This window comes from Cyanistes caeruleus, chromosome 12 (genome assembly GCF_971803275.1).
Source record: "Cyanistes caeruleus chromosome 12, bCyaCae1.hap1.1, whole genome shotgun sequence".
NCBI classification, from domain to species: Eukaryota; Metazoa; Chordata; class Aves; order Passeriformes; family Paridae; genus Cyanistes; species Cyanistes caeruleus.
In genome coordinates this window covers 4,112,559-4,364,425 of record NC_141712.1, presented here as the reverse complement: position 1 = coordinate 4,364,425, position 251,867 = coordinate 4,112,559, and the positions used below count along the sequence as shown (strand labels likewise).

Genomic DNA, 251,867 nt, shown 5'->3' with positions numbered 1-251,867 from the left:
GTGTCTGGATCTCCTGGACTCCAGCCTTGTTCTGAACAGGCAGAGACCATTGGTACCCTGGAAAGAGTCAGGTGTCCAATTGAATTAATTATCAGATCTGCTTTTAGCATAAACCCTGGTTTGAAGGATAATAGTTGGAGTCTAAATTAGAAGACCTGATGCTGAATATCTTTTTGTATGGGAGGCTGGTCTCACAGATGATATAAACTCTGCTGCAAAGCTCTTTGAAGTCATGAGTTTTCTGTTGATGTCAAGAATCTTTGGTCCAAGCCTTTAGAGTCAAGCACACTTGCAGTCATTTGTGTAAAGACACAATAAATCTGTGTTAATGGGCAAGTACAAGAACAGATTGTGTGATGACTGTGTGGTTTTTCTATTAATACATTCTCCCATGACTTTACATGTTGTTTCATTAATCTAAATCTTCCTTAACACCACTTCTAATCTAGTCAGCAAGAGCTGCAATAATGTCTAAGCACAGAGAAAAAGCAGTCAAGTATTTGGTTGTTTTATTAAATGCCTATTGCAGTCGTTGATCATGAAGGTATCTTCATTAAAACCAGTCCTAATTCAAATGAATATTCTGTGGAAATATTATGAAAGCTCTGATTAATCTAGCAATGGCATGTTTGTTTAATCAAGGTATTACAGAAATACTTTTACAAAGCCTGATAAATTACACTGAAATCCAAGGTGGTAGCAGCAATAAATGATAGCTACCCAAATATTCAAGTCCTTTTGTAAGAGATGTGTATACAGAAAATAAGTAGAGTTTTTTCCTTTTTAAAGCCACTAAAACTGTTATTTAATGCAAATGAATTATACAACATTCTCAAATGTGAAACTAAATTATTTTATGAATAAACATTTTTAATCATGAGAAAAAAAACTGTCTAGACTAAAATTCATTGTGATGAATATTGTGATGATACAGAGAACAGAAGTGATGACTCTTGCTATAAATCCTCACTAAATATGCACAGAATTAGTTCCTGTTATATGTGTGAATGCCTTTGAAGAAATGCTGAAATTCAAAGTTTCAGTGTCATGTGTGCCAAAGCAGGGATTTTTTTTTCAGTTTTTTTAAAATGCAGACTTGCACTGGAACGTTGATTCATTATGTGAAACGTTCAGGGTTTCAGATACAAATTCTCTGCTTTCCTTGCAGCCTGGACAATGCAGCTGTGAGGTCATTATTGGTCTTGCCCTGCTGTTTCTAATGACCCTGAGCTGTTGCACTTCTGCAAAACAACTGAAGTAGATAGTACAAGCAGAGACTTGTCAGAAGAGTAAAGGAAAATAATTTTGTTAAGTAGCTCAGGGTTCTGTAAATCACACAACTTGGCCAGGCTGCCTTTGTAGCAAGAGGTGAATATTCCTGTTTTTATCCACCAAGATCCTTCCTGTTCTTGCATTGCTGCTGCAGAGAGCCCAGAGGAGGCTCCAGGATGAGCAGAGGATGGAGCAGCTCTGCTGGCAGGAAAGGCTGCCACAGCTGGGGTTGTTCAGCCTGGAAAAGAAAAGCTTTGGGGTGAGTTTGGTTTCCTCTCAGCAGTACTTGATAAATGATTTTCTTGTCTTTATCTTGACCCACAAGTTTTCCCACTCTAATTCTTCCTATTTTCTCCCTCATCACACTGTGGGGGTGGAGGACAGTGAGTAAGCTGCTAAAATACATCAAGTTCCCTCTTTATTCCTTATTTTCTGGTACTAAACCTTTCTTTGCCTTTTTACTATTTTAACGCATTTATAAATTGAATTTAAATATATTATTCTGGTAGAAAATTTGAAAATTAATGGGAAAGGTGTTTATTTTGTTGTCAAAATCTTCCTTGTGCAGAGGGGAAATTGAGACTCCTCTTATTTGTGAGTTTGTCAACCTGGTGAGAAGGACACAGGAACTTCTCACTGCCATAAAGGCATAAAGAGTGGAACTCTACTTTTATTCTCAGAGGTTAATTCAATCTGTGCTACAATTCTATAGAAAAGGAAGAATTGTTATTCTCCTCCAGCCCAGAGGAGCCTCCAGCCTGTTTCAGGTCTGCAGGCAGTACTGCTATGTAAAATTGCTCCATAAGAGGTAGAACAAATCAGTGCAGCAGGAAGAGGCTAAAGCAACTGAAATTCCAGTTATTTTCTTTCCTTACAGTTTATCCTCTGATGATGGCAATTGTGAACATTGCAGGAATGTGTAAATACCTGTCAGGGGTAGGAAGGAAGATGGAGCCAGAGGAGGCCATCTCAGCAATCTGAAATGCAGGAAATTCCATTTAAACATAAGAAAAAACCTTTTCACTGTGAGGACAGCCAAACCTGGAACAGGTTGTGCAAAGGGGATTTGGGTTCTGCATCCTTGGAGATACCAAAAACCTGACTTGAAGGCATCTGTGAGCAGCCTGCTCTGTCTGACCCTGGGCTGGGCTGGAAAGAGGATCAGGAAATCTCCAGAGGTCCCTCCCAGCCTTAGCCAGGCTGTGATCCTGTGGTGACCCCTCCAACAGGTGAATAGCAGCACAGAAATAAAACAAATAAAAATACTGCCTGCAATTAACACAGGGCAGTGTCACTAATGTCCATAAAAAGCCATCTGAAACTGCCTGAAATGATGGCTTGTGAAAATAAATTGCACTCCAATCATCCAGCTGTGGACAATTTCAGTAAAAACATTGCTGAGCTGATGTGTGGATTGATGGTGTTTCCACTGGCCATGGTTTGCAAACCTCCTATTATTTTCTCAACAGAGGCTGCATAGTGTTTCATCTTTAGAAAAGCTATTGCAAAGATTTATGGAAGCATAATATGAAAATAAGACTAATGGATTACCTGGAAAGGGCATTAATGCTCCTGTTACAGCATAAATCAGAGGTCAAATGGTCATTCACCTTAGCTCAGGCTCCCTCGAGCCCTCATGCAACTTCTGTTTTCAGAAATGAGCCAAAGTACAAATTCCCATGGCCTGAGCATGAGAATATTATCAAAAATAACACCCTACAGAAAGGCTGAACAGAGGAAGGCAAATATACTGAAAAAATATCTCATGTCTTCCCGTGGGTTTGATCATCTGGAGGTAAATGCTTTTCTTGTACACAACAGGGTTTTGTCAAAAATACTTTTTGTTGTGAGGCAGTGGAGCAGCAAGAGTTTGTATCAAACAGCTACTAAGAATGCTCTGCATTCCTGGGAAGAAAATAAAATAGCTGATAGGAGTATCAGGGTAGTAAAAATGGAATTAAGCACTCCAAATCCCAGTTAGGTGAATCACAAGAAATTCCTGAAGCAGACTTTATTCCAGGTCTGCTATACAATAAACTGTTGTAATTGTGCTGGTCTTGTGCTTTGTAGAATGAATTAAAACATTTTGAGAATTTATTTTCCTGAGATTAAAAACTGCCTCCAGTTTGGTTTTTTTTTTGTTTTGACAATTTTGAGGGATTTTGCTTTGTGAATGCACCAAGGGAAGACTGGTTCCAGCATTACAGAAATCCAGCCACCTCTAAGGTGAAATGCAGCCATTAGAACAGTGATTAACAAATCCACAAAGTGATTGTTGATAGGGATTTTAAGAGTACCATTAAAAAGCTGTAGGTGTGAAATGTTGGTTACCTCAACTGCAGCCAGAGCCAAGCAACCACAGAAAGCAGGAAACCCACTGAGCAGGCTTCTGTTTTCAGATTTCCTGTGAGAAAAATGCCTTTATAAAGAACCTTTGAGACATCCAGGGGGAGAAGAGGCAGAGTAACCTCACCTCTGTGTGGTGTAATTTTACCTGTGTACCAGGGTCACTACCTTTCCATGAAATTTGTACTTTAAATGCCTGCAGAGAGCACTCCTCCCACCTCCAGGTCAGGAATTCCCTCTCCTGACAACAGCTTGACAAGCAACTCTTGATGGGCTTTTTACTTCAACTCAGCTATTTGCTTTGTGGAGAATAAGTAGCTCAGTGAATAAATATCAGCTGCTTCTAGTCCTGGAAATTTCCTTGGAGATCTTGTCCTAATGCTTTAGGTGCTTCGAAGTCATTTGTTTGTTAGATATAAAGACCCCACACACACATCCAAGGTTGTCATAACTTCAGGAGTTCTTTTTCTAATAACAGGATCAGTACTTGGCCAAACTGAACCTTGTTTATTATTCTTTTGACTGTCACATATACATTTCCAAATGCTCTTGCCATTTCTGCAGCTGTGGGTTATCCAAAAGGTCCTTTTTTAAACAGACTTGAAAAGATTTAAAATGTAAGTCTGCAAACTGACTATGGGATTCATACAAGTTGGCATGGATCTTTAATTTTACACATTGAAAGTTTTAATTCTACATTTTTCAAGTGTTATTTTAAATTTGACCCAAAATTAAAATAATCTCCCGTCAGAAAAAGATAAATTCCTTCATCTTGCACAATAAAATCACACATTGGGCTGAAAGGGACCTTAAAAATCATCCCATTTCACCCCCTGCCATGGGCAGGGACATTTTCCACTAGATCAGGTTGCTCCAAGCCCCATCCAACCTGGCCTTGCAATAAATTGATAAAGCTTACACAGAAAACATTAGAACCTCTGTGGAGAAAAAAACTTTTCAAATATTGATTGGACACCAGCCTCAACAAGGAAATAAATTCTTTCTGTATCCAGCTCTCAACACATTTCTCCATCTCTTCAAAGGCACAGGAAATAGAAAGTGTTTTCTACTAACAAGACCTTAAATGAGGAAAATTCTTGGTATTTTGGAGCTTAAGGAAGGAACCAGAAATGCCACTCAAAGGAGTGAAAAACGTGAAGGAATGAAGCTTTGTGTTCTGTCTAGACCAGGTTTTGATAATAGTCATTATCAGGTGATCTTCAAATGGTGCTAAGCATCCTCAGCAGCATGCCTTGACCTCAGGGAACATTTCCCTTTAACTCCAAGGGCTGATACATGCACCTTCCACTGGCTGCATCACACAGAATTTGGCATGTTTTTAAAAAACCTCCTATAATGCTGTACAGTGACCCTGAGAGGTGAGAGATTTCCTGAAGAACTTGCTTGTGTTAGGACACATCAACACTCACTATGATTTATGCTGATATCCACATCTAGATTCTGAGGGATTTCATTGCACAGATTTCCAAGCAGAAGAAACATGCACATTAATAAAAATCCATAATTGGTGTGTGTTTTCAAACCTGGAGACTTATAACTATATGTGGGCAGAACAATGTGTTAAAAGGAAAACTTCTTTCTGTGGGAAGTGTTCTCATGTCTGTGCAAGGTTTTTGTGGGTGAAAAGGGTGTTCAGAGCCCAAAACACAATGTGCAGCTCTTGTTTGGAGAGGTTAAATACGTCCTGTAATATGTTTTACTTTGAGTTTTTCATGGCCTTGTAGCAACACATCTTTCATATGGATGTAGGTGGGGATGGGATGGGATGGGATGGGATGGCATGGCATGGCATGGCATGGCATGGCATGGCATGGCATGGCATGGCATGGCATAGAATACCACAGCATAGCATAGCATAGCATAGCATAGCATAGCATAGCATAGCATAGCATAGCATAGCATAGCATAGAATAGAATAGAATAGAATAGAATAGAATAGAATAGAATAGAATAGAATAGAATAGAATAGAATAGAATAGAATAGAATAGAATAGAATAATTTAGGCTGGAAGGGACCTTAAAGCTCATCCCATTCCACCCCAGCCATGGCAGGGCCAGCTCCCAGTGTCCCAGGTGCTCCCAGCCCCAATGTCCAAGCTGGCCTTGGGCACTGCCAGGGATCCAGGGGCAGCCCCAGCTGCTCTGGGCACCCTGTGCCAGGGCCTGCCCACACTGCCAGGGAACAATTCCTTCCTCATCTCTAATCTAAACCTGCTCTCTTCCAGTTTGAAGGCATTCCCCCTTTTCCTGGCACTTCAAGCCCTTGGAAATAAATTTGCCAAATTCCTGTTCTTTGAATTACAATTCTTTGAATTGTAACTAAAACCAGCAGAGCAAAAAAAAAAAATAAAGAGTTATCAAGATGTTCTTGCTAATATTAAAGTGAGAAGTACAAACCTGATGCTTTTCTTATTAAAATTCTTAGATGTAACCATTTACATAGCTCAGTGTTCTTCCATGATGTGCAGGTAAAAAAATTTCAGATGTATTAAATTTTATATTGTTTTGATTTGGCTATTGTACTGATATTTCTAGGAAGATTATTATTATTATAATAATAATATTTTCATTCTGGGAATATCCCTTAGTGATGAATCCTATGCCATTTAAATAATCATGAGTCTTTTGAGAAAATAATTAGAATATAATGATTTCTACAGAGATCCATTTAAATTTTGATCAGAGGTTATCGGGGTCAAACATGATGAATTGCCTATCAGCATTTTCCTGATATCACCAATCTGTAGGGATTTCTTGCCCCACTTTCCTTTTCTCTTTATTTTTTTAAAACATTTTCATTTAAGATTGGGAAATTTTCTGAAGAACTGCTTTTTCTTGTCAAACTTTGACTGATGCATGAGGGTTGTTTCTTTTTCTTTTTAGAAAAGTATTCTATTTTCACCTGAATATTGACAAGGCTTTTACCAGTGGCTTTAGAAGCATCCAATTTTTATTGCCAGTGATATTTTTTTCCTTGCTTAAATATTTACCTTTCTGAAATTCAGGCACCAGTGAAATTTCTACAAGTGAAACAATTAATCTTTCCTTTGGTCAACAAATGCATAAGAGACACTCCAGGAAGTGTGACTTCAATGCATAACGTTGATCTTGTATTCATTTCCATCCTCAGATATTTCCATCCATGTGAATCTGATTTAAGGCTTTCCTTCCCACAGAGTCAGGAGAACTCAAGGCCATATGTTTAAAGCTAAGCAGTCTGTTATTTGCTCCTCAATGAAGGACAAATGTGCATATTTAACTGTTTTCAGATGTTAATTTTTTCCTGCCCTATTTTTAGGGAAAGCAGATACATCACAAGCTTTCTTCTGTTTGCTAAAGGCAGAGCAAAATTTTAACACAAGGATCATTTTTCATAACTATGAAGGTCAAGGTACTCTGAGAAATTTCTTTTCTCATTATGAAGCCAGTCAGAGCTGGAAAACTTTTTGTCCAAGTTGTCTATCACAGAATCTGAGTAAAGTTGGAAAAGCCCCCCAAGGCCACAGAGTCCCAGCTGTGCCTGCTCCATGTCCCAGTTAGCAGCATAGTTTGGGTAGAAAATGAGTGTAGGACCTATCAGAATCATGTTTCTTGTGCCAGTGGTCTATGATGATATACCAAAATACTTATAATGTGCTAATAACACTCAATTTGTGTCAAATATGCTGCTTTGGTTCACTTCAATAGATAAATTTTTTCCATATTCATTTCTTTTTGGACTTGAAAAGTTTCACAAGAGCAACAACCAAGCAAGAATATCAAGTGAATTCTTGGTTTTTAAAGGAAATCCCAACCAACACCTGCCTTGTGAAGAGATGATGTGTGTAAATAAACGTGAACACAGGAACCAGGTGTTTAAAAGTTCATATTTGCTGAGTTAAGAAAAGAAAAAAAGATGGGTTTCCCAAAAGGGAAAATAATAGCATTTTCATACCATATTAGTGGGAAATTTTCAGTTATCTTAATGGAAAAAAATGCCAGAAGGGGTTGCAATCTTTGAAGCCCCTTCCACCCCAAACCATTCTGTGATTCCATGAAATATCTTGGTTTGGTTCTGGACATCAAAATTATTTCTGCCCTTTGGCTACACACAAGTGTGAATTATCTGAATTATTCATATTTTGTGTCCATGGATTCATTAAAGCAGCTTCTCACATTCAGACTGTTCAGATGTATATTTTATAGTTTAGCAGACCTCTCTTGCCTGAAATTACCTTTTCAAGTTTATCATATGCTTACCCTAATGACTCTGCCTTGTTCATGTGAATTTCTGTGTGGCTCAATTTCTCTTGGCATGCAATCTGTATTCTTGAAGAGACAGAAAATTCTCTTTCCCTCCATAGTTTGCTGCTGTTATTCTATTAGAGTCATGTTAAAGCCAATTGTTTTTAACAGTTTTTATTTGCCAGCCTTCACTTTTCATGTTGTACTGTTCTTTGCTTAGTTGTAGAGCTCTTTTGTAACTCTTTGTAACTCTTTTGTGAATTTTAATTTATTGATTTCATAAATGTGCTTATACAACAATTTTTAATTGCTTTCAATCTTCCTTCTGAAAAGCTGAATAGATTGAACTCTTTCAATCTTTCACTACAAGGATTTTTCTGCAATGCTTATATAATTTGTCTCTCTCTGAGCCTGCTCTACTTTCTAAGCAGGATTTTAAACATGTGAACACCCAATCCACAAGAAAAATTCCTTGGCAGAGGAGTAAAAATATTTGTTTCCTTTAGGTTTGAACCGTGAATTTCTCAATCAGTGTGACATTAACATGAAGACCAGGCAAGTCTGTCTTTCCCAGGGGCTCTCTTTCTGTTTGTATGTCTTATATTTCCTGCCCATGGAAGCTCAGCTCTATTAAAATCTTCGTATGAATTGGGTTGTTTTGTCAGATGTCAGGATTAACCTCTAAAAAATACTTTTTACAGATTTAAAATAGTTGTTTACCACTTTTTGTGTACCTACTGATTCTGCCAGTGGTGGCTTAGATGTTTCCAGGTGGAAGTAATTAGAATAAAGTCATAAAAAAATAAAGCCAACCCACCTCTTCACTTCTCTTAGCACAGAGGTTGGAGAACATAATGCCTGCACAAACATAAGGCATTAGGGAATCTTTTTGGAAGAAACTTGATTCCTCTTTCTTCTAGATCTGGGGCCTGAAAAACCTGGTAAAAAGTCTAGTCAGGGCTTACCTTCTCAGGCAGGTTCTCAAAACCCAGCAGGAAACAGGAAGAAGAAGTAATCTGATTTCAAGATCTGCCAAACACAGGTAGAGAATTTCATCCCCAGCTGCTGCTTTTGGTGCTACCAAACCAGCATTTCCTCATAAGCCCAGCTTTCTCAAGACATCTCATCAATCTCTCCAAGTGAAATACACATCTGGATTTCCCATTGTACTCTGCTCTGTAATGCTGCATTTTTCTCCTACAGAAAAAACTTCTATGCACAATCTCTTAATTTTGCCTTGGGCAATTCATTCTCTGATATGCAAATATTGTAAATAATGCAGAACTTGGGACTTGTGGATTGTGTGAGTTGGTTTTTTTCCTTGATTCATTCAAAGATAACAGCAGCTTTTGTTTTGAAAACCCTTTGCTGAATAAACCTCTGTGGGACAATCCTGTCCCTGGGGTACAATATTTCCAGGTGAGTTATGCATCAAGAAGTGCAACAAGTGCTGAAATCTGAGAGAATCTGTGTCCCTAAATAGACAGTTATTGATCTGCTGGCAGCTCAACCCTATGGAAAAACTTCTCATGCTCTGCTGGCCAGGTAAGGGTTTTGGGGACACACAAAGGTGAAACAGCAAGGCTGCCAGCACTGTAGGGAGAGCCCTTTGTGGCTACAGGAGAAAAGAAAAAAATAGCTTCACAGTTAATGAACTTTTTGGTGAAAGGGAAATGGGAAATTTCAGAAATGGGAATAGCTTCTGATTCTCTATGCAGTGAATTAAAATAATATGCTGTATTTAGGAGGAGACGACAAGGTTAGTCAAGTGAGTACACAGTGCTGTCGCTCTGTTTTGCCTGCACATAAATTTTTAAATGTGATTTAAGAACTTAAAATAAATCTCACTAAGCTGTGAACCCATGTTCTGAGTTTCCCCAGGTCATTCTGACCAGTGCTCCATCAGAACTTTTTCCAGACCACAGGAGGACATCCACTGCAGGGCCAGAGAGCAAGGAACACATAAACCTGATTATTCACTTTATCTAAGTAGGAAAATGAGATACAAATTTAATCTTTCGTATTGTGACACATCCTTATTGGAAGATTGAACAAAACCAATCCAAATCAACCTCAGTATTTAATTTTTCTTCTGCCTGCCTATTTAAGTATTGCTTGTAGCCAATTAGTTGTGGCTACCTTCACTGTGCTGTTCTAGAAATATCATGTTCTCCTTGCCCACATGAAAATGTTCTTTACCACTGCTTCATTTAACAGGGTCAGGTTAAAATCCTGTGACATTCAAATCCTGGCTTTGATCTAACTATAAATGAGAAACACACTGCTGATGTGGTTTGATTATTTATCCCCAGCTGCTGGAGTCAGCTGAGGTTGTTACCAAGGTGGGTTACAGGTTATGACACGCAGTATGAATAATCTAAAGTAGAATCCAAGAAATGTCATTTGCTGTTCCATACCCTTTCAGCAGGAATTTTAACCTTGCAATCATCCTCCAATGACACAGTCTCATTAATAAGTTAATTTCTTTATTCAATTTCTTTATTTCAATTTCCTTAGCATAAAAATATATGGTAAGCCCTAAACCAAGCCCTAATGAAACAGTTATATACAAATTGGGTCATATACTCAAATTGTATTAAAGTCTACATACACTGTTCCTTTAGAACTGAAAGAACTGTTACCTAAATAACATTTCATTTTTTGAAGTAAATGATAATTAGAAGATTAACTGGACTGATTCATTGATGAAAAGAAAATTAATATGAAGCCAAGGTTCCCTTTGAGATGAATAATTAGAATTGACAACTGTGATTTTTTTTTTTACCAGCATAAGTTACATTTTTTGGATGAGGCTGAAATTGCTTATAGCAGGTGGTTATGAAACAGTTGGCACTTTGTATAGCCTTGCTATGCATGAGCTCTATTCCTTGGAGTTTGTCCAGGAACAAGGTACCAGCAAAGTAACTTGTCTCTAATTCCCATATTCTATCACATAAAATACTGAAGTGTAGTAGGGCTGCACAGACAGCTTCTAAATGTAGTGTTGGCTACACAAGGAGCGGGTACAGAGCTCTCAGAAGCTTGAAGCTAGAAGGATTTCAGGATATTCCTCTCTTCAGGACCAGTGGAGCTTTACTGCCAACACAAAAAGCTGATGGTCCTTCTCCAAGATCCTTTTAAGCACATAATGAGATCCATGAGAACTGGGACAGACCACAAAGGTCTGGGACAGCCTCAGTGCAGAGGAGCAGGGGTTGGATGTGTCACAGAGCCCCCAACACACACACCTAGAGAGCCCTTCCTACACCTCCTGCAGCTGTGCATGGAATTCAGTACACAGAACTTCCAAGGCTTTACCACTTTCATGGGTCACCAAAATCTTCACTGTCACAGAATCCCAGGATCACTGGGGTTGGAAAAGCCCCCAAAGGCCACGAAGTCCCAGCTGTGCCCAATGCCCACCTTGTCCCCAGCCCAGAGTTCTGAGTGCCACCTCCAGCCCTTCCTGGGACACCTCCAGGGATGGGCACTGCAAAGCTCCCTGGGCAGCCCCTGCCAAGGCCTGAGCGCCCATTTGGTGTTCTCTACAAAAAGGAAGTTTTTGTATTAAAGACATCCTGTGCTCCTGTTATCACTTGTCCTATTCCTGTGCTTGGAAAATTTCCTTCCCATGGGTTGATAGAATCAATGATCTTGAAGATCTCTTCCAACCTAGAGATTCTGTGATTCAATAGTCCCAAATTAAAAGAAAAAGTCTAAGCTTTCTTTCTTCTTCCATCCCCCTTTTAATTCTCATCTTCTAAATTATGCTCTTTATTTTCCTCTCCATCACACACAACTGTTTCTTAGTGCTCTCATTCATTTCTGTTCCCCAACTATTAATCAGCAAGAGGTAGAAACAAACAAATGGAGCTGTATCTGTTTGGAACTGTGTAGCTCCATGTTTTCACAGCATTCCTGGTAATTTATTTTCTGTGAGACCATTGCCCATTTGTCAAATTCAGCTGAACTGCTGGACAGCCAAATAGATGCTGCAATTACACAGAAAACAGAATGGTTTCTGTCCAAAGAAGTCCTGGTGACTGAGTAGCAAATTGTTTTGACTTTTTGTTCTCCTCCCCCTTTCACTATAAAATCATGAAAACAGGAAAGTGTAAATGCTTTGACAGACTTCAAGAACACCACTTTACCCAAATCCTTTCTATTTTAATTATTTTTTTTATCTAATAATAGAGAGATTAATGAGTAATATCAATGAATTAGTCTAAATATTGGCAGCTTTAATGCACTGTTGCACACACTTGCAGTCGAACCATGATCCAGTCAGGTCCTTAGGTTGAAGCTAAACTTTAGCCCTTGTCCAACATGGGAAGAGGAAGAGTAATTCCCAGGAAGAAATTTTTATTTCCAAACAAAAAATTCAATATTTGATGAGCTTTCTGACAAAGATTAAGTGTATTTTTAATACAATGCTAATGATCATAGATGAGCAGGGCCATAATATATCAAAATGTAGCAGAATGGAAATCCTGCAGGTTGGTATAATGAGAACTATTATTGTCACTTAGAAGATTGAACTGTTTCATTTAAGCACTTCTGAATGCCAAAATGCTGAAAGTAAAATATCAGGAGTTGTTAAGTGTAACGATTTTTAAATCAGGATCATTAAACAGAAGGATTACTGCAGGAGCTGGTGATGGAAGCCGTGGCAATAATGCATCCATTTAGCAGGCATTCAAGTTGGAGCAAAGAACATGAGTGTTAACAGTTCATGATTTAGAAAATTTTACTGCAGTCTTGAGCATTTTCCAGTGTTTTTGTGTATGATTCAAGCAGTCTTTATTGGTAATGTGTGCTTAATATACCATGATGGGGTGGGAACTACTGTGCAGAGGGCAGGAAATTATTTATTCTCACAGGTCCAACTTTCTACTGCACTGAAATAAAATTAAATTAAATTAAAAAAAAAAATACAAACACATGCCCAAAGCCTCTGTTGTTGTATTGCTCTGACTTTTTCATAAGTTTAAGGAGCTGTCAAAACAAGACACTACAAAAAGTTCAGAATTTTGTGGCCATTTGGCCCCGTTTTGCTGAGCTTTGTATCTACTTTCCAAGACTTGATGTGTTAGACTAATGGCTACAGAATTGCTTTTCTAATCAAAGGAAAGCTCCATTTCTTGATAAAGAACTTCTGGTTTTGGGTGTCTTGCTTTCTATACAGCTCCATGCCACAGATCATGTAATTCCAAATCACTCCATGGCAGGAAATTATTAAAAGGAAGATGCAGCCTGCATTATCAGGGACATAAAAGGCTGGGTTTAAAAGGATTAATTCTAGAAGCCTCTTGAGGCTTTGTTTGGCTTCCTTAAAAAATAATTTCTCCATCCCTGCTCCTGTCCCTTTCCTCTGCCTCTCTTATTTTATTTTATTTTTAATTTTTTTTGAGAAAATACAGGAAATAGTCTAATGTACAGTGGAAGCATTACACTGTATTCAGGACATTAATGCCTCCTTTTGTAGAAGGGCTTGGGATGTTTGAAATAGCCATGAAAGTGTAGTAGAAGCATTCTGTGTGTTGGAAGCTTCCCTAGAGGAAACAAGATGTGATCTTAAAAGTCAAAAATCTGACAGTGACTCAGTAACATCTCTAACCACTTATCAGGAAAGCCAAAAAAATAAAAATATAAAGGAGGAAAGGAGTTGGAATGAGTTGTTTGGGAAATAGGAGAAATATTCTCAGGAGACTTTACAATGTGTCTAAATAAGAATCATTTTTAGTGTGCTATAAAAGCATCCAGGAGTTCCAGGACTCTGTTGCCATAAGCCAAGAACAAAATGCTGACCCCAGAAAGAATTCACATGGGAACCAGGAACACTTTCTTTCAGAAAAACAAGGGAACCACTCCAGCTTGCTGCTGGCACCACTAAAACTTATGCAAAGGAAAATTTCCCATTAAACAGTAGATTTCAAGCAATCTACTCACTCTGTGCCCAGCACAGATGTGAGCCTTGCAAGGGTGAAGAAGGGATGGCTGGAGGTAAAAACTACTCTGCTGCCTTTCATGGTTTTTTACATATTGACTCTTATATTTGGAATAATTATCCCTAACATATGTAAATCAAATGTTGTTAATGTACATAGACTCCACAAGCAAACAAATCCATTTTCAAGTGAAGTTTATACTTGCCTTCTTCTTATTCCAATTGAGAACATTTATAGAGTTTAGAGCATATCAAGTCTGGAGAGTGAAGTACAGGCACAGTCTGTACCACAGAGTGTCTTTTTTGTCATTAAAAGAATGAAGCCTTGTCAGTGCCATTTATGACTTTATTTAAGAATGTACAGCTGGTGCTTTTGAGGAGAATATGTAAATGATGGATTCTTTATAGGTTCAGTATTAAGTAAATACAGGCTGCTCCAGCGTCATCCTATTTGATGCTGCTGAAAGGAACTAATCAAATAGTCTATAAATATCTGCAGTGTCCTTTTCCCTCAGAGGAGCAAGTTACTTTCTGTGAAATTAATTTCCATATTGTGTGTGCTAAACAGAGTAAGTGACAGCTCTCAATTCAAACACGTTGTGTCATTACCTAGCAAACAAGTTTTGCATCGTTATAATTTAACATGGGCATCAAATTATGAATAGAGAGGTCAGTAGCCTGATAAACCACTTCTGGATCATGACAATGAAGTGTTCTGCTTCTTACCCTAAGGATGGAGGGAGGTGGAAAGCTGAAAAGTAGCCAGTCTGATCATTGTGTTCATTCCTGTAAGAATCTCAATCTTTTTCTTTTGTATTATGTTATTCCTGGAATATCTACAGGCACAATCCAATTTCTACTGTGCCTTAAAATACAACCAGCTGCCTTCAGTTCAATAGGCAAAAGAGAAACTTCCTTTATGGTTTAGTCTCCTGTGGCTGTGTTTGTTAGTGAATACTGGATCTGATGTTGCTCATGATGGGGGAAAAAGGGGTCCATTTTCAGCTACTGTGCTTTCTCTCCTGGATTCCTGCAGCTTTCAATTTGGTTTGATGTCTGAAAGAAAGGCATGTGACTATTTTAAGGCTTTCTTGACTGAGCAAGGAACAACTCTGGATAGTTTTTCTCCTGCCCTGCCCTGTTGGAGGATGGAATCTTTGCACAAAGTCGACTGAATGCCGACTATTGGGACATCAGGGATGGAGCCTCCAGCCTGAGAGCTGCACTCACCAAAGGCATGGAAAACACATCCTTGCACTGCTTTCCAGATCTGGAAACTCCCTCTGGGTTTCCAGCAGCCATTGGATTATTTTATGCTGGACTATGGACATAAAGCTGCAAATTCATTCCTTTCACACTTGGGTTGCCAGCAGCATTATTTTACTTTCCAGTCCCAAGTTGAACCAATTTGATCTGATGGCAAAATATAATTTATTCCCATATTGTCCATGTTGTAAGTGTTTGGATGGATGACTCATTTTAAAAATCTGAAGAGAGAGTTCATTCTGTCCTAACTGAAACCTACTGATTTTACAAACTGTCTTTTGCACCTTTATTCCTTATAAGAATATATCCCATTGTAAAACAAAACCTTATAAATTATAAATAATCAGAAAGATTAGACCTCAGGAATTAAAAGTTGACAACCAATCTATGGATAAAATTTATATATAAAATATAAAATACTTTATATCTCTGTGCAGCATTTTATTGTTTATATTTTTGACAAGTAACGTGGCCTTTCCAATTTCACTAAATTCACATCCTACCTTTGAAAGACACTTTATTGTCATCCAGGTGTAGGTTATGTGCCAGCTCAACTAAAACACAGTTGTAGTTTAATTCTAGCAGTGATGAATTGCTTGAGTGACTTCATGCAAACAGGGAAATAGAAATTAAATTCATCACGCTAGGAAAACCATTCTGCCTCATGTAAATTAGTAGCTTTACTGCTGAAATCAATTTGTTTTGGTAAATTATGCAAAAATTCTCAAAGGACTTAGGTAGTTGATTTATTATACTTTTACTGTTTCATAATATTAGAAAATGAAATTTATTCACACAATATTAGATGGCATAAGCTGAGAGCTTTAGTGACAATTTCTGTTTATTACAATTAATCTACATTGTCTGTGGTGACACAATTCCCACAATGTGTAGGACATAATCTTTATGACAGATGCTTTTTATTAAACTGTACAGAAGTGTTCTTTGTTTGAATAGAACAGAACAATTATTTCTCTATTGCAAGGCCTTTCAGTTGTTCTAACAATCTCTAATGAAATTCAGGGTTTATATGAAAACTGTATTCTGAATTCCTGAAATGTCAGAACTTCAAAATGCCCTCAGAAAATAAACAGCTGCTCAGATCTTTTAAGCAATGTAAGTGGTAGCTATTTAAAATACTTAAGATGTCTTGTTCAGGGTTCTAAAACTCAGTTTAGTTCATTCATGCAAAGAGTCCTGCAGCTGAAATCATTGGTGTTCCTGTTAAATGCACGTGGCTATCACTTGCTAGGATCTAAATCCCTAAACAAATGCAAAAATAGTGTGCTATAGATACTGGGGGTGAGGAGACAGGGAGTGGAAAATAGGATTCAATCAAGTAATTAATGTCTGGACAATAAATCATACAGCCAGAGAAATACATTAAAGATAATAAATATGCAGTTATATTTTTTACATCTTAATTACAGAATGCTGGGCTGGACAATATAATGTACCTATGTTTGCACAAGCATTTTTCTGTTGTTCTCCCTGGGCATTAACCAGCTGTAGTAAATCCAGAAGGTTTGTCCTCTGTGAGGGGCCTCTGCCCATTTTTCTGCACAAGTTTTATTGGACAATGGGGCCCCAGGCAGGAAAAATATCACCCCTAAGGGAGGGAAACAAAGAGCACAGAGCTCAGCTTAACCAAAGTGCAATTAAATATATATATAACAAAAAAAGTCAAGAAGTTACTTGCTGTATTTCGAGATCTTTCGCAAAGAGAGATCCCAGAATCCCAGAATGGTTTGGTTGGAATGGATCTTAAAACTCACCCAGTGCCACCCCAGCCATGGCAGGGACAGCTCCCACTGCCCCAGGCTGCTCCATGCCTCAGGGCCCAACCTGGCCTTGGACACTGCCAGGGATGAATCTTTGTTCCTTTCTCCTATTTAACCATAATCCAAGTAAACTGTAACAACTTTTTGCAGAGGGAAGTGCAAAACAACTTTCAAAGTGTCTACCACTGCTCCCTTTAATAATTTCTTTTCAGAAGATAATTTTTGATATAAATAAAATGCATCATGCAAAATATTGTGAACTTGAACGTTCATGTCAGTTTTAAGCACCAGACAGCTTGCCTGTGTTACCTCAGAAGCCTGTAAATATCTTTATGTGCAGAATACCAAATTAATATTTTTAGACAAGATTTAAATATTTGTTTCAACCCATGGTATCAGTTTAGGAAAAAAAGTCTTCTCTCCCAGAACTGTTTTACATTCACTAACTTGTGTCTAGGTGTGTTGCACTGAGTCAGGGAGAGGCAGCAGCAGGTCTGAAGGGCAAGTGAAGTTTTGAACATTTATTAAAATGTCAGTGGACTGGCAAGGCCTCAAGGGAGATGTTATATGGTGCCATGTGACAAAATGTGGTGACCCTGGAGATGGACACGTGAATTAACCACTGAAGCTGGCAGGTTCCAGTGTGGTTCACACTTGTATTCCTAAACCTTGAGCTCCAGGATCTTCATTTTTCAAGCTTAGAACTCTCAGTGTCCACCTTCATATCTGTTGTTCCTCTCCAGGGGCCTCTCCACCAGGAATCTTTCAAATCCATGGGTGCAAGGTATAAAACGAGACTGGGACAGAGGTACAGAGTATTCTAAGCAACATGGACCTTTACATAACCATTATTATAGAAGTGATGCTGTCAGGTACCACATGGGTTTGCCCCTCTTTCCAAGTGCAGAAGAACTTTTGGGAGGCTCCTTCCACTTAGCAAACTTCTGAGGACTTTAATTCTGACAGCAGTGTTGAGGTGCTCCACAATTTAAAAGGATTTTCTCTCAGCCCTCCTCTCCCTGAATAGTGCTCTGCAAGCTCACAGAGATTTTGTAAATAGGCACTGACTAATCACGTATTCACAGGGGGAAATTCAGAAATTACTGTGTAGGGAAAAACATGGAAAAAACTACTTTTTTAATTTACTTTTAATGACAGAATCTTTTCCTTTAATCAGAAAATGGCTGACAAAATATATAGTATGATGCCTGAAAAGGGGTTGTCTTTTCTATTTTATGTCTTTTCTATTTTATGTCTTTTCTATTTTATGTCTTTTCTATTTTATGTCTTTTCTATTTTATGTCTTTTCTATTTTATGCCTTGTCCTCATGTCTTTTCTACTTTACTCCTTGCTTTTTATCTAAAGTCAAATATCTTGTCTTTTGAATCTTATTATTGGCATACTTCTGCCCAAGTCATGGCTTAAACATTTATAAAATGTGCTCTATTTTAATATCCCCTTTCATTTTTGTACCAATGGGGTCTACCTTGACAAAGCACATGTCCTTCTATGATTCACAATTCTGCTGTGATGCAAAACTCCCAGGTTTTGTGTTGGTTTGGCACAGCCTGGTTTGTGGGGCCACAGGGGTAGCTTGTGTGAGAAGCTGCCGGAAGCTTCCGCCACGTCTGACAGAGCTGATGGCTCTGAGGATGGACACGCTGATGGCCCAGTTAGAGAGGCTGGTAAAGCCTCTGTGATGACACATTTCAGAAGAAAATCAAAACAACGTGTGTGCAGTTCTTTTCCGCCGCTGCCTTCCAGCGTGCCCCGTGCCAATGTGCCACGGCTGCCGCCATCCCGGCGCGGCCTGCACGAGCCGTGCCTGTGTGGCCACCCTCGGCCAGCCACACTGCAGGGCAGCAGTGGCAGCTTCCCCTTCCCGGCACACTGCAAGGAAAAGAGGCATTCAATAATTCCAGCTTCTCCTTCCCAGCACACTGCAAGGACAAGAGGCATTCAATAATTCCAACGCCTCCATGACCACTGCTGCTCGTGCAATGGTGGCAGGGCCGCCCGGCCTGCAGCAGAAGCATGATGTGGAAGCATGATTCCCCTGTGTGGAACCTAAGTGAGATCAACTTCTAAGTGCTGCCAGATCCTGCAAGAGTCTTTAAATTAGTGGGATTTGTTGGCAATGGCACCCACGAGCAGCAGTTTCTCTTCTGATCAGGAGAGGAGGGAGTGAGGGCGCGTGAGGGAAAACAACATGGCAGCACCAAGGCCGGTGGGAAGGAGAGGGCAGGAGGTGCTCCAAGATTCCTCTGCGAACCCTGGGGAGGCCCATGGTGAAACAAACCCTTAGAATGCATGAAATCCATAGGGGATTTCACAGGGATCCACTCACAGCCCGTGGAAAAACATAACAAAGTGGCCAAGATTGGACTCATCATCACCAGGCATTTGGGCTTCCGGGTTGGAAACAACTTGCCCAGCAGTTGGAATAAGGTAGGCAAGGAGACTTGGAGGCTGCCTGTAGCTAGAAAAGACTTTCTAAAGATATTAAAATGTAACTGTGATATTTCCATTGCAGTTCTTGTCCCAGCAGGGGGGTGAAAAGCTCTGCTCTGAAGCCTGTTTTGCCATTAGTTAAACTCTTCTATTTAGTTCTAGACTTGGGGTAAATCTGAAAGCAAAGCCTTTGATACTTTAGGCACACAAATCTTTTTAAACTTGCGAATTCCATCATTATGTCAATATTCCTTTACCTTTGGAACTCCTGTTTTTGGGGAGAGTTCTCACATATAAAATTGAGAACAAAAATAACAAGTCCACAATATTGCTGGAAAGCTTTTTTATGTGTAATATAGCTCCTCTGATTGAGCACCAGGATCTCTGAGTTTTGCACAATCTGTCATACATTCATATTTAAAACTTTTATCTTCAAGGCTTTGTGACTTTGAATATCTCGTGATTCACATAAGCCTTGTGCTTTAAACAATAGCTCATTCTTCTTCAGCACAATGCAATCCTCTAACAAAAAGGGAACTATACAAAGGTAATTAAAACCACTTTTATGGCACAGCTGATAATTTTTAAAGTTCAGTTCACATTGTTCAATATACCACTGTTCAATAGCTGACTTGAACAAAGTAACTCACAATTCATGGAGAAAAGTTTAATTTTCTTTAATGGGTTAATTGACATTAATAAATTCAATTATTTTGACATAAAGAACTTTGTAACTTTCAGGTACTGGATTACCATGGCAATGTGGAATATCAGGAAACATTCCTCACCAAAGCAAGAGATACCAAATAAGCAGCATCATGCTGCAGGTCATCCACAAGATGGCAATAGCAGAATGAGTTCCTGAAAGCTCAGGCCTTTAAGAAACCATGCTTTTTGCATCTGATGCTTCTTTGGAAATTGAATTTGGATAAAAGCAAAGCTGGGACAGAAGTTGGTTGCTTTGCCATCCTCTTGTTCACAGAAATATAATAGGATTATAAAATATAAAGCATAAATTTGCATTCAAACCTTTCTGACCTTGTTTAAAACATTTAATTTTTCCAGCTGGTCATTGATACAGTAGAATTTCTGTTACACGAAATGCTGTGAATAACATTTCTTTCCCTCTGTCCAAGTTCTATAAATCCATGAAAGGTCCAAGCTGAAATATTTTGAACATTCATATTTCTCACAGGTGTGTATGAATGTTTGCATGAAGTTAAGCACTTGAATAAAACTCCTAACATTCAGTGATGCCAGTACGGCAAACTGATGGCAAATAAGTGTTTCTTCAAAGAATTTGGACTATATCTTTAATACCTCTCTGATCTAGTGCTGCAAATAATGCCCAGCACCAGTGTTCTGACACCCTTGTATGGGATCAGTCCTTGGATGTTTAGGATTTTGGAGGAGGGGATGCCATTTCTTTTGAGATGGACTTCTAGTTCCTCTCTTTGGCAAAGAAAACAAGTTTGGATCCACACATTAGTGAATTCACTTTGTGAATTTAAAGGCTTTTGCCAACAGGCAGCTTTCTGGTTAGAGCTGTGGAGCTGTCAGTGGGAAAGCAGACACCAAGCTCCTGAGCTTTGTACATTCAGTGTGTGAGCAGTCCCTGGTGCTGTTCCATTTGGATCCTGAGTGTGAGACTGCAAGCTCAGGATGGCAGCTGGAGCTGAGAAGGAAAGTGCCCATAGCAGGGTGAGTGCTGGGGGTTTCATGGGTTAAAATTGCAGGCAGCAAGAGCTTTCTCAGCTGGCACTTTTTGTCAGCTCTGTTTTCGCCAGATGTTTTCAGGCTTGTTTTCAGGACTCTGCCAGAGTGAAAAGCTTTGTTAGAGGAAAGGAGCTCGTGGTGCCCTTTGAGTGTGGTGCAATGACGAGTATGCACTTGGAAGGGGAAGGTCAGAGAAATCTTTCTGCGCCGTAGATGTGAGATGCAGGCACTTTTCCAGCCTCACTGTGCGCTCGGGGTGCGTTTCTCTCTTTTGAGGGTCGGCAGCGCTCTCGTGTGGTTGCTGTGATGAGCACTGGCAGTGCCCAGGGAAGAGCCGAGCGCTTTTCTGGCCCGGCCCCGCTGGAGCGGCCGCAGTGACGGGAGAGCTCCGGGGGGACCCTGGGTCCGGGACACAAATCACCCTGCACCTAGCGGGGAGGGAAGGCCATTCGGCTCATTGTTGGCTGTGCGGTCTATAGGCTGCAAAACAAAAGTGAATTCTAGCCCAGCCTTTTTCTCCTAGACTTCTTCTGCGGGATCAGCTGCTGGATATTCTTAGTTCTGTTATTAAACTCTGTGAGACTGAAAGTGCACAAGGGTCCAGAGCGCAGAGCAGATCTGTGTGTGCTGCACTTTATGAGGTGCAAAGGGAAAGTGAAGGCTAGCACTTACTTTTTGTTCTAGAACCTTTGGGCTGGGAGCAATTGCTGGACATAGAATTTGAAGCTTGGCAAGAATGCAATAATGTGATGATACAGGCAGCAGATGGTGAAGTGCATCACGCCACGGGATGTGTTACTTTACATGTAACATGTATGCGAGTTAAACGTGGAGAGTTTGCTGAGCAGGAGCCTTTTTTGACCAATGTTTATATTTGGTACAGTTAGTTTAGGTTAAGGAGCTCAACCTGATTTAAGGGAAGTGATAGTACATCATGTGAAAGAAGCTCATAGCCCCGGTTTGCATGGTGGTGTTGATGGCCTTTGAAGGGAATGTCAAACCCAGCAGAGGTTTACTCCTCTTTTGTTTCCAGATTAAGATTACGGATCTGGGCTCAGTGAGAGAGCAAAAATGTAAAGGTATATGCAGCTGAAATAAAAAAAAACGTAACACCAACATGTGCTGTACAGCCTAAAGCTGCACAGGAGAAGTGATGTCCAGCACTGCCTTTTTTTTTCTCAGGACCATTTTTTAAGGCAGCAGACCCTGAATGTCTCTCTGTGAGACTGAAGCTATAGGATGCAATATGCAGCTTCAAAGACTGATGTTTTGAGAGCTAATATTTGGTCTAAGAATTGTAGATAGGGCTAGTCTGGCATCAACATGATTTCTGTCCTTTCTGTGATGCTGTAAGAGCTGTGTTGTTCTTTCCATAGAGTCATCAGCAGCATCACTGTTGCTGCTAAGTTTTGCCATCTTCATAACTGAATTTTGAGAATTTTGTATGGAAAATCACACTATGAAAAGCCAGCGTCCATGAAGTAGACAGAGGAGTCCTCCAATTTCATTTGAATAAAGGGAGAGAGTCCATTGGGGCACAGCCCATGGGGTTTTCTCTCTCGGGGTTTCAAAGGATGCAGCCTCCTTTTATCCCAAACTCCCGGCCACTCGTTGCCCTCTTCCTTCCCCCACTGGCTGAGGCACTGGGGAGGAACAGCCTTCCCAAACCACCTACCCCATATCCCTGGCTGAAGCTGTCATTGTCCCCCAAAGTTCAGAAACTCAGGCTTGTGCAGACCCTTGCCTGTTTCAGGAGTCAAACTGTGTGTACAGGTTACAGGTACAGACAGGTAGCTGTTTGTTACAGGTTCTGTAAGAAACCTGTGCCTTGAAGGTGGCAGAGACATTAACACCCATTTCAAAGACATTAACACCCATAATTTCACCCATGGAATTGTTTGGAAAGACAGTAAAACACATCTTCGCTAAAAATTTTAATTCAGAAAACAAGACACCATAACTTATTAACAAACAATGAAGCCAGCTTTGCTGGACACTGTAATCTGGCTTAGAAATCTTTTATTATATATATTTAATGCTTTGAAGTACTAAAGTGTTGCAAAACTAATACACCAGTACGAACATAACAATTTAGCAAGTATATATATGTGCCAAACTAAATTGAATGTACTTCAACCAGTACAGCACTTAAAAACAACCTGGTAGATATAAAATACTTCATTCAGTAATTTCCTCTTCTGGAACAACTTCCAAAAGCATCTGGAGGTGCATAGTGATGGGCTCTGAGGAAAAGATTTATTGTTAGAGGCTTTATAAGAGAACAATATTTCAATTCAAACTACTTTTCTAAGTGAGAAAACTATCCTCCGTAGTTGTTTTTTAAATCTGTATTCCTATTTCAAAATGAAAAATAAACAGCATGGAGATCCAAACTACAGCATTTCACATTTCCAAACTTACATTATTACATTATAATTAATTGTCCTGGGGACGAGACAGATTATGTATTTTTTGAATGTCTGTAGAACTATTAATGCTATTATATTCATCTAATTCCAATTAGCCTCTTAGAAATATCTGTGTATCCTGTTTTACCTGAGATAATATCAGAGTTTCTCTAGGGACTCAGCAATCAGTTCATAAATGGTCATGGGTTCTTGCAGCTTTTGCTGTACTCAGCCCTGGGATTATTTTTTTATCTTAATGCTGTTAACATTTTCTTTAGTAGGGATAGCAAAATTAATAATCATAGCTAAAAGCCCAGTATTTGGTGGCGTAAGAACTTATGTCTGCTAATTTTTAGCTAATCACTAAAGCAATGCTCTGAAATGCAGAAAACTGAAAAACTAACTTTATCAATCAATTAATTCTGTTTGTTTGTGCTACTACAGTGATGTGCTGTTTTCTGTGAATTAAGTTTAATTTTTCCTCAAGTCAGACATTGCTTCTTTTCAACAGGAAGGAGTAAAATAGTCTTCAGTAAATCCCATTACATGCTTGGGAAATTGCTTCCCTCCACATCCTGCCCACATGCCTTAGAAGGGATTGATTGACCAGGGAGTGAGCTTTATTATACTAATTAATCTCAAGTTTAGCAAATGTTCTGTTGAGTTTGGAGCTGGCTATCTGAAGCATACTTACCTGATATTTTTTGTGCCCAGCTGAATTTAAAATGAACAAAAAGTGCATAAAATATAAGTCCACTGAGTATAAATAAAGTACAGTACAAATAGGCCAGCTCAGGTGCACTGATGATTGGTGCCAATACCAGTACAACTGAGACCCCTGTCACTATGACAGGAATGATGATGGGTACCTGCAAGAGACAGAGAATAAAATCACTTCTTCATTCTTTAGCTGTTCTTAGAGAAGCTGCCTGTATGAAAGAATATTTTAATTGCATTATGCATTTTTTTACTTTAAAATTTTCTGGAATCGGATGGGGCAATTGAAGGAGTAGCAGAAATATGGTCAAGGAAAACTCTTCTGCCAAATTATTCACTAAGATATCTTAGTGAATATTTCAAATTGCAGTGTACAAGATTGCATTTTAATAAATGTGGGAACTGATTTACATGCAATGACCTGGGGTCTTATTTTGGATATTCCTTCAGTGGTAGTCTGCTGACTGCAATTACCCATCTCTGAAAATTTGGGTGTGCAAACAAAAATCAACATTCTGCAATCTTTTCCCAGTCTTTATGAACTTAGTCCTAGAGCAGATCTGCTATTAAATGGCTGGAGTAATAAATGTAATAAAAAAGTAATAAAAAATGGCAGGTAAGGGGAGTAAAAAACAAGGATACTGCCCAAGGGTGCTGTTTAAATATCCAGATACTTTGTGTGAATTCATGCTATAGAATCTATGGAATGGAGGAAAAACCATAAAGAACTTACCCTGATAGGTCTCTTGAGTTCCTTCCTTGTAAACCTCATAACAATTAGTGCAAGTACAGTTAAACCATAAAATATCCAGACTGCAAAACTAAAGTAATTTATGAGTGAATCAATGTCACCAGGAATAATATAAATAATAGTAATGGCCCCCTAAAAATGAAAACAAAAATGAGTGTAGTCTATCATAGAAGAAGGCTGAATTTTACTTTTGTTTCAATACAGCTGCATGTGTAGGGTTCCAGAGTATGAACTGTGAATGCTTTTCCTTAAACATTTGGGTGTAAGTGTATTGCAGCACCTTTAAAGATTGTGACTGCATCCTGCCAACATGTGGTCATTTCTGTGTGCAATCTTAATTCCATTTTAAGTCAAAATGCTTATAATTTTTATGCATTAATCTGTTTTATTGTTGACTGAATATCTTGAAGATACAAAATATATTTTTTAGGTTTTTAATGTTACTGGGATTGAAAGGAATGAGGAGGAGGTGTCTTTACAAGCAATGGGTCTGATAAGGCCAGACACAGAGAGGTGAAAGAAGCAATGGGGGGAGCCATAAATTCCATAGGAATTCCATTAATTGACACAGACTCTCAATCACTCAAGACAGTGCTACATCTCTGGATTTTGAGACAAAGAACAGAAGCACAAGAAAATAGAAAAAAGTGGGGAGGCATGCTTTAGAAAGGAGGTCTGAATTTAGGAGATGTGGGAAGGCTGTACCTCTCGACTACCTCAGCATGGGGAAAGAGAGAGGGAAATGCAGTCAGGAAATTAACATAAAAAGGAGGCTGTGTCCTCTAATCATTTGAGAGACCCCAGAGGAAATGTCCATAACCTCTCCCTTTATTCAAATAAAGTTACAGGACTCCTCTGTCTCCTTCTTGCACATAAACCTCTAGTGTTTGTGGATTAATCTTCCTGGTAGGATTGAATATATCTTGTTTTGCCTTGAAGATAAATTGGTAAAATAAAAATAACAAGATGTTCTAGATTTGTTCTTAAATGTATTTATTAACTGAAATCTTTTTAGTGAGGAAATGGAGGAAATATTCCTACATGGAGGAAACAGGGTAGTGATAGCTTGCTTGCAAGCATTCTGTGAAAGGATTCCCTAATACAAACCACTCATTTAAATTTTTGTTTCCATGCCATTGATTCTTAACTATTTTGATTTTTAAAATCCAGTTCTGGAATGAATGTGTTCAAATTAGAGAAGTTGGGGGGGTTTATGTAGTCTTTTTTCCAAAATGTATTTAGCAATTTTCTTGTCTAGATAAAGATATGTGTCAAAACTACTTGTAAGAAGCTGTGAAAATATGTATTACTGGAGAATTTTTGGTGATAATTTTTCTTAGCATATATACTTACATAAAATATGATAGCAGGTGCTGGTGTTAAACGCTTAACACTAATGTAAGATAGTACCTTTAGCATGTGCCCTTCACGACCTGCAACATAAACAAGTCTGACAAAAAAAAAACAAGGCAATGTAGTTAGTGTGGCACCTGGACTTTAAATGGTGACTGAAAATAGATACACAACTAATTTCATCAGTATTTTCTTTGATATGCATTGGGATTTAAAGAGTATTGTAGCCATTTAAAAACAGGGAAATTAAATAACCAGTATTAAAGCATGAGCCAAAACAAATTCTGAGCCAGTATTAAAATAGTACACTTGAAACTCATTTCAGAATCATTATTTTGCACATCTAATTGAAAATTATTTTTGGAAATGTTACCTACTTTTACCTTTTACACTTTAAATTAAATTCAAATTCAATTTTAATTAAATATTTCCTTTTTCATGTGTTTCATAGCAAAAAGCTGTATTGACAACCTTTTGTCAAAAAACGGTCTTTACAGCCACACTGTATTCAGATGCTTTTGAAATTTTAAAAGATTTTAAATAGTAAAGGGAAGCACTGAACAATTGATAGAAAGGAATAGCTTTTCAGTTACCTTTGCTGGTGTAGTCATGTTTTTACTGTAACTTTTAACTGTTTAATTCTCAGCTTTAAAACTGATGAGAGATGAAAAAAAACTCTTGTGCTATAGTGGTATGCCTTCATTGAATTAAGAAGAGACCGTGCTTTCTAATTTTTTCAAACCTGAACAGCCACTGTTTGTTTCTGAAAATCAAACAATATAGCTAGATTTACAGGCAATTTTAAATTACATTTTGTATAAAGTGGATCAGAAGAACGTGTATAAATTTTTCCATCCTTCAAAACCTTCCATTTGAAGATATTTAGAATGGGGACTTACCTGCCTGCAGTAAAACAGGTGCCATTGGCAGATCCGAGTGTCGAAAATACCACAAAGAGAGGAACTACCCAAGTGGCTGGATAAAGTACTCTATTTCCAAATGTCTGGGATATGGGATTAAAATTAATCATTTTTGTCATTTTAACTACCATTTAGTATATTCAATAATGTTAGAGCCTATTTGTTGGTAAATGGCTATCTGAGCTATGTTACCAACAAAACCATGTTGCATATATTGTGTAGCTTTTAAAGAATGCTTTGCCAAATAAAAACCTGGATTAATTCATTGACTACTATAAAATGGAGTATTATTGTCATGAAGTTGATGCAACATCTGTAGGAAACATTGGAAGACAGATGTAAAAACTACACAGAAATTAACTTCTTTAAAGACACCTGTTTTGGGATGTGTCTGCAAAGACAGAAGAAAGGAGGATGGCATTGCTGCAGAGCATTGTCTATACAAGCTGTTTTCAGCCTCTCTAGAAGGTGAAACATTAGTAGTGACAGTGTAAGTCCAGGACAAACTCCCTCTGGTCTTTCACTACATTTGAGTGTTCACCTGTGGCATGGTATGTTAGTTGTTGCTGTAAATCTCATGTACATTGACCAACAACACATTTGAATTTAAATGTTTTTGACAGGTAGGTTTAGGTTTTTAGTTGGTATTTTTTTTTTTCCAGTAAGTGAAGCATAAAGAGCTTTGGTTTACACAAGTCTGACATCAGTGATGTTTCTCTGTCCAGAAGTAGGACACTCAAAGGGCACTTACAGCTGCATAGACCTCTCTGCACAGTGCACTCCTTTTGTTGTGCTGCCTCTGCTTAGTGCCAGTTCTGAGATTTTGTTAATTTAGTCTGATCCATTCAGTGCTAGTTGATGTGTGTTATTCAGATTGTAAGTTTAAGGGTGTGTTGAAGAGGACTAGCTCTTATACAAGATTTAACTTCATAAATTCTTTGCTGTACCTTCTGGTGCAGCCAAGCTGCTAAAATGCACAGATCTAAATTTGAAAAGCTTCTATTTAAAAAAAATAAATTTAAGCATTTCAACATTACTGTACTTCTTCACTGTGCTAGACAATATATTTAAATGCTTGTCACATACTGTTTGTTTTCCCCAAAAACTAGCATTAGGAAAATTGCTGCAGGACTTCAACAGTTGTTTCAGAGACACAGAAAATTTACTGAGTGAAACTGAAGGGGCAGATGTATTTTTTTATGGTTTCAGAAACTTACAGAATTTCTAATTTTACCTGTAAGAGTATGTCTTACAAAAATGTAAAAATCATATCTTTCAAATTTGTTAAGGAAAAAAGCCCAAATAGAGTAGGGTGGAAGTGAATGATGGACTACTTGCTGTTATCTCCATAACAACAAACTTTGATCTACTGTCATTGGCATATGCTTCTTTCTCAGAAATACTGGAAACACTGAAAATGGCAAAGCAACTGTTAGATGTTATTTCTCTTTCCATCTTTTTGATGCCTGTGATAAGCAGTCACCCTCTGACCTGCAATGTTTACAAAACATTTGCTGAAGACGGCATTACTTTTGCTTCCTTCTTTTATTCCCATTTGGATACGATAGAACTACTCTTTAAATCAGCCATTACTGAAACTTTAGATTAAGAAATGATATTAGATAATGGGGGAAAAGGTGGCAGTAACAGCTTAGACTAAAATTAATTTTATCTTATGAAAAACTAATGGAACTTAAGGACTTACATGACTTCAATGCACACAGCCTTCTTCAGATGTTCTATTACAAAATTAAGTAGCTTACCACAGCAACTGCCTGGGACTGCAGGAGTTCTGTTGAAGTCATTACGGTGAAATAGGAAATGTTTATCAGAACGTAACAAACCGTAACCAAGGGGATTCCAATAATTATAGACAGTGGTAGATTTCTAAAGAATGGAAAAGTAAGACCCCATAAGCATTGCTGTATCATTGGTGCAGTTCTTGTAGTAAACTGTGGATTCTCAGTTTTCCTGATATGCTCTTTAGGTGTATTTACTTTGTTTTTATTATTGTAGAGCTATGGAAATCAGGATTATAAAAAAGGAAAAATACAAATTAGGAAAAGGTATAAAGCCTGTAATACAGGCTAATTAATTTTGTCTTACTGCTCAAAGCTTGAATAATAGAATATTAGTGCTTTTAAAAAACAAACCAAAATATATGCTTGTTTATAGAAAAATATATAGTGTTTGATTTGTTGCCAATAAAAACATTGCTTTCATATGTAGTTTTACCTGTATGGATTTTTAAGTTCTTCTGTGATGTAATTGAGTTGATTCCTGGAAGGAAAAACATTCACAGAGTATTTTAGCAGTCAGGTGTCTAAATATAACTATTCTATGAGGCAAGATGTTATTTCTTGTGTTATTGTTTTTAATCTTTGAAGTTTAAAAAAAGAAAAAAAAAATGTAAAATCAATTTACGGTGGGAAAACTGCAGGACAAAACCTATGTGAGCTTCTTATCCAAAAGTCAGCCTCTTGATTCACCATCTTTTTCTGCATTATCTCTAGTATCTCTGAGACTCTAAATCTTGGATAAAATATCCCAGAATAACCAAACAAAAATTTGGCAGGCATCTTAGATTTACAAAATCACCTTTCAACTTCAACTTTCAACTTCAAGCTTTGCAGTATCTGAGTCTTTTCAAATAAAAGCAGAAGTGTGCTGAGGGCAAAAAGTAAAGCAAGTCTGCTGGTGTTTCACAGTGGTTCTGTAAGTTATACTGAGCCTAGAAAACAGGCATGAAAACCTTTTTAAGGATTATACCTCTCTGAATTATCATTTCTAAATACTCAGTTTTGCTAGAGCATGTAGACCAATTGAAACAAGGTTTTTATATCCATCCACTCTGAAAATCTGAAGAGTTATTATTTACAGTTCAAAGGCAAATTTTCAAATGTTAGTGCCTGGTGGTTGTATGCACAAATAATTATTTAGGGATCAGCTTCTTTGCCCTCTTAAAAAGTCCGTATGTTATGAATGCCTGAATTAGCAGACTTACATGTCCGAGTTGAGAGACGCAGACTTGGAAACAGAACCCAAAAACATAAACTATCTAAAATAAATTCCATTTCAAAAGCTTTTAAATGGGAATTGTTATGTGGTAGATCAAGGTTATACACTTATTTCTTTCCAAAGAACAGACCTGGATGCAGACTTTTGCAGTTTGTACATTTAAGAATAACAATGGATTTGTGCCAACAGAATGTTCTGCCAATTGACATTCCCCAAGAACAAATCTGCAAGCTGAACCTTATAATTTCTGACACAATGTTCCTTTTTATGTTCTTCTCCACTAATCAAACACCACTACATATTTCACAAGAAATAGAATTTGATAGGGTAACCTGCAGGGAAAGCTATTTTGTCTAACACAGTGGAATTAAACTGTATTATATTTTCTTCATTACTACAATATCTAAGCACCTTCAGCTGCAAAGCAGCATTAGTAGTCCTTTTGAGATCTAATATATTTTCTTTCCCTAATCAACAGCTAATAAGACAATAATAATTAATAAGATAATAATTTTCTTTCCCTAATAAACAACTAAAAGAAGGTGGAGTTCTGGGGGGTTTTTAACCAAATTAGGGTTCTTTTTCCAGAATTCATCAAGACATTCTAATAACAAGTCTGTTGTTAACTTCTTCAGAGAGTTCTACAGGCAGAGAGTAAACCAGTTAAAGGCTGTTAAACTGTAACTGTTAGGACTAATAAAGATTCCTTACCATCCATCATATGCCCAGAGTCCATTATAAAATGCCAAACTGATAGAGCTAGCAGAAATTTTACTGTCCTTGAAAGAATCTTTGAAGTTTTCAGTTTTTCCTGCAAATAAAAGATTACTGATCAGTACTGAAATTAATTCTTGCAATCCTCACCAGATGAAAAGAACATTCCAATATATGTCTCATGTTTTGAAACATTTCGTTTATAAAATTAATTAACACCCTCTGTATTAATTGATCTGTAGTGTTGCATTTTCCACCCATCCCCCTTCCCCCAAAAAATACCCTTGTTTCTAAGAGATGCAGAACTAAAACCCTGAATGAAGAGATTCAGGACTGTGTCTCTTTACTGTGTCACTTCTGTCACTGGGGAATTTTTTAATGATCATAGCAAAAGCTAAAATAATTTTTTCAAATAACATAAATTTTATTACCTTGTGCAAGGAGAACAATTCCACTTACAATAATGATTGTAACAATGATCATTTTAGCAGCTGTGAGAAAATTCTGGAGGTAACTTCCCAGCTTCACACTCAATGAATTCACAATTGTTATTACCACTAAAAGAAACCAAATTACAAATTTTTGCACTGTTTGTCAGAATTTAAAGTTGCCCCTCCCCTTATTTACTGTACTGCTTTTCCATCACACTTTTTTGTCTATGTTATATACAGTTTTTACTTTCTGTAAACTTTGGATTACTTGCTTACTGTTACTTTGCATAACTTTTAAAACAGTGAGGAAAAACAGATTTATGAATTAGATTTTAATAGTACCTTTAATAAAAATATTTGGAAGTTGCATAGCATTCTGATAAATAAAGAAATAGTGTTTCCACACTTATTTTTTCTTCCTTTTCTGCTAGAGATAAGCATTAATTAGAGATAAGCTGTATCTGTCTTAATGAAGGATAAAAAAACACTTGGACTAGGGAAAAAACATTTTAAAACCTGTCCTTTTTATGTTGTTTAATTAATTGTTGTGGGAAGGACTCACTGGACTGTGTCTTAAAGATTTCTGGTGTCTTTGTGAAGATGAACCTAAGGAAGTTTCAGGGAACTGAAGTGCTCTTATTGATGGGGCCAGACACAAGTCACTGTGCAGCTTTGGATCTGCTCTGCCTTAAAAAGTGTGACTCTTACCAATAGCAGCTGCTGCAAGACATTTGATGACGACTTGGGGCGGATCACAACCTGGATAAAAAGGAGCTGATGCATATTCAGCAAAGCTGAGACTGATGATTGCAAATGAACTGGGTTTTGTAACCAGGAGACTCGTCCAAGAAAACAAAAATGCTGGAATTGGGCCAAATGCCTCCATAAGGTAAGGATATTCTCCCCCAGACTTTGTGATCATTGTACCAAGCTCAGCAAAACAAAGTGCACCTGAATAACAGGAAAAGCAGGTTTAGTTCATGCATTTTTGAACTGGGACTGCTTGAACAGATGATCGCTTTTTAATAGGTAGGAAAGTTAATGAAATTGATCTATACAGTGCATCATTACTCTCTTCATGTTTCTGTATATTTTACTGTATACACAAAATAAAATTTTAATTACATGTGAGAAATTTAAAAAAAATCCTGAAATTATTCAGATGCAGCCTAAAACTTACTATCATTGTTTAAGACTTCACCAAAACCAGTACAAACAAACATTTGGATTTCATTCAATTTCTGTTTAAGAAATAAACACTACAAGAAGCTTTTAAGTGAGAACTGCACTGGCTGACATGTTTAGAAACTTGAAAAAAACAGCTTTCTGCAAAATTTTGAAATAAAATGTCTAAGCTCCACATAAAAGTACAGTGATACCTCCTGTTTTATTGCTGTATGTGGCATCTTGAGTTAAGGTTTTTCTTGTATGCTGCCCCTCTTGATACAATGCTCAAAAATTTCTTTGTTTTACTTAGTGAAATATTTTGAGGTGTTTAGTGCTAAATTTTCAGATAATAAAATTAGAATTACAGGAGTAGAAAGCTAGCAGAAGTACCTAGCTCACTATCAGTAAATTTCATATATTGCCAATATTTAAGTAGAAGAGTATTCACTTTATTACAGTCAGTGGATGAAGCAGGAAAAACTAAAACTTTCAAGAAAAATTGAGTGTGATTTACAATTTTAAAACTTAATTTGTCTTCTATAAACACCCTATTTTAAAATTATGGTTGAGTACTGCTATGCATATATAGAGAAGGATTTAGTTGATTTTGGTCTAGGTGTTATTAGCTAATTTGTGAAATGAGAGTAGTATGCAGAAACAGCAGACATATTTAAGGCAAAGATTCAGATTCTTTGTTGAGTCCTTTACCTAATGTTGCCAGAACTCCACAGGCTGCCCAGATGGTTAAACAAGGACCCACAGCTTCAACATTGGCAAGCACTGACTTTGGAGAAACGAAGATACCAGAGCCAATAATTGTACCAACAATCATACAGATTCCACTAATGAGGCCCACCTTGAAATAAAATGAGATTTTTTTTTTAAGCAATTTCTAGTAATTCACCAATTACTTCTCAACATCATGGAACTACAGGAATTGTCATTACTGACTTATTTTTACTGGCTTTCAATATACAAGTTCTATAAAGAAATATATTAAACAATTTTGTGAAGTTTCACTCTTCCTTCTAAGATTTGTATGTACCCTGTGGTGTACTCCTGCTGTTTTCAAAAGTACATCTATTTGTGTTTTGCCTGCCTATTTCCTTTAAATTATAATAAAATATAATAATGTTTTATTTATATTTATATTATAATATATTTATTTATATATAATATTTTATTATAAAATTATAATAAAATATTAAACGGTGTTTTGGATTATGTGAGTCTCAAATATAACCTTGAATGGGTGAACTTGCCCTTCCTTCTCTGATTAAGCAATGACATCCTTTTACAAGGACTTGATGAATTCTGAATTTTCTAAGATTCAGAAGTTGTCTTTCATGGATGGAGTCTGGGTCTATTTGTGGTTTTTTTGTTAAGCAGCTGTTTTCCTTTCCTTGCTTTAAATATTTGCACCTAGGAATTGTGTTGATACCACTAGGTGGTGACAAGATCGTGTTCTCCTAAATCTGTAGTGACCTACAATATTAGATGAAACCACTGAAATTGAGGCATGTATTACTAAAACAAGTGGCATGGGCTACTTAATATTTTCTGATAGCTATGGCTACTCTAATAACATCAGTATTTTTCCAGTCTTGGCACCAAACTAAAACCAGATAATCTTTTTCCAGGCTACTTAAAATAATTTTAGGAAAAATGCCACCCCCTCCTGAGAAGCAGTGACACAACTGTTTTCTAAAGCATTTGTAATTTTTTGGAGGAGACAGATTTTCACTTGTCTTTAATTACCAGTGCCTATTCTCTGGCTAGAAACACTAACAAACTTTCAGAAACAATGAGCAGGACAAGCCACACTACAACTTCTGAAAAGTACATGTGGGAAAAAAAAAGTTTATGAAACGACTCAGTTGATCAACTTAGAATAAATCTTTGAATTATTTTAATATTTGATAACTTCAATGACATATTCTTGGGGGTTTAGTCTGTTTATATCAGAGCTATTTAACTTTAGTAATTAGCAATTTCTGTACATATGCTAATATATCAACAACATTGTTGAGCTATTAGCATGTTTTCGCTAAATTGGGATACAGTAGTTGTTTTTGTATGCTGATGCACACGCACAAATATCCCCTTCTGCCTCCCTCTGCCAACCCCTCACACAAGGACCAAAGGGGGAAAAGAAAAAGGTTTGCCTGCTTTTGTAGGTTCATCGTTTGGGGTACATGGCTCTGAATGGATTGTCCATCCTCTCCTCCTTTGTGCTCTCCTTTTCTTTTCTTCAAGCTTTCCTTGCCCATTTTTTTTCCTTGTTGAAATTTCTAAGGAAATAAAAGCAAAATCTTACTCTAGCATATTAATGTCGCTTGGCTTTTGCTGATATATGTGGATACAGAGTAGTATAGGTAAATATTACCAGAAAACAAACACATGCACGCACTCACTCAGAGGCAAAACACTTCCATCAATCTACCTACTCAGAGAGAAAATGAAGAGGAGATTTTATGTCTACTTCACCTCATCCGTCTGATTTGCAGTGGATTTTCCTTATACCCACCCTGCAGGTGAATGTCCGTGTCTCCTGTCACAGATTACATTCAGTTTCGAGGATGTCCTTACTGGAACAACCAAGCTTTCATAGCCAGTCCTCCCTTGGAATTCCTTGGAAGATTTTATCTTCCTCCCAAAAGCTAGTCTGTTTTCTTCTTATCTAGGAGACCTTCTTTCCATTCTTCAATAAATTAGACCTTGCTTCAGTTCCTCGGAGATGGAAGCATCTGCTAAACAGAGTTTGGGCTGCTATAATTATCTATTTAGCAGCTCTTTGCCTCAGAAAGAGTCGCCAATCTTCTCTGTGTTGATTCAAGGTGAATGTCTTCCACTCAGTGTTTAGTCTTTTTTAGAACTGGAATGTAAAGAGTTTGTTTTCAAATTTAAATTCAGACTTACGATTTTATGAGGTTTTTTTCTGTGGGAATTTTGCTTGTTTTCCCTAGTACTGGTCTAGAAATTCAGAAATTCAATCTGAGACAGTGAAGGAAATTGATCGGATTAGGTCCTGAGACTCTAAAGTAGATTCAGTCAAAAATCTCTTCTCTCCTAAAACTCTACAGCTGTAATTACTTATATTTGAATGCTGAAGATCCTTATGCTTTTATACAGCTGGTAACTCTGGAAAGCACAATATTTAGGCAACATAAGTTGGGGGTTTTTAGTAAATTAGGGAAAAACTGGCTACAAAAATTTCAGCTTTTTAAACTGACAGAACACCTATCTCAGTATTGTTGGTCTTTAGAAACATTTAGTCTATAAAGACATCAAGTTTATCTTTTGAATTAAAGATTGGTTTAAAGACTCATAATGAATCCAACTTTTAAGATTAAACATTTGATAGAAACATATGAACATATGTAAACTGCACACATGTAGAATGCAGGGCTTGAGTGACTGAACTTCATAGCTTTGTGCCCAATGTCTCTCTTTTAAAGTCATGTATTTAGACTGCTTCAATCATTACCTTTAGCAATTCTGGCTTTCACTTACCTTATTTATTTATATTTGTTTGGTGTTAATTTGGTCCAGGAATCCTTGTCAAGTGTATTTCTCCTCTTAGATTCCCCAGCCAGTTATAAGCAAGGCATGTTCATGTCTGAAACCAGAACATGCAGAAGGGGCAACAGCTTAAGTACAGAGGTTATAAAAGGTAATTATTAAACCCATTCTCTGCCAAGAAGTTTTGAGTTAGGAACCACAGGTAAACTGATAGTCAAATTAGTTTATCTTTAAAAACAAGAAAACCCATCTTTGTTCCATTTGTGAGAATGTTTGTCCAGTGCCTAAGTAGTGCATTACATAGTGAGAGTGAACCATAATTTGGAGATCCTATTTTTATGATCTTTATAGCAAGCAGTTGCTAATTTCACAATGCTTTGGAAAGATAACCTTGAAAAAATTGTCATATTATGTGTACATTAAAACCATGTGTCCAGATGTTATTTGAATCCTATCAAAAGTAGTCGATGTTTTTATCTTGAGAAGGTAGAGAAGCATGAGCAAAAATATTTCCTTTGTTTTTCATTAACCTGAGGCAGCTGAGTGGGCAGCTTGTGTTCCCTTTGCTTGCAGTTACAAATATTTTCCATTTTTGTAAATATTGCTTTAGTGGAAAATGCTATTCTCTGTTTCTGTGCAGCTGCATATCCAGGAAAAAAAGTATTATTATCCTGAATTCTGTAATAAGGTAACTGCCTTCTTTTGAGCTAGTCATCCCTAAAACACTTGCCAAAAGACTCTTAATCATGTTAATTACTTAATTGTTTTCAGCAATGCAGTTGTACAGCTCCTTTGCTGTATGACATTCAAATCAGCAAGTCCTGACCAAACCCCTCTAAATGCAGCTGAGTTTTTCAATAAATATCTACTGTTATAAGCTAAAAGATGTTCAGGTACTGATTCCTGATGTTAATTTTTAACATTTGTTGCCTTGTTGAGATAATGGCTCATAAGCAGGCAGTGCAGGGCTGGAAATAAGTCCAAACTGTTGTGCCTGAGTATCAACAAAACTGTCCTAAGCACGATCTGACAATTGTTTTCCTCACTTTTTTAAAAAAAAACTTTTTAAGCATGCAGGATTGATCAACAGGAATTCCCTCTGCAATGATGATGTAAATCTGTGACTAAAAATGGACTCTTAAGAACATGTGAAACACTTATGTTATAAATTTAAAGGCAATTTCGGGTTATATAAAAGAGAAAATTTATTATCAAACAATAATAAATTCGAACAAAGAGAAAAAACCACAATAAAATAAGCAGCGCAGCGCTGGGTGGACAGGGTCTATACGCAAGGTATAGATGCTCCCAAATCCACGCCTGAGAGTCCTTTGGCCTGGGTTTTTATAGGAAGTTTGTGTCCCGAGGCCAAATTCCAAGCAGGCACCCTTTGCTAAGAGGTTCTTGATTGTTCGAAGAATAGATTTCCTGGCACTGGAGAATAGAGTCAATAGACGTTGGGCAGAGGCTCCTCATATGTAAAGAGGTCCAGGATGTCTTTTTGATATCATTTTGGTCCGGGCCATTAGGGTGGAGTGGTGGCACCCATCCTGGAGCCGATGGCTATCTCGGCTGGCTCCTCTTCCTTTGTCTAGTTTCTCCATTTCTCCAGCACAGGTGGGCAGGGCGGAGATGCTCGGGCTCGGCGATATCTCGTCCGGGCCCGTTCTTTTGTTCGTTTGATGGCCCGTGTCCTGCCCATTCTTTCGGGGCTGATGTGCCTGCTTGCGATTGTTATCTGGGTGCTTGGCTGCAATCTGTTGCTTTGGAAGAGAAATCCTGCCTCGACTTGGAGGAGGATTTCTCATTCCATATTTTCATCATTTACAATCACATATACTTTATTTAAACCTTTTCTTTCGAATTTTTATTCATCCAATTCTTTATTACAGTCCCCCACCTAATAATTTGACTACATTAAAAATTCGTATTATTTTATTCAATCTTACAGAGGGATGAGTGTGAGATTAACCACATTCACTTTTCTCTCAGTCTGATATTTTGCTTTTAGGATTTAACTCGTCTTCATCTCTGGAGAAACAGAATACTTGGTCAAATTGTAAACATACCCGGTTAACTTCACTTTTTAACAACTCTAAAATTATTGGTTCATTATTGAAGGAAGCTTTTGTTTCATGTTTTAAATTTCTATCTTCTTAATACATTTTTCCACTTATAGTACACGTTTTCAAGTTCGCTTTATTGTAACATAGGATTGATTTTGTAATATGCTACAAAGGTGGATTGTCTTTTTCTTCTGATCTAGATGGTTTTATTACATTGACTATAAATTGAAATCGGAGGAATCCCTCCCACTTCTCTCTTGTACCTGAAGTGGGTAGTTTTGATCTTTTGTCTTTCAGGAGTTTGAAACTGCCCGTCTTTAAAACTTGCCTCTGAGCGGTAACATCAGACCTCCCCCTTTAATTTACAGATCTTATACTGAGTGCCGTTGGAAAAACACATCCCCTTTTGCAGTTCTGGAGGACAGTCAATCTTTCGTCCGGTTTCTGTGGCAGTCTGACACTGCTCACACTTCTCTAGGGGACTCTCCCCTGGAGGTACCTCGGGACTCATTCCCTCGGCCAAGCACACAGCTAGGTTCAGGACTATCAGGATTCCCCACCATTGAATCCCTCTGCCTTGCCCTTCGCCCGTATAGGAACATACGGCGGGGATTGTCATCTTCTCGGCAGCAGGGACTGTCTTCAGGGGCCCTGGTAGTCCTTAAGGCGTGCCTTTTTTTTTTTTTTTTTTTTGAAAGTAGCTCACCGAGACGATTTAGTTGGGTCTGTCCTACACAGTACTTTAAACTTTAATTGTTTTTCGGCCCTCGATTTCTAAAGCCTTGGCTTTGGAATCTAACTGGCCTCTTAACCCCTTTTGGAACAATAGGAACCACTCAGGAGAGTTTAGTTCCAAGGACCCCGCCCGGGTGGCAAGTGTTAAGAAACGGCTAGTCTCCTCCTGTTCTTTCTCTAGACACTTTGTGCACAATCCTTTAGGTTTGTACCCTCTTAAACAGTGGGCTACCCAAATCTGTTTACAATAAGCACACTCGAAGTGGATAAATGGAAAACAATTACAATCAGGATTAATACAACTTATCTGGTCGTCACTTGTCATTTGTGATGACGCCGGCGTTTGATTTTCAGCTCTCTCGGAGGTGTGGTGACTTTCCTCTCGGAGGAGTTGTAATCCATTACTTTTTTCACTCGAGGTGAGTGTGTCCAGCTCTTTTCTGCAGTCCGGACAGCTGTGTCTGTGGTCAGGAGGACGAGAAACGGTTCTTCCCAGTGAGGGTTGAGGGGGAGCTCTTTCTAAGCTTTGATCAGGATTTTATCCCCAGGCTGCATTTGGTGTATGGCAAATCCCAGTGTTGTGCTTTGGGGAATCAGTCCTCTTTTCTGCAGATTGGTTAACAAAGCCGCTCGTTTTGCCTTTTTGTCTGCCAGGTTGTTACCTCGGGTGTGGAACTGCCATCCTGTTTGGTGTCTTTTTACATGGACAACTGATATTTCTTTTGGTTCTCTGACAGCCTGTAGAATTTGTCGAATGATTTCCCTATGGATTAACTCTTTTCTTTTCGTATTTATCAGACTTCTTTTTCTCAAATTTTCTTAAAAGTATGTACTACTTTAAAAGCATACCGCGAATTTGTATAGATGATCCCCCTCTTTCTTTTCAACCCCTGGAGGGCTCTCAGGAGAGCATAAAGCTCGCAAGCTTGTGCAGACCAGCTTGCTTTCAGGGGGCCTGATTTCACAATGCTTCCTGATATGCCATTCACTATAGCATATCCTGACTTTCTTTTTCTCTCAACAACTTTTGAGGATCTATCTATAAACTACTTTTCTCTTCTTTCTAACTCTTGATTTTCTAAATCTGGTCTAACTTTAGTTTGCAATTCCACAGTTCCAATGCAATTGTGTAATAGTTTCTCTGTTGGTTCTCCAAACAGGAACTGCGCAGGATTCTGCACAGTAGTGGTTCTTAATTCTAAACCAGGCGAGCTGATTAAGATGGCTTTATATTTCAGAAGCCTCAAATCAGTCAACCACTTTTCCGCTTTTTGTTGTAAGATATTTCTTACATCATGTAGACTATCAAGGGAGCTCCGAAAGTTACCCTTTTTTTTTTTTTTTTTTTTTTTTTTTTTTTTTCTTTTTCTTACTAATAAATCCACTGTCACAATTGCTTGCAAACAAGTAGGCCAACCCTAACTAACCGGGTCTAAAAATTTTGAGAGAAACCTTATGGGCTTCTTTTTTCTGCCCACTCTTGGGTCAGAACTCTTTGTGCTGCTTGTCTATTCACATCTACGAATAATTGAAATTCTTATTGGTATCCGGTAAAGTTAGTACGGGGGCAGTTATGAGTGCATCCTTTTAATTTCTGAAAATTAAATTCATTTTGCTCAGTCTATTTCAACTTATCAGTGTTTAACCTTTCATACAGAAATTTTACTTTTTCACTAAATCCTTCAATTCATTGTTTGCAATATCCCAGGAGCCCCAAAAATTGTCTTATCTGTCTTTTTTGTTTTTGGGGCAGGGAGTGCAAGAATCCCTGCTACTCTCTCAGGGTCTAATTTCTTTTTCCCTTGAGATATCCAATGACCAAGGTATTTTACTTCGGGCTCTGTGAATTGCAATTTGGATTTAGATACTTTTAACCCCTTCTGTCTCAAGAAATTCAGTAAAGAAATCGTGCTTTTCTTCACCTTTTCTTCCGTCGTTCCGGCAATTAACAAGTCATCTACATATTGTAACAATTTTGTCCCCTCCTCTGGAATGAATTGGGTGAGTAGTTGTTCCAGAGCCTGTCCGAACAGATTTGGGGATTCTACAAACCCCTGTGGGAGGACCGTCCACCTCAGCTGTTGCTTTCGGTTTGTGTCCGGGTCCTCCCACTGAAAGGCGAAGAAATTTCTACTCTTTTCATCTACAGGGCAAGTTCAAAAGCATCTTTTAAATCGATTACACTATACCATATATCTTTAGGTGAGAGCCTGTTCAGTAAAGTGTAAGGACTGGCCACCACTAGGAATCTGGTTCGGGTTCTAACATTTACAGCTCTGAGGTCCTGAACCAATCATAAACTGCTATCTGTTTTTCTTACAGCCAGGATGGGGGTGTTATGCTGAGACATACAGGGTTTCAGGGTACCCCTTTAAGGAGGTCGTCAATTACTTGTTTTAATCCCCTTCTCCCTCCCATCGGGATGGGATATTGTTTGATCCTTATAGGGTCTTCAGGGTCCTCGTTTTCTATTTTAATAGGCTTGATATCTAATTTCCCTATTTCTCCTTTTGAGTGCCACACTCTAGGGTTAATTTCTTCTTCGTCTTTGGGAGTCAGTTTGAATATTTTTACTACTAATTCAGAGTTTTTAACAACGATATTAATTCTTAATGCAACAATCATGTCTCTTCTTAATAAATTATAATCTGCTTTTTCTACAAGCAATAAATTTCTTAAACAAATTTTATTTTCCGATTCTATTCTTACATCTCTATTACAGATACTTTGAAAGGATCCCCCTTGATTCTAATTACAAAAACTTTTTCCTTGCTTGTCACACACTCCTCTGGCAATTTCTGCAGAGTACCTCTCTCTGTTCCAGTGTCCACTAAAAAGCTTACTTCTTGCCATTGGGGACTCACTTTTAATTTTATCAAGGGCTCCTTGGATGTTCTTGTCCCCAAATTAAAGAGCCTCTGACAGCCCTAATCTTCTTGAAAAATCTTTTCATTTTTTTTTTTTTTTTTTTTTTTTTTTCTTTGCCTGCAATCCTGCTGAATGTGTCTTACTTTCTTACAGTAGTAACATTCGGGGAGCTCTCTCCGTGGGGTAGGGGCTGCCTTGTGAGTGCTTTTCTGTTTTCTAGGTAGTGTTTTAAACTTACCTTGTGTTTGTTCTTGCTTTTGGACTTCTTTGACCGCAGCTACCAAAACCTTAGCTTACAATCTCTGTTTTTCATCCTCCCTTCTCATATATACTTCTTGAGCTTCCCTCAGAAGCTCTTGGAGGCTTTTATCTTGTTACCTGTCAATATTTTCTAATTTCCTCTTAATGTCTTCTCAGGATTTGGCAACAAATTGTGTTTTTAGTAAGACCTCCCCCACGGGAGAGTTCGGGTCAGTTCCAGAGTAGATCTGAAAACTTCGCCGTAACCTCTCTACTCATTCCGTGGGCGATTTCTCCCTCCCTTGGCATTCCCCGAACACTTTACTAATGTTTTGACCTCGGGGAACTGCCTCTCTTATTCCCTGAACAATCATGTTTCTTAAATCCACCATGCTCTGCCTGCCCTCCTCCCTGGGCATTCCAGCTCGGGCTCACGCTAGGCCATTTCTGGTCCTGGTGTCCCCTGTGGACTGCGTCGGTCCCAGTCTCTGATACCGGCTTGTTTAATCATTTCTCTTTCCTCTTGATTAAACAGGCGATCTCAGGATGGCTATAAGATCATCGTATGTGTAAATACTACTTCTTAAAAAGTTATCCAGCTTTTCAGCCACACCAAAGGATCGTTTAACAATCGCCCCATCTCCTTTTTAAAGGCTCGCACATCCCCGGGGTTAAGGGGAACATTCACAAATCCAATCACTCTCGGGGCTGTCGGTACTTCCCTGAGAGGGAACAACCGGTGCTCATTCTCACTATTCTCTCCCCCCTCCTTGCCCATCATTTTTGCTTTCAAACGAGTTCTACTTGCAGGAGGGGAACTGAGGTTTGTGGGGGTTTTCCCTTTTGTTGATTGTGGGAACTCCCCTGCCACCCGGTTACCGGTAGGGACCCCTTCAGTTAAGTGTGAGGGTCCCGGCTGTGGCGGCCGGACCGGCAAGGACGGATAGAGCTGTCCCCAGCCTTGTGCCGGAGAAACCTCTGAAGAGACTCCTGTGGTTACGGTGTTTGCAGGCGGGGAAAGGGGAAGGGCTGCCGGCATCGCTGCCAGCACCGAGTCTCCCGCTTGAGACACATGCATCTCAGTGGGTTGGTCTCGGGGGCCCGAAGGTGCTGAAGGCACCACTTGATCTGGGGACGACGGCCCAGCCAGTCCATGGTACGGGGGAGGTAAGTGGTCAAGGGGTTCCCAAGATTCAGTTTTTGACTCACGTTTTTCTTTTTGTTTCATTGGGAACAGCTCTACTCTGGCGTTTAACCAGAGCTTAGCATATTCCCTCTCCTCGGGGTCCGAGGGGTCCTTGTTCTCCACATAGGAGAACAACTTATTACAGGTCTATTTTTTCAGATGTGCCTAACACTGGCTAAGTAAGGTGACTTCTCAACTCCTGTCTTCCCCAAACTTCTATACAATAATGTATTAATTTTTCTTTCGATTTCCCTTTCCTCAGGGGACAATCTTCCCAGTGTTTTAACATTTACTTCAAGGGACTTTCCAGCGGGATGTCTGGTGATCTCTCCTCCGGATTGGAGGGATTTTTCCCTGTGCTCTTCCTTTGTAGCTTACTTTTTCTCTGCTCTATACTTTGCAAATATACTCGTTACACGTCCACCTTTCAAATGTGCCCACCACAGGCTAAGTGAGGTGGTTTCTCAGTTCTTGCCCTCCCCAGACCTCGGCACAATACCAGATCATTTTTGCCTTAGATTTCTTTTTTTTCTCTCAGGGCAATTTTCCCAATATTTTAACATCCATCCCAAGGGACTTTCCGGTGGGATGTCTAGTGATCCCTTCTCTCTCTCAGAGGGACCCTTTTCATTACCCTTTTTCTGCATCTTACTTTTTCTTTGTCTCATATTGAAAAATATCTTACCTTTCTTGCGTTGTGTTCGTTCCGCCTTTACCAGATGAATCAAAGTCTTTGCTAATACTCACCTCGCAGTTAGCTGTACTGGAGTCTCTTGTATTCAGCACTTCGATTCTCTCTTGGACCTTTGCCTAGGCCCATTGACTGAAAGGGTTTACTAATTCCCGAGCTCGACAGGACGTCCTCTTCCCCTTTCAGCCTCCTGTGATCGGTCCCCCAGGACCTCCTTCGTCCCAGGTTTTTACAATCGTGTAAAGAGAGACCTTTCTCACACAGAATCGCTTCCTTCTCGGCCGGCCAATTCCCTCGCGGGAGGATGGAACCGCGACCTTGAAGTCCGCACTCGCTTCGTGATCAGATCACGTCTCACACAATCGCCCAATCACCAGCTCAACCTCACAATACTTACAGCTATTTTCCTGCGAGGGTGTCTTCGTGCACAGATGACTTTTTACGAGCTACCAAGCCGTGGCTTTCTCGAAGGCTCCTTGCCTTCCCGAGCTCTCTGGATCCTTTCTCCCTTTTTATTGTGGTTTTTCCTTAGCCTAAATTTGGTTCGGATATAGGAATGTGCTGCGGAGGTTCTCGGCTCACCAGGCCGCTAAAATCAGCGGGGGTACCCGTCCTGGGTAGCGAGATTCTCCTGCAATTTCTCCTATCCGAGTCACGGCACCAATCTGTTATAAATTTAAAGGCAATTTCGGGTTATATAAAAGAGAAAATTTATTATCAAACAATAATAAATTCGAACAAAGAGAAAAAACCACAATAAAATAAGCAGCGCAGCGCTGGGTGGACAGGGTCTATACGCAAGGTATAGATGCTCCCAAATCCACGCCTGAGAGTCCTTTGGCCTGGGTTTTTATAGGAAGTTTGTGTCCCGAGGCCAAATTCCAAGCAGGCACCCTTTGCTAAGAGGTTCTTGATTGTTCGAAGAATAGATTTCCTGGCACTGGAGAATAGAGTCAATAGACGTTGGGCAGAGGCTCCTCATATGTAAAGAGGTCCAGGATGTCTTTTTGATATCATTTTGGTCCGGGCCATTAGGGTGGAGTGGTGGCACCCATCCTGGAGCCGATGGCTATCTCGGCTGGCTCCTCTTCCTTTGTCTAGTTTCTCCATTTCTCCAGCACAGGTGGGCAGGGCGGAGATGCTCGGGCTCGGCGATATCTCGTCCGGGCCCGTTCTTTTGTTCGTTTGATGGCCCGTGTCCTGCCCATTCTTTCGGGGCTGATGTGCCTGCTTGCGATTGTTATCTGGGTGCTTGGCTGCAATCTGTTGCTTTGGAAGAGAAATCCTGCCTCGACTTGGAGGAGGATTTCTCATTCCATATTTTCATCATTTACAATCACATATACTTTATTTAAACCTTTTCTTTCGAATTTTTATTCATCCAATTCTTTATTACACTTAGTTTATATTTGCCATGCTTTCTGATGTTTGAGCCAGACTGTGCTAGCAATGTTTTTCTCCAAGACTGAGGCTGCAAAGTAATAGCGGTACAGAAAACAAAATCAAAACTGTACATTTTTAGTCACTGGCTTTTTTCCTCTCTTTGTTTTTCTTGTTTAATTCTCACAGACATAGGTTTAAGATACAAGAGAAGCTCTTCCATCTTAAACAACGTCTTATTGAAAAATTACCACAGTAAGTATGGCCAGACAAAAGTTGCTGGGGTGTTTTTTGCCTACAGATCAAGAGAATAAAACATGTTAAAATTACAGCATTGCTACAACCACATGAAAAGGCAGGTATGAACAATTTATTGCTTTTTCTGCAAGTTTTACAAGGACTTTTAAAATATTATTCATGGTTATTTTGATGTATGACTAAATTAACCTATGTTTTCGTATCCTTCAATTTCACATGCCTCATTTGGGATCAGATATTATGCAATGTACTTCTGTGTTCCTTATTCTGATAATTTTGAAATGAAGTGTTATAATCTTATCATACCTGTGTTGTTGCTGAAATGCCACAGACACTATATCAAGCTGTGAAAAGAAAAAAGGAATGGGGGAAAGAGAGGGGGTGTCATATTATGGGGCTAACTTTGTGCCTTGAAATGAAGCAGGCACATCTTTCACATCATCTCTACCCTGGAACTTAGAGACCAAAAAAAAACATGTAATTTTCATGAAAAGATAATGGGGTCTGTAATCCTTAATGATCTGTTAAGTAAAGTTTTGCTGAGGAATTTTTCTCAGATTTAGTGCAGGTAATCTTTGATTTTTTTTTTTTTTTTTTTTTTTTTTTAGATGTGTCAGTTGTCTTTTCTTTCTCCTTCAGGTCTGTACCCCATTTTGTTTCTTCAGATCACATAACAGCAACATTGAAAATAGGTTGTTTGAGTTTTTGCCTAAGCAGCTTTTTTTCTTTAGTCAACCTGGAATGTCTGTCTGGAGAGTTCCCACCTGTCAATAGGTGTCTTAAGTCTCTGCAGCGATTTGACCTTAACTAGTCTGTTTCTTCATAAAAATAGAAAAGTATCTTCTTTTATTGTCTGGTTTTGTTTTAAGGGTTGCTCTTCTTGGGATGCTGTAAACCTATTAAAATATTTTTAATTTTACCAGCAATCCTTCTTTTCCTCAGCCACTGAAGGAAAAAATAAACACTGATTTCAAGGATTCTAGTATTATTTTCTCCATAGACAAGAGAAATTACATTTCACAGCTGTGGGAAAAGAATTCTTCCCTCTGGAATAGGTACACAGATGAAGGCATGAATGAGTTAAAATTCCAAAAGACTACAGAGACAAACACTTTGAGGGCTGGTCCTATTTAAACACTGTCTTTGAACCTTTTCAAATGCTATTTACCAATTAAATCGTAAAAAGTAATTTTCAACTTTAATTCAGGAAATAGCAAGTGCACAGTATAAAAATACACTTTTTATTATCATTATGAATAATAAAGGTTAATGTTTGTTAGGGTTGGTATTTATTGCTTTCGGTAATGTATGTTCTGCTTTGACCAATACTAAAGCAAATGATAAGGATCATCCCCACGGTGCAGCTTTTAATTGTAGCTTAGCATTATCTCAGAGTGGATACTTTCCATGCTAACCTTCCTGCTTGCAGGTTATTTAATTTTATTGAGGACCAGTGTGTTTCCTTGCATTTGATCTTCTTTGAATCTGACCATTAATAGATGTGTTCTAAGATTTGATCTCAGTACTGTCATCCTTTAAATATTTCTTTTTTTCCTAAGTAATTGCAGGTATGCTGCAAGTGGAATATAAGAAATGGTATGTTTTAATAGCTGTGGTGATGCTGGTTTGCAAGGTCTTTGCATCTTGTGGAAGTCAGCAGGAAATATCAGGTGACTGTAATTTGTAATAGAACTACTTAATAGACTATAGCTCTTCCCAGAATACATGGGGTTTAAATACCTGTATTTTTTCCCTACTTATTTCTTGATTACAGTGTAATTGGCTTTTTTTCTGACAAATAAAGCTTTTGAAAAGTTATTCAGGTCTTCTAAAGGTTTTGTACTAGACCTGCCTGAATACTGTGGAGTCTTTAGTCCAACAAGAGATTTCTTTTGGTATCATGTATTTTTTAAGCAGAGCTGTTCAGAGACTTGTTCAACTCATAAATGCTGGGTATGTCATTCTATCCAAAAGGTCACCAGAAAATCAAGAAGTCTCTTCCTAAGGCTGTTCTAAAGGAATTTTGATGGCCTCTGTAGAAAATTAGCTTTAATATATCACACCAGTTTTTATTTCAAAGATTGCAACATTTTTAACAGTGCTGCAAAGTCTGATCAGAATCAATTATTTTTCTGATAAACAACCAACTCCTAGTGTTTTTCTCTTTTAAAAACAAAGCCTGACTTTGACCTCCTTTTTGAGTCCAAAACTCAGGCTGCATTCCACTGGCCTTCCACCAAGGAGGGGTTACCAGTTAACATTACTTTTGAAAGATATATCTGTCTTGTGCCCACCTGTAGCTGAGGAAGCACTGAAAATTGAACCAGTCCACTGAGGTTATGATGTTCTGTGCTACTTTTGTAGCCTCATTTTCATTTTATATTTACCAAAACCAAACATTTCAGGTATAAAAAAATTCTAATAGCAAAAATATATATTTCTATATTTCATATCTGAACATGTGCTTTTATAGATATGTTGAAATAAGTTTAGTACAGAAGAAAATAGTTCAGGACTAAAAAAATCTGGATAGCTCACTCCCTGAGAAACCACCTTTTTAAACATAAAGAAGCCTTCAAAGTGCATCTGCTTTTCTAGATTCAAGCTGATTGACACCATGGAGTTTTTACCATACTTATTTACACTACATTTGCAGAGAAGGATCAGTGCTTAGAACTCTCCTAAACAGAAGAGCCATGCCTGCCCAAGGAAGGATTGGTACTCCCAAGGGAAAAAATTCTTGGAACTCCTGATGCAATGTGCCAGGATAGTGGCATGATTTTTTTATGGTGAAAAAGTCTTGGGAGGTCCTAAGGTCTTCTGAGCTGGTGAAAGGCAATCTCCTGGCCTGAAAAACAGCATCTTTCTGGCTTGAAAATAGAGGTAGCTGGGTTTGAATGACTTAATGGTCAGGAGCAATGTTCTAGAAACTGTGAAAAAAGATAAGGTGAGTATTCATCAATGCTCTGTCAGTTCACATAGCATTGGTACCTACTGACCTTAATGTGACTGCTGAGGGTCAGACTCTCCTTGCTATTTACACAATCAAAACAGAGTACAAAATGCTCTGTTCTACGATGGAGTAGAAACAATGCTCCTATTTTAGCTGTAGTTGGCAAATGCGTTGGAACTACTGATATTTACTCCTCTCAGGAGAATTAATCCACAAGCACCAGAGGCTGATGTCCAAAAAGGAGACAGAGGACTCCTGTAACTTTATTCGAATAAAGGGAGAGGCCACGGGGCATTTCCTCTGTGGTCTCTCAGACTTTAGGAGGAAGCAGCCTCCTTTTTATCCCAGTTTCCCAGCCACATTTACCTTTCCCCATTGCCTGAGGTACCTGGGAGGTACAGACTTCCCAAACACCTGAGACTCCCTTCTAATGTATATCCCCCACCTTTTGTCTTTTCCAGGTGTCACTCAGTGGAATTCCTTATGGAATTTATGGTTCTTCCCATTGCTTCTTTCATCTCTCAGTATCCAATTTATCAGCAGACCTACAGTTTGTTTGTAAAGACAAATCTCTCATTCCATTTATCAATCACTGGAATCCTTCCCATTGTTTCTTTTATCTCTCAGTATCTAGCTCTATTTACCAGCAGATCCACAGTGTGTTTGTAAAGACAAGTCCCTCATTCCTTTCACTCTGAATTCTCCTGTGGTTTTGATTTTGAAAAGGTGACAGCAATGTTTGCTTTTTGAATATATAAACACATTATTTATTCCAAATAATGGCAAAATTATGTTCAGTTATTATGAATGGAATATGCTCTGTAAATTCATCAATGAAACTTGAATGTGCCCACAGTTCCACAAATGCTGGATTGTTTTCTCCCTTTCTTGGTAGGAATGGAAGAATGTTTTAATGTTATCTTGTGAAAGGAAGCTGAAACTACCTCATGGTTTCAATTTATGGACTGGAAGATGTGGAAGATACTGTAACAGGAAGGCACATGCAATAGAAGAGTAAGGATGTTCTGTCAGCTGTGGTCAAGGGAAAATAGCAATTTGCTGTTGTCAGGTGGGTAACAGAAAAAGGATAAATTGGAATGGCTAGAGTTAATGTACTAGAATAAAACAGTCAAATAATTTATTTGGTGTTGTATTATCTAAATCTAGCATAGTATCTATGAAACAAGGCAAATCTATGATTTTAAAATTCTCATAATTTACACACCTTTAATGAAACATCAACTGGCAGTAGTAGCCCAGTAAATCCTCCTATGAAGGCATTTTTCAGTCATGCTGGATTTTCTGTAGTGTGCTGAAAACTACATCAAGCACAGGAAATAAATGAGAACAAGTGTGCCACCTTCATGAGACACAATAGTTAGAATCACAAAAAAATCTTTTGTGTCTCTTCAGTTATTGTGTATAGAAGACATTCTGAAAGCATTGAATTCAGGCTTGTGAACAGTCAAACAGGCTTCCAGTATGTGTTCTGCTATGTGTGAAGTGATTTCTATGCAAATCATGCCAGCTGGAGAGAAGACACCAGACCTTTGTTTGGCTGATTACTACAGGAGGTACAAGCTCTAAAGGTTTGCAATATCCTTGTAATGTCCACAGAACACACTGGAGTTTAGGTAATAAGTTCTTCATGAACGTGCGTGACAGAAGCTCTGCAGCCTCTGCCAGTCTCAGCATTTTGAGTTTCTTAGGGCGGTTGTACAGGTCAGATTGTGCTTTTGATGTTATTTTCTTCCGCGCACCTGATCTCATTACTTAGCGTGGTTCAAAGGTTACTAAAAGTAATTTATTTCCATTCTTGATGTTAACAGAAAAATGAAGAATGATTACAAGTTTGTTGGATTTTTTTTTCTTCCTTACTTTCCCCACATACTCTGGGTTTGTTTTTTCCATTGAATTTTTCTCCCATCTTTTACCTGGAAGCAGGACACTACGTGAGGAGGGCGTTGTCTCAGAGACAAACGGGGCACTTAGGAAACAAAATTCGCAGCTGAGACAGTCCTGCCTTGGGGGCGGATTGCGGCTGATGCCGAGAGACAGACGGAGAAGGGGCTGCCCTGAAGGTGTTTGCGGGCTCGGGGGATAAGGAGGCGCTCGGAGGCCAGGCCGGCCCGTGTGGCTCCCGGGGCCCTGTGAGGGTGGGGCGGCTCCCGGGCAGGGCCTCAGCGGCCCCTCGGCACGGCCCGGGCTCCGGACACAGAGCGAGCGATGAACAGCAGGCAGCTACCGGGAGGTGATGTCTTTAACACTCACTGGCACTGAGCAGCCCCAAAAGGTGATTTAACAGATCCCAAGGAAAGCTGGAAAGCCTCATCCCCTGCTCCTCCTCTAACAAACTGTGTAATCATCAATAAACCCCCCCAAACATGCTGCTGGAACTGCGACACCGGGTAGGACGAGGAAACCATAAACCACACAATCCTTGAACAGGCTCCAGTACCTTTGTAAACTTCCTATAAATCATTATCACCAAGCCCAGCGCAATAGCTATTCTAATCTGTGCTGCTCTACTGTAAAAGCTACGTGTTAGGGACAATACCAGAGCTATCTCCGGAAAAGAAGATAAACCTAGGGACCAGAAACATTTTAAAACCTCAAAAAAGCCTAAGGACCAGAACCACATGAAGGCCTCCACCCAGAGAGACATTATGAAGTCAAGCAACGTGGCTACTGACTGCTTTATCCCAATACAAAGTACGACCAAAATACAATCCGAACAGGTTTTCCTGCACTGCAAGTCTGCTTAATTTGTTGTTGTTTCTGGAGCACTTGGGAGAGCCCCGTAGCAAGGTGCGGGGTGTCCCCGCAGGCAGGGCAGCAATGAGCGCCGCAGAGGCGGCCGAGCTGCGCCACAGCGCCCCCTGGCGGCTCGGAGGAACCGGGGCCAGCGGCGCCCCTGCCGGCCGCGCCCGGAACTGCGCCCGGGGAAAGCGCTGCGGGAGCGGGGACATTCATCGGTCTCTGCTTCTGTCCTTGTGGTTTGTTTTTCTTGTCGTTTATGAATGTATATATGTATTCATAAAGAATTGTTATTCTTTTTCCCGTATCTTTGCCTGAAACCTGTATTTTCCAAGTTATAATGATTTGGAGAGAAGAGGGTCATATTCCCCATTCCAGGAAAGTTCCTGCCTTCTTTGGCAGAGACCTGTCTTTTAGAGCAAGACACAATAGTTTGAAATCTATAACTTTGTGTTTCCAAGGTTCCCTCCAAAGATGACACTAGTAAATGCTATCAGATTATTAGCTTGCTTATCCTTTAGCAGTACACCAATTTTGTATGTAGTAGCAAGGAGTGGAGTTTGGAGTTTTTGTTAGTAATGGTTTTACACAATCAAAAACTCTAGTTAGTACGAACATGTGTAACCAAGTAGAAGCCTCCAAAAAGGATGTATCTGTACAGACCCATGCCCTTGCAGTGTTTGCATTTATCAGTGGCTCCAGGGGTCATTGCAGAAGAAGCCTGCCTGCTGTGTGAACAGGTGAATGACCTCCTTTCGCTGGTGGTTGAGTTTAGGGAGGAAGTTGAAAGACTAAGGAGTCTCAGGGAAAGTGAAAGGGAAATAGATTGGTGGAGTTCTGCCCTTCCATCCTTGAGGGAGGCCCCCCAGGAGTCAGAGGAGTCCCATGCCTCTCGATGTCAGGCAGTAGGAGGACACCTGGTCAGTGAAGGGGAGTGGAAGTGGGTTTCTGCTCAGGAAGGTAATAATAAAAATTCCTCCTGACCCACATCACCTACCCAGGTGCCACTTCAGAATAGGTATGAGACCCTGGATCTAGAGAGTCAGGTAGACAATTTAGAAGAAAATTATCTGTTCATAATTGGGCCTCCTAATTATGCTTCATCCGTAGGATGACCTCTGACATTAAAAAGAAAAGAAGTATAGTCGTAGTGGGTGATTCCCTTCTGAGGGGAGCAGAGTGCCCCATGTGTCGAGCAGACCCACCCCACAGAGAGGTCTGCTGCCTCCCTGGGGCCTGGGTATGGGATATCACTGAGAGACTTGCTGGGCTGATTCAGCTCTCTGATTATTACCCACTGCTGATACTCCAGGCTGGCAGAGATGAGATTGAAAAGAGGAGTGTCAGGGCAGTTAAAAGGGACTTTAGGGCACTGGGTCAAGTGGTTGATAGGGCAGGAGCACAGGTAGACTTTTCCTCAGTCCCTTTGGTGGCAGAAAAAAAGTGAAAGGAATAGGGGAGCCCACATTATCAACAAGTGGCTCAAGGGTTGGTGTCATTGTCAGAATTTTGGGTTCTTTGACCATGGCCATTTTATGGCACCTGGCCTGCTGGAACTGGAAGGGCTGCATCTCTCTATTAAGGGCAGAAGGATTTTAGCTCATGAGCTGGCAGAACTCATTGAGAGGGCTTAAACTAGTTTTGAAGGGAGAAGGGGATGCAGCTGGGCTGTCTGGAAGCAGGCCCAAGGGTGGAAAGCTTGAATTAGAGGTGAAATCAGTAGCCCAGCTGAGGTGCACACAGCATGGGTAACAAACAAGAAGAGCTGGAGGCTGTGGTGCCGCAGCAAAGCCATGATGTAGTCACCAAACGTGGGGGGATGACTCAGATAGCTGAGTGCTGCACTGGGTGGCTACAAGCTCTTCAGAAGAGACAGGAAAGGGAGAAGAAAGGAGTGGCACTTTATATAAGTGAGGCTTTTGATGCCATGGGTATTGAAACTAATGACAATGAAGTTGAATGCCTATGGGTAAGAATTAAGGGGAAGCCCCACAAGGCTGACATCCTACTGGGAGTCTGTTACCATCCACCCAACCAGGAAAAAGAGGTGGACAACTTTTTCTACAAGCATCTGGAGAATGTTACAGGATCACCAGCCCTTGTTCTTGTGACTTCAACCTACCAGAAATCTGCTGGTAACTTAATAAAGCAGGAAAGAGGCAGTCCAGGAAGTTTTTAGAGTGTGTGGAGGACAACTTTTTGTCACAGCTGGTGGGTGAGCCCAGCAGGGGGGGGACTATGTTCGACCTGTTGTTTGCAAACAGAGATGAGCTGCTGGGAGATGTGGTGGTTGGAGGCCACTTGGGGCACAGTGATCATGGAATTATAGAATTGTCAGTATTTGGTGAAATCAGGAGGAACATCAATAAGACTTCTACACTGGACTTCCAGAGGGCAGAATTTGGCCTATTTAGGAGACTTATTCAAAGAGTTCCTTGGGAAGTAGCCCTTAAAAACAAAGGAGTCCAGGAAAGATGGGCATGCTTCAAAACAGAGATCTTGAGGGCACAGGAACAGACTGGCCCTGTGTGCTGAAAGATGAGCTCACAATGCCAGCCTGGATGGGCAACAAGGTTTTGAAGGAACTTCAAAGGATAATAAAAAATGTTTTTACAAATATATTGTAAATATAATGGTAAGAGGAAGGGTAAGACCAACCTTTGCTTCTTATTGGATGAGGAACTTAGTAACTGCAGATGCGGAGAAGGTGAAAGTGCTTAACACTTTCTTTGCCTCAGTCTTCAGTGGAAAGTGGCTTGTCCTCAGGACAGCTGTCCTCCTGGGTTGATGGTGTCAGGGAGCAGAATGGTCCCCCTGTTGTCCAGGAGGAGGCAGTCAGAGAACTGCTGAGCCACTTGGATGTTCATAAATCTATGGGACAGATGGGATCCAGCCAGGGTGATGAGGGAGCTGGCAGGTGAGCTTGCAAATCTCCATCATTTACCAACAGTCCTGGCTGACTGCTGAGGTTCCAGATGACTGGAAACTGGCCAATGTGACACCCATTCTCAAAAAGGGTGGGAAGGAGGATCATGGTGATTATAGGCCAGTCAGCCTGACCTCAGTACCTGGTAAGATAATGGAGCAGTTTATACTGAGTGTCATCACTTACAGGATGGCCAGGGTATCATACCCAGCCTGCATGGGTTTAGGAGTGGCAGGTCGTGTTTGACCAGCCTGATCTCCTTTTATGACCAGGTGACTCACCAGTGGATGCGGGAAAGGCTGTGGGTGTTGTGTACCTGCACTTCAGCAAGGCCTTTGACACTGTGGATCCCCAGGGGCTGTGGGTGGATCTCTGCATCCCCATGGATCCCCAGGGGCTGTGGGTGGATCTCTGCATCCCCATGGATCCCCAGGGGCTGTGGGTGGATCTCTGCATTCCCATGGATCCCCAGGGGCTGTGGGTGGATCTCTTCATCCCCATGGATCCCCAGGGCCTGCAGGGGCACAGCTGCCTCACCATGGGTCACCACAGGCTGCAGAAGAATCTTGGTTCCAGTGCCTGGAGCACTCCTGCCCCTCCTTCTGCACTGACCTTGGTGTCTGCAGAGCTGTTCCTCTCACATGTTCTCACCTTGCTCTTCTCTGGCTGGAGTTCAAGCTATGCCCCCACTTTGTTTTGATTTTCTTCTTAAATATGTTTTCAGAGAGGCGTTACCATCATCTCTGACTGGCCCAGCCTTGGCCAGAGGCATGTCCATCCTCAGAGCCATCAGGGACTGGCTCTGCTGGGCACGGTGGAAGCTCCCAGCAGCTTCTCACAGCAGCCTCTTCTGTGGCCCCCCTGCTACCAAAAACCAGGCTGTGCAAAACCAACCAGTGTAATACTTGTAAGTACAAGTGTGATACTGTCTTCTCACAAATCCTTGGTGGCTCTACCAAGAACTGCTGATCACTCTAGAGTTTCACACTATGATGAAATGCATATTTGTCTTCAGACCTGTCTGCCTGATACCCCTTTATTTAAGCTATTTTATTTAAGTTATGATAACGTAAATGAGTTTCAGAAATACTATTCCTTGTGACATTTGGTAATCACCTAATGCTGTTAAACTCTCCTTAACTGCACCTCCTAGAATTATCCTGTTTTTTGTGTTCTGAAGCTGAAAAGATTCAACTGCCAAAACATGCAAAATGTCTCTAACTGGATTGGTTTCTAGTGGCTTTTCTTTCTCTTTCAGTGCTAAAAGGTTATTTTCTTTTTATTTTTAACTATTTCTTAAGTGCAGAAGTGATGGAGATACATCATTTAAGTTCTTCCTTCTAGCTAGCTTTTGAGATACTGGATTTTGATTTGATTAGGCAGTGGTATTGCCTGCTAGGCAATTTAGCTCTTAAAATTATCAACTCTGTTAGTAATTGTAGCAGGACATTTCTGTTGTTTTGTTTTGGTTTTTTTCCTTTATGTTTAAATGTTGGATGTTTTAATGAAAAACATATTTTATTTTTTTCAAAAGAATGTTTATATGTGTAATGCTAGTATTTAATGTTTTTTCTAGTCATAAAATCAATGGTCAGCAATCAGCATTATATTGTGTGCTTTCTGTACATAGAAATATACTAAAACCAAGTGGTTTAATGCAAGATGAAACACATACAAAGCATAAGATTTATATTTCATCTGAAAGAGTTTTACAGGAAAACCAATTCTTTCAGCTGTAATAAAAGAGAGAATCAGCTTCTTTCCTGTCAGAAGGAACTGGAGAGAAGCACCTGTCTAATCATCAATTCTATTTGTACAACACTTGGCACACTTGCAAATGTGTTTACTTTTGCTGATCTGAAAAAATTCCAGTATTTTACTGTCCAAGTATGTCAAATGGGTTCATATATATTTAAAATACACTCATACGTATTTAATCTATATCAGGATTTTTGTTATGCCAAAAAAGTTCCTGAGCCACAAAAGAACTTTTTCATCCTTGGGACATAACTTTTTCTCATTTTTCTTCCTGTGGAAACTGAGTATGGAGAATCATCCAGGGATTTGATTAAATGTTAGTTCATTTAAAGTTTAACATCATCAACAGGCAAATGGCAAAGCAAGAGTAGCATTTTGGAACAAATCCTTAGGAGTGTCACTGTCAAGGTGCTGCCCTTTGAACCACGTATTAAAACCTACTCTAAAACCAGAGCCATGAAAATGGGCAGCAGGTGTGGCAAAAGTACAGTTCTAAGACATTCCCAGGTCACTTCAGTGGAGGAACAGTTAAGCCAGTATTTAGAGTTCTGAAAATCTTGCTTCTGTTTCTAAGGAATTACCAATACAAAAGCTTATTTTTACAAACTCTTAAAACATACTCAAAAGGGCAATTAAAACCAGATGAGGATAATATTCTAAATATTAAATCAGTTCTGAGATTGTATTTGCATTTTCAGAGATGCTTATATTAAAAAATAGGACATGAAAGGCTTCATTTTCCAAACCTGCCTTTAAAAATGTGGAAAGCTCTGGGTAAAGCCATGCTCGATGCTCTGCCAGAGTCTGCACAGCTGCAGATCTGAGTTTGTGTGGAAATGAGAGGAGTGTGTGTGCCTAACTTACCTGAAGGGATATTTCAGACCTGACATTTCAAATTAGGTTTTTTTTCAAATTCAAGGAAGACATGGGACAGGACTGGTTTAGAGATAGACCATCCCCATGACCATTTCACATATTAATGAAGTTATTTAAGGCTCTGCTTAAAAATAGTGTCTGGTTGTTATGTTGAGGCATGGAGTCCTAAAATAATCAAGTTGAAAAAGCCAGGAGAATGAAAGGATTCAAAGGTGTAGCTCTTGTTAAGTCTCTGGGCAGAGACCAAAAGATAGTGTGCTGTTAAGAGAGTAGTTCTGTTAATCAGTGTCATAAAGACTCTTATTAGCTGAAGTTGTATCTTGATGTACTGGTAAGATTGTTGAGGTTCATTCCTATTAAAGGGAAGTAATTCAAGTACATCCTAAAATCTCACTTGCTCAGCTACTTTGGTGGTTTCCTATAATCAGGGTAATACCTGAGTGCACTGAGATTCTGCCAGTGCGTAGTCTGTAGATCTTTTAACTTTGCACTGTACTGCAGAACGTGGCTTTGAAAGCTGCACCTTTTTGCACCTGTCCCTGAACATCATGCTGTGACTGGAAGTGCTGTCCCCACCCTCTCCTGAATAAAGCCATTCTGTTGGCCTTACCCTGAAGGAAAATGCTGCAGGAACTTTTCTGGACACAAACATTATGTATTTCTTTTGATATTTTAATTTGGTTTTCTGCTCTTTTTGTTAACTTTGATCAAAGCAAATGAAATTCTTCATTACTTCTAATACTACAAAACTATGATAATTACATGTTTTTTGTATTGTTACAGTTTCCTGGTACCATTTACATTTTGTTATGAAAACGAAACAAAACCAAAAAGCTGATCCAGCAAGTTATATGTAAATTCAAAATAAAACCACATCATGGTAATACATACCAGTATAACATTAATGTGCAATATTGTGAAAAATGAACAAATCTGAAAGCTAAGACAAATACATGTCAATAATCTAAAGGCATACACAATGAGCACTGCTTCAGAGAATATTTTGGGTGGCTTTCGAAGCCTCTGAATCTGAAGCAAGATGAACAAAACAGGAGAGCTGCATCCTGTGCTGGCAGCTCACACCCTTGGCAAACCCATGGCAGGAGCTTCCCAACACCTCCAGGGATGCTGATAATCTACACAGTGGACAGTTGTGCACTCAGGCACCAGCTGTTGTCATGAGGATGTTTCAGTCTTGTCTGCTCCACAGTCAAATTCTTACCTGTCCTTGAGATGACAAGATTATTGGCACACGATCTAGTATAAGCACAGCCTTCCATCTTAGGAAGTCAAGATGCTTCCTCATGAGATAAAGTGCAAGCCACGCTTTTTTTTTCAGCTTGGATCATGCTTCATCTGGTGTTTTAGGGGAAAATTTACTGAAACTTGTCCTTTTAGTTTTAGCAAGCACTGTCTTGCTGTTCACTTGTTTCAGGTGTCTGCCTGTGCTGAACACCAAGCTTACCAGCTGCTTATCCTGTTAATTGTTACTTGTCTACATGTTAAAGTTGTATCACATTTTGTCTTAAGAAGGAACAGCCTTTTCTTCGAACAGCAATGTAATATTTTAGGCTAGGTTTACACTATTCACAGTACAAGCAGAGAATATACTGTTGTAATTTTGATGACCTTAAAAATACAGTTATATTGAAGACAGTAAACATTCCATTACACCTTGTGTTGCTGAAAAAGTCAAATTCAGGCACCAAGTTCTCTTTCTTGGATGAGGTGCAGATCACTGGCATTCTTGCTGAATTTCATTTTTAGTAGGTGATGAAGTTTTCACATCACAATAGCTAAAATCATAAACTAGGTCCTTCTGAGAGTGTGGTTCATGAACTGTGACAGCACTCCACATGTTGTTCTTCCTCAGGGATTTATGTAAGAGTTCTCTCATTCTCCTGTTTTCTTTGGCTGTGGATTCCCACATGATTTCAAGTTCCCCTTCTGTTTTCCTAGGAAAAAAATGAAGAGATATCCTAACTTTAACAATGTTCCAGCAGTACAGAATTATAGTAATGTGGATAAGCAAATTAGAAACAGCCTGTATTTAGGTGCTTGAAATTATCTGATTGAAATTCATTCCTATTTTGCTTTTAAAAAGCTCATTACATGTAATGCTGAATAGGATATGACCAGAAAATTACCCATGTAGAACCAGCCATTACTGGACCCATGTAACAAGCTGGATTAGTCTGCACACAGAGCATGTGAGCCCCAAACATTGTGATTGCCACCCTGTGCTCACTCGGCTCCCTGGTGACCACAGCTCTGCTCCCTGCAGAGCCCAAAGGCTCTGAGCAGTGTCAGTGCTCAGCTGATGCAGCTTTGAGAGCCAAACAAAAATGGTAAAAACTGAGGAGGCAGACGAAGCCCAAGAGCTTGGGTTTCCTCTGACTCCTAGTGTATGTCAAAATACAAAATAATAAGGAAATTAAGGTCAATTGATGTGGAAATCATAGCTGTTGCATGGAAAATGAGCACACAGTGCCCCTTGAGGGCACTGCATGAAACACTGAACAGAACTAGCCTTCTACACAAACTGTCCCCAATACCAGGCTCTAAAAATGAGAAACAAATCAATGCAGAACATAAATGAGATTAAATTCCACAGTCTACACCAGAAAATATAGAATCAGTACATCTTACAGAATCCTTTGTGGTTGAGAACACTGAGAATGAAGTGATGAGAAGTGGCCCAGACATAGTACCAGCCCAATTTGTGTTTCACCTTATGACTGGATATATAAATAGAAGATTAAAAAAACCCTTACAGAGAAGGGCTTAAGATTATTCCTGTACATACTGCTTGGAATGAACTCTTTCTGAACATCAGTAACCATTGAGAATGGAATCAAAGCAAAAGGTGGCAGTGAAAGCAGTACAGTTGGCTAATAGTTCGAGGCTGCCCAAGAACATGAGCAGCCACAGTTAAATGAGCTGGACCTTTCCAATTCTGCCAAGTCACTAAAAAGCCATTAAGTAGCAATCTCTCATTTTTGAAACACCAAAACTGTAGATTTGTTCTCATTTCTACTTGAGATGATCTAAGATTGTCTAATACTACCAGTGCTCAGAATATGCTTCAAAATGTTTTACACAATGGCATTTACCATTATCCTCAGCCTACATTTGGGGGAGATGTGAGACATACACATCTCATGGCTGAACTTCCCCAACTGGCAGTCCTCAGTTTCACTCACTGGTTGACATCTGTATTGTGATGTTGGAACATTTTCAGCACCTTGTTTTTAAGAGAACTTGTATATCTTGATAGGTACACACCCTGGTTCTCTGTTGTCCCTTGTGTCCAATACAAGTCTTCAAGCACTGTGCACAGCACTCTTATGTTTGACAATTAATACTGGAAAGCTTAATCTGGTTTATCATTATTGCAGTACAGATCATTACCCAGGGTTTATTTCATCTGCTAATTTCTGAAATCAAGACTTCTCTGGCTTTTTTAGGTCATTTCGCTGTTAATGCTTGCATGAGTCTGAGGCATAGAATACTTGAAGTACAACTATGAAACTAAAGATCAGCAAGTTCTAAATTATAGTTTAATGCTGTCAGTATGCCTGACAAATAGGATTGCCATTTTCAGTCCATATGTTCAGTTTAAAGGCAACTACATTGATTTTAGAAAAAAAAAATAGTTCAGAGAGGTTAGTTTAAAAGTGTATTCATGGTTAGAACTACTTCAGCAGCAAGAAAATAGATGCCTTTAGAAGTTTATCTCAACTCTTCTTGGAGGAGTGATTTTTAAGCAGAGCTGAGATGCAGAGAGTGCTATCTGACTTGGCTTTGCAATGAGCAGTCAGAGAACACTGCTGTCAGGAAAGGGCAGTGCAGCTGTCCCTGCTGCACACACAGCACGCTGTGTAAGGCTTTGCAGTGTGCCACAAGGCACTGCTTCATAGTCCAGCTGTTTTCCAGGTGAGCATCTGAAGAAGAGGTAACATCCCAAGTGTAGCTACACATGGGGATGTTGTTTGAAAATTCTGACCTGATTGAAATTTAAAAATGCATTCAGCAGAATGGGTTGGGAAGAGGGTGTCTTCTTGCTAATCACAACCTCCCTCTATAATTTGAATTACAGAGCAGCTTGGCTACTGCAGCTGCTGATGCTCTGTACATTTTTCCCAACACCAAAATTTCCTTGCCTGTACAGCTGGTTTGCCTCTTAAAACACAAGTCTTTGCTATTTGGTATTTAAAACTAGATACATGCTCAGTTTAGATACATATGCTGTTTCCAGATATCTTTAGACAAAAGGCATTAAATGAATTTCTTATTAATGTAGGCTATTATTAATACCTAGCCAAAACGTAAGATTTTATAACTTGTTGAGAGTTAGCAAAATGCCAGTGCCCCACTAATGTTTGAAGATGAAAAAATTACTAGAAGTAGGTTCTGAAAGCAGATTCTTCTTTAAAAAAGACAGTTTTCTGCCCTCATTGAACTAAATTCATTCAGCCATAATCTCAGAATCTTATTTGGGCTGGCTCAAGAATTCATTTTCATCTATCCTGTAGCAGTTTATTTAAATATTCCTTATCACAAAGATCAACAGTTTTTATTATGGTTATAATTTCGTATGTCACCTCAGGTAAGACAGCTCCTCCCCCTTGCCTATGCACAATTGCAAAGCTTTTCAAGCTTTGAGCTTGAAGCTTTTCAAGCTCTTCCAAGGACAGTTTAATGCACTTTCAGACTTACATTCTGCATCCAAAGCACAGCAGCTGTAACTACCTTGAGGTTCTGTTTCTCTGCAGAAGTCTTGCGAAATAAACTCTGACCTAGAAAACTCATAAAGGTAAGTGTCCTGTCAAATAAGACTGGAAACATTTATGAACCTGTTTACTCTAGGATCACATAATGAACTTTGTTTATATCTCAAATCTCTGATTTAAGGAAATGTATGTGATAGTGGTATCTCTCAAGATTACCCAGTGACTAATAATGTCATTATCAGCTACCTGAAGAACGAAGTGTTATAATACAAAGGCTGTAATTAATGGGAAGGCTCTACAGAGCAGCTTCCAGGAAGGGAAATCTGTGTATGTTTAAAAGCTTCAAAAGCTTTTACTTATCCAAGTACAACTGTATTTATATCTGTTTCTTTTTTGAAAACCAAGTAGAAAAATTCTCATCCCTTGGATGCAATGGGTAAGTAGTGGAACTCCTGATTTTTGTTGTGAAGTGAAAGAATGCAGGAGAGGAGGAAATTTCAAGGGCAAGTCCTCTCTGCTACTTTTGATGAAAGCCCATGCTAGTTTGGATGTAGACTTGTTATAACCAGAATGAGAGAAAAGCACATGAATCCATCTCTTTGTCACATGCATTACTTTGAGCATGCTGAGACTGCAGCAACTCTGCCTGGGGGCACGCTGGCTGTGCAGTGTGCTGTGACCTGCCACCACTCCGGATAACGCTTATCTCTGCAGGGTCTCATGGAAAGAACTGTGCCCTTTCCACATCTGAAGTGGGATTTTGCTTTGCTTTACAAGAAAACTTAACAGCAACACTAGGTACAGTATGCTTTTATGATAAAGAATTTCATGGTGGTAGTTAAGTCACACTTTCCCTGACTTCCTAACTCATTATTAAACTAAATGCAAGAGCAAAAGAAATAATATGAAACAGATTTCTGTCTTCACCTGCTTACAGTGATTCATCATACCTTCAGCTAGATTTTAAAGTGTCTTTTCTGCTTAAAATGTGGCATGCTACTCTGATTTTCATTATTTAACAGTGAAATTAGAGAAAAAATTAGAAATTAGAGAATAAATATTTATTGTATGCACTTATCTTAATGTCTGTGTAGACATTTTGTACAGAAACATCAGCTGGAGAGTATTCTGGACTAAAATCTACTCTGTAAACACAGCTAGTCACAATAAATCTAAATGTCTGGTACTCTTCTAACACTAGCAACTTTGGTTGCCAAGCTACAGATGAGGAGCAACATCTGAACTACAAATAATTTTCCATTCCTTACTCCTGTGATGATGTGAAGGGAGAGAGAAAATAATAAGCCTTGTAAAATTAGAAATACTCAAAGCTGACCAAAACACATGTTTTATTTCTGGCTGATAGGCATAATAGAGTAGATACATATTTGCATTACCTTGAGAAACTACATTATATTGCAGTACTTGATAAGAATAATGGAATATGAAGTAACTTGGTCATATGAACAGTATCAGCCATGGTGTTAGTTGGTTTTATTGATTTTGTTTGATAAGCATAAAAATTTATTATTTCTTATATAGGTGTAGAATTCAGCTGACTTCTCAGTAACATTTATTTTAATCTACATTTTTTAATACAGTAATCAAAGGAAAATAGTGAATCATGAGGATAATCAAAATACTACTTCGAAGATGACCGTAAAAATTCTTCTTTACTTTTAGAGTTGTGCTCATTATATTATATTCTAATAATCACTATTAAGACTTAAGTACCACCAGAAAAAAGCAGTCACTTGTTATACTGTTCAATAATGTTGGAAACTACAGAAATTAAAGACATCTTGATGGGGTTCATCTTGGGCTTGTTTCCATAAACCACTTTTCTTCATCATACAGTTAAATGGACTACAGTGTGTAATTTCAGGTTCAGATCTTGTTTCTTAAAAGGTAGCTGCAAGTATTAATTGTGAGTGTATTTACTGAAGAAAAAAATTAATTTAGACTGAAAAGTTAAAAGTGATTTAGTATACTTTATGGAAAGTATAATTGATTATTTTACACATCTGTGTTACATCATCGAATTTTCCTGCTTTGGGGCTAGAAAGGTAAATTTTGAATGATCCATATTAATGCTGTTCTCTACAGTAAAAAATTGTAACATGAACCCAGAGATATGGAAGTCATTTAATTAGTTAAAAATTCTAAATAACTATTTCCAGAGAAATGTGTATCAGTTCAATCTGGTTTTTAATGCAAATTTCAGAGATTAATGGAATGTTCATTGTACAACTCTGCTACTTACACCTGTTTAATTGCACTGTATAAAGTAACTGAGAGGGAGTGTGCTGATATAAAGTAGATGATACCAAGCCCTGTTTTTCTATTGTCTGTTAAAATCTATTTAAATCTATTATTTCACAATGGCAGTGATGACTTGAGAAATGAGTGCTTGTTACTTCTTTTCTGTTGTAAACAGTTTTTCTTTTATGCTGATAATGTGAACATGCTATGAAGCTTTCCACTATCAGAGGGAAAAAATACCTTCAAAGGACTCTATACATAAAGGATATCTCAACACTTCAGTCATAATCTTCTATAAATCTGTTAATTTTCCTCTCTTTATTTTGCACATAGCCAATCTAAGTCACTTACTAATAGATCAGTAAGACAGATTTGAAAGCAAACAGGTCTTTGGTGTACTCATTTGATTCCCTTCCTGCTGAAAACTGTTGAGGGGTGTGAATGGGTAAGCGTTCAACCTTTAGCAGAAGGTGCTATTAAGATAAATCAAATTATTAATTCATTATAAATTAAATTATTAAGATAAATATATATTGATTTATAGAATCCTTTCAAATTCTCAAAGATTTGCTCAGATTGATATCCTTCTCAGATTGATATCCTTCTTAACAAGTCTTAAGAACAGCAGTAGCCATATAGAATAAATTCCTCCTTCCAAAGATGTTTCCAGGAGCTGGGAATCACGAGCAGGGTTTCAGCATTTTCAGCACAGCTAAAATGAGCGAGAAAAGCGACTCAGAACATACCACAGGAGACTCTGCTGGAAAGTGAGTGCTGGTGGCTTGCTGTAGGTGCTTTCCCTTGTCCCTTTACCTGTAGGTCCTAGTTGGATTGCTCCTGCCTGTGCCCCACTCACCTGTTTTGTTCCAGTACTTCATTGAGGGTTTCTTGTTTATCTTGCAGCAGACGCTGCAGGTGCTTTCTTTCTTGCTCATACTGAGCAGTTTTCCTTTCAAATTCTTTCTCCTGCTCAGTCATCTTGAGACTGATATCTCCAAGCTTCCCAGCTGCTTTCTTTTTATATACCTATAAGGGTTAAAATGAATAGAAGTGGGATTATAGGAGAAAGAAGTCATTACCAACAAAAGAAACTATTACAGATACTGATTTTCAGTTGAATCTTTACATCAATGCTGCCTTGCTCAATTATGTCAGGTAGGTTGCATTAAGGGATATTTTTAACCTATTTGATAATTTGGAGGTATTACACATCATTTTGTTCTGCATATAAACCTAGTGTGTATAATAAATACCATACTGTATGTTTGTTTTATTGAACACAATTACTAGTAAAAAAAAGTTTGTTTTCCAATATACAAAGCTACACTTTACAGCACATGTTGCTTACCAGCTGCTGAACAGTCATACTTATCAGTACATACCATGAAAAAGTGTTTCTGTTTTGTTAGTTGTTTAATCTTAATACAAGAAGAAGAAAATAATAGCTTTGCTTGCTGCTTCATGTAACAGTCCTCTTGTTCAGTGAAGCACACATGATTTTTTGATTGTGGCTATAATTACTAAATGGTAACTAATGACTGATCTCATCTCAAAAGTAAGAAATGATTTTGTACAAAGTAACTTTGCTTTTTGAAATAACATCCCCATTAAATTGCATAAGCAAACGAGGAACTGAAAACCGGTTTGTGTATTGTTACACATTTCTAGATGCTGCTGCTCTTGACAATACCAAAATCCAATATTAAATTGTTTTCTACTGATTACAAATAGAATGCTAAAACTGTTATATTCTCTGCCTACTGTGATGTTTCCTACAGGCTACAGAACAGAGTTTTGGGCTGAAAACACCTTTAATAAAACTGTCAACTAATTTAATGAAGCTTTGAAAATACTGCTATTTATGTCTTGCTAATATCAAGTTTTAACTCAAGTGCTAATCACTAAGGTTTTATCTTCATCTGAATCAGGAGAGAAAGATTTGAGTTTGCCTTTTGGAGGAATTTTTAAAAAGGCATTTTTATATGTGCTGTATATAAGGCTGTATAATCCTTTCCACAGTTTCCTTTTCAGCTCTTGCAAAATGTATCATTGTAAAGTTTAATTTTCTAGAGGTAATAGGATAATAACAGATAATATTTACCAAGAATATTAGAAATTCACTATTTAAGGCTGACTTACATAGGGTTTTTATCCTAACTTTTCCCTGACTATTCTAATAGAATAAGAAGCCTGCAAGTTAACCAGTAACATCAACCAACTTTTTAGATTCCCAGAAAAGTCTTCAAAATGATTAGAGTAATGTTACAGAAGGCTAAAAGTAAACAAGTTCCTTGTGAACAGAAGGTTACTCAGAGCCAGCTTAGAGGAAATGCAGAGTATAGAGAAACAGCTGAACCTTCCCCTCTGTCAGTAAAAGCTCCAGCACGTGTCAGGTCCAGCCCGGGTGTGGGACCTGAAATGCCCTCTGTAGGTTAGATGCCTGTAATCATTTCAAACAAGAGAAAACTTCCTCTCTCAGTTTTATCATGGAGAAGGCTGGTGAATTGTAGTGTTGGTGAAACCCTGCTTCCCATCATGTGGTCACTGACCATCCAGCTACAGGCTGGTCTGTGTTTTAAGCTGAGGTTTGTGTTTTCAGCTGCACTCTGCCTGAGATGCTTCAGGCCTCTGGCTCCTCCATACCCCACAGCTGCCTCTGTTGGCTCTGCACTCCAGCTCTACCTTTGCCAACTGAACCTGAGTCCCATGTGCAGAACGGTTGCAAAATCAGAGGACACAAGTGCACCTTTTTTGCCATATGATTATAGTCTGAAACCAGGTATGAGTTCTGATCTTGCCTCTATGGATGGATTATAATTAAGTCTGTGTAAAATGCAGCCTGGGGAGGCTGGGATGGTTCTGGGCACACTGACACATGCAGCTGCTGGCACTTACAGATCTTTCACAGCAGGCTGCTACCTTTGAATTGTTCAAGATAACCTATCAATGCTCTCTGAAGTGAAGCAAGTAGCAAACAGACTGGTGTAGATGATAGATTTCAGGAAGATGATGTTAACATATAGCTGTAAGTCATAATATTTTCCTCTAGAGCTGGATAGGGTATGCCCAAGGCCATGGCATCCCACGCACACAGTAAGCAGGATAAGGAATGATCATGGATGCAGGTGCTGGTACTGAAGAGGACTGAAGAGGACTGGAGAGGCCAACTGATGAACAGTTTTTAAGTAACCTTTAATATTTTTCATTATTCAGTCTGCCTGAAAAAAGTATCTGGCATAAGTACATAAAAGTAGAAATGAACTTAAAAATGTTTTCAGAACTCAAATGCCAAAGTAAGTTTTGCTTCCTTAACAAAGTTCCTGCACAAAAATGATTTATTTTATATTCAACTTATTTGATACTGCTCTATTACTCTCTAAATTTCATGTGGCTATACTGGTAATCTACAAAATGTTTTGCACAGTGAATGAATTTATAAAGTTTGTTTACAGTAATTGCCAAATCCCAAACTAAAAATGGGTATTTATAAAAACAATCACTTTTAATTTGCTATATTACTTTAGCATAAACAGTTGAAGATATGTCATAAAGTAATGTATACAATTATGGACATAGTTTGGGGTTTTATTTTAGCAATAACCTGTTGTTTAGCTTTAAAGATTTTTGTCTTAATTCATAGATCTACCAAATCTTAATTTAAGATTTCTCAAAGAAAAACAAAAACCATAGAATTTTCTTAATTTACTTTCTCCAAAAGAGTTAATTAAAAGGGAGAACTATGTATGAGAAGACCAGATCCACTTTTATGAGTGGATCTTTTATGGCTTTTTTATAATTTCCATTAAGGGTGGGTAAAGATTTATTTGGTTTTGCACTTAAAATTCACTGCATGTATATATTCTTAATTTTATGACAACCTCTTCTCTATCCCTCACAGTAATCACAGATCTATTAGATTGCAGAAGATTCACATTTAACCAGAATACAAGCCACTGTCTTAGTAGGGGAGCTAGACATGAATGATGGTGAAAAAAGCTGAAAATATTTTATGACTGTGTAAGTATAATTAGGTAAATCTTTTACAGTAGTGTTTTGTGCATTCAGGTATTTTATGAAGGGTTCCTTACAAATTCAAGCTATTTTTCAGCTTACTGCTCTCTCTTTACACTTACAATTTCATTTCTTTTCTTTGTTGCTAATTTCTATGTCAATCCTTACAACGAAAGTGCAGAAGGAGATGGTCTCCATTAATAGATTTGTGCACATTTGTGTCATTTGATGCAGAAATAGCAGTGGCAAAGTATAATATGGAAACTTTCTGCTTAAGGATAGACTGAACAAACTTGACTTAATATAAACCAGCTTTTGAATGTACTATTATACATCACTTTCTAGATATAGAAACCAATATACCAGGTATCTATCTCCTTTCTTTTTTTTTAAGATTACAGTAAAAACAATCATGGTAGCACCAGATGCTGAAACATAAATGTTTCAAACTTATTCCATTGTCGTATTGCAATTACATAATGTGCTTTTTATTTGTTTAGAGAGTTGTAAAGATAACTTATAATGTATTCTCTAACTAGGCTGGATATTTGAATATTCTGAGTTTCTCAGCCTGTAGTCACAAGAAAGAAACTTGATGGCAACTGTACACTTGAGATAATGCTTTTCACTCTTCCAGATCTAATTGTAATGGAATTCAAGCTGAAGGAGTGGTACAACCTCAAAAAAGTAGAGGACAGAATACTTGGGTTACAATATAGAGCAAAAAAATTAAATACAAATAATCTTTAAATAGTATTACAATTAGTCATAATTCTCCAGGTAATGCTGTAAATGTGATGATCACTGCAGATATGCAATGCACAAATACAACGGAAGAAGACACTAGTGAGAATTATGATGATCTATTCTGTTTTTTCAAAACTTTTGAAGATAATCCATACATAAGTCTTTCATAAAAGCACTGACACAGATTAACTACTCTTCTCATTAAAAACATTTCACGATGGATATTCAGCTTAGAAACACTGCTTACCTTAACTTTTTCTTCCAATCTTCCTAAGCGTAGGCTGCCTTCTATAATTTTCTTGAGAACACCATGATTCTCATTTTCCAAACATCTGGCCTGGAACCATGCAGTATACAAAGCTACATGTGACATTCTGTTTGTCAGGGCAGACAAAATGCATACACTGAGGGAGACACAGCAATTCCATTTTAAACTCCCAACAGTCTGAAGAACCAACATGGACAAAGAGTCCTGGAAATTATTCTCGTAATGGCTCATTAATAATTTGTCAACTGACAGTTCAACTGTGAATACTGTGAAGCAGTATAATTCTGAAATGAAACATACTGTAAACCCAACCAATTCTGTGGCTTTTTCTACACACGTATGTATATGTAGGGATCCCATTTTTATGCATGAGATTCATCCTTTGGGTCACATTTAGCAATGTGCTCTCAAACAAGCCCTTGAAATTAGTAGGGGTTCAGGCAGGGATATTAATATGGTATACTTAATATTTAGAAGTAGATATCCCAGAGATTAAGATCTAAGAATCAGTTCCCCCAGTTTCTAGGAGACATTTACTGTGCCCAGTTTCACAGTCCTGAAGTCCAGTGTGTAGTGGACAAGAGTTGTGTCACCATAGTTCTTCTTCTAGAATTAGTAATTAACTGCTCTGTCTTTTTATCCACTGCTGATGACAACCTATGTCTACTACCCAAACAACAAGTAAAAGAAGCTTTATTTTAACAAAGTTTTGTGAAATTATTTCATATTCAATTTGAAGACAAGAGTATGAATAGGAAAAATCACAATTGTGCCCAGTATCTTGTAAAAGAAACAAAATGAGCTTACAAAAAGCCCAGAAACCTCCAAGTCAGGAACTTGCACTAAACAGAAGGTGTTCCAAAACTCTCAATCAGCCTGTCAAAATGACTGCTAACCAGTAAGAGCAATAAAATGCATATGCATCCACAGCAGAAGGTCCATACAGATCACTTCAAGGATAACTATCCACCCTTAGACTCAAAACCAAATATTAAAATTTTATGATTGTGTGCTATTTTTAAATACAGGTAGCTCAACATCAACTTCTAAAACTAGGTTAAAAAAATCTTTTGCACTTTATATGTGCTACTGCAGACCCTAATGCTCGTATGAATTAAGGTTTAATTATATTACCTCCAGAAATAAGAGTAGTTGCTTTTAATTACTCCTCTAGGAAAAAATATTTCACTGCTCCTATCCTATTTGCTAAAGTACACTTAAATAGAGCTAAATCCTCAACTGGAATTGCAGCTTTATTCTTTGATAATTCAGATTAATAGTAACGAGCCAGTAGTATGATAACTGTGTGAAATATCAATTAAGTCATATTAATTATTTAAAGGTAATTACCAAAAATACAAGATGATCACGTTCCTTAGCTATCTTCTCCACCAGCCCAATGAGGTTTGTTAGATAGTGATGGGCTGTGACTTCTTTTTCCATTGCTTCCTCCAGCTGTACTTGCAGAAGACCTATTTTCTTCTTTAATCGTCTATAAAAGAAGGAGGAAAATCTTTGGATTGGGAATTAGTAATGGCCGTAAAGAACTTGTATCACATGTGCAAATCAACATATTCAAGTCTCAAACAATCATACATGCTGTTAAAAATGCACTGGCTCAGAATATTTGCAATGCAAAATATCATGTTCCATTTTTGGGGGGCTGTTTTTTCATTACAATATGTTATCTGAATAACAACAGTAACAATGATTCAAAAGAACAGTTTGTGCAATGGCTACAGGCTTGTATTTCTTAAGATATGGAACAATAATATTGTCTTTTAAAACTATTGTGAACTCATCTCTAAGCAGCCTGGTGCATGAGAAGATCTGCAAACAGAATAACTCTTACTGTTATCTAACTGCAAATAGTGTATTGTCTACTCATCTTACTGTCAGATGAGTACACCTGATGATTCATTGCTATAGCCAGCTACTAAATTAAAGATATATTCCTAACTTGCACATAGACACAGAAAAGTGAGCATACAAATGTCAGCAAAACCTGGTTGACAATCAGGCCTCGAGAAATGACAAAGATATGTTTAGGAAATGTTTTTTTTGCAGTAGGTAGAAAATACACATTATGCGAAGTCAGATAATATTTTTACAGATATTTCTGTTGTTTTTAGAAATAGAAGTATTTCTGTACAAGAAAATGATAATGTGATAATACCTGTTTGTCTTTTCAGTTACTTGCATCTCAGTTTCCAGGATCTTCTTGTCAGCCATTAAGTTATTTTTCTCTAAGAGCAATTTCTTGTTTTCAGTTTGCAGTGATGCTATCTTTCCCTTTGCAGCTTCCACCTCACAGTGCTTTTTCTCCTGCTCCTGTTGTAAAGAGCTGCAAAAACCAACAGTGTAGAACAGCTATCATGTATAGATCAGCATCACTAAAATGGTAAGTTACAGGAAGCTACCCATGTTGAAGTTATGAAATAAGATGCAGAGAGTGCTCAGTGTTCACTAGTGACATCAGAGAGGTATTACAATCTCAAATCAAAATCATGACTAAATTATTCAAGTAATTCCTTCTGACTGCACTTTATTTCAATTATAATACTATGCAGTACAGATGTAATCCCTTAGTGCTTCTATTTTTCAAAGAAATTACTTTCAATGCCAAAATGTCTGAGGGCTTCTCAGGATGGCACTGTACTATGAAACAGGAACCTGCACTATCCAAAGGGTTGAAAGCATAGGAATTTATGGAATATCTTCACAGAAACATTACTCTGCAGATTATGCTGCACAGCAGCACTTTTGAGTTGTGCTGTTTCATGCAACCTTCATGTTGTAACAACTGAAGAAACTCAGAACTTCTAGTTCAGAAATTCAGGATTCTTTAGACATGTTCCAAAGAATGAGAATGTTTTATATACAGTATTGATAGAACTAAGTAGATTTGACAAAGATGGTATTTTTAATGCCTCCTCTTCTGCTATTTAAAATAGTATAATTAGCAGTAGGTACCTTCATGGTAAAAACACTTCTACCAATGTTTCTAGAACTGAGATTTCCTTTTGTAATTTTAAAGATATCTAAAAGCTAATACAGTATTTTTTAAATACTTCTTTCCCTTTCTTTGCTGTGCTTTGGTAGTTACCTTCCTGGATTACCAGTGGCCTCCTACCTACAGAATGCCACGTGCTCTGGTCATGTGCATTTGCACCAAGATTTCTCTGTGCACCATATGTAAGCTCATACCTTTTTAAATCATTCACCAAAGCCAAGTGCTCCTCTGCTGTTATTCTGCTATCCAATTTGGCTTTCAGCTCTTCACATGTAGAACACAAAGCTTTTAGCTGCTTCTGGTACTCGGTTATTTCTTCCTCTTGACTCTGTTTCTTATCTTCTAAGACTACTATTTGTTTGGTCAACTTTGAAACTTTTGGAAGGAGGGAAAAAAAAGTCAACTGTGTACAGCAGAACTAATTCAACCACTAGTGAAACTTCAACAAAATCATGAATACCTTAATTCCTAGTTGTTTACAACATTATGTAACAGAGGAATTGTCAGTTTATGTTTTAACAGTTTGGACTTGATTTTTTGCTGTCTCAAGCAACTTGTTTTGGAAAAGTGCAGAAACTTCAAGAGTACTTCTTTTCAGGGCTGTAAGCTCATTGGAATGTCATTTTACTCTGAAAAATTGTGGTTCAGTTTAAAATGCTCTTCAACTATGCAAGTGACTGTATTGCTGTTTAACAGTTCTCACTTTTTCAGAAGTAAATCAAAATGGAGTATTTTTTTAGTGTCAATAGGTGATAATGACATTTCTTTTCAGTATCAGTTGACATCCAGAGCTTGATCTCCTATTAACATGACCTACATTCAAGGACACTTTTTTAGGCATATTATGAAATTGCAAAAAACCCCCCAGTCAAGCAAAACCACGGTTCTGCCAAGCTTGCCAAAACAAAAGCTGACAACAGAAAACAAACAAAAAACCCTACAAAAATTGAAGCCTGTAGTACCATCTTTAGTGTAGTTCAGATGACTAGCAACTCAAGCACTTTTACCTTCTTGAACATGCTGTCTGTGACTATCTTTTGCTTTAGCTTGTTGAATTTTGAGTTGCTCCATCAACAATCCATTCTCTTCCAAGACCAGCTTGGCCTGAGTTTGCAGCAACTCCCTGCAGTGATAAATGGTTTGTAAATAAAATATAACTCAAATATTATGTCCAAAGAATAAACACAGCTGATTTTCAACAGTGTAAACTTACAAAATCATACTTGAATCTCCTTAAAGAAACAGATTAAAAATCCTTATTGAAAGCAGTATCAGGACCTGAGGTAACCAAATCTAGACAGACACTAACACCCATATTTCTGCCTCATTGAAAGTAGGCCTGTGCCACTGGGTGAATCTGCAGAAAGACTTAAGATTATGATGCATGCTGTCTCTTCCAAAGTCCTCCTCATGTAGACACTGTGTCATCTGAGCCTCTGCATGCAACTACTACCTGTGTCATGGGTGCAGGAAAAATTTTACTCATAGGGGATGCTGTTCCAAAACCTGTCACACTGGTTAGGAATTATCTTCCATTTTCCACTTTCAGTTTGTTTATGGTGAATGAATACCCAGCTGTTGTTCAACACTATCTTGAGTACCATAAACACAGCATAAGAATTTCTTGTGTGTGCCATGTCTCCTGTTCCTGCTGCACATACAGAGAGCAACACTGTCCTTTTCCAGCCTCTGTTCTGTGAGAAAGGCCAATCTGCCTAAGCTCCAAATAAATGAGGCTCTCCATTTCCTTGGCTACACCACAAACCTTTTCAGCTTTGGTTCTCTGTACCTGAATATACTCTACAGGGATTGCCATCCAAGGAAAACCCCCCAGCCGAGAGACTGCACTCAGCTGCACCCTTCTTCCTCCTCCTCCTCCTCCCAGCCACAATTTTTGTCTCCCAAGTACCATCATTCCCATCTCTGAGGCCACAAAGAGGAGAAAATTCCATAAGAGATAAAAAAGAAAAAAACTAGGAAAAATCCTAACCTCCAACAACTACTTAACTTCATTTAGTTTACATTGTTTCACTTCTCAAGAACATCAAATTCTTCTAATGTCACATTTTAATGCTATTTCTTATTAGTGGGAAACTGATGTCATTGGCATACTGTAAAAGTATGTGAACTGCAGTATCTAGGACAGAATTACATGGGCTTCCAGTGCAAAACTCCACATTCATATTTCATCTTTACTCCAAAATTATTCCAGGCATTGCAGATCAGCATTCTTTCAACATGATAATCACAACACCATTAATTCTTCAGAAAAACAATGTTTGAGAACAAAAAGAAATTTCTTTAAGATCTGGAATTTTAAAAGTTTGCATGAAATAAAAATTATTTTTTTAACTTTTAAATTAATTTCTAGTAATATAACTTGCCACTCTGTAGGAGTAGTGAAGTTATTTAATTGCTCATGCAGATCTGCATTCTCCTTCACCAACTCTTCAACTCGTGCTTTAAAATTCTTCATATCCTCCTGGAAGTCAAAGGATTCCATATAAAATTCTTTATAATTGTTTTGCTTTAATTTTTACATCAAGAAAAATTTTTATAAGTACACATGCTTAGGTGCCTTCTAGTTCTTGTAACAGAGTATTTTCTCACTATTCATCTATAATTCAGGTGTGCATATTTGATTTCTGAATTGTTTCATTAATCTAGTAATATTTTATTAAAAACAATACTGATATTAAAGCACATTTTTGCAAGTTGTAGACCCTTATTAAGTTTAAAAAGCTGAACTCAGGAAATTACTGGATGATACTATCCATTTTCAGTAGAAGTGACATGGATTTGAATATGGTAAGACAACACAGTGAATTTACAGTAATATAAAACCCCTTGCTGTTTTCTGCTTATTTTATGGCTTAATTTTTTGATGGAAATACATTTATTTTTAAAACCTAGTAAAGTTGTACTCAGAAGCAAATAGCTATTTTTCAAAGATTCAGTGACAAAAAATACTTCTAAAAAGCAAAAAGAGTACCCATCTTTTGGAAGTATTCTTCTACCACAAAACCCACAAGCAGCTGCAAGAAGAGCTATACAGAGCACTTAGTTCCCATTATGAGTGACAGTCACAAATTCTTTCTACCACTCACTAGTTTCTGGTTTGCTCTATTTTCAGAGCACATCTTACATATCTCAGTGTAGTGCATGCTCCTAAATGTGAACAGGCTGACAAAAACAAGCAAGCCAAGTAGGATAAGGCAGCACAATAACTATGCATGGAAAAGTAGAACAAAGTCACTTTCAATTTTAGGCAGACAACAGCACTGGTAAATCCCTTTAAAAAATTCAGTAATCTATTTCTGCTTTAGTGTGTATTTTTTCTAAATGGCAACTTGCCTCATGTTCAAGAATAAAAGCTTCCTTTTCTCTTATTCTATCTTCATATGCCAACAGAAGAGGTGACAAATACTTTGTATCCAACTTAGAAGAAAATTAAAAAATAAACACATGTAAATTAATTACAAGACATAATTCCATCTGTATATTTTACTTTGGCTACAGATTATTCATTTCAAAAGCTGTTAAAGGGGTTTCATATATGACTTGTAAACTAAAGTGCAGAACTTAAACAAGCATGCAGACCACCATATGCAGAACAATGCTGCAGAAACATTTCATAGTGCTGTGTTAGGAGCAAGCTTTGGAAAGGAAAAGACTGCATGCTTTACTTGCATCTTTCTTCTAAAAAGCAGCTTTAACTTATCACTATATGTAACACAGCAGAATATGGATGCAAATGAACACCAAACAAGATTCAAACATATAGTGAATGCTACTGCAAAAAAAATTATTCCAGATTCATAAACAAGTGGGAAAGGAATTTTTACACTCTCAAATCTGCATCTTTAAAGACTAAATATATATGTATGTGATTATTGTCTCTTTTGGCTAAAAAGCCAGAGCAGGAGCTGTCCCCATTCTGTACGGTTCTCAGTAAGAGTGAGGAAGGAAAATGTAAGATCTGATTAGTATTCCACACATAAATTGTTTTACATGTTACAAATGCATTCTCTTTCACAGACTATTTGCCTTCCCCTTGTCAGAAATTCATAGATCCATGGATCCATGACCATTCATACAATCAGAAATATCCTGTTTTCTTTCAGTACAATCCTAAAAAGAGTAACAGCAAAAGATTAACAATTAAGGTTAACAATTAAGCAGTAGACCTTGAAAGCAAACTATATGCTAGACAAATCTAAAGTGAAGATGGCATTTATGATTCTCAGCATAACAATACTTTTCAATAGTTCAAAGTTGGTGACTGTGTGCAGTTTGTAGCTTACTGCTACTTCCAGCTCAACTGGAACTGCACACATTCGTGACAAAGTTCTGCCATAAATATTTTTCTGCAACAAAAGAAATGTTTATAATATTCTGTTAGTATTTGATAGTTCAGCAGAGTAATATCTGAATACTTTTGATTGCAGTAAAGAAATTCTACTGCTTTACTTAGAGAGGAATGTACAGTTCAGTGAAAATATTATCTGACTTACCAGCCATGGTGGTTGTGGTCCTTTCATGGGCAAGCTTTTCAGCTTTAGATTCTAGAGCAGATATTTTAAAAGATACTGACATTACTTCTTGCTTTTTGAAGCACCAGCAATTTTCCACTATAGTCACAATTATCACCCCAAACAAGTTTATGCTTTTATTACTTGTATATGTACTTGTATACTTGCATATGTAACACATACCAAATAAAAGAGAAAGCTCAGTATCTTAGTGACACAATATGATACTGACTTCTTAATATTAGACTTAATGATAAATGATTATTTTGAATTATTTTAAATTTCAGAAAAAGTCTGTGCAATCTGCAGATTTTATGGCAAATCTGGAGAAAACAGTTATAAAAATTCAAAGATTAAATAACAGACAATGGGACATTTCAGTAGAAACTGCCTTGATAACCAAGATTCTCACCTCTTCTTGGGACAATGACCTGAATTTAGTTTGATAGCGACTTAATTCTACATTTAAACGATGGACCATAGCTCTCAAAGCATCATTTTCATCTACCAGTTCCTGTGCTTGTTGTCTGAGAGTAAGTAATTCTGTTGCCTCCCCTATTAAAACAAATATCCAACAAGAAAGTTCCATTAAAATTCAAGAAATGTTCACAACAATTTGTTAATTATAATGAAAAAAATAAATTAGCTAGAATAATAACCAATAACTTATCTCAAAATACTGTTATGGAAAAATCTCATGAAAAAGCAAAAGGTCTATTATATTTCAAACACTAAGTAAATTTTTTTTTTTCTTATCATGTACTTATTCCTTGACAAAACTTCTACAAATGTAGAATATTCTGTTTGGAAACTACTTCTGCTTGCATACTTGCCTAAATCAATGACTTGAAACCTACTGCTAGACGAAAAGGTTGTCGGAAACCAGAAAAATCTAAACAAGATAACTACAGAATAGCTTATATGTTTCTCCCACCTTCTCTATGTGAGTTCTCTGCAGCTTCTTTAAGTCTTCTGTTTTCTTTTTCTAGTTGTTTCAGCTTTAATTGCTGTTCTTCTATGTGCTGTTTTGTTCCCTCAAATTGCTGGACCATAGCTTGGTATGCCTTGTTCAGAGACCAGTTTTCTTGTTTTAGTTCTCTGAACTTTTCTTTGCTTATATTTTCCCATACTTGCCTTGCCCGAGCAGACACATCTATAATGCCACAGAACAAAGTATTTATTTACATGGTATCCAGACTGGGATAGAAGTTTCAGCAAATGACAATCTTTTTTTTCTAATATTAACATTATATATGAGTCATACTTTAAAATATCTAAATCAGCTCATGGCTCCCAAAAGATAAGACCAGAAAGAACAAAAAAAGTGGATTTGGAAAGAGAGCTGTGGAGTGGCTGTAAGTTCCCATCTTTTCTCTCAGACATTAGAAACTTCCTTCTTTTAATGGAAAAGGCAGTGTGAGCAGATCTCTCTCCCAAACATCAGTGACTGGAGAGGTAAAAGTAAATGCCCACTGCAATTAGGAAAGTGCTTGTGCCCTGCATGGACTAGTCAGTATTTTTGATCCCTACAAATTTTAATCACCCATGCAATGAAAGATTTACATTCCTTCCCACTGAATAGCTTCAGTGTTACTGAATAGAAGTTACTGAACAATTCTTACAAAAGTAACCTTTCAGATTGTCTGCTAAACTGTGGATATATTGTTGCACCAATAATAATGTATCTCACTCCAGGTTTTCCTTTCCATCTGTAATGAGTAAATAGCTGAAATGAAGGCAGAGATTTTAACCTTACCAGGACAATCTAATAGCACACAGACATTGATAAAACTCAGCAGTTCCTCAGAATAGGATATATATGAAACCCAATACAGAGCTATCTCCTGTACTGATGATGTGTAACAACTTCATGCATTTAGTAATATCTCAGGCAATTGTGTCCACTGTTAAATTCCTGTGAAAAGGCATAAGACACTTGGACATACACAAAACCCCATAAACTCATAATAGGCACATATCCTGTCATGAGACACACAGAGCTCAGTACTGTGCCTGAGGTGTCAGGTGGATCCAGAAACACACAAATAAGCTGATGGCAGACCATGTATCTCATGACTCTGTGTTTACCATTTCAGTAGCAATAGGATACTTAATAATGGTGACATCTTCTAGTGTACATTGAACTTAATGTATTGGAGAGGTCCAATGTGACTAATTTCATTACATCATTTCACAATGTTTCATTTACTTTAGACCTCAAAAATCACTCACAGTGGAAAATAAAACCAAGTCTAAACCACCTAACCTAAAAAGCCTGAAACTACTGTTTTTATACACATCACAGAGCACTTTCTCATCTCCTGCACAGGAAAAATACTTTCACACATGCAAATTAGGCTTAGAGAATATAGGCAGGAAAATGTGTTTTCATATACATATGCATATTAATAAAAGGAAAATGTGTAGCAAAGTCATAGAATAATCCAAAGTACCTGGGGATGGTGGAGGTTTGTCATGTATCAGATTTTCAGCTATTAATTTTTCTTCCTAGCAGAGAAATAAAAAATGAAACAATTTGCTTTAACAGCATCACTGCTGGAGAACTTAAGAAATAAAACTTTTGAAGGAGTTTCTTTCATATCAACAAAATTGAAGGCTGGATTCGCTGGTGATAATATACAACTTATCATCTACTCATCTAGACATCATTTTGTCAATTATCACTGCCATCAGTCACTTGTGAGCACCTGAAACTCACTATTATCTTTAGTAGTCAGAAATGTTCTCAAAACTGTTCTTTTTACAGCTGACATGAAAGTTACATAAACACGAAGCTCCTTGAAGGAAACAGGAAGAGTATTCCTCTCACTTGTTAGTTTGTATAGAGTGAGACTTTAGACAAGTCAATTATGTCAGTCTCTAACTGGGTATCAGCAAATCAATTAAAATGGAAAATGTTTTTCAAAGTCAAAGAACTTTGTTCTTGTTTTGCTGGAAAAAAAACAAAGTATTTGTACATTTTCAGAAGGTTCTTTCACCAGGAAGAATTACAGTGTCCTTTGTGCTAATGTGTTTACTTAAGGTGAAGGTGATATAGAGACTTTCTCCAGGTTTATATGAAACAGCAGTGAAATTTTGTAAGGATACACTGTAATGTAATTTAACACATTGATGATACTGAGTGACACCAATGACTAAATGAGATAAAACTCATGAACAATTTCAAAGAAAAAGATATATGGTTAAGAACTTGTAGAAAAAAGTTATGATAATAATGGAAGAACTGACCATTTTCATAAACAATCTTCTAGCAAAGAACTAGCAATCTAGCAAGTTGATCTAAAAAACTAAATTTTTGGTTATTTTTTTTCAAGCTTATGAAAGCAGTCAGATCAGCTCAAATAGAAAACTATAGAAAAATGGAGTAAAGTCGGGCTCAGAATTTGAAAATTAACAGTATGAGCTCTCTCTAATTCTCAGTTTCTTTCTTTCACAAGGGATAACAGACAACATACTATAAAAAAAACAAAAACAAAAACCCAACAACTTTTGTATGGCCCATTTATCTATATAGTTACATTTTTCCTATAGGAATGATTAGCCATTCTTGTATTCCAAAAGAGAAAGATTCCACAGTGGCAAAATGTGTTTTCTTTTAAGTGACTGCAAACTTATCAGCTTTTTATGACACCCTATTTTCCAAAATGTATCATAAATCAACCTTTATGTAAATCTTACCTTTAAATTCAAGCCCAGATTTTGGTCTTCTGTTAAAGAAAAACAGATCTTTCAGTCAATTAGAACAAAAATTATTTTAAGTCCATAAACTATAAGGGTTCCTAAGGATATCTGTGCACACATATTATACATGCAAATAATGTATGAAAGTCCTTCCCAAACCACTAATCTAATTAGATTAGATCATTAATTTGCCACTAACTCTTTCATGGTGTGTCAGGACACTGATGTGAGACCTCACTTTACCTCACACTGGATAGTGTGCTGCATCTCTGAGCCAAACAAGTGTAATTCTGACAGCTTTCAAAACCTGCAGCACTTATATGTACAAGAGGGATTAGAAACAGTATGCATGCATATATATATATATACATATATATATTTATATATATATATATATCTTCTATATTTTTTTCACTTTAATGCCTTTGCTTCCCAAATAGTTTTATCACAACAACCATTTTTTATTAATATTGCTCTCTATAAAACTTTTCAAATTACTCCACTGATATAAAACTGAAAAAATGCTGGGACTTGACATGAATAAGATTTAGGAAGACACAATTTTTCCAAAATTGACTCGTTTTTGCTTCCTCTTTCCTACCCTCTAGCTACAAAGTGCTACAGAAAAACCTTACAGAATAAGGGCCTTAAAGGCTTCTGTTCACTTCTGTTCATTCCTGTCACTTCTTCTCACCAGAAAGCATTCTACAAAATCTTCAGCTAATGGGATAGCAAAAAACAAGTTCTATGACTGTACTTTACAAGACAAGAGTTCACAAAACCTTCCTCCCCACTCCCTCATTTTACAGTGGCTGACAGTTTGTTCCACAGTGAATACAGACCAATCTTTCCTCTTTATGCAGGTTTTTAACTTTCTGCAACTATTAGAAATTGTGAAGTATTTAGTAGCATTTCTTTAAGTTTCCTTTTAAAAAAGGAATATTACAATATAGCATTACATTTATTTTATTTAAAAAAAAATAAAATGGTGTTGAAAGGCATGGCATTTTGACTTAAATAAGTTTACTTACCTTCTATTTGCACACTTGACTTATCCACCACCACCTGACACTCAGTTTCATGGGAAGAAACCTCTTTCTCGTCAGCATTAGGAACAGGAGATGGTGGAAACTCTTCCTATGTAAAAATAAGACAAACCTCTCTAAATCATGGGATCACTGTTAAAATTGCCCATGTACTTTGATATCTGTATGACACAGTGTATTAACATCCCAGCCACGTTCAGAATTGTTCACTCACATTTTAAGATAATAAATGATAAGATTTGCTTCTTCTCTTGTTGTTGTTTTCTTAGGGTTTTTTTTTTTTTGTGTTGTTGTTAAGGGCCCCATGTAAATAAAATATTAGCCTTACAATGATCAACAGGAGGTTAGCAAGTATGAAATGTTTAGTTCACAGGGCAAGTATTCTCTGTCACCTTATTTGGTTACAAGAGTCCATGAAATTATTCTCTATTTGCTTGTTTGCTGTGGTGTACATAATCATGAGCATCAATCATTTATCTACTATATCACAGCTGTGAGGGATTCATGAACAATTTCTAACATTATCCTTGCTGGTTTTCCCATTGATCACACACCAGTGTCATATTCTACTCATTCTCTTTTTTTGTTTTTTCCTTCCTGTTTCTTCCTCTTACCTGCTACTGTCTCTTCACTTTGGGTGTTTTTTGGATTCTTTCACATTTTGAGATTTGTAACATATATTCTAAGACTGATGGCTCTACTCTACTAGTGGTAGATTTTTTTGAAAAGGCATTTTTAAAGAGATCTTTCATTGCCTTTTTCCTACTCAGGTACTTCTTCCTGCTTGTTAAACTTTTGTGTCGTTTTTCATTTAACTTTAAATGTGCCTTAGGAATATTAACTTCATTGCTAATTGAGACAATTTAAAATCATAGCATAGAAAAATTCCCTGGTCTTCAATAAAAGGTTAATTTATTTTGTTTGATTCTGAATCTCCCCATTTCTATATAGGTCTGTGCTCATTAGCACAATAACAAACCATTAATTAAGCTTTCACCATTTATCAGTAAAATTACTAGTGCTTCTAACAAACCATCTACTGTGTAAGTACTGTTCTCAATATAAATTACTGGACATTTCACAAGACTAAATGATACATAATAATTATACACAATACCAGTGTGCTCCTAATAACCAGAGAGAAAGACTCTGTGACAATCAACAAACCTACCTTACTCATGTAAGAGTAAACGAATCACAAAAACTAGTATGTGAAATAAATATTGAATACATATCTGAAGAGTCAGAAGGGAATACAAAGCATTTGAAATATTAACATGCATTAATATATTAAAACATGGTAAAGGAACTAATGCATTTAAAAATCTTACCTGCTTACTTTTGCAGGGAACAGCATAAATAGCATTGGTGCTAAAGCTTCCTTCCCTTTTCTCACTACTCTGACAGCTGGACTCTGACTCTTTATCAGCACCTGAAAGATCTGTGTCCATGTCCTCATCTCCACCATAATTGCCTGATATTTCCAGGGACTGCAGAGGAGATCTGTCACAACCATCAAGTTCCCAGTTAGATCTGCAAAAAGCAATTTAATGTCTGTTTCAGTGCTGCTGAAAAAAAACCCCCAACACTAGTAAAGTAGAACCATCAGTCTTACAATATAGACAAGTCCAAAGAGACAGACAGACATCTAAGCTTAGCTGTAAACAAGCAATGTAGTTGTCTCACTTTCGAGACAAATTTCAGGAGCAAAAATGCTCTGGAATGAGCATTTCCCTCAAAGAGAAAGACAAACAGACACCAAGGGGTGTCTGCCAATGAGAGAAACAGACACCAAGGGGTGAAAGTGAAAAACCCCTCTTTATTAACGAAAAATATAAAGATGCCCGCAAGACAAAGAAACGGAAAAAAACACGTGAACAAATGCTAAATATTGAAATGGTGGAACCTTCGCCGCCCAAGACACGCAGCAGCAGGCCTCCCGTGGGCGGCGGCTGTCGGCTGGGCGCGGCTGCGGCGGGCAGCGGCCCCGCGGGGCTGTGACTCCCGTGCGGCTGCAGGGGGCGCTGCCGCCCCGGCCTGCCCGCCGCCCTCAGGCGGACACGGCGGCCGCGGCCCGGGAAACGGATGGAGAAGGCGCTTTCTCCTTCCCAAACTCACGGGCAGCCAGTGCCGGTGCCCCTCTGAAGGGAGCTGTAGCAGGAAACCTCCGAAGCAGCAAATCGGAACGGCTCCAGCGGGGCAGCAAGCAAGAGGCAGCAGAAGCTGTGCAGCTGAACTTTTTGCCTCCTGAAAGCGAGGGGCAAAGCAGCTCCAGTGCAGCAAACAGCGGCGGAGCAGCAGCGGGGCGCTGCGGCGGAGGCTGGGCAGCAGCAGCCCGGCCCCCAGGCAGAGACAGAGGCTCCCCGGGCTCTCCCAGCGGCGCTCGCTGGTCCGCGGGCCCGCGGCTGGGACAGCGCCCGGCGGCAAGCGGGGCTTCCCCGGGCCGGCCGGCCACCACCGGCCCCGGGCTGCCCGACAGAGCAGCAGCCAAAGAAGCCAAGCCGGCAAGCTCAGTCACAGTGCCAAAGCAAGAAAAAACAAACAAAAAAGAAGCAGGCAAAGCCCTCAGAAACAGCAGGATCCCTGGTCAGAGATCCCGGCTGCGTGTGTCCGGTGGAACAGCCCACACCCAAAGGGAAGGGCTGCCTCTCGCCCCAAACTCGCTCCGCAAACCCCGCCTCGGTTCCCGTTCACTGCCACAGTCCCGGACAGCCTGCGACAGCCTGTCCACAGCCAGGGAGCATGGGGCGGGGACAGCAGCCACCCTGGGCACTGCTAAGCAAAGCAGACCAAAAACCCCACAAATGGTATGGGATAATAAACCATCTCCAAGACATAGTCTATGTGTATACTCTAAAACAATTAACGCTACCTTTTCCTCATTACCTTAAAATGACAGATTAGAGATAGAAGGTTCCTAATTTTACCAAAAAGACAGTTTGAAATAATAATTTTAGCACAAAGTAAATATCTTACATGTAATTCAGTTTCTCAGCTCATCACATTCTGTAAAATTGATCATCATTTGACAGAAGTAGTATATGATTTTACTTAGGACTGTTGTACAATCCAAATCTGCCTCTCTTAAGATGGTATGTGAAATGGAAGAAATGGAATAATGATTGTTAGATACTTCAGCCTGAATTTATGATGTGCTAAGAAAAATTAAGTAACTGTAAACAGCAGGAGTTTGCTGTCACTGTTTGAGAGATTCCATTTCTAATTTAAGATATCAAACCAGAAAGTATACACTACCCTATTCTGAGCTCTGTGACTGTTGCATACGGTTCAAAACATTCTTGTTCCAAGTAGGTGGCATCACTTTCAGAAAGCGATCGCTGCTGAGGCTGAGGAATAGCAACAGTGCGCCCTGTTAGTGTTGTTGTAAGGATCGCTGCTGCTAGAGCAGACCTGGAAGAAAACAGAATAAACCAATAAAGCAATACTGATGCTTTCTCTGTGCTCCACATTTTGTATCTTTTCCTTTGCAAAATGTCTTCGCTATTTAATCAAAGCAAAATGGTCACAGTTAATAAGCATAAATACCACTGAATGCTATGGGACTGGTTATAAACTATTACCTCCCAAAGTAAAGCACAAAATGGGAGAAGATATTGTAATGCAGCTATCCAAGAGTAAGGTACAGTATCTATTGGTTTTCCCAAATCACATGCATGAAAGTCATGGAATATACTGAGTTACTTCCCCAAAATTCACATCAATAATTCACAGTATTTAGCATTCACTTTAGCCACAATACTACCTAGTGTTGTGTTGAAGAGGTCTTCCATGTCCTGCTACCTTGTCTCCATTATTCCCTACTCTAAACCTTTTCTGATGACTCTGAAGTTGTTAATAAAGGTTGGCACACTGCAAACCAGGACAAGCAAACAAAAGCACCCACTTGTGTGATGCTGTGGAGTACAGAGAAGGGTATGATGAAAAGGAAAAGTAACTAGTGACTAAGATTAAAGCAGTGAAATGCTGAGAACTTGAGGCCAAAAAGGAAGAAGAAATTAACTAGAATTAAGCAGGAATGTTACAGACACTAGAAAGACCATGGCAAACAACCATAATTTAACTAAACACAGAGAAAACATAGAATAAAATCTGTAAGAAACCACAACCTAAAAGAAAAATAATTTATATTTTCCCAATCCAGCGTGGTTTTATTACATGACAGTTTTTAAAGTTCCTGGAAGCAAGGTTTAATTTATGTTTTTCTAATGAGCTAGTATTTTCTGACTCACATTACTAGTGCTGCACTCCTACAGTCTGCTGTAGCAGCCAAATTAAAAATTATGCTAACTTTAAATAGCTCATTTGTCTTTAATTGACTCAGGTAAGTCACATGTTCATAACAGTTACTGTCCTGAATATTTACCAAGCTTAGGGGTGGGGAAAAAAGTTCAGAGTGGGAAACTACCCCCCTTAAAAATTTAAGTTTTTAAGTATTTTATGAAAACTTGTGTAAGTATTGTAATGACATGCAATTCTTCTAATCAGGCTTTTCTAGTATGCTACAATACTCGACAAAACAACAAAAAAATTTAGAAAAAATATTTAAAAAAAAATAATCAAAACATACCTTGGCCTTTCTGGAGAAGGGTTTGGACTACGAGGGGGAGGGGTGCGGGGAACTGCAGGTTTAGGAGCTATGGTAGCAGCAGGGACCAGGCCATGAGCTATATGTTTCTAAATGATTTAAAATAAAATTAGTTGACAATGACTTTAAGGATCACAATGAAAAAAAACACAGAACTGAATGTGCACAAAACTCACAATGCAAAATAATACAAAAAGGAAGAACAATTACATGCAATTAATGTAAACAGAAGACTTGAAATGGCATTTCAGTTCCCTTAAAGTCAGAACACCATGTAAAGCTGGCAAGTTCATTTAACATTTATGAACAGCTGCTCTTGAATGTTAGAAATGTAATTTACACAAGACCCATGAATGTGTTTTCTATCCACTATATCACAATTTGCAAAACCAGAATTTTAACTTATTCATCTATTTCCTATATATATATACAAGAAAAACTGGACTAGAAAATAACTTTTTTCAAAATATCTGAATGCTGCTTCAGACTAACAATATTAGTTCCTTTCTTCTAGAGTTTGTCAATCCTCAGGTCATAGCCATATGAGATGGAAAAAAAACCACCTACCACTAAGTCTTGCAGCCAAAGGTTCAACCTTAATTAAAAACACCTCAAAAACTCATACATTTTTTCATCAGCAAGCACAGAAATTCTTTTTTTTAATGGTATAACATTAAATACCAGCTCATAAAAAATGGGACCAGAGTTCCTACAAAAGCACTGTGAAGGAAACCATATAATGGTGGAGGTTGGAAGGGAGCTCTGGAGATTGTCTAGTTCAAGTTCCTGCTCAAAGCTGGATCAATCACAGGAGGATTGCTTGGTGTCCTGTCCACTCATGTCTCATGTACCTCCCACCTGGTCCAGTGCTGAACCACCTCACAGTATTTTATTATTATGTTTAAGTTGAATTGCCTGTGTTTGAGTTGGTGCTCATCACTTCTTGTTCTCTCTCCAGACATCAGAAAATACTATGCCATAATAAAGTCCATCACCTTTGGTAGATGTTACTTTTTTATGCAGTGAAACAGACTAAGGTCCTGCTATTTCTGCTACAGAGCTTTTTTCCCCCAATTATTATTTAATTCACTTCTCCAACAGGAGAACAAAGATGCTAACTGGGAAATATTTCTGGTTTTACACAAAGGCACATCGAATAATTGAATGATGCATTAAAAGACTGTCTTTTTACTCAGTCTTGCAAATGAACTGCTCCCTAATTCTGCATGTCTGTCTGGCATGACGATTTCGTTTACTACAGGCTGTTGACTGTAGATACGACTACGACTGACCCTACTGTGACTACCAGCTGAAGAAAAAGTCATTCCACGGTAAAAGTATAACACAAGATCAATATTTTCACTCTAGTAATAAAAAAAAATTCAGTTCGTTCAAGTACGTTGGAAAAGAACACCCGCACAACTGCTGACAACCCTACAGCCTTTGGCTGCTCTGAGCCTTGCCCAGAACTTTTATCAGTTCTCTTCGGGGCACCGAGCGGGTGCTCCGGGCACGGCCGCAGGGCCAGGCCCGGCCAGCGCTGCCCCAGGGCGGCCGCGGGACTGCCCCCGCCCCGCCCGAGCCCGGCGCCTCTCAAGAAGCCGGGCAAGCCCGGGACTGAGCGAAAGGAACGCACCAGCCCCCGGACACCATTTCGTCTTTGCTTGGGCTTCATTTTTCTCCCCGATTTTCACTTCGAAGTTCTCAGGGACCTCCGGCATAAGCCGCAGGGCGCGGCCGCCTGTCCCAGAAACTACCCCTCGTCCCACTCGTGCAGAGAACCCGGCTGTCCTGCTGTCCCCCCTCACGGTAACGAAGCCCCGCGCTAGGCGGAGCGATACTCACGAAGGGGCCCCTCCGGCCTCTCCTGAAGAGGAACGCCATCAGGACGGGACCGCTCCAGCCGCCGCCTGACGGCCGCCTCGCCGCGTCGGACGCTTCCCCTCGCGACCCGCCTGGCAGCAAGGCCGCGGCGGATTGGCTGAGGGCTCGCCCTGCTCCAATCAGCACGCGCCTTACTCAGCCCCTCTCGGCCGTAGCAACCTGCCCGGGAACTTCCCGCTGCTCACCCGCCCGCTGCTCCCGCTCCGGACCCGCTGCCCGCTCCGGCTCCGGGAACCTCCCGCTCCCACTCCGGGAACCTCCCGCTCCGGGAACCTCCCGCTCCGGGAACCTCCCGCTCCGGGCCCGCTGCCTGCCCCCGCTCCGGGAACCTCCCGCTCCCGCTCCGGGAACCTCCCGCTCCGGGAACCTCCCGCTCCGGGCCCGCTGCCCGCTCCGGCTCCGGGAACCTCCCGCTTCGGGCCCGCTGCCTGCTCCCGCTCCGGGAACCTCCCGCTCCGGGCCCGCTGCCCGCTCCGGCTCCGGGAACCTCCCGCTTCGGGCCCGCTGCCTGCTCCCGCTCCAGGAACCTCCCGCTCCGGGAACCTCCCGCTCCGGGCCCGCTGCCCGCCCGGCCCGCTCCTGCCGCGGGCGGCTCCTCAGGCCGGGCTCCCGCCCCTGCGGCCTGTCCCCGCTCCTCGGGCTGCGGCTCCGCTCCGTTTCGGTGAGCGCTGGAAGCGCTGCGGCTTGTCCTTAGACCTGCCTTGGCCTCCAAGGCTGCCCATTCCCCGTAAAGTCAGAATACCGCATAAAGCTGGCAAACCTGAAGATAATCTCTCCTTTTAATAATTGGCCTGGAGACTTCCACCAGCTGAGGGATGGAGGCTTTGCAATTCAGGAAGATTTTCTTCCAGCAAGGGTGGATGAAGGTATGGAAAAGGCATTGTGGGTTTTTCACCGTCTGTGTGTTTTGATTCAGGAGTTTTTCAGATTAAGTAGTACAGCTGAAAGTGGAATTTGCAAGCCAATGCAACAGCCTGTATTAAAGTGAACAGAGTTGCTGGCCTATTTTGATATATATATATACCTTAACTGTAAGGAAGCTTGAGGAAGGAGATAGTGTTTCTTCCAGAATATTGCATCCTAAGTTCATGATTAATATGTGTAAGTTTGGAACAGGTTTGTAAAATGTGTTGCTGTATTTCCACATTCCTTTTTAAGGTGTAGCTGCTACCGAAGGCGGATTTTAAAGGAGGTCTGATGACAACAAAAGCAAACTCTCCTGTGACAGCAGGATCTATAGTTGTCCCTTACGGGCATGTGATTGGAAATGAGAAGTGGAGAGGGTCAGAGATAGCCCAAAAGCTACAAGGTAAGCACAAACAAATTGGAAGAGGAAAAGCAAGTCAGGATAAACACTCCCCTCTATTGCCCAGTAACAAGAATGGCTGGACTATGCTTTACTCTGTGCCTGACTGGTCCCATATTTGTGGTACATATTTGTGTGGACTGTGTTAGCAGGCTGAAAGATCCTGTTTGTTTGTCATGTACCTGTGTGATCAGCTCAGCTTTCACACTAGCAGAGCACTGTAGGGAAGCAGCAGAATCTGCTGTTATGGGGCTGTCAGATGCATCTCCACTGAACTCCCTTGAATTTACTTGTGTACTCTGCTACTGTCTTGCTGGCACAACAAACTAAATTATGATGATCCCTCCAGAAAAGCATGTGTTATTTTTGTTCAAGTCCAGAGTTTACTGAGCAGCTCTAGTACTTTTAAATCTGTAGATTGGAACTGCTATTAATTTGCATTACTAAAGACATCACACAGTAAGTCTGGATTGCTTGTAATACATTTACTTAAAGGAGAAAAAAGGCTTTTTATAATGTTCATTATGAAGTCACTAGAATTACTGACACTTTAGGAAGGCTGTGCTGTGAAGTAATTGTTAGTATATTTTTAACTAGTGTATTTTTTCTTCTAACAATCTCACCCTTAAGGGAAAGTTAGACTCATCTTTGAAGATGGCTTGGGACTGGTGGACTTTCATCTTTCGAACAGGACTTGCATTTTACTTATTTCTGAAGCAGATTTGGTTGCAGGGGATGAATTCAAACGAAGATTGGTTAAGTTTAGAAATGTAAGTGCTATTTAAAGAGAAAATTGTTCAGTTGACATTTGTTCAATGGTTCTGAAAACATTCTTCTTGTGGTTGTTGTTTTGTTTTTTTTTTTTAATTCCACTGGAGCTGACCTTTTGGGACAATTTTCACCTGAAAACAGAAAAATTCTGCAGCTGTGTGATAATGATAATGCTGTATTAAACTTCAGTCCTATTGCTGCAACTTGCATTCTTCCTCTGATTTGCTATTTTTTTTATGCTTGAAAGAATTTCTCTCTGTTACACTGCATTAACTTGTCATTAACAAGGTTTTTTTTCTAATATCTTTTTCCTTTCAATACAGACCAGCAGTCTTAGGGGAATTGTAATTGTAGAGAAAACCCAAATCAGTGATCAGTACTACCTAGGAGTACAAAAACTTGTTGTACTCGAGCTTGGAATGGTGTTGCTTCCTGTGGCAAATCAAGGAGAAGCTTCTCAGCTAATTATTCAACTAGTAAGTTTCTGTGTTATATTAAAATATGGGATGTACAGGAAAGCTGATAGATCTCCTCAGTGGTCATTTCAGAGAGAATATATAGGATCTTAAAGGGACACAATATAATTTGAATGTAAGGAATAAATCTTCTGCAATAGTGATACAGTAGTATAGTTCAGTGGAAAGAAGGCTCACTTGGGAACAAAGAAAAAAGGCTGAAGAATATCATCCTGGATTTTTAAAATGTAATCTTGTACTGAGGTACCACTGGGTAGCAGTAGGCAAATGTCACTGTCAAAATCAACTTTAAATTTTGCTTTCTCTGAGGCTAGGTAACTGTTTTTAAATTGTTTCTTTTTACCCTTTCTCTGACTGTATCAAAAAGGTGACAAAAATAATCGTTTTCATCTGGTTTTGCTATTAAAATTGTTGGTTTCCTAGTAAGATTTTGTCCAACTTCATCCAATAAGCAGAGAGCTTGTTTTGAAAACTTTCTAGTGCTGGAAGTGTTTGGAGTGGGAGGGTTTGAAAGGCTGGCAGCAGCGCAGGCTGTGCTGACGGTTCCCTTTGGCTGCAGGTGCGGGAGCAGAGCCGGGATCGCACCAACCCCTTCCTCGGCAAGCAGCGCACCCAGCTGGCAGAAGCCGCAGTGCTGCAGGCGGCGCAGCACATTCCCGGCGTCGGGAAAACCAAAGCTCTGCTTTTACTGCAGCGCTTCGGAAGCATCCATCGGCTTTGTAACGCGACCCTCAATGAGCTGGAGCAAGTAGTTGGACACACAGTAGCACAACAAATTTATACTTTTTTACACTCCTGACACGCACGTGCGGTGGTATTTTGCAAAACAGAAATTTGGGGGTTTTTTTCTTCTGAATTATACATTTTGGTTTTAATAACCCCATATTATGTTAATTTCTGTAATCATGGCTAGCAGCAACTGGACTCTGATGCTTCTTTTTTACATCTGCTCTGTTCATATAGATCAAGCTGTGCAGATTGCCTTGGAAAGAAGTCTGTAAAGGATTTTGCATCCTTTTGTTCCTATCTGGAACAAAAAAAACCAAGAAAGCTGTCTTTTTCAGCATCTGTGTTAAAAAATGGAAGAGTAATATGCTCACTCACTTTGGTCTTCCAGAAAAACACACCATGGGAATACATGCATAGTAACTGGAAATATGTTACATGTTTATTAGAAGGTAGCTTATATTGCTTTATAGTAACATCTTTGATTTATAACTTTTTGAAGTTCCTTTGGAAAGTCCTACTGGAACCCAGATTTGACTTTACACTAACTTCTGTCTCTGGTCATCCCTCTAGTTCACAGGGTGTTAACAAATTCATTCCCATGGGTCTGATATCCAAAATATTCATGTTGTCCTTTTGAATATAGGTTGGCATCCTAATAATAAATTGCAAAATATTTTGACATATTAATTATAAATTTTAATATGTTAATTATACTATCAATTTTACTATAATACACATTAAAAAGAAAATATGGGAACTTTTGAACAAAATTCATAATTCATACAACTCTTCCAGTATTAATATTTTGAAAATTTATTTGTAAAGAGGATTGGTTTTTCTGACATCTTGCATTTTAAGTTATATTCTTATCCTGTTTTCTAAGGGTAAAATTGCCTTTTTCCTTGAGGAGGTGTGTAAAAGCATCTTTCATACCACTTGGGAGTTCACAGCAGGAAGGCAGTTGAGTAGGACTTTCCACTCCCTTTTGTGGGAGCCTTGGCACCTCTGAAAGGCATCTCTTACACTGGTTAGCATGGACAGCAGGTGGACCTGTTCTTTATATTGATTCTGTACGTGGGATGAAAATTTGTCTGTAACTTAAGACATAATTATTTAATTTAGTGATTAATAAACATCAGAATTGGCAAAAGTACAGAAAAAGATACTCTTTTTTTTTACTTCTTTATACATGAGTTTGCTCAGATTTTATTCCCTCTTAAGGTTTTTTCACTTTGCTGTGATGACTGGATTTCACATCTAAAGGCATGTGGTTATTATGTTGCAAGACAATCACCTTTCCCCTATGACAGAGGGCCATCTGCTCAGTGCATTAAATAGAGAATTAATAAAGAACATTAATGGTGTTACAGGCTGAACTCCTGATTTATTGCTAACCTTTCCTTTTTGGGCTTTGCAGCATCCTTATACATCCTTGTTTCTACAATTCCTGTGGTCTGAGCAAGAACGTAAGGCCCACACTCATTTCACTGCAAGTTAAGTTAGCTGTTGGCTACCACTCAGTGTAGAATGAGGCTTTAGCTAGCAGACAGAAAACCAGGAGTCTTTGTATGGCACCTGAGAGGTCCAAATTTTTACTTGAATTGAGGGGTGTGTTTTAAATTTAAAAAGCCAAGCTTTGCTAAAGGACAAGTGAGTGTAGTGATAGGAAGACAGTTATTCAGGAGCTAAGAGGGAAAGTATTTCCAGGGAGACTATCATAGTGCTTTAAGAGAAATGAAAAGCTGCAAGAGTGATTGGTGTGACTTCACTGAAGGTTTTGTTCCTTGGATAGCAATTCCAGCACCCAGGTGAAGTAAAACTCATCTGTATGGAATACTGTATGGCAGGGGTGTGCTTGTGTGTGTCAAAGAAGCACTATGAGCAATAAACATAAAGGACAGGCAAGTCACAAGTAACTTAAAACTCATTTTTTTATGTAACCTTTAAAAGGAAACTAGAGATATGTTTACGCTCTTTGTAAGGAAGTTGGTTTTAAACTCTTAGCTGATATTGTACAGGAACTTTCCTTAAAAGTTTCTTAGATCTCTGTAAGCAACATTAGAGAAACACACAAGAGATATGGCAACAGTAAACAGCAAAAGCCTGTAAATTATGCTTTATCAACCAGGCTGCAGCAGAATCAAAAAGCTACGACTCGATGGCAGCATCTGATTTTTATTCTTAAATAAGGGTCATCAAGATATTTACACCTACTACACAGGAAGTTAAAAATACATGACAACTTTAAAGTTTACAAGATGCAGATTTTCATGTAAATTTTAATTATCTATCTACTCTGTAGATGGCAATATTAACTAACACTACAGTGTTAGCAGTTTTCAATTAATTTCAGGAAACAGAAGAATCTCAAAGAAACTCTCACCAGTTATTTTTTGTCCCTCTCCTTACTACAGTTATAGCTTGCTCATGAATTTTTCCAAGGGCAGGATTTCTTTTTTTGCTTGATGTAATAGTAAATAAATCCTCTGCCACTTAGCACAAGGCTCTTCTTTTTTCATATTTTAAAGCATCACTGCAATTTATGTGCCCTTGAATCAATATATTATAATATATCCATTCTGAGATTTGTTTCACAGCTATCCATTTTATCAAGACTAGTGAGATACAAGTCTTAAGGTAAGTAGGTTAAATAACATTTGGAATAAAGCCTCTTTTTAACAATTGAATCAGCAGGCATTTAAAATGTTACCTAAATCAGTAAAAGAACAGAGTAAAAGCCTTTTGGAGTTCAAAAGACCTTTTAAATTTTAAGCCTTCTAACTCTCCTCCAGAATTAAATGACCTATTCAGTTGGCTGCACCTAGTACTCTGAGGAAGCATCTCTGCATAAAAACACAACTCTATGACACCACCCCTTGTTTGGCACAAGAATAGTTTCTCTGAATATTATTCTCTGACCTGTGTTTTGTAAAGATAATTCTTTAAAGTGGTGTTAAGTGATTTATTATTGACTCTAACCTTTAAGAGCAAAATCATTCTTTCATGTGTCCCCTATTATTTTGCATTCAGCATCAAGTTTGTAATAAATAACTCCCATCCAGCATAGTTATGACTATTTTTATGAAAAATCAGTCATAACTGTATTTTGAAACTCCAACGGAGTCCAGTCCTCACGTAAGCAATTCTATAATCTACATCTTGTTATTGCATACCTCCCAAACCACTTCATTCTAACCTTTAAATACTTAAGTTTTACAGTTTGTGCCAGGTTCTGACCATAAGTGGCTCAATGCACAGCAAACAGTGTTTGTCTGAGTTTATACATACACATATGAAGATAAAATTGATCAATATTTTTATCTACATTTTAAACAAAAGTCAAATTAACAGATACTTCTGAAAGATTCAGTACAATGAACTTTCTGTATTCAAAAGTGTGAAGGGAGAAAGCTTCTTCTTAGTCTGAGAACTTCCAGCCACAGCTGAAGGAAGGCAGAGTGTACTTGCAGCTTTCTGTCTGTTTTTAGTTCCCCAGCTTAGAAAAGGGAGTTTTAGTGGGGATTTCTTGTTCTGATCAATTTTATCCTCGTCCATGGCTAAACAGATTAAGGAGTATGTCTTCTGCATTCCCATAGAGTAAGTTGCACTCTTGCTATGCTGTAGGAAAAAGAGAAGCATTGTAAGAATCAGTCATCCAAAATGGGTCAAAATTTTGACAATAACAAAAGGTTACTGTGCAAATAGTTTTCCAGAGCAGACTGCAGCAAGCTTTCTGTGCTAATGACATTACTAACTGAGCACAACACCCTTCTGAGTGCTGTGATCCTGCTATTTTGCACATACTCAAGGATATACTCTGCAAAGCATAAAGGAATTTGGGAATCTTTTCTTGGGTTTTTCTTGGGATTTACTGCCTTCTAGCACAACTATTTAATGTACACACTAACCTCCCTACAAAGCTCAAGGATGTAGTTCTTGCACAGATGTGGAGTCCTTCTGCTGGTTTTGGACAGGTTTTATCTCCATCACAACTCTAAGAGCTCTAGTGTGACATTCTCATGGGATACCTGAAAGGCACAGCCTTCCCTGTCTTCTCTTAGCTTTGCCCTGAAGCAATCTGATTATATTCTAGCCTTTTCTTTCCACTTGCAACTTCGAATGGCAGATGTGTAATTCCTTATTTTCAATATGGAAAACCAATTTTAACAAAACAAGAAAACCTAACAGCAGCAGGGGAACCTTAATAGCTTTTCAGGAAACACTACTTGAGTGTCTAAGCTTGCCAGGGAATGTTAAAAGCATGAAGCAGTGGATTTAGCTAAACTACAGGATCTTTCACACTAATAACTAGTAAGTTATTTAGAGCTTAGTATTTTTTAATCTTGTGATGACTTTCCCTTAGTCTAAAGATTCTATAGTATCTTAGTAACTGACTAGACAGTTAAAAAGTTCACCAAAATAAAAAAGAATACATACAATAATCCATGATCTAATACAAAACATTACAGATCATTTAGAATAACATAGAAAATAAACATAGGGTGTTGGATGTTCTATTTAATTCCATTATAGTTTCATTGTGGTTTTTCCAGTGCTGAACAGGGCAATGCCTTCATCCTCTGGGACAAATTAGGGGAAATAAACTAGGTCTTGAAATTTTTCATGCAATTAATCTAAGTAGCTCCACTACAAAAAATCCCACCACCCAACCATTCCTATGCAGACAGACTGCTTTAGCTCGCTAGGTCACAATGGTTTAAACAGATGGTTTAAAACTGAACACACATCTGAAAACTTTATATATTCACAGGTTGACTGGGATATCTGACTACATGAAAGTAAACATCAGGGACTGAAGGCAGGAAAGTGAAAAAACTGTAGCATATCAAATCTGCAAAACATACTTGTCTCATTACATACCAAAGATGCTGCTGTATCCTGGCAGCTGATAACCTCAAGCTCTATGGGTTGCTTTCCCACACTTCTCAATTTTTCCAGCACCTCATTTACACCAAGCCACTTGCAATCCATGCCACCAACAGAAACAATGTAGTCACCTTCTTTTAGGCCTGCTGACTGTCAAAAAATTTGGCACAGGTTATTACCTGGAGTTATAAAGACATGTAAAATGTTTTTGTCATCATACAGTATCTGCCCCAAAGGCATTTCACTCTCAAAGCCATTCTCTAGCCACACCTGTGCAACTTTCTCAAGTACACAAATGATCTCTTGAGTTACCATTGATGTGATTCTGCTATACTCAAATGTTGGCTGGTTTTGTGTTCCTTTCACTTTTCTCCTTAAGTAAATGAACCCTGGGTTTTGCTATGCTATTGTCACTCATAAGACATTTTCTGCAGTGTTTCATTCTTTTTCTTCATTATTTCTATTTGTATTTCTGTGGTTACTTCTGCCTTTTCTATAAGTAAACTGCTTGTAACTGCATGTTGCTTTATCCCTTTGGATTCTCCCTGAAAGAACAACATTATAAGCAAATAAAACAGTCTTGCCCCTCTTTCCTTAGGCAGACACTACACCTTGCATTCCCTTCCTGATCCTTATTCTTGTTGCTACTTCTTAAAGCATTTATCCCTTCTAACTTCCTGAATAAGACAGGAAGTAACATTTGCTTTTATTATTTGTGACTTGTTAACTATTAAGAATGAACAGAGAAAGAAATCAACTCTAGTTTCATGTGATCTTGGGGATACGGGCACTTTAACAATCTGCAGCACATAAATGAAAACCACTTAAAATGCATTCAGATTATATGAATTGACTATACTAATGTACAGAACTCAATAAATACTCCATGCAAGATTATGAACAAACTAAAGGTAAATTTTAATGCTAAAGTCTGCAGAGAAATTGTTAATATCACACCAATATACTTACTGCTGCAGAACAAACTGGATCAAGACAATAAACCTGCACTGGTGAGCCTCCTTTTAGACTGAATCCAAGCTCTCCTGCTTCATGGTGAAGGCGAATGGTACGTGGAGCTGTCCATCTCTGCTTGGCTGAGAACACTGTCAGCGGGCCCTGGAGGTAACACAACAGCAAGCACCTTGGGGTTTATTGTCACTCGTAAGCAAGCATTTCTGGTCTTGTAAGTTACAATGCTTTAAGCTCATCTATTGTAGATTTTACTCAGGTTAACTTCCAGCTAATTCCCTGGAAATGCAAAGTCCCATTTCTTGACTGTTCAGTTGATACTTCAAACAGAGTGGGATAAAGGCAACGACCAAGTTGTTCCAGGATCTCTGTTCAGCTGTGCAGAACCTTCTGGCTGCATAGGCTGTAAGGTCCTATATTACTGTGTTTCAGAGGAGATAAACCAATTCACTGCAAATTCTTATCCTAACCATAACTCCCAGTTCCTTTTGCTCACTAACACATACAGAGCCACCTGAAAGACTGGCTGTGTCACACACAAGTCACATCTTCTGTATGCCTGGCTCCACCTACCAGCTATTTCTCCCCCTCTTTAAGTTATGTGCAATTATCTGTTGAGACTTCATGGGACTTGTATGAAGGTTTTCAAGACTGAATATTGTGCAAGCCATATAGAAATGGCAATTTTATTCTTTGCTTCTCTCAAGTTGATTTATACCTCTAAAGCAAGGGAGTGATTTTTCCAATAGCTTCTGAAAAGAACTCAATTACTGCAGGATCATTTATTCAGGCTAAAATACTTGTGTCCTTTCCCTCATGTTAGAGTGAATTTATAGTTGCTATCAAAATGGCAGAGGTTGGTCAGCATTGTTACATACCAGCTTGTGAAAGAAGTCTTTAACTTTCACCTTGGAAAACTGAGGTGCAATTGTTTCTATTTTATGTTCTGTTTTAGCTAAAATAAAAAGAAAACAAAATTAACTTTAAGTATTAGTTAAAAGACATAAAAAAATATTTTTCTTGCATTCCAAGCTAGATAGGAATTTGTTCTAAATTCTTACTGGGCTGAGGAAAAATGGATTTTTGTGGAAGTTTGTTAGATATCAGAACTTCCTTAAAAGTATCTTCAGAGCTCACAAGGAAAACTTAAAAAAAAAAAATCATCTAAAAAAAGTTATGCTACTCCCATCTTTAATTTCTTTTTCTTTGAGAAGTTTTTAAAATCAGCACTCATAGCTTCCTACTGCATCCAAAGAGGAAAATGTTGTATGAGCTGGACTAAGGTGAAAAAAAAAAAAAAATAGCAGTCAAATTGAGTTAACAACCCAGCCTAGTAAAAGAGTTGGGCTCAAGAAATGGTTACTCTGGTTTTCCCCCATATAACTTTAACTTTTCAAGTTCCCCCATTTTTTTTAGCTCATGAGATAGTCACCAAAAAAAGTTGGATTCTAACCATTGTTACCTACCCTAAAAAACAGCGTTGCTAGAGATAGAAATACTGTAAATCAGTTCTAACAAAATATATTGATCAAAATACATTGATCTGTGATTGAGAAAACTTGTAAGGAATCTGAACTCTACAATTATTTATGTTCTGTATGGAAGCATATTATACATGTATTCATATATAGAAATTGAAGGCCCATCCCATGGAAGATATCCTTTATTTCTGGCTGTGTACACTTACGGAGTATATCTGGAGCCTGAATTAGACTTAGAAAGTCATCTTCTGTCTCCTGCTGAGCATATTTGAGAAGTGAACGCTTATGTGCAGCTGTCAGAACCTCCTGAAGAACCTCAATGTTCCGAAGCTTTTTGCACAGCCCACAGACTCTCAGAGCTTCTTCGTGGTAAACAATGGCTTTGCGTAAATGGGCTTTCCCTGAAAACATTAAAAACCACTGCTTGTCATCCACAGACAATAAACGCAAGGTCATTTTCAAATTGTAGCTAGTAGCTGTGTGAAACTAGCAGTTACCTAATTGTTTTCTCTGAACTTTGTCCTTTAAAACAGCAAGAACCATCAGCCCTTCAGGCACGTAGTCATAGAGCTGGGACAAGGCTTTCTCCTGCTGATCTTCGTCATCACCAGCCTGCACTGGAACAATGGATAAAAAAAATAAACCATACACATCTCTTGGTCCCCTGCTCCTTTAGGTGTATCGTTGTGCAGTTATTACTACATTCTCTCCCAATAAATACTTATCTTTTACTGTGTATTTATATAAATATTTATATAACATGTATGTTTATATAAGATATAAATTTATATCTATATATATTTATAAACATGTATATAAATAAATTTCAAGTTTTTGGTTTTATCATCTACAATATGCAAGTAATACATGCCAAAACATATTGATAAAATCTGAACGATTTAGAGGCATATAATGGATTTATAACTTTATAGTTTACTGAATTTTCACATTTTTCTCAAGAGACAAAGGGAGTATGGCCTCATATCTGAGTGGGGAAAATTACCATAATTTAACATATATTGAAGCATCAAATTTCTTGGCTCCAAGGCTTATTCACAGATCAAATTATAACTGCTGGTGTGTTCATTATTTTTATTTATACAGACATATCAAGAAGTATGATTCTTACATTCGTGGTCGCACAGAATGGTGGCAATGAAGTAATGAGCCAGAGCTTTGTAATGGTCTGACTTTATTTGTGCCAGCTTAGACCAGGAATAGGGAATATTCTCTTTCACTGGTTCCTGATTCATTGCAGTGTTAACCAGCGTGTAAACCTCTCCCACCTAAAATAAAGCAAATAATTGGAGCATGAGAATTTAATATGAGGTATTAGGAACTCAAGTAAGGGATATCATATTCAGGCTTAAGATAATTTCATGTATAATCACATCAAATGAAGGGAAAATATGGTTAGGATGGGTTGGAATTAAGTTTGGAAAAAAATTTGAAATGTCTTCTCTGATTTTTTTCCCTCAGAAGAAAGGTAAATCAATTTTGTACAAGAACAGAAGGGCTAAGTCAGTCAATCTATATGGCTTCATAGTTAACTAAAACCACCATATAATAAACAGGACTTAATTTACAAATATATCTCATTAATTCAGTTGAAAAAAAGAGTGAAGTATATTCAAACAGTAGGTTTGGGCTACATGTGGAAACTGTGGAGTCATACACAGCCTTAAGTTTGTGTGGTCTAGTTAAAACTGGGATATTATCTTTTATATAGAGGAAATAAAATCGTTTTTCAAGCAGTGAATGCTGTATTAATGGATCAAACTACTCCAACTGACAGAATAAAAAGATCTTTCCCCTGCAGCTGATCTATAGATACATCATGGTGGCTTCACAGGGCTGGTATGAAAGGCTTTGCCTCTTTTTCTAGTATGGAACCACTTATGTATCTGCTACTCTGAAATGACTGAGAAGGCACAAGAATACCTTCATGGCATACTTATTTTTTGGTACATACCTCAATCAAGTATTAACACTACCTTCTGGGCCAATTCTCTGGGAAGTCCCAAGACAGCTCTGCAGGAACCAATTTGACTGTTTTTGTCCAGGATCTTCCCTCACTTACAATTTAGCTATTATTTTGGATTAAGCTTTTTAAGTTTGCATACCCTTCAGCAGCTGGGAAGCAAGAGAGATTGTGTCCAATACTTAACAGGGAATCACACAAACAACCCCTGGACTTTTATATGTAGTTCTGTGGATGAAATCTATACTTTTTGAAAGACCTACACAAATAGCTTGTAAGAAACCTTCAGCAAATTCACTGCCTATTGATGTTAATCTCCATGAGTTATGAATGAAATTCACATTGTAACAACTCTAAAATAATATTTAAACTTCATCTCTTCATATTTTAATCTTCTGAAAGGTTGTGCCTTTCACTGTAGTTCGTGAGCTGCACCATACTATTTTTGGTTTCCAGTAATGGTTGTTAACATTTAAACTTAATAAATCCAGTTACTAAAAGCTGTACTAAAAGCACTGTAAACAGTTTTATTTTAATGACTAGATTTAAAGTTCCATATTTTACCTTGGCAACTTCCTGTGTCATTTTTACTAGTGTGAAAAACTCATTGCGTATTCCGGAAAGACCAATCTGCTCAAAAACACACTCTCGAGCTTGTGCAAGCATCATTTTTACTAGTACATTCAGCATAGCTGGGCTCATATCATAACTTGGTGTGTGAGTAAAGGTCTCCTTTAAGTAGCTTAGAACTCCTGCAATTACAAAATGGTTTTGTCAGCATTACAAAGATAAACAAGTGAACTTAATTCTAGTATGTACCATAATAATTAGGATTTAAAGGATATTTTCTACTATTGCACTACAACAATCTGAAGGAATTCTTGGTGCATAAGAAGTTAGACTGACCTACAGGTTTTGCTTTGCATTGCCATCAACCATCCCAAAGCACAGCTGATAAAATCACACTTCAGAGGAGCAACAGAAACTGCAAGTTTTGAGGGCATTGCCTTCAGATTTGCTTGTAAAAGTTCTTGTGATTGACCATAAGACTGGGCTGAACTGAATGTGATTTGTATGTGGGAGTGGCAGGCTGTGGCTTACACATGGGACAGAAAAGAGAAAAATCTGCACAGCTGTAAGGACATGACAGTAGTAGAACCTCTGGATAGAAGGAAAAGACACAAACATATAAACTTGATTAAATATTCATCTTCAGAGGCTGCTAAGTGCATTGTGTGTCCCAATGAAATCTCCATTCCATGCCCGTAAACAAGAATTTTTATTTATACATATATAAATATATTTAACAGGGTAAAAATAAAGATTCTTCTCTAGACATTTGGTTCTACCAAAATATTAGTAATTTCTATCATAGATCAAATTTAGAACAAACACTAATTGTAGTGCAATACTAAGGAACAGTTTCATGGATGGAAGCTTCAGCAGGCATGTCATCCGACTGGTTTAGTGAGTTCACCTGGCTTGCTAATGCTGACAGTCCTGCAGAAGTGTAAGTCAGACCTCTGCCTGCTAAGTACTCCAGCTTCTGTGATCTTATTCTTGCCACTACACTCAGTTCTGGCCATGTTGTGCAGTATTTTCCTACTATATGGTGTCTGTGATTTTTGATTTTCCATGTTACACTTGTAGCTGAATTTTTAATATGCCATTAATCAAATTTGAAACGTGGTTATTCCTAGCTTTTTGCACTAAAAAAATTAATCCCAAATTTACCAGACATATCCCAAGTACTGATAGAGTGCTCTACTGAAAGGAACTAAAAGTACAGGAGGAAAAAAAAATGGGTTTTTTTGTTCTCAACATATTTCTGCTTATGTTGAGGATAAATTCTGTGCAACATCTTCAATTCAGCACTGGGAAACAGTTAATACAGACTGTATCAGGCCTGTGCCAACATAATCAAGTGTTACAGCACCATGCACAGGTACAATAGAATGCCTCCTGAGCATGTTGCTTTGGGGCCCTGCAAAGGTAACTGTGGTAGCAAATAACACCTTTCCAGTTTTGCATTAATTCTGTTCTGCAAACATGTTGAAGTGAAAAGCAGTGATTTTTTTTTTATTATTTGCAAAATGGAAGGAGCAGCAGTTAAATGGAAGAATTTCCCAACTATTGAAATTTCTTTAAGATGTTTGAAAATAAATTTTTTATTTTAAATAAGCATGAAGAAATACTACACATTTTTTTGATAGCTGTGTTTTCAAAGGAGGGGATTTATGAAAATTCAACTCTGTGCTCCACAGCTTTTAGCTGATAAAGCTACCCATGCAGTGCAAACTAATTGTCACAGATGTTAGTGCAGAAATAAATCTTACAGTACATTTTAATTACAAAGGACATGTCTTTAGATATTATGTGTAGCACAGATGATACTTACAAAACAAATTAGAAAATCTATTAAAAAGCCCCCAATGAAAACAAAAGATTTTATAACACGTTAGTTCAAGAGATAGTATTTCCTTTATTACAATTTCTATTTCTCCTTGCTTGGGAAAGAGATTGATTATTTTGAACCTGTTTGCCTTTTGGAATGTATGGAAAACAGGTAGTCAACTTCCAGTGAATTGAAACTTTCACCAGAGGAAAAAGCAAGATTAATTTTTAAGACTCATATGGAAAACTAGGCTTACAGGGTTTTTATCAAACCTGTCAATTGGCTGCTGTACAGATTTGACACCAATGTGCTATCCCTGAGGTAAAAGCAGTTATGGCAGTGAAACAAGGAATGAAGCAGTTAATGTTAGTGCTATAACTGTGACCTTTGAACTGCAGCTCAGTAATCATTAACCACAGTATTCACTATCTTATCTGCATGTTCAGACAGCAGTTCCAGGTTTTGAATTAAAGCTTCACCTCAGCTCTTCACTAGGCCTCTTGAATGTCCCTATTCCTCATTTTTTGTGTCATCAGGCCAGTAGGAAATGCAGAAATCTGTACAACATCAGAATGAGATTGGGGACATTTATGTGAAGAGCTTTCCAGTATTTTAAGATGTGTACCTGCAGCTTTCTGAAAAGCATCAACAGCATTTTCAAGTCCAGCCTGGGTCTGACGATTGCATCTTGTTCCAATCTGTGTGTAGAGAGCTCCAATGTTGAATAAAACACTAGCTTTTTCAAGCAACAGATTTTGCTGACACACTGGGACACCAGTGAAGGAATCATACCTTGGGAAACAAACATTAGAAGTGTTAAGATTAGCAGAGTCCATTAAAAAAAAAAAGTACTTTCATTGTTTTTCTGAATGAGTAGTGGAATTCTTAACTGTTCTGCTACAGTGAAAATGAAGGTGAACAGAAACACCATTATGTTCCACAAGGACAATCCACATAATTAAAGCAAGCCAGGGAACAGCTTAATTAGAGACAGTTTTCAGCAGGTTTTACAACTCAGAAGTGCTCATAAAACATCAGAGGTGAAGAGCACACTGGGGAAGTATCCATATGTGCTGCTATGTTCTCTTAGATGTTGCCAAAGGTCTACCACCAGCATGGTCAGATCCTCTACTGCTCCTGTTTAAAGTTTCTATTTGTAGTTCTGACTAGAAATTTACCAGTTCCTCTTGGCTACATGGTAGTTATCTTTTTTCATCATAAAAATTTTGAATTCAGAGTCAAATTTTGCTCACAGATGTAGTAAATACTCCCTTACAAAAAGTTAAGTCGCTCCTTTCTCTCTTCTGGCCTAAGTGGCCTTAACAAATTGAAGGAGGGGAATTAAGGTCTGAGCCCATTGCTTGTCCTCATTTTGTACACCTAGGTTCAGAATTTGGAAACATCTGTAGCTGTCCAAAATGAAGATTGTTTTCTCTCTTTCTGCCTTGTGCTAACCTGTAGTCCAAATCATAATCTAGCCAATGGTTTCACACTAAACATGTAAAGGGTGGATTGTATTTGGGTTTCCTCTTAACTAAAAAAAAAATAAAAACATAATAAAAAAAAATTGTCAACACACACTGCAGGGATTCAAGAGAAGGCACACACTGACATACTTCAGATTAAAAAACAGTTCATGATTAACCAATGTTCTGGGGAGAAAAAAAAAAAAAGTACCAAAGAGAAACATGAACTACACACTTACCATGTAAATAAAACTCCAATGTGCCTGGTGGGTGGGAAAAATCTGTTTTCTACATAACCAAGTTGCAGGAAATAGCTTATCAACATCTCAATGCCAGCTTCATCTCGGCTAGGAGTGCGGCAGGCCTTAAATACAACAGATTAAAATGAAGTGTGTTCTGTTGAGTTACAGGATGAATACTGAAACCCCAAAGATAAAGCTCTGCTTCCTTTGGACTTCTGCATATCATAGAAATGTGTGGAATCTGAGAACAGTAAGCTTAAAGACATATGGAGTCATGCCAAAAGTTTTTCAGCTGCACACAAGCAGCACATAACCCTTAAAAAAGCAAACAGAATCTGTTTGGCAAGTCTCAAAGTTTATTAAATAAAAGATTGTAGGTATTTTATGAAAGCTACAGAGAAGGCTTATGTTTTTAGCATAGTGCAGGAAACAAACAATAGTTAGAAATATCCACCATTCTACTACAAAATTTTACCAGGTTAATCCACTTCAACACTCTTCCTGCTAAATTTAAAATACTTAAAATAAAAAAAGAAAATATGAATTAAAAAATAATAGACAAGTCTTGGATTAATGAAATTTACAAAGTTACACCAATAGCTCAATAATTTTGTGTAACTTCATCTGTTTCTTCGCTTTTTCTTTACTCAGATTGTAAAGCTCTTGGACAATGGAGATTCATGCACCATGTCTCAGAAATGAAATGAATAAGAATACAGTAAGCTCTAAGTAAAAAATGTCATATTTACATTCCATACTTGAACTTACTTGTCTCAGATCCATGAGATCTGCTATTTCATCTTCATATTCTGAACTGTCTTGACTGTAATGTTCCAGAATAAAGTCCTAAAAAAGGTAAAAAAATGGAATATCTAAAACTACCCTATTTTTTCTGCAGTTACAAACAGCATGAAATTGATTCAGTTGTAATCTGAACAGTGTCTACTCCCTTTTAGTCAATAGTACAGTAACATATAGCAATGAGACTACAATAAGACAGTAGAATTATGATTTAATATCTTAGACAAATTTCACTGTGATGTAAAGGAACCAAGCATCTGCTACATTGGCTCCAATTGATTTTAAAACAATAACACTTCGTGGTTTTGAAAGGGACAAAGGAACCCTGTTATCTAAAATGACAAGGGGATCAAGTGACCATAAAAACAGAAAGAGACTGCCAACTTCTTGTGAGCTATACTAGGGCAATTCCACTTAAAATAACAAAGTTGCAATGACATGAAGTGGTACCACAATCTGACCATGGAATTTAACCCACAGAAGTAAAAACAGAGACAAATGCTACAGTGATACAAGATGATTTACCCTGAGATGAAGATTTATATTGCACAACACACAGAAGTTCAGAAAATACAGAAGATGGCTCAAGCAGCCAGCAAAGTATATTAGTCAACAAACAAGCAGTGTTAATGCTGCAACACTGCTTCCCTACTGAGAAATCTTGGTTAGTGTAAGTTGGTGTAGCACTACATTATGCTGAGTATAACCCTCATTAATACCTCCTTTCACCCTTACATCAGTGATCAATACTCTTATTAGAAGTAATTTTTATTCTTTGGTTTAACTCTAGTCTTCAAAGAGGAATTTCTTATAACATTTTTGGACTTCTTGTCCTAATTAGGTAGGAGCAATGACCCAAATAATTGGTAGTTAATTTTTAACATGTCATGATCTTGATTTTAGGGCAAAACAAAAATTAATTTGTACCTAAATTACTTCTGTTTCCTTAAACAAATCTGAAATGGAAGTTACTTCTTTTAACTATTCATTCTGAAACGTGTATGTAAAATTTACCTTGAGGGGGAGTGTAAAGTCTACATCTTTGGTTTCCTTTAGGCCAAGAGGTACCAAGGGAATACTGAAAGTCTCTCTATGGAAAAAAAAAAGCAAAATGATTCAGATTTTTTTTCTGCTTCTGTTATAGTGACTTTTGTGTTATTTGATGACAGAAGTTCATACACTGATGGGGTAAAGAGAAAAGTATACAGTTCCTTCCTGCACAAGAAAATCTGCCTAATGGCCCATACTTCTCAAGAAGAGAGTGAAGAAAGCTACTTGCCTGCATGTTTTTTTCTTTCATTTAAGCCTATTTTTCCTTCAGGCAAAGAAAAGGAGACTCTCAAAGGCTGCCTTACTGCAGTTTAGCTCCACAGGTGCTAGGAGATCTGCCACAGGTAAGAGCCATGATAAGTATCAGTAGTTATAATCAGTATTTTACATGCTACCAATGGTTTGGTGTGGAGTAGCTATGTCTGTATCACAAGAGAAGCAGGGCCAAAGTATATCAGCTTTCACAGTGAAAGGTCCAGGAGCAGGAGGTCCAAGAACTACTTAGTTTCCAGACAATGCTAGGTGTTAACCTCTAGACAAGTCAGCCTCTAGAATAACAAAGAGCAATAAGGATGAGAACTGACTTAAAAAAAATATCAGAATTGCTTCCAGATACATAGTTTGTTGTGTAGATTTAACAGATCAATATCAAGCAATTATAAAGTTCATCTAATATTTCCATTTTTCCTGAAGACAACTTTTTGACTGTCTAATCATTGTTTAGAGCATTCCATTACCAGCTACAAAATCCCACATTCATTTATGGTCTTGTCAGCAAAACCAGCTTTCTTACAGGTGAAAATTCCATCTTGAGAGGGTGGCAGGAGGAAGGCAACTTCCTCAGCAGAGGAAGAGTCCTTCATGATCCAGGAAGTGGCTCTGCTATCTTCTAAAGAACTTCCAGGATCCAGAACCAAAACACCATTTCAAGTGGTGCAAATGATCTGATTTCTGATAAGCCTTTTAGAAGAAACCTCAACACTTTTACTACAGATTGTATCAAGACTTTTTCCCCAAAAAGAAGCGACATACATGGAAAAGAAATCCTAACTTACTGATTTAATCCATTCTAGTACCATCCACAGTCCCTGTAGACGTCAGCATTGGTCATTCAAAGGAAATTACTTAATTTTTTTTTGCCACAGATAAGGTGCCACACCCATGGAGCCAACATCATGAGAGTATTGAAAGTTAGGGAGGTGATCCTGGATTTCCAGAACTGACTAAAAATAACTAAAAATAGCATCACAGTTCTCCATCCAGCTGAGATGTGTGCAAGTTCCAGGAGGGCCAACCCTTCAGATTGTTTTAACACAATACAGGCTAATACAGTAAACCATGGGTGTGACCTTATGGTGACAACTGTATGCACAATAGTCAAAGAATAACTATTAATAGCTATTGCTGTTAAAGGCTGGAGAGCAGTTACAGGGAAATTAATTATTTTAACTGCTGAAACATAAAAAGCATTTAGGGCTTAGAATGAAAAACATAAGAAAGGCAAAACACCATTCAAAATAGATTGGAAAAGCAGGATCAGGAGAGAATAACAAGCATACTGCTGTCCAGCCTCAAGGCTTCTGTCTGTCCATCCAGTCTGACCTACTGGCCATCCTTCAGTGAGAATGCAAATATATTTAATATTCTTTAGCTAGAACAAGAATTGGTACTTGTGGAGCCCTGCTCTCGTTTCCACAACCGTAACTGCTCTCTGTGCCCACATGCATCTATGAAGAACAGTAAAATCTTGAAAAAGAAACTCAAATCTTAAAAAAAGACCAACCAAAAAGCCCCAAAATATTTTTGCATCGAAGATCTGTCAAAGTTTGCCATGGGAGTGGAGGGTAAGAAGTTTAGCACAAGTTGCTGTTTGAGAAAACCACAACACAGATATTCTGCGTCAAGTCAGCATTCAGTTGGAAGTTACCTCTGGAAATGGGCTTCATCCTTTTACATTAAGAATTCCTTGTAACCCAACTGGAAGTTTAACACCTAACTGAGAACAGTGCTAAGAGGGACCCAAAATTGTACCCCCATCACATGAAGCATTTCAATTTGTACCTTGAGCTGCTGCTAATCAAATTATAAATATTTAGTTTCAGGAGCAACAAGACATATAACTTGTCTTGATACAGAAATAATTTCAGTATGCAGGAAATGAATACTTAATTTTGAAGTTTTATCTTTAAGGAATCCATTGCAATTTAAAAATTAATGTGCACTTCAAAGCAGAGAAAAATATCTTGCAAAAAATCCAACTTCATCTACTAAAAATTCCTCTGCTTTAGCCAAAGAATTTGTGTTTTTTTGTGTCACTGAAGGGCACACATTCAAGATTACCTAGTCTGCTCCAAACATCAAACCAGCATTGTGTTTCTGCTCTCCAGCTAAAGAGGGGACTGTTGCATGCACCACATTTGAGAAGATATTACTGTATGGCTAAGTTTATTCACTCCAGAGTGCACTGAGCCCATCAGCCACCCCAGTACTGGAAACTGTGGCAAGTGCCAGCTGTTTGCAGCATAGCCCCAAGAGCTTTCAATTCTCACAATACTCTTCAAAGGAACTTCATATCCAAGGATTAGTGGCATTTCCCAAGAGAAGGACAAATATGCAGGCTAACCCTTAGTCAACAAATCTGCCATCAAGTATGTTCCCCTCCTATCAAACTCTCTCTGTTCTTTCACATGATTAGTGTCCAACATTCACACTCACCTAGAAACAATTTTGTTTTCAAGGGTAAACAGAAGATCTGTTAATAATTGAATAACAGCTTTATACTTACTCTGCATTTTGATAAACTTCTACTGAGATATTAAGTCCTTCCAATTCTTCCTTTAAGATCTGCAGGTCTGAGTTTACGAAACTCAGTTCCAGTAGTACCTGCTCTCGTACTTTGTTGTTGGTGGTTGCTCTGCAGAGACATAACAATTTTTTATTGCTGAGGAAAAGGTTTTCTCCAAGCTTGGTTGACCCCCTTCAACCTTCAATGCAAGCATTCTTAGCATTTTTAAGATTTCTTTTTATCTCCTCAAGAGATGATACAAGACCTCATGTTCAGAATTTATTAGGTTTTTCTGTCAAGAGAGTGCCTGGGATAGTTTCCTGATAACAGCATGCAGCCACAGAAGATTTCCTATGTGCACTATTTTCTGTGTATGGCTAAGGGTCAAGCTTACTTTCAAATGCATTAATCAACAAAATTAAAGCATCTTAAACAGAATAACTGTCCTATTTTCAGATTATGTGATTTTTTTTTTTCCAATCAAAGAAGATAGGTGCATGGAGGTAGGAGGAGTCAGGAGACATTCTTCAACAACAGAGACTTCCCCACCTGATAAATTGAATAAAGATCTCTTGAGACTTCTGATCTTGAGGATAAAAGAAAATTCTCCCAAAAGTTATTACAGAAAGAAGTAACTTTCTACCAGATCTTTTAAATATATGACAGTTTTCTCTACAATTTGATTTTGTTGGATGTAAATACAATTTTGTCTGCTTGTTTCCTTTGCCATTTATGTATTTAAATGGCAACACTTTGAACTACAAGCACAATGGATGTTAGTATTTAACACCCCCTGAGCATTTCTGTGTGATTACTTATTTGTGTATTTATATCACAATATATATAACACAATATTTATATCACAAATTTCTAACCTGCTTCTCCATACTGACAATTTTATTAGAATATTACACTTTTCAAGATACTTAAATCATCTGTATCCATAAATCCACAGGTATGAGTTTAAGATAAAAGGTATCCATGCTTAAGATATTAGTCTGAATCTTAAGACAAGAACAAACTTAAATTTGCAGCATTTTACATTTACCTTTATTTTAAGTCAAAATTCACCTTCATAAATATTTATGAACAACCATCTCATAAATCTAGGCTCCACTTGGAGCAGTTCTCCAGTTTTATGGAGCACCTTGATGAACTAATTATTCCAAGACTAAAATTCTGAGTTTTTCATATTATAATTGAGTTATCCCTGACTTTTCTAAGCTGTACTTTATTGAATACCTTGGATTGTTTAACTTAAGCAATGTTAACATCTGTTGTCTTCATAATCCAAACTGGATACAAAGAAATGGTGGGGTGGATCTTCCTTGATAAAGGCAGCACCAAGCAGATAAATGGGCAAATTTTGATGCTACAAGAACTTTAATTATGATATATTAAGGCTCCATGTTTGGTCTAGCTTACCATCCTCCACAGGAGGGATTCTACCTGAAACCCCAAAGTTCCATCCAGATTGACTTCTCCATTTGCTCTATTGCTATTAACACTCATGTCACTTTAATTTGATTAGTATTTCATGTTTTTTACACTGTAGACATCCCTTTTATTAACAACCAGTGGGGGTAATGTGTTATTGTCAAGACTCACATAACTCTACATGGAATTTAACTCAACTTCCAGAGCAAAAGACAATAAAAAGCAGAGGGAGACTTTTAGAAATTCTAAGAACAAAAATCTTTGTACTATATGGATCATGTGTTTCAAGCCTAGTGCTTACTTTCAGCCAAAAATAAAGAAACCTGCATTTCCAGTTTTTTTCTCAAATCCTACTCCAGGAAGCTTCTTGTGGACAGCAATTGTTTTTTTTTTCTTTTAGAGCTTGATGAAATTCAAATAGAATCTGCAAACACAAAGCTTGTTTACATTTTTCTTTAGGAGGCTGCAGATAAAACCAGTCATGTGAACTGTCTAGTGGTCAGGTTACTTTTAAAATTGCTTCTTTCAAAGAACTAGTAAGTTTTAGTACTTCAACAGGTGCAAATTCATTTTAGAGTTCTAAAATCTTAAAAACAAGTCTGTTCCTCTATTCTTAAATAGATTTAGTTCACTAAATCCTATACACTCACTATATATCCCACTCCTATAAATAGCAACTTCAGTATTTCAGCAGTTAATACTGGCATCAGAAACAGAACTTTAGGATATCTGGGTTAAACATTACCAGTTTTCACATTAGATCTTACTCTTTCTTTAGCCCTTCCAAAACACCCCTGAATCAACAAGCAGAAACATTAACTGAATGAAGCATTCTGTTTCAAAAGAAGGTTTAATAATTTTGCTAACCATACAAAAAGTAGTAAAATTGTCATCTCACTCCTTAAGTCAATTACAGAAAAATAAAACAAACTTAAGTCAGTCACAGAGGCTAAAATTACCTAAGTTTTCAACTTGTCACATCTTTTGCAAGACTGGAGATAAAAGCAAGTAACAGACAATAGGCAACCTAATGATTAATGACAAGTTTAAGAAAATTTAATTTATCCAAGCATTTTCACTTCTTTAAGTAAATTTACTAGGTTTAGTTTTTGAAGACCCATTGTTGCTCCAGTTGCAGAGAAACTGACACTACAGAAAACTACTGCAGATGAGAATTGGGATAATTTTCAGTTCTTCTGTGTAAGATTGGAAATCTACAGGCTGTTTGCCAAACAGTTAATCACAGGATGTAACAGCCTTAAGACAGGGTCAACATAAGGCTAATTCCTGTGGGAACAGCCACATAGGAAAACATACCCTAAAAAAAAATGTAATAGATGAGGTTATCTCAAACTGTAGGAGAATTTGGTGGCAACTGGTGGTAACCCAGCTCAAATTACATGTTTGCTACCCTGCTACTCCTATCTCATTGCTACATGGAGTACAGAAGGCAGTGGATGGTCCTTTCTACTGTGCAGCACAGAAATAAAGGATCTTGGAAAAAGCCAGCAGCACAGTGCCAATACCTTTATTTGATTTGAGGAATAAAAAGGACTCATTTCAATATTCAGCAAGGTTCACTTGCCATTATCATTGGCAATAAAGCTGAAAAAAGAGATCAACCTAAGAAAGTCTAAGATTCAGCTCATTTACTACAACATAGCAGTACTGAAAGTGCACTTGACAGCAAATAATGACTGTAGATCTACAGCTTGAAAAAAATTCAGAGAGCTTCACAAATCATTCTACAGTAAGAGATGGAGCATGTTTGGGGAAAAAAAAAAAAAAAGAGAAAATACAATAGCTAAGAGACTTCTACAAAATTAAAAGAAAATTAAACAGCTGCTGCTTGGGCAAGAAAACTAAGTAAGCATGACACATACCTTAAAAGATTTTCAGCACCAGCTCTCATTCTCACTGCTCTTAAGATCTGTTGGTTTAGAACAGCTCTTTGATTTTGCAGTTTGCTTCGTCCAGTCTCAGCAAGAGGATTACATCCCTAGAATTAAGAAAACAAGTTTTTTGTTGCTGTTGGAAGAAACTTAAGAGTGACTAACATTGAATTTAAATGAACTTTAATAGCATAGGTTCTGTATGAATACAAATTAGCTACCTTGATATCAATGACAGTAGTTCTTGTCTTAAACTTGATTGTTAAAACCAAAAGAGACCATGACCACAGTACATTTTAACATCAAAATCCAGAGAAAATACTTGTTTAAATCTTAGGTACACATGTGAATCAGTCTCTCCTAAAAATATTTTCAAGATATTTTGCAAATGCAACCAAATTTGACAGAATGTTAGTAAGTTTCTGGGATTTTATGAAAACAGTATCTGTCAAGACAGCAACTCCCATCAAAGCTTCTGCTTAACCCTTGCAAAATATCAGAGCTCCATACTGGGATATATGCAGCCTTGAAATACAGCTCTGTCCAAAACACAGTGTGGTGCTCAAAATTTGGGGCTCAAAATCCTGTTCCCAGTTTTAGGATCTCTGATCTTTCCTTCCGGTGGCTCAGACCTTCAGTACAATTCCTACCCCTCCTTCCTTAGGCTCCTGTCTTCACATCTCAAATTTACCAAACTAGAGCTTAACAGGGTAAAATAATTATTATACCTTCAGACTCTTATCAAATTAAGCTCTTAAAAAGTAAAGTGTGAAATTCGGAATTCACAAGAATGCATGCCTTACACAAGTACAAGACTCAAACTGCTGAAACCTGTGTTTGAGCAGGACTGAGCCATTGTATTCTGACCACTGATAAGCTAAAACTGCTACAGATGAATAGAACTGCATGTTTGTCTTTTTTTGTTGTTTAAGGGAAACCCAATGTTAACACCTTTTTAAAATAAGTTAGAAATCTCTCTTCCACAATTTATTCTTTGCCCCTGCCACCCCTTTTTTAAAAAGCACAAATGCCTTTGAATCTCAACACTCAGTCCACCAGCACATCCTTGCTGGTTAACCATTAGCCTTAACTAATAATTCCAAAGCCTATAAAATCACTGTTTTAAGGCTTACCCTTAAATGAAGAATGTCCTTTTTAGTGGCCTCACTGGGTATCATTACAAAGCTTATCAGAGTCCTACTGTATTGTCCACTACACAAGAGGGATGTTCAGACCTCTCTAAATCTTCTTTCAAATACTCCAGCCACTAAATTATGCAGTGTTTTGGACCTCTCCCTCTTAGTTTTGACTAGAAAAAAATTGATTTTGTTATAAGAGCATTTAAAAGTCTCTATTAACAAGCTGTAATTATGAATGGTCAAGCCATGACATACCAGCAAAACAGAAGTATTTAAACAGAACATGAAATTCTGATGATGTATTTGCAGTTCAGTTCCTGTTAGTGTTGTCAAGTGAAAGCAAATTGACTTGACAACAAATGAGCTGATCAAACTCTAGCTCAACTGAGAAGGCACACAGCCCAATAATGTTAATTTTACATATCTAGTTTGAAGAGTTTGTAATAAATAGGTAAAATGACAAGAAGCTTGTGCAAACATCTTGAGAAGCACCATTTGCCAGGTAACTTCACACCACACTGAATTACTGCATTGAAACACCACTCACAGCACCAGCCCACAGCTCTCTTCATTGACAAAGCTCTCACAGCGAGCTTGGCACCTCGCGTTGATCTGGTACCACCCAGATTTGTAGCAGTGGGGAGGGGGTAGCTTCTGTGAGAAGTTGCTGGAAGCTTCCACCACATCTGACAGAGCCAATCTTTGCTGGCTCCGAGGATGGACACGCTGCTGGCCCAGTCAGAGATGCTGGTAACGTCTCTGTGATGACACATTTGAGAAGAAAACCAAATGGCGCACACGCGGTTTTTTCCAGGGATGGCGAGGTGCCACGGCGAGCTGTGCCAGCCTGGCTGCCCCTGGCCAGCCCTGCCACGGGCAGAAGGGCAGGGCTGGCTTTTCCTTCCCGGTGCCCCACTTGAGGAGAGGTGTTAAATAATTCCAGCACTGCTGCGGCCGCCACTGCCCGAGCAGCGCTGGCAGGGCCGCGTGGCCTGCTGCGGAAACATGGCGAGCAATCGTCTGATGCCAAACCTTGATTAAATCAACCTTTTAGCACTTTGGGATCCTGCAAGAGTCTTTGAATTAGTGGGACTTGTTGGCAATGGCACCCACGAGCAGCAGTTTCTCTTCTAGTCAGAGGAGAGGAGGGAGTGAGGGAAAACAACATGGCAACACCAAGGCCGGTGGGAAGGAGAGGGCAGGAGATGCTCCAAGATTCCTCTGCGAGCCTTGGGGAGGCCCAAGGTGAAACAAACCCTCAGAATGCATTAAATCCATAGGGGATGCAGGGAATCCACTCACAGCCCATGGGAAAAGTGCTCACAGAGGAGTGGGTGGATGCCAGAGAGAGCTGGGATGCAGTGGGAGACCCGAATAGAGAGAGAGGGCCCTTGATTCCAAACTGGAGCAGCCTCTCCTCAGAGAGCAGCACCCTGTGGATGATGACCCATGTCACAGCAGTTTTGGGATGACTGTCTGGCCATGGGAGGGACCCCACAGCACAGCAGAGCAAAAACTCCTCTCCCTGAGCAAACAGAAGATCTCAAGTGATGAACTGACCAAAACCCCCAGACCCTATCTCCCTGCGCTGGCAGTGAAAAGGAGGGAGGGGCTGCAGGTGAAAAAGGTGTTTTAAAGGCCTATTTTATTTCTCATTATCCTCCTCTGACTTTGACAATAATAAATTTACTTTATACCTTTAAATTTGAACCTGTTTTGCCCTTGGAATGTTTTCTCCCAATCCTCATCTCAACTCACTAGCCCTTCATTAATTTTTTTTTTTCCCTCTTCTCTGCCTAGCTGAGAACAAGAGAGCAAATGACTTCTGTGGGCATTTGGCCAGAGTCAAACCACAACACACACAGAGGATGAACTTTTTACTGGAGGGAATACACACAGGCAGCAAACTCATTCATTCATCTCTGAATAAAAGTAGTCCTTTAACTACCAAATACTTAATGCTCCTTTACACACAATTATCCACAAAGACATAAGCAAGACATGCTTTAGTGTCCAATGTGGTCTTGTAGCCACAATTTGCTTTCTTAGTCTGGTTCTTTTTCTGGGATGCAGCTGTTCTTCCCCACTTTGCTTTTCCTTCATTGTGTGTTGTATAGTCTTTTCTATCACTGCTATTCAAAGTCTTATCACCTTCCATTCTACCCATGCCATTTTTCATTTGAACCTCACCCATTATTTCCTCTTGCATTCATTTTGAGTATTTATTTCTCATCTCAGACCTGTTATCTCTATGCACAGGTATTTCCTTCCAACTTCTTTCTTGACCAATCAGTTCAAGCATTCTTCCTAAATTCAACCCTAAATGTATCCTTGCCTTGCCCTTCATTTTTTTCTATAAAGCTGCAGCTTCCTCTTAGAACTCCCTGGCCCTTTCTGTGTGCCAAACATGTTTGATGACATCATTCAAATACTTCTTTACAGCTTCACTTCTGAGAAATTCCTCAGGAAGATCAACAGCCTGATTCCCAAGCCCATGAAGCTCATAGAAGTGATCTCTTCATTTTAATGAACTTTTGATCAAGCTCCCACTGAACGAGTACAAAACTGCAGTGATCTGAAACTCTCTGCAAAGAGAAAAAGCGTAAGAGGTGTTTCCCTGCATTTCAGGTCCCCAGGCACTATTCTCTGTAGGAAGGAAAACCAGCCCTGGGCCCAAAGAAGGGCAAGGCACTGACAGACCAAGGTATCTGTTTAACCTCCAGTGTGCCTGCAAGTGTGACAATTTTGGTAAGAGGCTTCTTATGGATAGAGGAGTCTATTTTCAGGATACCCTCACCTGTTGCAAGCATATGGCTCCCATTAACTTCAAAAAGCCTGTAAGGAATTAATATTTTACTTTTTGGAAAATGCTGCTTTTTACATGTCCTGTACAGAGGGGTGAGGACACTCAGCTAATTTGTATTCATTTGCAGGCTTAAACTCTTTATTGTAATCAAGCTGGCGTAAAACCAATGGGTAGAAGTCTGTGTAGAGGATAGTAAAAATAACCAGTATCTGAAATAAACCCTCAAGAAAGACTGGGAAAGATACCCCTTGCATAAAGCACAAATTCTGTGTACTTAAAAGTTATATAGCAAACAGGCCCAAGTAAGTGCTTAGTTTTGTCTTCCTCCATGTAGAAGATCCCTTTCCCAATCAGCATTTCTACATGTTTCATGCCAGAAGTCCAGTCATGATGAACACAAAAATCATGACTGTTTGCCAAACAGTGAGTAATGGCAGTAAGTATTCAAAATTAACATAAATATGATTTACAGAGTAGTGGTTTGAGCTTTTAAGATGAGCCACACTGTCTGAAGGTGACACAGAGTTGAAACTGGGTGTGCCTCCGTACTTAAAGGAAAACAGTCCTTTCCAGCCAGTGCAGCCTGTGCTGCCTGTCAAGCCCAACAGTGTACACAAATGGCCATATCCTCCAGCTATTTAAACATGTATGTTTAAATAAGAAGTATGCATGGAACTTCTTTGGTTCTAATGGCAATCATAGCAAGCAGTGTATTCACACCAGTATTTCTAGAACCGATCCCAAGTCCTGCTAAATTGTCATTTCCTTACCTTCTTGCAGTACTATAATGCATGTTTCTTTCTGCATGTTAGCACTAGCTATGTTTTGAAAATTTAGCTATATACTGCAGATCTTTCAGAAGCACAAGTTTTATCTGAGTGTGTTGTTGTTTTTTCTTTTAATAAAGAGGTGGGGATGGTCTGGTCTTACAGAGCCTGATCTACTTGTACCATGAATGAAGTATTTTATAGTTCTAAGTGCCTGGCACAAATATTAATATAAAGTTAAAGAACTAATTATTGTATTAGACTCCAAATATGTATTTCCTCCTTGAACTCCATCTTGTCACAGCACTCACTAAGCAAAATTAACATTCATGTTTAATCAGAGGCATCTGTCTCTTGACTAACCACGTTTCAGATGATTCTTAGTTTCACATGAAGGCCTACTTTCTGTTTCAGGTTTTATGAATTTGTATATAATAAGTGGATTTTGGATGACAAGGGTCATGAGTCATTGCTATGTTGTTTCTGTCCTGCCAGACAAGTGGAAAGAGAACAAATAGCCAAATAAATATTCCTGTGTCAATGCTAATGTTGATGGTTGCCTGGCTACTAATGACTTAAAAAGAACCCCGTAGCTAAACCCTAGTGGAAGGACAGGTGTGGCAGGTTGGTAAACTGATACATTAACAACAGGTGGGGGGAAGCCCTGCAGAAAAAAGCCTAAAAAGAGGGGAAGTTCACAGAGTTAATTAGGCAAGTGCTGATTCATTAGCTAGTTACCATACCTATCATCATCTGCAGTCTGGTGCTTTACTTATGGATTGCTTCTGCTTTTAGCCTTCTTCCCTGACACAGGGGACTAATATACAGTCATTCATTCTGAATCAGTTTGGTCTGTATGATAAGTATCTAGCTTCACAGTAGGGAAAAAAATTCTGCATCTTTGTTCAACTGATCAGAATCTAAAGATTTCTTAAGCTAGCTGTCCTACTGCTCTGCCTCTCTGTAGCACAGTGGACTGCTATCCAGAACAACCAAATTGAAGCCAGGATGCTTCATGATGAGCCAGCCAATACCCAGAGAGCTGCAGAAATGCTGACCTTGGAAAATTAACTTGTTTTTTCTTACCATTTATTGCAACTTTCTGACTGGTGAGAGAACTTTAAAAAGTTATGGCCAGTGTAACATGTTACAAAGCAGTTAGCCAAGGTGGAAAAAATAGAGCAGAAAGAACCTGCTAGGTATCTCTTCCTTGTTACGCTCCTACACACCAAAAAAACCCAAACAACAAAACCAAAAAACATCCCCAAACAAACGAAAAACAAGGCAGGCATAACCCTACTAATAGTTCATCACACAAGCACTGGATCCCATGACTGGATGAGTACTATATTATTGATATATTGATATCCTGAGTTCTGTATGTTGATGTGTCTCAGGGATATTTACTTTGCAAAAGCTTACTGGTTAAGTGGGGTGGTGTGCTGTTAAAAAAATGAAAAAAAAAAAAAAAGGGGAGATCAGCTTGAAAAAGAAAGCTGTTTCTCTCAGAAGAATTCAAAGGTAACTAAAAAAGCCCAGGAAGACATTTGAGATGCCAAGCAAGCCAAAGAACCATGGCAGGTGTAAAAAATAACCATGGTTGGGAGAAGCATTTCATGTAAGCAAAGCAGCCCATGACAACAGACCTGCTTTAATTATTGTTGGTCTGTTGAAAAATACTTCCTGTCTAAATGCTTTGCTCTACTTTTAAAACAAATTGTTCTTTGCTCTTATCATTAGTTTTGTCATTATTTTCACAGAGAAGCAAGACTGGAGGCAGAATCTGGATGGATGTGTGGGATATGCGTTGTTGATTCACAGATTGCTGTCAGCAACAGTGAAAGAATGTGAAACTCCATAAAGAATAGGTCAAGATATGAGGCCCATGGTCCAAGAGCACTCACACCATCTAGGAGAACAGGTACAGTGTGCCCTGGCAATGTACACTGAACTAAGCCAAGATAAACAGAACAGTAGCAGAACCAGTTCCTGATATATTATCTTCCCAGAAATTACAGTCAGAAGCTCCATCCTCTGTTTGATGGAAAGTAAGGTGCTTCTTTCATTTTGTCATACCCTCTTCAGGACACCAGCAAGGATATTGTTTGTTGTTGTCTGTTTTGCTTTTAAAAGTAATATTTTTCTCACAAGTTTGGTTGCAGCTTATCAAACAGCTAAACAGGGTTGTTTTGGAGGCGTGATATAGGAGGAAATGAATAGGAGCAACAGTGATACAGTTATACATACCCTGTGTGGCTGCACAGGTAATTTCCTTAAAATTAGATTATTAAAAAAGAAAAATCACCAACAAAAGACACACCAGCATTGAGCCAGATCAAAGCATCTTACAGGTTTAAGGAAAAGTTTAATTTTGCATATATAAATGACATGTCTTTGCCATGGGTGAAAAGGAGATAATGGGAAAATGGTCAGGAAAAGGGGGAAAGGTCCAACTGGAGCAGCTCTGACATCACTGGAAGGGAATGGGAAGGGTAAACCTGAGAAAGGGTGCAAGTGGACTTTAGTTGCTGGCACCCATCACATCTCAGACTCACATGGCAGTCACTTTTTAGTGTGACGACAGAAGTCAAAGCAGGAAACACGACTGTGCATGTTTCCCCATTCATAGACAGCCAGTCATAGTTTTACAGGTCCCCCTCCCTACATTAAAAAAAAAAGGCACCAACCAAAAATTAAGTTGTTTTACATACTGCATCCTGGGGATACTGAGGGCTGCTTTCTGGTATGCTGTATTTTAAACTTCAAAAAGCATAATACACAAAAGAGCTAGAGAGACTTAAAACACATTTCCCATAGTAATTCATTCATCAAAAGAAATTATCAAGAGTCTAAAACAATTGGATACTTTATGAATTGCCCAATTTTTCTCAATTATAAAATTTCATTGTGCACAATATTCTTAGAAAGTATGGGAGTCAACCTCACTGTAAGTAGTGCTTGGAAGCCATGTCTGAGCAGGACTGATGCAAAGCAAGTGTTTTCACCTTCCTACACAGCTTACAGAATAAAAAAACACTCAATTAAGTACCTTTTGACCTAAAAACACAAGGACTATCCTTGGAAATTCATGTGATTCTACACCAACAAAAGTGGTAACCCCTCAAATCTTATCAGGAAAACAAATAGCGTGATTTAGAAAGGAAGGAGAAAACAATAGCATGGTAACTCAAGAGGGGAAGGGTGGAAGACCCGTGGACACCCATCAAAAGCTCTGTCACTAATTTCAGTCACATGAAATCACCAAGTACACCATTCACAGGACATGTAGATACCCCATTTTAAGTATCTCCTTGGGTTCACAGCTTGTACATGTAAAAGATTCCAGGAGTGGGATTGTTTTGGTGCATTTTTTTTTGGTGTTTTGTTTTTCCTCCCCCTTCACTTAGAGCTTCTAAATCGGAATTAAAGCTCTGGCTTCTGGAACCATTCAACAAACACATACCATACATAAGGTATACTGTTTTCCTGCTTACTTTTAGGGACCAAAGGCTTTGATCATCTAGCCTAATCTGAAGTTTGTAACTTTACTAAAGACACTTATGAGCTGGCTGAATCTTTCCAGAATCTGAGGGAACAGAGGGAAGAATGTTTCACTGCAGCATGCGGTTCACACAGATTTTATCAGATTCCCACTTCTTCATTACTTATGTCTTAAAGCAGTAAGAAATACAAAAGATGCTCATGATTAGGTATTAAATTGATCTTACAGTATTTTCATATGAGAAAAACTTCATTCCTGTCCAATAGGCTTTACACTGATCTAATACTATTATAGTGACCTTAACTGTAACATACAACAAGTTAATTTAAAATAAACTCAGTTGTTTAGCAAGTCTGAGTGTAGAAGATCTACTATTCTTATGACCTGAGGTGCAACTTGGCTACTAAACTTCAGTTAACCCTTATCAGTAAAAGCAAATATGTGGAAGAGTTGATTTATTTAGCTTAAGTTCATGAAAAGTCAACTTTTTTACCAACATGCCTGAAGGCAGCCTATGAGCTTCCTACAGCATAGAAAACATACCTATGAAAACTAAGTAATTACAACTTGGCCACATGGTATGATTGAGAAAGACTGCTAAGGACTGCTGAAAGTCCTACTAAAGACTACTGAGAAAAAAAGTAATTTACTCACCAGATATTACAGTAGGATTACTCAAGTAAGGAAGCCAGACAAGATTTGGTCCAAGCTTGTTTCAGTCTGTCTAGCTATTTACAAGGTGGCAGTGATTCCCTGCAGCATGGCTGGCACAGGTAAAGCTTGGCTCTTTTCAGCTAGAAACAGTTCCTCTGCTAAAGGGCAATGTTATTGTTTAAGCTCCTGCAGGCTTGAGAATTTGATACTGTGGCAAAAAAATCAATCAGCCTGCAAAGAGGGCAACAAAGCAAAGCGTTTGTGCCTCCCCACCGCGTAATCCAGGTGGCTGCTAAGTGCGTAATGGGGCTATTTTTGCGCAAAGGGAAGCAGCAACAACCTGATGTACTCAGGTTTTTTTATTCCCCCCAGACTAGACACGGTCTTGGATCCGGAATCTACACCAAAACCCCCGTGTACCTACACCCCGACCAGAAACCTCCGGAGGGAAGTTACAGGTGCTGAAAAGTGAAAAACAGCAAGGGGAGGCCGAGTCCAAGCTCTCTGAAAACGGCATTTACTGCCCTTTACCTGCAGCGAAGTTCACAGGACGCCACAGGGCTGCATTACAGGCAATACTTAACTCTAATTACTGTTGTGCAGAAAGAACTCAGGTGCAAGTTATGGCATTAGCCGCCCAGTCAGTCTGAAAAGTAATTAGGGCAGATGTTCATTAGGAACTTCCTAACGAATCTGTTAACTTCGTTACCTTCCTCTAATAAACTTTCTTACAGGTATAAGGCAGTTCACTAGAGAGCGTGAGAGGAGAGGCGCGAGGAGCAAACGGGGAAGGGAGCAGGGGGGAAAAATTAAATAAATACAGTAAAAAAGAAGGTCGACAAGTGCAATTTGACTCATTTTGGGGAGCTAGGAGGGCTCCTGTCCGTCAGGGTGACGCTCAGCTCAGAAGCAGGAGAGGGCCGCCAGGGTCCCCGCGCAGCGCTCCGCCGGCTCAGGTCCCTGCAGCCGCGCTCGGGCCGGCCGAGCTCCCCAGCTCGCCTCGTTATCCTGCCTCCTTATCCCGCCTCCTTATCCCGCCTCCTTAGCTCGCCTCCGTACCCCACCGCCCCCCAAGGCTGCTCCCCACCCCCGTGGGCTGCCTCAGGACGGAGCCCACGACGCTCCGCCGGGAGAAAGCAGACAGCGAACGACAGAGAGGGGACCCCCAGCCCTGAGCCGCCCTCGGGAGGCGCCGTCCCGGGCACGCAGCCCCCTGGGCTGGCCACCAAGCCCCCCACCTTCCGAAAGTAGCCGTCCCCCGCCGGTTCCGCCGCCTGGCAGCCGCGGGGCAGCAGGGTGTCTGTCATCCTCGGGCGGGCCGGCCAGCCGTCCTTCCACCGCGGCTACGAGAGGAGCTCTTCCCCGTGAAACCACGACCCTGCGGAAATGCCACCGCTGCCCCACGGCACCGCCCGGCCCCACCTCCGCTGCTGGCGGGGAGGAGCTGCCCCGCCCCACGGCGCCGCTCCTCCGCCGCCCAGTGGTCCCGGCGAGCTCCCTGCGGCGTGCCCCGGGCCTGTGGGCGGAGAAGCGCTGCCCGGGGGGCTGAGGTGCCCCTCGTGTGGAGGCTGTGGCTGTCTGAGAGCGGAGCCCCGTTCGCTCCCCGCTCACGGCGGCGGCTCCGCTCGCTGCTCCTCGGCCCTGCGGCCGTTCTCCGCCGGAGCGTGCGGGAGTCTGGCCGGCCGCCCCGAGGGCACCGCTCGCCTCCCGGCGCTCCCCCGCGGCCTCCCGGCGCTCCCCCGCGGCCTCCCGCGCCGCCGAGCCTGGCCACAGCCCCTGGGGGCGGCCACCGGAGCGGCCGCTCCCGGCACCGTGGGGCCGCCGCCAGCTTTCCCTGGGGACCGCCGTGGGGAGACGAGGTTCCCCGCGGGTGGGTGCCCCTCAGAGCCGGCTGGTAGCTCCGGGAGCGATGCTCCCAGCCCCGGGGGTGCCCCGGCAGGGAGGAGGATCGGCGTGGCGGTGCCCAGGGCCCACACGGGCACTGCGCGCTGCAGCCAGCGGCTCTGGGGAGCGTACCGAGCTGTCGGCACGCTTCCCAGCACTGCTCTCTCCCTGGGGCCTCTGCGGGTCCCGGCCGCCCGCACCCTGGTATGTGTAAAGGCAGGATATGTGTAAAGGCAGGAGCCTGGCAGAGATCCCGGAGCCCGGGCCCCAAAAAGGGCAGCGCTATCGGAAAGTGCTGCGGGACCAGCCTCACCACTGCGGCGGTGTGCGGCTGTTCGTGCTGCAGAGACCACCTGTATGAAACACTCCCGGTGTGCAGCCGCTTTCACAAACCTTACCCGACACTTGCCTGAGGAATTTGCCAATATTGATCCTATTCCTAGCCATGACTAACATACAGCGCTTGCTGCACATTTAGCATTGAAGGATGCAATACTTCTATCAGTATTACCCAACTTACCTTCCTCCCCACCTCCCCCGCCTTATTTATCTTTTTTTTTTTTTTTTTTTTCTTTGAGTTACGGTGTAGTTGTGTCAGGCAAAAAAAAAAAAAAAAGAAGAGAGAACATTCTTCTGATCACACGGAAAAGTATCCTTGGAATGATATCCTTAATGGAAACAGCTCTTTGAAAATACTTTGAAAAGTCTCCAAAGGGTTCCACAGGGCAGGCTGGCTACACCTTGTGTCTGCTGCGTGTTTTTAAGGAAGAATACTAAAGTCAGCAACTCAGAAATTTGGATCCAAAGATTTGCTGTCTTGAAAGCAGGCAAATTCTGTTTGTTGTGATTTTGCTCACTGTCACCTCACTATTTTTTCCCCAATAATTTTAAGGATACTGGATGAATGTATCAAAATACGTCTTAAATAGAAATAGGTGAAACTAGTAAACTTGCTCCAATTTCTAATTTGAGTGTGTAAAAATGTTTTAATTTTTGTGCTATTAAAAAAGGCACTTATCTGATAAAAAAGATTTTAAAATTTAAGTCTTGCAAACTGGTATAAAACTCCAATGCAGGACATAAAAATTAGTTTAAGGTAAATGAGTACTTTGTCAGGGCAGGCTGTGCTGATACAATCTACCAATTAAAACAACATTAATGTAACCCTCTTTCAAGTTTGTGAAAACTGATCTCATTGTCAGGCTGCAGCTATTTCTCCAAGTCCTAAGAGCCTGTAGCCAGACCAAAGGCTCAGTTATCAATGATTATCATGGTTATGTGTAAACCACAATTTTGCAGAAATTTCTGCATGAACACCAGACACACTTTCTAAGATATGCTGGTGACAAAATGCAGCCTTTCTTCGTTGCTGGTGGATTCTTTGAATAAAGCAAAGCCAGCACATGCAGTTAAGTTTGTACTTAGAGGAGTGCAAGATAGCACGCTCCCTCCCTCGTTGGTGTCTGGGGTACATCACCCAGCACTGCCAGATCAGACATGTGCTCGAATGAAGGGTACTTCATCAGGACTGCTTTAGGACTGACAGAGTGTTTCTTAACTAAACCACTGGAGGTTTTGTGTGCATACAGTGAACATGCTACTTTTGCAAAAGGTACGTAATGATTGTATGGTCTCAGTAGTGCTTAGCTGGATAATGACTGAGTAGGAGTGCTCTCTGACCCTGGAATGTAAATTGCAGCTTAGAACATTCCAAAACCTGATTTATGCTCAAAAAAACCATGACCCTGCTCTTCTCATCATCTTGTCTCCAGTAGCTTTTGGGTTGCTATTAGAATTCCTAAATAGAGCTGGGTTCATACCACAGACTTTTTCATGATTACTGCCTGAATCAGAAGGCATGGTTGCTGCATTGTAAACATTGAGAAATATAGGCAAGAAATACAGACTAATGCATTCAGAAAATGGGTTGTAGAGATACAGATGTTTGCGTGACTTTTAATATTAGAAGGGAATGATTTCTGTGATCTGGACATGCACCACCTGTAAGGAAGCATCAAATACTTAAGAAATTTGCATCTAAAGAATATGAATATGTTCTTCATATGGTGAGTCCTGAGCAGCAGGCCTAAGCTAGGATTGACTTATGATCCTGGGCACTGTGTGACTAACACCATCAGTATAAATTAGCTAAAAATAGATGACCAAGATGCTTATGCCAGCTGTTTAACACCAAACGGGCTGCTTTAGAAACTTTCCCATAATCTTGCATAGTTTTCTGCAAGAAATGTATCATTTTAAGAAACTTTCCCAACTGACATGAATAGAGGTTTGTTTATATGGTATTTTAGGGAAAATCCACCCAGCTGAGGCCTGGGCTCTGGCCCAGCGTGCCATCAGATCCAGGCGTTTCTGCACTAAAAATATAAACAAGTGACTTTGACTGGCTGATTTGGGCCGATAAAAACTGGACTCCCTTTCATGGCAAACTCAGAAATCTCACCTATGGGTAGATGCATCGTGTAGGATTTTCCCAATTGACAGGAAGAGTTCTCCAGGTCCTCTCTGCGACATGAGGCTCACCAGCAATTTAAATTGCACTCTTTAGGTACTTGGTGATGTATCTTTCTCAATCACTGTTCTCTTTCTTGTATAGTAATGATTAAGTGCATTTATTACTTATTTTTGTTTGTTGTTATAGCCAAGTTGTAAGCTTTTTGTTTTATTAAATGTATAATTTTACTTTTGTCTTGCATTGCTATTCATAGTGAAATAAGACCATTCTCTCCATTGGTTTCTGTGTTCTTTAAGTTGCCCCTTCAACTGGCAAAACTGTTCTGTGTGAAGTGTTGAATCTGAAAGGAATGATTCTTATCTCTGCATCACCTCTCTTAGTTTTGCAGAACTAGGTGCTAAGTGGTTTCGTGCATTTTCAAAGATCAAGCAGCCAGGTGATGTAGACAATGACAATGAAACAGGCACATAATGGCAGACCTCGAGCTGTCCCATGTTTTGTCCCACAATAGTAAAGGTAAGAGGGATGGGAATTGGGACCAGAATCTGAACACCCTTGCCACAGACATATATATATGATATATATGTATGTATTTCTCATAGTTTGCATACCTCCACTAGTTCTGTTAATTCTCTCCTCTTCCTCCATCATATGAAAAAATACAGGAATATAAGAAATCCCATCAGTAGTCTTCTCTTTGGTAGTTTGGGACTATTATTGTCAGTAATCCTGATAGCCTGTAGCTTTAGGTCAATAAACTCCACTGCAGTGATTTAGTTGAGTTAGTATCATCCTTTATTTCTGAAGATTGCAGTCCTTGCAATGAACTTGCAGAATTGCATGTCTGCCTGCTGTGAGTACTAGGTGAGGAGTGAGGAAACATGATCATAGGTCGATTTTTTCCACTCTCTTCCCAAATAGTATTTGTGGGGAGGAAAACAAAAACAACGATTTTTTTTGCAAATTGCAAAAATAGGGCAAGAGGTACAGTAGCAGCAGTGATGTGAATCTGCTTTGAGACTGTTACAAATTTACAAGATCCAGTAGATTTTCTCACCAAGAAATTCGTTGAGCAACAATAAAATGATATGAAAGTGGTACACAAACTGAGTATCATGGGTTTGGATAAACACAATATGATTTGCTGTAGATGCAGTGCTCCACTGCTGCTTCTTCACCTTAGAGGTATTAACATCATCTTCACTTCAGCATTTTCTCCACTGAAAAAAATCCCATTTACTATTAAATAACTAATGTCTTTGCCTGTTCTACTGTGAGATCACATTGGAAACAAGACATTGCAGTTTATGTGGAAACTAAGAGCAAACGTGGGCAAAATCATCACCACTTTTCCCAGCTAACGCCTTGCCTTTAACTGAGATCGACAGATAAAAGTCTAGGTATTAAAGAACAATATGTGTTATCTCTTCTTATTTTCCTTTAAAAATCTTTTAAAAATCCTTTAAAAAACAAAAAGTAGCACTTTGGAGAAGCTAAAGAAATTCCTTAGGGGCTGACCTTCAGGTGACTGTTTTGTCAACTGATACAACAGCCCAGAGTTGGCAGGATGAATATTCAGAGAATATTCCCATTGAATGCAAGATAAGGCAGAGATGAGTTTGTCTCTTTTTGTTGGGATTTTTGTACTTCCTGTGCCTATAATTTTGGGGTTTTTTTCTTAAATGCTACTTTAAAAAAAAAAAAAAACCTTTAAATGAATCAAGCTTTTGCTTTTTTTATATATATATATCGATTATACCAATTTTTGTCTGAAGCTCCGGTGACTTGCATGACTTAAAACTAATCAACAAATCTATTTGAATAAGTGGTTTTAAACAATACAACAAAAGACAGAACAAGACACTCCTATGCCTGATCTTCTTGATGAGCCAATACAGAACCAGATGTTGAAAATTACGTATTGGAAAACAAAAGCTTGAAGTCCACCTATGGCTTGAGAGCTCAATTTCAACCTTACATCCACTGGCAAATATGTGAAATGTCATTCAAAAATGCAGATTATGTTTGGTTTTTTCACCAGACAGGTTTCTGTAAAAAAAATATTTGAAACGTAAGCTATTCAGTTCTACTAATATTTTAGTTTATTGCAGTTAAAAAAAATTAGGTTGGAATGATTGTCTTATATAACAGCTACAAATAGCAATTGTCACCTGGTTTAATAATTGTAAACGAGAGTTTAGCATGGAGAAGGAAATACCACTGGGATGCAAAAGTAAGTCTGATCTGAGAAAAGCCTTAACGTGAAAAAAAGCTTCAGTATTTGGTTACCCAACTCTTTGAATTGATCAGACAAAACACTCAAAAGGTTTTCTGTTAGCATTGTGCAAAAAAAGGTTTATTTAAGCCGGTGTGTTAGTCACAAAGTCACATAGTATCGAGTATTCAGGAACAATTATTTCCTAAACGAAGCGCAACAGCAAATATGCTAACAACTTGTTTTGCCACTGTATGTTCTAGCTAAGTGCTTAGTAATGATGAGAGAAGATCATGCATGTAGATAGTGTCTGCGGCTTCTACTATATTGTTTCTAAGTGAATTAGAGACCTAAGTGAAACAGAGTACTCCCTGTTTGCCTGGAACCGTGGAAATACTTCCTATGGAAACCTGAAATCACATGAAACTCCGGCGGTTTCACTTTGAAATAAACCAGTTCCATGTAAACAAATAAAGATAAATATTGGGATAGAGAATACACAGAAGTCTTACCTGTTAAGGGCAGGAATCTCTGAAGACTGTGTTTTAATTTATTTTCAAGGGTTTCAGAGAAACTGATGATATTTTAAAAAGCTGTGGGCTGAATCTTCAGCGCAAATCGCAGTGTTTGGTTTTTGGGTTTTTTTGGTGGGGGGAGGAGGGTAACACTGGAAATCAAAATCCAAATTTAGAGCACTCGGCTCCTACTGGGGACTACTGGTCTGTGTACAAAGTGCATTCAGTAAATGTTCCTCTCTCGATACAGGAGTTCCCAAGGAGGTACAGAGACACCTGAAAGCGTTCAGGGATGAAGCTCTTTTGAGGGAAGAATTGAACGCCCTGACTTCTGTGTAAGTTCTTCTTGAACAGCATGTAAGACAACGTGGCAAAGCAAATTTTCCCATATATTTGCTTAAGTGTACAACGAAATTCGCAACTCCGTTGATTTTGATTCAGGGTGGAGTCCGCTTTACACCAGGATTTAGATAAAATCTGTTTGTCAGAGTCGTTGCTGCCCTTTTCCCAGCCCTGAGTCTGAGGGGCCTGACCTGCTGCACTCGATCCGAGGGAGTTACCGCACGGCTACTGATGACCGAGAGTTTGACATTATGGTGTGCTGGTGATTTTTAAAGACACCAGCCAACGTTTGGGAGTGTTGATGTGGAGTGTTGATGCTCCCGGCATGCAGAGCTCCCGGACCGCCGGTGCTGAGGGTTTTTCAGCCACCCACGGTAGCGCTGGAGGCAGCCGTGCGCCCGGCCCATGCCGGGCCTTTAGCGAGGCTGCCCGCAGGACCGCGCTGTGCCCGGCGGGCACCCCAATGCCGCGGTGAGGCCGAGAGGCGCTGAAGGGTTGTGGGGAGCTCGGCGCTGGGGTCCCGGGGCTGACGGTGCCGGCTCCCCGCAGCCGCCGCTCCCGGAGGAGGGAGGCCCGGGCGGGGCCGGGGCTCCGCCTCCGTCCCGTGACGCCGCCGGGTCCCGCGCGGCCACCGTCGGGTAAGATGGCGGCGGAGAGCAGCGACAGCGAGGAGGAGGACTTGGTGAGCTATGGCAGCCCGCTGCAGCCGCTGCAGGAGGGTAAGGGACCCCCGGGAGGTTCGTCTGCTCTCCTCCGTCCCTGTCAGTGCGTTGTGGCCAGCGCTGAAGAGCGGCCTGGCGTGAGGCGCTGGGGCCGGGGTATCCCGCAGGGCCTGCGCGGTCCGGTCCGGTTCGCGTCTGAACGCTCTCCAGCCTTTACTTTGGGGAGCTGTGGCGTGTGGGCGCACCTCAGACCTCCTTCCCCTTCCTCCTGCTGCCGCGGGGCCTTTCTCGGCAGTGCTGTGCTCGCCCAGCCCGGGGCGAGCCGCCTGAGAGCGGAGTGGGGAAAGGCCTTGGCGCTGCACCGGGTGGCGGCTGTGGCTGCGATACCCCGCGGACTGCGGCGGCTGCTCTGGGTGCAAAGACTAAACTACCTGCTAATCTTTGCTTCTGTCCTTTCCCCTGTCCCCCAAAACACGTACCGCTCAAGTATAACAGTTCAAGTGTACGCAGTCGTGCTAATCGCACTGCCCCATGCTTATATTGATGAAATGGGCATCGTTGAAGGGCTAATCTACAGTTGTGACTTCCAAATCTGTGCTACTTTATTCAAGAAATATTGTTAAAAGAGGGTAAATTTTTGTGTCAAAGTCTATATTTTTTGTGGTTTTTTTTCAGTTTAGACACTTTTGATGTGTAATTTCTCAAGCAATTAATGAAGTGAAGAAATCCTGGCAGAGGTCTTGCATACTTAAAAACTAAAAGTTTCACAAGACGAAATCCACTGTTCTCAGAACTCAGTAGAATTAAGGATTCTGATGTGAACACTTCATGCTTTACCGATGTGCATCACTGGTGTGTGTATACGAATAGTTGCAATGAAGTGAAATAAATGTAACCTGCTGCTGCTGTCCACGGCAGGGTGGCCAGTGTTTGACCCTGTTCTTACGTGCAAGGAAGAAACAGCTTCTGGAGGAAGTGGGAAGTCACCTTTTCATGTAAAATTGTGTCTTACTTTCTGAATTATTTTGATTGTAGGTGAACGAATTAAGAAGCCAGTTCCTCTTCAAGAACAGACTGTTAAAGATGCAAAGGGACGATACCAGCGTTTCCATGGCGCATTTACTGGTGGCTTTTCTGCTGGTTACTTTAACACTGTTGGTACAAAGGAAGGTTAGATATTTTGCTGTCTTCTGGGAATGGTTAAATTGAGAACTATACCGTCATGTTAGTGATAATGTCATTAAACATTTTTGTTCCTGCTATTCCTTATACTGTCAATAGTTGAAATAGTATTGCTGAAGTTATTTTTCCTTGGGTTTTTTGACTGTAATTTTACAAATATTCTGTTGATATATCCTTAAGATGTAAGGTTGAAATGTTTGAATTGTTTTTGCCTACTGTGTTGCCTTAAGTACCTTACTTAAATATCTGTTTTCTTCAAAGGATGGACACCTTCAGCTTTTGTATCATCACGGCAGAAGAGAGCAGGTAGAACCGTTCTTGGACCAGAAGACTTCATGGATGAAGAGGTAAATTCAATATCTTTAGAAAGGAATTGAAAGCTTATGTAAATAGCTGTCATGACAGCAGAAATTGAAGTAACTTGAAATTACTTCTTGTATATAGTGTTATCCTACGAGGTTATAAAGACTATTTCCTAGGTTGACTTAAAAAGCTCTTGTATGTCAGTATTAAAAAATAAAACCAAACTCAACCTTTTCACTTTATCAGAAAAAGCAAGTACTTCTGAAACTGTTCAAGATATTTCCACTAAAGTTATTGCAAAAAGAGCTGTGTAAGTGGCTTGAGAAAATTAGCAAATACGAAGGTCATATGCCATTTTCATTACTTTACTATTACAGTAAGTAAGAATTTGAAAGATGTTTAAACGTTTTCATTTGTGTATATTTCCAGGATCTTAGTGAATTTGGGATAGCACCAAAAGATATTACAACTACAGATGATTTTGCATCTAAAAGTAAAGACAGAATAAAGGAGAAGGCTAGACAGATTGCAGGAGTGGTTGCTCCCATTCCAGGAACCACTGCATTTGATGATTTAATAGGACCATCTAAGTAAGTAAATGTGCATAATACTTTGCCAAACCATTCCTTTCACTTAGAAGTGTTGTATTGCTTGGAAAAGTGATTTTTGACCACTGTAATTGTAAGACTGGCAGATCCTGCAGTGTTACATTTTCTAAGTGGCCTGCACCTGGATTTTGTTCTGAATGTGCAGGCTTGTACCAACCTGTATGTTTATAAACATTTATAAACGGGAAGGTAGTGTGTATGCAAATATTAACACATTCAGATTCGATTTTAAAGCGGGATATAAAAACAGAAGTTCAAATATTATATATGTACATTATTTATCAACAAAACTGAAGGTGTGGTTTGAAGTAATTTTGGGCTTTGTTTCCTTTTGTTTTCTTTTTAGAATAACAATTGGGGTTGAATTGTTACGAAAAATGGGCTGGAAAGAAGGACAAGGAATTGGACCACGAGTCAAAAGAAAGCCATGCAGGCAGAAACCTGGTAAGTTCAGGGAAGTTCCTGAGCTAATAAACTTTCTTTTTAGTAGGAAGTTAACATTCATACACAGATTAAATAAAACCCTCTTTTTATTAATGTAATACAATGTTATGATGTCTCTTACAGATCCTACAGTGAAAATATATGGCTGTGCATTACCACCTGGACTGTCCGAGGGTTCTGAGGTACTGAACAGGCAAAAGGGGTCTTTTGACTTATGTAAGAAAATGTGATAACAGATCAAAAAAACCAGAAAAATTTCTTTAATGTCCTCAAACAGTATTTTAAAATGCAGTTTCAGATCTTCTTAAAAGTGTTTATAAATACTTTCTGTGCTTAATGTGACGAAAGGTTTTAATATCTAAATTTATTCTTTTGCTACGTAAGCAGGTACAGTTCACACAAATTCAGGAAATGCAAACTTGACTAGGCTCCTGTTAACTGAATGTTGTAAAAGCTCAACATACAGAACTTTTAGTCATATTTGCTCTTACAAATTTTTGTTTTGTACAAGGATGAAGAGGATGAATACCAGCCAGAGAATGTGACATTTGCTCCCAAAGATGTAATGCCTGTAGACTTAACTCCAAAAGAGAATGTCCATGGACTTGGCTATAAGGGTTTGGACCCCTCACAAGCTTTGTTTGGTGTATCTGGAAGAGAACACCTGAATCTTTTCACAGATGGTTCTGAAGAAACAAGCAATTTACTTGGTGATCTGAGACACAGTAAAGGAAGAAAACTAGGTATTACAGGTCAGGTAAGGACAATTTTTAATAGTTTTATGATTAGTGCAGTAAAATCCACGTAAGTTTTGTTTCTGCTTAAGTGAAAAGCTCCTAGTCATTGCAGTGTTATTGTAAGAAATGTTTAAGTGAGGTTTGAGAAAAGGATTCTTTTAAAACTTATTTTGAAGATGTGGAAAAATCCTTAGAACTTTCAAGTGCTTTCACTTACTGAAAATGTAAAACACAGCTATAAAAACTACCTGACTCTGAGTAGCTGGATGGAAAAATGTCCCATGTTACTTTGAGATAAAGTTAATACTCAGTATGTTTTTAGTTTGTATTTTTTGTCTATCGTACTGTATCTGTCAGCTAGAGAGGTTTTGTGTTGCTCCAGGGTATTTGTAGTTCTTATCTAGAAGCACTGTCAGTTTATATTTTCTGGGATTTCCACTTGTTTAATTTTCCTGTTAAATGACATATTTTTCTCCTTTTGAGAACTTAACCTGCTCTTAGTCATATTGCACATGTTACTTTGGTGGATCTAATCTGCTGTCCTTGTCTTGGACACACCAAACTTGCTGTCCCTTGCTTTTGTAATCACTGAGGTGTGGGGTTTTGTCCCACCTCAGTTTTTGTGATAAAACTGTAAATTTTTCCCAGTGTATATGTATTTGTACTGTAGATTTTATATAGATTAATAGATATCTGTGTAGATGTGTTCTGATATGTGACTTAAAAGTATTTTTACACTTTTGAGCTCTCATTTAAAATATATATTTTAGGCTTTTGGTGTAGGAGCTTTAGAGGAAGAAGATGATGATATTTATGCAACTGACACACTGTCAAAATATGATACAGTTCTAAAGGATGAGGAACCTGGAGATGGCTTGTATGGCTGGACAGCACCAAAACAGTATAAATCCAAACAAAGTAAGAACTGGCTCTCTTTAAAGAGTGAGTGTAATATGGGGTAAAGAAATAAGAAATGTAGTCTTTATTTGCTGTAAATTCTAATTTGCAGCCTTGATATCTGAAAATTCAACTAGTCCTCCTTCTATATTGAAGTGTTCAATTACAGAAATAATTTCCAAAGTCCTCCACTAATTGATCAGTGTAGCTAAAACCCTCGAGTGTATTTTCAAGAGGACAATATGTTCAGCTTTGTGAGATACAGCATTCAGTTTCATTGAAGAAAACAAATGATTGTGAATCATGGTTACAAAATATGACCCAGCACTTAAAAAGAGAACTTTTTTTTTTTATATAAACTGAAGTATTTTCAGATAATTTTTGTAAAATGTATCTTGGTACCCCACTTTATCTTTACTGCACTGTGTAAGTGCATGAAATACTATCGTAATTTTGAGTACATGTTTATGTTAGTTGTACACATGAACGCCACTGATGATGTTAGCTGTGCACAATATGGATACTGTTGCTTCACTATAAGCCATATTCAACCTGCAACAATCAGTCTGACAGTCTGGTATAATACTAATCCAGAATCAGAACCCTCAATTTTAAATGAAAGGTGGTGAAGATGAACTACAATTGTGGCTCATAATAGATAGTGATATATGGAAAATATTCAGGGAAAAAAAAATTTGCCTAAACTGCATGTTTTAAATATTGACCAGCTCTGTGATCATTTTGTAGGGCCTGAAAGAGAATTTAAATATATAGGTAAAGTCCTGGCTGGTTTTTCCTTGGCATCAAAATCATCAGCTCCAATCAAGGTGAGCAGTTAGCAATATTTTATGTATTAAGAATTAACATCATTCATCACGTGAATTGTGCAGACTCTGCTGCTTCTTGGTGTTTTTCTGTTCTTAGAAATAAATGTTGTGGTCAGCAGGAAAAATTGCTGAATGAACAAAATTATGGCACTGGGAGTTGTTCAATAGAAACCTAAAATTTATTAGACTCCTGAAGGTATTTAAACTCTGCCTGAGTACTGGCTTTGAAAAAATGCCTTCCACACTATTCATTGCTACTTGCCATTAAGTTGGGGGAATGGTTTAATTTAACTTAAAAAAAAAAAAACCCACCATATTTTGGTTCTAGATCTTTCATATGTAACATTCAGTTTTCTGCAAAAGTCAAGCCTCATGCTTTATTCACTTTACTATTTTGGTGACCATTTAATTTCTTAGTCCTGTCTTCAGGTTTACATAATTAATGCCATATACATTTGCATAAATGAGAATGACAAACAATAGTATGACAGGGTCCTCTTTCTAAGGAAGAATATTTTTGAGGTATATAAAATTGCACTGTATAGGGAGCACACACAAGGTAACATTTTAAGCCTTTTAAGTAACAGCTTGAATGAAGAACATGGGGAAAAGCACTTTGAAAGATGTTAAAATATGATAAGCACAGAAGTACTCAGTCCAATTAATTGATTAAATAATTTGATTTCAGTTTAAAAAAAATAGTAAGCAATATTAAGAGGTATTTTCTGAAATAAAAGCCGTGCATCCTAAGACTCTTGTTAATTTTTCTGTCACTTAATATGCATGTTTTCATATTTTTTCGCAGTTGTAAATATATTATCAGTTTATTTGTTCCCAGATTTTGTATTACAATTCCATTTACTGACTGGGTTTAAAGGAGTTGGTAGCTTGTACTATCTGTTTCTACTGGTAAGATGTAAATTGAGGAATTCTTAGGTTGAGCTGACATTTTCTGAAACACGTTTTTAAATCTTGCATTCAAAGTTGTTTCTCTCTCTCTCAGTGGGTTTTTTGTTTTGTTGTCCCTTTCCCCTTCAGGTTTATCCACCACCTAGCCTGCCACGAAATTACAGACCAGTCCATTACTTTCGACCTGTGATAACAGCAGGGAATGAAAACTTACAGAAGGCATTGCAGGAGTCAACTGGGAAACTTGAGAGTGATGCAGCACACCAAAGCAGGCATGCTTTGAATGCAGCTCAGAGGAGGGAGCAGCTAGGAGAGACTGAACTGAAAGGTATTGAGATACTTGATCATATCTTTGCTTGTGTTTCAAGCATATTTGTATGTTTATTTATAGAACAGTAAGAATTTGGTTGGGCCTTGAGTGTTTATTTTCTAAGATAAATACATCAAATCTAGTTACCATTCCTAGTTACCATTTCATTGTTCAGTTTCATCTCAGCTGTTGAATTGGTGATATAACTGCCTGTATTTTCATTTACTTAAATATTTTAAAGACAAAAAGTATGTGTTGGATTGTTGGGGAGGTTTGTAGCTTTTTATAAATACCGTAGGCTGTGATGATTTTTTTCTGTAAAATGATGTTTCACTGAAACACATTCAAATTACTAAAAAGATAATTTGTAACTGTGGCTCACATTTGTATCTACAATAGTAAACTTTATCAAGTTATATGTAAATAGCATAAAAGATGTAATTGTGGCCAAATTTTTATTTGCCATGTATGCCATTTTATTGTTAATTTTTGCTTAAGAGCATTTTATCTCAATGTATGCACATGTGGTAGGGATTTTTCCTCTACTAAAGTGGAAGAAGTAGTTCTAGTAATTTTTCATTTCTCTTTATCTTTTACTGCATTTTTTTCTGCTTTAGGTCCGGCTCCTTCTATTTTGGAATACCTCTCTGAGAAAGATAGAGAAAGACTCAAAGAAGTGAAACAAGCATCTGAACAAAAAATGAAAGCAAAAATAGTGTCTCAGCAGCCACCAAATAGCAGATTCCAGTCAGCCTCCCCAGAAAATGCTGCTCACAAATGGCAAATGCTGCTGGGGGGCCAGTTAGCAAGTGCTGCAGAGCAGTTAGCAAATGCTGGTTCTAGTGACTTCAAACCATTTGCAAAAAATCCAGAAAAACAAAAAAGATATGAAAAATTTGTGAAAAGTCTTAAACAAGGAGAAAAAGGTAAAATACTTCTTGATTAATTTTTTTCTTCCCTTCCCCCCCTTTTTTTTTATCCCAATTCATTTTATATTCACTATGAGTTCTCTTCTTGAATTCCACAGCATCTCTCCTTTTACTTCTTTCCAGGACCAATATTAAGAGAAATCTTTACTGATGTTTAGTCATGTTGGTTTCAGGAAAACTGCTCAGTTACTCAGTTTTCAGCAAGTCTTGATTCTAGGCATTACTATGATGTAGCAGAAGTTCTACTTCATTTCCTGGATATCCCTTATTACATTTGCCAAGGTACACTTCAGCATTGGTCAGTGGAACAAGCCTTTTAATTTAGTTTGTTTCTCTTCAAGGAGTTAAACTGACAGATCATATAAAGGCAGAAAGATGATTGGGTAACAGTAGAATCAAAAGAAACCCCATACCCTCTGCACCAGGGGAAGATAAGAACCTAAATTGAGTGAAGTATTTCACACTTGTCAAAGCTTGTATTGTATGTCCTTTGGATACTCAAACTTCTGCTGTCAAGGTCTTCTCAGAAAAATTTATGACTGTAAAAACACAGCAGTACATGCACAGGTCTTAATCAAAACAAACAAACAAAAAAATCCAACCTCCTTCATCATCTATTTTCATGCAGTTTCAGTCTCCTTCCATTATGTTTAGGTTTTTGCTATTAAATGATACTGTGGTGTATCTTAGATTAAACTAGGTACTTGCAATGCCCTGTGGTGAGTTCTCCAGTACTGTGATTTTTCTGTAAGGCTTAAAAAGCTGAAATTGATCTAGGGAATTCATCATCAGCCCATGACTTTAAATTGCCTTGAAATAAACTTAAAAAAAAGTTGGGTTTTTTTCAAATTTTGAAGTACACGGAGACTATTGGGTAAGAAGAAAATGGGCACCAGGGAAATTTGGCAGAGGAAAGCATACAGTGACAGGTAGAAAACTTGGGTTTGTTATTTTAGTTGTGATTTGTTTGGGGTTTTTTTTTTTTATTTTTTAAAGTAATTTTCATTATATAAAATTAAATATTTTCTGGTCAGTAGCTTCTTCTGGTTACCACATTGGGACAGACTACTTGAGCTTTGAACCCATAGTTCCTCTGTTCAGGACTGGGGTTTTCCCTGGATGAAATTGAGTACTCTCAATTATGACTTTATTATGATTGTGAGTGTCTCCCTCATCATAATGATGGAAACATAGAAATGTATAAGTAACTGGAATGGTTAAAGGTCTGTTTTACTGTAAGTGTATTTGCTTGGCTGGTGTTATTTCCTCTTCCTTCTGGGAGAAAAAGTGAACCTGTTCCTCTAAACCTGTGTGCAAATTCTGTATTTATCAGTGGGCACTTTATAGACCATAAAGCAAGTTACCAAAGCCTAGCCAGGCTTAAACTAATTTGTTCTCTGTTTTAGTTATTTGATAAAGCTTTGGGTTATCCTTCTTGTTTAAATCACCTGTTAAATCCATTAAGTATTTTGAACATTCTTTAAAAGGCAATGAGTAAGGAATTGGCTTTACAAGTAAAATTATTTAAAATATCAGTTTTGCATTTGGCAAATGCTGTCATTCTTGCTGTCTTGAAAAACTACTTCCATTTATCAGGGATTAACACAGTTGAGATTAATACTACCCTTAAGCTAAATATTCATTAAATATTTGCAAGAACATTTGCTTATTACCTTATTTGTTGTTTGATAAGTGGTGACTTATCATCATCTGCTAAGCATTTCTCTCCTTCTCTCACAGCAGAGACATTGGAGCGCTTTTTAGACCCAAATATGACAGAATGGGAGCGGGGCAGAGAACAGGAGGAGTTCTTCCGTGCAGCAATGTTCTACAGATCCTCAAATTCCACGCTCTCATCCAGATTTACCCGGGCCAAATACGAAGATGATGTTGACAAAGTTGAAGTTCCTCGAGACCAAGAGGTATATGCTGCCTACAGTCTTTTAATACATTGGTGCTGCAGTTGTTGCCTTAGCCCTGATTTTCTCTTTCTTTCAAACTCTTATGAAGGTATGTCACCTTTTTGTTGCCCTTTTGTTTAGCAGCTTCTGAAGACACTCCATACATACAGAGTAGTGATTGGTTAAACAGCATTTAAATATTGATGGATTTGTCCTGTTCATGAATCTTACAGCAGCTCACTAAGTTGTTACTTATTTATCATCTATAAACGTTTGACTTTTTCAGAATGATATTGATGATAAGGAAACAGCTGTGAAAATGAAGATGTTTGGCAAACTCACAAGAGACAACTTTGAATGGCATCCTGATAAGCTGCTGTGCAAAAGATTTAATGTTCGCGATCCATATCCTGAGTAAGATAATTGATACTTATATTTTTTAAAGCTTTTTATACCTGAATTTTTCATTTGCTTGTGGAAAATCTGGCTTGATGTTTTCTTGTGTCATAAGGTAATACAGAACTGCCCAAAGTTTTTATTTGCTTCCTGAAGTATGGTGACCTCTGATAAAATAGCATGCATTTGAAGGACTACTGTAGCTAATGTGAAGACTTTTCTGTGTTGAAAACAATAATCAGCAAACAATTCTATTTCCCTCTAGTTCTTCAATAGTGGGTTTACCTAAAGTGAAACGAGACAAGTATTCTGTTTTCAATTTCTTAACTGTGACTGAGCCTACCACATCTGCATCTCAAGCTACAAATGAAAAGATCCAAGAGAGTAAGTGTCTCAACAGTAAGTTTGTTGTTACTTTATTAGTTTAACTATACATGAGATAATAGTACAGAGGAGGCATCCTTTTCATTGAGAACCTAGCCACATGATTTCTTTTTAATTAAAAAAACCCAAACAAAGGAATTGAAAATAAAAATTCAGTGACATAAAAACCCGAGTGATATAATGCTAATTTCTTCCACCTACAAGACATTTATAGGTTAAGTATTCATTAGATTTAAAAAATGTCAAACTGAAGAAGCAGAGTAATTTAATATCAAGTAGGCCATGAAATGCAGAACAATCTGGCATGTAGGTGATGTGAATATTTTGGATGTTTTAGAACCAAAGAAATCTTCAAGGTGGGATGTGTCAGATAAAGAGAAGGAGAAGAAAGATTCAATCAGTGAATTCATTAGTCTTGCTAGATCAAAAGCTGATGTTCAGAAGCAGCCACCACTGCCAGCAAAAGAAGAATGTGGAACTGGGACAACTGAAACTCTTCCCACTGTGGTGAGTTTACGACAGGGTTTCAACTTGAAGGGAATAGCTGTAAACCCTGACAACCCAGAAACAAGATGGGTTAATCTATGAATTGTTCTAATACAGATCAGTTTGCACAAGAGCCAACTCAGGATGAGCAAAGCCATGAGATGGCACTTTGAAGAATTTTGAGGTTATAAGTCTGGGATGCAAGATGATTGCAGCTTAGCTCTGATTATACTTGAAGTAGAGCTCAAGAAAAGAAAAAATGTAGCTCAATAGTCTTGGAACTAAATTCAGAAACTTTACCAGCACTCTGCTCACAGGCACAGAATATATTTCTATCTCCTTTTCATAGAAGAGAGTGCATATTTTGGGGAAAAAGGTGATGCTTTCCTTTTGCTTAAATTTAATATTATATAATTGAAGTTTCAATTAATGAATTAGAATTTATAATATCTGGGGATCTGTTTTCACGAGCTGCACTACTCTTCATAGGACACTGGCTTAGCTCCTCAGTGTTTCAGAGCTTTACTGTTTGGGACTAAGATTGTTCATTTCACAGCTATTGTGCTATCCAAATGTTTTGTAAATACCTGTCAATGTGTTGGAAGTTACTCCTTACCAGAGAGAGATTGTTAGTTTTTTTAGTGTTTAAATATGGTTTGTTATGATGCCATTTAGCAGGTAGCTGATGAAGATAAGAATCAGGAGGAAGAAAGCAGACGACCACCCATGGACTTATTTAAAGCCATCTTTGTGAGCTCCTCAGATGAAAAATCATCTTCCTCTGAAGAAGAGAGTGATGAAGAACAGCAACCAACTACTTCAGAAAGAGAGTCAGAAACCACCAAGCAAGTTGATGTACCAGACAGTTCTTCCTCTAATTTACAAGGTAATACTTAATGGAGGTTCATTTTTATGCAACATAAAAGAAATACCTTGTAAAAAATTTCATTTTTGAATCACACATTTTTGGACTGTTAGGACAATGCTGTGCTCCTGTGCAGATCATCTGAGGTTGGTGAAGCTGGTCATGTAAATGCAAATAATAGAAAAAGAAAAGCAAATGCAAATAATACAGCACTGAATAAGGCCTTGCATGTTACAGTGTCATTAGCATTGCCATTTACCTTTTGTGTAGATTTTACAAGCAAACTGCTGTATGGAGTATGTCTGTTATACAGTGAGGGGGAACAAAACATCTAGTGTAAGAACATACTTAAAATGAAAATACTTTGTTCAATTACTGTCACAGTTGGTTCTATTAACATTTAACCTTTAGTGTTTATTAACCTTATACATCTCATGGAGTGTTTTGTTCATTCTGAGTAATGGAAAAATAGTACTGATAGTACTGATGCACAAATGCACTGATAGTAATTTAATTAATAATTTTATAGTTTAAAAGGTAAATTTTGATTTAAAAGAATAAAAAAACTACAATATGTTGACACATTTTAGAATGTCAGCTACCCATTTGGCCAAAGAAGTCCATAAAGATGGAGGATGCTGATCAGTTTGCTTACTTAAAGGTTTTTAGAAAGCCTCTTTGAACTTTCTTCAAAACTTCTTGGAAAACATGTCTTATTTTCCTTTCAAATATAGCAACTTTTGTTTTATTTTCATAGAGTGTGTGACTGCTACAACTGATTGTGGCATTTCTTCGTTGCCTACTTCAAAGCAGGAGCTGGATACAGCAGAGGAATTTGGACCAAAGTTGCCACCAGCTTTTTCTCCTGGTAGGTTCTGTAAGCATCTAGAGTGTAAATTCTGCATAGTGAAATTTTATATAAAATACATGATACCTCTCTTTTAAAAAAGCCTTTGTGAATAGGCCATCTATCTCTTAAATGTGTGTTATGTAAACAGGCATCAGCAAATGTTTTGTTGCCATACTATGACCCACCAACAGAAACCTCTTTGCTTGTGTACCAGTTTTGTTTTAAGTCTATAGAGGTAATGATAAAAAACAGATGTGAAAATATAGGACAGCCTTGCAATTTCATTTTTTAACAGATTGCAAAAGCTTTTAATTACAATAGGGATGTTGCAGGTATGAGTTTTAAACATGTAATTTCCTCTTTAAATTTAGGGGTTTTGTTTAACTATCCGGTTAAAAGTAATACAAAATGTAATAACCAAATGACCTTATTTTTGTTTGCATTTATGCATTTGCTTTGTACTTCAGGCACTAATTGGCAACAACAAACAGTGGTGCCAGCAACTTTTCCTGGGCCTAGCAGGAAAGAAAAACATAGGAAAATCAGAGAGAGGCACAAGACTAAGAAAGAACGCAAACGCAAAAAGGAAAAGGTATTAAATATAAATACTGATTTTTTTACTTATTGATTCTTTGATCTGCCTTTCAAAATGTTTTGTTATTTATGCTTGGTTGTCAAAAAAAATATATACAGGGACTAGAATCTAAGCAACAGAATTTCTCTGATTTTTGGAACAAGAAAATTATCCTGCTATGATGTTGCTTTTTCCATATACATATATGTGACCACAGGTACAATATTGTGGGTAATTTCATGTTCTGTGTGGAACATGTCAGACACATTCTGGGAATTGCATTTGTGGCTTATATACAAATAACTGGAATGAAATGTCTATTTTAGGAAAACTGAGTGCTTGGATTAAATGAATTTTGGTTTATAATTTTTTTTAACCTTAGTCTGACTAGTGGAAAAGAGCAAGTGGTAAGTGTTCTGTTTCAGTTAAGCTTTGAGTCCATGCTGAAATTAACTTTCTCCTTTTGTTGACATTCAGAAAAATCCAAATCTTTCACAAGGAGATAAAAGATTATGTTCTTTCTACAGAAAAAGAAGCATAAGAAGCAGAAAAACAAAGGAAAACACAAGAATAAAAAATCAGAAAAGGACAGCAGCAGTTCAGACACTACAGATAGCAGTGACAGCCTCAGTGACATGGATACCACAGGCTTGTCCCCTAAAGAACTTCTAAGAAGGTAAGCAGAAAGATTACTTACGCCCTTGCAAATTTTACAGTGAATAACTAAACCATCAATTTATGAGTTGTCATTCTAGTGAACCTATTTGCAGCAAATGTGAATAAGCCAGTTTCTTTATGAAGACAAAAATATTGCTCACTTTGGTGAGGAAAGAGTACAAATATTAGCCCTTTTAATCTAGTGGGTAATTAATTCTAGGATAGAAGCCTATTAGGGTGTAAAGGTCACTAAACACATAGGCCTAGCAGGGCTAATGGACATTATAATTAAAGATGACTGATATTTTTGGAAGGTATTTTGAATTGCAATTAAAAATTTAACTAGTGCAGGTGGAAATTCATATTTTCATTTATCTACTTCTCTTTATTTGGAACATTGGAAGAAACATTGTCTGCCTGCTAAGACTGGAATGGGCAGGTATCAATTGGCATTTGAAAGGACTCTGCCTTCCATTCCTTTGGAACTGAGGGGCAGTTAAGTATTGGTGTTTTGATATTAAAAAAACAAACTACTACTTGGATTTCTGAATAGCTAAAATGTTTTACGCATTGTGCACAAAATAGATTTCTTTGTACAAGCAGTTGTTTTGGAATCTTCACATTTTCATGTCTCTCATCATTGAGAAAATGGTTTTATCTAATACAACTCAGATCTCTCTCTGAAACAAAGGTTTAAGAAACTGCTCAAGTAATAAAATGTTCCTAATGTGGTATGTGACTGTTCAGTGTGACCTTTTTCCTTTTTTTTTCTCCCTTTAGATTAAAACAACTTCAGTATTGAAGAGCTCTCTTGTGTTCTTCAGTATTGTGTGACTTGATCTTGAATTTTTGATCTCCTCCATGATGGTAGATCAGTGGTGTATAATGTGAAGCACTATAGATACAGTATTCATATTGAATTTCTTTGAAAGTGAATGTGCATATGTTTATTTTATGATGGTTTATGAGTTCAAAATGTATAGATTATAGAATATTGAAAAGACCCGTTTCTGGGCATAATAATCTGAAATACTGCAGGTTCTGTTGTAATTAATTAAACAAAACATTTTAATAAACTTTATTATTACAAATAAGTTTTGTAAAGTGACAATTTTTTATTCCTAGGACCTCTAAAACTCTGGAGAGTAAGTTTCAGTCTGGGTTAAGTTAGGAAGTTGAAACTAAAGCAATCTAAAATTTTTATTTGCTGCAAGTCTTTTTATTGAATCTAATGCAGAAGTTCATATCTCGGTTTTCAAGTATCTGGCTGCTATTTTTGCCTGTCCAAATTGCATAATATTTACTATAGCAGCTCTAAACCAATAACCTTTGATAGAATCATAGAATATGCTGAGTTGGAAGGGACACATCAACATCAAGCCCAAGTCCTGGCCCTGCAGAGTTCATTTCACATAAATTATTCTGGCTAATGAGCTAAAAGATTATATATGATTCTAAACTGCCTCATTTTAATGTAGTTACAAAGAAAACTGTTCATGCTTTTTGTCTGCAGTTGTCATATAGTAGAATAATTTAAATATGAGCAATGAAATAATACTGAGCTGCCTGGAGGTGGTGGGGAGCAGCTCTGGGGGCAGCTTGGAGCAGTCTGGGAAAGGCAAACAGGCTGGGCTGGGCTGGGCTGGGGGACTTATGGCAGCTGGTGTTAGCTCTGTTCACACAAACAAATGCTTGACAGTCATGAGCAAACTCCCAAATGAGGGAAGAAAAGACTTTTCAAAATATCTTTGCCAAAACTGGTAACAGTCTTACTAAAACCTGTGGCCTAAGACCTGCATTTTGATGGGCCAAAATCAATGAAACAAGTGTTTGAAAGACTTGGGAGACTTCATGAGATTTAAAGGTTAGTTTTTTTGAGAGAAAGAAGAGTTTGAAAATAAACCTCCAGAAAAATAAAAACACAATCCCCATCCATCAGCATCTGGGTTTTTTTCAACCAGATTTGGTAAATCTGCTCCAAGGTAGTATGAAGGATGTGAACTTTGCTCAGTCAAATGGAAGTGTGGAATTTAGGATACATTCTCCTGTGGTTCTTGCTTTGATAGTCCCCCTTGTGGACTAAACTGTCAGGTTATGTGAGCCCATGAGAGCTTTGCAAGCAAATGACTGTTTCTGTGCTAAGCAGATTGCAGGCATTGAGATCCGGCATACTTTGAGCTGTCATGACTTAATGTAAGAATTGTAATGAGCAGTAGTGCATTAATGTCATATTAATTCAGATGAAATAATTGAATAAAATGTCTAAAATTTTGATTTCCTGCTGTTCAGTGCTAGGTTTCTGCCATAACCAGAAGCTTTTCCAGGCATACTGAAAAGGCCCAAGAAGCCCAAAAGCATCAGAAGTCCAGACAAGGTTCAGCTTAGCAGCATTTTGTTAGCCAAGAGCAGTGGATGGCTTGCTCAAAGAAACCAGGAAATGTAGAAGGAGAACATCTTGTAATGATGAGTAAATAAACACATAGCAACTGTAAGCATGTATTGTGGATTGGAGATATAAAAATGTCTCAGTGTGTTAGTCATGACATGTACAGTTTAATAACTGTCAGATTGACAGTTCCAAACTTCCCTGCTTTGTCTGAACTTGGAACTGGAATTTTTTCTGTCTGCAGCAAAATGCTATTCAGCTCTCATACATATAAGTAAACTGAAATCAGGTCCAGAAAATAAGATAATCCATCAATTTTTTTTAAATATAGTAAATCTTTGAACGTTCTTTATGCTGAAATGGCTATATTGTGCCACTTGCCCAAAGTGTCTAATTTCTGTTTAAAAATTCTATCTCTGTAATTTTTATCTAAGTATTCTTTAACACTTGTAGAGCAATACTTATTTTTCAGAATCCATCTAAAAGTATTTGCCTGAGTATTGAGAACTGTCTGACAGCAATATATAGACAAGATTATATAACATATACTAAGATAAGCCTAATTTCCTCCCCTACAGGAACAGCTGAAGCAATTAGAATTCAGGAGAGTATGGTGGATTTGGATCATGGGGGTCTGGGCCAGCCCTGACAATTTTCACTCAGGCATTTTCTTTGTTTCCCTTTGAAAAAGTAGATACCAAATGCCTAGCTGTACTGAGAAAGCATTTGAAGTTCTTCCTGACAGCAAACAGCATCTATGACCTGACAGTCCACATATCTTTTGGAAAACAAAGATTAATAGTGCATGCAGCAGACAAAGACTGGGTAAGTCTAGAAGGGCAGTTTTGACTGCAAGACTTTTTTGACTCGATAGAACAAGAACACACAGTAGCTTTGATCTTTTTTTTTCTTTGATCTTAGAGACATTCCTAATCATTCTGGTGTCAGTACATTGACATACACTGAGAAAATAAGTGAAAAAATAAAAAATAAATTTACTTTCAAGTTTTGTCTGTTATCAAGAGCTGCCAAGTTCACAGGATAGCTCTTTCCAGTGAAAGTCCTTGTGAGAGAGCAGCTCTAGATCTGACACTTGGTGTCAAAAAGGGCAGTTATAGTCAGAGGTACAAGATTTTATTCTCATATTGAAGACAAACAATAGAACACATCATGAAGGGAGTTTATGTTCCCTATTTTGACTGATTCTAAAATCTCTTTGTACTTACACAAACAAAAATCTGATTGAAGTAATTGGGTTAATCATGGAAATGGAAGATGTTTTACCCAGGTGAAGGCATGATGAGTGATCCTGTGGTACTCTGACATGTGTTACTCTGTGTGTCAGCAGTCCTCACGGGTTTTTGTGGTAGATGCTTACAGTCAGGCAGGCACCATAACCCACTTGTAAATTTTGATTAATATTTTTATTTGTTTTACTAAAGAACTTCATAGGAACATAGAATTGTTTGGGTTGGAAGGAACCTTAAAGATCATCTGGTTCCAACCCCGCTGCCAGGGGCAGGAACACCTTCCTCTATCCCAGGTTGCTCCAAGTGCTGTCCAGCCTGGCCTTGGACACTTCCAGGGATGTGGCAGCCACAGCTGCTCTGGGCAGCCTGTAAAAGCCTACAACTTTTACATTTCATTAATGCTGCTCTTGATTTTTTTTTAAAAAAAAATCTTATTAAAAAAAAAAAATTTTTTTTTTTTTTTAAATTTAATTCTATTTAGTTTGAAGATCCTTACTTGAGATAGGCAAAGAGACCCATCTATAAGACATTAAACCTACAGTTCTTCAGCATACACTTGTAAAAATGAGATAATGGGCCAAACTTAGACCAACAGTGATTGTTTTTTGAACAATAATTTTCCTTTTGAGGTAATTTTGCTACTGAGACCTCAGTTCTGTGAGGCTTCCACTCAGGTCAGTGAATTTGACATTCCTTAAGAATTGGCTTCAGAATATATAAACAGCCCTACAAATGTAAAGTTAGCTCCAGTGAATCAGAGCCTGATGATAATTCATTTAGATATAAAAATAACAAGTGTTTCAAATGGATTGTACCAATTAGAATTCAGTGAGGTGAGTTCTTTTTTCCATATCATTTTTCCTCGTGTGATTTTGAAGAAAGTCATTCCCAGTGCCAGAAGCCTTGCTCAGTATGATCTCCTGAGCCTTCACCCAATGAGCTCACTTTGAAGTCAGCAACACAGGAAAACCATTATGTCAATTTAGGGCATTATTACCATTTTAAGAAGGAAGGATGCAACAACAGAGATGCCAAATCAACTGTTAAAAATATTGATGGCATTAAATAAACTCACCCAATTTAGCTTTGCATTCTTAAAGCAATAATCACAGAGAGTCTGCTACTAGACATGGTAATAAAATTGTCTTTGAGGAATTAGGAATTACTTTGGATGGGAAATTCAATCTGAAACACCACAAGGTTTCTTTTAAATTGCAGTGACTACAGTGTTGTTTCCAGTAAGAGATGATCATAATCTTTCCCCATCTGTAGATTTCAGGAAGCACTAGAGTTCTGGAACTTAGATTTCTTTTCTGACTGCTTTGAGAATTGGACTGTAATCTAGAATTTTTTAATCTTTTCCCTCTGAATATCTGAGTTGAAATTTATGCATAGAGATAGATGGATGTTTTTTATTTACTGAAAAATGGGTGGGGGTTTATTTGTTTGTTTGTTTGTTTTTTGTAGTGTATTTACATGCAGGTGGGTTGTAGCTGCCAAACAATTTCCCATTAAGCTGCTTTTAACAGAGAAACCACCTGTTCATTTGTTCCTTAGTAACTTGGGCTCAGTCATGCAAAACGACCTCTCAATAAGGCTTTTAAGCCTGTACTGGCTATGGGATTGTAAGCAGCTCCAGAGAGTTCACAGAACTCTTTGTGTGATTAAAATTCAGAATATGCTTCTGATGCCTTGCTGGATGGAGACAGAGATGTCCAAGCTGCAGGATCTTCTCTGAGAGATTTGTAATGGTTACAAAAGCTCACTCTTCCTGTGTTCTTCATCTGGGTGTCAGGGGGCAGCAATGCTGTATCAGATTGCTGCTTTGCTGCTGATAGTCAGTACTTGTGCACAGCAACCTGGGACAAAAACTTAAAAATATGGGATATAAAGACAGGAGAATTTTAATGTCATAAACCTGTTTCCTCGAACCAAGCACTTGAGGCTTCTGTTAGTTCCTCTCTTTTTTGCCAAGATGGACAGGTATCTCTGTACTTGTGGGTGATGTATCTCAGCACCTATCTGGACATCTCAGATACACCATGAGTGACCACTCTAATCACGTAGGTAATTAATTCATCATTTTCAGGAAAACATATTTAATTATAAGACATTTCTGTCCCTCTAAATAAGTAAATTGAAGTTGATGGTTTAGGTTCTGTCTTAATGAGGCAACTTGAACACTTGCTTAATTGATATATCCATCAAGAAGTATACTAAGAGAAACATAATGGAGTAAAAGCACAGCACGTTAGAAGATTAATTTAGCACTCACAGATATTCTCCTAATATTAATTGGTTAAAAAAAACTCCTCCTTCAGTAAATACTGTACTGATCTGTAATAATTAGGAAAATGTGTATGCATTTGTTAGTACCTACAGCCCAGACCACACATGGCAGTAATACATGCCTGAAAAATTTCATAGATATTCTCAGCTGCTTTGATGCAGCACATGAATATTTCAAGCAGACAATACTTAGGATTCTATAAGTACACAATGCAGCATCTATAGTTTCATGTCTCCTTGATGCTTGGATGAATAAAGAAAAATAATCAGATTTCCTGGTTTACCTGTGTCTGAGTGGAAATTGTGGGGAGCCATTTCTTACTGCCCAGTCATTTCTTAATGCATCAGAGACAACTCTTGGTGCCTCCACAACATGAAATAAGTATTCCTGCAAACCACTGCTGTTCTGGAACAGCTCCTCTTCACTGCGAGGGGCTCACATGAATTCCTACACTGTGATGTAGTTGGCTGTTTTCTTTTGCACCTTCAGATCTGAATGCTGTGATGAAGATAAATCCTGTCCTGCTGTCACCACATCAATCTGGGGTCACACCCTCATGGTGCCTGTCGAGTTAGGTAACTCAAGTAACTAAATAGCATTTCTAATGGGGAAAAAGGTACCTGTGGCTTGGAGACATACACAGATAGGCTTATGAGTGTTCAACCTGAAAGTATGTTTTATTCTCCTTTGCTTTTATTCACAGTTGCACTAACAATTCTGAAAGTACCTGTATTTTAATTTTTAAACAAGACAACGCCTTAATTTTCTAAGTCAATAAAATTTTAATGTATTTTTTTCCTCTTTAGTTGTGTGTTGGAGGATTTTTCCTGTATTTATTTTTCTCCTTTCATGGAATTTTCTCCCATTTGCTGCCTAAGAGATGGGAATGATGATACTTGGGAGACGAAAAGATGCGGCTGGGAGGAGGAGGAGGAGGAAGAAGGGCGCAGCTGAGTGCAGTCTCTCGGCTGGGGATTTTCTTTGACAGGTGCAGAGACACTGCGAGGTTTTGCCAGGGCCGGGCTCAGCTCCTCATCCTCTCGGGACCGGAGTGTCTGGGGGTGTTTTTGGTGCCGCCGCGGGTTTTTCATCCTGCGCCGATTCTCTTACTGTGGCTGAGCCTGGCAAGAGCAGCTGCTCAGCTGGGACCTTCTCCGGCCTCACCGAGCCCCAGCCCTTCCCGGAGGGAGCGGCTGCGGCCTGCGGCAGCCCGCCTGTTCTGCCGCTGCTTCTGCATTTCCGGTACATTTTAACGGGGCCCCGCACGGCTCCGGAGCTTTTACCACACCTGCCTCCGGAGCTTTTACCACACCTTGAGCCGCCCGAGCCGCTCCGGCCGCCGCCACAGTCATTTGGGGCCCGGAGCGGCGGGGCCCGGCTGCCCCTGCGGGTGTGGGAGGTCAGCCCCGTGTCCCGCCCTGCGGCGCCCCTGCGGGTGTGTGAGGGCAGCCCCGTGTCCCGCGCGGCGGCCGTGCCGCGGCACAGCGCCCCCTGGCGGCGCGGGCGGAGCCGCAGCGGGGGAGGCCGGGGGCAGTGCGGCCCGGGCCGGGCCTGCTCGATGCCGCTGTTATAGATACATGTTCTGGTAAAAAACTGCTGCTCCTGTCCCCGTATCTCTGCCTGAGAGCTCAGCGGTTTCACAGTTATAATAATTCGGAGGGAAGGTGGTCGTATTTTCCATTCCAAGGCAGCTCCCCACCTTCCTTGGCAGACACCCGTCTTTCAAACTGAGACACTGTGTCTGCTAAACGTATGTGTTAATATTTACAAAACGAAGAATATTAATAAGTATCTGAAAGGAACAACTTCTGTCTTGATAGGGCATGATTAATAGCTCATGATTTAATTATTTTTTTAATAAATTCTTGACTTCCTGTTGAAAGAACCCTTTCTTGTTAGTCCGTATGACAAAACAAAGCTAAAACATGGTGTTCAGAGTTTACATGTAAACATCACTTGTATCTGGCATATATATGACAAAATCATAGCTTTTACATGGGATACAGATACAGCAGGTTGTAAAAAGTTACCCTTAAAGGTACTGAGCTCTTATTTGGTCATTAGTTTGATGAAGAGATGCAAAATGTATTGCTAGTTTTAAGAGCATTTCATTATCTGATATCCTTGCGCATCCTTTTTAGCTATAGGCAGGAATACATCCAGGATTTGTGTGATTTAATTTCCTAGAACAGTATATTCTTTGGCAATTAGCTATAAAGATCATTATCAAGTCAGTTGTTAATAAGTTTTTACATGACTCTTTTGAGGAAGAAGTTCATTTAAGGATTCCATTGGATGGAATTGTAACTATGTTTTAGGAGAGAGTTTCTTCTCAGCAAATAAAAAGAGCCTGGATAGCACATGCATTCATTTTGAAATGCTAAACTCTGCTGTATCTGTATGTTTACATCTTTCCTTCTCTCCACAGAAACAGAACATTAAAAAGCAAGCATGCAAAGAAAAAGGAAATACTGGTGTTGAGGTTGTCAAGCTTAGCCCAGTTCCCTAGTGCTAGGTTACCCTGGTGCTTGAAGTGACAGGGACATGGTACAGCACTTTTTCAGGTGGACAGTTCTGGAAATGAAGAAGTTACATCTAGTTATCCCTCTTTAGAGCTAGGCCTTCTCATTTCTTCTATAGCCATAGTAATTCCACCCAGAATTTGAGATGGTAAGTAATACCTACATTTAAAAAAGTCTATGCTCCTCATGTTTTTTGGTTTTATTTGAAGCAGATCACATAAAATATGCATGTTTCATAGATTAATTAATTTGTCTTTATTGTAGTTAGCAATACAGAAGTAATTTCTGTATGTTAGAAAAGATTATCCTAAATAATTCTCCTAAAATAATAATTAATAAAGAAAATAATTAATCTTGTGTCAGAATTGGAAGTGTTGTTTCTTTCTTTATTCTTTTCAGATAGAAAAATTGAAGTTCCATTTTTCCCATTGAAACAGGAAAAAAAGCAGTATCTTTTTAGAGGTTTGGTTCATTTTGAATCAATGGTGGGACCAGTTTGAATGAATTCTCTATTTCCCAAATTGAGAAAAAACAGAGAAACATTAATTCTTACATTCTGGTTTTAATAAAAGCAGGAACTTTTATTTATTGCTGTTTTCTGTCCATTACCATCACCTGTTTAATGCCTGGGTGCCATGTGAGTTTCTTTCAGCTCTGTACTGCTCTCACCTGCAGCAGTGGCCTCACATCTGTGTGCAGTGTAGGTTTGCTGCAGAATGTGATAATTATGCACAATTCATAAGATGGAGATTTATCTGCATTTCTTGCTGACTTTTGTACCACTGTAGTTTGAATAATGAGAAAGCTGTAAAGCTGTTCTGGACTAAGCCAGAATAGCTGCTCTCCCCCTAGGAGTTATTTGGAGAATAACACCTCTAATTTGGCTATAATATGCCTTGGATGCTTGTTAAATTGCCACAGCAATCTGCAGTTCACAGGTTCTGATTACACTCTAAGTGAGTAATCACAGAATCACAGAATGGTTTGGGTTGGGAGGGACCTTAAAGCTCATCCCATCTCACCCCAGCCATGGCAGGGCCAGCTCCCAGTGTCCCAGGAGCTCCAGCCCCAATGTCCAAGCTGGCCTTGGGCACTGCCAGGGATCCAGGGCCAGCTCCCAGTGTCCCAGGAGCTCCAGCCCCAGTGTCCAAGCTGGCCTTGGGCACTGCCAGGGATCCAGGGGCAGCCCCAGCTGCTCTGGGCACCCTGTGCCAGGGCCTGCCCACCCTGCCAGGGAACAAGCTCTCCCTAATATCCAACCTAAATCTCTTTCAGATTGAAGGCATTACCCTCACCCTGTCACTACATGCTGTTGTGAATAGTCTGTCTTCATTGCAGGCTCCCCTCAGGCACTGGAAAGCCACAGGTCTATTCCCGGCAGGATCCTTTCCCGATTCCCTTGGGTTGTGGCTGCCCCACCAGCTCTGAAAGAACTACCAATGCACGTTTTCTGGGTGTTCAGCTTGTATGAAGCTAAATAAGCTTGTACAAACACACACCGTGCTGGTGTGTGCACACAGATTGTGAAAAACAAAGTTCACTCTCTAGAATTTTTAAAAAGTTTAATAAAGGAATAAAAAGGGACAGCAGCAGATTAAAGTGTTATCTATATACTGTTACATTACTGAGGTACATGCATATTCATGTATTTAATACATTATTCAAACATTTTTGTGAGCTTTCTGATGTTTCAGGAGCTCTTTTCATTGGTTTTACACTCTGTCTTATCTACATGACATCCTGTTGGTTAAGTCCATATATTTTATTTCTTCTGGTGTTTTCATCCTGTTGCTTCACACTCCCTGATAAGGAGTTAGCAAGTTCTTCTCCAGCTCTTCTCTGGTGTTCTGGTTTGTGTCACTCTTATCACTTGGAAAGGCTGGTCACCAGATATGGGGGAAAACAACATAATTACACCATTCCCTTAGTTACATAGGAGCATTTCAACATTTTGTGTTTTGCCAAGGCATACATAGATATAAAATATTCATCACACCGCTATTTCTACAAGCTATATGGTGCAAAACGAATAGATTGTGTTATACTAATAAACAGCTAAAAGGAGTTACAGATTGTACCATATCCAAATACTTACCATTGAAAACAACATGTAAAAGCTGATACATAAATGCAAAAGCCAATATTGTCATTTTTAACGCAGATCACGAAGCACATGACTGCACAGTCTGAGACCCGACCTTCCCTCTGTATCCTGTGCTATGAACCGCGGCCAGCCGAGGCACTGCAGGATGAGGCAGGCTATTAGTTTCGCCTAGAAATGCCGGAAAATGGGACATTTTCGGGTTTTCCTCCGCTCTCCAGGCGCGTTGTGCCAAGGCGGGTGTGTGTGCGGGGCAGGGCCGCGCTCGCTGCTCGCTTAATGGCGCAGTGCGGGGCCTGCTCCCGCACGGCGCCGTGGCTTAGTTGGTTAAAGCGCCTGTCTAGTAAACAGGAGATCCTGGGTTCGAATCCCAGCGGTGCCTGCGCCAGCGGGGCGCTCTTTTATCCCGCGCTCTTTTAGCGCCCGGGGATGGGGCCGAGGCTCGGGAAGGAGCCGCTCGTGTGTGGCCGGGCCAGGGCAGCGACATCGGCACACGACAGCAGCCGGCAGCAGCGGGGAGCGCTGCCCCCTGCTCCCCTGGCTTTTTCCCAGCAGCTTTTTTATTCGCACAGAGGCAGGAAAATGCCTCTCACTTCTTTTTATTGCCACATCTTCAATAGCCCCTAGGGTAAACAAAGCTATTATTGCCTGTTTTCCTTCCTCTGCCTGCTGACGCAGTGTTTGCTGCTGAGGATTTTTGTTGTCCATCAGCACTGAGTCCTGCCTTTCACCTCCGATCTGCTGCTGTCACACTAAGCCTGGCTTTTCCAAGTGAAAGTTGCAATAAGCACGTCATGAGTGACACGACAGAGGGACAAAGGGTTTTCCTAGAAATCTTGAAAAATCAAAAGCCAAACCTTGCTCTGTTAGGCTTGGGAATTAGGTTCAGCAAAAATATTCCAAATTTGTGTTACTCTAAAGAAAGGCAGAATCCATCCCTAAACCTAAAGATAAAAAAGCCTTTAAATCCATGAATACGAGTTCCAACCTAAAACCAAATCCTCAAGTGCTTTTTAGGTGCTCACACAGCAGTGATGGGAGCAAATGGATTGACAGCCACATGTGGGGGTCAGGTTTTCAGGACTCAGATCAGCACCCAAATCACAGTTGTTGCTAGCCTCAAATGTAATGTATAAAGCTTAATGTAGGATGAACATTTTGGTTTACCTGCAGGAATAATTTCTTTGAGTAGCAGTTAGTGTAAAAATGCAGGCTAGGTAGTATCTGATATGTCATAAATAAAAGCAAACCATAATTGCAAACTGTGATATATATTTTTAAAAAATTAGAAGTAGCTTGGGACTAACCTCCCATAGATTGATATTATCAAAAAGCAAACAAGAAGAGCTAGACAACTGGAAAGTGAAAATTAAAGAAGATTTGGGAAAAGAATGTGAATGCAACCAGTGAAATAGACTTCTTCTCAGCTCTTGCACAGAAGAGAGAGAGATTACTTAGGCATCTTTTATTTTGAATATTTGTACCTGCTGTTACTCTGCTAGTTTCCAGCTAGGTTCTGTTCTTTGGCTTGCAGATGAGAACCACCAATATAAGGATTTCTAGGCATTTGTATAAAAATTGTTAATGCTCTTTAGTAATGCATCAGCAGGAATGGCATGGTGAGCCAGCCAAGATGACACTGGAAGGGGCTTGTCTCTTTCTGTGTTAACACAGCCACCCTAAAACAAGCCTGAAAACTCAAACTTGACTCCCTTGAGAGAGACCTCAACAAATTAGAGAAATTAGAGAGCAATCCCCAGCGTGTGAGGCTGAGCAGGGCAGTGCTGGATTCTGCACCTGGCACGGGGCAGCCCTGGCTGTGCCCATGCACTGGGCAATGAGAGGCTGGAGAGCAGCTGCAGGAAGGGGCCTGGGGGTCCTGCTCAGTGGAGCTGGATCTGAGCCAGCAGGGCCCTGGCAGCCAGGAGGGACATCCCTGTCCTGGGGCAGCAGGGTAAGGGTCACAGCTCCAAGCCTGTCATGGCTCAGGAAGTGTTTGGACAATCCTCTCAAGCACAGGGTGGGATTGCTGGGGTGTCTGTGCAGGGCCAAAACTTGGAGTCAGTTGTCCTGATGGGTCCCTTCCAGCTCAGCATATTCTATAATTCTATGAATCTATGATTCTATGATTCTATGATTCTATTATGTTTGAAGAAGAAGGGCAAAGTCAGAATCTGAATTGGCTTATGAGCACAGATCTGATTTGTCTGGATTTTGCAAGACTCTGTTTTTATACATTAGTCAGAAATATGTAGCCCCAGATTCTGTGAGGCCCCAACTTCTGAAATCCCCAAATTTCAAAGATGGTCTCTAAACCTACATGGGAATTAATCCTATAAGACAATATTGAAGTAAATTGAATAAACTGAGGCATATATATATATTTTTCCTAGATTGAAGGATGTATAAAAACATCATCCAGTTGCTTGTTTTGGCTTAACCTTGACAGATTTAAGTATGTATTTATGAAATCCCTTTATCTGAGCACTGAGCTTTTTCTGTCTGCCCAGAGTGTGTGGTCAAAGGCCTGCTGGGCTGAGCAATTTGCTGTATCTCTTATTTAGCAATCAACACTAATAAGAAATGTGACACTCACTTCACTGTGCCTGTTCTGCTGTAACAACATCTCTGTGTGCAGTTATTGCTGAGATTTGTTACCAGGCTTTTCCTTGGAGGCAAAAAGGATCCTTTCAAACTGCAATATGTCAGCCTAAAAAGGTGTAAGTCCATCTGCTTTTTCATTCTGCTTTTCCAGTGTTTTACACTACCTTTGTGCAAATGGTGAGGAGGAAGGGTAAGTGCTGTCTAATGAATGGCAAAATTCCATTGTCTCCAGAAAGGTTGGGTGCTTTTGAGTATTCTGAAATAGGAAATATGGGCAGATTGTAATTTGCAAATGGAAACTGTGTCTATGCTTACTGAACTTGGTCTTGATTTTAGCTGAGCACTGCACCACTCACTCATTTTCCTTGCCAAAGTAGGCAACTGGACTGTTCAGTCCATCCAGCCAACCTCAGTGAAACTATTCCCTGACAGTTTTTTTCTTTTTCCCCAGGATTAAAGCATCAGGTGTCCTGCTGTTACAGGTAATATTTAATTGCTAAGATGAGAGTAGAGGGAGCAACCCAAGGCAAACACTCACCAATGGGATTGTGTAAAGTGCTTTAATGCATATGATTAAAAAAAAATTCAGTTAAAACATCAAAATACTAATCATGCAAAAAATATTCAGTATTGTTTATCCTTTGACTTTTTACAAAGTTTTTAAAGGTACTTTACAACTGCTAAACAAATCACTGACTCTTAAGCTAAATGTATATGTTGAGTGTGTATGGGGATTTTTGTTTCTTTTGCATTTATATTTGGGAATAGACCAGAAAAGGGCTGCTTAACTCTAAAGTAGGATTGTAGTAACAAATTTGTGAATATTGTAAAAACTGTGTTAAAGCTTATACGTGGTGTGCCAGGTAGCAGGCAGTAACACCTGTCTTTGCATAAATATTTGCTTTTTCATTTTTAATATGAGTTGAATAAGCTTCCTTCTCCCACTCCTCACCCAAATGCTTTGTCATCACATCAATATCCAGTGAGGTAAAGCAGTTGTGCTCTCTATATAATTATATTATCAACTGCTAAAACACAGCATGTTATAGGCTCCCTGGTCCTTATGCTACTGGTATTTTGCAAAGCTTGTATTTGAAAATCCATATATACTCAACTGTGATCTGTTTAATTTCCAAGGAGCAGGAGCACCTGGTCAGAGTAGCCCTGTCCTTGCTCCTCAGCTGTTCTTTGGCTCTGCATGCACTGCTCTTAATTTTTCATCTCTTTTGCCATCTGCAAAATTGCAATAATACCTTCTGCTCTCACAGAGTTGCTGGGAGAGTTAATGAATGTAGTATGAAGCACTCTGAGCTTTCAGATAAAATCAGTGTTATTAAAATAATGTTTTTGTTTTTCTCCTCAGTGACTTCAGGTCATGCTGGGACAAAGCCTTTTCAATAATGCTGGCAGCATTCACAGATGCATTTAGACTGTTTCTGAGAAATTCTCATTGATGAGATAGAAAATCAACTTGCAAATAGAACTTTTGAAATTATTAAACAGGGGAGTTAATTGGAAATGTAGCATGTAGGACTGTTTTAGCATTCTTGTTGAAGGTGCTTATTGACTGTTAAGATTATTTCATGTTTATCCACTGAAATATATATAAAGCATGTTTTTACAGGCCAGTATTTTTCTGATGAGATTCTTCTCCTACTTTAATCTCTCAAACATTTTACATGAAGATGTGTGATTATGGCATCAATATATGATTGATATTACCTGAGAAGGGTTAAGTGTAACATGCAGGTTATGATGAATATTTAAGAAACATTTTAGAATATTTCCAATTGTAACTTTTATTGATGCCAAATGTAAACCACATGGCCACATTTGAAAGAAAGTAGGGTGAACACCCAATTTCTTATGACATGTTCCCATTATGACTGCCTCCTTCAAATGGAAGCTTAAAATGCTCTCCATTATCCATTAGTTGTGGCTCTAGGGAGGTCCCAGAGGACTGGAGGTGCCAGTGTGATGCCAATCCAACAAGAAGGGCTGGAGGGAGGCTCTGGGAAACTCCAGACCTGTCAGCCAGACCTCAGTGCCCTGCAGGATCTCAGAATGGATCATCCTGAGTGTGATCAGAGCCTGCAGGATGGCCAGGGGATCAGAATCCTGCAGGACTCCTGCAGCAGCTTTCCATTTCCAGTGTATCTCTGACACAGCAGTGAAGAGATCACTTCTCCTTTTCTGGTAGCTGATTATATGGAGGGGCCTCCTCAGCACATCACCTTCTTCTCCTCTCATGATGGTCTTGTCTTGAATTAGTCTAATAAAATATTTTCTATCTGGAATAGAAAACACCATAATTCCAATCTTTCATGAAAGCCTTATAAATTAACTCGGGAGGAATAAATAAAAGGTATTTTTAAGTATGTAATTGGAAGAGAATTTTGTGTTCTAGCAGCTTCTCATTTATCCTAATAGTGGCAAATTTATTGAGATGAGAAAGAGAGAAGCAAGGAATCTGCCTGCCTATACATTTCCTCTTGTTGTCCAACAGCAGCTGCTTCACTGGAAAATGTGTTCTAAAGTGAATATTTATTTTTTCAATAGGAGACTAAACTGCTTTATAGAGTTCTGGATTGAGCCAAATGACTTTTAAAGCCCAGAAATTAAATTATGCAATGTATCAACTTATATTCTAGCTTTGTTTCCAGCTGCTGCAGGTTTTCTCTTTTGGTGTCTAGCTGACACACCGTGTGAACACTTAATAAATAAGTTGCACATAAGGTGGTGGAAAAAGATGATATATTGCCATATTTTCTTTGACTTAATCACAGCCTATGCTGTACCTCTAAGGATCTGTAGGGAATAAACTTAACTTATCCTGATAGGTATATTTTTAATAAGCTTTTACCCTAGACAGTTGCCAGAATGGGATCTGTATCTGTTACTGGTTAGTAGCTGAATTAGGAGCACAAAACTAACTGTTCTTGAGAATCAGCTCCTGGGACTCTAGCAAGCTGCTATGGAAGAATAACATGTGAAATAATATATTAGCAGCTTAGTATTTATATAAAAATATGAAGTGGTGAAATAGAAAGCCAGTATCTGGAAATTCAGAGAATTCTTTAAGTGCCAGAATTGCTGCAGAAGAAATTCTGTAGATCTCTCCTGTGCTGTTGTGATTAATAATTTTCTTATGCATTTCATAGCCAGCTTGCTCTGTGAAATTGTATCCAGAACTCACCACAATAACAGTTTAATTATTACTTAACCTAAGAAAATATCCAGGCTCAAACTGAATCAGGCTGACAGTGTATCTGGCCCAGTGTCCTCTCTAATAACCATGGCCACAGCACATGTCTAGGGCAGAACATATGCACAGGGCAAACAGGCAGCAATATTTTGCCAGAATACCCTACCAGCCTCTGGTGATTTCCAGCTTGGGGTCTTGAACTTTCAAATACAGACCTGATCAAACTTAATTTTTCATTCCTCCATGTCTGTGAATAGGAAGAAGTGAAGTGGCTCCTGGAGGCAGATTTGCTTACTGGAGATATCTTTTATCAAAGTGGCAGTTGCCTAAAGAAGGGAAGTATTAGAGGCTGCCAAATGTTTAGTGGCTGTTTATTGCAACACTGACTGTAGGCTTGGGGGAAGATATTTCCAGTTTGCCTGGGAGCTGGCATTGCTTCCTGCACATTATTCACAAAGATTTGGGTGAGAACATTTGATAAAAACATCAAGTGATGCCACATCGCCTGTTAACCCCAGTTTGTAGGACTGCTTTGTTGGCTTTCCTGACATGCTGTGCTGTGATGTGTCATTCTTCAGTAGGCATGTTCAGCTGCACAGTGTCATGGCTGTAAAATGTGATGTATGTATCTTGGAAGGATTTGCCACAGTGTCAGCTCTGAATTTTGGGGGGAGATGGAGGGGGAGAATTGTTTGGGATACTGAAGTCTGCATATTGGAAAACAAAGACATTTCCCAGTTATTCCTTTGCTGCTTGTAGAAAATATTGATATGGATGGTTTAATTTGTAAGCAATTTGCAGAACTTGTAGGGTCATTTTAAGGTTTTCATTATCTGTTCTTACAAAGTAAGCAATGACATCAGAGTGTCCTGTTGAGAAAAAAGTGACTTGCTTCCATCACCCAGCAAGCTAGCAAAAACAAACAAACAAAAAAATAAACCAAAAAAGGGAACAAGCTAGCAAAAAACTGAATCCAACAAAAGGAACAATGTAGTGTCCCAGTCTGTGCCTCTGGAGCACCCAGAGAGAGGATTTGAGCAAAGCCTGCCCTGGGTTCTCAGGCTCCAGCCCTGTACCCTGGTTCCCCTTGAAGCTGCAGCAGCCCTACTGGGCATAAAGCAGATGCTTGGGGAATAGAGTACCATCATAAAGTCACCCCAAAACAAGGGGACACACCATGAGGTAACCTGTGGTTTTACTTGCATGATCACGGAGAGGACTGAGGAAGTGGGATGGAAACCCCACCTCTGCCCTGGAACACAGGTGTGGGAGTTGAGAGGAGGAACAACCACCACAGGAAATTCTTCAAGGATGCTGTAGGGGCAGAATCCGTCTGTTCCTGGGCTGGCAGGGGTGTCCCCAGTGCCTGTACTGGAAACTGAAGTGAGCCTGACTGGGAACAAATGGCAAAACCCCCCATCATGACTGGTCCAGAGGCCCTGTGCGTATCCTTGGTGTGGATTACCTCAGGAGAGGACATTCCAAGGACACAAAAGGACATCACTGGGCTTTGGGAGAGCTGCTGTGGAGCCAGAGGAAATTGAACAGCTGAATCCTTTGACTGCTGTGGGACTGCTGAGGCTGGAAAAGCAGCAGGTACCGATGGGCACCCCAAGAGTGCCCTGTGCAATTGGCACTGGCCGGGATTTTGGGACACCACACAGGGGGTGATCCATGAACTGGAGAGCTGGGAGCGCTCAGCAAGACCTGCTCACCCTTCAGCAGCCCCACTGGCCTGTGCATGAGCCCAGTGGAGACTGACAGTGGGCTGTGGTGGCCACAATGAGGTCACACCATGGCTGAGAGCTGCAGGGCTGGACGTGCTGGAGTTTCAGTGTGAGCTGGGGTCAGACAGTCAGAAGTGGTGTCACCATCAGTGTCACCTGGGTGGCTGTTCCATTCCCCTGGCAGCAGAGTGCAGCCACAGTTTGCTCTCAGCTGGAGGGTGTGCAGTGCACCTGGAACCGAGTGCCCCAGGGGTGGGAACACAGCCCCACTGTTTGCACAGACTGATTCCCACTGCACTGGAAAAGGGCTCCAGAACATCTGAAGTACAGTGATGACATCATTGTATGGGGAACACGGCACAGGAGCTTTTTGGGAAAGGAGAAAAGACAATTCAAATCCTCCTGAAGGCTGGTTTTGCCATAAACCAAAGTGAGGTTAAGGAACCTGCCCAGGAAATTCAGTTTCTAGGAATGAAGTGGCGAGATTCAGATTTAAGTCATCAGATTCCAATGGACATGATTAACAAAATACCAGTTATGTCCCCACAAAGCAGCAGGAAGGAAACACAGGCTGTCCTCGGTGCTGTGGGATTTTGGAGGATGCATATTCCAGGTTACAGTCAGATTGTCAGCCCTCTTCTCTGCCATGAGACCTGGAAGAAGAATGCTTTCAAGGGAGGTCCTGAACATCAACAAACTTCTGAACAAATTAAACAGGAGATTGTTCATGCAATGGCCCTTGGGCTGGTCAGGACAGGACAGGGGAAATCTTGCTGTGCACTGCAGCCAGGGAGAATGGTCCTTCCTGCAGCCTCTGGCCAAAAGTACCTGGGGAGAGTGGAGAGTGATCTCTGGGGTTCTGGAGCTGGGGATACCAAGGGTCTGAGGCCTGCTACACTCCAGCTGAGAAGGAGATCCTGGCACCTTTGGAAGGGCTGATCAGAAGGGACTGGCACTGAGGCACAGCCTCTCCTGGCACCCCGACTGCCAGGCTGGGCTGGATGTTCAGAGGAGAAGTCCCTTCCACACATCCTGGCCCTGATGCCGAGGGGAGTAAGGGGATCGCTCTGATCACACAGCAACCTTGAACAGGAAACCCCAATTGCCCAGGGAGCTTGAAAGTTACCACAAACTGGCCTGAAGGTGAAAATTGCAGATTACCATGATGAGAGGAGGAGAAGGTGATGTGCTGAGGAAGCCCCACCATACAATCAGCCACCAGAAGAGGAAAAGCGATGCGCTCTCTTCACTGCTGTGTCAGAGATACTCTGAAAATGGAAAGCTGCTGCACGGAGCCCTACACCATGGGTCACAAAAGCTCCTGAGGGACAAGGTGGATCAAGTCAGGTTGCAGAGCTGAAAGGCTCTTGGATGTGGCTGAAAGAGAGAAATGGCCAACACCAGCTCTGCAGTGCCTGGTGGATGGTGGCAAATGCCCTGTGGGGGTGGCTGGAGTGATGGGAAAGGAGCAGTCGGCAGCACAGAGGGGAAACCCATCAGGGCTGCTGAGCTGTGGCCAAACATCCGTGCCTGGCAGAGAACGTGGCTGTCAAAGCCCTTCATGTGGGGCTGCCAAAGGACATCCCAACAACAGACAGGTGGATTGGGCTGCCAGAGTAAAGTGTCTCAGCTGGATCTGCACTGCCAACACAGGGCTGAGTTATTCCTGGCTGGATGGGCCCATGACACCTCAGGTCATCAGGAAAAGATGCAACATGCAGATGGGTTTGTGATAGAGGGGTGGCTTTAACCACAGGCACCATCTCCCGGGTTATCCGTGACTGAAATGTGCACCGCAGTCCAGCAGGGAACAAAGGGGTAAAGCCTCTGTGCTGTGGGGGGCAGTGGTGGAAATATAAATAAGGGGAGGCCTGGCAAATTGATGATGTCATGCTCCTGCCAGACCTGCCAAGGCAGTGCTGACAACGGTGGAAACAACCCTGGCTGGAGATGAATCCTTTGTCTGACGCCACTGCCTGAGGCACAGCCTTGAAAAACAAGTCCTGTGGTGACATGGCACCCCAGAAAGAGCTGAGTGAGACAGTAGGACTGATTTCTGAAATAGACTCATGGAGACCTTGGCCAGAGAGCACAGGACTGAGTGGGTGTTTCACATTCCCTGTCATGGACCTGCCTCTGGGAAAGTCGAACTCTGCAATGGACTGTTAAAAACCACATTGAAAGCGATGGGTGGTGGGACCTTTGGAATTGGGATCTACACTGAGCGAAGGCCAGCTGGTTTGTTTTCACTAGAAGCTCTGCTGGTGGAGCTGGCCCTGCTCAGTCAAAAGCTCCATGGAGAACAGCAGGGGATAAAGTCCCTGTGATGAGTATGAGAAATGTGTTAGGGAAGGCAGTGTGGATTCGTCCCACCCCAGGGAAAGGCAAACCCATGTGTGGGATTGCTTTTGCTCAGGGACCTGGGTGCACTTGGTGGGTGATGCAGAGGGATGGGGAACCACGATATTCACCTCGAGGGGATTTGATTTTTGGGTGAGAACAGTTTGCAATGTTGAATTGTATAATATTGGTTGCTGAATGATGCTGCACTGTGTGCCATTACACAGTCTTTACATTTCTATGCCTCCAGTTCTCCTCACTGTCCCACTGCAGGGGGAGGGACAAGTGAGGAAGTGCCATGTAGTTTGGGGTGTTTCATTTGGAACATTAAATCATTCCCAAACCATGACATAGGGCCTCCTACATGTAGCATTCCTGTTTGGCCAAATAACCTTTCAATCCACAAATGAGTTTAAATTTAGTATATTTTGAAGGCATTTATTAATGGCTACAATCTCTCTGCAGTCTCTGTACATCTTTCATTATGATAGAGAGGTGCAGACTAGACTTGTGGAACTTGCAGCACAACTCTTGCAGGTTTAGGGCTCTTTTCTAACCCTGGAGATGTGAGATTGCACAGATTGCATGGGTGTACATGTGCTGCAAGAGTGGTTGTGGGGAGCTCTGTTTCACATCCTGTAAGGGCCAGGGTGCATTTACCATGCATTCAGCAACGATCAGAAAGCCAGCAGCTCCTCTCTGTTTTACATCATTTGAAACATCACACCTGGGGGAGGCATCTGCCTTTTTTTATTTTTGCAACTTTTCTTTCTTTCAAAAAAATGATTGATGATTAAGGTTTAAATATACAAGGTTATTTTTAATATTATTTGGAGAGGTAATCAAGCAGTGACCTCACTTGACGTCGATGGCAAAATTCCCACTGACTGTGCTGTAGTGAGGTTTTCATTCAATAAAAAAGCAATAAAGAATCTGATTCATAATGAAGGGAGGAAAAGATGAATCAATTCAAGCTGAGTGGGTAGATTCTTTCCTGTGCTGTTAACTGTGCAGTGCTATCAAAACAACAAGGTCTGTCCTTATCTCCTGTAGTATTTATGGTTATTTACTTACAAATGACTAAACACAATTAGCCCTTATAATTAGCTGTTTGTTGTCTATGGAAACTGTTGAGTGATGGCTTTTTCTGAAAAAGCCCTTGTTAATACTTTAACATGAGAAATATTTTGAAATTGTCTGAATTGCAGCCTTTCAAAAATGGTGTAAGGGTTGACCAGCTATTGTTTCTAGACATTTTTTTTTAAATAAATGTGGGTTTTAGTATGTATACTATATACATCTGAAATCTTTCTCTATTTTTGTCCAGTGATAAAATAAGTTAAAAATATCATAATAGTTATAACTATCATAAGAGCAAATAATATGACCATTTATACATATTATTTCATTTGACATATCTTACTGCATGAATATGCTAGAAGGTCATAGCTCAGAAAGAATTTATTATAGTGTCCCTAATTACTATGAGTATGGCTTAATACTTGAAAAAATTACTGATATCAACTATTCAATGAACTCTGCATGTTTATTTCTGATTAATTATACTATGTATAATAAAATATTAAAATATTTTAATTCTATTAAAATAAATACTTACTGTGAGTAACAAAAATTGTCAAATAATATGCTGACTCAGGTCTGTTTGGCCAGCCCTGAGTGGTTATTTTTTTCAGTACTAGACTTAAATTTTTCTTAAATTAACATTTTAATTTGCATGTCATTTTCAGGCAGAACAGAATCACTGGGGTTTTTTTCCTTCTTATGGGTTATGCTCTTTTATTTGTTCTTCTCCAGGTCATTTGAGTTATCTTTATGTAATAAACATAACATTTTATTTATTGATGCACTATCTTAGTTGATCAGGGTCCCAATATCCTATTATTTCCCTACCTTTAAAGCAAACCAAACCAAATCCTTATTCTGTGTTATCTACACTGGCTGAGTACATAAAGTTTGCATACTGAATGGAAAAAAAAACCCTCAAGACTTTTACTTCTTGACTCTGACTAGCTGAAAAGATATGCAGGTCTCTGGTCTGCAGTTCTTTGACTGCTATTTTTGAAAACTAAAGCATGAGGTGACTATTTAATGGGGGACACCTGGTTAAAAGGAGTCCACTGCCTTGGTTGCCGTGGCCAGAACCTGCTCTTCTAAGAACAGGATGAGCTTCATGTGCTCCTCAGCATTATTCCCCATGAGATCAGTTGTGATTTCTTCTGGCATTCTCTCTGGCTGTGTTCTGTGGAAACAAAACCCAGATTAGGGGAGAATTAATGAATTAGTAGTTGCAAACAGAAATTGGAATTATTAGAGCCCAAGGCTGTTATGAGATAGCACATCTCTCAAAGAAGGTGCTAGTAAGACCCATAACGTTGTTGTTTAGATATTGTGGTCCAAATTCACTTGTCACTATAATTAAGAGAAGGATTTAGTCACTTCTTTTGATACTGTCTTGTTGAATGCCTGACTTAATAGTTTTCAAATGTTTTCACATAAACTGATTATGCAGCTGCTGCTGGTTTCTATATTTCAGCAGCTTTCAATATGAGACCCTTAGGAGAGAACAGAAATAAATTTGGGGCTGCCTTGGCACTATTGTTTTTAGGCCTGCCTGACAGTGATCGTTTCTAATGTGGCTGCAGAGCTCGTGGATGGTACTGTACAATCTGAAATTGATCCACATATATTCCATATATTTGCTCTGCATCTGCTCCTCCCTGTGAAGAACTTCAGGAAGAATATTAGTAATCAGCATGGGAGTGGAAATTGCCCAAAAGGAAGAAGAGCATACGTTATGCAGCAAATACAAATATTTCCGAAACAAAGTTACATTGTGGGAATATTAAGATGGCAAATGCTTGCACATCAAGATTTACATATCATTGATGGGTTTTGTGTTAACTTTTTGTGCCCTGGACTATGGACAGAGATTTGCAGAAGTCTGAGCCCTTCTGTGCTGGGATGCATCAAGTAAATTACCAGCAAAAACAGTGAGGTTGGTGCCAAGCTAAATGTGGGCACTGCAATGAATATTTGTAATTGTTTCCAACTGGGATTAAGTTCAGATGTATAGACACAGGATGAAATATTTAAAATTGCTTGGCAGTTAAATATTTGCTAGTGTCTTGCTTTTGAGAAGTAGGAAGCCTTTGTGATTTTTCCTTTTGTAATCAATGTGCACTGCTTTGGCATTAACTTCAGCAAATGTAGGACTGAGAATGAATTAACTCATCACTACACTCCAGTTCTTTGCAATAGGGGAAGCAAGAAGAGTTGAATTTGTGATTGCTGCACCTGTGGCCATGGAAATGGATCAATGCCATATTGGCTAATGAAATAATGGTATTAAATATTATCTCTTTGAATCACTATCTTTGTCTGAGCTAGTACAATGCCATTTTTATGGATGTAATTACTATTATTTTTTCATAGTTAGAGCAGAAGAGCATAGAATAAGTAAGGTTAAAAAATAACAACTGTTGTAATTACTGTCATTTATGAAAGCTGGCAAATTACTATAGTAAAGGAATATGTTAAAAAGAGTAGGTTTTCCTAAGTTACATGACAATTATATGTGAGCTGCCATATTTTTGGTAGTCAAAAAGACAAATGCATACACATATTTTTGTTCATTTGTTCCAAGAGGGTCTGTGAATAATGATAGATTCATAAAAGCTAATTAGGGTTAACTCCCAAAACAACTGGTTGTGTGAGATAGCAACTGAAAAATCTATAAACATCTCAAAGGTCTATAAGCGAGTCTGACAATGTGAATACAAATTAAAGTATAAATGAATGCTTGGGTATTTTATTCAGATAGGTTTTAAAACTGGTTTAATCTTTACAGCACCTCCCCTGACATGGACAAAATAAACACTGTGCTGCCATGGGAAAAAGTGTTCTAATGAAGGGTATTTGAACACTGATAGCTGTAAGATGTATACACCAATCTGGGGATCAGGGGATTGTCTGTGCTATGTGCACTGCTTTACCCTGGCATCCTCTCAAATCTGTACAAGATCAAAGAACTCTTCTGTTACCTACTTCTAATTTAGAATTTGTGACCCCATTGGTTCTATCAGCTTGACTGCTTTCTGTTTAAATGAATTCATAAATGTATAATACATATAGAGCAACATATGGAACAATGTTTGTATAAATTGATTTTATTATTGTTGCCTGCTGCAGGATTCTCCCCTATGCCCTTTGAAATACGACTGGTTCTGAGATTTCCCAGAGTGAGAACTCTGTACAGAAATTACTTCTTTAGAAAAGTTGTAGTTACCTTCACATAATTCTGATTTTAAGTAGGTGCCCTTTTGCTACATTCCTGTTCATCTGCCACTACAGGCCCTGGTGGATACTATCCTAAGTGGTTTTACTGCAGTTTTCTTTATTTCCTAATTTTTATTAAAATAATATTTTTCATTAATTTAGTTGGCTTTCCTATCTGGCACCTTTAACTGAGGAGATAATTGGATTGACAGGCACATGGATATCCTGGGAGGGGATGGCCTCTTGGGGAGTACTGCACACAGCCATCTCCTGCTGCCCTCAAGGATAAATGAATGAATGAGTGAATGTCGGCTCAGAGGAGCACCACTGATCCCATGTGAGAGGTTGATGTGGATGAAAGAGGATCTCAGATGACTCAACCTCCAAAAAACATCAAAGTGCAAGGGCAGAAAATTTCTTGATTTTGTCTTTCAGTTTTTGCCAAATATCTCACTGCCTCAGGCATTTGGTTTACATATGATGTTGTATCCTAACAATATGTATGCTTAAAGCTTTGTGAAAACAAAGTGCTCTCCTAAAACAGTTTTGATCATCTAAATCACTGATTATCCTCAGTCACCTTTTTTTTTTTTCCCTTCTCTCTGGGCATACTTACAGCCTATGTGTGTATGAATCCACAGGGCTGCCAGTCTCGTTCAATTGTTAAAATAATTTTCCCTTCTTCTTCAACCCATATATCACAGGCTCTCCTTTTATTTTCATGCTTTGGTTGGAATGTACAACCAGGACCCACAGCTCTGCTGCACAGACTGTGTCATAGTTAAAGGGTATATTGGATTACAGGGTTTTCTTTATGCATAAGAAAATCTGACTTTTCATGGTTTTAAACTCCATTGAATGTTGAAGCAGCTTTGATTATTCCACAAATCTCTGACAGTAGTTTTGTTCCTGGTTTATGCTTATCCTTTTTTTTTTTTTCCCCTCACTGTAATGTGGTCTGAATTAGCATGCTGATTTGTGAAAACATTACTGGGTTTTCTATTAATCAGACTTCACTTGCACACTTTAGACAGATTTTACTTTTTAGAAATTTTGTACAATGTGCAATAATAAAAACAGCCCAAGCAGCATGGAACAGATGAAAACATTAAACCTTCAGGGCAGGTATAATTTCCTATCCCTAGCTTCCCACCATCCTTGATGACATGCTACCAGTTTTTTACTATTCTAGCTGTTACTGTCAATAGCTGGCAGGATCACTGACGATCCAGAAACACAGTGTTTGTTTATCCAGTGTGACACACCAAGGAAAGCAGAGCTTTTTGTGTCATGGAAATCCACCTCATGACTCAGTAGTGATGGACTTGACATGTTCTGTGTCCTCTTCCAGGTAGGTGTTGGCTCACAGCCTCTGTACAGGTCTGACATCCACACTAGCACAGGTTACATTTTGTCTTTCCTAGTGCTTTAAACTTATTTTGTCTTTAGTGAAATTAGCTGAACAGATTATTGTCCTGATGCACCAATACATAGTAATTGTTGTCCTTTTCAATACAATACAATTTCAATACAATACTAAGAGTAATACTAAGGACGTTTTTAGGCAAGTCCTGGGTTCATTTTTCACTCTTTCTGTGGAACAGTTTCACTGAGGCATAATTCCAAATTCTTGCTGTGTTATCAGTCTACTCATGTTAAGAAGAGCTTTGGAAAATAAGCTGTAATTTGCTCTTTGATGAACACAAAAACCACTGTGCAATGAATATGTATCGAGAACATCGAGAAGAAAATTTAGAATTGTCAGTAATAACTATTCTAGTTGATTATGGGAATACTTTCATACTGTAAAATCATTAGGACTTTCAAAACTATGTGAGGTATTGCAGTGAATAAGAAGTGCAACACTTCATACAGAATGAGTGTAAGAGAAATTTATACTCTAAAACATACCACTGAAATTTTAAAAATATAACTATAGTAGACAAATAAGGGAAACAAAGCCATACATCAGTCTTAGTGACAACCCCTGAGACAAAAATTACATTTTCTAGAACCAAATAAAACCCTTAAGGAAGTATCTGGACCAAATTTTATTGAAGACTAGCCAGAGACACTAAATTTTAGTTATTGGTAACACAAGTAGTAGGAAATAAAAGAAGAAAAAAATATTTAATTGTTGATGAAACAGGAGAAGCCTGCTTATCCTTACCCTCTACTGTACTTTTCCTCCTGAACTGGCAATTGGGTGCAAGTAAAATGGTAGTCTCTATGTATATAATATATGCATATACTGTGTAGTATATAGACTATTACAGACTGTAACTATTATTCAGTTTACAGTGGAATTGCTGCAGTGCATGCAGTCTGGTTCAGAGCTGTACTGTCAGTATTTTTTTGGTGAAATGGCAGAGCACCAGCTCTGAGTTACTTGCTGCACCATTCCTCAGCTTGCTGAACAGCGTGCTCTGGCTAACTTGTCTTTGCACAAGTTTCCCATTTGTAAGAATGGATGGAAGACAGCTCTAGAAATTATTATTGCTCCCATGGAATGGGTAGCATTACACCAGAGAGCATTTTCTGGGCTGGTAGGGGGAACACTACAGGGCAGTGTGACAGGGGAGCTGCTCTACAGCCTCTGCATCTGCACTGCAGTAGTTTACAACCCTTCTCCACAGTGCAAAAACCAGTCACTGAACTAATTTGAAGGTGTCTCTTCAGTCCTAATTACATGTTTTGCTTTTCTGTGCATGCTCCATTTTAGATAAGCCTCATTGTATGTAACACTTTAATTAATTTCTAATTTTTTTCCACTTCTTTTTAACAGAATTGGAGGCTGGGAGCACATTGCTGAGCAACCTCAGGTGGCTATTTTCATCTGCTCTGATAACAATATGCATTCCCAGCAAAGATATTTGTTCTCTCCCTTGGAGATAGCCTTAATGCGCATTCACTCTGTTCATTCTGTGTTAGAGCTTTCATGCTTCTAATTCCAATCTGTTTGATCTCCTACTTAAATTCTAAAATAAGTCTAGTAACTCATGCAGCTAGTATAAATTGACTAAGAATGTATTGATAGTTTGTTCCATTTCCTTCTGTAGAAAAGAAGTAAAGTAATAAAGACAACCTCAGGCCCCGCTGAGCCTGTTATTTCTCAGAATTTCTGCAGGTGAAGTAGAATCTGAAAACAGATTAATTCACCTAAAATATGATCCAGCCTTATTTTGGTACTGCTCTTCTATCATTTACAAGCAGAAGAGACTTCCTGAGTTACTTTAGCCCTCATTTACCAAACATTTTGTATGTCAAGGAGAATAGTAAATCCTTTAAGACTCTAGCTACCAGAGAGAGACCTTAATATAACCAAAGCACAAAAGGATTTATCATAAACTAAATGAAATCACCCAAACTAATCTCATCAATAGATTTGAAGGAACAGGCAGAAGAGAGAAATCAGTTCAGCATCTTAGTAGATATGAGGTCTCACTATTGTCTCACAGTGCTTTTCTACTGTGCAGGTAATAAAACCCAGCATCACCACAGTTTAAATCAATCCAGATACAGTTATTAAAAGATAAAGTCACCAGGGAGGTAGGAGATGTGGTGTGGTGTTGAAATAGCCTTTCACTGTGGTGTCACAAGTGAAATCAATGTGCAGGAGCTCGTTGTCCCTGTGTAAAGTGCAGAATCCCTGTGCTGTGCAGTGGGACTGGGAAGGTGCTCAGAAGATTCCAGGGCACAAGAGTTGAGGAGTGTGCTGCGGGAATGAGTGTGTGTGTGTTGGCCTGTGATGGATGGCAGCCTCCTGAAACAGCTGGCATAATTGCTGACATAAAGCACCAACTTGAGATTATACTTTAAAGACCGAATCACACTGAAAATATTTAAAGCCAAAAAGAAGAGAGAAATAAAACAGTGCTGGTTGTGGCCTGGCTTTTTCTTTCAGGTGTCTGGAATAACCTGTGGAGCTTATTGATAAAGTGCAGTTTAAAAAATTTGTTAAGGAACCCTGGTAAAATTTGTCCAATTATTTCTGTAAGTATTTGAAATGCAGACAGTTCTAATCCTCTTCTGTAATTATGCTGCATATTTCAAAAATCTCATCTGAATAACACAATTAAACAAAAATGAGACATAATTTACTTAATAGAGCAGGTTGTGTGGACCTTCATTTTTGTTAAGAGAGCTAAGTCACAAGCATAAAAAAAACTAATATGCAATAAATGCTGCCTTGATAGTACTTACAAAGACAACTGCACCCTTTCAAGAGAGAATAATTTTATTTTGTTTTTCAAGCAATTACCCTAATGTAATTGCTGCTCATAATCTGGTCTGCTTGATACAAACTCAGGATTTCATACAATGTTCAGAGGTTCAGAGTGTCATAGAGGGATATCACAGCTTTGCACTCTCTTTAGAAAAATGCTTATACATTGATGATGTTCTTATAGTATTTCTCCATCAAACAATTTGAATTTGCCTTGCTGTGATACCAAATTGTTCATATTTATTCTCATCACATTTCATAAAATGAATGTGAAATACAACAGGGTTTTTTCAGCTCTGCACAGAACTAATGAATAACAAATTCCTAAAGAAGAGGAAGGAAAACAGATCACTGTGAAGTTTAGTAATGATCTATAATGGATCAAGGCAGAAATAGTCTTGAAGTTGGTGCAGCGAAGCACCTTTGAGAATTTTCTTCTCTTTCAGGGAGAGTGTAGCTGTCACTAAATGTAAACCTTATTAAATGCAGCTAGATAGTGCTGTGCAGTGATGCAACAAAACTAGAGATGAACAGTGTGAGGCTGAGACAAATAATGTCTTACCACACCTAATGTTTTCTACCCAACTTTTCTTTAATGCTGGCTGTCAAAAGAGAACAATGGGGATTATTTGGGATTGTAGTCTTGCAGATTTGCACAAATCTGTACATGCACTGAAACTGATATATGCTGAAAAGGAGATAAATGCATATAAATTACTTGTGGAACTGTTAAAATTATAGTCTAAGTCTAAAGAAATCTCAACCAAATTAATCCATAGATAGAGAGGCACGTAACAGAATCATAAGCTTTTTCTAGTTAAAAAAACTGGTTACAGGGGGAACTGTAAATAAAATGTGAATAAATAAAATGACATGTAATCAGAATGAGACAGGTATTACACACATGGACAGGCTAAGATTCCAAGTTATTTTAATATTTTTAGTACTAATATGGACAGAATCCATAATCTTTGTCAACATTGCTGTATCATTCTGTTTTCATTTTTCTACTGCATATTTTAAAAAATTGTAGTATCATTTGATTACACTTGGTAAAAAAAAAACCTTATATAATGTATAATGTCTACTCCTAGAGCTGTATTACAGGTTTTGAAATGGGATATGAAGGCTTGACACTTGGCTTGAGCAATGGTTTAGTTTGGCTTTTAAAGTGATTTTAAAAGTGATCTGCAAATCACCCTGAAGTAGAGCACTTAGGATGGGTTCTGCTGGTTATGTTTTCAAAGTGGATGTTGTGATAATTAATTCCCCATGGTCAATAGATGCTGGAGCATACACATATGCACCTTTATATACAGTTTTCTAATATATACATATATTTATGTGAACACAAAAGTGTGTGACTGAAAATCAGGTCTCAAAATTTTAAGTTAGTCCTAGGTGAACATCAAAGTATAACTCCAAACTGAGTGGATTTTATTTTAACAAGTTAGTACAGACACAATCTGTTAAAAAAAGAGTCTGCATCCATCATTTTGCTTTCAGCCTAATAAAGTCTACTGTTTTGGTGAGATGCAAGGGTGTTATTTAATGGAAATGAGGGATGTAATTTACTCATAATTATCATAAAATGGGTTAATGCAGAATATAGAGGTGACTAGACATGTTTTTTAAATTACAATAATAGACTCACCGAGGAAAAATTATTTTATGAAACATTTCATTATTGCTTTTACAGACCCATAATTTGAGGATTACTGCTCAAAAACCCAGATGAAGTGATTTTACAATCATGGGTCCATTAAAGGTTTAAGAATTGTCTGGTTAGATTAAAAAATGGTGAAGAAATGTGTGATTTATTATGCTGTTTAAAATTGCACAGACACATGTGAAATAGTCTGTGTCTGCAGAACAGGCATGTCATCACTGTGCTGATCTCACCTACAGGTAAACTTTGTTTGTACTGACCCACTTATCTCTGCATCTTTAGCAGAGTAGAAGTATTTGTTATGACATCCATTTCTCTCATTCCAGGTATCCCCAACATGATACTATTGCTCCTCAGGCCAGACATCCATTAGGCATTCATTAAGAGGCAGTGATAGGCAAATGCAAATTGCAATTATAATACTTCCAACAAAGGAATTGATAAGAAAAAGATAAGGCACAGGTAGCTCAGTGAGGGTAGGGATCTCCTCAACCCCTGAAGTAATACTACAGCCACACCTTATAGTGTTGAAATAAAAAGGCCTAGAGCACTGGTACTGTTCTCAGGGGCAGTATTGGAGCATCTCCAAATGGGAAAACAAGGAAAAGTTCAGCAAACTTATGAAGTAGAACTGGTTCACTGCAGCTGTTTAGGGCAGCCTGAGCAGGGGTACCTGTCACCTTGCACTGTTTTGCAATTCTCTTCATGAAGTTCCCAGTTAACTTCTGTCGTCTTGCTGCTTGTAAACACATTGAACTTTGTCCATTTTCAGTGGGACAGGATGGGTTTACGTCGTTAACTAAAAATATATTTGCAAATCGGCTGCCTTGCTGTGGATACATCACCTGTTTGATGACCGGACGACTTGTTTCACGGTCCGCAGGGCCTGGAAGCCTCCGGGCCTGGATCCCAACACTTGCTAGGGGTGAAGGGGCTGTGAGAGCTCTGAGGACAGTCGGCTTCCTGGGGAGGCCTTTCTCCCTGCGCCCATCACCGATCACAGCGTTCACTCTCGGGAGCTGCAGCGGAGCCAACTCAGCGTAGCTCCGGAGGAAACTGCTGGGAAAAGGCATCCGGGTGACCCGCCGGGCCGAGGCAGCTCCCGGCCGGGGGGCCGGCGGCGGCAGCGCTGGGCGCGGCCTCCCGCCGTGGGGCCGCGGCTCCCGCAGCCGGCCGGCACCGGGGCGGCCCCCGCGGGGCGCTGCGCCGGGCCCGGCCCGCCGGGCTGCGCCATGGCCGCGGGCGCAGGGGCGCGGCGAGAGCGGGGAGAGCCGTGCCTGACAGGAAGCCCGGCAGCCGCCGCTGCGCGGGCGGGCTCGGCCCTCGCCTTCCCTTCCGTCCCCGGCCGCGCTCCGCCCGCCCGCTGGCGGCGGCCCCTCAGGTGTGCGCGGAGCGGGGCGGCGCTGCGCTCCCCTCGCCGTCTGGCCCGGCCGCCGCAGCCGCTCGGCGGGCCTGTCACGTGGGGCCGCGGCGCTGCGGTCTGTTCTCTGCCACCTGCCCCGGAGCGGGAGCCCGGGCCGGCCATGGGGCCGCCGCGGCCGCCCGCGCCACTCCCGGCTCCCCGGCGGGCGGGGGCACCGCGGGCCGGCGGCGCCGCAGGCTCCTGCGGCTCGGCGTAGCGGCTCGGCGGGTGCGGAGCCGCCGCGGTTCCCCCCGCGCTGAAGGGCAGGCGACAGCGACCCGCCATGGAGAAGGCAGCGGCCGCGGAGCTCCGTCAGGGCGCGCTGGCGCCGCTCACTGCCATCTGCCTGGGTGAGTGCGGCCCGGCCGCTCCCTGGCGGCGGGGCACGTCCGGGCACGGCGGGCATCGCCTGTGGGGACTGCTGGGCCCCCTCCTCCCCTACGGGAAGTGACCGTGGGCGGGGGGCGCGGGATGGGACGAGGCTGCAACGCACCGAACGGTGCCGGCGGAGCCCCCTCCCGTCAGCCCGCTTCCGAGCGGGGCGGCGCGGCCGCGGGTCCCTCAGGCACCCTCTCGGCTCTCGGGCTGCCGTGCGGGGCCGCGCACAGCGCTGCCGGATCCAGCGGAACCCATCGCCTTGCCCTTGGCTCTGGAAGAGCCGCTATAACCTTGCGTAACCCTGAAAAAAAAAGTTCAGGCGGCATCAGCGGCTCTTGCCTGGGCTGTGGGCTCGTGCGGGGCGCGGTGCGGGCAGCGGCGCCGGGGCTCGCTTAGGGACTGCCCGGCGCTTCTCCTGAGCCGCAGCGGCAAGAAGCGTTTTGTCTCCCTCCACATCTCTGCCATGTTCTGCTCTCTTCCTTCCCTTCTGCTTGAAGCCGTTGCTCTCCGCTCTGCTTCCCAGCAGGTGTTGAGTTATGGCAACGTGATGAAGCGTATTGCTGGTTTCCAGCCTGTCAGCCCGTTCTGCCGGGGGAGATGGTTTTTGTTAGGGAGAAGCGCTGGCTCCCAGCTGTGACTGGAAAGAGCGAACGACAGGCCCCGCGTATTTAGCAGGGACACATGGAGAAGTTAGGAGCTCCCAGAGCTGAGTGCTCCGTTCCTGTGCTCTGCCAGAGGGTTCTGCTGGGGCAGCCGAGCAGTGCTGGGGCTGCACTGAGCCCTCCACACACCTAACTTGGTAAACTGTCACAGCTCCTCCGTCCAGAGTGGTTTAACCCACATCTCTTTGCTAATGACGTGGATTACAGTTACTATTTAATAATCCTAAGTGACAGTTACTATTCGTTATGTAAACAATCAGAAAGGGATATCTGTGGTTAGACTGCTTGTTTTGTTTTTGTAACAGTGCTTCCTTAACATCAGTGCTTACCTAGAAAAATGTAGAAAGTTGAAGTTGAAACGTTGCTGTGGTTATTACAAACGTGTCTATTTTAATTAATGTAAGTACATTACAAAAAACTAGCTGAACTACAAAACAGTTTGAACATCCAGGTCATACAACTCTTGTTTTTTGCAGAGTCTTAACAGGATTTCAGAGATGTGCACAGCATGAGGACAATGCCCGCTTATTTAAAGTTAGAGAAAGATACATATTTTCCCTGTATTTCTAAATTTCTTACTGTATTTTTGGGAGGGGTGTTTTGGGTTTTTTAGTTTTGTTTAGGGATTTTGTTTTTTGTTTTGTTTTGTGGCCCACTCAGACCTTTGTTAAACCTTTTATTAGTTGACATGAATAGTATGGTTATTGTTAAAATGACTAATGAGATAATAAAAGATTATGTAAACTCCAGAGCTGAAGTGAGAACAGTCCTTGTGTTTAGGTGTGGGTGATGTCAGGTTGAAAGTTTAGTAGATTTCTGCTTTCTATGACTTCTAGAATTTCACTGTCTGGCTCTTCTTTTCAGCTGGAATGTTTTATTCCTATTCCTTGCACAACTGACAGTAGTGGAAGTTGAGAAACATGAGAGGTGGGAAGCTTGTAAGGTATTTTGCTTCAGTGAACCCATAAGAATATAATGCTGCTTCTTTAACTATTTTTGTATTTTACTTCCTGCTTGTCTGTCCTTTCCTTTCATCCTTCTTTTTGGTTCTTGCTTTTTGCCATTCTTTTCTTGTTTTCCCATGGCCTGTGTGTGGGTGTTTGGTGTCTGTATCAATGTACTGCCACTGACCATTGCTGTGTGACCTCATCTGTAAATTGCTGCTCCAAAGACTGGAATTGGGTTTGTTTCAACTGTTCTTTTGTGAAGCCATTTTGTTTATCATTCTTAAGAAATTCTGGAGGACATAGAAAGTTATTAAGTAAGAAGGGATCTGTGAAGCTGATGTCTCTCCTTCTGGCTGTGGGGAAAGCCTGGTAGCTGTCATTTGGTTTGGAGGTGCCAATATGTAAATTTCCCTTTTGATCCAAATAGCCACTTTCCAAGCTGAAAACCTCACCCTGAGAATTATTTAGCAATCCAAATGAATGGCACAGTAAGTTTCCTACATGGAGTTCAAGCCAACTGAACCACTTCTGGGATTTCTTTCTGGCTTTCCCATAACTGCTTAACAGTTAAGAAAAAAGGCATCTAGAAAACTTTCTGATACTCTAGTCTCTCACCTCTTTTTGTTTTGACAAGGTTTTGTTTTGACAAGAAAATCTGCAGGGAATGACTATTCTTTCTTATGGGCCTTTGACAGTTTAGAGAGCTGGGTGCTGATTCAACAGTACTCTTGTGGTTTGATGGGTTTGAGTGAGTGAAGTGGATATTGGAAACTGTATGCTTATTCAGTTGCTTGGGAAACTATCTGGTGTGAGACTTAGATTTTATTTTAAAGAACTATTTTTGCTGACTTCTTGGTATAAAAGGGTTTGAAAATGAGAACGAAGAATTTGCAACTGCAGCCGATAGAAGTTTTTTGTAGAGATAAATATTTTTGGGGGTTCTCTTTCTTAGGTATCTGCCAGATGAGGTGTGCAAGGCTGCCTATAACTGCACTTGTGGTAGTAAACCAGGGCTGTCTGTTTAACAGTCCTCAGTAATGTCCCTCTGAGTTGGCTGATTCCACTCTGTTATGCCCCTTTTCTTTACCCTACTTATTTCCATTTAAAGGGCATGGGGGACTTCTTATAAACCATGTGAAACAATCTCTGCTTTAGAGCTTGTTTCTCTTATGGCTGTTGGGAGTATTCAGATAGGAAACATAAAGAAAGATTACAATGGTAGTACAGACCCAGACTCTTCCATGCAGTGTATCTTCAAATACTGCTTTAAGTTGTGCCGATACTAGTTAGGCATGTATTTCTTTGGAGCAAAACCAAGTATTTTAATTCTCATGAATAGAAATTTGTGACATAATCACGGATTAATTTAATCTCAGTCTTTAGGGCTGTATTACTATGGTTACAGAAATAGTGGCACTTTAATGTTGTATGAGGAAATGTTGTGTTGCTGTTACTGCTGTGATCCAGTTTGTCACAAACGGATGTGCTGCTTTGCCAGAGTTAACAGAGCACTGTTGTTTCCTGGTACAGGGTTGTTGCTCCTAGGTAGGCTTACTCACCTAACGGAGCAAGCTAGCAAAGAAGAAATAATTACATGGCACACTGTTATTATCATATAACAAATGTTACTAATCATAGCTAATTATGTAATAAAATCAGTGCTGTTAGGGTCCTTTGAACATCATAATAATGCTTATTGACACAAATATTTCAAATGCAATTTAACACAAATTCTTCTCAAGCTGTAGCATTACATATACAGCCATTTAGTTGCCCTCCTTGTTTTGTGTATTCCTGAAAGCTCAGTCCCAAGACTACTTAGAAGGAGGGGGAAGTCACTGTCCTTGTCCCTGTGCTAGAGCCCTGAAGTCTGTGGGGAGTGAGGCTATGAGCAGTCTTTGTCTCTGTTTTGCAGGGCCTGCCCTCAGCCTGAGGTCTGTAGCAGTCCTCCCAAAAGGAGAAAATCCAGCTGTGGATAGCCAGGTATAAGTCAGAGAGGGACAGCTGTAGGCAGCTGGGCTGCTGCAGTGTGGCAGCTGAAAAACCTGACTGGGCCTGAACTTGGAAGCTAAAGGATTGTTTTTTATTTCAGCCCCCTTTAGTATCTAGTTCTTTTTGTGCCTCTTGTGCTGGTTGAAGTTACAACAGAAGGTAGTCAGGGAAAGGGTCATTGTTTTGTGATGTGTTTAGACAGTGTAGAAGACAATGGGGGCCCACACTCTGAGCCATAAATAGTGTTAATTGTCAGCTGCTTCCTAAGACTGTCTGGAACAGGGATGGTTTCTCTTCCTCTCTTCTCCTATTGTTGATTTTTAAATGATGTTTTTCATTTTTGCAAGAGGTTGCCCATTAAAAGATTTAGGACTTAACATATGCAAAATAAAGCCTAAGTGAGTGCTTGGCTGGCATGTTGTAAATCAAGTTTTTGATAATATTTTAAACCTTTCTAATTGTTTAAAGCATTTGTCATTTTACTAACAGGTTATCTTTGTAGATTACAGATTACTGTTGAAATGAGAGCAGTCAGTGGAACATGCTGGAATTTTTAAATAAGTGACTTAAAGAATGTGTGGGGAAACTAATAGGGAGCTGTATGTTAATGCTGACTTCTGGAGCAACAATGACACAGGACAAATTTTCTTTGGCAATAACTTCTCTTTCCAGATTACTTTAATAGTATACACTGTGAGAGGAGACTTTTGAGAAAGTGAAGAGTCTTTGGAACTTAATTTGCAAGTCAGATATATATTGCAAGTACTGCCTCATCCTGTTTTGATTGTATTAGTGGACCTTGTTGAAAACTTCATTGCTTGTGCTTAGTCAAGGCAATCATGTTAGCTTTAGCAGCTGATTTTCAAGGTGACATTTACCTGAGGGGAACAAACTTTGCTTTATTAAGAGGAGAAGTATTTAAGAATAATAATCACATTAGTTATCCAGCATTTAAGCAGGTACAGTCAGTAGCCATGATGATAAATGTTTTAGTGTGATTTTTCTTCTGTGTTCCTCAATTAAAATTAATCCTATGGAAGATAATTTAGAATAGATTGGCAGTTGTTTCTTTTGGTAGTGTGTTTCAGAGATACTGAACTTATATTGTGTATTGACTTGTTTTAGCTACAATGAAGGACAGTAGTTGATTACATGATTTGCCTGTGCAGATAAGCAAAGTTCTTGTTGGAAAACTGTAATGTATTTATGCTAACACCCCAGCAAACACCTAGGAATGGTTAACTATTGACTTCCACCCTGTACTGCTAGAACTTGTCTGAACATTATTTTTCTGTCTTTACACAGTGAATCTCTTCCTGACTGGGAAAATAGAAAGTGCTGTTACCTCATTAGGTAAGACAAACTTTTCTTACCTGTATTTACTGTTCATTTAAACTGTTGCTGTTAATTCCCCATACAAAGAGATGCTCTAATGAGAGAGTAACTTTTGTAATGATGTTCGTTTGACAGACTAATGATGACATCTTAGGAAGTTTAGTACTTTTAAGTCTTCCTGAGCTTTGTCCTGGTGCCAGCCAAGGCCAGAGATTGCTGTCCCCAAGCCAGGAGGGGCTGAGGCTGGAGCTGTGTGGGCACAGTGGTGGGGACAGGACGAAGGTGCTGTGTGAAGGTCGTGCCACCATTTCTGTCCCTTCTGGTCCTGTTCCACGCTGTTGTCATTGGTGTTGCTGCTGTCACTGTTTGTTTTCTTACCTGGTTGCTGCTAAATTGTAAATTGTTACAGTAACAGTAAATTGTTATCTCAACCTGTAATCTCCATTTTGTCTCTCTCACCTGAGGGGGGATGGGGGGACAGGAGTGGCTGCATTTGTCTTATTTTCCAGTTGAGTTTAAACCACAACAGGATTATAGACTGCATCATTGTCATTGTGATAGATAAGAATTGTCAGCTTGAGGCTAAGGTCTAGTGCATGCTGATATGTTTAGGGGAAAACTGTGTTTAGGAAGTGTGCCCTGCAGCATCAAGTCAGGGAGAGTGGCTCATTCCTGAAGAAGTTAAAACAAGAATATTAAAAATGTCTCATGAATGTCAACTTGGAAATGCAACCAGAATCACAGCACTTAGTGTAATTTCTTTCTCTCTTGCAGTGCTGTGACTTACTGACATTGTGGGAATATTGCAGTCAGGGTTCTCCTAGTGATAAGGACCCTCTTGTGACTGTCAATTCACCATCATATGTATAGATGTACTTTACTCCCAAAGAGGTTGCAATTTATATTAAAACCAGAAATGGCAAATAAGAGAGATGGGAGGAAACTGGAAGACACAAAAATAATTCTAGGACAGTAGATCGAATAATGTGGGAGCTTGAGTGTTCAAGTCAAAATTAAGGGTTGAGAAGGTTTAAATCAGGAGAAAGTAGTGATTTTATGATTAGGTAACCTGCTTAAATTAAGCTTAGAGGAAGTGTGGATAAACAAGGTGTTGTTTGCAGCAGACTATTTTCCATTCTTTCATTGGAAAAAGTACAGTGTCATTTATGTCCTAATATGTTCTGCCTGGATGGTTCTTTAGTTTTTGATGGAGTTTGGCAGCTGTTTGGTGTATGATATGTGAGTTTACAAACTGTAAATGCAGTAATTACACATTTGCTTACTTAGACTGGTGATACTGCCTCATCCTAAAATACATAGAGCTTCTTCAGTTGGCTCTGCTGCTTTCTAACACTTTTTTTCACTAGCAATAGAGTTGTAACACCCAGCTTTTGTTCCACAAGCATGCTGAAAACCTCAGAGTATTGTTGCCTTCATGTTTTCTTGTCTTCATACAGTTTTGAGTTACCTTGTCCCCCGGTGGTGTAACTGGAGCTGGGACGAAAATGATTATCAAAGGTTATTGCAACAGAGGGATCCATGTATAGCTTCTCTTACCTGTGCTTGCAGAAAGCTAGCTTGGCTGTTGATCAAGCAGCATGAGCTGAGATTTGTCACATCTCTAAGTGCAGCCCTTGGGCTGTGCCTTTGCTGGTTCTGATTGGAGCCAGAAGTCAGCTGGAGCCTGAGCAAAACAAAGGGGAGCCTTAAGTCTTCTTCTACCACAGGCATGAGGGATCTGCTTTAAACCATGGGTGCAGGCTCTCCTTGAGGGAGCACTGTGAGAACTTGGGGAGAGTTTCCTGCTGACTCTGAGATGGCTACTTGAGGAAATGTATATTGCCAAGCATTTGGTTTTGAGAGGAGGTTCCTCGTGGCAAGTGCAAAACATCTTTTATCCTGGAGCAGATGGTTGGGATCAGTTCCTTGTGACTGGGACAGGCCCTGGTGCAGAAGAATGTGAAGCTCCAGGATTAATTTTCATCTGGGATTGTTTGAAAATTGATTCCAGCACAGCATAGTACCCTCAGTGCTGTCCTTTTGTGAAGCTCAATGTCTGTTTTATTACAGTTGCTCTTGCAAAAATAAGAGTAACATTATTCATGTGAAGTTTTTGGAAATGTCATTTATGTATTTGTGGCGTATTTAACTGGCAGAGGGAATCTACTGCTATTTACAGTAGAAGAAATCCATTTGATTGTCACAGAAAGCCTCATTAAGATTTATGCCCTCTTGACAGAAACTCTCTGAACTCAAATCTCTTCTGGCATTTGTTTAAAGTTTTATTTTTCTTTGCTTATTTCTTTGTTGTTTAGGGTTTTCTTTTTAACTGTGGAAGATTTATTATGGTCTCTTTATAATTTATCTTTTCTTTAAAAGCACCATCTCAGTAAGATTTTTGGTGGGTTGGTTTGCCAATCCAGGAACTGGTAATTTGATGTTTCTTCAGTATTGCTAAATGTGGGAAATTGAAGCAGTTTGGAGTTTTTAGTGAATTGGGATTTCACTTTTTTCCTAGGTTTGTGCAGAAAGGTTGTGGAAAGACACAGAATTGTTGAAAATATTCTGTCACTGCTATTGTTAAGTGTTGTCACTGATGATAAGGTCTTCAGAATTCAGGACTGTACCTTTCTATTTAGGAACTTCCGTTTCCTTGAGATGCTTTGGCAATTTGAACAGGCTTTTGTTTATTTTCCTTAAGGAATCACAGTGTCATGCTGTACCCAACTTAATAGCACAGTACTTAGGCATGTGTGCAGTTCTGCAAACTTCATGGCCAGGAGCTGAGGAGACAAGTGGGACCCTTTTATTGATATTGAAGCTCCAACAGTATAAAATTCTGCCCTTGTGTGGTTTTACCGTTTTGTTGTCAGCACTGAAGGCTGTGTTTAGTCAAGGTTTTTCTTTCAAGATTTATGTGTGTGAAAAAAGAGCTGTGCTCGGGTACTTCACCTTTTCTGCCTTAGTAGTCAGTGGCAAGGAGTGGAGGGGCAGGTGGCTGCTCTGGGAAGGAGGTTCATTGATGTTTGTAAATCCTATAATAATGAGCATTGGTTGGGAAAAAATAAAAAAGACATCAAAAACACGAGGCAGCTAAGTGAAGCTTGGGTAAACACTATAGTAGTTTTGGGAGAGGTGTATATGTGTGTGTGTCTCCAGTTTGCTCCGACAGCTTTAGGGGACCATGGGCATACCATTGTAGCAGTGTAATTAAGTTTTTGGCAATCCTGTCTTGGTGTCGTTCACCAAGATACTGTACCCCATAATCATCTGTGCCCAGAAATCGTTCCTGTACCTCTGGGTTCCCTGGCACGGAGCCGAGTGTGTGTGTCCATGTGTCTATCCACGTCTGTGTTGTGTGTTTGCTGTGCCCGAGCAGCCTCTGTGCCCCGTGGGTCTGCGATAGCGCATGAAGTGAAGCCACAGGGCGGCTCGGTCTCTTCTCCACTGGCCCTCCGGGCAGTCGGAGGTGAGGCACCGAGGGAGAAGCAGTGGAAAGCAGATTTCAGCCCCAGGGTGTGTGTGTGCCGGCCCGCGGGAGCTGGAGGCACCGGGAGGGAAGGCGCAGAGCCGCGGTGCAGAGCGCCGCACAGCCCAGCGCACCCAGCCCAGCGCAGCGCACCCAGCCCAGCTCACCCAGCCCAGCGCGTCCAGCCCAGCTCACCCAGCCCAGCTCACCCAGCCCAGCTCACCCAGCCCAGCGCGTCCAGCCCAGCTCACCCAGCCCAGCTCACCCAGCCCAGCGCACCCAGCCCAGCGCGTCCAGCCCAGCGCACCCAGCCCAGCGCACCCAGCCCAGCTCACCCAGCCCAGCGCGTCCAGCCCAGCTCACCCAGCCCAGCTCACCCAGCCCAGCTCACCCAGCCCAGCTCACCCAGCCCAGCGCGTCCAGCCCAGCTCACCCAGCCCAGCTCACCCAGCCCAGCTCACCCAGCCCAGCTCGCCCAGCCCAGCTCGCCCAGCCCAGCTCACCCAGCCCAGCGCACCCAGCCCAGCGCACCCAGCCCAGCTCACCCAGCCCAGCGCGTCCAGCCCAGCGCGTCCAGCCCAGCTCACCCAGCCCAGCTCACCCAGCCCAGCGCACCCAGCCCAGCGCACCCTGCCCAGCTCACCCAGCCCAGCGCACCCAGCCCAGCTCACCCAGCCCAGCTCACCCAGCCCAGCGCACCCAGCCCAGCGCGTCCAGCCCAGCGCGTCCAGCCCAGCGCGTCCAGCCCAGCTCACCCAGCCCAGCTCACCCAGCCCAGCGCACCCAGCCCAGCGCACCCAGCCCAGCTCACCCAGCCCAGCTCACCCAGCCCAGCGCATCCAGCCCAGCTCACCCAGCCCAGCTCACCCAGCCCAGCTCACCCAGCCCAGCGCGTCCAGCCCAGCGCACCCAGCCCAGCTCACCCAGCCCAGCTCACCCAGCCCAGCTCACCCAGCCCAGCTCACCCTGCCCAGCGCCCTGTCCTGCCTGCCCTGCCTCCAGCCGCACACAGTGCCTCTGTGAGTGTCCAGCCCCTGCTCCAAAGAACTTCAGTCAGGGCTCCAGCCGCCAGGAGATTAGCCAAGTGAGAGCTAGGACAGTGGGGAGAGTTGGTGGAGAAAAGACTGACACCATTTCCCCTTTGTCCTTTGACCCGCATGCTCGAAATCCAGAGCACCATCTTGGGAGGTGGGCCTGGAAGTTTTTGTTTGGGGTCTCTTTGTTTCTGACTGTTGCTATTCTGCTTGTTAGTAAAGGGTTATTTTTTCCCTTATCTACTCACATTCATTACTTCCTTGGACCCCTGAAGGAGATAGCTAGACCTAGAGGCTTCTGCTTTAAATTGTCTTAAACTGAAGTGAATATTAATTCAGATTTGTGGGTCATTCAAAGCAGGACCCTTTGCAGGAGGCAAACAATTGTCCATTTGATTCTGAGTAGGACAAGTCTGAAATGCTTGATGTGTGTCAAGAGGGGATAAGGCCATAGTAAAGTATTGGCAACAGTAGCCATTGTCAGATGAACTGCCAAAAATGGCATAGAGTGTCAGTGCAGCCCTTGCCTCACCATGTCCTTAGATTTGCACAGCTACGATTCTTCTGGTTAGAAGAAAAAATCTATTTCTTTTGTTACTTGTTTTTTCTTGCCTCACATTTATATCAGATGTGCAGTGTTAATAAGAAAAGCATTTCTCATTGAAGACCTGAACTGTGATGTTACAGCAGATCCTCTACATTATGAAATTATGTTATTCCAAAAGAGAAAAATGTAGTGATATTACTTCTAAAAAGCTGGGATACTTAAGTAACTATTGCTCAGTCTTTGTAATTACTTCCTAAAACTGAGAAACAAGTATTTGGGAGAATAATAGCTCTGCTAACTACACTGATGAATGTGTGAATGGAAGTGCTGATGCGGAGCCATCAGCCTGTCAGTGGGACTTCCTCAGGACGGAAAGGAAATAAGTTCTGTTCTATTGCAAATACTATAAATAAGGGATATTAATCTAGAACGTAATTTGGTACAAGGGCAGCAGAAACAGGTGTTACTGGAAGCCTCTGGATAATGCTGTCTGCTGTATTTGTTCTTTCACTTAGTGCATTGTTTCCTTCCCATTTTGAAGTGTTATTAACCTGACAGGAAATGCATCCTTTGCTGCTCCTCTTGTGCTGCTGTGGTACGTTGATGCAGTAATAGGTATGTGGAGGAGCACAGTTATAAACCTAAAGAAACTGAGAATTGGAGTTGAAAAATTCTGTGGATCTTACATTTCCTTTTATAATTCTATAATTGCAACTGCATCTCAGTATTTTCCAGCATCTGTCGTTGAGCCCCACACTGGTTTTAGAAATATGATAACAAAAATGTTCTTGTAACTTTATTACTGCAAAATATTTGTTTGGAAACAGATGTTTTCATGTATTTATGTATTCTCTATGTTTTTGTGGCCTTTGAAAGTAGTAGGAATTATATAGATGTATTTCAGTGGAATGTTCTACCTGGAGAGTGAAAATAATAGTATTTTTATGTTTTGCCTCAGGTAAGTTACTCACCTTATGCTTTTTGTATTCCTGTGGCTCTCACTTCAAAAGTGCTTACTGTGAACAAACAGAATAGTGCCAGGCCTAGGTTTCCTGGAGGGGACGTGCTGCAGCCCAGCCCCAAGCAGGAGCTCTTGACTGCAGCCAAGTAGCTTTGCTGGTACTCCTTCCTTCCTTCCATCCCCCCAGTGCAGCCAAATGTGTCCTGACTGGGAATTGAAAATGGTGTATTTATGTGGCTGGATTTCAAGCCATACTGTAAATCTCTCATTTCTAGTGCAGTGTATTTGGATGCATATGTGTATGAGGTTGACAAGGTATAGTCAACCTTTTTTTTTCCTTTGCTACGTTTTTCAGCTACAGGAATGTAAGCTTATGTCAAAAACTGAAATATTCAGCTGCAGTCCACAAGTCATGCTCTAGATAGTAATTTGTTTTAAAAAGAGTTTAAATAATATTTTTGGAGAATGTTCAGAATAGCTGTTGCATTACAGAGAATTTTCCTTCTTGTACTCTGCTTGGAGTATGTTTGTCTATCAGAACAGCTTTTCAACTTGTCCTTGGAACATTTAATTTTCATTTTTGAATTGCTTAATTACAAATTATAAGTATTTGATGTAGCCTGCTGTCTTCCATAGGAAGAACTAAATGTACTTTGAAAATGCTGAGCCTTATTTGGTGGCCTTGCTTGCTCCTTTCCCTGTCTTGAAAATTTTTTCTCATCTATGTGGGTTCAGAGGGAATTTGGAGTACTTTAGTAATGGTCACTGGAAACATATAACATTGAACTGCAGTTTACTTTTTTGTGGGAGGGGTGTGGGTGGGTGTGTTGGGTGGTGGTATTCTTTTGACCCTTACAGACTCTTCATGTGGTTAAGAAAATAAACAACATATCCAGGAACATGCTATCACAAAATGAACTGCTAGCTACTTTACAGTTAATACACATCTCCTTCTCTTGCTGGGTGACCTACCTAGGCTTTGGGAAGCTGGTAAGAAGGATTCCTGTATTACATCCTCTTGGCAGATCCATGCAGTAATATTGATTGTAGCCTGTGGTAGATTCATACAAGATTATCGATTGGTCCTGCATTGAAATGCAGGTTATGCTTACCTACACTTGGTGTGGGTGTCTTAATTAAAAAACAGGGCAGGGAAGAAAGAAGTAAGAGGATAAAACTGTTGGCTCTTATATGTCTGCAGTCTCCAGGAACTGATGAAAGCTCTTGAAGCTATTATGAATTGTTATGAGGCAAAGCATTAACAATATTATTTTTGTCCCCTTATTAACAGCTGCTTGCAGTGGGGAACTGGAACAGCACACAGAGAGACGGGGAGTCATCTACAGTCCTTCTTGGCCATCAAACTATCCTCCAGCCATAAACTGCAGCTGGTACATTCAAGGAGATCATGGAGATATGATAACAATTAGGTATGGTTTGTTATTTGTGGAGGTAAAGGATTGCTTTGCTGAAATAAAACAAAATGTGGGTTTACCTGATACACCAGTGTGAGGCTGTCTTCAGAGCCGTGGGGTGATCAGAGAAAGCCAAAACTGGTTACACTGGAACATGGTTCCAGGTTGGGCACCTCTCTCTTTTAAAAAATGCTTCCCTGTGTCTTGCTTCTGTAGGCTACTTCTGACATCCATTATTACAGAAGTCACTTGTGGTCCTTTATTGTATTTATCTTGACAATGCCTGTGTGAGATTTTGTATACCCTTGACAGACGAGGCAGTGGGAAACAGCAATATATTTACTCACATTAAATAGTCCCCTTTCCCTTCATTGCTTATAAATAGGGGCTGGTGAAGGCTATAAAACCTGGAACAGCTTCAGTGGGCATGTAAAATTCTTAGAGCAAAAATGGCATTTTCAGTAATGTCTTGAAATGCTGCTATGTTTAATGACAGTTGAAGATAATTATTGGTTATTGTTACTTTATCAAGAGATACATGCTTTTCTGCTTAGTATTTCTTTCCAACAAATCAAATAATAGTTAGCATTTGTGGTACAATTTCAGCTCAATTCTAGAAAAATGTTATTCAATAAAGACTAAAATGTACTGGAAATGGTTTGTTAGGAATGTTTAGGGTGCAATATGAGCATACTGTGAATGTGCTTAATTTGTCTGGGCTAATGGTAGGATCCTTCACGAACAAGAATTTCTTACTTAAAAAATAAAACATAGGAAAAGTTTTTTTTTGGGAGGGGGTTTGGTACTGTTACATTTGACACCATCTGCTCATTCTTTGCTCAGCAGCTTAGAAGGACTGCAAAACCTCTTCAAGTGCAGATGCTCAGAAACTGAAAACAAATCTGCCACAGATGGAATAATAGGAAGGCTTCACCATCCATAGTTCTAAATAGGAACTACTCACCAAAAGTAGTGAAGTAAATACCTGCCAGCATTTGAAATTCATAAATAGAAACATGCTTTTAAACCCCATTACATTACATTGGATGTGGGGAATTTATCTCAAAGCAGAGATTGTTGGAAACTGAGAAAGCATACAAATGAGACACAGACTTGACTGGAGAATAATCCTGCAGTTTATGCTATGGAAGTGTCTCAGAGCTCCAGCTAGAGTTAGGACTCTCTTCTGCAAGTATGAGTATATCAGAGGCTAAAGAAACAAAGGAACATGAGGTGTGGCAACTGGTAATAATGTGTGTACAGTTTAGATGCATGCACTGCAATATGACTTGAAAAATTTCTTCTTAATGGGTTTGTTTTCTATCACTGAATACACAGCCATATCCTGCCCTCCTCTGCACATGCAAACAATGGAAACTATGTGTTTACATCCCAGGGACTAGTGTTGTGGTGTTATGTTTCTGACTATAAATGTACTTGGAATGACTCACTCCACTGTGTGAATGCAAAATGTTACAGCATCTGAGGATTTCTATACAAGGCTGTTGCCCTTGCAGTGCCAAGGATGTAAAAGAAGGAGCTGACTTGCCTAGGCTAGGAGGTTTCAAATGCAAACATGTTTTCTGCTTTCCAGCTGGATATGCTGCTTCTTCTAACAATGTGTTGGTAAGGGCATAAGAGTAGCTTTTAAAATTTTCCTAGGAAAATCAAACACAGTTCTTGTGCTAACATCTGGATTTTGAAAGGTTTCAAAAAACTCCATCTCCTTTGTGTTGTGTTACACAGCATGCACTTCCTTTGATCTTGAATTCTCATTGACAATGAGACAGCATTATATAGATCTTTATGTAAGAGATCTATATAGTGAGATACAGCAGGAATCATTAAGGGATAGAATTGCAATTGAAAGTATTTTTTATTTCTAAACTGTTTGCACTTGGTGGTTATTTTTTATAAACCTAATTTTCAGCAGCTTACTTGTAGAACTGTGACCAGGTAAGGAAGATGTTTGCTTCTGTGGCCATCTCCTTTAGAAGCTATATCTTAATGTCTGTCTTTCATGTGTATATTGATTTTCTTCATATCCTCACATTTCCATGCTAATTGTTTTGTTTTATAGTTTACTTTTTAGAAATCCTTGAGGGAGCTTTCCATGAACAGGAAGTATGTGTTCTTTGTGCTTATACCACTCTATATGCATATTTCAGTACTTTCAAGTTTGTGTGTCTGATGGAATGGTTCCATTGAGACCTGTGAACAAGTCTGTAGTCACTGTTTTCCAGGACTATGTTATGTCTCTTTAAATTCAGGTAACCAGTTGCTAGTTATTGTTTTGGAAACTACTTGATTTGTCCATCCATTTTCTGTATTTTTATGCTTCTTCTCAGAGACGATTGCATAAAATCATGTAAGATCAGACAAAGATGTCATATGCAGTAACTGCCTTTGTACCATTGTTTATGGGCTTTATAGGTTTATGTTTCCTCATATCTAAGAAAAAGATGAAAAAAAATTTTGTTTACCAGTTGCTGTTACTTGATGGTTGTAATTAACCCTGGTGTGGGTGGAGTATAAATTTACTATTTTATTATTGGAATTTAGGGGACTGTGAGTAAAATGTTCTCCATGTTCAGAATTCAAGCTTAAGGGTATTGGAAAGAGATCTACTTAGTGACCCACTCAAGCTTTCTGTTACTAATTGAGGTGAGGGGATCACCTTCATTTGCTTTCACTTCAGTGATTCATAACATTAGCTTTGAAAAAATAAATTGTCAGGTACCATTTGAGTTTCAATTTCTGCATAAGATTACTATAAAATTAGGGTCTGTTCATATGTTCTTGCTGGTCTGTAATTGTGTGAGGAGTTAAAGAAACTGCTTCAGTCTATTTTCCAAACTCATTGTATTTCAGAACTTGACATTAATTGGAAAAAAATTCAAAATAGCCATTTAGTTGCTCAGCTTTTGAAGAAATAGTCCCAATGTCTCTTGCCCAAGGTTATGCAGTTAGCTGGTGCTTGGGAGCTGGGAGTAGAATAGAGCTTTCCTGACTTCAGGTCCTTGTGCTTCAGTGGTTAAGCAGAAGTTTTTAATGAGCCAATTAAGTCATCAGTTGTTCACAATCTACACTTTCTGTGAGAAGTTGGCAAATAGAAGTAACTTTTCTTGCTTAATTGGTTGGTTGGTTTTATTTTGGGACTGTGCTTTACTGACCTATCCATAATATTTATTCTCCAATTTTTAAAATCAGTTTAGAGAGCCAAATTGGACATTTACTTTTTTATTTATTTACTAATAGCTTTCATTCAGATTTTGCATCCCATGTTTGTCCTTTTCCAGTTACTAAGAAAGCTTTATTTTTCTTTAATCTGTAGTCCCTCGTGCCTAAATTACTGAAAGGGTTGTAGAGAGTTCCCTACGTTATTTATAGAAGTACTTTTATTTCCTAGCTGCTACTGTTCCTTTCAGTACAGATGGCAAAAAAAACAGAGCTCTGCTAAGCATTAATTTTGCAGGAAGCACATTTTTCCTCATATATATAGAGTATTAATGACATAGAGTATTAATGTGTGTTTATGATAGTCTGGTTTAATGAAGCAACATGAAAATACTTGTCAGATAATAACCATTGTAGGCTGTTACTTCATGTGAGTACATAGGTGAGAACTGATATATATAGCTAACCCTGTGATGTTCTGTAAACTCCTGGAGTTCTGCTCACCATTGGAGGTAACCTCTTTTTTCAGTATCATGCCACTGGAAAGAGGAATCAGATGAGTTTACTGATTTCTACAGAATTCAGTAAAAACAAGACTTAGTGCTGCATTTCTCAGTTCACATTGAGTTGTTCTGATCTTAAATTCTGAATGCTTTAAGTGTTTAATAGGCTATTGTTGTAAATTTTCTGTAAAAATTTGGAAAAGACATTCCAAGAGCAAGACAATAGCATCTTTCAGGAGAAAGAAAACCTGCAAAACTTGGTCCAATGGTTTTGATCTTGTACACCAGTCTTGTTCTATATTCCTGTATTTTGTTTTGTTTTGGAGATCCACAGGTAGCAGTGGGAACAGCCTAAGGGCCAGGCCATCTTAAAGGTTGTTCTGTGATGGGTGTTGTATTTTGTTGACATTGTAGTTCTAGTGCTGGAAATACCAATGTCTGACTGCTCTTCCTCTCCCTGCCCTGTGAGCTAGGGCTGTGTGCTCTGGTTGTGGAGAGGAAAAAGCCTGGAGGAAAGCCAGGTTCTCCTTCCCTTTATCACCAAGTGCCAAGATGCCAAAGCAGGGGAGCATTGCTGTGGGAGTGCAGCTCTTGGGGGAAGGATGATGTCTGGAGCAGGTGGGGTGCAGGGCGTAAGGAGTGCAAGGGCTGGAGTTTAGTACCTGTGTACTGCAGCTTACATGGTAGGGTGGATCTCTGGGTCCCCATTCCACTCCTGCAGAACTGTCAGAGGGCTTTGCTGGAGAGGATTAGTGACTGAGCAAACCTGTCTTTTACCTTTCCTCTCAAATTCTGTGCTTCCCTCCCCAAGATGTTTAAAAATACCACAGTACTGTCTGGTGCTTCATGAGATATGGATTATACAGGAGTATTCTCTCTTTCACTATGGCTCCTCTTTCTTGTTTTAGTCACAAAAAATGATGTAGTTTTCTGATACAAAAGGTCTGAGACTTCCCTCAAGAAGAGTAACTACAGACTTCAGTGCTTTTCCAAAGACTGTACAGTGTCAGTGTAGTCCTACAAGCAGTACAGACACACATCTTTGTCCCATATTTTCACTGTGTACCAATACTCATTCAACCACTGGACTTACCCTTTTGGTAGAAAAATTTGCATTCCAGTTTGAGAAAGCTCAGCTGAATAAATAAATGTTTTGTGGGTAGCAGGATTAAGTTATTCTTCAGAGGACTGTAACAGAGCAGCTCTAGATCTAATTAGAGATGATGAAAGAAGTAAAGCAGTAGAGGCTGAGTTCACTATTCAGGACTCTTGGCTAAAATAAATCAGTTGGTCACTTAATGTCAGAGTAGAATGGCAGAAACTTCTAACACAAAACCTTGTCAGAAATGCATTATAAAGTGAAGCCAGATTTTATATACTTACGAGTGCAAACATATGGATTCATATTGTTTCCATGTTTCTTTAGAAGGTAGTGGTTTTTGTGGTGAGGGCTTGCTCAAGTGTATCATCCTTCTGGTCTTGTGTAAAAACACCATCAATGTAAATAAGGTAAAATTTGCTTCTAGTAGGGGCTATATAACTTAAAAGGTTGCTGAAATAGAGTGACAATGCCTTAATCAAAGGAAAATTTGTTGAAAATACATCCGCTCATTAGTTTGCATACGGGGGAACATAATTGTTTTGACTTTGCTTTGGCTCTTAGCCAAAGAAATTTTATAACTGCTGTGGTATCTATTACACATAAAACTTCACATTAGAACTAGAACATACACAGAAAAATTGTGTTTGAAACTTCTAGGCACTTGGGATTAAGATGTTTGTATTTGTAAAACAGTTTGTTCTTGCGAATACTCTGTATTGCCCTTTTTGAATACCAAGGCATTTTTTTCAGTAGCTTGTGTATCTCCAAGAGGCATGGTGTTTTTAGGGAATCTATTAAACTCACTATTTCCTTGCAAGTCTATTCTGCCTCATCATCCTTGTACTCTGTGCCTGAAGTTTGGATTTATTAGTGAAGAGGTATGGGATTCTACTCTGAATCTGTCTAAGATCCACAAGTGACACTCAGGAAAATCAGTTAGCCTCTGTATGCCTGGACTTCTGCATTGGAAGCTGGAACTAAGGTTCTTTCTCTTCCACAACCGAAAAAAATTGGTTATTAGCAGTGTACAACACTAGACTTTCAAGGTGCAAGTAAAATATACTAATTGTACACAAATGCAGGCTCTTGGGAGGTATTGCTGTCATCTGCAAAGGAGTTTGTGAACAAGGTATCTGCATGTAGCTGATATTTCTGTACTCTTCCTTTTATGAATCTTTAAAGTGTTAAATGTTTTTCTTTTTTTTTTTTTTTTCTAGAAAGAAACACATTTTAAAGTGAGTTATAGACAGCTTATTGTATAGGCAAATACTCCCCAGAGTTTGTGCAGTCTGTGTTGTGTAACCATGTTATGGCTGAAGTATTTATTTGATAGACAAAAGTAGCTCTTTTCAGCAGAGTGAGGAAAATGAGTGGCTGTGGGACCCAGTTGGAGTGCTGGGAGCTGGGTAAGATAGGAGAACAATTTGTTTGCCTCTTTAAGGTTGATCTAAAATAACTATAAAAGATCAAAAGATTTAGCAAATTAACTTGTTTGTATCATACAAACAGAATTTTTTTAGTCATTCCCACCCCCTATCCCAGTTTTGAGTTTCCTTTTCTTGATTTAGTGACTGTTCCCTTTTCTTAAAACCTGTTGTTGTTGGGCAGATAGGTATTTCTAACACTTAGCCAAAAAGTTTTCATAAAAAAATTCCTATGAACAATCCTCCAAGTAGATGATAGATGATAGAAACCCTACATGATGTGTGGTGCCAAAATGAGAGAGCAAAACTGATGTGCAAGCTCAGTAATGCTGTCTCACATCTCCTGTAACCAACAAACTTTATGTGAGTACCTATAGCTTCCCTGATGCTTTGGATAATTCCTTTCCATGATGCAGTGGCTGTTTCCTTTCTTGGTCATTAAAACATTTTATGCAGAATACCTGTAGCAGAAATACTTTGAATGGCTGAGTACTTAAATCTTTTTATTTTGGCTGCATAGTCATCTAAAACTTCCTTGGCAAAATATGCTGGTTTCAGAAGCTTGATGAGATTCCTTACAGCAGAGAATTGAGTGCTGTGGGAATATTTCTCCACAGCTGGGAAGACACACAGAGGTTGGTGGGAGAAGAAGAGTTAGAAGAGGAAGGACATTTCTGGGTGGATTGTCCTTGCACATATATTGTCATCTCTTAATTTCCATTTTAACTTATCACTTTCAGTGCTCTCTTACTTCTCATGCTCTTGCTGATAAATTTATTTTGGAGAGTTATTTAAGCCAATATGTTTGGCAGAACTTACAGGTGTGGGTAGGCTGAGTCTCCTATTTAAATTAATTAGCTAGTTTACATAGTTCTTTCCCTTTCAAATTCAGAGGTCAAGATCTGGCAGACATTGACAGCCTCTTGAAAATACACACTGATACCAGAAAATTTATCTTTCCATTTATCTTTTTCAAAGAGTTTGTCTTTGCTGTTTGTGAAAAATCCTTTAGGGAAGGAGATCTGTATTTTGCAGGAGCTTTCTGAAAATTCTGTCTAGATATTTGCATGGATTATGCACAAACTTTTACCAAGTTAATTTGGTGTAGTTGAGTTACATAAAAAAAGGACCAAAATTAATTTCTAAGTGTTCTGAACAGTGTGCCCTTTCCTAATGAGTATGCTTTTCTGTGCAGTCTGCAATCTGCTATTGTCATTGCAGATGGCTGAATACAAGTGCAATCTGTTTCATCAGAGAACAAATGCCACATATGGTTCCTGAGCCCAGGTTAGGGAGCATTTTCCAGTTGTGTGCAGAGTTCTGTAAACAGGGAACCTCTCTGCACTAGATAAGCTACTACTGAATAATCACTTGGCTTGTGGCAGCAGAAGGGCTAGAAATTTGTAAAAGGTTATAGTCTTGTTTGCTCTGCATTTGCACTCCCAGAAAGTTTTATCTTTATTTTAATCTTTAATCCTTGAATTAAAAGATAATGGTGTTAGATTTTAGGTTCCATTTCCACCCCGATTCTCTTCTTGATCTCTCCTTGCCCATCCATGGCTCCAAGAGTGGATTTGTGTCTCTCATTCTTAGCCCTTAGGGTTCTTTGTACTGCTTCCTATTATTCTTTTTCCAAGACAGTAGTCAACCCTGTCATTCCTAGTTTCATAGCTTTTACGTTTGGAAATGACTACTGAAATTAATCTATTTTCTGTATAACATATTTCAGAATTTTGCTTTTCCTTGTATCTGTATTTTAGGAAGCAGTTTTATTTAAGGACTGAGTGAAAGAGGAATCATTCTTTCAGCTTTTGGAGCTACTTTGGTATGATGTTTATGCCTGTGAGATGGGTGCTTTTCCACACTGGGGGATGTGCTTTGCTTTAGTGTACAGAAGGTAGATGTTTCATTACCTTTGAATGCAATACCTGTCTGTCAGCACTGCATGATGCAGAAAGTCAGCCATTAGAGTCAGTTCTTTCTGTTAGGCTTTGTCCCAGACACATGTCCTCTTTGTAACTCGTGCTTTCTTTTGTTCTTAACAGTTTTAAGAACTTTGATTTGGAAGACTCTCAGAAGTGTGCAGTAGACTGGCTGATGATTGGCCCGTCTTCCAAGAGGGAAGAGTACAAAGTGTGTGGATCTTCCATACCTCCATCTTTCATCTCTGCAAGGGACCATGTGTGGATATTTTTTCATTCAGATGCATCAAGCTCAGGACAGGCTCAGGGATTTCGCCTTTCCTATATTAGAGGTAAAATCTTATGGGTTTGTTGCTTCACTTTATACTCTCTCTGGCAAAACTTGGAAGACAGTAGTACTTTTTTACAAGACAGGCTTTTTTTACAAGACTTTTTTTACAAGACAGGTGATGGCTGTTGATGACTGTAAAGTATTGGTGTGGTCACACTGGTATTATCTGCATGTGGCTTTTTAACAGTGTTGCTGAAGGGTACTGGCCTGACTCATTAGCTTGTGACATGCATGGCAGTAGATGTTGAAAAGCGATTATCTCATAGTTCTGAAAGTTTGATACTGATTTTTTTCTCTGCTTGTTCTCTTTCACAGGAAAGATAGGTCAGTCTGTGTGCCAGTCAGATGAATTCCGTTGTGCAAATGGGAAGTGTATTCCCAGTACTTGGAAGTGTAATTCCATGGATGAGTGTGGTGATAACTCAGATGAGAAAAACTGCACTGTCCCTCCAACAGACCCTCCATCCAGCATCTGTCCCTCAGGAATGTTTCAGTGCAGCGCAGCCCACTCCACCAAGTGCTTGATGAACGAGCTGAGATGTAACTCAGTTAAAGATTGTGGTGATGGTTCGGACGAAGACAATTGTCCTGATCTTTCCTGTGGCAAAAGGCTGGGTAATTTTTACGGATCTTTTGCCTCCCCAGACTTGTTCCGTGCTGATCACAGCAGGTCAGACCTTCGTTGCACGTGGTATGTGGACACGCAGGATAACAGGCACGTTCTGCTGCAGCTGGATTTGCAGTTAGGCTACAATGACTATGTAAAGGTGTATGATGGCATTGGAGAGAGAGGTGATAAATTAATGCAGACGTTCTCACACCACAACAATCGGCATTCGGTGAGTGTGGAGTCGTCAAAGGGCCAGCTCACTGTCTCCTATCATGCCCGCTCCAAGAGCACTGGCCACGGATTCAATGCAACCTATCAGGTGAAAGGCTATTGCCTTCCTTGGGAACACCCTTGTGGAAGTGATGAGGAGTGTTTCACTGATAAGCAGCATTGTGATGGCTGGTGGCATTGTCCAAATGGCAAGGATGAGGAGAACTGTCCTGCTTGCCAGAAGAACGAATACCCATGTGAAGGAAACAGTGGGCTTTGTTACTCAGTACTTGACCGCTGTAATAACCAGAAGAACTGTCCAGATGGCTCAGATGAAAAGAACTGCTTTACTTGCCAGCCAGGAAATTTCCATTGTGGGACAAATCTGTGCATCTTTGAGACTTGGCGCTGTGATGGCCAAGAAGACTGCCAGGATGGAAGTGATGAGCGTAACTGCCTGGTGATTGTTCCCAGGAAGGTCATCACAGCTGCTCTGATTGGGAGTCTCGTGTGTGGCTTGCTGCTAGTGATAGCACTGGGCTGTGCATTTAAATTATATTCTCTGAGGACCAGGGAATACAGGTAAGTGTCTTGCTTTGCTGATGCTTTCATAGCTGTGCTGGTTTTTTCCATTTTGTTAAAAGGAAAAAAAAAAGTTGATTCTTAACCAGAGAATTTGCAAAATGCTGTGAAATCAAATCCAGGGACTTGATGACAGGTGAATTAGGCTAAGAGAAGATTTCTGGGAGTAGTGAGCGGAAATCAGCTCTTCTGTGGTCTGTGAGAAGTACAAGTTTATTGTGCACTATGGCAGAATCTGTATCTAGCCTAATCTGTCTTGAGCAGTTTCCTTTTCCTTCTCATCCCCTTGCAAGAAACCCCTTGCCCCTGCCAAAAACTGAATGCTGAACTGCTACAGTGAAGTCTTCACTGAATCTGCATTAAATAACCCTTCACCCCTCCCCAAATACTCCAGTTCTCAGTTCTGTTAAAAGCGATGTCTGGCTATGGTGAGGCCTGTTCTGAGCAGGAGCTGTTCATGGTGTGCCCCTTTTCCCTGGTTCTGTATGCCTCATTTTAGGTGTAGTGTGTGTGATTCTTTGCCTGTGTGTTACATGTATGTGCAAGTGGGGTTCTGCCTTGTAGGAGAGACTCATAAGGGACTTTCTGGTTCCCATCTCCTCCTATGCTGCTGACCCTGTGTTTCAAATAGGGTGCTTTACATTCTCTCCTGATCAAGTCTGTGTGATTAAGGACCTGCAAAAGAGCTGCTGTGCTGAGGTGGGAACTTCAGTGCCTCTGTTCTGGCAGGACTGGCAAACCTCTCTGCAACTGCAAGCTGCCCCTGTTGTGTGATTGTTTCCACTTCTTAATGTCTTCTCCAAAAATAACCTTTGGGCCCTTGCTGAACAAGTTACTGCTGTTACTGGTTCAGCAGTTACTGGCCACTTGAAAAAACTTCATTTGCCACAATGTCCAGCCTGAGCCTGCACTAGACAGTGTGCTGGTTTGATTCATTCATGTTTGTATCCTGTTCTCTTAGTCCTTTTGTTGATTTCAGCATCCTGTTAAGATTTTCATAGCGCTTAGTGGAGGGTTTGTGGTTTTACTCCTACCATGATCCCTTTGGCAGTGTTTTTTTACACATTAGTGTCGGGGAGGCAGGACAAACTGTTACTTCTCTTCCACGTTTTCTCTCTGGTTCCGTTTCCAGAGCGTTTGAGACTCAGATGACGCGACTGGAGGCAGAGTTTGTGCGGCGGGAAGCTCCACCTTCCTATGGACAGCTGATTGCACAAGGACTGATTCCCCCAGTTGAAGATTTCCCCGTGTACAACGCATCACAAGTATGCAGACAAGTGCCAGTGAAACTTTTGCCAGCAGCCAAACTACTATAAATTAGATAAAATCTATCTGGAACTGTATTTCAGTGGCTGTGCGAATTATATGGAAGTAATATAAAAACATGTATGCGTTACATGGAGCTGAAGAAGCATAGTTCCACTGGTGCTGTGGGTGCTTTTGAGCACATGAAATGTATTTGTTGGGGGACAGCAGTGAGATAAGCACTTTTGCTGTACATCAAGACAGAATGAATAGAGAAAGGTCAGAAGGTAAATGGGAAAACAAGGCTTTTCAAGCTGAAACTGTAAATGCACCTGAAATGATAAGAAAATGAAATCTATAGCAGTATTTTTGGAAAATTCTTAGTTTTCCAAAATGGTTGTTTTTCATTTGCATTTTCATTTACAAGCAAGCCATGAAGTCATTCTATTTCATTGCTGCATGCTCAGAAAACCTCCTGTACCCTGTCAGAAGTATCCAACTGAGATGCAGTTCCTGATGTGATAAAGTACTCATATTTTATTACTCCAGTGGAAAATGAACATCCTAGGTGGACAAGTAGAGCTTAAACTCATAAAGGAAACACTGTAAGGGACAGAAGCTGTGGCTGCCCTTCCCTGGCAGTGTTCAAGGCCTGGTTGGATGGGGCACTGACCTGCCTGGTCCAGTGGGAGGTGTTCACAGCAGGGAATTTGGAATTAGATGATCTTTAAGGTCATTTGCAAGCCAAACCATTCCATGAGTCTATGAGAGTCTTTGGTGCAGGCAGAGCTGTCTTTGGTGTTCTCAAATAGTTTGTTAGGAAATGGGGCATTGAAAGAGGAAGCACAGGGATCAGAAATCTTTTGAGTACGTGTGAAATGCTGGTTTTTAATGTTTGTTCCCTGTGTGTTCCAGGCTTCTGTGCTGCAGAACATTCGAACAGCCATGAGGAGGCAGATGAGGCGGCACTCGTCAAGACGGAGCTCATCCCGGCGGCGCTTGGGCAGGCTCTGGAACAGACTCTTCCACAGACCTCGGGTGAGAGGACAGATCCCCCTCCTGACACCTGCCCGCACCTCACAGACTACACTGGGTGATGGCATCATCAGCAGTGCTGGTGGCACTGTTCAGAGTCCTCCACCCTCCCCTGAAGGACCCAGTTTAGAGGCAAACGGCCAAGCCAGGGGCCCACAAGAAGCTGGATGTAGCAGCCTGCAGCCAGAGACTGAAGTGACAGAGCCATCGCCTTCCAACATCTTCCAGCCAAATACTTGCACAGCAGCACATGCAGAGCCTGAGGCTGGACACACTGATAAATCTTCAAGTGCTGACTCTGACAGAGAGCTTAAGCAGTCCAGTAAAGTAGATACAGGAAAGGCTTTCAGAGATCCTTTATCTGAAAGTGTTACAGAAACGATCCATGGAGGGTCAGTATCCAGGAGGACTGTCCCAGAGGACAGTAGTTTAAGTGGAAGTCATCCACTGAGTGAAGATCCATGTAGATTACCCTTAAAAAAGTGGGAATCTGGTTATCCAGACAGCCCTATGAATGTTCATATCCAAGTGAATGGACAAAACCAGTGTTGCCCTAACTCATACCAGGAGGAGCCTTTGGGTGTTCATGCAGCTTGTTGCCATTCTGTGGAAGTGCCAATGTTACAGTCATCTACTTCCCTCTCTGAAAACAATACCAGTGATGATGAATCTTTACTTGTTTGCTAATAAAAATTTTTGTTTTGTCCATGTAAATTTTGTAACTTCATTGTTTTTGTGGCAGTGCACTTTGATGATAGGTGGTATGTCTGAGTGTGCTTTAATCCCACAGTGAGTGCAGCACAAGACTAAATGGGACAAGTTTTTTGTCACCATTGCTATTCCTGGAACTGCAGTGGGGCAGAAGTAGGCCAGTATGTGATGTTAGGGGCTAGGAGAACAGGAATGTGTCACTGCAGTTTGGAGGCATCTCCATCCTCTGGTATTTCTTTTGTACTTTCACTCACTCTGCATTGAGGCTTTTTTTGCCTTTCAGTGGTCTTACTGAACTAGAGCTCTGTTGGAACCCAGGGCAGACACCAGTCATTGTAACTCTGAGCACTAAGCTACCAATAGCATTGTTGTCTTTTTAGGCATAATAATTTAATTAAAAGTTAATAATTTCAATTAAACATTCCTCCAATAGGAGGAATTAATATCCCTTGTAGTTTCCTCTTTTATAGAGACTGCTCACTTCTTTTGCTCCCTTCAGAAATGTTTTGATGGCCATATGTACCTTGAAGCATCCACTAAATCCATTTCTGTATGGAATACCCAGAAGGAAACCAGGTGTCTTAGCCACAGAAGCTTTGTAAGAGGGTGTAGCAGTGCTCAGTATAAGCAGAGTGCATTGAATCCTAATTGCAGCAATATTTCTTTTTTGCACTGTCATGTGTTGCATTTTCTTCATAGTGATGTTGTGAGTATTGCAGAATTGTTTCCTCCTTTTTTGCCATTTGTCCTCTCCTCCCTTGTGCTTCCAGGGACTCTCCTGATACCACTTTGAGTGTGCCTGAAGGACACTGAGGCTTTACAGCTCCTTGGGGCTGCACACAGCACTCAGTCAGGATCAAACATCTGGTTTATTTTGAAATAAAATCTGTCTCAAAAGTTCGCTTGTAAATCTGCTACACAAGTGCAGATGTATAAGCCATTAATTTTATTTATCTTTTATTTTTAGAGAATGCTATTTTGCTTTTTATTTTTATTTGTGTTTTTCTTTGAAGAACTGACATACATCAGTGCCATTTTTAAAGCCAACACTGTGTAGATTGTACACACTTAAATGTAAACTGGTGCCTTTTTGGTTTTTGAGAGTGTAATTAAAAGTAAGCAAGTTATTTACCTGTAAGAAGATGGCATTGCTTAACGAGGAGTCCCTGCAGAATGACAGAACTCTGCTGTGTGAGAGCTTGGTCCTGCTGTGATGGTGGCCAGACTCCTACTCCAAGAGCCCTGCTTCAATTCCCCCATCACACAGTGACAAACAAAAATACTTTATAACATATAAAACATATAACAATACTTTTTAACAAGGAAGCTGATGCTGCTGCTCTGTAAACATCTGAGTGCTCCAGAACCTATTTGTTGTGAGAATTCATGTTGTCCAGAGTTATTAGCTGAACTTGTGAAATTGGGGTCTGTGGGTCTGAGTTCTGCTGCTCACAGGGCTTTCCTGGCTGTAAAGGCAAACAGACTTCTGCAGAGAACAGTTAACTTTATATCAAAGTGTCAAAGATTTTTTCCTTTAAATGGGGAGTATTTTGCCCTGGATCTTTCACTAGGACTCCCTTTTGGGGGGGAATGCCTTGAAAAAAAACAAGGAATAGGACTTTGGCCTACTAAAATGTAATATGGAAGAATTAAATAGAAGTGATTTATTTTTTTTTCCTCTTCTACTGCAAATCGGTTTCATGCTGTTCATTCCAGAGTTAGAAGATTCAAATTCTTAAGGGCATTAATACTGAGAAGGGCTTGTGGCAAAATGCATTACAGGATTGTAGTTGCATTAAATAAATACTGCTCAGTAATTTTTTCCAGGTTCTTCTGGGATCAGTACTCATTTCATCAAAGAAAATACAGGTTTGAAAGAGATGTTGCCTTCCTGGCATTTGTGAACGTTTTGGGTACATTCCACCTTTGCAAGGCCATGTCTTGTTGTCATTGCACTGCCAGAGTGGTTATTTCCATCAAAGGCTGCAGGTTTTAGTGTCTTTAATTTTTTTATATCTATATTTTTATTTTTTGTTTTATCTAAAGGTAACTTTAAATCCATAGACTTGTATGTGTAAGGTAGTTAAGTATAGTTAAGGGAAAGATTAAAGGTTTATATTGTGTGGATATGAAGTACCTTAGAAATACACGTGTATTTATTTCTGTTACAGAAAAATATTTCTATAATAAAATAATGCTGATCATGCCATGCCTTAAACCATCATCACAAGGTTCATAAAGTTGAAATATGTGCTTTGGATTACTGCTGTATTTTGGGAAGAGCCCTGAACAGCTAGCACTATTTAAGATGTGCCTGTATATCATACATATTTTGTGTACTGATTCATTTGGCAACTCGGTGACAATTTCACTGGGAGGGTTTTGCTTTTAGAAACTTCAAAAAAAATCCAGGTTAATGAAACTTTGGTGTTGAAGCATACAGAAGTGTTCACAGCCCTCATCACTGGATTTTACAGCTTTGCATCAATGAGAAATAGAAGCCTGGTGCTCTTTGTAGGCACCGAGTTCTGTGTGCTGCAGGGCACTTTGCTCTCAGAGCTCACCCCTTGGAAGGGAAGAGCCACAAATTCACTATTAATTTTACAGAAGAAATCCCTGTGTTTGCACAAAGAGGTGAATTGCAGGCCTGGAATGTCAATACCTGCAAAAATCACAAAGTCTGCCCTTCTGCCATCCCTTGCAAGTGTTAAACAGGAAATCAACCATCCTTGAAGGCACCTCACTTCTGATTCGTATAAACTGCCTCCTTGTATTCAGAACTTCTTAAAATCAGAAAAAAGGAAAAAAAAGTGGAAAGACAACACTTTAAAGACTATATAACCTTGAGTTAATTAACTAGTAAACTTCTTAAAATTTTTTGTTACTCTAATAATGTTTTTCTACACTCTTTAAAGATTTTTGTAGACAGGAAACAAAGTGTTTGTTTGGTTTTGGTTTTTTAAGATACAAAATTCCCCTGTCCAAGCAAGCCAAAAAAGCAAAAAACAAACCCTTTCTAAAAAACCCCCCTTCCAAAAAACCTCTCTGAATAGAGAAGAATACCTACTGGTTTAAAAGGAATGCAAGTTCATAGGCAGCATAAAGGGGAAAAGTGATTCCCTTAATATTTTCTCTCCTGCTATTAAAGCAGGAAATATCTCTGTAAGAAATTGTGGTACCTTCCAGCTGTTCTTATTACCCTGCAACACCCCTTGAATGAACTTGCTCTCTATTTCTGTTCTCTGCTTTTTGGCTTTTTAAATCTGTGTTGTAGATATTAATTTAGTTACAGCATTTTAGCACAGGGTGTGTGCAGGCCCGTGATTCAGGTGTGGCATCATGTTCACCTGCTGCTGCTTCCTGACTGAGCAAGATACTAAGCAGGAAAGATGCTGGGCATCATCTTACTTTGCCTTGCTTTGGAATTCTTCATTTTTAATTTTCACATGCCCAGAGCCTGTGGGTTTGTGACTGTCACTCTGAACACCTAAGCTTGAGGATTGCTAAACTCTACTCCCACAGTCTGACTCAGACTCTTAGGTGTCAACCCATGTCTCCATGTGTTGACATGAATTTGGGGAGGGTAAGGTGTATTTTGGTTTGGTTTTGTACCTCTGAGGCTTTTTTATCATCTGCTTTTTTCTGGTAGCTGAAGCTGTTGAAGGAGATATCACTTTTTAAATAATACATGTGAAATCTTGCTACCAGGAAATTCCCTGTTGTATACAGCTGCCTTTAATGTGCATGTATGCATCTGTCCCAGCAATAAAAAAAAGAAATCCTGAAGTATATGACTGTTAGGGTGGTTAAAAAAACCCAACAATTTCTGAAGTGCAGCCACTGCCATTTCTGAGGCCAGTGCTTGTTCTGCTGATGCTGATTCTTCTCCTTCCCCATCTCTGAGGTACTGCTGGCTCTGTCCTGCTCTTTTCCAGAAGAAGTTGAAGGCTGAGTTATTTTGTGTTGGCTGTGTTCTGCACACTTGGAAATCTTTATCTGTATTGAAGAGAGTTGGACAGACTTCATGGTGATGCCAGGTTTATCTGTAGCCATGAGGGATAATACCTTCCAGCCTAGCAGAAAGGCTTGGCTTTGCCATGAAATGCTCATCCAGCTACAGTGGCAGAAGCATTAATGTTTCAAACATCATACCCTGATGAGAGGCTGAAACAAGAACAAACAGAGTAGTAAATGCTACCTGAGTGTTTGCAGGTCTTTTGACAGCCTCTGCAGTACAATGGATATATCTTAGACCAAAGGGGCAAACTTGAGAAGCCTGAAGAGAATTGGGAACTTTTTAATCAGACCTTTCTCTGTGCTTTTGCTCATTTAAGATTTTTGGACTTGGCTGGAAGTTGAGTTTTAATCTCCCAGGCAATTGCTAGGATTTCAAATCCATTACAAACAGCTGTATGAACCTGAGCCCTGCAGGCAGCACACCTCGTGTCCTGTCCTTTGTCACCCTAGCAAACAGTTCAGTGAGCTGTTCTTCCTCTTCACATTCTGCTTCTTCCTCTTCACATTCTGGCTCTTCCCTCTTCACATTCTGCTTCTTGGGCTCTTGGTTGCAGGGATTAAATGGCTGTAAAGCTGAGGTGAGTGGTGGAGGTTTACTCCCTCTTCATTTTATATTTCATTTTATATTTCCTTTTATATTTCATTTTATATTTCATTTTATTATTCATTTTATTCCCTTTCATTCTCTGTGTTCCCTGCTTTATGATGCCTTCTGGATCTCCCTCCCTTCTATCGCTGGAGGACTTGAAGACAAATTTGGTTTTGGCCTCTCAGCATCTTCTTACTCACTTTCTAATCCTTTTTCTTGGATTTTCCTTCTCCATTTTCCAAGTGCAGAAGTTTCTCATTGAAGGCAGAGCACTGGTGAGGGGAGTTAAGGACCAAGGAGCGGAGGTTTAAAAACCAGAGTTTGGTTTGCCTGTGCTCACAGCTGGAGGTGGAGACGTGACACAGCTCTCCGAGCTCTAAAGCTTTAGGAAAAGACAAATTCTAAGCAAAGTTTACCTTTCATTTTTCTTTCAATACCTCTCATAGAACTCCTCAGCAGGTGAATAACTACCAGCAGTTTTCTCATTTGGTTCTTGGTACAAAGGGGCTGGAAACCCAGTGATTTTTTCCCAAGGTTAAACAGTAAGTGAAATATGAGAAATACCTGGACAAAGGCCTCTGAATATGGAACGTGGGACAGCATGTCTGTTGGGGGCTGGTTGGTTATTCATTTGTTGCCTTTCCTTTGAAGATGAGTTATTTTGTTCAGCTCTTCAGCACGTTTCTCTTGCAGCATGAGCTTGTTTGGAGCTGGGCTGTGGCAGTGGCTCTGTCCTGGCTCCCCAGCCCTCCCCAGCAGCTCTCCAGGCAAAGCTGCTGCTGTCCTGGGCCACCTTTGCAAAGCCTTTAATGTATGTGATGCTGGGAGCAGAGGTGAAGCTGTTGCTGAAAATGAAACGTTGTGGAACACTTTTTGGGGATTGGTATGTAATTCAAAGATGGGGTCTGGTAAATCCAGGTGCTGCTGTCCTGGGCCACCAGCCCCGAGGCTGCATCAGGGCTGTGCTTCCACAAGGGCTGCAGCGTGGCTAATGAAATATTCCCTGCCTATTTTTGGGTACATGTTTTGTAAAGTCACTTCCAAGTGCAATGTATTATTAAATATGCAGGCACTCATCTGTCCTTGAGCTGGAGGAAGGCTCTGAGCTGAAGCAGCCCAAGGATCCATCCCCATGGGCCAATTTCCTTAGGGCTGGATTCGATGTTCCTTGTGGGTCCAACTCAGGATATTCTGTGGTTCTGTGAGTCTCACCCCTCGATCCTTCTGAGATCAAACTCTCCTGGTTTATGTACCAGTATGAATGGAAAACAATCAATTCCTTTATCAAGTTGGTGAAAGTGCTCGAGGGTGGCCAAGCCAGCAGCAGCAGCTCTGCCTCATTCTCTCTGTGCTTCCCAACAGTGCCCACTCAACTCCTGGAGTTTTATCTTCTCACTTCTGTCTTGCACAGCTTGTAGCACACTGATGATGTATCTGTTGCTGCTTTTCTCAGTCCTCTGATAAATCAGGAACAAATCATCCAATCCATTTTTTATTGACTTTGCCTTAGGCTGCCTTAGCAGGTGATACTCCTCAGAGTATTTTTCTGCGTTACAGCCTCTAATATTTTATGCTACATAAATATAATAGCACATAATAAATATATAGGCTTATATAGTATTGCATTGCTATTCAAGCTTTATTTAAACTCCTTTCTGTTGGAAACAGCTTGCCTTTCTGTATCAAGTATCACAGTGCTCTCAACATGCTGATAGTGTCAGCTGTTTCACGGGTTTTTTGTGGGCTTTAAAATACTAGTAATTATGTCTCCTTTGGGGCTAGTTGCTTTGTCTTTAGGAAAAATCTCTCTTACATGGATTGAGTGTGCTGCTAGATTTCATTTAGTATATGAATTTATATTTCTAATTTTGTACATTGATTTTTAAGGTTAGGAATTCTACACATTAGGCACTAACCTTTGCAAAGCCTTTAATGTATGTGATGCTGGGAGCAGAGATGAAGCTGTTGCTGAAAATGAAATGTTGTGGAACACTTTTTGGGGATTGGTATGTAATTCAAAGATGAGGTCTGGTAAATCATTCTGTTCCAAATTAAGCCTTCTGATTTTTACTTTTAAAACATGTCAGTATAATCAGGGAAAAGTTGAGCCAAATTCAATTAACAATTATGAGGAATTTGTTCTTTAATTTTGCTTTTGATTTCCTTATGTAACAGCCAAGAAAAGCCTTGGTAGCTGTTGCAGCATTACTATTATTATTATTACCTTTCTCATTACCATACAGACTTGTCTCAAGAGCTGCAAAATTCCCTTGCTGGCTGTTTTCCATAAACAAACAAAAATAAACCCACACCAAAACTTAGCAGTTCTGAAAGCAATCAGTATTTCTGATGCTGGAATACATTTCATTTTCCCACTAGCTAGTAAAGGTACTGAAAGAATTAATCTGTTGGAAATTATACCTTAGAAAGTGGATTTTGAGCTATGGAAAAGGAGTCATGGGAGCCTCTGACAGTACTTAAAGGTTCAGGTGCTGCTTAGCCACAGGGACCTCTGCTCTGAACTTTTTTAAAAAGCAAGCTGATTATTTATGATTTCTATTTGCAAACTACATATTCATTCTATTATTTAGAATGTGAAATCTTTCTGTACCTGTGTGCACACAAAACCACACCTTTTTTCCTGGCTAAATATATATTTTAATCTCTTACAGTTAACAGGTTTATACAAAGTTTTTTAGTGTCTACCATCTGAAAGTTTGGAGAGAGATGAATAGGGTTTTAATGTATAGATATTATTATTATACTACAAAAGTATTTCTGAATAATTAAGTAAGAGATAACAAATCCATAATTTTTGTTCCAGGGCCATGGAAAGATACTTTTAAAATTACATTCAGATGGCTGTTACCAAGGCTACTGAATGTGATAGGTTTTGTTTTCAAATACTGCCAAAGAAAAGTAGCTCAGAGCTGTTCTCACACATTTTGCATTTTCAGAAGATTCCCTGGTGTGAAAGTGGCCATATTGCTACAGCAGCAAATCTCTATATATTAATTGAATGAGATTTTTTTTTTCCTAGTGTACAAATAAAATATGCAAAACACTTTCTAAGGAGCATCTGATGTGTGAGTGATTTAGGCTTGGTTGAGCAGAGCTGAGCTGGGGGATTGGTCCCTGAAGCACCTGACACAGCCAGACAGGAGATCAGGCTCCTTTCCTGTGTTTCCTTTGAGCTCCACTGCTGAGCCTGCTGCAAACCTCTCCATGTCTCCCTCCATCCTCCTCAGCTGGCACCTGGACCGTGCTGAGCTTCATGCAGGAGTTCCTTGGGGTGCAGGAACCCCCCTCCACCTTCACAGCAGAGCTTCAAACCTGAGATACTTGAGGTTCACATCACTACAAACCTGAGATACTTGAGGTTCACATCACTACAAACCTGATACTTGAGGTTCACATCACTACAAACCTGAGATAGTTGAGATTTAGATCACTGTAAAACTGAGATAGTTGAGGTTCACATCACTACAAACCTGAGATACTTGAGGTTCACATCACTACAAACCTGAGATAGTTGAGATTTAGATCACTACAAACCTGAAATACTTGAGATTTAGATTACTACAAACCTGAGATAGTTGAGAATTAGATCACTACAAACCTGAGATACTTGAGGTTCAGATCACTACAAACCTGAGATACTTGAGGTTTAGCTCACTATAAAACTGAGATGCTTGAGGTTCAGATCACTACTTGAGTGTCTGTTTTCCTGCATCACAGAATGTCTCTGGAGTGGTGAAGATGATTGTTGGTGTTGCAGCTTTGTCTCTGCTCTGTGCTCACCCTGCCCTGGCTGTGCTGGAGGTGCTGAGCTCCTCCAGGCGTGTGAGGGGCTGATCCTGTGGGTTGTGACTTCCATGCCTCGTGTTTTGTGTCCCACCCAGGGACAGCAAGAGGTGTCCTTGCTTTCTCTTGATTTTTGTTTTGTGTTGGGAACTGCCCTGGTTTTGAAATGCTTAAACTTGTATGTCTCTGGTGGACCCTCATGGTGACTAAAATCAGTATTCTGGAGCTGTGTCTGTGCTGTTTTCCCCTGCTGAGCAAGAACACTGCCAGAAAAAAACCCAACCAGCGCCTTATTTTAAGTTTTATTTCTTTTTTTTCCTTTCTTTTTTTCTTTTTTTTTTTTTTTTTCTTTTCTTAGGGAATAACTAAAAGCTACAGAGGCCATAAAGGATGTAGCTCATTTTTACGGGCTTCGCTATTGGTGCTCTAAAACAATTTTTATTTTCCAGAGAAACTTTTTTTTTTTTTTTTTTCAAAAATCAGCATGTAAACAAGAAGCCACTTCAGCCTCCAAGGCCACGCTGCTGTTATTTCCTCACTGCTGTGTCGCTCACCAGCCGCCAGGAGTGGGCTGAGGACGCCTCCTCCTCAGCACTTGCACACTGAGGGTACACCACAAAGCACAGCTTCTGCCCCCAGCACGTCATGGACTCTGCAAGGAGAAACAGGCCAGGGCTCAATGGGGATGCTCCAGCTCTTCTGAACAAATGTGGGGTGCTGGAGGGATGGCAGGGGGAGTGCACAGCCCTGCCCCAGAGCCCCAGGGATCACAGTGTGCCTGCAGCCGGGGCACATCGCTCTGGGAAAGGTTTAGGGATACCTTCCCCAGCCCCCAGAGAGCTGCCAGGGCAGGCTGAGGGGATTGGGGTGGGGATGGGGATAGGGATGATGGGGATGGATGGAGGGATGGATGGGGATAGGGATGGATGGATGGGGATAGGGATGGATGGATGGAGATAGGGATGGATGGATGGGGATAGGGATGGATGGATGGAGATAGGGATGGATGGATGGGGATAGGGATGGATGGATGGGGATAGGGATGGATGGATGGATGGATGGATGGATGGATGGATGGATGGATGGGGATAGGGATGGATGGGGATGGGGATAGGGATGGATGGGGATGGGGATAGGGATGGATGGGGATGGGGATAGGGAGGGATGGATGGGGATGGGGATATGGAGGGATGGATGGGGATAGGGAGGGATGGAGGGATGGATGGGGATAGGGAGGGATGGAGGGATGGATGGGGATAGGGAGGGATGGAGGTATGGATGGGGATAGGGAGGGATGGAGGGATGGATGGGGATAGGGAGGGATGGAGGGATGGATGGGGATAGGGAGGGATGGAGGGATGGAGGGATGGATGGATGGATGGAGATAGGGATGGATGGATGGGGATAGGGATGGATGGATGGATGGATGGATGGATGGGGATGTCAGCCTGGCTGCAGTGACCACTGGCTGTGGGGAGCTGCTGGCAGCAGAGCCAATTGCAGCTGATGGAAACCCTCCAGTCAGAGCAGAGGGCTGCAGTGTGCTTGTTTGAAAGTCCTCACCTTGGAGCAAAGTGATTAAAAATCAAATACAACCAAAACATAGAAGACTATTTGCAGTTTTAATTTTACACGAGGGATAATGTAAGGCTTTATAAGAAACTTGAGTTTGAGCTAGTTCACAGGGCTTGGTGCACAGTGGAGGAAGAGAGAGCAAAGGACAGACAAACTCCTCAGTCCCTTTGTGATTGCTCATTTAACCTCCTGGTGTGGAAAGTGACCCCAGGGTGTTTGCCACAGGACAGGCTGCTGTGAGCAAGCCGAGGGGATGGGCACAGAGACCTGAGAGGAGGCAAACTCACCCAGCAGTGAGCAAAACACCTGCCCAAAGGAAAGCACTGCCTGGCCACTTTGTGCCCAGGGGCTGCCCCGGGCTGGGAGTGGTGGCCAGCCTCATCCAGGTGGTTTTCTGGCTGTTCTGGGGCCAGTGTGTCAGAGCTGGGAGGGCAGGGAGGCACATGGTGCTGGCTTACCTATTAGCCTATTTACACACTTTGGTTTATTTCTCCAGTAGACTCCGAGGAAAAACACTGGCACTCCGGTTAAAATGATAATTAGTCCAACCCCACAGACCACCGGCTCAGAGTACAGGCTGAAGATCAGCAGAAATGCCCAAAATGCCAGGTAAGTGATGGGGATGAGGAGGTTCACCTAGAGGAGAGAGCAGAGCAGCACTGTGCAGAGCAGGAGCAGGGGCTGTCAGGTTGAGATGGGCTGCAGGCACTGCAGGCTCCAGCCCCCCCAGGCTGTGCCCCCCTTCCCTCCACTGCTGCTGCCCCCTCTGCCCATCCCAAATTCACCAGAGATCTGCCTCTGTGTCCTTCCTTTGCTCTAATGACCCTTGGGGACATGGCTCGGGAGCTGTTCCCATCCCACCCTTTGCATCACTACTGCAAACACGAAATTTAGCTTTAACAGTATCACCTTGATAGGTCTGAAGATTTTGGGTTTCTTCCAGCGTAAAACAATCAGGCCTATAATGGTCACTCCATAGCAGAGGTAGTTAATAAACGACACGTAGTTGATTAGTGTGTATGTATCTCCAACAAGCATGATGATGAGTGTGGCCAAACACTGCAAAGAGAGGAGCATAGCCTTCTTCAGCCATTACTAGAAAAGGTAGCTTAGAAACAACAAAACAGAGCAAAAATCCTGTTAAAGCATTAAAAATCCTTTTGTTTATGGCAGCTGCTGGGCATGTGCTGCCTCCTGTGGCTCTGTTCCTTATCCCCAAGCTGTGCCACCAGGGCTGGGGCTAAATGGGGATTTAGGGGGTTTTGGGGCATGCTGAAAGCAGAGACTAGAGAGTCTGTTTATAAATACCTGGGGTGCTGGCACAGGTGTCTCTGCTGCCCATGACTGGGCAGGCAAGGCTGGCAAATCCCCCACTCCACCCTTTTCTGTTAAATGTTTTAAAAGCTACTGAACCTTCTGGTGAGGACTCCAGGTGAAAGGGTTTCTTAGACTCAACATGTTGTGTTTCAGGTGCTCTGTATATTATAAAGAATTAGAGGTTTGGCCTTTCTCCTGCTGGCTCATGTCACAGCTGATCAGCATCATCAATCTTATGAGCATTACTAATATTTGGAAACTGGCAGGTGGATGGTGGAAATTTCCATGCTTTTTGCTTGCTTTTTTGAACTCTGTGTCTGCCTAATACTGATAAGGAATTGATTTTCACCTTTTTTGCTTTTATATACTCTCTATATTCTGTACACATGTACTTGTAGCACTGTAGCCTGGTATAGCATTCATAGCTAACACTCTACCTACTCTGTTAGACAGAAAGACAAAATAAATTCCCCAGTGGCTCCAAGGTGGGGGTCCAGGTTTAGATTATCTGGGAAGCCAAGGTTGAAATTCACTTTCTGAGACACTTTTTCCTTAACAAGTTTAGTAGGGTAAGGGGAATTCTGAAGGGGTTTAACTGAGGGGGAATTACCTTATAATTTATGCTTCTAATTGGGGATTCTTGTCAGTTATCCTAATTTGCCACACATATAAAAATTGTACACACTTTATGTTATGTGTGCATCTTTGTTGCTTTCCACCTAGCGAGCTGTGCACCTAAGGGTCCTCATAAAGGATTTTTTATCACCTAACAGTGTTTAGCTTGTGGTTTTAGGAGCAGCAAAAAGGCATCAATACTGTAGAGACAGGAGAGCTGACCTGGGGACCAGGGCACTGCTCCTCAAGCCCCTCACCCCATCTTTGGTACCACAGGGGCTGAGCACTCACCTGCACAAATACCAGTGAACACTGTCTGCTGGAGCCCAGAGCCTCAGGGAAACTAAATATCCAAATCTCTTCAGAGATTTTGGTTTGTATTGATCTCTTTGTGCTTATGTCCTTTTTTCTCAGCTGTTTCAACAGTAAATTCCCCCCCAGGAGGGAAGGTTTCTGCCCCTCCAGCACCAGGAATTAAGCACCAGCACAACCAAACACCCTGTTGGTCCCTGTGTTCCCTTCTCCAAAGCCTTGCAGGCTTGGCAGGGGGATTTCAACACCTCGAAATGTCTCACCACAGAATGGATTTGAAGTTGGGCACCATCCCGTATCGCTCTGGTATAACACAGCCACTGCTCTCCCCTGCAGTGTCATGTGTGTGTACAGCTCTCTGCTGCCACTGAGGGCCTTGTGTGTCACTTGGAGTGGCAGGATTCCACGTGTGGGTGACACTGATGTGTCAGATCTACTGACAGCATGGGTCACCCCCAGTGGCTCGTGGCTGGAGAGGGGGTGCTGCCCTCCTGATGGCCTGGGGAGCCAGCTGCTCCCTCCCACCTTGCAAAAAACCTGCAGCCTAAATTCTGCATTTAGCTTGGCCCCTTGATTATTGGAAGTAAAATAGTAAATCAGCAGAAATAAAGGTCTCGCTGGTAGCGTTGAAATAGGCATTCTTCATGTACAAACAAACTTCTCTCCATGCAGAGAGCTAGGTGTGATTCAGTGGAAGAGAAAAGGAACCTGATGTATTCATTAGGTTTGCCTAAAGTGTGGCCCTGATTGCTGTTGTAGCTGCCTACACTGTACTATTATTATCTTTCTATTTCTTCAGAAATAAATATTTCCCAGAAGCATTTGATGAGCACTGAGCTGCACCAGAACACCTTCCAATGATGAATGAACAGGCCATGCTCGTTCTGTGACCTGCACTGTGATTCAGGGGGGACAGATGCCACTGATACCAAAACCATGAGGGCCATCCCACCATGGCTGCCCAGGACAGTTTACCCTAAACCTTCAATGTCTGTGATGGGGCACTGAGCCCCAGGAACGCTGTAAAACCTCAGCAAGGTACATATTTTGTCATAAAAGCGGAATCAGCAGGAGGTTTATTTGGTGAAATTTTGTCTGGGTGTATTGTGCCAGAATTGCTGTTAGAGCTGGGAGACATGTCAACATGCATCTTTCTGGTGCAGCTGGGGTCAAACCCTCGTGGTTTTGATATCAGTGGCAAATCTGCAGTTGGCAGCCATTGGTGCAGCCAAGATTTCCAGCAAAAGCCCTTTGGGGAATTCCTTTGCTGGGACCTTGCGGCCATGGCCAGCAGCAGTGCGAATGATTTTCCTCTTTATCCTCTTCTCTGCCACTGTAAAAGCCATCACACATTCTAGTTTCACTATTGGTAAAAGCACATGAAGCTCCTTGTTTCAAATAATAACTTCCCAAAGTCATTAGTAGTGTGGGAATTTCTGCTGTCTAAAAAGTGAGGGGAATGTTTTTCCCTGGGAAAGCACATGGGAACACACCATGCAACAGGACCAGCCCCCCTCCCTCCCAACAGCTGGAGAGTTGGGGTCTGGTCTTTGCAGGTGACCTCTTGTCTGCCTGATGTTCCCTTCAGCAGATGCTTCACTCAGGGCCACTGCAATTGTTGTCCCTACTTAGTTTTTTGGTCTGTGGAAAGGAATATCTGTGGTGCTCAGAGATGTGCCTGGCTACCCCTCACGAGATGTCCTGGTTGTTGAAAGTGATTTTAGGAGCACTTTGTCCTTTCCCTGGGACTCACCATATCCCAGGACCTAAAGCAGCCTTGCCTGAGTGGGATCAGCAGGGATGATGGAGATTTCCAAATGCCTGTGGGAAGCAATTGGCCCAAGGAACTTGTCCTTCCTTAAAGGAAGTATCTCTGATTCAAAAGCCAGACCCTATCTCTTGCTGCAGGACAGGAGTTGATGAGCTTACACCGTAGCTCAGGTCATGAGGGAAACCCTTCAGCTGTCAGGGGGGTTGGAAAAGCAGGAATTATTTCTGAGGCTGGAGGCTGCTTCTCTCTGGGGCATTTGGAGCTGCTCAGCTGGCAGGGCTCAGGGTGACCCACTGCTCCTCTTCTGGGGTAAAAACACCTCTCAAGGGTTTTTCCAGCTCATCTCTCAGTGGTTTAGTGTTTGTGAGAGCAGGTTCTGTGGTGGCACAGCAGGGATAACTTACACAGAGGAGAAGGGCAGGAATGGGCGTGCAGTGCTTGACGTGGATCATGGCGAGCAAACTTGGCAAATGGCCCTCTCGAGCACCAGAGAAACACAGCCTGGAAACAAGAAGGGTCATGATGAATCCACTGGGTATGCAACAGCCTCTCCAGTCCCTGTCATACAACACCTCTCATCTCAAACACCTGCTCTGGCCTTCTCATGGAGGGGAGCTGTGGCTGCAGCTGCAGGGACAGCCAGAGACTGTCCCCTGGGGAAAGGTGTTTGAACTAAAGCCTCCAGTATGCAGGGCCTTTAACAGCTAATATCACCTGGCAAAAGACCTGCTCTGAGAGGCCAAAATACCTCTGAGGACTCTCTGCTGGCCAGTGTTGTCTCTTTACCCAGGGAGGGATGAATACTCTGAAGGATGTGTGGGTATTTACCGTGCCAAAAGGGGCTTGGGTAAGGTTTGACACTCCTGAGCATTTCACTTCTAAGTGTACAGCCTGTTACAGATGCACTCTGATTTATTGCATTTCATCATGCCTGTGAAAGGGCTGGCATAAATAACTTTCCCAAGGTACTTCAGCTCTTTCCTCAAAAAACTTTATAGCTTCTAAACTAAATTCAGACAGGTCAGTCATTTTAAACAGACTTTATTGATTACAGTCATACAGACTTTACAGATTCTGGCCCAGCTACCAGCAGTGTGCATGCAAAGCAAATTGCTTGGAAGGTGATTTTCCAGCATGGGTGTGAAAATGCCTGAGTTCAGCACCAGGCCCTAAAACCCCTCTCTGAGCAAAGCACAGTTTAGCTGTGAGCTACTGGAACTTTATTGATATAAAATTACTTTGCTTCCATGCTAAAGCTGTGTTTGGCTCTTACTGTGAATTATTCCACATCTGCAAACACTTTCAATAACTCCTGAGGATTAATTTGCAAGAAATCCCATGAATCAATATTACATTTGCTGATTTGAAACAGAGTAATTTGTAACTGATTGTATCAACACACCCAACAACAAACTCATGCTCTACAACATCCAAAACGTCTAGCTAGCATTTCTCTAGCAAATGCAATTAAAACAGCCCCTCCCCAAATTAGATAATGTTCATAAAATTGTACTCCATCTAACCTTGATGAGGTAAAAAGGTATCCATTTATTCCTCCAAATGTAGATAGGGCCACTGAGACTGGCATAACCCAGGAAAAATAGCCCAGTAACTTTTCACCAAATGTCTAAAGCAACAGAAGGCAGAGAAACTGAAATACACTGCAAAGCACAGTACCGAAATCAAAGTGTATTTTGTACATCCAGGGAATGGTTTTACTTACTACAGCCACAGCGTTGGAGGACAAGAGCTCTTGGGGTGACATGGCAGTGAAATATGCAATGTTGGTGAACGTATACACAAATGTCACCAATGGGATGGATATGAATATGGCACGAGGTAGGTTCCTAATAAAAGAATTAGGAGGGTAGATAAGAAATTACAATCATGCACAGCAAGACCACAGTAACTGTGTATGGCCTGGGGATGGTCACTTTGTCTGGAGGGAAGCTTCCCTCAGCTCTCTGCTCCCCTGCATGTTAAGAAGCCCTGGGAAATGTGTCTGCAGCCTGGGAGCAGGGTACCACCATCTCCCTTTGGGCTCTTGGCTGGGATTGGGACACAGAGTTACTGAAACATGAAACATCCCTTTCCCAAAAGCCTTGGCTGCAGGCAATGGGGTGGAATAAAATGTCTTGCTTTGCTTTGCCTTTCCCTGCTCTGAAAAGGGGGAAGCTGCTCTGTTGTTCAGCTGCTGCCCTGGCCCATTGTGCACCACAAACCTGCTGTGGTCACACAATACACACATACAACATCGTGGCAGCTCACAGGATACAGATGTACTTGGTCTCCAATCCAGAGTCCTTCTCAGAGGTGGACACCTGAACTGGTCTTTATCTAACATAATGCATTTTTCTCTGTCTGTCAGATTTGGAATACAGAGGTTTTAGAAAGCATGTTTAACCTTGTGAATTTGAATAGATTTAATAAAAGTAGGAAGTGGTTTTGGTTATCCAATTTTTTTTTAATACTTCAATTTCTCCACTAAGGCTACATTAAAAAAATCCATTAAATTGAATTAATTGCATAAAGAAGCTCCATTTGCTCCATTCTCTCTTTCTTTCTCAACCAAGGCCATATATACTTTATTTAACTAATAACTTTTTCTTATTATTCAGCTTTGAAACCGTGATGGTCCATTAAAATATTGTTGAGATTTCTGGACATACACTTTGCCACTCACTGGTGTGCAGAGGTGCTCATAAGGCTGTAGCTTTAAGTCATTCTCATCCAAGCTTACCTTTATTTATTACATCCAATGTAATAGCTTACATTTCATCTTGTTTAATTGCTGTGTGCATTGGATGCCCAGAAGTAAATAATGCTCCAAGAGCTGCTCTTGACATTTGTCATTCCACTTTATTAACTCAGAAATGTTGAAACATTTGAGCTGTGCTGAACTAAATTCCCTTTCCCTCCAGCCTGCTTGTGATAAATCCTTTCCAAGCCCTTCCCATACCCAGGGTCAGCAGTGAAAATTGCCTTGGCAGGCTGGTGCCCACAGCTGTGCTGGGGCAGAGTGCCACCCTCACTGCACAACTCATCTCTTTCAGGGGTCTGTGGGAGACCTTGGGGGGAAAAAACAAAGCAGCTTCCAGGATAATTCAACTCTTTAATGACAAAGAAGACTCTTCCTGTAGATGCTTGTGTGGTGTCTCATCTATGGTTAATTGAATATGATTGAATAGTCACATAGAGATACTGCCCATTGTCTATAGGCTGCTTTGATTCAGTGCAATATTTTCATTTCAGTGTTTCTGTAACTTGCCTGCTATCTGTTCTAAACAAAACTCCAGTCCCACAGCCACAGAATGACACTGCAGCATCCTGTGAAATGACTAATAGAACCAGACAGCTCCAGTGTCTCAGCACTTGGAGAAGAGCATCACGGAAATGGATACTTGCCTGCGGGGATCAACCAGCTCTTCTGTTACATAGTTCAAGAAGTTCCAGCCACTGAATGCAAAGGACCCTTGAAGAAAAGCTAATGCTAGATGCCCCACGGATGGAGTCATCCAAAATTTGAAGGCGCTGCTTGGTGTCAGCTCTTTGTAGTTTCCTGCACAGAGAGCGCAAGCCAGATGTTAGGCCTCGCCTACCTACCTCACACACTTTAAAACAGGCAAACTTTTGCTTTTTATTCTTTGTTGGAACGGAGAGCTCATGCTGTTCACCTCACCGTGGGCTGACACATGGGTGAGTGTCCTGGTGAGGCAATCTGCCCTTCACCACCTCTGTGTCTCTCATGAGAGCCCTTGGCAACCTGCACTGTCTGAGGGTGGATCCTTGGCACTGTAAATCCCTGCCTGCTCTTACTGCGATTTTCTTCTACAAGAGTTTGGTGTTGTTTAGTAGAGATCATTGAAAATAAAGTGTCTACGGGCCTGAAAGATTTGTCAAGACTGTAGGACTAGTACCACTGAAAAAAACAAGTTTTCTGCTCCCTGTAAATGTCATGTTTCTTTGTCCTTTATATGACTCATCATACACATGATTAAAATATTATAAACATTTGGTGCTTTTGGCTTTCCAGTAACTGGTGAATTGGTGAGATATTTTTCACCTATGTTCAATCTTGTGACTTTTTGTAGGAAAGTGGACTAGTGCCTGAAATGAAGCAGATATCTTCCTGCCCTAGGCAAAGCACTGCTTATTTGTTTTACATCCAGAGCACCTCAAATTCAAGGAATGCACAACAGATTAAAAACTTTCAAGTAACTATTCCAAAACCTTTGTGAGCTGCTCTCCTTTATTCTATCAAATCCTACAAGGTGGGCTGGGAAGGGGCTTTTCTAAGGGGACACAGCTGATTTCTCCCTTGTGCCACACTTTCCAGAGCTGTGTCAGTATGCAATTCCACAGCTTGGCAAATCCCAGCACACCTTCAGGTCAGTTTGCAAGGAGGAAACATTGCAGTAAGTGGGAAATACCAAGTCTATCAACAGTACCATACCAATGTTAGAGCTGTCTCACAGAGTACCTTTAAAGATCTGTATGAAGCCCACAATAATGATAAGGGTCAGGGCTAAGAGCTTTCCTGCTGTAAATATATCCTGAATGCGCGTTGCCCATCGCACACTGGAGCTGTTCACCCAGGTCAGGAGGACTGGAGAGCAAAAGACTGAATTCAGTGAAATGAAATTATGTTTATTTAACAACACACAGTCAAGATATTGAAAAACACATGCATGTTCCTGCAGGGAGCTCTAGGGTGGCCAGTAACGAGGGTGAAGAGGAGCATTGCCTTTCCCAAGGGGACTCCCAGCTGCAGGGGCACCCCTGGCAGCCACAGCCCCAGGAACTGTGCCTGGACAGTGCCCAGTGTGCAAGGATCATTGCCTCCTCTCAGAAACTGTGGAAATCCTCAGTCCTGGAGCCCAGGTTTGCTTCTGCCGGCTCCAGAGGTGACTGATGCAGAGCTGCCCTCTGCACACTCACGTTTGCCAGTGTGCAGGAAGAGCAGGAAGGGCTCAGAGGGTGCTGGGTCACCTGTGCCAGGTGTCCTTGGTTCTGCAGGGAGCACAGCACTGTCCCATCCCACCTGCTCCCCTGCCACCACTCCCCCTGGACCTGCAGGGATTCGGGTGCCTTTGTGCCTCCCTCCAGGACACTGCACTCTCTGCAGGCAGGTGGAAAGGGCCAGAATATCCCACACCAGTCACATTTCCTCTCCTGGGACCTCCCCACTGGCCTCTGGAGCTGTGGCCCTGACCCCAGCCTGCCCGGAGTGGCCCCTCAAGCGATCCCTCGTAAAACCAGGGCAGGATTTGTGTGTGTGCAGGAAGCAAATACTCACGTAAACACACCATGGAGAGGATCCTAGAGGCATTATAGGGAGGAATGCAGTTAGGGAAGACGGGCTGCAGGACATAGTTTGAGAAGGTCAGGGCAATGACAGCCAGGCTAGTTGGGTACATGATGAGCACTGCGCTCCACAGCAGCAGAAACCTGGAAAGACAAGGAAAAGCACAGGAAAGCAGTGCTGGTGCTGTGCTGGAGGAGACAACACACACTCAGCTGTGCATAGCACACCAGGGCTGAGCACCTTCGTCCTGGGCACACAGAACATTCTCCTCATCCCTTTCCCCACCTTCCCAGCACAATCTGTATGTTAAAGGAAACACTGTAAAGCAAAGCATGCTTTAGGAATGTGTGGAAGAGCGAGGATTATGAGCAGCAGGCAGGTTTTGATTTAATGGTGTGTCTAGATGGAAGGAGCTCTGTTGGGTTAGGACAGCAGTCCCTAACTCTTGGGGCTGCTACAGCTCCCTGCTGGTCAGTGTGGGGCTTTTCTGCTGGTGCTGGCTCTGTGACCCAGGGCAGAGCAGTGCTGCAGTATTTTGTGATGGATCTGCTTAAGGTGACTGCACCCAACAGAGTATTGTGCAAATAGAAAGTGTGAGATATTTTGGGCTTTCATTCTGTGCAAAGGAAAAAAAAAAAAGTTAAAAAGGCAGCAGTGGATCAGGTTAGTCTTCAAAGATATTTGAAGTATTATTATTTCTATAGTGAGAAGTAATCATTGCAAGAAAGTGAAGTTTTTCTCGCCATGGATATGCACACACAGATACACACACAGCCATTCATTCACACCCATGCACAAATGTGCAGGGATGAGTGACACAAAGGAGGATTTGAAGTGATATTTCCAAATAAGACAGTATAATTTCTCTGGGTTGCTCTTTAGGGGGTGTGTTCCCTGCTTCCAGCCCTGTAAATCTGGCCCAGCTGGGAGCCTCTCTCTGTGTCATTATCTGGGGGTGCTGTTTGCTGGGTGCTCCTCAGCTGAGGTGGCAAATGTCTCTCAGTCCCATCCCTCACTTTGCCTTCTTGTTGGGTACCTTCCCAACTGGCACTGTAGGTTTTTACAATAAACTCAGCAGATTTTGTCTTTCACTTGTTTTTTTGGGGTTTTTTTTTTTGGTTTTTTTTGTTTTCTTTTGTTTGGTTGTTTTTTTATTTCCCAATTTCTAATGTCTTTCATTGTTGTTCAGAGCAGTTTTCCCCAGTGATTGCTTTGTGCTGTTTGGTGTTATTGGTGATGTACCCAGCTTGGGAAAGCTCTGCAGGTCCTGCTTGCTGAGTTAACTCAGCTGGTCCACACTGAAGCATAAATAGGACCTAAAGACTACAAAAACAATTTGCTGAGTGTGATTGGGATACTGATGGTGCTGCCTGAGGTCAGGCTGTTTGGTCTGGCTGTTGACTGGCAGGGCCTTTGCAGGGGATTCCAGTTTTTCCCTGTCATGGTTATCCTCATCCATACAAATTATGTAGGCTGAGAATTGTGTAAAACTTGCAGTGGGGAGAATGAAAATGCTGTTTTGGGAAAAATTTTCCCTTGTTTCTCTGCTGTAATATGGAATGTGGTATAGCTGCTATTGGGTAGAATTATGGTTTAATGGGAATGGATTGTTTATGACAGTCACTGAATTGAAATGCAGGATTGATAATGCAAATTAAAGCAAATGCATAATTTTAGCAGAGGGGGGACAAAGTTGTACTGTCAAATGTGAAGCTCAAGAGAGAGATGGCAGTAAAAGAAGAAGGAAGCTTGCCTAAGGTGTAGGCCCATTTTTATCATGTTTCTACAGGTAAGTTTTAATCAAAACCTGTTTCTGAGAAAAAGATCTCTGCACTGTCACTCAGATGACATTCCCATCCCTAAACAGCCAGCTGTGGGGACCAGGGTACAATGCTGGCCATGTGCTCACAGTGCCAGCAGCTGCCATGGATGGGCAGGATGAGGCCCTGGAGGCCCAGCTGCCTGGGAATGGCTGTTCCTGACCAAAATGGTTTCTGCAGAGACCATGGGTGATGTTTGCTTGAGGCAGGGAGATGACACAGCATGGCAAACCTGGAATTACTTTGTTCTTCAGATGGCAAGTGGCAGAATTATTGCCCTGAGGGCTGAGCTATGGCACTGCAGATGGAGATGGAACTCCACCCTAGAGCCTTCCACAGGCTACTCAGTGGCTGTGATTACAAAAACAAGAGAAGTTCAGTCTTCTCTTGTTGCTGAGTGAGAAGTGATCAGATCTTTCTAACAGGCTTGAGACAGCTGAATGAACAGAAAAAGGAAGATGTGGCTGTTTGTTTCAGATGGCTTTGGTTTGGTTTGTTTGTTCTCTGAACATGAGTTTGCATGAGCAATCTGAGCTCCTGCAGGTGCTGGTGGTGAAAGAGCTGGTAAAACAAGCTCTCTGTCTGTATTCTAGCTACTGGCTGGGTGGCCTCTCATGACTGGCTGTGGAGCCTGATCCAAAATTCATTGAAGGTGATGGCACACACTCCCATCAGTGTGTATACAATGAGATATTGTCTCCTCAGAGCCCATCCCCATCTTAGGAGCAGGCCAGAGTGAGTGGTGCCACGTGCTACCCTTGGGAAGCTGTGCCATTCTTGTGGAGTGCCAGTCATCCCTGGACCAAAACTGAATTCTTTTGCAGATACCTCTGCATACTTATTTCCTCACCTGTGGAAAGAAATAAACATCTCATCTGGTTTCATCTGGTCTAAACAGTCTAGTGAACTTGGTGAAACTGGTTCTCAAATATCTTTTTGGGATGTGCCTATACTCCCACGAGGATCTCACATTAGGTATGTTATAGATTCAAAGCAGCCTGTGAAAATACGAAATTCCAGTGTTCCCTCCTTGTGCATCAGTAGCAAAAGAAAACAGTTTGAACCAGGTGCTAAAGTACAACTCACCTTAGTACAGGTCAGGAAAAACTGAACTGGTTTAAGTTGGAGTTTGAATACTGTTAATGCCACCCTACATTGCTGAAAGATTAATGCCTTTGGAAAATTCAAAAACTTTGCAATAACAAAAAAGAAACACAGAAGTGTATTTATAGTATTAAGTGTATTTAGAAGCATGTTATGCTTGCAGTTTAGAGTGACACTTATCAAAGCTTTGGCTGAAAACTCTCTTCAGACTGGTTTTGATGAGGACATGTGTCCAGTCACCAGCATTCAGAAGCTGCATTGATCAGAAACACACTGGAGGGTTTTTCATGAAGATAAATTTATTCATTGTCTTCTGCAAGAATACCTATTAAGCCTTTTATTTATCATTTGGGGTAATGTTCTTTTCATGACTTGAGCAGACTTGCTGGCCCATATGCATGTGAGGAGAGCTGTGCTCAGATGGCTCCTGCAGCACAGGCTGTGACACATTCCCTGCAGTTTGTGTGCTCACACACAAAACCTATTTAAAACCAAAATTATTTCTAAATAGGGATGAAAGCAGGAGTCTTTCTTTGGTACTAGATCAGAGCCTAGTAATATTGGAGTCCTTCCTCAGCTCACCCTTCTCCCCTGGCCAGAGGAGCTGGGGAGTGTCTCTGTTCAGGGTTTGCCATCACCAGCACTTTTCACTTTTCAGCAGTGTTTCCTGCTGTCCTTGAGCTGTCCCAGAGCAAGGCTGCTGCTCTGCAGCCACAGCTCCTGACAGCCCAGGAGATGTCCTGCCTCTGTGATTCCGTTCACCTGCTTACATCACACCTATCAACATAGCTTTTTTAATAAAAAGTTATATATCAATACTGCCAGACACAGGAGCTGGGGCATGCAGTACTCCAGTGGCTGCTACAACCAAATCAATATTTCCTTGTGCCTCATATCTAAGCATGAAAACATAATGAATGGGAGGATTTTGGGAGGCAGGGACAAGACAACACCAGCAGAGTTGTTGTGGTCTGGGTGGGGACAGCGTGTGCTCTTGTAGCAAACACTGAATGGACCAAACCACCCGACTGCTCATGGGGAAAGGCAGATGCACCAAAACCTGGTGCACTGAGTTTGATGTGCTGGGCTGTGGAAGGATGAAATCAAAGAGAGAAGCAGTGGTTTTACCTCAGAGGAGGCACAGTGCAGGCCCCTTTCAGCTCAGAGCGCCTGTGCAATTGCTAGTGGTGACTGCACACTCCTGAGTGGGAACCTGGAGGTGCTTGAGAGGGCTTTACTGGAAAATATGACCAAATCCACCCTTTTTATATCAAAACCTACCTGATGGCTTTTGCCTAATGTGACCCTTTGCCATAATAGTGGGATTATTTCTTGGGAGAAGAGCTAAAGTCTCTGCACAGGAAGAATGGGAGCACTGCTTCCCTTCGGGTGACAGGCTGTGCTTTTTTGGTATTGCTTGTGCATTACAAGCCTGGACACCATGAAAGTGCTGCCCAAGCAGAATTTCCTGCCTTGGGAGGTATTTTCCTGCTGGGTAGTGATCAATCAATTGGTGTGTGGTTTGTTACAGCAGCTGCATAGCTTGGTGTTTGCAGGGACCAGGCAAGTTCTCTGAATGTGGCAGAGGGAGCTGAAGAACAATTTAAAGCCAGGTTTAGTCGTACTTGATTTCTAAGCAGTTTCATCCTCCCCCCGCTAGAAAGCACAATTCTTTTGGTTTTGTGGAAATCTCCTTCACAGTGATGTTCCAGGGATGGGATGTGCCATGGTCTGTGGGGTTCTGTGCTCTCAGTTCCCTGTCCCTGCTTGCAGACACTGCTCCTGTGAGCAGGCAAGAGGGAAGCTGCTGCCTGCCTGCTGCAGTGCCCTGGAGAAGCAGGAGCTCCCCCTTGAGAGAACAAACCTCAGTGGAGCTGAGATTAGGTTAACCAAGCCAATGTTGTTGTTACCTCAGTCTGTTCTGTGATGCCAGTGAGGTTTTCCATGGAAAACATGACATGGGACATGGATTTCCATGGGACAGCAGTCAGAGGAGAGGTTCCATCAACTAAGGGAACACAGATTTCATGAACCAGCATAAGGCAATGGCTTAAGTTTGACAAGCATCAGAAAAGTCCCTTGTGACCAGGCATGTCTGTGATGCTGGCTCATTTTATAAGCTCATCTTCCATCTCACATGAGAAGGAATACTCTGGTTTGATGGGGGTTTTCTCCTTACTCTTTCTCTAGTTTTCTGTACTGGTGCTTATTTTTCTTAACCAAAGTACCAGCATGTGGTATGGCCTCTCTACTCACAGTGAGAGAGCTGGTCAGAACATTCTGGTGCTTCTCTAGCAGTCTGTGAGTACAGGCTGACAGCTTAATTTATTGTGTTCAATACATGAAAAAGTGCACAGTCAAATAAAAATGATAACCCCTTCTCACTTGTCCCTTCCTCACTTGGCCACACTAATCCATCAGTAGTATTTTCAAAGAGAAATCCTTCCCTGAGTTAGCATTCCCCCACTCTCTATATATAACCACAGAATAACCACTTGGTTATTCTGTGCAGCTGCAGCAAGTGAAGCAGCTTTGCTTTATTTCTGGTAAGTAGCTCCAGCTTGGCCTCCCTGATGGGTAAAGCTCTTCAGCACAAGGCACTGATCATTCACCACTCACACACAGATCACTTGGACACAGCATCACTCTTTTCTGCCATGGACTTGGAGGCAGTGAGGGAAGCGAAAGGATCTCTCACCTTCCCTTGGAGAGCAGCATTGTGTAGGGGCAATTTGGTATTTCTAACAGAGAACAGAAAGATTGATTTTGCTAAAGCATTTTTATTGACAAACACGATCTCTTCCAAGTCAGATGGCTTTCCCACACCAACCGCACCACATAAATGTGTTTTCAAATTAGTTTATAGAGATAGGGTACTTACCCAGCCAACCCACCAAAAATCTCTGTGACATAGGAATAATCCCCTCCCGACTTGGGGATGGTGACTCCCAGTTCAGCGTAACAGAGCGAGCCCAGGGCAGCCACACCGCCACCAAGCACCCAAATAATCAGCGCCAGGCCCACCGAGCCGGCGTGCTCCAACACTCCTTTCGGTGAAATAAAGATCCCAGAGCCAATGATGTTACCTGGAAAGGACAACATGTTAGCAGTGAGGAAAAAGAAAAGAAACTGTTGGCTTTTATTTATTCATGAGATTTGTCTTTAAAACAAGCTGGTAGATAAAACCAGCACTGAGAGATAAAAGAAACCATGGGAAGGATTCCACCGATTGATGAATGGAAAAAAAAAGCTATTTGCCTTTACAAACTGTAGGTTTGCTGATAAATGAAATTGGATATTGAAAGCTGCAAGAGACAATGGGGAAACACCATAAACTCCTAAGAATTAAAAATTAGGGGGGAGGGTTGTACATTAGAGGGGAATCTTAGGTATCAGGTATTCCAGGAAGTCTGTACCTCTCAAGTACCTCAGCCACTGGGGAAAGAGAGATTGACATGTGGACAGGAAATTGGGATAAAAAGGAGGCTGCGTCCTCCAAACATTTGAGAGATCCCAGGGAAATGTCCCATGGCCTCTCCCTTCATTCAAATAAAGTTACAGGAGTCCTCTGTCTCCTTTTTGGACATTAATCTCTGCTGCTTGTGGATTGATTTTCCTGACATTCAAATGAAGGTGAACAAGCCCATAGCCCCCACTCAAACAAAGGACAAAGCTGTGCCATCCCTGCACCCCCCTGTCCAGATTTTGCATGACTGCACTATTTCTGATTGTGCCCTGGCTGAAGTGTTGCCATTTTTCAGCAATCAAAGACAGTAAATGTGTGCTCAGCTGTGCTGAAGCACGATCAGTCTGAGCTGAGGACCTGTGAGTTTTCTGGCATGAACTTCCTCAGCTTGCATCACTGTCTGCTCTCACCTGCCATGCCCAAGTGTATTATTGAAAAGAGTTAGAAGGGACTTTGTAATGAAGATTTTTCATCCACTCCTAAGAGGAATTTGAACAAGTTGAGGCTCATTTCCAGTGAGTTTGGGAGGTCAAAAAAGAAGCATTGTCTATAATGATGGGCCCAAAAGGTGTGCTTGCCACCAAGGATGGATTTAAGATTCTGCTTGGAAAAGTAATCTCAAAGTCTGAAATACTAAAAATCAATAAGCATTTTGTACTTGCAATACCTGTGCTGCTTATCATCACAACATTTAAAGTTATAATGTGGCATGACTAAAATATTGGACAATATGAGACAATTGAGAGGGTGTGAGTTGGAAGCAGTGCTGGGTATAGAAAAGGAGTGCTGGAGATCACCTGGTGCTCTTTTCTCCTGTGCTCTTTTCTCCTGTGGGGCCAGTGTGTGTCACCTGATGGGTGAGCAGCTGCCTCACGGGTCGGGCACAGGGGGTGACAGTGCCTGGGGTGACACCAGCCTGGGGCCTGGCAGCAGTGGGGCTCTGCAGGGCTCCATCCTCAGCCCTGTGCTTTCAACACCTTCATTAATGACTGGGACCCAGGGCTCCGGGGAGCACGGAGGAAGTTTGCTGCTGACACTGAATTAGGAGGAGCTGGTGGCTCCTCTGAGGGCAGAGAGGCCCTGCAGAGAGACCCAGACAAAGGAGAGAGATGGGCAATCCCCAGCGTGTGAGGCTGAGCAGGGCAGTGCTGGATTCTGCACCTGGCACGGGGCAGCCCTGGCTGTGCCCATGCACTGGGCAATGAGAGGCTGGAGAGCAGCTGCAGGAAGGGGCCTGGGGGTCCTGCTCAGTGGAGCTGGATCTGAGCCAGCAGGGCCCTGGCAGCCAGGAGGGACATCCCTGTCCTGGGGCATCAGGCCCAGCACTGCCAGCCGGGCCAGGGAGGGATTGTTCCGCTCTGCTCTGGGCTGGGGCAGTTTGGGGCACCACAGCATAAAAAAGACATGAAACCATTGCAGAGTGCCCAGAGGAGGCCACGAGGATGGGGAAGGGTCTGGAAGGGAAGCCCTCAATGAGTCTTTGGAACTGCTGTGTGCCACAGTTTTAAGTTGTACTCATGCATATGGAAAAAGGCTTTCAGTTATAAAAGCCCCTTAAAAATGATCTGCTACCTGCCAGCATTCACACCTGTGGATCTGCATTTTCCACAGAGTACCCAAAACCACTGGACTTTTGGGAGGAGCTGGTGGTATTTTGGGGACCATGCTAAAGTTCAGACATCATGTTTTTTACCAAAATAGATCTGGAGGTTTCCATTGCCTCTTTGGGATGTAACCATACTCTTTTCTGGCCACTCCAGTTCTGGAGTTTCAGAACTCCAGTTCTGAAAAAGTGCCCAAAGACAGAATAACCCCTAAATGTGTCTGCTGGCTCCTCTCATGCCATCTCCTCCTGCTCACTACCCTTGTTGACTTTAGCTCAGGTTTGTTTTGGCTGCAGAGAGCAGATGCAGATGCTCATCCTTCAGCAGGCTCTCAGTTTCCACCACCCCATGTTGTGGTGACCTCTCAGGGCAGAGAGAGCCGAGTCCTGCTGAGGTGTAACTGCAGAGAGAAGATCTGGCACGGCAGTGAAAGAGTGCAGTATAAATAAAGAGTGCCTGATGTGGTTTTTGAATGCTTGCACTTGGCACTGCCAAAGCTCAGAATCTCTCTGTGTTTCATGTTTCTGCCTCCAGGAAGGGGCATGGCTGGTCCCTGGCAGCCTGGGTGATGGGCAGTGAGGAGCACTGGCAGCAGGGCTCCTTCTGAGAGTGATGGCCTCCTGTTGTGGTAAGAGTGCCAAAGCAATCCTCCTCATCTGCAGCTCTGTCTGAGCTGGAAACAGCCAGAATGTTCTTTGTTTAAGGAGAATAATTTCTGCCTGCAACCATCTGAAGGAGCCTTCTGGATAGTTCTTTCTACTATCGTTCTACTAATTTTTTTTGTAGATTAAGCAAATCATATTTAAAAAAAAATGTAATATCCTTCATGAATGAATAAAGAATGAGGCAAAATTACCTTCCAAATTCATTATGGTTTTGTATTTGTACTCACAACATGTGCAGAAGCCATAGCAGTAGGAGTGGAAGTGCTACACTCCTGATAACAAAATGTTCTTATGAAAATCTGCCATCAGTGTGGTAGATGTGCCCAAAAAGTACCTTCACTTCACTTGGCGTAGGACATGTTTAAAAATAGGTATGGTGGAGATACTGAAATGCTCCAGAAAATAAGATTTCAGAAACTGCCTGATGAGAAGCAGTTTTCAGGAGGTCTTGGCCAGCAGGAACTGGAAGGAATTTGGTGAGCTGCTTTAGAGGTGAGAAAATGCAATATGTACTCTTTCCCATACCTAGCATGACATTTTGTCATCTCTTGTTTCTTGGTGTTTGTTGCCTTTTTTTTGCCTTTTCACAATAATATGGAATAGTTGGTATAAAAATACCATGACAACTTCAGACTTTGTTTAAAAATTATGTTACTAACCCTTATGAGTCAGAAGGCAAGCAAAATATCCTGAAATATATATATATCACTTCTGAGATCTTATCCGGTGTCATGATTATTTTTGTTTTCTTTAGACAATGTTGAGAGCAATTTCCACATCCTAGAAAAATAGGAAATGAGGGAAGTGGAATAAAAATTAAATAAATTAAGAATAGTCTGTGTCTTTTTATCTCTCCAGTCAAGTAACACATCCAGCAGTGCTGGTTGTAAAATTAGAAGAATGGTTGCATGGAAGAACCATCCAGAAGGCTGTCTGGTCCTTGTCCTGCTCCTTCAGATAGTTGCACCCAGAAAGTATTTTCCCTAAACAAAGAAAGTTGTGGCTGTTTCCAGCTCAGAGTTGCAGATGACGAGCCCAGCCTGTCCTCTGTGAGCTGCATGCTCAGCCCAAGTGGCCAAACTTGCTGGGTCCTGGGTTGGGAACCCAAACCAGCTGCTGCAGCCTGGGTGTGAAGTGGGTCCAGCCTCTCCCATCAGCCCTGCTCCACCTCTGACTTAGTGGAAGTGGGTCCCAAACTTTTTTTTTTGAGAAGAAAATGTCAAATCTTGTATTTATCTGCAGCACACAATCTACACAGACTATAAACATAATGGCTCTTACATCCTGTTGAAAGTATCCATCAGTTCTGTAAGAAGGGATTTACTGTATGTAGAGACCATATTTGGTCTCGCTTGGATAAAACCAAGTAATTTCCTGTATAGTTAGCAAAGAAAAGTATCACTCATGCCTTTTTATTGCATGCACGTTTCTTTAAAGATCTGTTGTACATCAGAAATTCTGAATGGATCAGTAATTTGTCTAAGCAGCTCTTTCCCTTACAAAGTATTAACAACAAAGAAATTCCGTGCCTTTATTTTTGGCCACAGTCAAGATAAATCAGTTTGTGACCAGTTGTTCAGTGAAGGATTATGGCAGGCAGCATTGCTAAAAAAAAACAACTGGTATTGGTATATTGTATTCCCAACAGCAGATACAGGCAGTTTTCACTGAGAACAGAATAATAATCAAAAAGTTCTCCCATCCTCTCACAACTCTAGGTAGACATTGCTCAGGCCAACAGGATGACAGCCTGTGCCACTGCTTTAAAAAGTTCTCTTATAAACAAATGCTGAAGCTTTGCATCCTGCCTAGGAATTATAAATAAATATTTCTTTTTTTCAGTACTAAATATTGTAAAGAATTGAGAATCCTGTTTGGCAACAGCAACAAAAAGCTTCATCAAAAGGAACTGTGCTTTGCAAACTGTTTAAATCCAAATTAAATATGAGGTGGGTTGTGTCAATAATGGTGATAATGTAACTCATCGTGGATAGTTTTTTATGTATGTATTTAGCAGAAATCTCTAAATGAAGCTTCTGGTGCAGCTAATTGCCAGCTAATTGGCTGCCAGGAGTTAAACACTCCCAACTGAGGACATTAGTGACCAGTGACTGCCACTGCCTGTTTGTGAACTCAGGGCATCACACAGCTACAAAACCAGTCAAGAGGTAAAATGCACAGCTCACAATTTTGGTGCAAACTGGAAATTTCATGTCAGCACAGAGAGTCCCAACGACTCTTGTTTATCCACAGTAAATAAACTTGCTGCTCTCCTGCCCTGGCTGAGCTCAAGCTCAAGAGATTAGAAGTGTCCCCTCCTCCCCTATTAAAATAAAAAGACTAAATGAAATTCTGAATCAAGGAAATAGGTCCAAAAAATTACTAGGCTGTAGGGGCTCAACAGAATTAAAACTATCAAACACTTCAAGTGCATTTTCTTAACCTCTAATCAAATGTGAATTTAGGCTATGTGGCAGTTAAGGTATTTAATGCAATCTCCTGGAGTTTTTTGCTTTTAAATAGCATTCAGAAAACTCTTAATGAAAAACAGATGAAGAATAACAGGATCTATAAAGCCTGGCATTAAAATAACAGCCATTTAACTTCATATGCAAGTGAAAAAATGGAACTTCTGTATCAGCAGAAAATGAATTATGGCTGCTCAGCTAATATGCTTGCAGGAAAAAACCCTCAAAAATGGCTGTAAAAATAACAATGATAATTTAATGTCTACGGGGATTAATATTTAACAAAATTAAACAAACTTAAAACCTGACTTCAAATATTTATGTTAAAATTCCTAGCAAGCAAGAACATGACCAGCCATTATAAACTGCTATTCCAGCATTCCAACTGGATTTTACTGTGTTAAGAATTTATAATCTGATTATACTACACACAACTTTAGCGATTTTAAAAATAAGGCTGCTTCAAGTACTAACAAAAGTGTTTTCCTTAACTTCTGATAGATGTATAAAGAAGATTATTTGCCTTCTGAGCACTAATAGGCAGGTGTAGTCCATGAGGACCAAAGTTTTCTAACAATGAAGGCACGGATAGAAAACTGAGTTAAGGAAAGTAAATATTTCAGGTATAATTTCACTAGTAATACCTGATGCAGCCTTACAACAGTCTGTTCCACTGATAAGGGTTAGATTTTGCTATTGCATGAGGTACTGTGGAGATCTGTAAATACTTTAAATTTCTATAGATTACAAATCAGTACCTGTGCCCTGTGCCCTGCCCAGCTGCAAAAGGACAGGGAAAAAGCAGACTTGCCCATGCAGTGGGAAATGGGTTGGAAATATTTGTTATCTGGCAAACCTGAAGAGCTGTGGCAAGGATGGAATATCAATCTTATCCTGAATTTTAGTTAATGTAACTGTAGATGCCAAATTTTTGGTTTGTTGCTCTCCTCAGTACTCAAGCAGTCTGCAGGATGATGGCACATATCCTTCCCCACAGAGAGAAAAACCTCTGCCTTCTTGTCTTTATTTTAAGACAATATAAGACTTATTAAACTGATAAAACTAGCAAGGGGATACAACCTGTACATGCCAGCTGCACTGTTGTGATTTTGGGAATGTGTCAGGCAACTGTTTGCAATTAGATGAAAAAATCACGATCTAGAGAAGAGCAATCAAGGCAGATTTGTGCTAACCTCAGTCTTCACAGGACCTCCAGTGTACCTGGGGCCATTTGAATGGTTCTTTACAAGTGGTAAACTGCACATTTGGATCTGGCTTAAGGTAAACTGCTTAATGATGATGGTTTGTTTGGATTCCCTTCCCACCAGTAGTGGAAGGCACTTAAAGGACAGCAGTACTCTAATCCTGCAAGACACATTTATGGGACTGAAGGGCTTTGCTGTTCAGCTGAAGCCAGCTGCTGGCCACAGGAGCCTGACCATGCTCAGGCTATTCATAATCCAACCTCTGCCAAAGCACCCAACAGCTTAAACCCCCCAAAACATGGTGGTTTAAAATTTCTACCTTTTTGTAAAATTAGTCATAATTTGTCAATTACTTTTCTTCTACAGGAGCAGGTTAACCAAGAGAAACGTCATCAAGAAAGCTTTTAAGCCTCTGTTTTGGTAACATGGTGTTCACAAAATAATCTGTTGCTTCTACAGCATTCAAAGGAGGTTCCTTTGGCATGTGTTGACTACTTGTAGGAAGGTCACATCTGTACCATAAAGACCTCAGTAAAGGAGATATGATGTGGTGATATTCTCATTACAGTACTTGAGTCAAATGTAAATGTTCCAATAAGCAAAGCCAGCACTGGAACCTCTGATCCAGTTCTCTGGCCTGCAGGCATCATGCTCTCCTGAGTATGTATGTGGGCATACACTAGGTGTGACAGATGAATTTACAAATCCTTTTGTCCAAAATTGCAGGGCCCAAGTGAGAAGGAAAGCTGGTTGTCCCTGTCAGTCAGTGCCAGTCCTGAGCTGCTGGAGACCAAACATTTCGGTGATGTGTGCAGAGGACAGGTCTGCACCAAGGCAGATAAATGGCCAGGAGGTGCTAGGGATCAGGCCTCTTAGGAGCATGTGAAATAATAAAGATGACAGATGTCTGCTAGTACATTGTTTTATCCAGTTTTATTTGAGTAACATTGTTACAGTGTGTTTATTTCAAAGAAGAAGTTAAAGTCTGTATGATAGGATTTTGTTTTTGTTCTAAACTGAAACTCCTTTTATTTTGCTAGTCCTTTCACAGGCTGCAAGCTCTGTCTCCTCTTTTCAGGCACACAGTCCACTGCTTTATTTTCCTGCTCCTCTGTTCTGACTCTTGTACTTGGTCTGACTTCTCTACTTCCTTAACTTCTGACTTGTTCTCCTCTTCTCTTGCCAGCGTTGGGATATGTGGGCTGCATTTCATTACCATGAAGAGGAAACCTCAGCCTCCCTTGCCCTTCTCTGTGTGCTGCAACGATAAGGCAGAAATATCAGGAAAAGCCTTTTCCCAGGGACTAGGTGACATTTTCAGTGGGATATTCTCAACATGAGCTCCACGTGCTGCTGCACTCTGAGCAGCCTGTGCAGCAGCACAGCTGTGTCCAGGAGGGGATTACACCCTGCTGCTTTTGCTGAGCTCCATACTGCACCTTCCTCTTCTGCCTTACTCCTTGGCACCAGGGGCCTTAAGCAGGGTGTGTGACAGGGCAGTGCTGCCCAGTAAGGGTGAGGGAAGCCCACAGACAGCTGCAGAGCAGTCTTTTTTGGTGGATCCCACTGCATCCCCACTGGCACTGGTACATGGGTCTCTTGGGGAAGAGACTCACCTGCCCCCTGACTGTGGGACCTCAGCACATAAAGCAGTTACTGTGACCCTTGAAGCAAAGGAGAGAAGGCTTCGACCATCCTAATAATTTTCAAAGAGAAACTGAATGCCCAACCTACCTTGATGATGTGAGAGATGTGGAGGAAACCCCTGTGATGTTCCTAAAATGCCTGGACTGCCCTAGTAAGAGAGTGCAGCACTGCACACTGACTGCTCTCTATAAGTAGTGCAGCTTTATGTTGTTTTGGCCCTTGTTATCTGCCCAACATCTTGTTTCTGTGCTCTTTGTTATCTGCCCAACATCTTGTTTCTGTGCTCTCTAGATCTCAGTATCTTGACTTGGAATTTTACCTGCAAAAGGTAGAAATGTGTTGTTAAATCCCCTGAAGCAGAAATGGGCAGTGTGTAAAGCTCTGCCCTGCAAGCATGCTGGAGGACATGGGGGTCCTCTCTAGGACACTGTGTGACTGATTGCTAACTGACAAATTCTGGTTTTAAGGAAAGCACTGATAGTGGAGATGGGTCCTTTCTGTAGGGGCTTAGAGGGCAGATGCCAGCCCATTCAGCTGATTTAATGTTTGTCCCTCTGCTGAGAAATCCCACAAGTGATAGCCACATCTCTGGGAGTGCTCCACACCTGAAATGATTTCAGTATTTACCAAGAAGAAAAGCAGCTACAAAATGTTGCTGTAAAGCTCACCAACTCAGCTATAAAAACAGCCAAAGAGTTCAGCTGTGTTGGGGAGTGCTGTGGCTCAGACAAGGACAATATGACAGATACAGCTTTCTAGCACCACACTCTTCAGCCCTACTCATGCCAATGGCAATGACCCCTGCACAATCTTTGAAGCATAATTTGTTTTATGGAAAATGATGGAGTTTTTGGCTTTTTTCTCTCTCCCTAACTCTATTCTTTTTGCTCATTGTGACTGATCGTGGTGAACAGATTATTCAGTCTGGAAAATTCATCAGCAGCTGCTACCCAGTAGGAAAGCCTCTTGCTGTCCATCCCTGAAAGCTGTCATTCCTCATGGATGTGTCATTACCCAAATCACAAAGATGAAATAAAACCTCAGTATGCAATTTTGAGAGTTACACAGCACACAGAAGGATTTTTTTTGTTAGACAAGTCTAGGCTCTAGCAGAAGAAACCAGCCTGGAAGTTGGCACATCTCTCTGACCCCACACTGCTCCACACTCCCTGCTTACCTCACACAGCAGCATCTCTGCAGCTTTTTGCTGTGAAAAATGTTCCTCCTTGCGAACTGAGAATTTTGTTTGCATGTATTGGTGTCCTTGCAACCCTCAGCTATGGCTACCAAAACCCCACGTGTGCTCTGCACCAGCCAAGGGACAGTGTGGGGACTTACAGAGCAGCGTTATAGGAATGGGCAGGTCTGGAGAAAAGACACAGCTTGAACTTGATTGCTCAGCTGCAAATAAAGCAAAACCTAATTCCCACTCTTGCCTCTGATTTTCTCTCAAATTACTGGGTTTTATGCCTTCTGCTCTGATCCCACAAAGATGTGCCCTGCAAAAGTGTCCTCAGACTCAGGGTAGTTGGTGGATTTTTGACTGTGCTTACACAGCTTCTGCAAACTTGGGACTCATTAAGAGCATCTCTAAATTAGGCATCACTTAATCCTTGATTTCTGAAGGGGTATAATGGGAACTTCAGTATGCTAAACTTTTAAGGTAAAACTTATTCTTCAATATTACCCTGAAAAGCTAAAATGTTCAAAGTGCCTTCCTGAATTGAAATTCCTGGCAATACATATTTAAAACAAAGCTATATGAAAATGGCAGTAACAAATCATCCAAATACATCAACTGTTGTGTTATAATTCAGGTTATTGAGAAGCAAGATCGATTTAGAATCTCCTATAAGGTCTACTGCCATTGCTTAGGATCTTACACAGCCTTATTTTGGATGCAGATGTAAACATGAACTTAGCAAAGCTTGGGGTTATTGCAGGTTTCACACCTCCTTGAACAGAAATCATTCAATCTCTCAAGTTTACATTTTTCTAGCTATAAATCTGTGACAGCATATTCTGTGTAGTTAGTTTTACCTCTTAGCATGGTAATCTCATCATTTACATCTCTCATTTATACCTCTCAGTGGCTTTATCTCTGTTTTATCAAAGAATACAGAGATAGGCTATGGTCAATGAACTGAGATGGTATTTAAAAGAAAAAAAAAAAGGTATTTATGCTTACTGGAGTGTGTACAACTATTGCACAATGATATCTGACTTCAAACTTGCACTTAACTCAAAGTGCACTTTGGTAAACAGCTCAGCCTGAGTTTAAATGAGATTTACAAACACTTATCAGCTCAGCATACACTTTGACAGACACCACTTATGATGCTGTGTGCAGTCCTCATGTATTTAGAACTAGTGCTGACTTGTATCTTGACCTTATTTTTAACTATATAATTTATTTTAAAGAACATGTTTAGACAATTTTACTGAAGAGAACTAGAAACTCCTGGATTTCCAAAAGAAATGGCAACTTTTCTTGCAGTTCCTAAACATCTATGATCTGTGAATTTAAGGACCTGCTGTAATATGTTCAAGAGTTAGCAATATTGCTATATGATATTCTTATGCATGTATGAATCTAGTATTTACACATATAACAACTATCTTTTGAAATGAATCTTCAGAATTATGAGACTTCATGTTGCTCACTGATGTCTTTATATACCAGGTTTATCTGAGCAGTTGACCAGCTATGTAAAATAATTAATCAAAAAGATGTCTCACCTGCTGCCAAATAGAAACACTTGTTTATAGAAAAAAGTACAGAGAAACATGAAATTAAATCAGCAAATCCTGTAAAACAGACATTAACACAGACTTGAACACCCCTGCCATCACAGTATATAGGACCCTGGTTATAATCCACACTTTCTGTTCTAGTTTTTCAAGAGATTGGAGATCTGTCTTGTTTTCTTCTTCCCTAGTTTCTTAAAGTAACAGACTTAGGTTTGAAGCACACTCTTTAGAAATATCACTTTACAGAAATCTCCTCCTTGGTTTGGGGTTTTTCAGTTCTAGTGCTTCTGAGCTGCTAAATCTCAGCCAAGAATTCCTCAGACTGTTTTGGAAGGCTTCACAGGGAAACAAAGGGGTTTCTCCAGATGAAATACTCACAGACCTGTCTTCAGGGAGGTTCTGTGAGTTGATGGCTAAAAGTGAATTTGCTCCTTTTGGCTTTTGTGTGCCCCTTTCCCTGTCTGAAATATAGAGGATGATCCCCACCTGCTGCAAAGGGCAGCCAGGATGCTGCTCCTGTCCCCTGTTTGGGCAATGACAAATGTGTTCATTTTAGATTTGTGGTAAAATGAGCAAGTGGGACTGGCCCCTGTAACTTCAATAACTTCAATTAATGAGAACAGATTACACATGCTGTGCAAGCTGAACACAGCAGGTTCATTCTCAACTGTGACTGCCAACCTTGCTCAGGTATGGGGGCAATAAAGGATTTGTGTGCTTTGCACCTAGCTACTTTAATTTCATTTAAAGCCTGATCCTATGAGGCAATGAAGTCCTCCACTCTTGTTGCCTTCAGCAGGATTTGAGGGACTTGGGACCAGTTAAGAAAAGGGTCTTTAATTTTCTGTCAGGAGCACAAGCATGTGAAGGAGAGCTACTCCTTCTGCATGCACTTGTAATATGTACAGGATTGGGCACCTTTTGTAATAGTCTGCTTAAATCTTACTGTGTTGCTAGGGAACTGGCCCTGTCCACAACCAAAAAACATGGAGACATTGTGTCCCACTGGTTTCTGGCAGAGTTTACCATAAGAAATGGCTTAATTGCAACAAGATCTACTAGCAGGAGTACAAAAAATGTGATTTGTCAGCTTTTTCATCAGCTTTTTTTTTTAATTACAAATATTTTAATTCTATCACACACATAGAAATCCCTTTCAAGCTGAAGGCTAGGCATGTGAGGACACCACCAGAATCAAACACTTCTTTCCTTTATTCTTTAAAATACTGATTCAGCTATTTTTAAATTTACTTGAGTCAAAGTACAGTGTTTGGAAGCTTAACAAGCTTGGATGCTCTCTGCACTTTTGTACTAACTAAGGCTATTACTATTTTCAAGACTCTTATAAAAAGACTTGTTTGTTTATGTTTTCAAAATGTATGGCTTTTCAAGTTTTCAGACTGCATTTAAAAGTATCAGAAAAAAGAAACCTGTATTTATGGACCTAGAATGACACTTCTGATACAATTTCTTATCCCCTTCAGGACATCAGAACTGTCTGTGTTGTTTTAAATTAGTGATAAAACAAGACTTGAAACCCTAGATACCAAAGAATAAGTCTGCTATCAAAACAGGACAAAATCTGGGCAGAGAATAAAATAAGCCATGGGGAAATTGAAATGAAATATAGTCTGAGGTGACCTCTCTTAAAACAAACAAGTAAATCCTGTCCTATTAAGCTCTTAGGAGATCTGCTAAAGAATTTTGAAATAATCCAGACAAGGAACTCAACCCCACATTTTCATTCTTGTCAGTCCTTTCCTTGCAACTCCCTAAGAAAAAATGATCCCTTGTGTGTTTTGTACAAAAGGATGAATTTTTACGATATAAAAGCACACACTTTAAAGCTGTAAGTCCTCATTCCTTGGCAGACATTATCTTCAGGTTTATGGCGAAATACATATTGATCCTTTCCAAGGCACAGGTGGGCAGGGAGGAAAGAAACACTCTTGTGGAATCATCAGCCTTCTTTGTGGTGCCTGACCAGGAGCAATCTCACAGCACAGTTGTATGAAAAACCATAATATGGCACCTGTTAATAGTTTTTCTCCTTCTCTCAGGATGGTTGCACAATTTAACAGCAAAAAGATGGAAAACACTGAGGACCTTGGAGACTAGCCAAGTAAGGATGTTTTTTCTTGTCAGACCTGTGGCTTATAATGTCATGCATGTGTCCACAAGTGCAATGGCCTTTTCACAGAGCTCCCTGTGTTACAGAGAAGGTTTCAATATTCAGACCTCAACTTTTGTCCTCCACTGTCTGGAAGCATCTCTGTAAGAGAGCAGCTTTTTATACCAACTGCTCATTCCTGCACGATTTTCTAACCCAGGGTTCATGTCCAGTAATTAATGTGCCTGTGTGTTGACCAGTGCTACATGGCAATTAGAAATTTTGTGATGGGCAGCCTTGTGACATTTCATTGTCACAGATCACATTACTATTGTGGATTTTAGCTCTCTGACCCAGTGTATTCAATGAGATTCTTCCTTCACTTGATTTCTCCTGGTATTTGTGGATGTAAATAAGGCCCTTATATTGTACAAACGTATTTTTTTGTGGTATACTATATTAAGATGTTTTGCCTGATCTAGATTAAGCAGCTTCATATAACTGATGAAAGAGCTATTGTTTTTCACAGTAGAAAAGCCACTCATCCAGATCACTGACCTATTTCTTGGAGTTAGAAGTAACCTTTCTAAAGTTTTACTGATTTTGAATGGTATGTTGTACACTATTGATATTTTAGTCCCACATCTGAAGTGTGATTACACCATTATTTAAGGATCAGATAAAAAAAAATTTGACTTGATTTTCAGATGCAAAAAGATTTTAGTTTTCTGTAAGTTTTGGTACTATTCTAAAGAAAGTGTTAAATGAATCAGAACAACTCAGCTCTGAGGGTTATTCTATTACTCAATGATACAGAAATTCCTCAGGCTTAAACACTCGCCACTTTTCTAGCTCTGAGATCCAGTGGAATTTGTCTCTATTGCCTGAAAGTGATGATGAACCATGTCTAGGAGCAAGAATTTAAACAGCTCACCCTAACACTAGATGTGTTTGTACATTACCCTGAAATCAGAAAAACAGCATCTACAAGTTCTTGAAGATGGGAACAACCTGTAGACAATCACTCTTCAAATCTTGCTTTTCACTCCTGACTTGCAAAGGCCAGTGCCAGAGAAAAAAACATTAGGAGAATAAACTAATACTGCATAAAGAGATTTTGTGGAGGCTGACATGAATAAATGTATTTACCACTATACATGTCTTTCCTCTGCAGAACAATAGGGCTTGCATATTCTCTATGCTTTCTCACTATCCAGAGAAGGATACAAGCATTTAAAAAAGAATTAGGGTGTTGAGATGCTCAGTCAATGTTGGATTGCTGGCTCCCTTCTCTATGCCATGGAACATCTGCTAAAGAACTCTTTGGGAGACTTCTGGATTTTTAAGGACCAGCAGAATAACACAACACTGTTAGGATGCTTTTTATTTGGGACACTTCAGCACTGACAAATGCCTTCTCATTTTATCATGCTGCAATTAAGATGACAAAAAAAAGTGTGGTGGCTAGTAGAAACTCCCCCCCACAGTACAACAAAAAACAGGGTCTCAAAAGGAAAAGTTTGGCACATGAAAAGCTGCAAAAAAAAAAGCTAAACCTCCACCAAACCATTTCTGCTTGTTGTGAGCCTGCCAAAGCAGAACAGACTTTCTCAACAGAAAAGGCTACATTATGCTAGAAGGAAATGAGCTGCAAGGCACAGGAAAAGGGAACACGAGTGGAGATTTATGGCACTGCTGAAAGCAGGCACTGTACTGCCAGATCAGGAGTGAGACACTTCCCAAAGGATGCTACCTTTGTTAGTTCATCTGTCGAGGAAGGAGTTTGTGTTGCAGGGTATCTGAACTACTGGCACTCATTGCACAGAGCTCATTGCCCCAGCCTTGTGATCAGTCACTGTGTCTCACCCAGAATCTCCTACTTGTTTTAGAAAGTAGGAAGGTAAAAACCCCCCAAAACTAGCAAAACTCACGCAAATTAAACCCACTCAAACCAAAACCATCGATCAAGGAATACTCGATAGCTAATGACTTGGAAACAGAATTCTGTGTGGCAATTCTTGCAGAAAAGTACAAATGTAGCTGTTTTTTTGATTTTTTTTTTCCTCTTCATATTGTACATGTGGGACTTGACATGCTGCATTCTCCTTGATACAGACTGCAGCAGAAAGGCATATCTGGAAAAATAAAACCCTTTCCTTTGTCCAGAAATATTCAGTAAAGAAAAATATAAAGTTAAGGCTTTTAAGGCTCTTTCCCATCCTCCACTCCTATGCCAGGAATTTCTAATTACAGCTCCTTTTTAGACTTCCTCTGTAAGTAAGTTTAGTCTCAGAGGTAAGCTGCTAGCCCAGAGAAACTGCAGAATCTCCCTGAATTTTTACCAAGCTTAATTTGAACTTTGCCATGGTTCTTACTTTCAAGTGAAACTGCAGCTTTTTTTCAGCTCCCTACACTCAAGTGAAAGGCTACCCCAAACAATTCTGATGGAGAACTGTATGTTGTTACAATCTTGAAGAATGTGGGAACATGGTATCACCCCTAAAAGATCATGCCAAAATGCAAGAAACCTGCAAGAAACAGACAGTAGTGGAGTCACCATCCCTGGATGTTTAAAAAAGGACTGGATATGGCACTCAGTGCCATGGTCTAGTTGAGGTGTTAGGGCTGGGTTGGACTCGATGATCTTGAAGGTCTCTTCCATCCTGATGGTTCCTGTGATTCTGTGACCTCTAGCTTTCTTTTTTTTCCAAATGCAGGATTAGATCTCTCTCAGTAGTATGAACCTTTATTCCTATTGGGTACCATAACAAATTATGGATACTTATCAGCTTAAAAGTACATATGGAACTTGCACATGTAATTTTCAGTAGTTTTGAATCTGAGCCTAAGCCTCTGGGCTATATGGAAAAAACATTCACAAGTCCCTCAAAAATGTGTGGTTTCTCACTAGTAAGGTACATGTGCCATTTATCTTGAACAAAGATTGACTGCTGACTTTACTAAACCATAATTTGCATTTATGAGAGGACAACATACTGAATTACAGTCCTGTACCGTCCAGAGCTAGGTCCTGAACTATCACTCTGAAAAAAAACCCAAACAGCTGTGCATTTGTAAATACTTTGTGTGTTACATCAGTAAGTGCCATGTGGAACTAAATGCTCAAAATATTAGCAAGATGTGTAACAGATAAGGAAGGTTGACTCCTTTCTAAAGTGTTTAGAGGCTTTTTTTTTGGAGAGAGAGAATCACTGAAGTGTAATCTGTATTACTCTCACAAGTCACCAAACAAAAGTATGTCCTGAAACTTCAGTTAGCTATAAAAGTGAAATGCTCTCACACAGATTGAGAGAGGGAGAAAATTCTTGCTGTAACAACACTGCCTTCTGTGACTCCAGGCAGGATCACAGAAATCAGGAAAAATCATCCAGTGATGTGGGCAGTGGTTTTCTGCTGTTCTTTTCATACATCTTTCTGCTGCAGTCCTGTAATCTGGACTGTAAACTTCCAGTGAAGTCCACTGGGTCTGACTAGGAATGATCTCCTAATGATTTGCTATGTAACTTTATTAACAGATGGATCTGATTCAATGACCAAAACCCAGTCCACTTAAAAGCAATGGTGGCACATGGAACATTACCAGGGAGGATACAGCAAGCATTGTGCATTAATACCTATCCATTTCCACCTGGAAAAGAGGAATGTGAATGCTATTCCCATTCCATGTGTTCTCTTTCCCCAGTGTTAAGCTAGCAGCTTGCTGGATCCTGGACTAGGTTTCTGCTGATAACAATCATCTGTGGGATTTTAAGGGATGTTAAAATGGCAAGAGGCATTGTAAAGAGACAGCTGATTGACAGGCTGGCAAATGTTTTTTTGTTACTTGTTTTAAATGTTGTTCTTTTGTTGACAAGGAAATAAAATCACACTGGAGTGCTGCACTTGGAAGTGATATTTATGCAAATAAGAACTTCCATGTATATGCATATGCAATTATTTGTGTGTAAGTACGATGACAGGCAGATATAATGACAACCAAGGCAACTCAGCCATTCCCTTGATGGATTATCATGGTGTGGGCAGTAAACTGAACTACATACCAGGACTAAGGAAGCATCTCTGATGGAAGGAGGCTTTCCAGTAGGCATTCTGCTGAGACCATCCACTGGCTGGCTGAGAGATGTCAGCTATGGATGAAAGTAAGCGTGTGCTGCTGTCTGGGCAGCGTGGACAGATAAATAAACTGCAGAAAGTTACTTTCAGAACTAGCAAAAACTGAACATATTGCTCACTGGTCAGCTGAACACAGATTTGTTACTATCACTGGACCTGAATCAGGAACTAGTTTATAAGGATCTCACATCAGATTCGTGTGTGAGTAGAGTAGAGTAAGTACTGCAAGCATTTTTTAAGTAGTGCCAAGTCAGCTGATGCAGATAACTTGCCTGCCTGTGCTCAGCAAAATAAGGAGATGTATTTAGTTTTAGCTGACATATTTTATTGTAGTTGAATTTGTAAGCCTTCTAGTGGGTCTTATATAATCTGATATTAAATCATTCAGGGGTATACAACAGATTTTGTCATAATGCTAGTATGACCCTGTGGCTACTTTCATGCAGTTTTACAACTGCATAAATTAAGGTTTTAAGAGATGTTTAACTGTTTGTTTTATATAATGTTACTTGATCTGTATTAAACAGTCAAACAACCCCTTATACATATGTTATATATACAATTTGTTAAATATACATTTCTAATGTAAGAATGGTGAATTTTGTTATTCAGACCCAAAGAACCAGGCTGGTATCAGACATTAATCAGTCTGTACTTTCCAGTTCTGGTACTTTTCTAATGAACTATGGAATGTGGTAGAAGATACACAGAGACAAGTCATGGAACTTCTTACTTCTTAGCTTTTTATCTACACAGGCAAAACTCCAAGGAAGGCACTGTATAGCTAAGATGCCTGTGCTCAAAGAAAATACACATGCAATAACCTTAATTACATACACAGTTCTACAAATGAGATGTAAAGCCAGCTTTGTGTATGTACATAAAATAACTGTTCAATTAAAAACATCATTGATTTCTGTTCCTGATAAATAAAATCTAGTATGGATTTCAAACAATTATATACAACTATCTATAAGTTATTATCTAGGAGACAATAACACATGTATGTCACTACTTTTTAAGCTGTATCACTTCACCTAAGTATTGACAAGCTTGATTTGCACTGCACTTGAGTGCATTAGATTATTAATGTCTGGAGCCCATGAGAGATTTGTTTTCACTACATGTAACCACATTTGAGACAGAGCAGTTTGGGTGCCTCTACAGCTTGTCTCAGGCACTTTCCAAAAGTGCTCTTTCTGTGAGAGAGATGAATTGCCAGAAAGATTTGTTACTACTACTAAATACTGTTCAGTTTTACAGTCATTAACTACCAGTCTCTTTTTAGAGTTAAAAGGTTTTGTACTTAGTACTTGCATTTACATTAGGATGCTCACAAGAGCTGTCTTGTGCCACAGTGTGAAATAAATGTTGAAAATAGCTTTCTTCTCTAATTAGGCTTGTTTGTAAACAAATTTAAAAAATATAAACGAAGTAATGAAGGATAGACTTATGTTGTACAAAAACTAGGCTGCTGGAAAAGATCAGGAGACTGCTCTGTGGGGTAGATATATGAAAGACATATTCCTGATGGGTTTTTTTTCTGCATAGTTTTTGTTAGATGAACTGGTATTTCTTATGGCAAAACCTTTCAGACCTCTATAAAAGGAGGATAAAAATTTGAAAGGATGAGTTTTGTGAGTGCATTAAGACAGCATAGCAATTTATTGTGTTGATGAGTACCTCGGTTGTAAAAGCAGTAAGAAAATTGCCCTACAATTCAAAACATTGCAAGAAGATTGAGAAGGAAGACCTGTTTTCCAGGGAATTAGCACAGGATAGGGGAGCTTCAGGACAACTGGCAAGATCCAGGCTGTCTGTGCCCTCCCTGCTCCCTGAGCCAGTATGAGCCCCTCTTTAGCTCTAACAGCCAGAGGCACAGCATGTTTAACCTGGATGAAATGATGTACCTGCAGAGGTTGTTTTTATTCTCTTGGTTGCAACTGTGATGGAATGCTAACAGCTTACAAAATATGGAGAGATCCTGCCATTATTGCAATACTCTCAAATAGGGTATAATGGTGACCAAGGTGCTCCTACCCCCAAGGCTTCCCTTTCACTTCATGCCCTTGCTTTCTGTGTTAGCTCCCTAGCACAATCAGACTCCTCAGCTCTGCAACTCATATGCCTTATTTTAAACAAGCAGAATTAGAATACAGAAGGCAACCACAAATTTACTAATCACATACTTATAAACTCATATTTACAGTATTTTTCAAATACTCCCTCATGTTTCCTCTTAATTACTAGAAGATTATAATTCTCTATATCCATCCTGTAGCTGATTAGAACTGTAGAACAGTCAGCTAAACCAGAACAAAGCTATTACATTCCTATGTCTTCTACATACCACTTTGTTACAGACAACTTTGATACGTGATGTAATTTCCTGCATCTGCACACAAACAAATTAAACTAAAAAATAGAATCCTATGGCTGTGTTTCAAATGTCTTCTATGAAAATAGGGGGGAATTTGCAGGAGAATTTTATGTGGCAAAGCAGATAACCTTCTCTAATACTTAAACCACTTGAGAATACTACAGTTTATCATAAATGTCAGTGCTTTTTCCCTGCTCACATATCCTTGATTAGATGAGAGGCTATTTCACAAGATTTATTTTGGACAGGCATGACATATAAGAATTCTGCTTGTAAGATCTTGCAAATAAGGTTGATGAAAGGTTGACTGAGAGAAAAGGGTAGCAGTCTCAAGATATCATTCTCTAATACCTAACAAATGATACTGATGCCCTAAATCTTCCCTATGGCCAATAGCAACTCAGGGAATACCTAACCCTGGAAGTGCCTTACCTACAGCAATGTGCAGCACTCAGTTCTTCACTCTAACACAAGGTCATCTGTGCTCCACTGAGATCCAGAACCTAGATTTTCCCCTTAAATACGCTGAGGAATTCAAAGTAAAGGTATCTTTTATATGTAGAAGACATCATCCCACAAACTGCAGATACAGATTTTAGTGTTTCACTATGGGAATGGACTGAAATATTTTCCTTTCATGTAACAGCCATCAGACATAAAGGCATACACGACTAAGAGCATAAAATTGCAGTAGGGCATTGTGACCACCTATAGGAAGCATGCAGTGAAGTCCTCTTCCTCAAGCTTGGTGACATCAATCACAGAGACACATTGGGGTGTCCCAGCCAATTCTGCTACTGAGCAGTGTATTCCCATGGATGTGGCAGATCCTGCTGTGCTCGTTGTTACCTCTCTGTGCTGGACCTTGACACAAATGTCACTGCCAGTCTTGTCCACAGGTCTCAGTGGTAACAGCTGGGTCTTTGAGGCTCACTCACTCACTCAGGGTTAGTACAGGCTGCTTTTACTCACCTGGGCAAATCCTCTGTGAAAAATGAGGTTCACATATTTTTTATATAGAATTTAGAAAGTTTAATAGAAAGACAATTAGGAGATAGAAATAAAGTAAAATGTACAAATATGGCCGGGTGTCTCTGCATTCAGCCAAGAGAGCACACCTTAATAACGAAGGATTGTCCCTTAAAAACAGAGCCCTATTACATATTCATAAATTCTCATACATAATTCAAACATTTCTCTTAAGTTTTAGATGTTTCTTTCTTTAGTTTTAACTTGCCCCCTCCCTAATAGAGCAATCTTCTCAGCTCCATTCAGTCTCATACTCTCCAGTAACAGAGGTGCAATAAATTCCTCCCCTGGAACACTGGTCACCACTGTCTTCATCTGGACAAGATAATCTAAGAATGCAGGGGGAGTTATTATCTTTTCAGTCTCTGGGTTGTATAAACAAAAGTAGTTTTTGCTTTAATATCATGTTATAGCCTAACATATATATGTATTATACCACTATTCCTAAGTTTCATCAATAACAGAAATATAAGGAACTGTATTAATACAACGAATTTTTCTAACCTTATACATATAACATTCATTTCAACATTTGCGAAAAGCCAATAATGTAATATGCATTATAACATCCTCCTTGCCCACGCTTGTCCCCACATGTGCAGCCCCGCAGTGATGGAGCACCCCGAGGGCTGAGCCCCGTCTGTCCCAGTTTCCCTGGCCCTAGCGGGGGGCAGCCATGGCAGCGGGGAGCGGACAGCGAGCACCGCTGCCAACTGCGGCCGGACACGGCTCTCCGAGCGCCGCTGACAGCCCAGGCTGCGAGCTGCCCGAGAGCTGAGAGCCCCGAGCGCAGATAAACCCATCTAGCTCATTCAGACGCACAAGTCAGCGCCGCAGAAGCCTCAACAGCTCACCGGCCATCAGGAAAAGACTTTAGGAAACTTCAGGACTTCGCGTTCAGCTGAAGGACTGGGCAGAGGGGGCTCCCCGCAAGCGGCACCTCAGCACAGCCCGTGTGTTACACCGAGCCGAGCAGCGCCACAGCGCGCTGTCACCTGCCCGGCAGCGCACACCTGCCCGCGCACCGCCACACCGCCGCCTGTCCCGAGCCCCGTCCCCGGCAGCAGGGAGGGGAAGGGGCTGTCGGCGGGGCGCGGCGCCCTTACCGATGATGATGGCACAGGCGCTCACCAGCCCGATCTCCTTCTTCAGCGCCACCCGCTCGGGAGCGCCGGGCGCGCGCTGCTCCCCGCCGGCCATCGCTGCCCGCGCTGCTCTGCCCCGCCGCCCCGCGCATGCGCGCCCCGCGGGCCGCCGGGCGGGGGAGCCGCGCCGGGCGGGCCGGGGGCGGGGGGCACGGGGACCCCTCACGGTGGCCGTGCCCGAGGGCCGCCCTCAGACACCTGCGGGGGTGTCCCCAGGGGCCGCAGGAACAGCAGGGCCACCGCCGTGCGGGGAGGGCTGAACGCCGAGCGCTGCGCTCGGACTCTCGGCGTGTCGGGCAGCGGGTGCTGCCCCGCACCACGAGCCAGCCTGGCGCCGTGCCGGGGCCCCTCACACAGCCGGCCCCGCACCGGCTCCGCCGCCACCGCCTCCCATCGGGCTCTGTCAGTGGAGACAGTGCGATAACGTAAAGAACAAACATTTTCTTGCTTGTCATCGATCCCGCCAGAGTTAAAACCAAGACGGTGATGCCCAAGATTGGCTGAGTTCCGTACTTTTCCCGTTAGTTTCCCCGCTCCTCCTTCCCACGTTGTTTCACGCCTCTGAACGGATCCAGCTCCAGCCCGTGCCTTCACCGGCTCCTCCGCACCCGAGGGGCTGAGGGGCTGAGGGGCTGAGGGGCTGAGGGGCTGAGGGGCTGAGGGGCTGAGGGGATGAAGGGATGAGGGGATGAGGGGATGAGGGGATGAGGGGATGAGGGGCTGAGGGGCTGAGGGGCTGAGGGGCTGAGGGGATGAAGGGATGAGGGGATGAGGGGATGAGGGGATGAGGGGCTGAGGGGCTGAGGGGCTGAGGGGATGAAGGGCTGAGGGGCTGAGGGGCTGAGGGGATGAGGGGCTGAGGGGATGAGGGGCTGAGGGGATGAGGGGCTGAGGGGCTGAGCGGCTGAGGGGCTGAGGGGCTGAGGAGCTGAGGCGCTGAGGGGCTGCCCCTGTGGCCCCCGCGGATCGCTGGGCCGGCTCGCTGCTGACAGCTGCGGGTATCTGCCAGGGAGCTTAAGGAAATAAATGTGTTCTTTTCTCACACAGGGGATGGAGTTTAAATGTTGGGATCTGTGTCTGTTTGCAAATCATATGCTCTGTGAACAAACTGCCTTCACAAGAATGTCAATGAATGAGGTGTCCTCTGCTCTCACATCCTTCCCAGGAAAGCGGTCACAGCTCCATGGCTCAATAAGTGTTTGGACAATCCTCTCAAGCACAGGGTGGGATTGCTGGGGTGTCTGTGCAGAGCCAAAAGTTGGGGTCAATGGTCCTGATGGGTCACTTCCAGCTCAGCATACTCTACAATTCTATATGACATCAAAAAGCTAAATTGTAGCTTGGGAACCAGTGCTTTTCCCTCAGGTTGTAACAGCCAAGGGTTTATTGATGGAAATGCCCAGCTCGTTACTTGTTTATTAAAGAACACCTTCCTGAGACCTTTTCTGTGTTGAGAGAAGACCCCCGTGTAGGTGACCTGTTCTGAAAATGCATAGGTTAGAGAATTTTCATAAGAAAATTATGTGGTAACTGACAACGTGCATCAGTGGGGCAAACACTTCAAGTGGAAATTGGTTGTGGCAGGCTGGAACAAGGAATGTCTGGTTTTTCACCGCAGTGGAGGAAGTTGGGAAGTTTCTGTGGTGGCATCAATCTGATTTTCTTTGACTTTAGAATGAAAATTATGACCTGACAATGGGTAAACCTTTTGAGAAAATCCATGGACTATTCTTAGAAAGCTGATAATTGCAAGTGATTTTACTTTATACTGCTGCTTTAATAGGAAGGCTTACTGATTTTCAGAGGCTGAGGCTCGTTTCCTACGTTGATCTACTGCTCTGTTTCTGAACGAACTGCATCACTGCACCACTTCTAAAATGTCCTTTTATTGAATTACTATGTGATTTTTATAAGAAACTTTACTAGAAGAGTTACTTTTTTGACTATATAAACAGTACTACTGCTCTCCTTTTAAAGACTAGGAAATATATGCAAAGACTGGAAACAAAGTTTCAGGTGTTCAAAAGTAACCTGATGTATTAGGTCTTTCTTCTAAGTGCCTTAAGTGCTTGCTTCATAGCTTTGTTTTTTACTTGTAGCAACTTGTATATTTTAGTAAGTACCCCTGAAAGTCTCTACATGTTAGCCTTATACAGACATTATAATATATTTTGGGAAAGTTTTCTATGATAGTCCATTTCTTCTGTAAAAGCTAAAAAAAGTCTTACTTTGAATGTCATTAAAAAAATACAAAAGTCAAGAAATATGTGAATGAATGGTGTTTCTAACTCTACTGAGTTTCAAGAACCTAATGAAATTTAGCCTCAATTAACCTTCACAGAAAAAACACACAGTTTGTTAAATTAATGACCCTTAGAAGGATAACACTGCACTTGTTTTCTTTGGCTGTGGTAAAAATGTTGGTTTGCTCCAAAGCATGTGTATAATCTTTGTGGTATTGTGAGGAAGATAGAAATCCAAGTCAGCCCTCTTCTCCTGATTAGTGAGCAACAGAGCATGCTGGCCATGGGTTGATGAAAATGAATACTATAATTCAATTAACTCTAATTATCTTCAAATCAACTGATCAATAGCTGCAGGATTTCTTTATTTCTTTATTTATTTATTTTTTGATATTTTGGCCAGCTTAGAGGGCTTTGCCAGGGAAAATGCTAGATATTTGTACCTGTGTGTACTCTGCCTGATGATAACAACTATTTTGTTCTGTAATTGTTCTTTCTTACTGAAAGCCAAGAGGAACAACTAAGTGACCATACCATACATTAACAGGTAATTAGAAGGAAAAACCTAATAGAAAAGCTCCAGAAATCTCTCTTTAGTAGTCAACAAACCATTAAAGCTGTGAAAAGCAGAGGAACCTTAAACCATTTTATCTTGCTATGCAGTCTCACATGGGGAGCATTTTGAACAAGGCTAAAAGAGAACTGGAGAACCATGGGGTGAAACCAGTAAAACCTTTTGCAGCAAAAATATTAACGAACTGCCACATGTCACTGTGGTTTAGAATGGCAGGATATTGTCTGTAACACCTTACAGTTTCAGCACCAGGTCCTGGTTTGTGAGTGTCATGGGGTAGGATCCTTGAGGGCAGCATTGTGCCCTCGCCTTTGTGGCTGGGCAGGGTGTGCTTCCTGGGCAGCTGTGCTTCCATGGGCTTTTGACACAGCAGAGCTTTATATATATAATAAATTTATATAATTCTTTATCCCCTGCCTCTCTATAGCCACCGGCCGCCCTGCAGCAGCCAGGGAAGCAGGGGAGATATTATAGCCTAGAACAGAGAAACGAAACCGAGGCTCTTTCCCTTGCTGAGATGGAAGTTCAGCTTTTATTCTTGGGATCCCATGGAGGAGAGCAGGAGGAAAAGAAAAGAGGAAGAATATTGATAAGCGCTTCTTTCTGAAGGTGGGAGGAAGAGAGCGGATTACATTCACACAGCCAATAAGGAGAAATGGGGAGAAAGAGATAAGAGAAACTTACGTTCTACATTTTGGGAGTACATTCTCCCAGGTCATACCATTTTTTCTAAATGCATTACAACAAGAGCTCAGCTACCTGTCCAAACAGGGACCTTAAAAATTCCCGTTTGAAGGGAACTGTAGCCTTGCCCTGAGAGCTGAAATTACACTTTTTCTCAAGATACTTGGCATTATTTTCATGGGTGCTTCTTTGTGGCATCTCTGACAGAACGTACTTCCTAATGCAGCTTGTGAGCAGTTTAGCCTGGCTGCTCGGTGGGCACACGGGGTTTTGGGTGCAGCTGTGGTGATGAAGGAGGATGGTGGCTGTGCAGCAGCAGCAGCACAGTCCCTACCACGAGACTTGCTTCATGCCATATGGATTAAAGGTTATGGGCAACGGGGTGCAGCCAAGAAATCTGTGCTAGTAACTTAATTTAGGATTGTAGTCCTGGACCCCTGTAGAGAACTTAATTTTTCTCATTAGTCCCTGGACAAATTCTTTCCCTAAATCCATATAAAGAATGCTGATTTACTGATTCTTTTCCCAGGGTGTGCATAATAATTTACTTTCCTTTTCAAAGTTTTAAGTGTTTTACTGTTGCTGAAGGATTAAGCAGGTGGCTGTTTACAACACAAGTTTTCAATATGCCCACATCCATAGCAGAACACGAGTGTAAAACAGCAGTGAGCCAGAAACCTGTTGGAAAAGACAGCAGTGACAAAGGTTGCCCACATTAACTGCCAAAAAACGCTCTTTCTTTATTTTCTTCCTTTTTTTTTTCTTTTTTTTTTCTTTTTTCAGGCTGAGTGCCTGCCTGCTACACTGTGTTTTTTGCATGAGGGTGAAGAGAGGACTTTTCTCTATTTGTGGTAGTGTTGGCTTATTTAGGTTGCATATTTTGTCCTATTGTTAATATAGTTTGCAAATAAGCAAGTCAGAGGGCATGTAGGTTCTAATTAGTAGTTATCTGAGGCAACTCTCAGAGCAAAAAACTAATTTAAATTGTTTTGGATCTGAACATACTGTATCTACTTGAGTGACAAAACGTTAGAAAGCAAAAAAGCCAAAGTTCTTTGTGGGAAGGCAATTGCTGCATAGCAACTGCATAGAGAGGATGCAGTGAAGCTTGAATGTATTCTCTTTTGTTGCTATTTTTGTCCTTTTTTCTTCATGTTCTGAAATGTACAGAAATTATTGAAGTTGTTGGAATGAGTTATTTCATTCATTGCTACTTATGCTCTAAAATAAAAAGGAAGCAATTAATGCAGTTTGAGTTTTGTATTTTGGGGAGAAAAAGGGAAATTTAATATGCTATTTGTGATGCTGTGATTGAGTTTTCAAATGAATGTGATCTTTGATATATGGAAAAGAAGCAAGGTTAAAGAAATATAAAGATTCTCCATGATAGCAGGTATTTTTCCCAGTCTCACTCCAATTTTGTATCCATCTAAACTAAATCTGTATCCATCTAAATCTAAACTAAATTTCTGTTGTCTTATAATAAAACCAACCTACAAAACCAAAACTTACCA

General features: G+C 40.3%; 7 protein-coding genes, 4 long non-coding RNA genes and 1 other non-coding gene across 44 annotated transcripts; 6 read left to right on the top strand and 6 right to left on the bottom strand.

Annotated features, from left to right (window-relative positions):
* Nucleotides 1-18,413: 18,413 nt before the first annotated feature.
* Nucleotides 18,414-51,467, top strand: LOC111934692 (uncharacterized). 2 transcript variants are annotated; one of them, XR_015275458.1, is made up of 6 exons: nucleotides 18,704-19,306; nucleotides 45,382-45,447; nucleotides 47,010-47,120; nucleotides 48,107-48,397; nucleotides 48,865-49,472; nucleotides 49,817-50,250. It is a non-coding gene; the product is annotated as an uncharacterized LOC111934692 (long non-coding RNA). The 2 variants fall into 2 exon arrangements; XR_015275459.1 differs by lacking the exon at nucleotides 48,107-48,397 and having other exon boundaries at nucleotides 18,414-19,306; nucleotides 49,299-49,472; nucleotides 49,817-51,467.
* SLC7A9 (solute carrier family 7 member 9) lies at nucleotides 22,947-51,338 on the bottom strand. Of its 6 annotated transcripts, XM_086847846.1 has the most exons (17): nucleotides 50,338-50,561; nucleotides 48,849-48,948; nucleotides 45,757-45,794; nucleotides 36,018-36,123; nucleotides 35,032-35,379; nucleotides 34,670-34,795; nucleotides 33,213-33,360; nucleotides 32,046-32,288; nucleotides 31,338-31,463; nucleotides 30,904-31,003; nucleotides 29,410-29,454; nucleotides 28,938-29,061; nucleotides 27,154-27,257; nucleotides 26,255-26,351; nucleotides 24,884-25,033; nucleotides 24,128-24,302; nucleotides 22,947-23,268 (listed from the first exon to the last, which is right to left on the bottom strand). In XM_086847846.1, the coding sequence occupies exons 6-17, from the start codon at nucleotides 34,772-34,774 to the stop codon at nucleotides 23,204-23,206; spliced, it is 1,482 nt and encodes a 493-aa protein (XP_086703972.1). In that variant the 5' UTR covers nucleotides 34,775-34,795; nucleotides 35,032-35,379; nucleotides 36,018-36,123; nucleotides 45,757-45,794; nucleotides 48,849-48,948; nucleotides 50,338-50,561; the 3' UTR covers nucleotides 22,947-23,203. The 6 variants fall into 6 exon arrangements, with proteins under 6 accessions (XP_086703972.1, XP_086703971.1, XP_086703970.1 ...); XM_086847845.1 differs by lacking the exon at nucleotides 45,757-45,794 and having other exon boundaries at nucleotides 50,338-51,274; XM_086847844.1 differs by lacking the exon at nucleotides 48,849-48,948 and having other exon boundaries at nucleotides 50,338-50,552.
* A 5,907-nt stretch (nucleotides 51,468-57,374) lies between the features above and the next one.
* Nucleotides 57,375-87,719, bottom strand: CEP89 (centrosomal protein 89). 6 transcript variants are annotated; one of them, XM_086847825.1, is made up of 20 exons: nucleotides 87,486-87,700; nucleotides 85,623-85,729; nucleotides 84,290-84,445; nucleotides 82,366-82,567; nucleotides 81,020-81,125; nucleotides 79,986-80,014; nucleotides 78,740-78,794; nucleotides 77,221-77,439; nucleotides 76,699-76,841; nucleotides 76,269-76,319; nucleotides 75,109-75,192; nucleotides 74,139-74,236; nucleotides 72,762-72,877; nucleotides 71,949-72,129; nucleotides 70,918-71,085; nucleotides 70,092-70,233; nucleotides 68,721-68,810; nucleotides 64,572-64,741; nucleotides 61,440-61,519; nucleotides 57,375-58,675 (listed from the first exon to the last, which is right to left on the bottom strand). In XM_086847825.1, coding segments are annotated over exons 1-20 (2,238 nt in total). In that variant the 5' UTR covers nucleotides 87,525-87,700; the 3' UTR covers nucleotides 57,375-58,673. The 6 variants fall into 6 exon arrangements, with proteins under 6 accessions (XP_086703951.1, XP_086703948.1, XP_086703949.1 ...); XM_086847822.1 differs by lacking the exon at nucleotides 61,440-61,519 and having other exon boundaries at nucleotides 87,486-87,635; XM_086847823.1 differs by lacking the exon at nucleotides 61,440-61,519 and having other exon boundaries at nucleotides 72,762-72,873; nucleotides 74,135-74,236; nucleotides 87,486-87,591.
* A 22-nt stretch (nucleotides 87,720-87,741) lies between these two features.
* Nucleotides 87,742-92,173, top strand: FAAP24 (FA core complex associated protein 24). The gene is made up of 5 exons (XM_023934875.2): nucleotides 87,742-88,390; nucleotides 88,683-88,833; nucleotides 89,461-89,600; nucleotides 89,925-90,077; nucleotides 90,637-92,173. Exons 2-5 carry the CDS (start codon nucleotides 88,722-88,724, stop codon nucleotides 90,874-90,876), a joined length of 645 nt encoding a protein of 214 aa, XP_023790643.2. The 5' UTR covers nucleotides 87,742-88,390; nucleotides 88,683-88,721; the 3' UTR covers nucleotides 90,877-92,173.
* A 792-nt stretch (nucleotides 92,174-92,965) lies between these two features.
* RHPN2 (rhophilin Rho GTPase binding protein 2) lies at nucleotides 92,966-129,119 on the bottom strand. Of its 13 annotated transcripts, none has more exons than XM_086847839.1 (17): nucleotides 122,299-122,332; nucleotides 121,645-121,706; nucleotides 121,061-121,218; nucleotides 112,184-112,299; nucleotides 108,864-108,992; nucleotides 106,043-106,118; nucleotides 104,996-105,073; nucleotides 104,225-104,349; nucleotides 103,145-103,311; nucleotides 100,689-100,876; nucleotides 99,273-99,429; nucleotides 98,641-98,760; nucleotides 98,350-98,544; nucleotides 97,541-97,617; nucleotides 96,663-96,809; nucleotides 95,688-95,843; nucleotides 92,966-94,424 (listed from the first exon to the last, which is right to left on the bottom strand). In XM_086847839.1, exons 4-17 carry the CDS (start codon nucleotides 112,210-112,212, stop codon nucleotides 94,173-94,175), a joined length of 1,896 nt encoding a protein of 631 aa, XP_086703965.1. In that variant the 5' UTR covers nucleotides 112,213-112,299; nucleotides 121,061-121,218; nucleotides 121,645-121,706; nucleotides 122,299-122,332; the 3' UTR covers nucleotides 92,966-94,172. The 13 variants fall into 13 exon arrangements, with proteins under 13 accessions (XP_086703965.1, XP_086703963.1, XP_086703962.1 ...); XM_086847837.1 differs by lacking the exon at nucleotides 122,299-122,332 and adding an exon at nucleotides 121,793-122,076; XM_086847836.1 differs by lacking the exon at nucleotides 122,299-122,332 and adding an exon at nucleotides 121,793-122,063 and having other exon boundaries at nucleotides 121,061-121,291; nucleotides 121,592-121,706.
* GPATCH1 (G-patch domain containing 1) lies at nucleotides 128,415-143,504 on the top strand. Of its 5 annotated transcripts, none has more exons than XM_086847820.1 (20): nucleotides 128,415-128,482; nucleotides 130,187-130,321; nucleotides 130,595-130,680; nucleotides 131,066-131,226; nucleotides 131,591-131,688; nucleotides 131,812-131,870; nucleotides 132,200-132,445; nucleotides 133,196-133,343; nucleotides 134,070-134,149; nucleotides 135,188-135,386; nucleotides 135,986-136,294; nucleotides 138,038-138,219; nucleotides 138,485-138,612; nucleotides 138,860-138,978; nucleotides 139,316-139,485; nucleotides 140,140-140,350; nucleotides 141,087-141,197; nucleotides 141,647-141,771; nucleotides 142,281-142,429; nucleotides 143,191-143,504. In XM_086847820.1, exons 3-20 carry the CDS (start codon nucleotides 130,669-130,671, stop codon nucleotides 143,210-143,212), a joined length of 2,529 nt encoding a protein of 842 aa, XP_086703946.1. In that variant the 5' UTR covers nucleotides 128,415-128,482; nucleotides 130,187-130,321; nucleotides 130,595-130,668; the 3' UTR covers nucleotides 143,213-143,504. The 5 variants fall into 5 exon arrangements, with proteins under 5 accessions (XP_086703946.1, XP_023790639.2, XP_086703944.1 ...); XM_023934871.2 differs by lacking the exon at nucleotides 128,415-128,482 and adding an exon at nucleotides 129,088-129,208 and having other exon boundaries at nucleotides 140,143-140,350; XM_086847818.1 differs by lacking the exon at nucleotides 128,415-128,482 and adding an exon at nucleotides 129,088-129,208.
* Nucleotides 143,505-152,403: 8,899 nt separating this feature from the next.
* LOC147650821 (uncharacterized) lies at nucleotides 152,404-153,162 on the bottom strand. The gene is made up of 2 exons (XR_015275224.1): nucleotides 152,954-153,162; nucleotides 152,404-152,737 (listed from the first exon to the last, which is right to left on the bottom strand). It is a non-coding gene; the product is annotated as an uncharacterized LOC147650821 (long non-coding RNA).
* Nucleotides 153,163-153,267: 105 nt separating this feature from the next.
* Nucleotides 153,268-153,341, top strand: TRNAT-AGU (transfer RNA threonine (anticodon AGU)). The gene has a single exon. It is a non-coding gene; the product is annotated as a tRNA-Thr (tRNA).
* Nucleotides 153,342-164,542: 11,201 nt separating this feature from the next.
* On the bottom strand, nucleotides 164,543-174,170 carry LOC147650820 (uncharacterized). The gene is made up of 2 exons (XR_015275221.1): nucleotides 173,871-174,170; nucleotides 164,543-165,095 (listed from the first exon to the last, which is right to left on the bottom strand). It is a non-coding gene; the product is annotated as an uncharacterized LOC147650820 (long non-coding RNA).
* A 217-nt stretch (nucleotides 174,171-174,387) lies between these two features.
* LRP3 (LDL receptor related protein 3) lies at nucleotides 174,388-200,022 on the top strand. 4 transcript variants are annotated; one of them, XM_086847091.1, is made up of 8 exons: nucleotides 174,388-174,449; nucleotides 174,645-174,777; nucleotides 179,712-179,759; nucleotides 187,044-187,182; nucleotides 195,419-195,627; nucleotides 195,942-197,028; nucleotides 198,161-198,293; nucleotides 199,189-200,022. In XM_086847091.1, the coding sequence occupies exons 2-8, from the start codon at nucleotides 174,711-174,713 to the stop codon at nucleotides 199,993-199,995; spliced, it is 2,490 nt and encodes an 829-aa protein (XP_086703217.1). In that variant the 5' UTR covers nucleotides 174,388-174,449; nucleotides 174,645-174,710; the 3' UTR covers nucleotides 199,996-200,022. The 4 variants fall into 4 exon arrangements, with proteins under 4 accessions (XP_086703217.1, XP_086703216.1, XP_086703219.1 ...); XM_086847090.1 differs by lacking the exon at nucleotides 174,388-174,449 and having other exon boundaries at nucleotides 174,580-174,777; XM_086847093.1 differs by lacking the exon at nucleotides 174,388-174,449 and having other exon boundaries at nucleotides 174,776-175,604.
* An 8,699-nt stretch (nucleotides 200,023-208,721) lies between these two features.
* On the bottom strand, nucleotides 208,722-246,927 carry SLC7A10 (solute carrier family 7 member 10). 2 transcript variants are annotated; one of them, XM_086847094.1, is made up of 11 exons: nucleotides 246,814-246,927; nucleotides 225,130-225,334; nucleotides 219,316-219,467; nucleotides 218,500-218,625; nucleotides 217,425-217,578; nucleotides 215,743-215,866; nucleotides 215,543-215,646; nucleotides 214,424-214,520; nucleotides 210,914-211,063; nucleotides 210,463-210,640; nucleotides 208,722-209,081 (listed from the first exon to the last, which is right to left on the bottom strand). In XM_086847094.1, exons 1-11 carry the CDS (start codon nucleotides 246,905-246,907, stop codon nucleotides 208,957-208,959), a joined length of 1,509 nt encoding a protein of 502 aa, XP_086703220.1. In that variant the 5' UTR covers nucleotides 246,908-246,927; the 3' UTR covers nucleotides 208,722-208,956. The 2 variants fall into 2 exon arrangements, with proteins under 2 accessions (XP_086703220.1, XP_086703221.1); XM_086847095.1 differs by lacking the exons at nucleotides 215,543-215,646; nucleotides 215,743-215,866.
* A 49-nt stretch (nucleotides 246,928-246,976) lies between these two features.
* Nucleotides 246,977-251,602, top strand: LOC147650819 (uncharacterized). Of its 2 annotated transcripts, none has more exons than XR_015275222.1 (2): nucleotides 246,977-247,372; nucleotides 247,900-251,602. It is a non-coding gene; the product is annotated as an uncharacterized LOC147650819 (long non-coding RNA). The 2 variants fall into 2 exon arrangements; XR_015275223.1 differs by having other exon boundaries at nucleotides 246,982-247,356.
* Nucleotides 251,603-251,867: the final 265 nt, after the last annotated feature.

Excerpts from the sequence above, each read along its gene's own strand:
- SLC7A10 (XM_086847094.1), bottom strand. The coding sequence starts at position 246,907 with ATGGCCGGCGGGGAGCAGCGCGCGCCCGGCGCTCCCGAGCGGGTGGCG. Across the intron at positions 219,468-225,129 it reads ATTTTTGGTGGGTTGGCTGG|GTTTCTGCTGCTGTGGAGCG; the intron begins GTAAGTACCCTA and ends TTGTCTTTCCAG. Across the intron at positions 215,867-217,424 it reads GAGCTGGTTGATCCCCGCAG|GAACCTACCTCGTGCCATAT; the intron begins GCAAGTATCCAT and ends TTCTTTTATTAG.
- SLC7A9 (XM_086847843.1), bottom strand. The coding sequence starts at position 34,774 with ATGGGCAAGGAAAGCTTGAAGAAAAGAAAAGGAGAGCACAAAGGAGGA. Across the intron at positions 27,258-28,937 it reads AGTCCCAGGCAGTTGCTGTG|ACATTTGGAAATAGAGTACT; the intron begins GTAAGCTACTTA and ends CCCATATCCCAG. Across the intron at positions 23,269-24,127 it reads CTGGGCACAAAAAATATCAG|AGCCCATCACTATGCACCTC; the intron begins GTAAGTATGCTT and ends TCTTTTCCTCAG.
- CEP89 (XM_086847822.1), bottom strand. The coding sequence starts at position 87,524 with ATGGCGTTCCTCTTCAGGAGAGGCCGGAGGGGCCCCTTC. Across the intron at positions 80,015-81,019 it reads GTCAAGTGTGCAAATAGAAG|AAGACCAAAATCTGGGCTTG; the intron begins GTAAGTAAACTT and ends TTTCTTTAACAG. Across the intron at positions 71,086-71,948 it reads TTGGTGAATGATTTAAAAAG|CTCTTTACAACAGGAGCAGG; the intron begins GTATGAGCTTAC and ends TGGTTTTTGCAG.
- FAAP24 (XM_023934875.2), top strand. The coding sequence starts at position 88,722 with ATGACAACAAAAGCAAACTCTCCTGTGACAGCAGGATCTATAGTTGTC. Across the intron at positions 89,601-89,924 it reads GATTGGTTAAGTTTAGAAAT|ACCAGCAGTCTTAGGGGAAT; the intron begins GTAAGTGCTATT and ends CTTTCAATACAG. Across the intron at positions 90,078-90,636 it reads CTCAGCTAATTATTCAACTA|GTGCGGGAGCAGAGCCGGGA; the intron begins GTAAGTTTCTGT and ends CTTTGGCTGCAG.
- RHPN2 (XM_023934872.2), bottom strand. The coding sequence starts at position 122,367 with ATGACAGACACCCTGCTGCCCCGCGGCTGCCAGGCGGCGGAACCGGCG. Across the intron at positions 103,312-104,224 it reads ATTGGAGTTTTATTTACATG|GTATGATTCCTTCACTGGTG; the intron begins GTAAGTGTGTAG and ends TTGTTTCCCAAG. Across the intron at positions 100,877-103,144 it reads TGCTTTTCAGAAAGCTGCAG|GAGTTCTAAGCTACTTAAAG; the intron begins GTACACATCTTA and ends TTGTAATTGCAG.
- GPATCH1 (XM_086847818.1), top strand. The coding sequence starts at position 129,133 with ATGGCGGCGGAGAGCAGCGACAGCGAGGAGGAGGACTTGGTGAGCTAT. Across the intron at positions 130,322-130,594 it reads CACTGTTGGTACAAAGGAAG|GATGGACACCTTCAGCTTTT; the intron begins GTTAGATATTTT and ends TTTTCTTCAAAG. Across the intron at positions 138,979-139,315 it reads AAATGAAAAGATCCAAGAGA|AACCAAAGAAATCTTCAAGG; the intron begins GTAAGTGTCTCA and ends TGGATGTTTTAG.
- LRP3 (XM_086847091.1), top strand. The coding sequence starts at position 174,711 with ATGGAGAAGGCAGCGGCCGCGGAGCTCCGTCAGGGCGCGCTGGCGCCG. Across the intron at positions 179,760-187,043 it reads AAGTGCTGTTACCTCATTAG|CTGCTTGCAGTGGGGAACTG; the intron begins GTAAGACAAACT and ends CCTTATTAACAG. Across the intron at positions 197,029-198,160 it reads CTGAGGACCAGGGAATACAG|AGCGTTTGAGACTCAGATGA; the intron begins GTAAGTGTCTTG and ends TTCCGTTTCCAG.